This window comes from Equus caballus, chromosome 23 (assembly GCF_041296265.1).
Source record: "Equus caballus isolate H_3958 breed thoroughbred chromosome 23, TB-T2T, whole genome shotgun sequence".
Classification (NCBI taxonomy): Eukaryota; Metazoa; Chordata; class Mammalia; order Perissodactyla; family Equidae; genus Equus; species Equus caballus.
This window is the reverse complement of record NC_091706.1, coordinates 58,259,985-58,548,342: the sequence shown is the minus strand read 5'-3', so window position 1 is coordinate 58,548,342 and position 288,358 is coordinate 58,259,985. Positions and strand designations below refer to the sequence as shown.

At 42.7% G+C, this 288,358-nt stretch overlaps 3 protein-coding genes and 1 long non-coding RNA gene across 18 annotated transcripts; 2 read left to right on the top strand and 2 right to left on the bottom strand.

Annotated features, from left to right (window-relative positions):
- The first annotated feature begins 45,028 nt into the window (after positions 1–45,028).
- On the top strand, positions 45,029–76,506 carry C9orf72 (C9orf72-SMCR8 complex subunit). Of its 11 annotated transcripts, none has more exons than XM_070248076.1 (13): positions 52,204–52,299; positions 53,855–54,054; positions 54,372–54,467; positions 56,975–57,462; positions 58,569–58,628; positions 62,097–62,192; positions 62,916–62,980; positions 65,170–65,242; positions 67,343–67,459; positions 69,784–70,019; positions 73,227–73,284; positions 74,404–74,513; positions 74,648–76,506. In XM_070248076.1, exons 4-13 carry the CDS (start codon positions 57,019–57,021, stop codon positions 74,832–74,834), a joined length of 1,446 nt encoding a protein of 481 aa, XP_070104177.1. In that variant the 5' UTR covers positions 52,204–52,299; positions 53,855–54,054; positions 54,372–54,467; positions 56,975–57,018; the 3' UTR covers positions 74,835–76,506.
- LOC102149181 (uncharacterized) lies at positions 46,990–52,287 on the bottom strand. Of its 3 annotated transcripts, XR_011431584.1 has the most exons (4): positions 51,846–52,157; positions 50,160–50,304; positions 49,888–50,037; positions 46,990–48,061 (listed from the first exon to the last, which is right to left on the bottom strand). It is a non-coding gene; the product is annotated as an uncharacterized lncRNA (long non-coding RNA). The 3 variants fall into 3 exon arrangements; XR_289382.4 differs by lacking the exon at positions 50,160–50,304 and having other exon boundaries at positions 52,151–52,287; XR_002803297.2 differs by lacking the exon at positions 50,160–50,304 and having other exon boundaries at positions 51,846–52,138.
- Positions 76,507–92,580: 16,074 nt separating the features above from the next.
- On the top strand, positions 92,581–277,540 carry MOB3B (MOB kinase activator 3B). 3 transcript variants are annotated; one of them, XM_023627450.2, is made up of 4 exons: positions 92,581–92,801; positions 156,313–156,928; positions 242,594–242,796; positions 272,085–277,540. In XM_023627450.2, exons 2-4 carry the CDS (start codon positions 156,511–156,513, stop codon positions 272,112–272,114), a joined length of 651 nt encoding a protein of 216 aa, XP_023483218.1. In that variant the 5' UTR covers positions 92,581–92,801; positions 156,313–156,510; the 3' UTR covers positions 272,115–277,540. The 3 variants fall into 3 exon arrangements, with proteins under 3 accessions (XP_023483218.1, XP_070105034.1, XP_070105035.1); XM_070248933.1 differs by lacking the exon at positions 92,581–92,801 and adding an exon at positions 93,203–93,538; XM_070248934.1 differs by lacking the exon at positions 92,581–92,801 and adding an exon at positions 142,491–142,652.
- IFNK (interferon kappa) lies at positions 97,381–101,445 on the bottom strand. Its single transcript, XM_070248615.1, has one exon. It carries the CDS (start codon positions 98,005–98,007, stop codon positions 97,381–97,383), a length of 627 nt encoding a protein of 208 aa, XP_070104716.1. The 5' UTR covers positions 98,008–101,445.
- Positions 277,541–288,358: the final 10,818 nt, after the last annotated feature.

Here is a 288,358-nt window from a genome sequence, read left to right as displayed (position 1 = left end):
CACATATAAAGTAGAGGAAGATGGGCATGGAGGTTAGCTCAGGGCCAGTCTTCCTCAGCAAAAAGAGGAGGATTGGCAGCAGATGTTACCTCAGAGCTAATCTTCCTCAAAAAAAAAAATGAATTTAGTAAAAGTACAATTAACTTTTTTTTGAGGAAGATTAGCCCTGAGCGAACATCCACCACCAATTCTCCTCTTTTTGCTGAGGAAGACTGGCCCTGAGCTAACCTCCGTGCCCATCTTCCTCTACTTTATATGTGGGACGCCTGCCACAGGATGGCTTGACAAGCAGTGCGTAGGTCCATGCCCAGGATCTGAACTGGCAAACCTTGGGCTGCTGAAGTGGAGCACATGAACTTAACTGCTACACTGCCAGGCCGGCCCCTGAAATACAATCAACTTTTATATAAAATCTGCCAAATGGAAGCTCTCTAATGGAAAACTGTGTGACCTTTAACATAGTTTAACAATCTACAATAAAATCTTATTTTTATTCTCTGTTCTATATGTTACTTCATGTATTATCAGCCCCAGAAAATTTTCAATGACAATAATTTCATTGAAAGTGTCTTAATACAAGCTACATTCAAATTCATTGAACATCATGTATCACTTGTACAGGTTCTTTCCTGACATTATTTTCAAAATATTGCTTGCATCCAATCCTTCTTTTCTGCACATACTCAAATTTGTACTATACCTGTAACAAAAATAACTAATTTACATATAGATTAAAAATTACCTTCATGCCCATTTACACCCTGATGAGTTAAAGACAAAGTAACTCAAAACTGATAGCTGGCTTTCATTAAATCCGAGTATTATGACACATTAGACTAGTCAAAATACAGGCTTCAGATTCATGGCTTAGATCCTAAAATGTCGGATAGGGTGATGGCAGCTCAGCAGACATTGCCAAATTCAGGAACTTCCTTCAAATACTGTTGCAGATCATGAGGCACTACCCCTTAAATTGACTCATCTCTTTGCTTATACTTTAGGTTTCATCCAACACACATTAATAGTAGTTGGTAAATCAGTTAGCAGGCCATTGGCTATCTAGCCCATTTTAATTAGACTTGAGGAAAGAATGTCTTTAAAAATGACTGACAAGTTTGAAGTTTGACAGACTGCCTAGTTTGATAGCCGTGGTCTGCTGACCTGCCTGCCTGTCCATCTACTGGACTTCAGAGAAGCATTAGATAATTGCTGCCTAAAAGGACAGGTTTTCTACCATTTCCAGTGAGCAGAAGTCCATTCATAGTGGACATATCTTTCAATTGGCCTGCCATGCCCAACTTTCCCTTAAGCTCCCCGCCTTCATGATCCCTACTTAAAGGAGAAGGGCTAGTTGGCCAGATTAGAACTCTGTGACCCTGCCCCCATCCTGGCCACAAGTAGTGGACAAAAGATGGACAGCTTTCCCTATGCCTGTCAATCTATTGGCCTGTTACCAACTGGACTCTCTCTCTCTTGAGAATTTAAACTCCTATCCACATAGATTATTGTCAGAAAAAGCTGAAAGGCCATACAGAGTTGAGACCGGAGTTGGTGTCAAGGAAATCCACATTAATAAGGAGCAGAGGCTATGGATCAAAGGTTAAACCATCTAGTAGAGAAGAAAAGGAATAAGACTTGCAGGGGATGACAGAGTTGAAAGAACATGCTGAACTACAGAGACACAGCAAAGGAGAAATAAAAGAGTGAGATTCAGAGACAGGCAGAGTCGGAGACACAGAACTCCTAAGTTCCCACTGTTTCCATCTCCTAGCCCCATTCCTCTGAAGCTTGGCCATATTTCCCACCCTCAGTTCAGTCACAGAACCTTTTATCTTCTCCACGTGCCTCTTTTTTACTTGAACTGATCTGATTAGAACATCATGTTAAAGGATGCTTTCAAAATATAGCAGTAGATCAACTAGTTTATATCTGGATTTAAGAGAAGGAAAGAAAAAAATGTGTTTTGTGTGAAAGGGGGCAATTTCTGGGCATCCTGATATGGAAGGATTCTCTAATCTAACACCCAACATAGTGTGCTATTAAAAAACAAACACCCTATGTCTGCTTTGTCTTCAGGAGAAAGTATTATAAACCTAAAAGTTTTCACCTCTGAGAGTTTCTCAAGAACCCAGGGTGAAGTGACATGTGTGTATTTTCAAAGATGGAACGGTCTTGAAGACGGATGACTTTGAAGTTTGTTCTGTGCTCAGCATTTACACTTCAATGTTTATTCAAGAGATTTAAGACTCCTTCCTCTGCGTTCATCTTACTCCTTTTTGCCTAACCATGTCTTTCCACCCAGTTCAGAAGCTGATGATCTTGACACTTCACTCTCTGTCTGTCTCTAGTTTTTGTCTTTCTAAACTTTATCACAGGGAGTGTTTCCTTTTTTTCCTTATAAACTAAGATAAGTTTCCAGTTTCCAGAAATACAGGCAACACTACAAAAGAAACTGCAGTGGATCTGGGCCACGGCCAGAGTCTAACAAGTTAAACATCAACTAAGATAAAAAGAAAATTAACAACGGCTGCCTTCGATGAGAAGAACCTTGATCAAATGGTTGTATTACAAATGAGGAGAGATTTATTTGAGGCTAAAATAGACCAAATTGCAAAATAAACAAAATACAACAAAAAACTTTAAAGGAAAATCTTTACCCAGCAATTCCACTTCTGTGTATTTATTCAAAAGAAATAAAAACATATGCCCATATAAAGCCTTGTACAAGAATATTCATGGGTGCTTTATTCATAACAGCCAAAAAGTGGAAACAACCCAAAAGTCCATCAGTAATGATGCGGGCTCAGTGAGTCAAGGAGTCGAAAGAAAGATTTCTTGGACTCTCAAGGTCTGGCAGTAGTGCTCCTTTATTCAGAGAATAGCATGGGGACACGACCCATGGGCAGTGAAGAGCTGCGATGCGTTAAGGGTTAGGGCTAAATTTATAAGGCATAGGTATGTGACTTATTTTTACTAGACAAAGGAAAGGTGATGCACAAAGTCATTAAATGGTATCAGTGCAGGTGGGATCTGGTTATTGTGTGGTCATATAACTTTAGACACGTATTGGGTCATATAGACCGACATGTAGACCAGGACGCCTTGGGCTTCTGTACCTGTGGCAGCCTTGATCCACATCAAGTAATAGAATACAAAAGCAAATTGTGGCAAATCCACACAATGGATAATACTCAGCAGTGAAAAAGAATGAAGTTCTGGGGCCAGCCCGGTGGCGCAGCAGTTAAGTTCGCACGTTCTACTTCTTGGTGGCCTGGGGTTCACCAGTTCGGATCCCGGGTGCAGACATGGCACCACTTGGCAAAAGCCATGCTGTGGTAAGTGTCCCACATATAAAGTAGAGGAAGATGGGCATGGATGTTAGCTCAGGGCCAGGCTTCCTAAGCAAAAAGAGGAGGATTGGCAGTAGTTAGCTCAGGGCTAATCTTCCTTAAAAAAAAAAAAAAAAAGAATGAAGTTCTGATTCAGGGAACAACAAATGAATACTGATAATAATACTGATAATATTGTGTAGAATGAAAGAAGCCAGGCACAAAAGAGTGTATATTATATGATTTGACTTATATGAAATTCTAGAAAAAGCAAAACTAACCTACAGTAACAGAAATCAGATCAGTAGTTGACTGAGGCCAGGGACAGGGGTAGTGGGGAGAGTTTAGTACAGAAAGGCCTGAGGTAGCTTCTTGGGATAATGGGAAGCTCTTTACTGAGATGGTGTTCACACAGTTGTGTACATTTGCAAAAGGTCATTGAACTGACCACTTTTTAAATTAGTGCATTTTATTTTATTTTATTTTTTATTTTTTTTTCTGAGGAAGACTAGCCCTGAGCTAACACCCATGCCCATCTTCCTCTACTTTATATGTGGGACGCCTACCACAGTGTGGCTTGCCAAGCAGTGCCATCTCCACACCCGGGATCCAAACTGGCGAACCCCGGGCCACCAAAGTGGAACGTGAGCACTTAACCGCTGCACCACTGTGCTGGCCCCTAAACGAGTGCATTTTATTGCATATTAATTATACTGCAATAATATTGATTTTGAAATAAAAACTTTATCATGAAGCTGGGCCCCTCCCAATCCTTATCGTTATAAAATATTACTGACCTTATATGAAACCATTATTTACATCAATGTTCAAACTGTTTTTATTTAACGTTATTTAACACAGATTCTTCATGCGGTTACCCAAATTCACTTAGTCATCTTTAATGGAATCTAGTATTTCATTATATTTATATGTCATAGTTAGTTGTATTGGGAAAACATTTACTACCTTCATCTTTACAAAAGAACAGGTTGGTCATTCTTACATAGTTCTTAAGCAAGAAAGATAAAAGCTGGAGAGACTTTGAAGAGAGGGGAAAAAAAAGGCATAACTCAGTCATTTTTCTTCTTTAATTTATACCACTAAGGATTTTGTATGAGTCCATATACTTTAGAAAACATTTTATTGTTTATGACTTAGCTTTTCCAGGTGCTAACTGTAGTCATCCCTACTTTGAAAGGCAACAAGTCATTTTCAACAAGTAAATAAAGACTGTCTTTGGGTCCACATCAGCCTGTTCTCTCTACCAGACATAAATCACTGATGTACTTAATGGTGGAAGCAATCCCATATTCCATCATAAGAATTTTTTTCTGGCATCCAGGAAACTTCCAAGAAACCATATTGGCGCAATGAGTATAATAAATTCACATGATTATCACATGGTGATAACAAGCATCTATGAATGGCCAACCCCACTCATCCATGCCTGCTCGCACAGTAATGAATCCACTAGAACAAAAATGATCCAAGGTGGCTCTAGTGAAAGAATCTCTAGGAAAACAAAATGGACATCAAATAAGCTGCATTCTTCAAAGTCAAAAGCTTTGGAACTTGTCTATTCTGCTACAAATTTTCTGTCCTTCTCATGATCTCTTATAAGCATAAGGATTTTTTTTCAGTACTCTATGAGTACATTATGCATCACTACCCCCAGGTAATTTATTGTCTCAATTGATCTATGATGTTAGTAAAATGCTTCTGGAACACAATATAATTATTTAATTTTCGTGGCTGGTGTAAAGAACTCCTGTGTGACACCTGCAGCCAGGACCCTGCTGGCTTCTGAGTGGCTGAATTCACCTGTGGTCTAGGGGTTGTAACGTCAGTCACTGAGACACCTCCTTAAGAGTCCAGGTAAGATAAAGACTCTTGCAGTGAAATGAGGTTGCCCACATTTTATAAAGTACCTGACAGTTTTTAATTGTCTGAGTGAATATCTAACGATGCCCAGTTCAATGAGTGATGCTCTTCCAGTACAATGACTTCCTCTAAAATAGATTTAAAAAACATATGCTTGGGTTCATAAAATATGAAGCCCAAATAGCTCCTGCCTTAATAGGCCTAGCTAGTATAATTAGAAGAACTTAGCCTTCCCCTCAAGCTGTCCCATTATTATTTCTGACAATCTCCAAAGAAGTCCTTCAAAAGTACTCCAAATAAGGACAGTCCCCACACGGAGCCCTCCTCTGTTCCTGATCCAGTCCCCACTGCCCATGTCACCTTTCCAGACTCAGCTAGGAAAACCTCACCACCCACATCAGCCATCTTGAGAACAGCACTGTCCACACAAAGGATGACGTCTCTGGATGCTCCCAGAGTGTCCAATCAAAGTCAGCCAGATGCAGAGCAGGAGGCTGTCTTCCTCATCTGTGGTGCACTTTGGCGCTGTGCTCTGTAGGATTCATTGTGCTGAGAATCTCAAAGTGACCTCCTGACATTACCTCCCTCTTTCATGGTGTTTCAAGAAACCTGGTTCTGAAAAGGTAAGATCCATCCACATGATCCTCCTAACCCCTCCACCCACCACCACCTGGGTTGACATCTGAATGATGGTAGGGATGGTATCCACACTAGCAACAAGCCCTGTTATACCAACACATGTAAATGGGAGCATCAAGGGAGGGACCCAGGCAGTTTTTCTCATTGCGGGGCCCCCTGCAGATGTGCAAAGCATGCTTGGGTGCTTGTTGACAATACATATTCTTCCTCTGGATTATACTCCTCAAACACTAAATCAATAATTTGGAGAGGAAATAGATTATGAATTTTTTTAACAAGATCATGAGAAGATTTTGGCACAGATCTAGGCCTGAGAACATTGCTTGGTACTCTGAGACAAACACTGGAACAATTTAAATTTGTTGGTATAGGCAAAACGTGGATATTCTCATTTACCCTGGAGATCCTTCTTTAGCAAACAGAATGCTGCCAAATCAGTGTTATTGACACTTAGCTTAAATGGGCATCATCCGAGGGATGCAGACCCTAAAACAATGGAGTCTATGAGGAACATCATCTGGATCTCCATAGACTTCACAGGGCTGTTTCCCACGAAAGATGTGAAAGCTCTGGAAATTTTCAAGATGATGACGATACAAGGTATTTAATTTTTGCTTTTACAGGAAAAATATAGAAATGTCAGGAAAAAATGAGGTATATTTTTAATCCTAATTTTTTAGTCGATCTGTTAATGTAAAGACAGATTGGTTTGTTTAGGAAGATAAAGAATATGTTATGTTTAATTTACTTTGCTTTTAGAATTATCATATTTGATATGTTAAATTTAAGAGTACCATACAGTTTGTGTAAAGAATAATTCTCAATTAAGTCTCTGAATTTATCTTTAGATGATTTAGAGATACTAGTTATCTTATCTCCCTCTCTGTCAGTTAATAAACAGCAGGCAAATATCTAGGGAAGAAGATAACGGGAACTAGCATTTCCTGAGCAGTTACCTCATACCAGTTCTTGTATTAGGCAGCATATACGCTACGTCCAAAAAGAGGAGAAGGTGTGAAAAGTATTTTTTTTTAATACACAAGAAAAAGTTACGTTTTCAAAACCTAGTAGCCCCATGGTATCAAGAGCTACAGAAACCACTCATGTTCCGAAAAGCAAATGAAAGGAAAAAAAAAAAAAAGAATTTATTGAATCCAATACTTGCCAATAGTAGCTTAAGCTAACTCAGTGGTTCTCCCAGACCTGATAAAAGGCCCCTACTCCTGCAGTTCCTTATCCTGTAGGTCTGAGGCGAGGCTAGAGAACGAGCATTTCTAAGTTCCCAGGTGATGCTGACACAATCTGAGAACTGCTGTTCTGATGAGTTGCATTTTCTCAGATGTGGCTGATCATGTGACCTCGCCCTGAAGTTGCAGGAGGTATATAGTGGGCATGATAGCAGATGCATCCTGGAACTAATACCCAAATGTCTTTTTGGTTCTGCAATTGTTTTTCTGTCTGGGTTTTTTTGATAAGAAGGGGGAAGGATTCTGATTTCAAAAGTATATTCTGTGCAAGCTAGAAATATTGAAGAAAAACAGAAAAGTGATCTTGTAGCAACTGACAATACCTTTCCAGAATCAAGTGTTAAATTTGCACCTGGTTTTGTAATTCAACCAAATGCAGAGGTTGTTTCGCTCACATTTCTGCCTTTGAAACTTGGCTATAAAAGGTTATCATAATCTTAAAATGGCCGACAATAAAATTTTTTAGACAAGAAATAACAAATGTTGGAGAGGATGTGGAGAAAAGGAAACCCTTATACACTGCTGGTGGGAATGCAAACTGGTACAGCCACTATGGAAAACAGTACAGAGATTTCTCAAAAAGTTAAAAATAGAAATACCATATGATCCAGCTATCCCACTACTGGGTATTTATCCAAAGAACATGAAATCAACAATTCAAAGAGATTTATGCATTCCTATGTTCATCAAAACATTATTCACAATAGGCAAGACGTGGATGCAACCTAAGTGCCCATCAACTGACGAATGGATAAAGAAAATGTGTTGTATATATACAACAGAATACTACTCAGCCATTAAAAAAGAGAAAATCATCCCATTTGCAACAACATGGATTGATCTTGAGGGTATGATGCTAAGCGAAATAGCTCAGAGAGAGAAAGACAGACATCGTACAATTTCACTCAGATGTGGAAGACAGACACATAGATGAGGAGAACAGGTTAGTGGTTACCAGAGGGGAAGGGGTTGGGGGTGGGTGAAAGGGGTAAAGGGGCACATATGTATGGTGACAGATAAAAACTAGACCTTTGGTGGTGAACACGATGCAGTCTATGCAGAAACTGAAATATAATAATGTACACCTGACACACAATGTTATAAGCCATTACGACCTCAATAAAATAAAATAAAATAAAAAATTTTTTAAAAACAAACAGTATTTTAAAGGAACAGAAAAAAAAGACTAGCTTGCCTGGAGCTAGGCCAGAAATGTAGAAAACACTGGCTTTTTAGGGCACAGAGAGGGTGAGAAATTTCCTAGTTGTTTTTATGTGATGCTGAAATACTGACAGATGATCCACAGCCCAATTTAAACTACAATCACGAAGACTGTCTTTGTGGCCTCTGATAAGTAGATCATTTGGACGCATGCCTTTCCAGTAAAAGGGATTACCTTGAAAAAAATTTTTTTGCCTTGTTTCTTAAATTTTTTTTTTTACTTTCTTCTGCACTTTCGACAAAAGATGTACCTAGAATCTCAAACATATTTTCTCCTTGGGCTATTTTGTAAAAAAATCATCTCATTCAGCTGTGTTTTGAAGAAATTGGCTCTATAACCCACAGGGAGTTCTGTAGTATTCATCACCATCAAGTAGCACAGTTCTCACACTTCTGGATACATAAAGATCCCCAATTACTAATTTTCTTAAAGAGAGTCATTGTTTTCTGGTACAAAGTATATTACCATTCCACAAACAAAATTTCACACCAAACTTTATGTCAGTGTATTGCTTCTTGCATCCTTTCCTTCTGGAAGGCAGTTGCTATAAGAAAAGGACTTGTTATCTTTCGTAATTTTTGTTCTCTTTTCTAAATATTTTCAAGAGTGATTAGCATCATGATATCAAGAAATCTGAGACGTGAAATGCACAACTCATTAGAGCCATGGATAATTGTCTAATATGATTTCCTTTGTGTGGTTCATGTTATCTACACCAGTAAGCAACAAAGAAATATAGCAGATCCTTAATATTCAAGGGATGTTATAATAAAATTGGTGACTGTTTTCACACACACAAAAAAATCTGTCACTTTGTGAGTGTTATAGAATTGCAACAACTAATAGGAATAAAAGCTTGATTAAAAAACAAACACATACTTAATTTGATGTGTCAGAGCCCAAGCAAAGCAAGGAAGATGGGCACAGTGGTGTGACTCATATGGGATTACAGAAACATGGGGAAGTTAATGAGGGTGCTCATGGCTGGGGGAGGAGAGATGTGTTGGGGATGATGGCAGCCCAGCTAGGAATGTCAGAGCCTGTGTTGGGTTAGAAGGGTATCCTCCTGGGATGCTGCAGCAGCAATGGGAGATTGGTCACATACAGGGCAGGTGATCAAATAGTAGATAAAGCTAATGGGAGCCAGGTTTCTCACTGTTGGAGAAGGGAGCTGCAGATTGAAAAGCGAAAAAAAACTAGAATAAATTTTGTGGTATTGGATTGAAATTGAAGGTTTAGGTGTGCCTCATGATTTTTAATATAGATAGGTATGGAAATACAGACGTAAATGTGAGCTTAGATAGATAGAAAGACAGACAAAGAAATATTCTCTAGCTCTGTCCACTGGGGTGCCTCAGAGCAGCAATACCCCCAAACCAATGAGAATGACTAGTCTCCAGATCTTGGCTTCTAAATACTTCCCTCTGCTGGCCCAGGGCTCCTAGGAGTAATGGATGATTTCAGCATTGGGGGAAGGAAAGTATATAAGCCTAGAGTATCTTATTACTCCGGAAAGTAAGGAAGTGCTGAAAGAATGATAGATGTCTCAAAAGGTCGCAGAAGCCATTTTGAAGGGACTTCCAATGGTTAAACCTGGGATAATTTGAGCATCAAAATAAATAATTACAGTAATGGATTACAACCCATTGAATTAAACAGGAAGCCATAAGTTCATACTAAACAACTAAATAAATTGAAGCTGATGAGGAATGGAACATTTATATAGTTTTAAAGTATCTCTCTACAAAACACTTATTAATTACAAAAGGGAAAAGAGTAACTTTACACGGAGAAGCCCTAGCAGATATCATTTATTTGAAATGATCAAAGTGAACATAGACAATGGAGCAAATTGAAATCATGAGCCACCAGATACAATGCAATGGGAATGATTCAAAATCATATCTTTAATAATCTGGAAAAAGATTTTTAACTTGATTTTAATCATGAGGAAATATCAGAGAAACCCAAATCGAGGAAGATTTTACACAAACCCAAACTGAAGAAGATTCTACAAAGTAATCTTCAAAAGCATGGAGGTCATTGTGGCAGAGAAACCCTAAATTGAACACCGAGAATCCCTGTCCTTGGTGTCTACACCTCTGTGTAATCCTATCCCTTGAGTTTGGGCAAGGCCAACAGGATATGGCAAAGGTGATGGGTTGGTACTCCCATGATTACATTATGATATGTATAAGACTCCATCTTGCAAGCAGAGGTGCTAGGGAGACTCAGGCTCACCGTCCTTGAAGAAGTAGACTGCTGTGAAGTAAGCGGTCATGTTGGAGAAATTCACATGGCAAGGGACTGCAGGAGCTAAGGGTTGTCTCCAGCAATAAACTGAGGCCTCGGTTTTGCAGCAGCAAGGAAATGAATTCTGCCAATAATCTGAGGGAGCCAAGAAGCAGATCTTTCCCCAGTCAAGCCTCTGATGAGATCACAGCCCTGGCTGACATGTGGATTGCAGCCTGCTGAGACCATGAAGCAGAGAATCCAGCTAAGCCATGTCTGGACTCTGGACCTCCAGAAACTGAGATAATAAATGTGTGTTACTTTAAGCTGCTAAATTTGTGATAATTTTTTACACACATGGAAAACTAAAACAGTCATTAAAGTTGATGAAAAACTGAGAAGCTCTTCCAGACTAAAGGAGATAAAGGAAATATGACAAGCAACGCAATGTGTGATTCTGAACTGGATCCTTTTGTATGTCTTTGGGACAATTAGAAAAACCTGAACATGGTCTGAGAATTAGAAGGTAAAAGTGTATCAATGTTATTTTCCTGATTTTATGAATGTTTTACAGTTATGTAGGAGACTACTCTTGTTAGTAGACATTCTAAATAAACAGTAAATAAATACTTTGAGGATGCTTTGAATAGTAAATACTCTGAATACCTTGAATTAGTAAATAATTTGAATACTAAAATATTCAAAGGTGATAGGGCATCAGGTTGGCAACTTACAAATGGTTCAGAAAAAAATTTACCTATATTCACAACTATTTTATAAATTTAAGATTGTTACCAAAAAATTTCAAAAACAAAATAACTGTTCCTACCTAGTCTTCTCCATCTCAACAAATGACATTCCTATTTTCCTAGTTGCTCAGGGCAAAAACCTAGACATCATCCATGATTCCTGTATTTCCTGACACTGTGCACACAATCACCATATGATCTGAGCATCTGTCATCACCTCCACTATTAGCACCTTAGTTCAAGCCAACATCTTCTTTGGCCTGTTCTATTTCAATAGACTCCTAATTGGTCTCCCTGTTCACTCTTGCTCTACAACTCTCTCTCCCTCTAGTCAATTCTCTACACAGTTGCCAGAGTGATGTTTTAAAATTTAATTCAGATCCTGTTATGCCCCTGCTCCAAATCCCCAATGGCTGCTCATGGTGCTCCTTTCTGTGGACAACCAGCTCCTTCACGATCTGGCCCCTACTTACCTCTCCGATTCACCTCCTCACACTTTCCTTGATCACTCCCCTTCAATCCTTACAGCCTTCTTGAGGCTTCTTGAGCCAGAGCTTTTGCATTTTCTGTTCCCTCTACCTAGATTCCCCTCGGACAACGACATTGCTTACTCCCTCCAATCAACCTGGTTTTGATCAAATGCCATCTCCTCAGAGAACCCTTCTCTGACCATCATATTAAAAATGCACCCTCCTTCCCATCATAATGTACATTTATCCCTCATCCCACTTTATTTTTATTCATAGTACTTATTTATTACCTGTCTCCTGTATGAGGGCAAAGTCTATTAATCTCTGAATCATCAGGACTAGAAAGCTGCCCGTTGAGTGAATGAATACAACAGTATCAACATTCAAATGCTGTGTTTACTCACTGGTTACATGCTTTTGCCCTCAAGCCTCGCAGCTGAAGTTCCTGTCTTACAAAAATAAATTACTATTTGTGCAGAAACTCTAGGGTCACACAAAATAGTCAGAACCATAACCCTTAAATTACAAGAGCCCATTAACCTTCACCTTTGTCTGTTCCTAGAGAATGCCGCCTGCTCGACACTGGTGCGTTTTTGGAGCAGGTTTGTCTCTCCTGTTCTATATGTCCATCTACTATTATTTGTTAAGTAGAAAGTACTGAACAAGAAAAAGATCTATGAAACAGGAAGAGAAAAAGGCATCATGAAGTTAATGAGTTAAGGAGATGCAGAATTTGAGGATGAGACAAACATAATGGAGAGAGGGAGAGAAAACAGGACTGTAGAATTATTTGCATTCTTTTGATGACCAGAATAAGAGTAGCCAAGAACATAAAATGAATCTTAATAAGTAGAGTTAAAAATCTTTGTCAAAACTCTACTGCACATATTCCATTCCTGGTTACCCTGGCAATGGTTTCCCACCTTATGGAAATCACATTATAATGAAGGAGGAAAAAAATCATGCAAATGAAGTAAACAGTAATTAGAGGAAGGCCATTCTAGGTCTGGTTAACTTTGCATATGTTCATAAGAGGGGGGCTGTCTGGATAGACATTTGGGAAGAGTTTGAGCTGTGAAGAATGATGTCATCAAGAGAAAGATACTAGGGTGGTGGAATAGTTGTTAAGTTTGCACTCTACGCTTTGGCAGCCCGGGGGTAGCAGGTTCGGATCCCAGATGCAGACCCACACACCGCTCATGAAGCCACACTCTGGCAGTCTCCCACATACAAAATAGGGGAAGACAGACACAGATGTTAGCTCGGGGGCAATCTTCCTCCAGCAAAAAGAGGAAGATTGGCAATGGACGTTAGCTCAGGGCCAATCTTCCTCACCAAAAAAAAAAAAGAGAGAGAGAGGATATTAAAGTCACAACAGGATTACTGTGAATATGAGCATTTGAGAGAGCCTCTGGGTACTGCTCACCCACTGTTTCTTCCATCAACTCCATTATGTCAGTGGTAGGTAATAAATCATGTAAGTGCAGTTCCATGTTCTCCTATTCTAGACTACTCCTCATCATCTCTGCTTGGAAGGAAACTCCAAATTAGAGTTGCCAGACAAAAGACAGATGTTCAATTAAGTCTGATTTCAGATAACCAATAAACAACAACATTTTCTTCAGTATAAATATGTCCCATGCAATATTTGGGACATACTTATACTAAAAATATTTGTTTATCTGAACTTCAAATCTAACTGGGGCATTTGTATTTGCTAAATCTAGCAACCCAACTCCACATCAAGGACCCAGAACTGAGTAAAGGTGGACTTTGACTTTTCTGATGCCCTGGGTAGAGGATCAGAGCAATAAGAAGTCCCACTGCTTGGATGGCTCTCCCCACTGTCTTCACCATGTCCAAGGGCTGGGTCCTCCCAGGAAAAGGTGTCACACTAAAGTGTATGTGGTTATGTGTCTTTCTGTATTCATGTTTACTCATCTCTCTCTGAGCCTGCAAGGAGCTGCTACTCATTCCTTCTTCCCTTCACTGAATCTTCTCTTATTCTGATTCGTTCTAATTCTAAAAGCAGTCTGCTCAGAAAAGGTCTCTTGGGGCAACAACAGGCTTATCTTACTGATTTATAAATTTCCTGCTAGCATGCATTTTTATTATTAACAATCGTGCTGCAAAAGAATTTTTCTTGCAAATGCTGGCCAATTCTTCCCCAAATCTTAGGTGACCCCTTATCTGTAAATAAAGCCACTGAGGGTTTTCTTGCCGGGGGTGGGGGGGTGGGGGGGTTGCCATTAATTACTAATGTAACCACAGAAAGAAAAAAACAAAACACTAGTATGAAAACTCCAGTATGAAGAACTCTGTAAAGAGGAAAACAGTCAGCAACAGGAAGTCTGAGAGATCGTAACATTGTGTCCCAATAGATAGCCAGAGTACAGTCATAGGCAATTTGGAGCAATAGCTCTTTAGCTGTCCAGCAAGGCAAGAGGCAGTCAGCCTTTTGGAGTTCTTTCATTCTTCTAATAAACATTATGGTTTGGCAATAGGGAGTTGCAGAAACTGAGGCTTGTGAAGGATCCAGACATCCCACCTGGAATATGCTGCTAGAATCTCAATAGCATCAGTTCAAAGGTAACTTGACACACAGCCTTGGTGGTAGTCTAGATGAGAGTTTGAAACCTTGGCATTTTTGACAGTTTGGGCCGGATAACTCTGTAGTGGAGGACCATCTTGTGCATTACAGGATGTTTAGCAGCATCCTGGCCTCTACTCACCAGATGCCAGCAGCCCCCTCCCAGTTTTGAAAATCAAAAATGTCTCCAGATATTGCCAAATGTCCCCTGGAGGGCAAAATTACTGCTACTCGAAAGCCGCTAGTCTAGAAGAGTAATATTTAATCCTGATAGAACATTAGAAGAATCTGGGGATCTTATGAAAACCCTGATTGTGGGGCTGGTACGGTGGTGCAGTGGTTAAGTTCTCGCTCTCCGCACTGGTGGCCCAAGGTTCACATGTTTGGATCCTAGGCGCACATCTGGCACCACTCATCAAGCCAAGCTGTGGTGGCATCCCACATAAAATAGAGGCAGATCAGCACAGACGTTAGCTCAGCGACAATCTTCCTCAAACAAAAAGAAAATTGGCACAGATGTTAGCTCAGGGTCAATCTTCCTCACGGAAAAAATCATAAAAAACAAACAAAAAAACCACTGATTCTCTGGCCCCACCCCCAGAGCCTGATCTAATTGGTTTGGGGTGGAGCTTAGGCACTGAAATTTTCTCAAAATTCTTTGCCTGTCTTTCATGTGCAGCCAGGGCTGAGAAACATTGCACTAGACTAGAAAAAAAAAAGGATCCTGTCTTCAAAAGGATCACCCTTGGAAACCAGGAGCAGGGTTCAGGGCTGAGCGCACAGCTGTGGGTCAAATGCCCTCAGCTGCTGAGGAGCCAAGGAGGCTAGGCTTCCCAGGTCGCACCCACTTACCCCAGTTTAACATGTTTTAACGGCATTTTTTAAAAACTATCTTAGAATTTTAGGCTATGGTTGTATTAATAAGTTTGCAATACAGGAAAAGGAACAGAAAAAATGAATTGAGAAATTGCAAAACTCTGATTTTTTTAAAAAAACATTTTTGTTAAAAAAAAGAGGAAGTTTTCATTCACTGGTTCCTTTTCCACTTGTTAAAAGCCTTCTACCACGTTTATCTCATGACATTGCCAATTCTTGCTTGGGAATATTAGCAGTTTTCAGGAACACCTTTGTGGTGCTCCTCAACATCTGAAGACAGCATCACGCCTCCCTTTCCTAAATCCTACACAGAGTGGGCAGGAAAGAGCGAAAGGCCAGCCTGCAGCCCAGCTCCAGAGTTCAAGGCAGGCAAGCCCCTGCTTCTCCCTCCTCTGAGAAAACCTGGCAGTCTAGAGAAAGGGTTTACTTTGCTTACTGAGACTGATCTTCCTAGAAACATTCTGCAAGGCATAAAACATCAGTCTTACTGTGCAAAGGGGACGTGTGGCTAGAGTGTGCAAATCTATTGCGGAGACAGGTGGCACGAAGAGGGCCCTTAAAATTAGTGATGCTTACTAATGGCCGAGCTGCAGCCACACTGCTGTTTATCCTATCATATTTGAACAATCCTCATTTTATTTATTTATTTTTTTAAAGATTTTATTATTTCCTTTTTCTCCCCAAAGCCCCCCGGTACATAATTGTATATTCTTCGTTGTGGGTTCTTCTAGTTGTGGCATGTGGGACGCTGCCTCAGCGTGGTCAGATGAGCAGTGCCATGTCCGCGCCCAGGATTCGAACCAACGAAACACTGGGCTGCCTGCAGCAGAGCGCGTGAACTTAACCACTGGGCCACGGGGCCAGCCCTCCTCATTTTATTTTTATAATGTCACTAAGTCCTAATGAAATAAATGCTAGATAATGAAGTATGACTTTATAAGGAGTGATTGGGAATATGCTCACTGGTTCTCAAGGAGCGGGGTTAGTGATGACACCTTGCTTGATCATTTACGCTGGAACTCTTAGGGGGATGCTAGCATATGGACCATCCTTTCCTTTCTCTTCTGTTACAGAAAACTTTAATGTCCACTTTCATTCCACCACTGGGAAAGAACTCTAGAATAAATGCTTAGAGCTCAAGGATTTTCTTGGGAGTCCTATGTTTCTCAACTCGATGAAAACAAGTGCAACAGAATAAGGAAGTAAATCCAGTGAGGTGTGAGCTAGCTGACAGGGAGTGAGGGCAGCCCAGCCACAGAGAGAAGTCTTGGTCAAGGTAGGGTAGGACAGCAGAGATGCAACAGCAGGCCATCGTGAATGCCCCATGTGCAGCTGCAGGAGAGAGAAATGAGAGAAAACAAAGGATGAGTCTATTATGAAAGTCTTCGGGGAAAGAGAATTCAGCCAACAGGGCAAAGCGCAAGGAATGCAGTGCTGGCGGCGCTTCTCATTTGGTGAGCCGTCCTCGCTGATGGGAGGGAATGGGTTTTCTTTAACGCTTCCTCTCACTCTTTCTGGAGCCTGCCACCTGGGGTACTAGGGTAATTAAATGGGGACCGATTGTAACCTAACTCAACCCTGAAGAAAATCCTCTTTTACCACAATAAGCTGGAGATGATGTCATGGTCTGCAAGATTGCATGGCGTGTTAGATACTTCAATAATGCCCGGAAACCCAGGGGCAAGGTATCGCACCTCTGCGCCCTGTGTTTGGAGGGCCTGGAGTATCACAGACCTGCACAGATGACTTCACTAGGGAACACACAGGTGCGTCTGCCACTGGGGACCCAACGCTCACACCAGCACAGCACCGCCCACGACCGTAAACATCTGCTTCCATGTCTCACACCACTCAGGCCCCAGGGAAACACTTCTCAACATATCACATCCTACGACGTCAAAACATTAAGCAAATGCACCCGAATTCTGTGAAGGTTTGTGGGTTGTACCGCCGCTGAAATGAGACACAGACACTGAATTAGGTGGAGAGTATCCTAGTGGCAGAAGGGCTTAGGTAAGAGAAAAGACAAATTAATTAACTTGTCAAATCCTTCCTCCCAGATGATACGAACACAACGGACTCTTGCATAATGCACTACAGTTTCCCAGGAGCACCGTGCATCTATTTTCTTGCTTCTTTTCATGCTCCAATTCACAGTTCTAGAGGTACTTAAGAATTAGATCAGTTTTTGAAAATTAAACATGGTCATTAAGAACATCTTGCAATATTGAACATTTCATCTTAGCCCTAAATTTGTGCATATGGCAGGCTTAGAAGTAATGTGATCGAAGTACTGGCATTTAGATGGACATTAAACATGAGAAGTGCAAAAACTTCTATTATGATGAAAATACTTAAGATTTTATTAGGGGCCAGCCCCGTGGCCAAGTGGTTAAGTTCCTGCACTCTACTTCGGTGGCCCAGGGTTTCACCGGTTCGAATCCTGGGCCCGGACATGGCACCTCTCATCAGGCCGTGTTGAGGCGGCATCCCACATGCCACAACTATAAGGACCCACAACTAAAATATACAACTATGTATTGGGGGCATTTGGGGAGAAAAAGCAAAAAAAAAAAACCTGAAAACAGTGGGAGTGAACAGACATCCATTGAGCATGACACACTTAAAATTTGTGAAGTGGGCATTACAAATTCTTTATATAATGGAGACTTGGGTACTGATCAAAACAATAAGAATAAGCAAGAGAATTATTCTCATCAAATCTATAACGTGAAAAGATTAGAGGAAATTCCAACAACTTCACAAGTGAGGACTAATTATCAATCCAAACAATGAGATTATATATGAGAGTCTCTGTTTGCACTCTTGTTGGAAATCTGAAAATATCAGAGGTAGATGGGCTTCATCCTGAGGCCAGACCACAGAGATAACCCCTTCCGCCTCCTCTCCTCCACCCACAGGTCCTGGGCCCCCACCCTATCCAGCACTAGAACTGGACTCAGAGGAAGATATAACCTAGAGTAGGGAGCAAACAGTTGAAAAAGGAGCTGCTTGGGGAGAGAAAAAAGAGATTGCAAAAGAGAGGGTCTCAGGGATAACTCTGCTCTTGGAACAGTGGCCACAGGAAATGTGGACCCCCAGAGTCATGAACAAGCTGAAAAGACCAGAGAAGCCGCACCCAGTCAATGCTTCGCTGTGGATTTTGTGTTGGTCAAGAAATATCGCCTGCCAAAATTCCCCTAGAACATTCTCTCTGACTCCATGTAGGTGCTTGGCTAGTAAATGGGAATGCCATTTTGTTTTAGATTGTGCCACCCCCTCTTCCAAAACAAGGGGAGAAATGATGGGTCTATATTGTAAATTTCCTACCTTATTAAACATGGGGACATGGAAAGCTAAGCAAAGAGAAGAGCTGAGACTTTTACCTAATCATCCCTGTCTACAGAATGTTTGCTAATTCCTTGTCAAGGAGTGAATGACAAAGCCAGCCCACATTTTGTGTAGGATGTGTCTAGTTAGTTATAGTTTAAAATGTAAGTTTTATGAATTCACTTAATTAGTTACTTGTAGTGAAAAATGAGCCATTCTCAGGCAAATCACTTTTTATTACAAATTCCATATAAGAATCATAAAAGGACATGTAACATAGCAAAAAAAACTACATCTGGATGGGACGCTAATCACTAGCTATTGACTCAATCGACGCCCAGAAAAGGACAGTTCATCTTTTATTTCAGTCATTATTAAAAGAAGTGGCTGAAGTGCTTGTTCAAATCTTTAGATCATTTTCTATTGGATTGTTTTCCTTTTATTGATTTATAAAAACTCTTTATATATTCTGCATACAAAGACTTTATCTGATATGCATTTTGCAAATATTTTCTCTCACTGTGTGGTTTATCTTTTAATTCTCTTGATAGTGTCTTGTAATTCTTATGAAGTTCAATTTATCCATTTTTTTCTTTCACACTTTTGTGGGGGTTTTTTGTCCTAAGTCTAAGCAAACTAATAAAAAAGATTAGTTCCTATATCTTTTTCTAGAAGTTTTATAGTTTTAGGTTTTGATTTTAGGTCTTTGATGCATTTCAGATGGCTGATAAGCAGATAAAAAGATCTTCACCATCTTTAGCCATTAGGGAAATGTGCATTAAAACCAAATGGAACTACCACTATACTCATATTAGAAAGGCTAAAATTAAGAAGAAAAAAACCTGACCATACCAAGGGCTGCTGAAGATGAAGAGCAACTGGAATTCTCACATAGTGCTCGTGGAAATGCAAAATGGCACAACCATTTTGGAAGCAGCTGTACGGACACAGAATTTTGAGTTGCAAAAATCTGAGGGGAAAAAACGTATTTCCCCAGCTCCCCGATCTCTTCACCCTCAGGAGCTTTCAGATGCGGAAAATGTGAATCAAGCAGGAACTAGTCTGTGTCCTCTTGCAGCTCTCCCACAGCAATTATTATCTTGATGACATCACAGCCATGACCTTTATTATCAGCTGTCTGGTGTAGGTATTTTTCTCACTTTATTGCTTTTCTTATTACACTATTATATGTATATGTTTTCACTGTAAATATTTAAACAATACAAAGATAATAAAGTCCTGCATTGCTTAATGACAGGGATAGATTCTGAGAAATGTGTTGTTCAAACATCACAGGGTGTACTCACACAAATCTAGATATATAGCCTACTACACACCCAGGCCATATGGCACTAATTTTAGGGGACCACCATCATATGTGCAGTCCATTGTTGACCGAAACGTCATTATACGGCGCATGACTGTAGAATAAATCGTGAGAGTCCCCCTTCATTCTTAGCCTAGCCAACTCCCATCTTCTTCATGAAAATAATTCACCATTTTAGTTTGATAAATGTTCTTCTAGTTCTTTTTCAATTTTTTTAACCTATATACATACATGTATACACATACAGACAGACAGATGTGTGATTTTTTTTAACATAAATGGAATTGCACTGTAGATACTGTTCTATGACTTGCTTTTTCAACAAATTACATGTTTTGGAGAGAAAGAGAAGTAAAATGAGGCCTAGGGAAGAACTCGTCTGTGACCTCTAGGACACCCTCATGTCTCTATATATACGTATAACTCATTCTTTATAAAAGTTTCAGAGTATTCCAAAATATGGATGGGCCATAATTTATTTACTCATTTCCCTATTGACAGCCATTTAGGCTTTTTCTAATTTCTCATAATTAAAAACTATACTTCAATTAACACACACATGTTTTGTGCATCTTTGTGCAATTTGTATATTTCTTTTGTACAGGTTTCCAGAAGAGCAACTGCAAAACAAAGGATATCAATATTTTTTTGACAAGTACAGTTATAATTTAATAACCCACCAACAGGCTGTCACAGTTTACATTCACATTGACAGTGTAAGAGCCTATTTCACTGCTTCCTTACCCTCACTGGTTATAGTCAACACTTCTAATTAATGCCAATCTGAGGAATGAAAGATAACATCATATCGTTGCTTTAATTTGCATTTTCCCAATTACTAGTGAGGTTGAACATTCATTCTTTTGTTTTATGATCACTGGCTTTTCTTCTTCTGAATTGCCTGTTCATATCCTCTGGTTTTCTGCTCTTGGGCTATCTTTTTCTTTTTTATTGATATGACCCCTTTATTTATTCAGGGTATTAATCATTTGTCTTTTTATATATGTGGCAAATATTTTCTCCCAGACCAATGTTTGTCTTTCTATCTTTGTTTTTGGTATCTTTCATCCTATGAATATTTTAATTTTTATCTTTATGTCCCTTTCCTCTTTAATTATGAACATCTTAATCATGCCTAAGTTACTTTAGTATCCTTAAAGCCAAGTTCTGCATACATATATATTTCATTTGCATTCCCAATAGTTCCCTGAGAAACACATTAAAAAAAACACCTCTGAAATTTTGTTTAGTCCTTTCTGGTTTTAATCAATCATTGGAGAATTTCAAGCAACATTTTAAAGGAATTCTTCGGATTAACAACTGACTTAAAGATGTGTCTGAGGTGAGAGGATGCATTGGTTAACGTACTCAGGAGCAGCAGACTGGGTGGGCAGGCCCTGGGTGGATACAGAGTTACAGGTAATGGAAGAGACTCCAGTTGCATACATAGATAGTTCCCAAAAATCATCAAGGTGGACAACTAAAGGCAAATCCAGAGAAACACCAGCTTTGGGCCATCTGAGACAAAATATTGAAAGAGCTGAACCCAACACAGACATGGCTAATCTATGAGCAGGCAGCACTGTGACAAGCAGACAAGCAGGTGCGCTGGCAGCCACCATCAGGGAGGTGTATACTCCACGGAGGGGTTCGAGGCTACAGGTCGTCACTAGGGTGGAAAGAGCAGGAACTGCATTCTATGTAAGCACTTCTCAAACCTTAATGTATATATGAGTCACCTGGGAATCCTGTCAAAATGCAGATTTTGATTCAGTGGGTCTGAGGTGGGGCTTAAGCTTTTACATTTCTCAATGAGATCCCAGATCATGCTGACACCACTGGTCCTTGAACCATACTTTGAATAGCAGGTTCTAGAAGGCTTGTGTCACTAGGCACAGAGGATCCCCACTTTTCCGATCAGTGCAAAATGGGATAAGAATTTGAAGAGTAATGTAATGCAGATGTCAGAGTATGAGGCAGTCACCTATGTCCCTTCTGGCTACATCCAGAGTGGCTTCCTAAAATGGGCATAGGGCTGATCCTGTGCATGGGGCTCCAGGAGGCTTAATCCACGGAAAGGGTAGGACTGCAGAGCCTGAGACGTAGGCAGGGACCAAGTAGTGACATCTGCTGCTTGTGAATTTGCATGCAAAGAGCAATACACTACTACGCAATATCTGCGTTCTCAGCATCTTGTAGCCGTTTCACATATTGCCACTTCCATTAATGGGGCCCTTCGCCGCTATTTCTACTTTTCCCTCCAGCTATCCACATTTTGGCTCTTCACACCTCCATCAGAAGGCGGCCAGAGGAAATAAAGTGTACTGAAATTAAAACACGCTCATTTGTCTACTTGCTGCCAAGACTGGACAGGGAAGAAATTGAATGTATTTTTATGGGAAAGATTTTCAAACCTCTTTTCCTGGTGGCTCATTTAGGTCAACTAAAAGACCTAAGACCCAATTTGGGCTCCCACTTTTCAATAGAGAAACAATTCAGTGCTTCGAAAAATAATAATAAATGAAACGAAATTTTAAAAGAACGGCAAAAATAATGAAGATGGTACAGGGTACCAAGTTTTTGTATTGTATAGTTACACTTGAAGAGATCACAATTAAGTAGTTTTTAGTGACATACAGGGAAGTTAAAATCTACAGAAATTTGCATGATTTTCTTACGAAAATGATCACTTCACAGCCCATCAGGAGGAATCCATGGCCCACAGGGACCCATGGATCACAAGCTTTGAGGATCTCCAGTCTGAAGTAGAGGCTTCAGAACTTTGTTCTGAGAAGCCTTAAGGCTCCTTGGAGGGTCCTTGTGGCCGAGAGAAACAGGCGTTTCCAGCTTCCCACCTGTTTTAATCAGAGCAGCTCCGCTTTCGTCAGGCTAATGCACAACACCAGGCTCAAGGAACAGGTTCCAGGACTAATGCAGAGTTTGAGAATCACTGATTCAGTTACACTTCTGCGTATTATCTCTGGATTTGACTTAGTCACACTATATCATCACCCATACATACAGATAATGCAGAGTTAACTATTTAATCTTACAGAGGGGATATTTTCAAATTCCTTTACCAGGTAAACCTGTGCTGCAAATTACTTGGATTGAAAACTAATACAGAAACACCGAGAGCAGAGTAATGGGGAATAATAAATACACTAATGAAGCATCTTGAAAGGGAAGAGCCTCAGGTATTCTGAGAGGTGAGGCATTCAAGTGTAACGCTCCTGGCTTTGATCGTTATTTTTAAATTCAGTTTCATTGCAGTGCATCTATAAATCAGCGTCCAGAAGTATGAAGCGTTTCCATAGTCAGAATGAGATGCTATAGATAATGGGACTAAACGAGACATTATAGGTAATGACAAAGCCGTCTACGTCTCATTGTTCATGGGAAGAGGTGAATAATGCATGGCATAATATACCAGAGCAATGAGAATTATTGCATGTTTTCCAGACTTACGTATATAATCAGCCACAATGTCAAACAAAGGACAGGTTCTAATAGGAAGATGATCAAAGTACAGTAATTGCAAAGGGGATCCTTTAAGGGTCCCCCCGTTTTTTCTGCAGTAGAACAGCCTAAATAGCAAGTTTTGGCAGAAAGCTAGTGCTTATGAGGTTTTAAGGTATCATTTTTCCAATTAAAATTTATTTCACAAAAGACCTGCATCCTTGCGAGCCTTCAGGAAGAACAGTTGATTCAGCTCCTGCTCCAATGGCAATGACGAATGAAGTGCTTCCTCGCAGAATCAGCTGAGCATTCCTGAGACGGTTTTATTTTGGCTTTACTTGATGATTGTTTCACGCCCACCTCCTCATTAGACTGTAAGTTTGAAGCGAGCTGGATCAAATATGCCTTCACCATTGTCTGCCCGTCACCAACACTGTGCCTGACACATGGTCACTGAAAAAATATTTGTTGAATGAATGTACTTAGCAGGAGCACATTTGCCCTTTAGGCCAAGTTCAAGGTTCTAATAGCTTCCCCTGCAAGAGATCCTTCTCCCTTCAGTCCTGTATTATAAATTTCCTTGGCTCGTGTTATTTGTGTCTCCTCCCCACTCCCGAGCTTGTCTGAGGTCAGGACCCATTTTTTGTGCATGTACCTAAGTACCTAAGATAATACTTTGCACATAATAGAGCCTCAATAAAAATTTGTTAAATAAACAAATAAATGAGATTACCAGGTTTTCTAAGATGTTACAACTGTTCTGAAGATATTTAACACATTATTTGGTAATAAAACTAGAGTTAATTATAGAGTCCTGTGTAGAAATGGTTGTAGTTTTATTTTTTAATAGAAATAATGAGCATAAATGTGTCTTATCAGTGGGCACAGTTTGTGGTGAATCTGTCTTGCTTCCCCACACACAGACCACAGAAATCCTAAGAAACAAGCTGCCAGCACAAAGCTAGTCCTCACACAGGCATCTTTAATCCTTGAGGTTTTTCAATACCTCAGCAAAGTTTTTTCAAATGCAATCACACTGATATGCAGACGTATTTATTGTCCATTCACAAAGCCATTCCTCAGTGTGATTACAATATGCCTCCCTGGATGTTATTAAAAACCAGGGTCTTATTTTTGCTGGATGGGTTAGCTGAAGTTCTGCATGGAAGCAGGGAATGGAAAATAGGACTTCTCAAGCCCCCTTTGGCCTTTCGATTCTGTGCTACAACCTTGCCAGTCCCCTTCCAGAGTCAGGGGTGCTTCCTGCAAAACCAGGATATCTTTTGAGTAACTTGTTTTGTTCTTAACATGTGTTCCCAGGAGCTTAATAAATATTATTTTTGCAACTTGTTTAGTGGCAAAATAATGAGTCCCTGGTGTATGCTTATCCTCTGCTTTGCTAATAGAGAAGACAGATTCAGACTACTTCAACCAAAACTCAATCCAAGGGCAGAAAGCAGTCCTAAAAACTGTTAAAATTCAAATATTTGGTAACTGTATGTGCAGCATGTGTGTTCCAGAAAGGGCTATTATTTTAGAAGTTGCACCTTATTGAGGAATTTCGGATATTATTTGAATGTATTAATAACTGAAATGCTCCCAAGTTTGCAAAGAGCTTTCAATGAAATCGTGACCTTGGATAGACAAGCATCCATGAAGGAACAGTTTTAAAACTTTTTTATTTCCTCATGGGATCTACAACAATGCTATGCATTAAAGCTGATGAATGGACTGCACTGGAACTTTTCCTGCCTTTCATTTGTCCATACTTCAGGCTTCACAGAAATGACAGATTTTATGCTTTACCTCATTGTCCTCTGATTGCTTCCCGTGGTTCCTCCTTTGCCTAGTGAATCTTTGTTTTATTGGTGGGAAAACCCACAGCTTTGTATCCTGGTATTTCTATCTCACATATGTCACAGGCTTTATTTCAAGTTGCTCTAAAGTCATCAATTATCATTTTTAACAATTACATTATAATCTATCATTTGGGTCCATCCCCAATTATTTAATGGTCTGCCTCTTATTGTACATTGGGTCATTTAAAAATTGTATTTTGAATAATGGTCCAATGAACAATTTTGTACATATAACTTTTTTCTGTTGAGTTATTTCCTATGGTTCCATCCCAGGGGTGTAATTACTTAAAAAGGTAATTGCTCAGAAGGGTAGTAACTCAGCACGTAAACCTGATAAGAGAAAACAATTTTAAGTGGCCAATCATCTTAACCCAATAAAAAGTTTGTATTTACTCTTGGATTTAGGGATTATTTGCTGGTTATATCTTCACCTAACTTTTATAGGTCCTATTTTTAACTGGGTGAGTGACTGTTTAAATCACCTAATTTCGCTGAGCTTTAAGTTCCTTTGCATTGGACAAGACCGGACTGTGTGTTCTAGCTGTTCAGACTTAGATATCAACCACTACACTAGAAAAATGAATTCACATGAGGCCTATTATGTCTGGAAGCTCACTCTCCCTCCAAGTGTCCTCACGCATGCAGTCATCAGATACCAGCCTTGATGAATTGATAGAAGTCAAGATTGAAGAATTGACAGCACACGCTGGAAGCGTCACTGAAAGATCCGGGTCATCTGGCTCCGGAGATGAGTTTTAATGGAAAGTTTACTGAAAGAGCATGTTGAAACACCCAATTACCTGGTGTCTGCTCAAATAAGGAATCAGTTAGCAGAGAAGATGTGTAAAAGAGAAGATGGCCTTGGGAGGGGTTAACCTACTGGATTTCTTTTTTTTTTTAAAGATTGGCACCTGAGCTAACAACTGATGCCAATCTTTTTTTTTTTTTCTGCATTTTCTCCCCAAATTCCCCCAGTACATAGTTGTATATTTTAGTTGTGGGTCCTTCTAGTTGTGGCATGTGGGACGCCGCCTCACCATGGCCTGATGAGCCGTGCCATGTCGGTGCCCAGGATCCAAACTGGGGAAACCCCGGGCCACTGAAGTGAAGCCCACAGACTTAACCACTCGGCCCCAGGGCAGCCCCCCTACAGGATTTCTTAATGACTACAAGCAAATGTGCTCAAGAAAGAACCTTTCAGTAGGATGCAGCTAATATCAAGATTTTTGGTCCAAAAGGAAGTGAAAACTCAGGAATAATTAAGAATAAAAATGAGAGAGTATTAGTGAGAATTAATATAATATAAGTCTGAGGAAAACTAATATTAAAGACGACTTACAGAAAACTAATATTTATACCCAATTCAAGGGCAGCATACTATACGGCAAAACACTCTGGTTCTGGCCTCTCTTTTCTTCCTATATTTTTTGGTTCTTGAGGCCTCAAGGTTCAATGTTAGTCTTAAAATATGGGGCACTTAGAAAACTAGAATAGTTGGAAATATTTAAATTGTAATAAATATACTGCAATAAATATACTGGTAGTATATATAAATATACTATATATCATGGAATGTAACATAGACACAAAGATTCCTACCTTCCCCCAGCCAAAATTTCTTGAAGACCTTATTATAGGAAATGGAATGTAACGGTAATGAGAAAGGATAGAACCTGGAGGAGACTGGGGAAGATAATGTGTGACATCATCTGGAGAAGCTTCACGTAAGTTACTTTTGTTCAGATTTAACATAAGATGTAGCTTGCTCCTGCATTGTCACCAGGCCTCATAAAGTCAATAAAACCTTCAAAGATTCTTGAAGCCAGACAGACTTCTGACTTCTCTATGTTATCCTGGGACCCTCAGCTCTTCCACCTTTCATACTAGTATTTTCTCATATACAATACAACAATCAATATTTCAACTCATCTCCCAAAGATAGTGCAAAATTCATAAGTTCAGGTTTGGGGATTTTATTTTTCACATGGTTTAATCAGATTTCAGACAGTTAGACCCTCTGATTTGTCTAACAATACTGCTTGTCCTTTCATATATTAAGGAATCTTTATCAAAGACAGTGTCAAATAGATCAGAAGAGGACTGGACCTCAAAATACCTGGAATGTCAGGGACAGCCCGGTGGCATAATGGTTAAGTTCACATGCTCCACTTCAGCGGCCCGGGGTTTGCAGGTTTGGATTCTGGGCGGGGACCTACACACCACTTTTCAGGCCATACTGTGGTGGGCATCCCACATATAAAGTGGAGGAAGATGGACATGGATGTCGGCTCAGGGCCAGTCTTCCTCAGCAGAGAGTGGAGGTTTGGTGGCAAATGTTAGCTCAGGGCTAATCTTCCTCAAAAAAAAAATAAATAAATAATAAAATAAAAAATAAATAAAACTTGACTATTAAAAAATATATATCTGGAATGTCAAATGGCCACAGCAGTATTTGGAGTCCTCAGGAGGTGGCCAATATATACCTATTATTAGAGGTACTGATGATATAATTTATAATACAAAACCAAATGGCCTCTATAACCATTTACTCTTTGGAATGGCAAATTAAGAGCAGGACACCCTTTGTAGCTCCCTTCAGAGAATCTACCGAAATAAGCTTGGACTTGCTTAAACTGTGTCTCTTCAGGGGTCTCATTTCCTACTACCTTGGAGGAAATAAAACTGCTTAAAAGATTAACAGAGACTACACTTTACATTTCTGTGGCAGAGACAATACTGTGTATTCCCCAAACCATTTCCCTTCCTCCCCAGATACTCAGGAAGATCTCCTTTCCCTATCCCGTCCTGGACCACTGGACTAGAGCTTGAACAAGACGAAAATAAGGACTACGCCATCCCTTTCAGCACCAAGGACACTGCTTTGAACATTGGAATACATTCTACATTCAGAAAAAGCCTGGAGAATGGTAAATCTGTTCATAGAAGCGGGGCTAGCCTCAGGCAAAATAATGATGGCAGCCATGTTTTTCATTGAAACAATTGTCCTCCTTTATTCCCTCTGGTGTCCAGGGCTCCAGGTTTCCTTTCTCCTATCCCCTATCAAAACCTACTCTCAGGCCAAAAAAAAAAATCTCTTGCCTACTCTATTCACTAAAAAATAAAATTAGTGTTTCTCAAACTATCCATGACAAAAGACCCATTGAAGACCAGTACTTTTATAAAATACAATAAAAACAAATTAGTAGAAAATGAAATTTAAAAATCAAGACATACAAAATACAGGTCCTAATTTTTTTACTATTGTCTTTAAGAGACTTAAAATTACATTTCAAGAAATAAAATCAAACACAAAGTAGGAAAAAAGCATCACTGACTGGCCCCATCTGCAGTCAACCCTTTGCCAAACACTGGCATAAATTACTAAGAAGCAAAACCTCCCACCTGTGGGCATTTCCATTTCCATTGACAAAATACATAAGCGAAAGGAGAGCTGCCTTCATTTTAGGTTGCCAGGCACGAGCTAGCGGGGGGTACATGTGCGTTGAGACAGAGGTGTTTCCCAGGCCCCTGAGAAGCTGGCAGGCACACATGCAGGCCTGTGCTCAGGATCAGAGAGATGGCCAGGGCATGCACAGATGCTGAGAGAAAAAATGTCCGCAGCAGAAGTTTCACAGACTTTTCAGATTTCGGTCACAGCGTGACTCCCAAGCCCCTTATTTGAAGCAATGTGGGTCTTGACTTCTACCTTTGTTTTCATTGAATTGCCCGTGATATTAAGACCCTGCTGTCAAAATCCTACTATCATGTGAAAGTGCCAAAAGCTTAAAATGCGGAAGTTTTAATATGTACAATTAAGCCAAGTTAAGCAATTCTGTTCAGTAGCAGATATATTTGCTATCGTATGGGAAGAAAGTTACTGGGGAACTAAGACTGATATTACCAATAAGAGAAAGAAGACTTTAAAATTAAATGGGTCACAAAGAATAAAACCCCAGGACCAGATGGCTTTCCTGGGGAATTCTACCAAACTTTCAGAGAGGATTTAATACCTATCCTTTTCAAGCTATTCCAAAAAATTAGGGAAGATGGAACACTTCCTAACACATTCTATGAGGCCAACATCACGCTGATACCAAAACCTGACAAGGACACCACGAAAAAAGAGAACTACAGGCCAATATCACTGATGAACATAGATGCAAAAATTCTAAACAAAATTTTGGCAACCAGAATTCAGCAATTCATCAAAAGAATCATACATCAGGATCAGGTGGGATTCATACCAGGGACACAGGGATGGTTCAACATCCGCAAATCAATCAACGTGATACACCACATCAACAAACTGAGGAATAAAAACCACAAGATCATCTCAATAGATGCAGAGAAGGCATTTGACAAGATCCAACAGCCATTTATGATAAAAACTCTGAACAAAATGGGCATAGAAGGAAACTACCTCAACATAATAAAGGCCATATACCACAAACCCATAGCCAACATCATACTCAATGGGCAAAAACTGAACGTCATCCCCCTGAAAACAGGAACGAGACAAGGATGCCCTCTATCACCACTCTTATTTAACATAGTGCTGGAGGTCCTGGCCAGAGCAATCAGGCAAGAAAAAGGAATAAAAGGAATCCAAACAGGGAGGGAAGAAGTGAAACTCTCACTGTTTGCAGACGACATGATCTTATATATAGAAAACCCCAAAGAATCCATTGGAAAACTGTTAGAAGTAATCAACAACTACAGCAAAGTTGCAGGGTATAAAATCAATTTGCATAAATCAGTGGCATTTCTATACTCCAGTAATGAACCAACAGAAAAAGAACTCAAGAATACAATACCATTCACAATCGCAACAAAAAGAATAAAATACCTTGGGGTAAATTTAACCAAGGAAGTGAAGGACCTATATAATGAAAATTACAAGGCCTTTCTGAGAGAATTGGATGATGACATAAGGAGATGGAAAGACATTCCATGTACATGGATTGGAAGAATAAACATAGTTAAAATGTCCGTTCTACCTAAAGCAATCTACAGATTCAATGCCATCCCAATCAGAATCCCAAGGACATTCTTTACAGAATTAGAACAAAGAATCCTAAAATTCATATGGGGCAACAAAAGACCCCGAATTTCTAAAGCAATCCTGAGAAAAAAGAACAAAATGGGAGGCATCACAATCCCTGACTTCAAAACATACTACAAACCTACAGTAATCAAAACAGCATGGTACTGGTACAAAAGCAGGTGCACAGATCAATGGAACAGAATTGAAAGCCCAGAAATAAAACCACACATCTATGGACAGCTTATCTTTGACAAAGGAGCTGAGGGCATACAATGGAGAAAAGAAAGTCTTTTCAACAAATGGTGCTGGGAAAACTGGAAAGCCACATGTAAAAGAGTGAAAACTGACCATTCTTTTTCACCATTCACCAAAATAAACTCAAAATGGATCAAAGACCTAAAGGTGAGACCTGAAACCATAAGGCTTCTGGAAGAAAACGTAGGCAGTACACTCTTTGACATCAGTATTAAAAGGATCTTTTCGGACATCATGCCTTCTCAGAGAAGGGAAACAATAGAAAGAATAAACAAATGGGACTTCATCAGATTAAAGAGCTTCCTCAAGGCAAACGAAAACATGATTGAAACAAAAAAACAACCCACTAACTGGGAAAAAATATTTGCAAGTCATATATCTGACAAAGGCTTAATATCCATAATATATAAAGAACTCTTGCAACTCAACAACAAAACATCAAACAACCCAATCAAAAAATGGGCTGGAGACATGAACAGACATTTCTCCAAAGAAGATATATGGATGGCCAATAGGCACATGAAAAGATGCTCATCATCGCTGATCATCAGGGAAATGCAAATCAAAACTACACTAAGATATCACCTTACACCCATTAGAATGACAAAAATATCTAAAACTAATAGCAACAAATGTTGGAGAGGTTGCGGAGAAAAAGGAACCCTCATACACTGCTGGTGGGAATGCAAACCAGTGCAGCCACTATGGAAAACAGTATGGAGATTCCTCAAAAAATTAAAAATAGAACTACCATACGATCCAGCCATCCCACTACTGGGTATTTATCCAATGAGCTTGAAGTCAGCAATCCCAAAAGTCCTATGCACCCCAATGTTTATTGCAGCACTGTTTACAATAGCCAAGACGTGGAAGCAACGTAAGTGTCCAGCAACAGACAAATGGATAAAGAAGATGTGGTACATATATACAATGGAATACTACTCAGCTGCAAAACAGAACAAAATCATTCCATTTGCAATAACATGGATGGACCTTGAGAGAATTATGTTAAGTGAAATAAGCCAGCGAGAGAAGGACAATCTGTGTATGACTCCACTCATATGAGGAATTTAAAATTATGGACTAAGAACAGTTTAGTGGATACCAGGGGAAAGGTGGGGTGGGGGGTGGGCACAAAGGGTGATATGGTGCACCTACAACATGACTGACAAACATTAATGTACAACTGAAACTTCACAAGATTGTAACCTAACAATAACTCAATAAAAAAAAAAATTAAATGGGTCATTTAGGGACCAACTGACAGAAGCTTAATAAAGATAGTAAGATGTGTTAAACATTAGACCGTATGGAGATAACATCTGTAACTTTAATAAGACAATTTTATGTGATGAGAAAAATTATGGATTCTGACATTGTTTATGGGCACAGTTCCAGAATTATAATTCCAGCATTCCGTCTTTGGGACCTTTGCCTTGAGCTAAATTGAGAAGAGGGCTAGAAATAGTGTGCATCAGGACATCACTCATAGAACCGTGGAACGGTAAGGTTTGTTGTCTCCTCCTGTTTCCTCCCACCCTGACAGAGTCTGGAACCTTCCTCATTTTGTCCTCTGTCCCCATCTGTCCCTGCACTCTCTAGAGTTTCCTGGCCTTCCCCACAACCTTCCCTCCTTGCAATTTTACAGGCTCTTTCTATCCCTGTGATTTGGTTTCAGCTTGTAAAACTGTTTCTTTGCCATTATGTAATCAAATTGGAGGGCCCCTGCTTCCCCGGTGGGTCCTGTGACCAGGAGACTCTTGTGCATCTTTGGCTGGTATCTGCTAAGAAAGTAAAAAAGAACAATGGAGGCAATTACTCCACTGATTTCAACTATAAATCCTATTTTGCCTGAGTTGTCTGAATGATGAGTATTCTGTGAAAATGCTGCTCTCTAGTGCAACAGAACTGCAAATAATGCACATCTATTTCTTATAATCCCATGAACATACCCAAAGGCTCAAATCTAACAAAACAAAGGTAGTACGGTGATGGAATCAAGATGGAAGTATGGGGAAGAGGAGGGAAATTTCAAGCATGAGGATGTTGTAGTGGGAGTAAGAATGCTTAAGTAAGTATTATCATATTTACCCAAATAGGGGTCACAGATAAGAATAACATTACCAGTCCATCAACAGGCAATTACTAACGGTTTACTATACACTCAGAAATGAAGTGTGAAGACAGAGGAAGTATAAAACGTGGTCTCCAGCTCCAAGGAGCTGTTTGCAACATGGTCCAGGTGATAAGATATGAAATAAGAAAGTACACGAAAGCTAGAGAACACGGTACAGACTCCAAATGTGCACTGTCCAATATAGTGGTCACTCACCACCCCGAGCACTTGAAATGTGGCTAGTCCCAACTGGGATGTGCCTGAGGATAAAATATAAACCAGATTTCTAAGATGTGGAAAAAAACGAAAATATCTCATTAATAGTCTTAACTGACTACAGGTAGAAATGAAAATATTTGGGAAATATAAGATTAAATAAAATATATTATTAAAATTCATTTTACCTGTTTCTAGAAAATGTAAAATTACACATATGGTTTGTATTTTATTTCTATTAGATAACATGGCTTTAAAAATTGTATTTTAGGGGGCCGGCCCCACAGCTGAGTGGTTAAGTTCGCGTGCTGTACTTCGGCGGCCCAAGGTTTCGCTGGTTCAGATCCTGGGCGCACATGTGGCACCGCTCGTCGTGCCACGTCGAGGCTGTGTCCCACATGCCACAACTAGAATGACCCACAAATAAAAATACACAACTATGTGCTGGGGAGATTTGGGGAGAAAAAAAAGAAAAAAACAAAGATTGGCAACAGTTGTTAGCTCAGGTGCCAATCTTTAAAAGTGTATTGACAGGGGATCTTAGTAAAGAATGGAGTCATCCGGGTCCTCTGGAAGAAATGGTCTTTGAATGGGTCTTGCTGAACTTGGAGAGGCAGAGAGACTAAAAGGAAAGTCAAATCTGGAAATGGGTGGACGGAACGAAAGTGGGGAGAGAAGGTAAGAAATGGAACAGAGAAAGAAGATGCAGAGAGATTACAGAGAACAGCCTGACAAGGAGGGAGGAGGAGGAGGACAGACGCAACGCAAAGAGAGTGAGTCTCTAAAGCCAGGCAGAGGTTTGGGGTTCCGCAGAAGTAAGGCAACCCCTGAAAGGGTTTGGGTAAGGGAGATGTGGGATGAAACCTGAAGCTAAGGAAGAAAACTCTCGTGGTGAGTTATTTAAACCTCTCATCACATTAAAATGTTCTTACATAATCTTTAAATTCAGATTCCCAATAGAACAAAACTATACAACTCAGCCACTCAATTCAATAAGAAATAACAGCACGTTCTCATATATCCAATTAACCTTGGCCTTTAGTCAAACTTTGCCTTTTTTGTCATTTTAAAGTGCTACCGCACAGAGGTGCTGTGATTTCTAACAAGGAGGAGAAGACACTAGAAAGGAGAGGCTGCAGATGATGCGATCTGGATTAACAGTCCCCTTTGATTGTCTAAAAAGGAGTTGCCTGTTCCTGGAGGCCCTTTGAAATGATGAATTTCTCGTCAGTAAACATCAATTCCTTTTAAATCCTCATGTTTGCCAGTTTTTCTTCCTCTATCTCACCCTTTATGTTGGTCCCGAATGTGACTGTCACAAATATCTGGGTGAACAAGTTTGTGAAATGCGGTCGTAAAATAAGTGCTTATTTCTAAACTCATTTTTGTCACGTTGTAATGCTCCACAAAGCACCTTTCCCTGGGCTACGATTCATTTTAATTGATCCCATCAGCACCACATCTATATCCTGAGTGACTTCACGATACCCCCAATTTCAAAAGAAGCCAATCGGGTTACGAGTTTGTTAGTAATGAAAATTACCAAGGAGCAGTTTGTGGGTGATAAGAGCGATACAAATTCTAAAGAGAAGTAATAAGAGAAATAATAAGCATCCTCTTCACTTCTTAGAAGTGAACAATTCCGAGCTCCCTGAAGCAACACTTAACCTGCGGCATTAAACAGTAATGGACAAATATCAGAAATGTCGATGTCAGCTTTTAGAATCTGTTGGCATCAAACGTCACTTAAAAGTTAAGTTCTCCCAAGTATTCTTTTCCTACTAAGACAGAGCCTTAAATCCCAGAAGAATGATTTTGCTCTTGTTTTAATGACATGTTTACTGGTTCATTCCAGAGTATGGGCGGGGAAAAAATGGAAGTGTATATAAAGTCTTTTCTGTCCCATGACTTTCCACTACGTCACTATCGGTAGCACTTCCCGTTGCCAAAATGCTTTGCAGAGCCTCGTAAATGAGCATTCAGCAAGCTGCTGTGGAGACCTCAGCACCAACTGGAGCACAGCCCTCCCACATTTCTCCTTCGCCCCCGCCTCCTCGGGTGGGCGTGCACCTGCTAAAGCTTTACGATACATCACAGAGCGAGGAGAGAGGGAGAACAACAGCCCCAATTACATGGGCAGCTCTTCTCTCTCTAAACAGAAGAACTAGCTGGACTGGAAGGTGGGTTCTTTGGCGGGAGTGAGAGAGAGGTGACAGAATCAGGAGAACCTGAGAGAGCTTCATTTCAGGAGACTGCTTTAGGATGGAAAATAGACTTAACGGGTGCGACTGACTTGAAGTGACTTTGGGGGGCTCTTTTGAGGAAGAAGTCCTTGCTGAACTGGAGGTACCTTGCAAGATACAAATCCTGGCAAGCTAAGAGGGCTTGGTGAAGAGGAGACAGGAGTTCAGGGTTGTCAAATATGCAGTACCAGCCTTCGTCCCTCCCACGCCTGTGGCAGACGGCCAGCGTTACTCAGTCACAGCACTGCTGTCACAAGCCTTCTCGAGAAAGGGATCCAGGCACCACGACCACTGAATGGTGTTTGCACTTGAGGTGAACTCCATCTGCCAGATTTGCTTGACTTTAGGTTTAAAGACCACCCACCTTCCTTTGCAGCTGGATTTATCCAATGTCACTTGGAGAAAGAAAGAGAGAAGGCAAAGAAAGCTTCAGAGGAGAGCAGAGATGAACAACAAGTTGATACACTGACAGTAAGAACATAATTATAAAAATAGTTGTCAACCTCTGAGTCCCTACACTTAAAATGCGCCAGGTATTGTAAGTGTCATTCTAAACCCCATGATAACCCTTTGCAGTGGGCATTATTATCCTTTCCTTTTTTTTTTTCCTTGAGGAGACTGGGACTCAGAGAAGTTAGGTGATTTTCCTCAAACTAGAGAACTCGTAAGCGGGAGCTGAGATGAGAATTCTGGTCCTCTGATTCTAAATCCCAAATTCACTCTTCTAAGCTATTTCCCAAAGTGGGAGATCGTTTTAAAGGTATGCATTTATTTAATGCTTATCTTTTATTTATGGGAAGTAATAGTGATTTTCTATTTATCAAAGTAACATAAAATTTTCCTTTAAAATAAATTACATTTCAAAAGCTAACTGAATTTTAAAAAATACTAAGAAAGTAATAGCTCAGATATTTACAAGAATATGGCAGATGACACTGCATTAAATACATCCATTTACTGGTAAGTCAAAGTGAAACAGCTTTAAATTAGTATTTTTACTGAACACTCCTTAAAGCTCACGCAAAAGAGGTAGTGCTCAAATTAAGACATACGAGGTGGAGAAACAGCTTACTCAGCCCACTGGGCTTCCTCTTCTACACTCTTGGGAAACTCCCTCTGTTCATCAAGCACTCACAGGCCTTGGAGGGACTTTTCTACTCTAAGTAAAGTGAGACTGCAGGCAGGAAATCAAGAGGTATCTGTCCTGCGCCTCATTCCCTCAAGGTCAGGATCTGTGCTTTTAATAGTGACAATTAGTTAACATATACAATTAAGCCATGCAAAGGAACTGAGAGAAAGCTATGGGAGAAACCCAGAAGTCAATTTCCTTTCCTAGACATCTTATACAAACGGTATCCAAAGACTGGCTCAAAAGGCGGAGTTATTAAGGTGGCAGGGAGGAAGGATAGACAATGGGACAAGGGCAAGAGGAGTTTCTGTAGAACTCCAGAAATGACATGATGCACCAATGTCCCCGTTACCTCCAAAGGGTCACTCATTCCTACCTCCAGTGACAGCTGATGGACAGCAATACAAATTTCCAGCATGACTTCCTGAATTATTTTTTATTTTTGACTTGTTTATTTTTAGAGGAAGCTCTACCAACATCAAATCACCTCTGGCTAGTATCATCCGCTAATATCATCAGCAAATGGCACTAATACAACTCCTGAATTCTAAGAGTCACTTTCCCCTCGACATTTCAAAATTTCTGAAACTGGATTGTAACTTCCACCTGACTGTACATTCAACGTCTTTCTTTTTCCTTCTTCAATGCATCTCACACCTGATTTCTCCTTGGAATTGAGTAAATATAATGCTCACAGGGGAATTAGGGCCAGTCAAAATTTTAGAAGTATGTCCCCAAATATTCACCTCTCTACATATCATTGGCTTTGAAGTCATTTCTCTTTTACACTGTTAAAACTTAAAACATTTTGTAGGAAAAATGCATTTGAATAAGAGACCAAGCTGGTAGAAAGAAAAACAAATTAAAAATAATCAAAAGAATGCTACAATGTCCCAAAGGTGAGAGTCACCTTACTATCAAGAGAGAAAGACTAAAGCAAGGAGAACCAGATAATTCACAAATTGAAAATTCCAGTGCTCATTTATCTTAATTTTTAATAATTCCATTTGTGTGCATGTGTGAGATCACAAGGCCATGATGTTACTCTTCATGCTGACTTCTCATGTAAATTACAAATAAGTTTTTATGATAATGATTTACGGGGTTAGCTATTCCTCTTCCTGACAGAGAGTTACCTACAAAGAAACAATTATTCTACTTCTGAGATGGGACGTCATGAAAGGAATGGTTTCCAAATGCTTTGATTAAAAAAGGCTGAAGGAATATATGAAACATAAAATTCCACAGCAGGCAAAATTAATCCTGTTAGCAGTCAAGATAGTGGTTACTTGGGTGAGAAGGGAGGGGATAGTGATAGAGCAGGGGCTCAAAGGTCCCTCTAGGGGAGAGGGAGGCTGGCAATGTTCTTTTTCTTGACCTGGATGGTGATTACACAGGTGTGTTTACTTTGTGATAATTCACTGAGCTGTGCACCTGTGAACTGTGCATTCTTCTGTATACATGCTATATTCCTCAACTTAAAAAGAAGTTTACAAAATAAATGCAACAAATATAGGGCTTCCTAAATATATTATGTGTTGACCAAAAAAAGGGGGGGATTTATTCTCCCTTCAGGTAAACTGCAGCAGTGGCTTTAAAATTACATTGACTAGGGAATAAATGTTGACCCAAGGAACATTAATCTTGATGTTCTTCCAAGTCATTATCTGTTCTCTAGCATTATCAGAATAGAACATCTCTCTCTATAAACGATAATTTCTGGTCATTCTCAAAGACTAACACTAAGCATGAAAATCAGAAATATTGATCTTGTGTTGTGTAATGATGTATCTATTGACGTGAAATAGTTTCTATAAAATTCTAGACTTGCTGTCCTGACACACATACCTGGTCCTGGAACTGCACTAGTCAGAAGACACTCACAACTGGGAAGGACTTCCATCAGTAAACAGGGTCCAACAGGATAGTTTAGGGGTATGGATGCTGGATTCCTCTGACTCAGGCTACCCAGGTTACTGAGGAGGGTTGAGGCTCAGTAAGTACTACCTTCTTCCTGCCGCCAACACAGAACAGAGAGGCTTCAGTGAATGGGTAGGGCTTTGGGCAGGGGTGACAAGAAAGGCATGGAGCAGAAGAGGACTTATGTTCCTGAGAATGAGTCAAAATGGGAGCACTAAAAACATTTGTTTGAAATTCTAGCACCCACCAACATGTGTGGGGACATTAAATTGACCCAAATGCCAAATTAGCTAGCTCTGCTACTGACTTTGGGTAGTATCTGCTAAAGATTTGAACAAAAGCACACGAGCCCCAATATCTCTTCCCACTCCCAGAGTGAGTAGATTTTTGTCAGTGGGTAAGGGCTGGTGTCCTCCAAGAAGGCTTTGTACTCTTGTTGAGTAATACCCCCCACAAAAGGTACATCCATGTCCACACCTCTGGAATCTAAGAATGTTACTCTATTTGGAAAAAGGGTCTTTGCAGATGTAATTAAGTTAAGCACCTTGAGATGAGATTATCCTGAATTATGCAGGTGGGCCCTAACCTCAATGACAAATGTCCTCATAGAAGACAGAAGAGGAGAATGCGATGTGAGATTGGAGTGGCAGAGGTTAGAGTGGCCACGAGCCAACGAAGCCAAGGAATGGTAACAGCCACCAGAAACAGGAAGAGGCGCGAAAGGATTCTCCCCTAGAGCTTCCAAAGTGAGTGCAGCCCTCCCAACACCTTGATTTTGGGCTTCTGGCCTCCAGAACTGTGAGAGATTAAATTTCTGTGATTTTTAAGCCATCCAGTGTGTGGTAATTCATTACAGCTGCTCTAGAAAACTAATACACCTCCTAAATACACCCTTAGAGACACTGCTCATCAAGAAGCAGGCAATTCCCTCCTGATTGAAAAATACTCACCTTCTGGCAAATTCTAGGCATCTATCTTTCCTCTGGGTGGCAAGTGGTAGTGCATCTCCCCAAAGGAACACAAGGAGACAGAGTGTCTACCAGGGACAAGTCATTGTCCCAGCTCTTCCCATGCACAGACCCCGCTGACAGACAGGGTATGAGTACACACTTAAACTTCTTATCATTTAAACGGTCTCACTGAATTAATCATCGTATAAGTCTGAGGGATCCAAACACCCTAGAGTAGACGACAGCTGATTTCTGACTTACGAAAGGAGCCTAATTGTCACTTGTTACTGGCAGTTACCAAGTAATGTCTTCGAACTCAATCTCACCGAAAATATAACTAATTACCAGGAATCTGGGTGCCTCCTTTGCCTTTGCTGTATCTGCATTGTTCTTTCTCACTTATCCCAGGCAACACCTTCGGTCTCTGCCCCATTCCTTTACTCACTCAGCTCACTCTGGTCCTGATCACTCATAGAAAGCCCTGCATCTGCTAGGTACATGGAAGGGTTCAACCCTTCTCTCCCCTCTCTCCCTGCTTTACTGGATCTACGTCTCTTCCACCCCTTCCTCAACATCGCTGAGTCCCACTTATCTCCCTTACTCTAGTTCACAACAAAGAATCTTTTCAAAAACATATATAATTCTTGGGAAAACGCAAACCAAAACCACAGTGAGATATCACCTCACACCCATCAGGATGGCTACTATCTAAAAAAAACATAACAGAAAATAACAAGTGTTGGTGAAGATATGGAGAAATTGGAACTCACGTGCACTATTGGTGAGAATGTACAACAATGAAGCCACAGTGGAAAACGGTATAGCAGTTCCTAAAAAAAAAATGGAAATAGAATTACCATATGATCCAGCAATCCCACTTCTGGGTACATACCCAAGAGAACGTAAAGCAGGGTCTCAAAGAGATATTTGTACACCTACAGTCATAGCAGCATTATTCACAATAGCCAAACGATGGAAGCATCTCAAGTGTCTATCAATGGATGAATGGATAAACAAAGTGTGGTTTATAAATAAGATGGAATACAAATGGAATACCATTCAGTCTTAAAAAGGAAAGCAATTCTGACACATGCTACAACATGCATCAACCTTGAGGATATCATGCTAAGTGAAATAAGCCAGTCATAAAAAGACAAGTACTGTATAATTGCACTTGTATGTGGTATCTAGAGCAATGAAATTAATAGAAACAGAAAGTAGAATGGGAAGAGGAGGAATTGGGAGTTGTGGCTTAATGGGTACAGAGTTTTAGTTTTGCAAGATGAAAAAAATTCTGGTGATTTGTTGCACAACAATGTGAATATACTTAACACTACTGAATCATACACTTGAAAACGGTTAAGATGGTAAATTTTATGTTATGTATATTTTACCACAATTAAAAATAAAAACTAAAAAAGATATAAAATATTTAAAAACAGAGAAAAGCACAGAGAATAATACAACCACCTCCCCAGATTTAAAGCTCTTCTCCTACCCTCTGCATCTCTCTCCCTCCCTCTCCCAAAGTTGGTATGTATCTGGGTCATGCATTACTTTTCTACTTTTACTTTCCTTCTGTCTAACCCCAGACAATATGTAGTATTATCCTGATACATCTCAAAACCACAATGTTGAGATGGGAAAAAGCAGGTTGTAAAAGGATGCTATTCACGTAAATTTTAGAGGCACACGAACAATCCCACAGCAACCTCAAGCAGAAGTGACTGTCTCCACACCTATAGACTAGACTCCGCGAAAGTATGCAGTTCTCAGATTTAACTTCCCAAAACGTTTGAAACAAAGTGCCTGCTTCTTGATGAGCAGCGTCTGTGCCTCACTCAAGGTTCCATTTTTGTTCTCTTGGCTATTTGGTCGGGTTGCTTACTGGATGCCTTTCCCATTAGCCTGGCTAAGACTTCAATCTTCCTCCCAATTATGGCGTAACCTCCTGGCCTGGGCAACACTGTCATGGCTTATCATAGATTCGATGCCTAGTCCAGGTACCTCCTGCCTGTGTGTTCACTGCCACAGGAGTCCCAATTCCTGGCTTACCGTAGCCTAACAGGTGGGGCTCCAGAGACTCTGGGGATTAACAGATCATTTTGAAAATATGCAGTTTTATTTTAGGTTTATGCTAAAACATAGGTTTATGCATTATGGAAATAAATGAACAATTCAACCATCACAGAAAGAATCAAATAAAACACTGAAACTGAGACACAAACCTGAGAATTTGGGTCCTTTTTCTATTGAGAAATTCTACAAGAAAATTCCAATAAATACCATTCTTTGAACTTAAATTCTGAAAACCACATTATATGGAATGATAAATATATAATTTCTTTTGCACCCCTTTCCACTTCAAGTATAATAAAGTTATCCGGTCTGTATTAACATTATGTTGCTTTTTATATTCACCATCAAATCAATCAATGTGTGACCTGGATCACCCACGCCTGAAGATGGAAAAATTATTTCACTTTTGTACAGACTAGAGCTTCAGTTTTAATGAAGGCTTCTTAGTCAAGTATTCTGACCTAAAAATTGACCACAAAGCCCAAAAGATATGTGACAAGCTTAAATGCTTTTGCTCTTTACTTTTTTGCATAAGGAAATTAATTTTTGTAGGAGACTGTAGTGCACTCTGTATAAGGGCATTTTGGGTTTTAGGATCAACTACATGAATACAATAGCACTGGTAAGGCTGATGTGGTTCTGCATCTGTCTAGCAAATACATCATTTTTCTCTCAGGCGTCCTTATTTCCCTTGCACATATCTCAGACGATGTAGCTCACTGCCTTCTGAAAATGTGAAGATCTTTAACTGTAACCTCACACCTGGATTCAAAACACTTTCTAGTAATGAGCCGGGAACAAATCGCTTCACTTCTCTGAGGCTCAGTTTCCCATGATGAGGATAATCACAGCCACCTGATATGGAACTGGACGCATTAGAGGTAACCCATGAGAAGCACTGAGCACAATGCCAGGCATTTCAGAGCTATGACCGAGGCCTAACAGAACTCTTTCAACCATTTCATGAAGATCAAATAGAGGTTAAGGATAAACACAAAGAATCTGTTGATTTGGTTTGGGTTGGTTTTGTGTTTGTTTGCTGGTTTGTTTCTAGTTTTTCTGATTTGATTAGCAAAATCAATTCTCTGAATTAACCAAGTCAATCTACTGGCTTGGATATTAAAGTGGTCACAGCTATTTACAATCAATCCATATTTATGGATTACTACTGGGTGATTTTCCTGGGCAAGAAAGATGAAATTGCATCCCTGCTTCACAACTATACACCAGGATAAACTCCAAATAAACCCAAGATTTAAAATGAAACATGAAAGAACTACAAGAAATATGGAGAAGTGTGTTTTTTTTCATTTTTATTATTTTTGTGTGTGTGTGAGGAAGATTAGCCTTGAGCTAACATCTGCGCCAATCTTCCTCTATTTTCCTCTATTTTGTATGTGGGACACTGCCTCAGCATGGCTGAAAAGTGGAAATATGAAATAAAAATATGGAGAAATTTTATAATCTTGGAGTAGGGAAGGCCTTTCCAACTACAACTCATAATTCAAATGTCATAAAACAAAAAAGATCAAACAATTCAACTACATAAAAATATTATTTAAAAAAAACTATGTGGCAAAATCAAAAGACAAAATACTGGGGAATTAATTGAAACTCATTCTACAGCCAAAGGGCTAACTTCTAAAACATGTAGTAAATTACTGGAAATAAAAAACATAGACCAATAATCCAACAGAAAGAAATGGGCAAAATATAAAACGGGGAAAAAAAGGAAATGCAAATGATCCTTAAATATATGAAAAGATTCCAACCATAGTCACAATAAAAGCAATGCAAAGATAAAACCACACTAATTTACAATCTCCCACCTATCAAATTTGCAAACATCCAAAAGTTTGATTAAAGATTTGGTTGGCAAATTCAGGGGGAAATATGGATTCTTCATGCACTATTAGGAGGAGTGAAAATAAAACAACAATTATGGACAGAAATTTGGGAATATCTTTTAAAATTATAAATGCATTTATACCCGCCATCCTACTTCTGGGGATTTATCTTAAGGATATACCTGCACACTTAGAAAATGTGAGTATTTATTATAGGTTATTCATAACAGAATTGTTTGTAACAGCAACAAACTGGAGGCAACTTACATGTCCATCTAAAGGGGACTGATTATGTAATTACGGTTCAGCCATAGAAGGAACATTCTGCAGCCTTAAAAAGAACGAGGAGGGGCTGGCCCAGTAGCGCAGAGGTTAAGTTTGCATGTTCCACTTCGGCGGCCCCGGGTTTGCTGGTTTGGATCCCGGGTGCGGACATGGCACCATTTGGCAAGCCATGCTGTGGCAGGCGTCCCACATATGAAAAAAAGTAGAGGAAGATGGGCACAGATGTTAGCTCAGGGCCAGTCTTCCTCAGCAAGAAGCAAAAAGAGGAGAATTGGCAGATGTTAGCTCAGGGCTAACCTTCCTCAAAAAAAAAAAAAAAAGAATGAGGAAGCCCTCTATGCACTGACACAGAAGGAAGATAGATGGTTGAGTGAAAAAAGAACAAAACTGGCCACAGAATACGAGACTTTTTGTCTAAGAAAGGAAGTGATATGAATATATATTTGTTTGCATTTACATAAAGAGATACTAGACAGACACAAAAATTGAATAGAACAATGTGGTTTCCTACAAAGGGTAGGAGGAATAGAGTGGGTGAGGGTGGGAGCTAGACTTCCCAATGTATTGATTTTAGTATCATTCTGATTTTTTAACATGTGAACATGTTATCTATTCATAAAATTAAATTAAACAAGATATATTTATTGATTACCAAGCTATGCAGAAAGCTTGGTGTTCAGTACTACAGTAACACTTTCAAACCAACTACAATGAGTGTTTACGAGCATCAATGTGTTAGACCCAGTGTTCTGCATTGGTGGGTGCTGGGGGAGGAAGGGAACTCCTGGTTTGTAAGTTATATTGGAGTAAAGGTACCATCTTTGACTTTGAACATTCCTCCCTCAGGTCTAGTGTGAATAGGATCTTAGGGGAGACAGAACACATATGGATAAAAAGATAACTATCTGTACTGCAGAAGAGGGCTAAATAAATACTGAAGGAAAAATGCTTCTAGATCAGAAGAGGAAAAAGTCCCATTGGCTGAACTAATCCAAAAACGCTTCAGAGCAAGTAAAACTTGAACTGGGTCTTAGCATCACACAAATTAAACCTTTTTCACAAAAAGTTCTTCTACAGAACTTTTTCTGTAGAAAAAGTTTTTTTTTCAGAATGCCTTGATTGTACTGATTTTTCTGAAGTGGGCTAGAGGGTGGGGGGAAGTTGGAAGGACATGCCTTATCATTTCTACTCAATTATCAAAAAGTGAGTAACACTGCAAAATTAGATTTCCCTGGTCATCTTGGTCCTTTCTTAAAACAGAAGTAGTACACAGAAATAAGAGTTATATTGAAACTCACAATTTTAAACAGTCTCACTTCTTTATTTTATTCCTTTCCAATTTAAAATTTCACATCATCTCGGGCAGGTTTTCTCTTTGACAGCTTTCACAGTTTCTCAGCACGGGTTGGCCAGAATCAGGAGAAGAACTGTAAGTTTCTGTTCCTACACTTACAGAGAGGTTTCACTTTGTAAATGCTCTTTGGGCCACAGTGATGAAAAGAGGGAACATGTCCTTAAAGGAGTCATTTGTCATGACTCTCAGGATTGGAACCACCCATCTAAGACCTGAATGGCCTGTCTGGACAGCTGGCCCACCCTTGAACCGTTCCAGTGACAGGAACTCACTACCATTGTCATCTTGATCCACTCTGACTGTCAGCAAGTTCTAATGTTAGATGGAAAATCTCCTATCTTCAACCCACTGGTTCTACTGCCAGCCTCAAAACCCTGCAGACCAGACAAATCCATCTCACGTGAGTTAAACTGGTCACTCCTGAAGAATCGCTCTGCCTTAAGTTAATTTCGAGTCAGGAAGTGTAGGTGCGGGAGGGGGAGGAAAAGGGAGTAAATAATGTTTTGTTCTTGTTGTTAACTTCGTTCCAAACAAACATTTATCACTTTTGCATTTAAAATAATTATTAGGTAATAATGTTTAGATTAACTGCAAAATAGGATATTACGCGTTTTATGTTAATTGTACCACTTAATCATCTAGTTGACCCAAATTCAATTGAAAAATAACATTTTCAGGAGTGCCTCTTAAATGTGTAAACTGATAAGTAGAACAATAATTGTCTTCTAAGCACACACTCTAAAGAATTTCAGTAGTCCCCACTATTGTAGCACCAAGGTGCTCAAAGAAACACAATCCAGTGGTGATAAACCAGACACAGGCCTACTTCTCTCCCACCAGTTATGGCCACACAGAAATAAGGTGTTTGAATGCTCTTCCTGGAGAATAAGAATTATTTTGAATAAAGTGCTGTCACCTGAGCTAGTAATACCCCAAGCAAGTTTTATGGCTGTGTAAGGAAAGAATTAGCCTACTCATTTGGGAATTTAGTGGTGTTTGGAAGGTAGAAAGTGACAATGAGATTGGAAATGGACTGGCTTTGGGGCTTGCTCTGCTTTATAAATAACAATGAACCTTTTCCAACATGCAGTAATGTGAAATGAAAAAAAAACCCTGTCCCTAGAGTATAAAATTACCTCCTAACCCAATTTGCATTTCTTCACTCCAAGCATATTTTCTGTGAGCTCTACTTAGGGATCGAAAGCTGCTGTACAATAATTAATTTTAACAAGCATTTGGCCCACTGAACTGGACAGTATACAAGCTGCCCTCGACCGAGTATGAATTTGAACTGCACTTTTTGTGGTGTTTTTCTCACCATGACATAATTTAGGCATTTAAAATCGTCTTGACTGCAATTTTGTTCTTTTTCCTTTTTCTTCATTTGTATTTTTTTCTCTTTTAATACTAGCTGAATACACAAGCAGTTTGTAAGAACTGTTAAGAAATGTGGGAGATACCTGGATCTTGGTGTAGCAAAACCAGAAGAGCGTTAGCTATTTGCTATTCATCAAAGGGAACATTTGCTTTTCTTTTCTTTTTCCTCTGTGTTCAGAAGAGAATTGTGCACATCTCCTGACTTATAATGTTTAGTTCCTTAGTGGAAAAAGTGCTTCAGAATTAGATCCTTATGTCATTTTCCATGCAGTATTTTCGTTCTTTTCTTAATGCACTATCTTGTAAAAGCAAGTGATAGTCTTGAGACCTGATCAGCAATGTTCGAGCACTATTTCTCTTTTATATCTCTGCACATGGAATATGAGCAAGCAAAGAATGAGTCATTTATAAGCAGGAAAATAAATTTTGGGAGAGCTAATACTATGATTTGATAGCAATAACTTACCTCTCATCTATCCATCTAGTTTATTGTTCTATACTAAATTATTTATCATGTCTGTATATTTGTAATTCATAGGAAAAATTGCAAAAACTTAATTATGGCAAAAAGACATTCTGTAATTTCCCAGGCAAGCTACTAAAAAGATGAATATCTCTCTACATATTTTAAGATGAAAAAAATGACATGACAATCCATCCCTTTCTATGTTTTCGAAAACAGACTTACTGCCTGTGACTCAGTTGCTTGCTCTCACAGAGTCCTAATTAACCTTCATGATAAGAACTTGGCAAATTCCATTACTTCCATAAAGGCAATACTTGCTTATCTTTCATGATCAAATTTGAAACTGATGATTAATGCCATGGGTACAACTGCAGGTTTAAAATAATGTGTCTGAATTTTTTATCCTTTTCAGTTGGTAGGATATGAAATGTTTACTCTAATCTCGAAATCTTGATGCTTAAGTGGCCAGTTTGTGTCACCTAAAAAAAAGCAATGACATTCAATTTAAGCTTTTCTTTATTAATGTCACCTGATCATGTGCCATATCTGGAGCTTAGTAAAATTCTGCAAAGTCAAATCTATGCACTGATTAAAGGAATTTTCCTAATTTATTCTTGTTTCTGATGGGAACTTTCTTAAGTTAAATTGCATTCAGTATTTACCGAGAATCTACAAGAAGCAAGGCACGATGCTTAGAGGCAAGGGGCAGACAGAGGTGAATCAGACAAGGTCCCCGTCCACAAGTGGCAGTCTAGTGACAAGATGACTTCTACCCGCCTTAGGTTGATAGAGCAGAAAGAGCTCTCACCCGGCTGCTGGTGCACAAAGGCATTGGTTACGGATCTCAAGTGTGAGCTCGAGTGTCCCTTTTCCTTGCCCTCTCAATATCTTCATCTGTAAACTGGGAATTGGGAATAGATTTATTTAACAAACACCAATTGGGCATCTACCATGTGATAATAGTGGCCAACCTTAATGAGCAATTACGACATGGCAGGTATCAGGGCAAACATTTTATATGGATTATCTCCTTTCATCTTCAAAGCAACCTCATTTTCAAGAGGAGGAAATTGAGGTTCAAGATGTTAAGTAACTCACCCAAGGTTATAAAGTTTTTGAGCCAGGATTCAAGCCTAAAGCTGATGCCTTTAAACCCTATGTTGTGTTGCTCTAACTATCTCTAATAGCTTCTAGCTTCAGTATTATATGACCATTATTTGCCCTCAAAATGTAAAGTATAAATACAAAGAGTTTGGTTTTTATATTAACAGTGGAGGTTAAGGATGCACAATAGAATGACACATTGATTCTACCTGGGGAAATCCAGGGAGACTTCCTGGAGGAAGCAACATGATGCTGCAGTTAATAAGATTTCTTCACACAGAATTGGAAAGGTAAGGGCATTCCAGGCTGAGGGAACTGTGTGGGTGATTACACAGCAGTAATCACTCGCAGATCTGCAAGGAACATGGGGAAAGCGCGGGAAGAATGACACCTTGAAAAGTCAGCTGGAAGCAGATCGTGGAGAGCCTTTCGAGTCGTGCTGGAAACTACGGGAAACGGGCAGCGACTGGAAGTTGAGAAACACAGGAGTGAAATGATTAGCACCTTTTATTTGGGGCTTATTTCTTTGTTTTGTTGTTATTTACAACCAGTAAGAACATTTAGCAAGATTGTCAAATACAAGGTAAACATACAAAACTAGCGTTACTAAACACCAGCAACAAATAACTAAAAATGTCATTTTTAGAGGAAACAATTTTCAGTAGCAACACAATTAGAATATAACTTGGGAAAATCTCACAAAAGATGGGAAGTGTCCTTTTGGAGAAAATTTAAAAGCTAACTAACGAATAGAAGAGAAGTTGTAAGCGGAGAGAGAAACCACGCTCGCAAATGGAGACAGTAAATGGATCTATAAAGTCAATGCAACTCCGATGCAAAGCTCTCCAAGGTTATTTGTGGAAGTTTACAGGCCCGTCAGTCCTCACATTCACTGGAAGAGACAGGGCTGAGTCTGTCAAGATAATTTTGAAGAAGAGAAAGAGTAGATGTCAAAACCCCCCAGATGTCAAAACATTTTCAAACTAAGTGACCTGAGATTGGCCCAGATCCATTAGTTGTGGTTTTATATTTCTCTGTCGGGTTAAAGAAATGGTGTGGAGAAGAGAGACAGGGAAGATGACAGTGATGACAAAAGGGAGGTGAGCTCCTCCACGGCTTCTCACCCAATTTACATCAGAGTGACCCCGACTCTGAAACAAAGACAGAAGCTATTTTTGAAAGAACGCTTGCATCACAGAAGCCTGGCCTGAGGATAATAATTCTGAGCAGTGGGAGTGAAGTCTCAACCAGCCACCTGGCATCAGCCAATCATCTGATATGTGTGAAAGACAAAGGCATCAGAAGATGAACTTGGACGCCCACTGCCCTGGGTCTCAAACAGCCTGTGACAAAGTTGAGAGGCAGAAGTCACACATGAAATAACTAAAGAATCTACTTCAACGCAGCACCCTCCTAAGTACAATAAAGTACAAGCACAAATCCAAAAACTGCTCAGAGTTACACGTAGAGGGGTAAGCACAGGCAGATGTGCTCAGGGCATTCTGCGGTGGGTCTGGGAAGTGTGTGGCTAGAGAGGGAGCCACTGCTGTTGACAGTGCTGCCGCTCATGTTACTGGTCCACCACGACTCAGACGTACAACAGAGCAGCACCAAAACCATCACCGAGCGCTGCCGATTGCATCTAAATTGTGACAAATTTATCAAAATACAACTTCAAAATCTGTCCTCCTCTATAAGAAATTAGCTCATGATCTTGTCTAAGATTTAAGAAAATGGTAGACTTGTCTTCCTACTTCTTGTTCTCTTTCTTGTGTGTTTTATGATGCTGTAACGAGCTAGGAATTTCCTCCCCCTGGGAACTCTTTATTTTGGGCTTTAGATCAGTCACGACTGTTGCTTGTGAGGTGCAGATCACCAACATGGAAGGAAGAGAGGTTAATACCAGGCTGAGGATGTGATTCCTCTCACTGAGAAGCTTACTAGCTTATTGTTCATAGAATGGTGAGTCCCAGGAGGATCTGAAAAGAAATATATACTGGAGCCTCAGGATGTTCTCTTGCAGAGGCATTTCCTACACTGTGCATCATTAGAACTATAAACTTAGCTCACACATGAACCTACTAGAGTTTTCTAAACATTTATATCACACTAGCTCACAGAACTAACTTTATATATCCAGGAACTAAGATTCCAACCAGAAGTACCTCAGCTGGGTGTTGGCTCATTCATATTCCAACCAAAAGGTAATGTACCATAAAATGCATATTGATAAGTCTGCAATGATTAAGGCAACCACATAAAATCTCATTACTTAAAAGAAATTAAACTCACTGTGGTTTATAGAGCAATATTCCTCATCCATGTCCAACATCAGGTCGTTCACATGCCAGTCACAGTTCAATCTAATTTGCTGTAATTTGGTAAATGGGAGGTAATCAACAAGTCCTCAGCTCCAGCTCTGAAGCAGCACACAATACATTCCTGAAATACATTAATAAAGAGAGGATGGGGGAAAGGCTTCCTGACAATAACTGACATTTGTGATGTAGCAAGAATGTTCCCTAGGTTCTGATATTATATTTATTGGGATTATAAATACGTACATAGTTTAAGAGGTTTATGCAGCATTTGTGATTGCTTCTATTATTCTTGCGTAGTCATGAAAACTGAGATTAGAGCCACCATTTCCTGAATGTGCTGGTCTAGAATTCAGAGCTTGCTTGGTCTCAGGTGAGCCTCATAACAATCCTGTGAAAAATTATTCCACTTGCCATGTTGCAGCTGAGGAAACTGAGGCACAGAGAAGTCTTACCATTGCCTCATAACTAATCAAAGGCAGAAACATTTACACCAGCTCTGACACCAGAGCCAAGCTCTTAACCATGTGCTTCACTGCTCCCCTAGTTTGAGAGCTTTTTTGTATGACTGTTCATTAATTTTATGTGGATAACTGGATAGCTCAAAAAATTCTAACTAGGGTCTTAGGGACTCATTCTGGTTGGAAATGGGGGACTAGGGCTCTTGCTTGAAGGTAAATTTCAATAGCAAAACTTGTTTTCACTTAGATGGAACAGTTATTCAGGGTAGATGATTTGGACTGATGAACAGAGTTTGGGGGGTAAGGGTTAAGGCCCTCTCACGCTGTCCTTTGGTGCTGCTAATATGGACCATATTATCACATACTGAGTATCATTTCTCTTTGGTTCCCTGAAGAAGGGATGTGTGTTAGGATATCTGCTCTCCGATTTCACACCTCTCCGCATATAAATACTATGGACCACAGTACTAAGTCATAATTACTTTTTCCCTCCTGGTGTTTTTACTCCAATCTTTTGAAAGACATACAAGCTACTGCTACATAATGCCTAATTAATTGTTTGATTAGACGTGGGGGAAATAATTCACATTCGCTAGCCACAAAGCATCATGCATACAGACCCACTTTCATTACATATCTTATGTCTCATGGTCAGGCGGAATCTAGGCCTTGGCGTTTGATTATTTCTCTCTTAGCATACTCTGTATAGTTGTTCTAAGGTTGATATTGCACAAAACCAGAAATCTATTGGAGACAAGGGAAATTATGCTGTCTCTAGGCAAAATTCTGAAGTATGAAAAACTATTCTTGGTACTGTATTCCTCCCCCAGATGCTTATTCCGACTCTCAATCTTACTCTGAACTGGGGGTATAAGTATTATCCCCTATACATATTATCTGACAAGGGCTGTTATCAACTCAGTACCAGCCTAGTGTCCTCAGGACACAGCGGGGCCTGAAATTGCACAAACCTGGATGACAATATCTATATCCTAGATATGGCAGGAGGATTAAGCATAATTCTTCACGTAGACTGAGGAGCACAGTACCAAACACACAATAGGAACTAGAAAAATGGTAGTTATTTGGCGTTAGAAGTCTAGCACAGTGGGTTGGGGGTCTGATCCTGCGGAGGGTATAGGCTTGGGGAGTCACTTTGTGTATTTATTCCTCCTTTGCTTCCTCAGTGAATGATAAAGATGCGCTGATTTTTAAAGGTGACAAATACTGTGCCATTCATCCGTAGCGAATAACCTGAACATACACACTTGCAGACCAAAAGGCTAATTTAACTCGAAGTTTAAAAAAGAATCATACAGTACGTTTTCAAAGGTTAAAAAAACCGGACTCATCCACATCGTGTAATTGGCAAAACTAACGTTTAAAGGTGTGAAAATCATGCTTGAGAAAATGCTTGCACGTAAAGAAGACAAAACTGGGGTGACTACGTATCGTGGGAAAAGGAAATTACCTAACCGGATTTGCGGCGAAGTTACAGTGTACTTAACCGTGTGCTAAGGCGAAGACAAATCCACTCCTTCATCAAATATTTGCTAAGCGCCCACTCCCTGCCAAGCACAAACAACACCTTTCACAACCACCAACTCCGCCTGCTTTCCGGGGCCGACAGCCCGCCCACTAAGAACACGACTGTCTGTCTCGGTTAACATCTGCAGCCAACACCCTCCCAGAGCGCCCCATCGAACCAGTCTGGCCCGCCCCTCTCACACGCCCCGTGTGCTCACGGAATCGCAAATCAAAAATGCCAGGACGCACCTACGGTGTCCCACGAGGAAACGGGGCGCATCAGCCGCGACTCGTTCCGCCCACTTGAAAGATGGCGCCGGACGCGTCAGCCTTGCCTGCTGCCCGCTCCTTCCCTTTAGGGGCGGGGTCTAGAGAGAGCAGAGCTGTGTGCTGAGGAGGTGTGTTTATTTTTGTTTTTCCCGCCTTTTCTCCCCTCCCCTTGCTCTCACGGTATTCGCGGTGGGTGAACCAGGAAAGATCGATAATATTTAACCAGAGGAACACAGGGCGGGAAACAACTGCGGCCTGAGGCAGGCTCGGGGTCGAGGGGCGTGGTCACCCGGGGGCGGGGCCGGGGCGGGGCCCGAGGCGGGAGGGCCGGGGCTGCGGTTGCGGTCCGTGCGCCCGCGGCGGCGGCGGCGGCGCAGGCGGCGGCTGGTGGGTAAGTGAGAGGCTGGCGGGCAGGCTGCTGTTTGGGGTCGGGGTGCCGGGACCGCGCGGGAGCGGCGGCAGAGCATCGGTCCGGGGCTCGGCTGGGCTCGTCCTTTCTTTTCCCCTCTCCTTCCTGCCCGAAACCCAGCATCGGGTGTTCCAGCCCGGCGACCCGTGGAGTTGCCTGCATCCGGGCCCCGGGCTTCCCGGCAGCGGCGGCGCGGAGACTAGGGGATGGGGATCCGACCCCTTCCCCGTGTTCCCGCCCGCAGTCCCCGAGCCGGCGCCTCCCCGGGGACCTGGCGAGAGCCCGGGAGGACCCGCTGCGACGCGGGCTCGGGGGAAGGGAGCCTTGGCCCCAAGAGGCCTGGCCTGGGGGAAGGCCAGAGGGTAGGGGGTGCGCGGCTGCTCCGGCCCACATCGGGGTCCGAGAGATGATGCGGGTGGGATGGCGGTGTGGACGTACTGTAGTATTCGCCTACAGAATTTGAGTACAGGTTTCTAAGGATTGTTGATGCCTTGTAAATTTGGGCAACAGTTCTAGCCTGGGTTCTGCTCCCACTCCGTGGGACACGACCTCTTGCTTCACAGCTCCGTGATTACGCAGACTTACTTAAAGGAAGTGACCACTGTGACTTGGGCATAACTTGACTGATGGTATCAGCTGCGGAAAGAAGTGCACTGATTACACGTCTGCCGTGTCCACGCGGGGTCTGGCTGGTCCCCGGGAACTCCCCTAGTCTCTGTAGTCAGGAGACGCACTTGCCCAAGAGAGATGACTCTTTCAGAAACAGTGGAGATTGTTGGGCTCTAGCAAAGTAACAGGTTGTGGCCAGTGGATAAATTCCGATTCAAACTGTGCCCATCCCTCACCTGTGATGCAAAGCAAGGGGACACACAGTACCTCTGGCATTACTTTTAATTTGGAAAATACTCTTAGATACCATCTTTCTCATACTTTAGAAAACTTGTAACATAATGGAAGCATCACAGAAACAAGAATATAGTATATGAGCGATTAATACTATGGAGTCAGAATCCTTGAAATACGATAGTATTATGTGATGCAGCTACTGTTGCCAGCACCTCGCCCAGATTTGCGCCTGGGATAGTCCTGAATCTGTTGGGAATTGCCGCATGATGACAATGCTCTTTATACATGTGAGACGGAAATGAGAGAAATCTTAGACCAGATTATGGCCTAAGCCAGCACTAACCTGCTCCAGAAAACCATTCATAGGAGCTAAAGATTTCCTTTCCTTATAAAGTTGGTAAAATAGTCTCTTTATTTGGCTCTGTTAGCAGTCCAAGATTTGCTGTCAGAGAAAGAAATTGGCCATTGTCTGAGAAACTTGCAATCTGTGAGAGAGCGAGCCTGATGCTGATATCATGAACTTCATCTCTGAGTCTGGCCTGATAAAAATTGAGAACATGCTGCAGTCTGGGAGTTACAAGCAGTTCACTGTCATTAAAGTTGGCCTGGACAGCTCCTGTTTTGGAAGGTGGGCTAGTTTAGGACCCTGCTTCTCTTCGGACTGGGAGAAAATAAACAGACAGCATGGTTGCAAGAAATGTGGGCTTTGTGGTGGTAGAGTTCTGATTTACAACAGCAGTGGACCAACCAAGTTTGTAAATACCAACCGGAGAAGAGATGGCTGATTATTAGCAAAAGTTTAAAAAAAAACAAAGCTTCAAACTTACCACTCTGCTAACAGTTGTAACAGCTGATAATTAATATAATCTTTATGTCTGCACATGTTGGATTATTTTCAGAAAGTTTATTGGGAACATCCTCATGAACCCTGTTCTTTGTTTACAGGAGTGGCAAGCCACCGCATCACCCAAGTTGGATCCTGGCTTCCCTCAAAAGACTTATGGTTAATGTTCGATAACCCTCTGGAGTCGCCAACTACATGTAAATAAGATATGTAGATAAAAGACTTTTGGTTTTGAACTGATTTTTTTTCAGCCACATTTGTATATATGGATTTTCCTCACCAGAGATGATGACTTTAAGTGTTAGTAAAATCATTTTTACAACTCTCCTAATTATACTTCTCTGTGACGTTTCATTTTTCAAGTTATTCCTTTTGGGGAGATTGTAAGCTGACAATCCAACATGATCCTTGTCTTTTGTTTTCTTTCTAATTATACTAGCAGTGAAACTGAATGTAATTAGTGGTCTAAATAATTTAATTTTCACAATCAGGTAAAACGTTTTCCCATAACCCAACCAGATTTTGCCCTAGGCCTCCATTCAGTTTTAGGAAATGCTTTTATTTTCAGTGTAATGATGAAATGTTTGAGTTATAATATTGCCTTTATGATTATTCACCTTTTCTTTATCCTAAAAGAAACAACAAAAGAAAAATATGTTATAGTATAATTTTATGGCCATGTGTTTACTTAATTCATCTCCTTGGCCTCTAGTTTGCTGTTGTTAATGATGACAATAGTATCATTACAGTTTCAATTCAAACTGTATTCCTATATTCTGTCATTGTAAACTGTTCAAATTGTATCCAAAACAGTGGATATTTTAAATAAGCTATGAAGCTTATGTCCAGTGTAGTCTCTTAAGACTGTTAAATTGATATAACACATTAAGAAGTAAATATTCCCTAAATAAATTTCTGAAATGAAAAATACACACAGGAGAACTGCCTTCATGTGAAACCGTTTCTGCAAGTTCTTACTGTAACGTGTTTAGCCAAGCTTTGTAAACCTACTCTTGACATCCGTGATAGAAGTGCTCACCTACTACTCTAAAAATAGAAGTCATTGCTTTTCATCAGTCTCTGAACTCTCTTGACAAGATGTAGATAAAATTCTTTAAGTAAAATGGTTTATTTTGACATGATTTTAGTTATAGGCCAAATGTTGCGTCCCTAAGCAATCATACAAAGATAGGTATATCATAGTTCACTTCTTAACTGCTATCCTTTACCGCTGTGAGGAATAGATTCCACAATTTTAGACTTGCTTAAACAAAATTGTCATAATTCTTTTTCATTCTTGGTCTTTCAACACAAGTAATTTTAAAGTTAGGTAAGACTGATTCGTTTTACACTAATCTCACATGGAATGTACACTTTTAGAGTGTTATGTTTGAGTGGGTTAAGATACACAAGAGTCTGGATTCTAGCCCAGCTCTGTGACCTTGGGCTCTTTGCTCTTCTATTTTCTCAGTAGATTGAAAGGCTTAAACAGGGCCCATGCAGTCATCTGGTTCTCTGCATGTGCTAAATAACTGAAGTATTTTTATTTTAGCCATTTAGTATAGAACTCTCTTTGTGATGATAAAATGCTACACTGCTTTCTTGAGGAGCATATTAAATGTCTGGATCTTTGTCTTGTTGTTTCAGTGTCGTTTTAAACACCATTGTTGGGCTTTAGTGCCCCGATACCCAGAGAGTTCATTGAGAATAACCAGTGTTTGCTCATTTTTTGTTATTGTTCTAGGTGGTTGTGTTTTTGCAATCCTTTGTCTTTTTTTTTTGCCCTTTTGGCAGCTTTAAGGTATTTCTGCTGTCAAATGTTTCACTAGGTTCCTAGGACTGCCGTAACAAGGTGCTACAAACTGGGTGGTGTGAAACAACAGGAATTTATTCTCACAGTTCGGAAGCTAGAAGTCCGAAATAAGGTGTCAGTGGGTGCCTGCTCCTCTGAAGGCTCCAGAGAGGAATCCTTCCGTGCCTCTTCATAGCTTCTGGTGGTTGCCACTCATCCTTGGTGTTCATTGGCTTGTAGCTGCATCACTCCAGTCTCTGCCTCTGTCTTCCTGTGGCCTTGTTTCCTCTGTGTCTGCCTGGTTCCAGATCTTTCCTTATAAGGACACCAGTCATTGGATTAGGTCCCACCCTATTCCAGGGTGGCCCCGTCTTAGCTTGATTACACCCATTTCCAAGTAAAGTCACGTTGGCAGATACAAGGGGTTAGGACTTGAACACATATTTTGTGGGGACGCAGTTCAACCCACAACAAGTGTTGTGGTCCCTAGCTGAGCCCTCCCCTTCCCCATTTGCTCCTCTTTGTTTGCGATGGTTTAGGAACCAAATATCAAATCATATTAGACTTGTACATAGACTGAATATGTGGGAACAATGTGGATTTATTCTAGGAGCTTTAATATCTACTATTTCATATTAATGTTCAGAGGCCCTTTTTTAGTTCATTCTTATTTTGGAGTTCTAAGTGTATGCCCTGAGTCTAAGTGACGAGTTACTATGATCATAAAATTATCATCATGTCAGCGTTTAATGTGCACTTGCTGTACTGGTTGAATGCCTATCCTGTAAGAGGCATGCTTTCACATTTTTGTCTGAAGAGGAGAAAATCACATATGCCTAAGTCATTTGAGTTTTTGGCGGATGACTTTGAAATTGCTGACCCTAATCATTGGTTTTGTTTGTCACTGTTTAGATGTCCCCGGAGCATTTGGATAATGTGACAGTTGGGATGCAGTGATGTCGAATCTCTGTCCACCACCATCTCCAGCTGTTGCCAAGACAGAGATTGCCTTAAGTGGTGAATCGCCTTTATTAGCAGCTACCTTTGCTTACTGGGACAATATTCTTGGTCCTAGAGTAAGACACATTTGGGCTCCAAAGACAGAACAGGTACTTCTCAGCGATGGAGAAATAACTTTTCTTGCCAACCACACCCTAAATGGAGAAATTCTTCGAAATGCAGAGAGTGGGGCTATCGATGTAAAGTTTTTTGTCTTGTCTGAAAAAGGAGTGATTATTGTTTCATTGATCTTTGATGGAAACTGGAATGGAGATAGGAGCACATATGGACTATCAATTATACTTCCACAGGCGGAACTTAGCTTCTACCTCCCGCTTCACAGAGTGTGTGTTGATAGGTTAACACACATTATCAGGAAAGGAAGGATATGGATGCACAAGGTGAGTGGTTTTTGAGCTTATTAATCATGCTAACCTAGCCACTGAAAGTTTATCTTCTGATCGATTTATATCTAGTTTTTAGAAATTGTATGCAATAAACTGCAAACAATAGCTGTTTTTTGCGTCTGCCTTACTAGATACAGATAGATCTAGTCTAAAGTCAGTGATCTTCATAATAACCCTGGAAGGTAGAAGATGATGGCTCCGCATTACAAATAAAAAGCTAAAGCTTAGAGAAATTAACAACATAATGTTTTAGAGTCTAGGTTTGTCTTGGGAGCCCCCCCAAACCTTCTTTTTGTTTTTGCTTTGCATGACCCTGTTTCACTTACTGCTGTGTGTAGGTACAAGCAGTTCAAAGCAATTGTTTCATAAGTGGTGGCCGCATAACCTTTGGGCCCTTTAACTTATTTGCCAAGTTTTAAAATTCATAAAATGAGGAGGTTAGACCAGGTGGTTTCTAGGAGATATTCCTTTTAATTTTGCAGATTGAGCTAGAGGAAATTACTGTTACCCCAAATCCTATAGTTTAATATATAGTGATATTTATATTTAAATAAGATCTAAAGAACAAATTTAATTCTCATGTCTACATAGCAGTTTGATACTAACATAGAAGTCCGTTAAAGTGTTATTAATTTTATACGGCTTTTACTAGATAGTAAGAAAAAGTTGTATCTTTTAAAAGAATAGTTTTTTGCTGTGTTGGCAGGCTTGCTCCTTATTTCTTATATGTTTATGAAAATCATTTAAAATCAGGAAGCCCCAGATTCAGCTTGATCTTATTTAATTTGAAAAGTGCAAATCATCAGTTCCTTTGTAAAGCTATTCGGATGTCCCGTTGACTGTTTTCTGCTAAATTATCTGTTTTTAACTGCAGGGAAAAAAAAAAAAGGCGTTTTTATTTCATTCTGTATTGTCTATGAGAGCATGGATTTGTTGGGTTAATTTCCTGCCCCCCCCTTTTTTCCTGCCATAAAGTGGAAAGTATTTTTCCAATGAACTGAATTTACAAGAACATATTTGCCATTTAACTGTATTGTAAAAAATAAGCAAGTATCAAAATGTCGTGTTTTTTTAATTTTAATGAATTTTCTCTTGCTCAGGAAAGGCAAGAAAATGTCCAGAAAATAGTCTTAGAAGGCACCGAGAGGATGGAAGATCAGGTAAGGTGCAGATTGTGTGCTGTCAACCACCACGGAGCCCACGGCCTATGTAAGGCCTCAGCCTGTATAAGGCTGAGGGCTAATTTATTTAGGGCCTTCAAGCCATGTCATTTTGACAGAGTGAGCCTGAGAATGAACAAGGCCTTTATGGAGATGTGTGGAATCAACTGGATGAAAATTTCCGCCACTTAGACCTGAAGAGTTAAATAAGTAAAGGATAATAGTTGCATCTACAAATCACTATTTTGTTACCTTGTTTTCTGTTTGCAAAGAATAAGTTTTGAAAAACTCGTTCATAGTTAAAATTTTAAGTTTTATATGAGATTTTCTTTAAGATATTGCTTCTCAAACATTTCTGCAGAAGTCGTTGTACCAGGAGGGAAGTGAATGTACCCCAAAGATGTTTCAGAGGACAGGCACAGCTTTCAGCATCGTATCTCTTGGAAGTCTCATGTCGTGTCTTTAAAACTCATGCAATTTATATTTTGTTCTAGGATGTGTCTATTTGTTTTAGTATTACAGTTTGCCAGTGACATTGCTCACCTTACCCGTCAGCCTTCTGGTAATAGCAAGTCTCTAGGAGAACAGGCCATTTTTGTCCGGTGGCTTTGAAGACCCTTAGGGAGCAGGCCCCGGTGTTTGAGAAGCATGATTGCAAGGATATGGCTTCCCTTGTAGAAATTCAATGCAAACCGTTTCAGTGTAGGGCAGAAGAGTTCTCCTGAAGGGGACTCTCCAGTGGAGAAAGGGTTCCTTCCTTCTGCTCCCTTTGCCTCTGGCCACCCTCCACGGGCCAGCTGTTCAAACTCCAGTCTGCGCATGGCTGAATGGCCTCTCCTCTGGTTCTCTTCAGCATGCCTGAGATGGAATGCTACTTTTAAACAATAACCTTTCTAAAAATTTGTGAAAATACAGGGACATAAACAAGGAAAATACAAAACCCTATAAAATGACCTCCTTTACAAAATTGTTGTGTCTGTACTTTTGTGACTAACTTTCCAGGCCAGAGGAGGTAATTCTGGGGAAAAGTCTGAGACTTGGAAGAAAATGTTTCCTTTACCCAGAGAAGCCTGGCCTTTACTTGCTGGTCACTAAGCAGGGTGCCAAGTGGCGGGGTTACTTTCCAGCCTCTGGAGGTACCTGCTAGGGATGCAGTAATTAGAGAGCTAGCTCAGGATAAGGAAATTTAGGACCCAATGAAACTCTACTTACACTGGGATTTTTTTTCCAACCAGAAACCTGTACTTAATAAAGTTTACTGCTATTAACTTTTATTTCTCTTTTGAGGACTCTTGAAAATGTTATCCCACCACTTCTGTGTATTTGGACAAACTGGAGGGTTTTCTAGGGGAAACATGCTCCTGCTGAGAAGTTCAAGTTAGAGAAGTCCAAGGAGGAAAAGAAACTTGAGGGACTTTCTTTCAGAGCCTCTTCTATGTTCGGCCTTGTAGGAATTTTTTTTATTAACGCTTCAGTGAGCATATCCATTCGCTTATGATGCTAGATGTCTGAGATAGCGTGCGTGACGTACCATGTACGCCTACGCCTGAGGGAAGGTATTTCCCGCAATCATCCTTTCTGAAAAGAAGGAGCTGCCTGATAACTCAGTCCTTGGAAATCTCACATCGTGTGCTTCAATGACTTTATTTTGAATGAAGAAATACTATTTGGGGATGACACATTAGTCTCAAACGACTTCAGTCAGTGCTAGTTTGGATGCTTATAGCTGTCATCTGATAAAGTCGCTCTACAAGGAAGCAAATTTAACACAGCTTTGGTCATTATTCTTGTTGAATTGCAAGTGTTGATTGTAATTGGAAATAGGCATTTAAAAAATTACTTTAAAAAGCAGAAACATGGTGGGGGGGTGGCCTGGTGGTGTAGTGGTTAAGTTTATGTGCTGTGCTTTGGCGGCCTGGGGTTCAAAGCTTCAGATCCCGGACATGGACCTAGCACAGCTCGTCAAGCCATGCTGTGCCAGTGTCCTACGTGAAATAGAAGAAGATGGGCACAAGTGTTACTTCAGCAACAATCTTCCTCAAGCAAAAAGGAGGATTGGCAAGAGATGATAGCTCAGGACAAATCTTCCTCACCAAAAAAAAAAAAAAAAGGCAGAAACAATGAGTGGTAGTGTTTGGAGGTTAATACAGGATGAATTTTTTAAATAATAAAATCTATGTGATGCATGAGGCCTTTACCTTACCTTAGGGTAAAATTTCTAGAGACAGCATCACATTTAAATTCTCAAGCAACTTACTTGATAAGGGACTCTGAAAAACTTGATTTGATCACTCAAAAAATGAGTCTAGGGATGACTAAGGTTCTAATTTGAAGATGCATGTGAAGAGTTTGAATAAAATCATTTCATGAAATGTGAGAAAAAATATTGTTAGATTGATTTTAAATAATATGTGATTTTAAAAGCCTTTTTAGCTTAAAATCGCTAAACATATGACAATTCCATCTACCTCTTTGAAAGTGTATGTATTCAGGATGGTCAAAAAATTGGGGGGGAGTGGTGTTGGTAGTGAATAAATGAAGGATCCAGCCATATTGGAGATGCTCTACATTTGTAGTGTTCTATATTGAGTTTTCAATTTTATTCTAGAAACTACAAATTTCAATTTTTTTGCGGGGGGGGGGGGTTGGTGAGGAAGATTGGCCCTGAGCTAACATCTGTTACCAAGCTTCCTCTTTTCATTTGAGGAAGATTGGCCCTGAGCTAACATCTGTGCCATTCTTCCTCTATTTTGCATGTGGGATGCCTCCACAGCATGGCTGATGAGTGAAGGAGATCCTCGCCCAGGGTCCGAACCTGGGAACCCTGGGCCACTGAAGCAGAGCGCGCAGAACTTTAAGCACTCAGCAACAGGGCCAGCTCCTCAAAATTACATTTTTCAGATGTAATAAATAGTGGTAGTATCTTGAAAGAACTTCAAAGGAAACTTGTCTGTTTTATTGATTCTTAAAATGTATGTGGGTTTGCCTCTGGGTAGATTATACCTTATTATGAATATGGAGGTTGAGTTTTGATTCAGACTTTACTACTGAGTTCTTTGCTGAGGATTTCAAAGTCTTTTTATGCCCCACTTTCCTCATTTTTAAATATAAAATGCGTCAATGACCTGTAATTAACAAGAGTTTTTATATCTCAAATAAATTTCAGAGGAGATCTTTTCTAAATGTGGCATGGTGATTTAATTATTGCATGTAACAGTAAATGATGAGCCAACGATTCCATTTTGATTAAAGAACATTATTCTTGGAAGAATGAAAATGGGTTTTAAATAACATGTAAATCCTTTAGAAATATTTGTAGTAGTGGACTTGTTTAGGTCTCTGTTTTAACAAGTTATTAAGTGTTTCTATCAAAGGGTGTTATTCTTTGCTCTCAGTTTCTAATTTTTTATTGCCCAGCTTATCCTATATTGTGCGATTTTCTTCACCTCATTTTGCTTTTTTGTGCAGGGTCAGAGTATTATTCCAATGCTTACTGGAGAAGTAATTCCTGTCATGGAACTGCTTTCATCTATGAAATCACACAGTGTTCCTGAAGAGATAGATGTAAGCTCTTACTTACATTATTAAACAGGAGCAGTGATACCCAGTATCAGTTCCCTTGAGTTTTATTACTATTATATATATTAGTAATGTTCTAAGTTTAGCAGTATGCATTTTTTGTCGTACATACTATTCATATGAAGTATTAGCCACGTTAACAAACACACTTAAAATCCTGAATTTTATGGCCAAACAGAGGCTGTTTTGGTTAGTATGATAAAATTAAATTTATTTAGTTTATTTCACCACTCTTGTATTTCCTGGAAGTGGCAGAATTCCAGACCTCATAGAAGCAATCAGTATTTCATGCAGTACTTTTTGTAACAAAGCCGTGTACAGTCAGTGGCAATTAATGGAAGTTTGCTGATAGTCACTAATCTAGCTGCCTTAAGCGTTTGTTGAGGACATTGTGAATCGCACACTGTGCAAGTACAGAGAAGTCTTTCGGAAACTCTTGTTGCTGTCTGACTTCATCATTAAGATTTGTCTCCTGGTTCTGACGGCTCAGAGGAGGAAGTGGTTCTCTAACAGTTGTTGCTCAGCCTGCCTGGCCAGCTTTCACATTTGCGTGGTGGTGCTCAGAGGTGGTTTTACGGGGATTCTTGATGCTCACAAATGAGGGCAGTGTCTTAGATTGAACCTAGACTTCGGAAAACTTGTGTATTTAAAAAGTGATTTCAACACTGTATTATAGCCAGAATAATTGTTGCTGTTGTTGCATTTTAGATAGCCGATACTGTTCTCAACGATGATGATATTGGTGACAGTTGTCATGAAGGCTTCCTTCTCAAGTAAGAATTTTGTTTCTTTTCATAAAAGCTGGATGAAGCAGATACAAATCTTGTGCTCCTCTATGACAAGATTTGGAAAGGCGAAAATAAGAGAATACCTACCCAGATTATCCTAGGCACAATGTTCCGTATTTCAGCTATTACTTAGCTTTGTGTTATTTTTTTATTTAATAGGTCTGTGATATACTTGATGTTATTCTTACTAATATTTAAAGAAGCTGAGTTTCCGTAGTGCCCAGACACGAAAGCTTGGTCCCTTGTTTGGTTCTGGTTTCTTGTTTTACTTCTCATTAAAGCTACACTAAGAACCTAAAGGGGTTCTTGCACTCAGTTCCAGGGCCTGGGCGAGGGTGGTGAGGCACACCAGCAGACAGTGCTCCCGACACCAGCACGGGGTCCTACAGTTTATCTCAATTCCGACACTGTTCACCCGGAGACAACGTCAGATTCCACAAGGCTGTCCCTCTCTTCCCCCTACTTCAGATGCCGGTCGCAAGCACAGGCTGTTAACGTGTGCCTTTGACCAACCGGCTACAGATTGGAGGTTCCAAGGACCCCTCCTTGCACTTCAGATGCCAGCGACAAGTCCAGGTTGTTGCCTGGACTTCTGACACACTGGCTGTAAACCAGAGGTTCCCATGACCCCTTCTCGGGTTTGATTAATTTGCTAGAGTGCTCACAGAACCCAGAGAAACATTTTTGCTTTCTGGATTGCCAGTTTATCATAAAAGGATATGATAAGGGATACAGAGAAACACCCAGGTGGAAGAGACACAGAGGGCACGGTATGGGGAAAGGGCGCGGAGCTTCCATGCTCTCTTTGAACGTGCTGCTCTCCCCAAATCTTCACGTGTTCACCAACCCAGAAGATCTCTGAACCCCATCCTTTTGGGTTTTTATGGAGGCTTCTTTACATAGGCATGATTGATTAAATCATTAGCCATTGGTGATTGATCAACCTATAACCCATTTCCCCTCCCCCAGGTCAAGGGGTGGGACTGAAAGTTCGAACCCTCTAATCACAGGATTGGCTCCATGGGCAGCCAGCCCCCCATCCTTAGGTGCTTTCCAGAAGTCACCTCATTCGCATAACAAAAGACACCTTTATCACGGACAACACTTAGGAAATCCCAAGGGTTTTGAGAGCTGTGACCCAGAACCTATTGATGAAGAGCAAATATATTTGAGAAATATCTGAATAACCAAATATATATTTCTTATAAATCACAGTATCACAGAACCCTTTCAAATTAAGTTGCACTGTGGATGGACTTAACGTATTTAGGCCTAGAAGAGAAAATTATTCATATTTGTACTGATCCTTTCCATCTTACAGTAGATTTTAGTATTTGAGAGTGTGGGTTCTAAAACCAGACTTCCTGGGTTACTGCTATGTGAGCCTGGACAAGCTGCTGAACTTTCTGTGCCTCCATTTCCTCATCTGTAAAATGGGAATAATAATAATAGTACCTACTTCGTAGGGTTGCTGTAGGCATTGAGTAGACAAATCGTATTAAGCACTTAAAACAGTATAAGCAGATAATAATAGCTAATAGCTAAGATTGTCTATATTTCTTCTAAGGAAAATAGCACTAATAATAGCCGATATTTATTGAGTGCCTATGTGTCAGTCCCTGTGCTAAGTGCTCTCTCTACGTGTATAGTCTCATCTACTTTGTGTTTCTTTACAACTGTGTATTATGAAATTTAATCTTTTTAATGAGAAGTGAAAGGATAAAGTACTTGCTTTATGTCCACAGTCTTTACCTCTGTCTTCATGATGGAATCTCAAGGGCACGAGTGTGTTTAACCTAGAACCTTACATGGCTTGAATCAGAAGCACTTGAGTCCTGATTCTGCTTAGTGTCAGCCATTCATAATGCTGTATTTAATGCCATTTGACTTTAAATAAATCACTTAAGCTCTCTACACTTCCGTTGCTTCCGTTACAAAATGGTGATATTTTACCAACTGGGTTGTTTTAAGGTTCAAATGAGAGAATGTCTGAAAGGCATGTGGAAAATGTGAAGGACTGTGGACATACAGGTGGCATCAGACATGCAGCTTTGGTCTTCGTCCTGCAAAGCTCCCCTCAGTTATTTGAAGCTCGCCTGCCTTTATGTTTTTTTTTTTAGTTTGTGAAAGTGTTTTACAGCCAGTGTTTTTCATCTTCTCTCTTCAATTTACAGTGCCATTAGCTCACACTTGCAGACCTGCGGCTGTTCCGTCGTAGTAGGCAGCAGTGCAGAGAAAGTAAACAAGGTAATTTATTTTACAATCTAGCAAATAATCTGATTTTTAATACTGCTAACATATCATGGATTGTAATTTAAAGGTTAGGATGCCGTCTAAGATGGTCTAATAGTATAAGGAGGCAATATAATCTGACCAAATTACTGCGGCACCCTGTGTGGCAAGAGTGAGTTTAAAGTAAGCTGTTTGAATAAGAAGCCATTTATCAGTTTAATTTCGATAATTCATAAATACCAGTCTCAGTCTTGTATAAATGGTTTTGAGAATATTTTAAAATCAGGTATTTTTTTAAAAATGTGTCTTCTACTTCCCGATGTTGTCTTTAATAAACATGAAGATAGCCATGTAGTTTTGGTACTAATTCCAAAGAAATGTTATCTGGTCATTTATCTTGATTTCATTAGCGCGCTTTTCTCCTGTATCTGCCCCTTTTGGGGACCTGGTGCTATTAAGTGGTGGATGGAGATTATACTTTATTCAATAACGTTTCTGACCACTTCCTTCAGTGCTACATGAGTTAATAAAGAATTAATGAACGGTTTCTTTCCAAGCATTAGACAATAAAGCAAGGGATTTTTTTGTTTTTCTTCGCTGACCATTAAATCGGAAGAGATAAGTGCACCTATCTATCAATTTAATTAAACCTAAATTTTCTTCTTAAGTTTTACACAGGAAATTTGTTAGGAGTGGTTATTTGCTTGACAAATCTATTTGTAATTTTTTCTGTAATAAGCTACCTTGTATATTTACATGACCTTTAATTTACCAACATAATATTTCTCATACAACCATTTATGAAAGATTAGTTTACTTCTATGATTGTGTTGTATCCAGCGACTTCTTGTTATCTCTGTTACCCTGAGAAGGTAGCTAGCTTTCCATCTGTGTCCCCCGAAGCCTCAGGTCCACAGAGGGACTTCCCAGTCCCTTGTTGGAGGGATAAGGGCTCTGTGGTTGGGGCTCTGTGTTTTTTAAACATTTTTTTCATCCCACATCCTCTTCTGACTTAATAGCTTCTCTTGTATCCTTTTTATTTTTTTTAAAGATTTTTTTGTTTTAATATGTACACAGAAGCCCAACAAGTGTGCTGCTTTCTTGCTTTTTTTTTTTAAAGATTGGCACCTGAGCTAATATCTGTTGCCAATCTTCTTTTTTTTCCTTCTTCTTCTCCCCAAAGCCCCCCAGTACATAGTTGTATCTCCTAATTGTGAGTGCCTCTGGCTGTACTATGTGGGACGCTGCCTCAGCATGGCCTGATGAGCGGTTCCATGTCCACTCCCAGGATCTGAACTGGCGAAACCCTGGGCTGCCGAAGCACAGTGCACGAACTTAACCACTCGGCCATGGGGCCGGCCCCTCTTTTATCTTTCAGTTTGAGAAAAAGGTTGTCGTTGCTCTGGATTGAAAGCCACTGCTTTGATATAAAAATTCTCTGAATAGAGTCTGAATTCCAGTGTAGTTACATGGCTTTCTGTTTTTCCTAATAGAGCTAGTGATCAAATCCTGTTAGAATCATAGGTTTCTAAACCTCAACCAGTGATGTGCTTATTTCAAATCAAATATGATAGAGTTAATTCTCATTCTGTTGAAGGATTTGGACACTATTACTCATTACAGTGGGATTTCACATGGAGAACTATTAAACAGAAGCCATAATTCTGCCTAATTTAAGTGCATTTAGTTTTCTTGTCCAAAATTGTTTTCTTGTTTGAAAAACACTTGCTGCTCGGTTTAGATATACAATCAATAATTATATTGGGTCATTATTTCCTGCTGAAATAAGAGTTCCATGGTCAAATAAGTTTGAGAAAGTTTGCATATTCTCTGAGTTACCTGGAGAGTCGCAATATGTATTCAAATGTTAGAGGTTTTGAGATATCGTACAGTAAATTTACCGGCATCTCTCAAGCTTATTTGACCACAGAATCCCTATTTTAAGCAACAACTGTTATATCCCACGGACTATTCCAGGGGACTAAGGAATGCTTATTTCTCCGGATGTATTTTATTGACAATAACAATGGAAATTTCTATTCAAGTTTCTTTCATAAGCAAACCAGTGGCCTTTTTATTTCATATTTTAATGCTAAAATATTTTTTTTTTTACAGATAGTAAGAACATTATGCCTTTTTCTGACTCCAGCAGAGAGAAAATGCTCCCGATTATGTGAAGCAGAATCATCATTCAAATACGAGTCAGGGCTCTTTGTACAAGGTCTGCTAAAGGTATAGCTTCCCTTTATCACAGTGAAACCAATGTTTTAAAATCATTTTTGAGACTCTTTATGAATATATTTTGAATATTAGCATTTAGTACATCTCATGTTGTATGCCAAGGAGCCGCCTGCTTTACACAGGTCTGAGCATAGCGTGTGTGTCCGTGGATTTATAGTTAGTATCAGTGAAACATCACGGAATATCTTTCTTTGTGTTTCTCTTTGGTTTCCTATAGCTGCCTGTCTGGCCTCAGGATTATTTTTTTTTTCAATATGTACTTGAATCAGGTCACACATCTGAAATGGGAACATTTCTTTTTTATTGAACAGATTTGAATTTTTGTGTTACCATTTTGTGTTTATGTATCATATTCATTTATTGAAAAAAAAATTTAAAGCTGCTTCCTGTCTTTTTAAAAAGTGGATTTGAGGAATTCCTTTACATGTGTGTATTAGAAAAAATTATTTTACATTTTTCTTTTATCTACTTTAGCCTGTTTTTCAAGGAAAAAAACAGATACATGTAAATTAGCAATTATTTTCAATGATTGTGGGAAAGACAATTATTCACTTTACCAGAATTGTATTATTGATGTTTCAATAATAGTCAAAGACGTGAAGAAAGAGATTTCCTAATGGTTTTGTGATTTTGTCACAGTGATTGCTTTCTTGAGGATATATACATAGCAAAATGAAAGAAAAAATATGAAAAATTGTTGCAAATAAAAACTGTATTCAGCTTTTGAGTTTTCAATAATGTGCATGCTATGAGCTCAATAATAGTATTTAAATACAGAAAATACTTAAAGAACTCATTTCTGATTTGAATTGTACAAATCTGAAAATTGGAATTTCTTCCTATCAAAGGCATAATAAGATACTTAGTACTTTTATTTCCTCAGCACTCTCTCATTTAATCATATAATTTTATCCCTGAAAGGGACCTATACTGGATGCATAGAGGAAAACTTGAAACTATAATTTAATGAAAAAATATTTAAGAGTTTTCCATGCAGGTGTAAATTATACAGACTTCTAGAAAATACTTTGACATTATATATCAAGAGCCTTAAAAATATTCAAAGATTTAACCTACCATTTCTACGTCTGGAAATCTATCCTAAGGAAGCAATTATATATGGAAAAAGGTTTACTTACAAAGATGATAGAGTGAAAAATTGTGTCGGTTCTGTCTTCTGTTGATGGCACACACCACACTGCCTCATACACAGTAGGTCCTTGTGACATGGCAGCTGGTACCCAACTGACTGTACCCGGAAAGAAGTGTGTTTTTTACTTATAAAAATACATATTCATTGAGATTTAAAAGAACATATGAACAATCAAGAAGAAAATAAAAAGTCGTTTGTAATCTCATAATCCAATGAATAACCACCGTTGATATGTTGGCATGTATGTTACCGCACATAGGGCACAATCTGCTCGCCGTGAGACAAAAGCCAGTCGACAAGAGGCAGGATGGTGGCAGAGACAGGGCATTTTATTACAGCTTGCTAACAAGAGGGAAGATGGCCGACTAATGTCCAAAAGAACCATCTGAAGGGGGGCACAGAATCTTGAAGTAGTTATACAGGCCAGTGGGCTATAGGGGAGGGTGATAGGAATGTTGACCCAGGAGTCACCACACCAGATCTTTCAGTTTTCATGGATGATAGCTGTCAGCACAGTCTCTCCATTTGGGGGTCATCACATTGCTAAGGAACTCAAAAGAATGAAGATAGCGTCTTATCTCAGCTGGGCGGTACATGCACAAGCAGAGATCATAGACTCTACAGAGCAGGTGGATCTCCTGGTGGGTGCATATCCAGGTGGGTCAGTTAGTCAGAGGTCATTCAGAGTTACAATCGTGTTTCTTTTCTACAGTATGGCTTCCCTTATGTTACCTTGTGTTGAGCCAGTATCATATATCTTTCTGGTCTTTTTTTTTGTTCTGTTTGTATTTTTTTCATATCTTCCCCTCCCATTCCCCCAAAATTGGATTATACTCTGCATGTTTTAACCTCATTTATTCATAATATGTTGTGAACATTTTTCAGTATCAACACATAAACTTTGGCAACTTAATTTTTAGCAGCTAAATAATAAACCATGTTTATTAATCACATCTCTTTTTGGATGTTTAGGTTGTTTCACTGTTTAAACCAGTACTGTACTGCACACATCACTAAAACTTTGCACACAATCATGATTAATTTCCTAGGATAAATTTCTAGAGATGGATTTGCTAAATCAAAGCCAGTTTTTTTTTCATTAAAAAAAATTCTTCATATCTTTTGGCATATAAGACAGTAAATTTTCTTGTCATTACGACAGGATTCAACCGGAAGCTTTGTGCTACCCTTCCGGCAAGTCATGTATGCTCCCTATCCCACCACACACATAGATGTGGATGTCAACACCGTCAAGCAGATGCCGCCCTGTCATGAACATATTTACAATCAGCGCAGATACATGAGGTCAGAGCTGACAGCGTTCTGGAGGGCCACCTCGGAAGAGGACATGGCTCAGGACACCATCATCTACACAGACGAAAGCTTCACTCCTGATCTGTACGTAATGTCCTGTCTTTTGATTTTGTCGTTAAGCAGTATTATGAAGTTGTATCTTTTACGAGTAAAAACAAGGAAGTCTGCATTTAAAAAGAAATAAATATTACTAGGAGAATTATGCTTGAAGAAATAATTTGGTTAATCAAGCATTTTTTCTTAAATGTCTATTTTTCTTAATATAATTGTATTTCCCGTAAGATAGGTTAGGTTAGTCCTTAAAAATATCTACTTAAGGGGCCGACCCGGTGGTGCAGCGGTTAAGTTCGCACATTCCACTTCGGTGTCCCGGGGTTCGCCGGTTCACGTCCTTGGTGCAGACATGGCACCGTTTGGCACACCATGCTATGGTAGGCATCCTGCATATAAAGTAGAGGAAAATGGGCACAGATGTGAGCTCAGGGCCAGTCTTCCTCAGCAAAAAGAGCTGATCTCTAGCTCAGGGCTGATCTTCCTCAACAAAAAAAGAAAAACAGTGACCAACCAGACAGCCCCAGCCCCAGCCCTAATATCGCTTGTAGACTAAAGTCATTAAAAGGTTTATTAACTAAACCAAAGAAATAATTCTGTCTTATTTTTCTTGATGTATGAATATAAAATACACCAAAACTGTCAAAATATATTAATAGAGCATTCTTTTACTCTGCACTTTTTACTGTGTTATTCCTTTCTTACCCTAAAGTGTGATCAGTAAGTTAAAAAGAAAAATCGTAATACTAAAATGTTGAATGTGGACCCAGTTAGGGCAGAAGAAAATGGTGATAAATCTGAATTATAAAACCCCAAGCAAACATTTAAAGGATGTTCTGAAATCAGGAAAAGAAATGTGGTATACTATCACGGTTCTCTTTAGTTAGTTTACAGTGTCTGGCACACAGAATGTGCTCAGTAAATGTTAACTGGAATAATCCGGTTTGAGTGTGTAAAGCAGCAGCACAACTGGAGCAGCCAACCCTGTCCTGTGTTTCTAAGAAAAATTTGGAGCTGAGGCAGCAGACATGTGGGGCACCAGGAGCCACACAGAAGGCGCTGACCGAAAGAGAAAAGGAGCACCGTGTCCAAGGGACCCCCAGCCTCCTGTGCTCCAGGTGCAGGAAGACGGCTCCTTTGGGCCCATCTTCTCCCAGCTCTCCAAGCTGGTTCCTTAGAAAGTGTGAGGGGAATTGGCTTAGGAAAAAAATTGGTCAAAGTTGGAATTCCAGGTTACTAATTTTTCACATATTGGTCATTTCAGTACATGTGTAGAAGTTCTCAGAATCACTCTGTGCCTCCAGACGTTTTCTTCTGTCCTAAAGTGTTGAGTATTTTTTTTTTTCTTTTCTGATAGATTGCTTGAGAGCTTTTTGTGGGGAATTCAGTGAACTTCAGAATGGGTTTGCAGCCATCTAGTACGTTTTCTTTAGAGGAGATAGGTATATGCTTTTCACATTTCTTCCTCATTTTAGCCAGGTATGTTTGCTTCACTGATGTGACAAACTGTGCTTAGCCAGCTAGTCTTGTTTTGCTAATCATAGCAAAGTCAAGTCATGAATTTTTAAAATTTGTTTCCAGCTCTAAGTAAATTTTCTGGACACGCAGTTGTCCAAACATAACATTTGCAACCACTGGATTGGGTATTGTTAACTTTTACTTATTATAGACATTTTACTTTTCAGTTTATTTTAAACACTATTCTTTATTCTTAAGATATTTTTCATTTTAAGTTTTAAAAATAATTTCACTCACTGCCAGGACAGGAAAAATCAGTCACTGGAAATACTCTTTTTTAACACTTTGCTTCAGCTAATTCACTTATGACCAAGACATTCAGTTGTGAACAAGTATATTCAGAACACAAGACTTAAATGCCTTATTCTCTCTCCATGCCAGAGAAGGGGCCTGTCAGCGCCCACGCTGGCCACCAGTTAGGCAGCCAGTGGTCACAAGATGCTGATTTCTTCCCTTCCCGTGTTTCCTCCTTCTGTAGTTTGCCACACCCATCTCCTAAAACGAGGAAGTTTTAGGTACTTTCCTACTTGCCTCTGCACGCATACGTCTTTCCCTGCCACTACTGTCAGTTGTATGATGATCCTATTTTCAACCTGTCTTTTCAGTTAAAAATTGTTTACCTTATTAAATGTCATGTTGCCCCTCTGACTTGAGTATAACCTGGCATCCCAGTAAATTCTTTAGGGAAGTAGAAGGCTGGGAGAGGGAAGGAAGAAGAGAAAAGATCAAGGGGGTTTGGACCTGAGAAGGGAACAATCTTTTTTTTTAAGCACCTGCTACATCCTGGGTGGTGTGTTAGATACACATTTTCTTGAGTGTGCATCACGTCTTTTAACTGCTTACTCTGATCATTTTGCCAGTGTGGGTAGCAGTTTCTTAAGTAGCTGGTTCATGTTACTTGCCAGGTGATGGGCTTGTCGATGCAAACTCAGTGGTCAAGATGTTGCAGGTAATCGTCAGAGTGTATTCCTTAATCCCATGTGAATGTTTCTCTTTTTTTTTTTTTGAGAAAGTTGAGCCCTGAGCTAACTACTGCCAGTCCTCCTCTTTTTTGTTGAGGAAGACCGGCCCCGAGCTAACGTCCGTACCTATCTTCCTCCACTTTATATATGGGATGCCTACCACAGCATGTCGTGCCAAGCAGTGCCATGTCCGCACCCAGGATCCAAACCGGCAAACCCCGGGTTGCGGAGAAGTGGAGTGTGTGAACTTAACTGCCATGCCACCGGGCTGGCCCTCCCATGTCAATGTTTCTTAGCATTCGTCTTTTTACCTTTTTTCTTCCTAAACTGCTTATTAGAGTTATTAGTGCATAAAGTTAGCCTTTTATTTTGTGGTGGTTTTTGGTGCTAGTGGTATGTGTTTATTTTTGTTGCTGTTTTATTTTTTTGAGATGCAGGAATTGGTAATTATGTTCACTAATTGTATAAGGCTCTCTTTTTATAAGGTGAGGGTACTATAATAGGTTGAGAGATACATACACACCCTCCTTGGGACTGCCTGTATCTTTAAGAGAAAATTAATTACATGGTGGCATGACAAACTCCAGTAATATACAAATGTTTTATATATTTTATATCTGCAAATATGTACATCTAATTTTTATAAATATGTTTACATACAATATCCCATTTTTAAGAATTTAATTTGTTGGCTGGAGTGAGGGATTGTGGAAAGTAGCATTGTGTAGCCATTTCAACCTTTGGACTGTTTTCTTCATAGGAATATTTTTCAAGATGTCTTACACAGAGACACTCTAGTAAAAGCCTTCCTGGATCAGGTAAAAGTTAAACCTGAGGTTGTCCGAGTGAATGATCTGATATGTTTTCTTTTTTAATATATCCTACAATGCCTGTGCTATATACTTATAAACTTCATGGAATTAAGTCACTGTCATTTTGTCTTGTCTCTAGTCTTTCTCAAGTGTCTACATGATTTTTCTTTTGAATTGTTAGTGAGAGTAGCCTGCATAGTGACAATTAAAGATGCAACATTCCCCAGTGCAAATAATAAATGTTTTAATTCCAAGCACTAACCTATAACTCAAGGTGTTTTCTTCTTTTTTATGGGGGGTGGTGGGGATGTATGTTTTTTATTTGCCTTAATTGAGCCAAAAATGTCTTTAAAACTTAGTATACTTCTATTTAAATGATAGTATCTTTATTGTCTCATTCTTTTGAAAAAACCTGCTTAATTATACATTTGAAGAAAATGCAGATTATATGGGCCTTCTTTCTTAATATAACAGAGCTTTATCATAATATCACTCTGGGGATCAGGCCAGGAAACAGTGTCATGGATGTAGCACTGAAATGATAAGATCCTTAGGTTAACTGGAAATTTTGGATCCAGGTCTGTGTGGTCTGTGACATATTGCAAAGTTCAAGGATAATTCGTAGTCAAGTCATTCCATGCTTCTCAAGCTGAGATAAAATCCTTCTACCGCTCCACATGCACCCTCACGCCCCAAGAGTAGAGGGATATGAATATCTCAAAACCGTAGTCTAAGCATGGCTCCACTTGTGGGAGCATCAATTTTATTTGAAGATGTGGGCAGAAAAAGTTAAGTAACACAACTGGAGGTAACTTACATCATGAGTTTTAATAATAAATATGGATACACTCTGAGGTAGAATGCAAAATACGAGTCTATTTTCAAGGGTAAGATAGAAGACTTCAAAGAACCGTCAGATTGCTTCCAGACCACCCCCCCGCACCCCCCTAACCTCCCCCCCAACCCCGGCTATAATCCTGTATGTTCAGGGCCTCAGGGGAAATGATTGAGGAGACCGGCCCTAACGCGTGTTGTCTGCCAGACACTGTCAACACTCTGCTGGCAACATGCCACGTACGTAGAATGGGAGCAAATGATTCATTAACACGCTTCATTTTCTCGTAGGTCTTTCATTTGAAACCTGGTTTATCTCTCAGGAGTACTTTCCTTGCACAGTTTCTACTCGTCCTTCACAGAAAAGCCTTGACGCTAATAAAATATATAGAAGATGACACGTGAGTAAAAGTATATGGAAGGAAAACCTTTGTGCGTTGTTTCTCATTTTGTTCCCTTGGGACATTTTCTATATTATATTATATATATATATATATATATATATATGTATTTTTTTTTTTTCCATTATTTGTAGGCAGAAGGGGAAGAAACCCTTTAAATCTCTTCGGAACTTGAAGACAGACCTTGATTTAACAGCAGAGGGCGATCTGAACATAATAATGGCTCTGGCTGAGAAGATTAAACCAGGCCTGCACTCCTTTATCTTCGGAAGACCTCTCTATACTAGTGTACAAGAACGAGATGTTCTGATGACGTTTTGAATGTGTGGCTTGTTAAGCGAGCTTTGTCACAATCATGATTGCTGCTCTGGTAGCCCAGGGGTGTGGCAAGCGTCACTCCCTCGGGTCATGCCCCAGTCCTACCCGGCAGTGGCAGTTAAGTTACACTACAGTTGTCACAAGAAGTCTGTCAGGGGATGTCAGGTGCATCATTACAATGGATGCAGCTTTTCCTAGACGTGCTCCCTTTGGATACAGACTTATGTTTACAATTATAATACGTATTATTGGTATCTTTTAAAGATATAATAACAGGATGTAAACTTGACCACAACTACTGTTTTTTGAAACTTACGATCTATGGTTTACATGTATCAAAGTGAAATGTGAGTTAGCTTTCACAGATGTACTGCTAGTCGACTTTCCATCTCTTGAGGTTCCTTGGCATGTGGGATTACTGTAATGCTTTTGCAATCAGCTGAGAATTAGAGCATCTAAATCATTTCAGTTCCACGAACAGGAGTTAGCTTGAACATAGGTTAGGCTTTAGGAAGAACATATTGGCCAAGCAGATGGTCAATTGAAATTAATTATTAGCTTCTACTTGTAGACTTAGTTCCTTCATATTGGGTCTGTGTGGAAATGTCAAGCAGTATGTATAGTCCCAATCGTGGTGAACCACAATCAGAGTGGTGTGTGTTTGTTTGTTGAGCTCTGTCAGGAAAGTACAGGAAATTGGATTTTGTGTGTTAGCAGTTATTGCCAATTTTTTAAATTAATTTTCATTATTTTTGAGCCAAATTGGAATGTGTACCTCCTGTGCCTTTTTTTTGCCCTTGGAAAATATAATTACTTGGAAGAAGTTCAGATTTCACTAGTCAGTCATCTTGTTGTCCTCTTGTGTAGTCGTACTCTGACTTGGCAATCATTGTAACGCCGAGATTATTCAATGCAGTAGAGAATGTACTAAATAATGAGATCTTTTTTCAGGAACAGAGAATACTATTTTGTCTTCTCCCTTCTTATATTTCTGCCCCTAGTTTTGAAGTTGTTACCATGTCTGCCTGCATTGTATGAGGAATAGCAGGAGAAACTTTACTGATGTGCTGTTTTACTGGGTGCTGCTTTGGCAGAACTAAGTGGTCAGTTTCTTTTGTTTCCTTAATATGCTTGGACCATTTTGCTAGCTATAGAATAACTGATTAACATAATTCTGTCCTAGAACAGTGTTGTCATAATAGTACACTTAAGCATAAAAAGATATTTTTATTTAAAACTATGGAAGTACACAAAAGGGAAAAAGTATTTATAAAAAGGGATATAAGTGATAGAGCCCCTCAGCCCTTGCCGTCATATTTCACCAAGACCAAGATGTCCTGTTCTGAAGGGTCCTAATAGCCTTTCCCATCACTAAGGAGAAAGGTGTTGTCATCTTGGTTTTTAGACACACACGGAAGTAGATGACTGATGCGCTGTACCTCAGTCATGAAAAAATTTACACGTACCTTGTTGTGCCCCTCACTCAAAGCTTTGTACATGATAGATTATTTAAGTGCTGACCGATTGTCTTCTTTTGCTGGTTTATTGTACTGTTACATAGAGTGGAAGTTGTACAGTGAAGTAAGTTATTAAAGCATGTGTAAACATTGTTATATATCTTTTCTCCTAGATGGAGAATTTTGAATAAAATATCTTTGAAATATTGTCTCTTACAGTTACTTGTTCATGTTCCTATTCGTTTTCTATTTATTCCATTTGTTCTTTGTATTCTTTTTCTGCTTTCTTCTGGATTATTTGTTGTGATTCCACTTTATCTCCTTTATTGGCTCATTAGTTGTATGAGTCTTTGTTTTGTTATTTCAGTGATTGCTTTAGGGTTGTAGATTACGTCTTTAATCTAGTCTACATTCCAGTGATAGACAGCTTGACATACAGTGTGAGAACCCTACAATAGTAAACTTCCATTTCTCTCTTCTCTCCTTTGTGCTGTTGTGGCCTTATATATTACTTCTACGTGTGTTATAAGCTCCACACTTTATTACTATTTTTGCTTAAACAGTCAGTTATCTTTTAAAGAAATTTAAATATAAATATTCTAAATACCTCAATTGAAAAGCAGATTATCAGATTGGATAAAAAAACAAGACCCAACTATATTCTGCCAACAAGAAACACATCTTAAAAATAAAGGACAGACAGATTAAAAGGATGGAAAAGGATATACCTCACTAACACTAATCAAAAGAAAGCAAGAGTGGCCATGTTAATATTGGACAAAGTAGATGTCAGAGCAAAGACTTACCAAGGATAAAGATCATTTCATAATGTTAAAGGGGCCAGGTTAGCAAAAGGACGTAACAATCCTGAGTGCTTGTTCACTTAATGACATCTTCAAAATACATGAAGCAAAAACTGATAGAACTGTAAGAAGAAATAGACAAATCTGCAATTATAGTTGGTGATTTGAAGACTCCTCTCTCAATGTTTGAACAAGACACAAATTTTAGAACTAGATTTTGCATAGGCTCAATTTTAATGACGAACTGGCCAGGAAAAAAATCTGTATCCAACTCAGTAAGGATGAAGAAGACTTGAACAAGATTATCAGCTAGCTTGATGTAAGTGACGTTTATAGAACACCGTATCTCACAACGGTAGATTACACATTCTTTTCAAGAGCTTATGGAACATGTACTAAGCCATATTCTGAGCCATAAAATAAGTCTCGATAAACTTAAAAGGATTCAAGTCATACAAAGTATGTTCTATGACCACAATGGAATTTAATTAGAAACCAATAATAGGTATCTCGGGAAACCGCAAATAATTGGAAACTAAATAGCACTTTTAAAAGCTTAGATAATTTCTAAATCGTGTTTTTAGGAGACAAGAGGAAACGGATTGGGGAGCAGAAAGGGAGGTATCAGAATGTGGGGTGATTTGTGTAGAGTGTAACTCATCCTGCCTTTGCTGTCTCCCAGCTACAGCCCGTTCTTCACCTTGGTAACAGCATGATCCTTCTGAGTTAAATCTGACGATCACTTCTGTTTAATGGCTGTGCATCTTTTACAAAATTAAATCCAGAATCTTCGCAACACAGCTTCTGTTCATCCCTCTCCCCTCTTCTTTCGTTGCATCTATTACCCTGTTCTTTTGCTTCTCCGTCTTGCTGACTAGAGAACAAGATCCATGTCTCGTTCATTTTTGTATCTCAGAGCCTAGCATGGTGCTGGGGACAGGGTGTGCTGCCAAAAGACCTGAGCTGAATGAATACAACGAGTGTATGAAACCTTATTTTCTTTGTCCTCTCCAAAAAGAATTGGTCCCTGCAAATTATGCAAATTGTTTTCTTTATGTAATCAGAATTTTTTTTTCCAGAAAATCCTTCATTAAACTTGATCCTGTGCACAACCTAGCTCTAAAATTTCAAAGACCTTAAGGCAGTGACTTTCAGTCTTTTCAGAGTAGTAATACCCTATCATTTTCTGTTTCTGCGCCTGTGCCTCCCTATCTCATCTTTTGCTGAAATGTTCTTTTTAAATTAATAGCTTGATAAATTGCTAAGCGCTTTTCATCACACCAATTAGGACAATGGTAAGTATCCATTTGTGGAGTGTGGACATTCAAGAAATCTGATCCAGTCTTTAGAACATCATTCCCGAGCTCAGAGTTGGCTCCCACTGGCACCTTCTGGCATTTACTCATGGGTGGGGAATGTGGAATGCTTTGAAAGCTGAATGGATTTGTCAAGTTTTAAAACTCCCTTATGGCTAAAGGAAAACAGCATTCATTGTTTAAAAACACCATTGTTTGTTTTTTCTGCTTTTCTGTTCTTTGGAGCCTGAATCTGCAAAACATTCACGCCCAGCATTTTGCTTCATGTACCTCTCCTGATATGTTTCCGGAGATGTGAGTGGCATGCAGACCTTTTTACTGTGGTGGTTTAGATTGTTCAGAACAAATTGAAGAAGTCCATTTTCTTGCTTGTACTGAGTTTTATGAAGAAAGACAATATCTCTTTAATTGGAGGCAGAGAGTAGAGTTGGTAGGAGTGTGTGGGTCCTGGAGCCAGACTTCGAAGGCTCAAATCCCTGTTTTTCCGCTTAGCTGTGTGGCCTTGGACAAGGTATTTAGCCTCTCTGTGCTGCCTCAATATCGTCATCTATTCAACAGAAATAAGGATAGATCCTACATCAGGAGGTTGTTTGAAGTATAAGTGGGTTAAACCATGCAGAATGGTTGAAAGGGTAACTGGCACAGAGTAAGGGGACAATAAAATGTATTTGTTGCTGTTAGCATTGTTGTCGTTGTCATTATCATCATTAAGCAACTGAATATAGAGTTCCTGTATCTGACTATAAAACCACAACAATTCTACAGCCTGATTCTAGGTGATACTGCCTCGTTAGCAAGATTATTACTGTGAACCCATCACTACCTCACTGCACAGAGCAGAGAGCATTGCCTTTGGAGAGAGTCATTCTAGGTCAGGAGAAAGAGTGTGCGTGAGGTCCTATGCAGAGGCCTCATCCTGTTTTCAAGTCCGTCCACTCCATCTCCACTGCCATTAGTAGGACCTCATCACTTCTCATCCACATGAATGAAACAGCTTCCTCCCTTCTGGTCTTCACCTGCTCACCACCGTTCTTCCCCCCGATCCACCCATTTTCTCCACAGAGGAGAGTGATCTTTCTGATATAATCTCCTCTTTGATCTCACTGACTTGCTTTAAAAAACCCTCAGTGACAACCTTTGACACACTGTAAAGCCCGCAATCCATGATGACGCACACACAAGTGCCTTTGGGATCTGACCCCAGCAAACCTCTCCACCTGTCCTCTCGCCACTCATCCCTCACATGGAGCCTGAAGAACTGTCTGTAGTTCCGCCACTCAGCTGGCTCTCATCGCTCACCCAGGCACATGCTGCTCCCACCGCCTTGAACCACCCCCTTCACCTGGATGAACTTCGCTTGCCAATCAGGACTCACCTCTGGTTGGGGTCATGTTCTTCCAGGCACTTCCTTCATCTTCAAATTTATAGCATGCAGACTTTAAGCTCTGTGGGGCAGGTACCATGTCTGTGCACCAGTTTATACCTAATTGCTTGGCATATAACATATTTATTAAATATATGTTGACTTAATTACCCTCTATTCCAGGCTCTTGTAGGTTTCTATGTGTATAGTCCTACTATAGCACTTAACTCATTATTTTGCAACATTATTAGGAGTTTGTTTGTCTCCCTTTAGACTGTGAGCTGCACAAGGCTGGGTCCTTGTCTTACATATCATTATATGTCCAGCTTCCGGCCTAGCGCCTGCCGTGAAACAGGAACTCAGTAATTTGTGGCAGAATGAATAGTAGCCACATATTTGTCTCAGATTTAACTTTTCCCCAAATTCTGAAGCAAGGGGATTTATAGATCCCCTCGGCAGATCTTGGATTTTATCCCTATGATACTGCCGACGTTTTAAGCAAAAGTTTGCATTATATGTACATTTTTCTGGGTAGTGAGTCCATAGCCTTCATCAGACTCTCAAAGGGGTGTCTGACTCCCCCAAAAGGTAAGAATTTAACTTCCAAAGAGTTTTTTTTTTTTTTTGAGGAAGATCAGCCCTGAGCTAACATCTGCTGCCAATCCTCCTCTTTTTGCTGAGGAAGACTGGCCCTGAGTTAACATCCATGCCCATCTTCCTTCCTCTACTTTATATGTGGGATGCCTACCACAGCATGGCTTACCAAGCAGTGCCATGTCTGCACCCGGGATCAGAACTGGTGAACCCCGGGCCGCCAAAGCGGAACATGCTCACTTAACCACTGTGCCACCAGGCTGGCCCCGTCCAAAGAGTCATTTTTAAAAACCAGTTGTGAAATAAATGTTTGCAGGGTAGCTTGATGCAACAGCCCAGATGCCCGGATGAGGCAAAGGGTTCATGTGTCTACAGCTGCCTCCAGCAGTCTTCCAGCTGCTGGCCTGTGGTGGTTCCAACTGACTGTAGTGGGTGTCTCTCCAGCATGAGTATCCATTTACTGTCCCACACACACCTGTAGACGCAGTTTGAGACTCATTCACATAGCCTTACTGGTTCTAGAAGCATTAAGGATTTCAGCCCCTGGGATCAGCACCATAAAGTGTTTTAAGCCAGCATTCAGAGAGTAGAGACTTCAAATTGAGGACCTTCTTTGATCCTCTTTGGCTAGACATTTTCTCTGGCTTCCATGAGTAGACTCGGCATTTTTTTCTGGCCTAGACCCACACAAACAAGAGACTAGAGCTTCTCCAAGAAGCTAAGAAAAAAACACATTTTAAAAATAACTTCAGCAAATGAATTCACTCTGGCAAAAGCAAGCTAGCTATGTACAATAAACTTTAGAGTTTCGCAATAGTAGGTCCTGAAAACGTAAACAACCCCGGGGTACACGTGAGCTGAGCCACTGCTGAGAAGAAGGAGTCACTGGTCCAAAATCTGCTGGAATAAAGAACACCTTATAAAACTAAGTCAATGACCATCATGTGAGAACGAGGGGAACGGCAGCAACCCACCCCAAGGACAAGGAGAAAGTCTCATGACTAGATGCTCAAAATGCTGGCTTTCCAAACCAAAAGCTAGGATGATAAGGGATGGGGGGGCTACAGCCTGTGCCTCTGGCCCTTGCTCAGACCCTCCAGGCTGCTGCCTTCTCTAGGGAAAGCCAGAGTCTACTCATTCACATGAAGTCAGAGGAAGCCCCTGCAGGTTTTACCATGTGTTTTGTTGACAAGATAATGGGTCCATTGAAATCATAATAACACACTTGGCCAAAGGAGCCCACAGTATTATAACTTCATACCCAGCCCTGGTTTTTCAAGCATAGTAATAACATGATGTCCTTTCTAATGAGGCCCATACTGTTCTAATGAACTCATGATGAGTTTATCTGTCTACTAGAATAATACTTGCTATAAATAATAAATACAGTGATCATCATTTGATATTTGTATAACTCTCCTTCAAAACAAAGTACTTTCTCATTCCTTAGGAGTAGTCAAGTCCTTTCTCTGTGGGAAACACTGTGCTAGAAGCCATAGCTTAGAATGGACAGAAGTTGGCAAAACTCAGAGAAAGGGCACAGGAATCATTTTTAAACACTAGAAAATGCAATTTTGGAAAAGGACTAAAGAACATGTTATTATTCATCCCAGAGTTGTGGGAAGTATTGGGGCAAACATTAACACTATATTTCAGGTATTCAAAGATCATGGGCAAATAAGCACCATTTATTGAGTGATGGCTATGTGCCAGGTGCCTACTGAGCAATTTCTCATTTAACCCTCACGACAACCTCAAAGGGAGTATGCCTGGGTTACACGATGAGGACACAGAAACTTAGGTTAATGATTGTCCAAATGTGATAGACATTTCTCACAAATATTCTGTTTTTTTCTCTCTCTCTTTTCTCACCTAGAAGTTGGATTGTACTTTCCCTTTCAGTGGAACTCAGGCATGGCCACATGACTCTTTAGCCAATGAAAATCTGAGCAAGTGACATGTGTGCTTTCAGATGAAAGGTTAGAGAGCCAGTATGAGCTTTGCCTCTTTTTCACTCTGCCACAGTGACCATTAACAGACTGGAAAGTGGTTGCTGCATAGTCTAGGTCCTGCAGTGGGAGCCACAGGAAGAGCCCCCCCTTATCCATCCCCATCAACCCAAGATGAACATGTGGCATGAGCAAGACATTAACCTTTGCTGTTTTAAGCCACTGAATTTGAGGGGTTGTTTGTTTCTGTAGCAAAACCTTACTGATAGACCAACTCACCCAGCTGACTAGAACTTGACCTGCCTCGCTTGCCCACACTATTCTTAACTAACATGCTATGCTGCTTTCCAGGTGGAGAATGATGGCTAAGTGTCTTTTACCTAGTTTGAGGAACAGGGAAAAAAAGGTCATTATCTCCAGTGATAGGAATTGAGATACCCTGGCGGGGCAGTCAAGACTGATGGATAAAGAGAAGTGAGAAAGATCACTTTTCTCAGAAGAGAAAAACAGTTAATGTTTGACATATTTCCTTCCAGGCATGTTTCATGAACACTTTGAGTATATTTTCTCAAAGAGAGTTCTACTTAAGGGAAAATTTCTTAGAGTTGCTGGCTTGAAATTGTTTTTTCAGCTTCAGGGTCTCTGGTTTAATCTGAGCTTATTTTCTTATAGGCCTCACAACTATAACCTTCTCCCCTACTAGTCAGCACATAAGATGGTCTTCATTTCCAGTCTACCAGGAACCCAAGGATCTTGGTTTGTATTCCCCCCAAATCAGAGCCTGAGACAAGGACTTGAGTGCAGTTAAGTTTATTAGGCAGGTGATTCCAGGATGCAGGAGGGAGGAGACTGACAGGAACAAGAAGAAGGAAAAGCCAGTAAAAGAACAAACTGTCAACTGGCCACTGCAGGCTTGAATTTCTAAGACATGTAAAGAACGCATCCCATAATCATCCACTTCAAGGATGAGAGGATGGAGAATTTATTCCCTGGCTCTCATTCCCCATTGGTTGGCCCTAGAAGCTTTAACTAGCCCTTTCTCCCTCCCTGCAGCACAAGACATCACAGACACGAGCTCGCTCCTAGGCTGAACAGGATCCTGCAGCTGTGGAAACAGCCTTGAGGCAGACAGTTAAGTGATGCCTGGTGTATGCTTGAGACCTGGGAAATCAGCCACCATAAATGTACTGGAATCAGAGATGTGCCCAAAGATGTGAGCAGGAGCACCAAGGATGGCTACCACACCAAACGCTATCCCTAAACACTAATCTCAGCCCTTGTCTGGCTGACAGATGCAAGGCGGTACAAGTTGGGACTGAGAGCACTAAAGACCTGTGTGAACTCTAGGAAGTTCGCCAGTCTCTAAAATGGGGGTCATCATCCCTACCACCCAAAGTCATCGTGAGGACTAGATGAGCTAATTCATGTGAAAATGCCCCACACAACTCCTAACACATAATAGGCACTTGACAAGTGTGAGTTCCCTGCCCTCCATCTCCTGTGAATGCCCTGGAGCTGTACTAGATGCTGACACAAATGGTCTGGAAGGTTCTTCCAGCTCTTCACTGTGCCTTCCTTTTGGTTTCTGGTGCTGATTCTGCCCACAATTTGAGCACAAGGAGGAACAACTTCAAATGAAAACCTGGGTTAGCATCTTCTGAGAAAAACGGAAAAGAACACAGGAAGGCAAAAAGACAAGGAACGGAAAGGAAAGTGTACTTTGATTTTGTGTAACAGGAGAATTGTTCTCCTGAGACATTGGATAGAAATCTCGATGAGTTACTAGCTGCCATAAATCCTCTTTGGGACAAAGTAACAAAGGAAGGAAGGGAAAGAAAGAAAGGAGAAAGGGAAGAGGGGGGGATGGGAGGGAAGAAGGAAAGAATAAGTGAAAGGAAGGAAGGAAATTATCCACCCATCTCTACAGAGACTGTTGAGCGTTAGGCAATAAAACTTGGGAAAGATTTTAACTGAAACTTTTCTAAAAACCTTTCAGAGATGTTTTTCCTCAGAAAAGCAGCATCAGGCTGTTCAATACTCAAGGCAAGTCTCTTTCATGTCACTGGACATGAAATACTACCACGTTTGAGACTGGCCTGAGGCCATTTAGAAATTCAATAGTTTTTCAACCCAAGGGGCTTTCCAAATGGTGAAGTAGCTTCTTAGGAAGAAATTAATATTGAGCAGTGTATCAAATCTAATTAGAATCCTGAGGAAATAAGGTCCTGAGTAGGTAAAATAGCTGGAGGCTGAAGTGGGTCAGGACGAGTGATATTCTCACTTTAGTGTCTTGCCTTAATCATGATGCGAAAGGGAAAATCCTGTTTATTTTTTATGTCAGGAGAGCAGGGGGCGGTTTGGAGAGGCACTCAGTTCAACAGCCGCCTTCAGTCTGAGAGTAGAAAAGTTTATTTCTTTCATTTCTTTCCACAGATATCCAAGGAGAGCTGAGGAGGTACAGAAAACTTTTCTTGGTTTGCCATTCTAGGCAGTTGGGGGTTAATGACTGACTTACTGGCCATGTAGTGGGCATTGATTACAAAGGTGGTAAAGTTGTGTTTTCCCCCCCTTTCAAGAGAAAGTTCATTTGAGATCCTCATCTTTATTTTCCTATTTGGAGGAGAGAGGGGGCTGCGATCAAGTTGGAAACGTCCATGACACACTAGCCTCTCCTCTGTCTTCCTATCCCCTTCGGTATGAATTACTTTGAGAGCACAACTTCCCAAACCCACTGAGCACACAGTGTCTGATTTTCCCATTTGAGAAAGGTGCTGAAGTCTCACTCTTACATTGATTTTGGGGATCCAAGCTCTGGTGTCTTCAGAGGAGACTGCCGTAGACCCTGGTTCTCCTGGCAGGTAACGCTCCTTGGATCATCACTAAGCTGACCTGTTTTGTGGTGAGACAGTTCCTCTCCATTGTTCAAAGTACTGAGGCAGACCACAAGTGTACCACAGCTGGCTCGTGTCAGGCCAGTGCGAAAACATCATGCTTATCTCCAGAGAAGAGTCACTTATTAAAGATTCAAATGATTTTAGACAAAAATGAAAACTAAAAAACACAGTCTGGTAGGGAGAGTTGAAGGCACATTGGGTCATTGTGAAAAATACAACAGATCCTAAGAGCAGGAGGAAAGATCAGTCTCATTTCAATAAAATTAACTTAAAAAAATAACTTGGGAATCAACATTCACTCGATTCCTGTGGAACTGAAGGCAGGTAATTGTCCACTGTGATTCCCAACCACACCAACTCGTTCAGATGCCCTGATACAACTTCAAGGTTGTGATAGGTTCTTTCCAGCCCTCAGCTCTGTGACCTTTCTCTGTCTCAGTTCCACTTATATAAAACGGGATTGATGTCATGTGGATTTCAGAGGAAACGACTACAGATATCTAGTGTCATTATAAATGGTAAGAATTACGCTAGCAGAAAACAAGCTTTAAGAACAGATGGATTCTTGTCATGGTTTGAAATTGCTCAAAAAGTTTTACATATATATATGTGCTAGATATATATAAAAGATATATATAAATCTATCTATCTATCTATCTATCTATCTATCTATCTATCTATCTATCTCTTTTGGTTGAATTGCCATTATTTCAGTGCTTAGGGGTAGCCATGCATGTTTATTTCTAGGACCCAGAGATGCCCCATAAAGCTCTGAGACAATCTCTCCAGTCTTCCGAATAGTCGGGGTTTTGAAAGCAAAATCAGAGTAGGTAAGGGGAAGTATGTCTTACCGTTGAAGATTTGTTAAGTAGACACTTAGATGTGGTAACTTTCATGGCTTTGGATGAAAGGAAGGACTCTGATAATGTCTGCTGTTTGTTAGTAAGCTGCCTGTAACAATTACAGTTAGCACACAATTACACTGGCTAATTGGACCACCAAAATAAATAGGGATACCCTCTCGCAAATCTAACTTGAGTAGCCCTTGAACCATGAGCACTACTCTCTAGAGCAATATGATTGTGCATCTATGTTTGTCAATGATGATGCAAACATCCTTTCTCCACTTTTACTCTACTGCAATCTGCCTGTTATGATGTTGCTATAGTGACATTTTTCTGATATCCCTTTGCGCTTTTGGTACCCTCTGAGAGGAAGCTGTAATGAGGTGGCTTGGCAACAGAATCTTTCTGGGATTTTTCTCATACACCATTAAAGACCAGCATGAATTTCCTCTTACAGAAAATGTATAAAGCGTGAACTGGAAATGATGGAAAGTAATTAGTACTGACTTGGGCAAGAAATGTGAATATCATTCATCTATATCAAACTACCCAGAAATATGCTCTCTTTGTTCCCAATTCCAGGAGTTGACGTCCCAAGGGACAGCGAGGGCTCTAGATGTAGAGTGGAATATAATACATGCTGGGTGCTGGGGTCTCTTACCCTCACAGGGGAGGGTCTTCGTGAGGGTGGTGTGAGAACTACATGCTGGAAAGAAAAGGAAGTGGTGTTTCTTGAGTACTTACCATGTGACTGAGGATGTTTCACGCATCCCTTCATTGAATCCACACAACTACCTCTGTTATTATCCCCATTTATAAAATGAAGTAACTGAGTCTCAGAGAGCTTAGAACCTGCTAATATAGGTCTTTCAGACTCTGAAGCTCATTCTCCTACTTACCACGTCACCTTGTCTCCCTAAAATGCATCCTTCAGGTGATCCTGGCTTCTCTCTTTTCTCTAGAAGAGCTTGGAAGGGAGATTCATGAGTGCCCCCATCCAAAGTCCTCAGACTTATTCCACAGGAACTTGGGGAGGATTATCTGAAACAGCCTAAACGCTGACAACTTCATCTTGGAAAATGCACCCTTGTGGCCTTTTCCACGGATGTATCAGGATATGCAGAACACAAATGGTCAGGAGACCTGGGATCGGTGTCCAATCTTACTGGTTGTGTCATCTTTGGCAAGTCACTTAATCCTTCCAGCCTTAGTTACTTTATCTCTGAAATGGAAATGGCGAAAACCCTACTTGTCCAAAGGTCAGGAATGGCCCTGTTGCTCTCATTATCCATTTTTGCTCTCTTTTAGAACCTTTTGAGTCTAAGATAGATGAGGCTGTGCTCTGGACCCAGAATTAGGAGTCCATGGTTGCCTAATGTGGCAAACAGAGTAAGCAGCCTCTGAAAACATATTATCCAGTAGCTCCAGAAGTTCATTTTTCTCTTCTGCTTATAGCTTTTGAGTTATAGCCTCAAACACTGCTTTGGCAGTTCCTTAAGATAACTTTTCTCCATTAATAACTGTTAACAAGAATCATTAAATTTCTTTGATCTCTAGCCTAGCATTTAGGATCACATCCCTTATCATCTAATTGCATGCCTAGTTCCCATACCAACTAGATTGATCTTGGTTTCCAGAATGCATGAAGCATTCTTCTGCCTTCCTGTGTCTTTATTCCTGTGGGTCTCTCTATCTGAAACAACCTTTCTATTGAACTCCAAGTATGTCTGCCATTTTTAAACCCAGCTCAAACGCCACATCCTCCCTGAAGCTCCCTACAATCAACTCCACCCAGAATGCATCCTTCCTGTCTGTATGCTCCACAGGAATGAGTTGGCCTCCTCTATACCACCTCCCATAGTCTTCTCTGTGTTATTGCCATTTGGGTTTCTCTGGTCATTCCTCTTAGATTGTAAGCATCTTGAGGGTAAGATCCAGGGTTGCCCATTGGCACAGGATAGTGGGCAGGGGAGTGAGAGGGTTATAACCATGGGTTTAAGTCACACTGTCAAGTTTAAAATCTTCCTCCGTGATGTACTAGCTGCATGACCTTTGGCAACTTACTTCAACTTTCTAGTCTATAATTTCCTTACCCGTACCTACCACATAGAGATCTTGCAAGAATAAAATGTAAAGTGCTTAGTAAGTACCTGGCACATTGTAGGTGCTTAATAGATGTTAAGTATTTGCAGTGCTTACAGTGAGGTCTCTTCATTAATTAATTCATAAATATTTATTGTGTGCTATGTTAGTCTGCTCAGGCTATTATAACAAAATACCGTAGACTGGATGGCTTAAACAATTTACTTCTCACTTACTCAAACATTTACTTCTCACAGTTGTGGAGGCTGGGAAGTGTAAGATCATGGTGCCAGCCAATTCAGTTCCTCACGAAGAATCTTTTCTTGTCTTGCAGATGGCCACCTTCTCGCTGTGTCCTCACATGGCAGAGAGAGAGTGATCTCTTTTCTTTTTTCTTCTTATAAAGCACTTACCCCATCATGAGGGCCCTCAGCAGCTCATCTAACCCTAATTACCTCCCAAAGGCCACATCTCCAAATACCGTCACATCCAGGGTTAGGGTTTCAACATAGGAATTTGGAGGGGGACACAATTCAGTCCATAGTAAGTACGTATATATTTATAGAGCTAGTCTAGGGATAGAGCAGTAAACCAAACAGACAAAAATACCTGTCTCGTGGAGTTTATATTCTAGTGGAAAAAGTAAGGCAGTGTGGTAGACAGAATAATGGCCCCCAAAGATGTCCACATCCTTATCTCTGGAACTTGGGACTATGTTACATTACATGGCAAAGGGGAATTAGGATGGAATTAAGATTGTTAATTGGCTGGCCTTAACATAGGGAGATAATCCTGGATTATCTGGATGGGCTCAGTGTAATCACAAGGGCCTTTATTAAGCGGAATTGGGAGGTAGGAACGCCAGAGGGATGCAATATGAGGACACGACCTGCCATGGCTGGTTTTGAAGATGGAGAAAGGGGATCATGAGCCAAGGAATATGGGTGGCCTCTAGAAAGTGGTAAAAACAAGGAAACTCATTCTGCCCAAAGACGTCAAAAAGGAACGCAGCCCTGCTGACACCTTGATTTTAGCCCAATGAGACTTGTGTTGGACTTCTAACCCTGAGAATTGTAAGATAATACATTCGTATTGTTTTAACCCACTAAGTTTGTGGTAATTTGTTACAGCAGTCATAGAAAACTAACACAGGCAGTAAATATAGAAAATGAATACAGGCAGTATATGTGGTGTATCAGAGGACAATAAATTCAATGGAGAAAACTGGAGCAGTGAACTTGGACAGGAAGTGTTGCGGGGGAGTGATTGTAATTTTAAATAGAGTTAATGAGGAGGCCTGTAGTAACTTTTGAGCAAGGAGGTGAAGTGGTAAGCCTTGAAGTACTTGAGCAAAGAGTGTTGCTGGCAGAAGGCCCAGCAAGTACAAAGGCCCTGTGGTAGGAGCTTAGCTGACATTTCTGGGAACCAAAGAGGACAGTGTGGGTGGGGCAGAATTTGTGATGGGGAAGGTAGTAGGAGACAAGGTCAGAGATAAAGGGGTGCCTATTTCTGTTGGTTTTACTCTGAGTATGACAGGAAGCCCAAGGAGGATTTTGAGTAGCAAGGTGACAAAATGCAACATACATTTTAAGGGAGTTACACTGGCTGCTGTATTGAGAATAGAGCATTTGGGGGGCAAGGGGGAAGCAGGGGGAAAAGGGAGGGGGCTATTGCAGGAATCCAGGCTAAGAGTCTCTGTGGCTTGGACCAGGGTGGTAACTGTGGAGGCGGTGGGAAGAGGCCTGTCTGCTTTTGGGTATCTTTGGAAGGTAAAACCAACAAGACTTGCTGATAGATTAGAAGCAGAATAGAGGGGCCGACCCCGTGGCCGAGTAGTTAAGTTCGTGTACTCCACTTTGGTGGCCCAGGGTTTCGCCGGTTGGGATACTGGGTGCGGACATGGCATCGCTCATCAAGCCATGCTGGCGTGGCGTCCCACATGCCACAGCTAGAAGGGCCCACAACTAAGAATATACAACTAGGTACCAGGGGGCTTTGGGGAGAAAAAGGAATAAAATAAAATTAAAAAAAAAAAGTAGAATAGAAAAGAAGGAAAGTCAAAGATGATTCCATCATTTGGAACCTCAAGCAGCTGAATGATTAGAGTGGCCATTCGCTGAGTTGGGGAAGACAGCAGTGGGAGCACGTCTGAGGGAGAGGATCAGCTCAGTTTGGCTGAATTTCGGTGCCTGAATCCTGCCCTTCCCCCATTCTTTCCCTTCAGATTGCTTTACCATTGAAGCAAAGAAGCATCGCATAAGGAATAACGGCCCGTAGGAAAGAGGATCTTGCTCAATTCACGATGGAGCCGGTTCGCTACACGACACCCATGCAAGGCTCCGATAAAAGCTGGATTGGAGAATGAGATGCAGCCCAGGATGCTATAGAGTTAACATTTGTGTCTTCCCAAATTCATATGTGGAATCCTAACCCCCAAGGTGGTGGTATTGGGAAGTAGGGCCTTTGGCAGGTGGTTATGTCATGAGGGCACGGCCCTTATGAAGGGGATTAGTACTTTCATAAATGAGTCTGGAGAAAGCTTCCTTGCCCCCTTCTGCCCTGTGAGGACACAGGAAAAGATGTCAATGAGGAAACTGGCCTCACCAAACACTGAATCTGCCGCCTTGATCTTGGACTTTTCCATCTCCAGAACTGTGAGAAATACATTTCTGTTGTTTATAAGCCACCTAGTCTACGGTATTTTGTTATAGCAGCCTGAACAGACAAAGACACAAGAGGACCAAGGAGAGTTTGAATTTAAAGAGCAGATTTTGAAGGCTGAACCATTCTTTTCGAGCCACCAGGTCACAGGTGGGGAGAAGCTGGATCAGACAGTGGGTCATTGACCCCACTCCCTGGTGACAGTTATCCAGGAAGTACCAAAGTCTCCTTCCCACTCCCAGATTTACCATTCTCCTCCAGGGAAGTGGCCAAGCATGGGCAGAAGTGTGAAGGAAGATCTCTTTTCCCTACAGGCAAGGCTGAAACCCAGGGAGACAGGCAGAGGCAATTCCACTAATGTTTATTGATTGGAATCGAACGCCCTCTTTGCCCTGCCCATGCCCTACTCAGCTGCACCCTGGAGCATGAGCCCCGTCTGCAAGGGCCGAAGTTTGATCTCCATGTTCCGCTTCACCTTCTAAGCCAAGAAACCTTATTTTTCCTCTCTTCTTGACAGAACAGCAAAGATAGTGTAATGAGAATTCTCAGGCAGCCAACAGCCTCTTCCCAATTAGGGTCTAGAGAGTGAGAGAGCAGGACGATTAAAGGTAAACTGGAGTAATTAAGAGGCACTTCCATTCTAACTCTTCTGGATGATGAAGAGCGCTCTGATTGCCATGAGACCAAAAGGACAAAAGAAGCTTTAAATGCAGCGACTGGGGTTTGAAGTAGTTTGGAAATGAGATTGCATTACTCGATGACAAGCAGAAAGTGCTTAGTGGCTGAGGTTTGTTGTCTGTCAATTTTTTTCCCCTCATGTTTGAGTTTTATATTCACAATCTTCAATATTTTTGCATTGCCCAAGTGACACAGAATTACATGGGATCATTTAATCCAGGGTTGATATCATTAAGCCATGACTATTTATCAAATATTTCTTTCAACATCAGAAATGACTTGAAATGGCAAACGATGCATGTGGTTTTAGAGGTTCTTATTTAGAAGTTGAAGAAACCACTTTTGGGGGAGGGATGTTTTCTCCATATATCCTAATTTCTACTTATTTCCATACCTCTTTAATCTGTGTAGTAAGAACTGTAAAATGTAATCGTTATTTGTACTCAACAATATGCATTAAGATGCAGCAATACGGGGAATAAAAAGATGTAGAAGACATTCTTTTCCTCAGGAAGCTTATTTAATGACTTCCACTACGAGCTAAGACCACTTCTTATGTTTAGTTCACCCCTCATAACCACCCCGCAAGATACATATTGCTCTCCCCAGTTTACAGAGGAGAATACTGAGGCTTGGAGTTTACAGATCAAGATCACACAAATAGAAAGCGGCAGGCTGCGGATTGGGATGTAAGGTCTGCGCTCATCCCATTACTCCCAGCTTGTTCTAGTAAATCCGCCAGAATCTCAAAGCATTTTCCAATGATTAATGAATGCTCCCCATTGTCAGGCAGTCCGTGGCATTTTTTTCAGCAAGTCAGAGAATCTTGGAGAAGGTAAGCGATTTCCCCGTCTCTAGGTGCCTTGGATGTGGCCGTTGTGGAGCCAGAACGCAGCCTTTTTGATCCAGGATCTCCCCGCCGCCCTGGCCGGAGGGTCGCTGTCTTCTCCGCTAGGCTGGGAGCCCCCGCACATTGCCCATTCCACCTCTTTCCGGAGGGAAGATGACCCAGAGGCGACCTGCCTCCTCTCCCTCGTGGAGCTGTCATTCCGCCGGCGGCCGCCAGGGGCCCCACTCGGGAGCCGCGCGCCGGGCGCCCCTGGGGCTACTTTGGAGCAGCGGCGGCTGGAGCCGGAGCCCCGCGTCCGCCCGCGCGCCCGCCCGCCGGCCGGCCCGCTGAGACCGCGCGCGCTGGCCCCAGCGCCCTTGGCGCGGATCCGCCGGCGTGGCGCCCCCGGCCCGGAGCTCAGCTTCCTCCCCTCGCGCCGGCCGCAGCTGACCCGGCGCCAGGAGCCGTCAGGGCCCCGGGCTGAAGTGAAAAGCCCACGGTGAGTGAGACCCGCTCCGAGCCGGGGGAGGTGGCGCAGTCCGGCAGCTGCTCGCGCCCGGCCGCCCCGGCAGGCAGAGGTGCGGGGCGCCCCGGGGGGCGGGGGCAGCCGGGGGGGCGGGAGATGGCTGACCCCGCTTCCCCGCCCCCGGGCGCGGGCTTCCGGCGCTGGAATCCGCTCCGACCCCTGCCCACGGCTGGGCTTCTCGCTGCCTCCTCGCGGGCTCTTCCCGGGGAGGAACGGAGTCCAGTCCCCACCCCGGCTCCGGGGCCTTGATTTTACAAGACGTATCAATAAAATCCGTCTTCCTTCGGGGGACAAGTCTGTCCCCGAACCCATCCCGAATCGCAGATGACTGCAGGTTGCGTGTTGGGCCGGGAGGGGGACGACGGTTGGCAGGCAGAGAAACTTTTACAGAAGTGCGCCTGGGCAGGGGGCAAGGTTTAGGGCGCCTTGATCTTGGAGGAGGAGGCTCGGCTGGGGCTGCGAGGGGGACTCGGCTGGGTCGGCCAGGCCGTCCCCGGGACTGTTGGTGCTTCGTGGAGGGAGGGGTATGTAAAGGACGTACAAATCCTGCTGAACCCGTGGGCCAGCAACTGTCAAACATCTGGAATCCCAGCCCCTCCCTCTCGCTGCACGAGGAAGAAGGGGAAAACCCTTCAACTTTCCTTGATCGCTCCCCCCTGCCTTTGAACCCCTCTCGGAAGGGCAAAAGGCCGACCCCTGGCGCCTGGCAAGTAAGTACCAGAGAACCCCAAACTCCTCAGGATCCCCCTTCACCCACCTTCCTGACCCCCCTCCCTGACGTCCTCCCCACAGGGACCACGCGACAGAGCCGATGGAGATCGTGGCCAATGGCCTTTTGTTTCTCCGCGTCTCCGCTATTGTTTGCCTTTCCAACATCTGGCGGAGCTTGGGGGAGAACGAAGCCCCTGTCGGCCTCCGCCCCCGCCCCCCACGCCCGGCCCCCGGCCCCCTGACCCCAGACCGCTCCCGCCCGGGATCCCGGCTGGGGCCGGAGCGGAGCCCGACCCCGGCGAGGCCGCCCCGCCCGGCCTTGCGGTTGGAGGGCGGAGGGAAAGTTGTTCCTCCCCGCCCCCTCGGCTGCCCGGGGCCAGGGCGCAGCGCTTAGATCTTCTCCCAGACGCGCCGCGAAGGGGTGCCGCTTTCGAGAGAGTGAGAGCCAGGTCCTGCCTCAATCCAGGGTGTCCTGTGGTGGGTTCCTGCGGATTTCAGTCTCTGGCTAAAGGCTTGTGGCTGGGCCGCTGCCAGGGCAGTGGGACCGATCGAGGCGCTTCGGGTAGGCAGAAAGCCGAGGTTCTGTTTCCAGGGGCCGGAGGGCAGGCGAGAATGGAGCCGGAAGTAACCTGGGAAGCCTCAAGACTTTGCCTGGAACTAGTGCTGGGGTGGCTCCCTCCAGAATGAACGTGGAGTTCTGACTTCGCGTAGGGCTCCAAGTTTGAATCCCACGCCGCCTCTCAGCATTCAGAAAAAGCAGACCCGGAGGACACAGCGCGGGCGCCGCTTCCAAGTCCCTGCGACCCAGTGGCTTGGGACGGGCCCCGAGGTCCCCTATGGGTGCGCCTGGTAGATTATAGGTGGCCCTATTTCTCTGCGTTCCCTCCCAAATCAGATGCTTACACATCGTGCTTATTCTTAGTGAGTGTGGATGGATTATTTCTTAAAGAACTAGGGCAAAAGCAAAGTAGCCACCTGAGAGGGCAAGGTCCCCGGATGGTGCCCGGAGAGTGGCTTTACTTATGACTGGAGGCCGAATCTGTGCACCTGCTGGAACCGATCCCTGCTCATAGCTTTCCTGTACCGGTGTTGCAAGCTTTTTCTTTGGGAAAAATCAGTCCCTCTTCCAAAGAGACTCAGTTAGTACACTCTTTTTATCCTCCACTTTTCAATCCCTCATCCAAGCCAGGGGAGACAGGAAGCTTCCATCTGAACGTTTGTGACCTGTGTACCCACTCAAGCATTATAAGTGGAAACTGTGCACTTGGCTCTGCACAGTTTTAAGAGTTTTCCCTTTACCCGACTTAGAACTTTTGAGCTTCCATTTAATAAAGAAGAGCAAGAAAGGAGGTGGCTAAGTCAGGAAGGTGGACACAGAGCACTTTCTCCAGCGATTTCTGGATATGACCAGTGGGACCAACAAAAGAAGAAAAGCAAAATCTTCGAAGCACCGGAGGGCACTTTACAAACGTTTCATTAGGAAAATGGATCCCCAAGGAAGGCGTCCTTTGAAATTTAGCAACAGCAGCTCAGGAGAGAACCAGCAAGAAGGACCTGGGTTGCTCAAGAAGTGCCCACAGGCATCATTAACAAAGGGAAAGGCAGTGCTTGTCTCAGTCCACCCCAGTAAGGAAAACAGGGTACTTGTAGTGAAAGATAAGCTTGTACAGTTTCTTTAATTTTATAATTAAAAAAAAAAAAATGCCCCCTCCCAAATCATTGTAGAAAAAAATAGAAAATAGAGAGAGGTGAAAATGAAAACAAAGGGAAAAGGAATATTATAAACAAGACTTCAGTGAACAATCTTACCCAGTTATTTCCTTGGAAGAAATTTCTGGAGATGGGATAGTGAGGTGAAAAGAGTTGATGTACATTTTAGGATATTTCAGATTGCCACATTGTCCTTTAGGAAGCTTGTGCCAGTTTACCCTCTCCCCACAATACACAAGAGGATTTTTTCCCCTGTACTCAACACCCCCCTCACTCTCTATATTATCATTCTTTTTTATCTCTGCCATACTGATGGGAGGGGAGTATCTTATTTTGCATTCCTTTAACATTTTTCATAATGTCTATTAGTATTTCCTCCTTTGGGGTGATGTGAGTTTGTGTCTTTACCTATTTTTCTGTAGGTTGGGCTCCTTTTTCTAACCCGGTGCTGTTAATAAAAGCATACTGTCTGACTTCTGCCCCTGCCGGTAGTCAGTCTTGCTGACTTGGAGTGCCATTTCTTTTCCCTCCTGCATAGCAAACATTTGGCCAGACCACAACCGTAATTTACCAAAGTAACTGACATGATCCCAGTAGAGTTATTAGGGAGACCACACAAAGGCATTATTAGAGAAATGCATGGCAAATATCAAGGGTATGCTTTCTGCCTCGTAGTTGCGTGCCCCAACTCCTTTAAAGCTTGTAATGCTTTTTTTTTTCCCTTTAGATCAACTGTTGATGCGTTGTTTTGACTAAACGGATTATACTAACTCATTTTATTGTCTGATCCTTCCACGGATAACCAATATACCATGATCCACAATTTGTTCCTTTAAATATTTCTTATACCTTTTGGATTGAATTTGCCTCAGTTTCATCATAAGACTTTCCCTGTTTGGCTCTGGCATTGGAGCCTGCACTTGGATGAATCTAGAATCCAAACAGTTTAGTAGCATGCGGTTATAACAATAGCGAGAGAGTCTCCCAAGGGCTGAACAAGGCACGTCTCACCCTCTTTTCTGCATTTGTGTAGCCACAATCTCTGTGTTAATTCTTGCTTGAAGGTAGATGATTCTGAGATGGGGTAGAGGAGAAAGAGGAAGAGAAAATTCATTTCAGCTAGATGATGAATTAATACAGATGAAGGACCACACAAGAAAATTTAAGTAAATAATGTGGATAATCTAGGTACAAAATAACTTTACACAAGAAAAAATATATTAAAGCATCATGTGTTATTAGGATGACTAATTGACTTAGAAAGTGGTCTTCTAACTGGGACAGTCCAATGTGAAATTCTTCTATAGTGTGACTGTAGGCATTTCATTTCAGGCACACAAAAACCCATGAAAGGCAGAAACTACACTTTTCTGCAGCATTTTCCATGCCTATAGATATAGAAATTAAATAATATGCATTAGAAATGAACAGTGCTCTCTGCACTGGAATCATAGGCTCTCAAAGGTTGAACTAAGGCTTAATGCTCTTCTAACTCAGCCATCCAACATCACTGTGACTCTTCACTCTCTTAAAATAATAAAACACCATGCTACAAACTTTGTATCATTTCAAATAAACCAAGCTCAGAAGCAAATGGGCCAGGAGTTTCAACTTTTTTTTTGCGGGGGGGGGGGGGGGCGGTGGAAGAAAGGGAGAGTATTAACTCTATGGAAGCGAGTATGAGCTCTTTTAACAGTGCTGAACTTCCGTAAGATAAACAGCCTTGGCTGCAAGAAGGTTAAGTTGTTGAGGTGTTACATTTTGCAACATTTTCTGATCCCTATTTTCTTCTGGCAAAGTTCAAAGGTGATGGAGCAAAGCAAGTAGAAAATAGCAAAAGGAAAGAGGAACAGAGAGTAGAAGATGGAGAAGGAATCTTATTTCTCTAAAACTGCCCTCAGGGTTTTCTAACAAGACTCTTGGTCACCCAGGGGGTGTTGGCCTCACCTCTCTTAGAGAGGTGAATGTGGCTGATATTTCAAGGCCAAACTTTAGAGATGGTAAACATTGCATAAACCACCACCAATACAGCCCATGGCAGGTTCAAAGGATAGCACAGTAATTCTTAAAAAGAAGATGGAGGAGGAGGAGATTTTGGCAAGAAATGGAATTTTAATTCTCAAAAGATACCTTATTTCCTCCTGAGTAGTGCTATGGATTTCAGAAGGAGATAGAAACATCTTCTGATTTCCACTCGGACGATCTCCCAGGCACAGTGACTGTATTTCTTCTCTTTCAGGAAATTGTCTATCCTGTTGAAATACCTCCTCAGTTCTAGGTGGCTCAGCCGGGGGACCATCGTTGCTGAGTGTTTCGTCCCTTCCTCTTCCATCTCCTTCATGTCTTCGTTTTCCTTCTCTTCTTCCTCCAAGCATTGTTCCAGGTACTGCAATTGCTGACCAAGTCCGATTTGGATTTGTTTCAGATGTTTCTCTTCCCAAGCGGATCTGAAGGTGTATTGACTGAAGATGTTGAAAGCCTGTATAGACGCTTCATAGAAGGCCTCCTTGATGTCGTTTTTCACAGGCTGGGTGTGCGATAGAATCTCTTCGGGCAACTCAAAAGCTTTGTTTTCTCTTAGACACTCTATAGAAAATGAATTGCTCATAACGCTCAGAAGTCTCAGATTTTGCCAGGTGACTCTACTCAGGTGAATATTCAGAAAGTTACAGTCCAGCGAGAGGATGCCCGTGATGAACAGACCCACAAGGCATGCAGGCCACAGACACTTTCGAATCACATCAGGCTTGACGCTCATTTTTTTTCCGAGCTAAAAAATCCACAAGACTCAAGCTTGGCAATGATGTTTTAGGTCTTCAGGGTTCCTTCGTGTGCCTTTTATACACCTGAATATCTTCAGTGGGGAGGAGTTTTCTCATTCGTCATTTTGTAGTTCTCAAGGTTTCGGCCCCTTTCCTTTGCCTCTGAGGCTTTTTTTGACTTGGGGTGACTACGCTGACTTTGGAAATACTATCTTTTTTTTTTTTTGGAGACAAGTGAGCAAAGCATTACCATTGTGTTACCTTAGATGCCTGGATGATCCATCCCAGTACTATAGAATCATCATAACAAGACTAATGCAGAGTATTTCAGGAAGAACTGAAAGCTGTGACTCTATACACTCACTCACTCATTCACCCAACTTTGTTACATAAGAGAGCGCAATCCTTCAAAATCACTGCATAACTGGCTCTATAGCCAAACATCTCCTCTCATTGAGTTAGTCATAGACATTGACCAAATGACTATGATTACCTGGTTGTAAGGCCACCAGACCATAATATAGTTTAGGTTTTCCCAATCTTGTTAAATTAAGCTTCTACATTTGGATATTTTCTCTTTTTATGTGATTTTTCTGCATCTCAAAAAAGATGAAAAACAGAGTTTGTCAGTTGAGCCTGGCACTTATCAAATAGAAGACTAAGTCAACTTGGTTTTCTGTTGCCATTAGAAATGTTGAAACTTTCCATCCTTTCCTTTAGTTAAAACTGAACCAGTGCTTCCCATCCCCATCTAGCATTTCGTACGCCTCCAATATCTTTCCTAGAAGTTCTCCAAGGACGTGTATTTTGGGGAATACTTTTCTGCTTCAGCAGCTTCTCTCTTGTAGTAGCGTGCATTTTCTTTATTTTTAGATATACTTTAGACAGTATTTAAAAACTTTTGCCTGGCTGTCTTTCCTTCCTTATTGGATGTTCTGGACGCTGCAAAGGTTTTTGTTTGTTCCTGTTTGTGTTTCACTGAGGAGGTATGTGAGTAGGTGATCACCCTTGTAGCCTTTTAGCTAGTTCACACCTGGACCAATGTTGCTGTGGTAGTGACGGCCATCTATCATATATGGTTTTCACTTTATTTGACCAAATAACCTCCTTCTGGTTATGGTCAAGGTAAAGGGATTCCTTTCTCCAGGAAAGTGAAATGGGATGTCGTTAAACAAGATTAGCTTATTTTATCATCTTGGAAAAAGCAATACATTAGTTTTCAATAAAGTCATTTTAGAATGGTAAGCAACCACAGTTCCAGGAATATGGCAGAACTTTGATTGGAAATTTGACTTTAAAAGTTCTTCTCTAAATCAGTTGGCTGTATCAAAGGCTTATTGTGGACAAGTGAGATTTCTTAAAGTCGTAGCTTTTTGGACTGGTTGCCTATGGAAAGAAAACTTATATTACTCTATGTGCTCTCTCTCTATAAATTCTCATTTCACAGAAAGATTTCATGGGGTGACTAACTTGGAAAAATAATTAGGAAAATGGACCGTTTTTATAGGATTATAAGTGGACACAACCTTCCTAGAGAGCAAAATGGTATTATGTAGCAAAAGCCTTAAAAATGTACATAATCTTTGACTCAGCAATTCTCCCTCTAGGAATTTTTCCTCAAGAAATAGAGATGGATGTCTTTAAAGACTTAGTGGTCAGAAAGTTTATCACAGCAAAAAACTGAAAACGATTTAAATGTTCAGCAATAGATACTTGTTTAAGTAAGCCATCAGTAGAAAACTCTGTGCAGGCGTTAAAAATTGTGTTATCAGGAATATATGTGGTCACTTGGATAGATAGACTTTATAGCTTAAAAACAAACTTTACATGGTAGTATATAGAGTCTGATACTGTGTTGTTAAATATAGACATATGCATATATGTACAGAAAAAATCTAGAAGCATATCTCTGATTGGAAAAGTAATGGGTGATTTTTATTTACCTGGATTTTTAAAGTTTTTTATAGTCAGCAAGTATTCCTTATTTAATAAGGCAAACTGTTTTTAAAACAAGATACATTAAAAAAGAAAAATTATTATACGTCTACAATTGGGATCAATACTACTTTATTTACTTAAACATTTCTGTTCTAGGGTACTTCAAAAGGAAATGTGAATTTTCCCTGACTCAGTTCCAATTTAGTTGATATGAATGATATAGAGTATATGGGAGTTCAATGCGCTATTCTTGCAACTTTTCATTAAAAATATATATGTTTATATATACATATGTTTATGATTACACACACACATACACACACACACACAGAGTCTATTTGTGCAAAGCTCATCTGAGGGCCATAACTTCTTACATACCTCACATCATTTCTACCTAAAAGTTCTTCAGTTGTCCCAGTCAGAGCTGCTTGTTCCTCTTTGGGGCTTTTGCAATGCTTTGTCCTCCTTACTTATGGCTTTTTAAAATAGATAATTATGTATGTGTTGATCTCCCAATTTTGTAAACCCCTGTCCTCCACTCACCCAGGGTGCTTAGCATCCTTTGCACTTATCTGAGACAATTCTAACCAAGTTAAGAGATTGTTCTATTGAGTTACTAAGCTGAGAGGTTCTGCTCCTAGGTGATGGAAGTGGCTGCAGATTTGGCTTTTGTCAACCATCTTGAAGATCCCTGTATTTTCTGCCATGTACAGTTTTGTCATTTCATCTCCCTCACCCCAAACTTTCTCCCTTTATAGTCATTCCATATCATAGCCCCATTTATTCAAAACTGTATTTTTAGCATTTGCCACATGCCAGTCACTGGGCAAGGTCCTGCATAGCTCTTGATCTCAAGGAGTCCATGATTGAAGAAGCAGACATATTCCGAATGTTATAGGTAGCAGGAGTAATTCGTGGGTATTCCTTATAGCATGGACCTCATTCCCTATGTGTTATAAATGTTAACTGATGCTGATGTTGACAATATTCATGGCAAAGAAGGAGGGGTGATTGACACGCATGTCTTCTCCTTTTTCACCATCAGGGTTGCCTAATTTTACAAATGAAAATACAGAGCATCCTTGCAACATTTGCGACATATATATACTAAAAAATCATCTCTTGTTTATCTGAAATTCAAATTTAGCTGGGTGTCTCGTGTTTTTTCTGACAACCTGATCCACCATGCAAACTTCTATTGATCTCTTGGAGCAGAACTCAGACACGAAGCTGTCGGTAGGAAGCTTTGCATCTGTCAGCTGTCCACCACGTGCAGAGGTGCGTTTGATTGCATTTCTCTGTGCTGACGTGACTTGTGCACATGCAGGTATCCCTGACAACCATGCACAAGCCAAAGAGGCCACCTGCCGTACTAAAACAAAATAGTACCTTCATACGTGTACACTCACACGTGGTTGCTCTGATCAGAAGCGTTCCTGGATGATCAGTCACTGGTTGTGCCTCTGTTCTGTAAAGCCATGCCATCTGAATATATCTCAAAATATAATCAGAAAATCGAAAAGGATGACAGCGTAAGGAAGTGTTTTTATCCCCAAATTTGTCTATCACAACCATTAGCGGGCTACGAGTTGACATGGCTCTTGTTGTTTCCATGATATCTGCGGTTACTTCTCTGGCCTATCTTGAGTTCATTATATATAGTTAGGCTTTCCTCGGAGGGAAAGCTGATTAGCAGGGGCTGCCCTGTTGTTGACAGAGCTATGTGAAGTCCATGTGGATGACAAGCTTAACAGTAATGGGCAAGACACAATTTGTTTGATAAAATCGAGATGAGACATTTCAGTCTAGACAAGACAGCTGTGATTCAGCTCAGGGGCATTTGGCATCTTCTGGTAAGATTTATTGTTCTTTATGAAAAGGCAAGTTTCAAACCAGGGTGAGAGTAACTTGTTGATCATCCACGTTACTCAGTACATGAACGTAAGTCATTCCATTTGTGGGATCAGAAGGTGATTGAGCCCAGTGGAGAGCTCAGAAATGGAAAGCCTTGCATCCATGCCTGGCAGTGCTTCCTCGGGCATGCAGACAATGGTTACCACACAGTTGTGTGCAGCTGTTTTAATCCCAGCCAACCCTGAACCTCCAACTGGTGTTTCACTCATTCTCACTGGGTTGGGGTCAGCCTCTCCTATGGTCCTCGAGTCCACTTCTTGCCTGTTCTCTTAATGATGTACCTGGTGTAGAAATTTATGACTACATAAGTAATCCATGGATATGTCCATACTGTGAAAATTCAAACCCTTCTGCTAAAGTGAAAGCTTGGCTTGCCAGCTCATCCTCACGTCATACCACTGTCCTTTCCTGTGGTAGCAACAGTTATCAATTTGGTATGTGTTTTTATTTGATATCTGTCTCCACACTGAACACTGAATTCTGTGAGTGCAAGGGCAACACCTAGCTTGTTTGCTGCTCTCTCTTGAATGCCCAGCAGGACCCACAGAGGTCGCGAGAGACCTGAATCCCTTCCATGGGTGACATGCTGCATGGGATTGAGGGGACTTGTATATATTTTTTAAAAAATTGCCAAAACAGGATTATAAAAAATGTGATATGCTTTGAGGTTTAATCCAGTAAGTGTATCTCTGTGACTATTTATATGATATCGTTTGGATATAATATAAAAAATCTAGATTGTGAACCCTTCACGAATATGAGGCCCAGGATAAGCGGCTCACCAGACGTGGATCAGAAAGATCCAAGTGACTTTCGCAGCACCTGGCACTCGGTCAGTGCTCAATAATTACTTTTGCATGACTGAAGGGAGATAATGAAGCCGTGTCTCAAAGACAGGCAAGTCATTTGGTGGTTTAGTTCTCTTGGTGTAGGGATATCAGGAGGACAAAATCAGGCATTGGAGAAGCTCGATGCATTCACAGAATGGTAGATGGCAGCTCAAGTGTCCCTTTAATGCCCTCTCCTGATTCCATTGTTTTCTCTTTGGGATTCACCGAGGCTGGTTAGGTCATGAGCACTGTCATTCCTCTAAACTGGTGGTATCACTTAGTTCTGCATTGTTTGGTTGACTTATATACCTTCCCCTCCAAACCAGAAATGTGTCTCCTTCGGTTTGGGATCCATGGCACCTCCTACATAAAGACATGAAATGCTTGTGAATAAAAGATTGCCATGTGATTTCTCAAGTTTGGGTATTAACCTGTGCAGGCAACACTGCTGAGAGGTTCTAAGACCATCTCTTCCTCCTCTCCCCCCAGTATTGCCACTTCTTCATCTTAGATGCTCCTGGTAGCTGTCATTTTATTCAATCACTCGTAGGGAGGTTCTTTGGGCACACTTACACTTGATTCTCCTTTATAGCCCAGCTTCAGATTATGCATGTAGTAACTTCCTACACAGAAATAACTTGCACTGTTAGAAAATGATCCCTGATGTAAAGAAATTTAACATGGTGGGATAAATATATAAGTCAGTAAATATGTACCATCAGTAAAACCTACCCTCAGTCTTGGCATTACCAGAATGGCTTCCATCCGTATCCTTGTTCCACTATTGTTTCTTTTGGTTTGTTCGAACCCTAATGGGGCTTTCACTTCTGAGATGGCAGTAAGCATCTCAGATGAGAGATGTCACCTACCAGAATAATCCTCCCCTTTACCCACTGAGTAGATGTGGATTTCTTCCCAGACCACATCCAAGGGTGCCTGTAGTCTATGAAGAAACAACAAGGGTAGAGTGGGTGATGGACAGAGATGTCCTCTTGTCTGGGATAAATATTTAAAAAGGAGTTGCCATTGCAGAGATGAGGTCAGTGTCTTCTTTTAATTACTATCAGCTTGTATGTGGACATAAGGTTTCGTGACCTTTATGAAGAACAAAGAAAAGCAATATTGTGGAAAAGTTCAAGTGGGCTTTTCTTAGACTGACAGAAGACTTGCGTGCCCCAAATTTTAGGACTTCTTTAGTGTCTGAGCAATGCCTGAGTTTGGGGGTGGTGTCCGGGAATAAGGAGTTGGGGGAGATATTAGTTTTCTAGAACTTCTGTAACAAATTTCCACAAACTGGGTGGCTTAGCACGGTACAAACTTATTCTCTCAGAGTTCTGGAGTCCAGAAGTCTGAAATGAAAGCATCATGAGGGCCATGTTCCCTCTAAACCTTTTAGAGGAGACCCTTTCCTTGCCTCTTCTAGCTTCTGGTGATTGCTGGCCATCCTTGGTGTTCCTTGGCTTGTGGGCGGAGCATTTCAATCTCTGTCTCCGTAGTCACTTCACATTCTCCATGTGTCTGTGTCCCTGTGTTATCTAGACATTGTCTTTAGGTATTCTTTGGTAACCATCTGCATAGTTATTAATAATAATAAAGGATACTATTTATTTAGCAGTTACTAAGTGCCAACTCTTTGTATAAATTATCTTTAATTCTCATAGCCACTATACAGTATAGACGTTATTATCCTCAATTTAAAAAGGAGGAAATGGAAGCTTGGAAATGTTAACTGACTTGCCCAAGGTCACATAGCTAGAAATCCACAGAATCAGGATTCAAATCCAGGTCTGTCTGAGGCTACATTATGTTTTTATAGGATCTAGGGTGAAAAGTGTGGTGTAAAATCACTGTGTGTATTTATGCATTAATAGCCTATTTCATTCCCCAAAGGATTTGAAGCAGCTTATGAAAATATACAATACAAGAGAATAAAAAGTAGTTAAAGGAACCAGAGTTGAGGGAAAACAAGAGCAAGAAAGCAAAATGAAGTCGGATACAATTAGAATATAAGAATGATGTCATAAGGTCCAGAGTCATTGTTGCCAAGGGTTGCAAATCTGTCTCTGGGCTTTCTAGAAGCAAAGAAGAAATAAGATCTGATAAAGAAATCACAGTATCCAGAACCAGCAATAAAGCTAAATCCTCAGTAGAAGCAAAGCTTTTCTTGGTATTGGGTCCTAGGAGGAATCTCTCCTGTGGACCTTCGAGAAGACGGCACTGGGTTTCCTGGGCAAAGACCCCAGCAACTTCCTTACAGGAGTGACCACCACCACCACATGCATTGCAGGGCCAATTCTCCTAACCTCCCTCCATGCCGGCGGATGTCAGATTGCCAGTGTGTGGTTCTTGGGCAGGCATTCTGCAGGGCTTGTGGAGTTTTCTCATGTGGAGCTACAGAATGGAGTACATCAGTTTGGCTGGATTGGGTTAGCATTTCTTCATCATGGCTCAAAGTGGGGAAAAGTGTGGTCACACATGTTGGCATTCTTGGGTGTTCAGTGTGGAGAGAGTGCCCTGACATTTCCAGAGCCCCTGCCCAGATCCAATCCTCCATTTCCTGTTATATATACAGAGGAAATTTTGAGAAAACCATTTGTAGGCAAGACTCTCTTCCGTTTAGTCAGAACTGGGAAAACAAGCTATTCTGTCAGACTGACCCGGTGCCATAAATAAAAGTGAAGTGTATGCTGGATTTCTACACAGTCATAGGTTTGATTTACTATACTCCTTTAAGGGCAATAATCCCTGATCAGGAAGGGAATATAAGGAAGTGGCCTGTGGTTTTACTCTATGTTGAGGTGACTTTTTTTTTTTTTTTCCTGCAAGAGCTTCTTCATAAGTTAAATGGCTTAAAATTCAAAGCGAGGATAGCCTTGTGTCTCCAAATATTATAAATAATTAAATATTAAGACACATTCTTTTGAGTTTATCAATTTTGAAAACTCAAGCATTTTTCATTTAAAAGTAAAACTCACTGTGTGAAAAGGGCCATATAGATGGCCTCAGAGCTAAACTTTACATTTCTAAGAGAGATGCAGTTAAGAGAGCAGAAATTGAGATTGCCCTGTACCCATCCCCACTGGCACAGGGCAGTAATACTCATTGCCAGATGTGATAATACAGTTTCTCATGGATGGCCCCTGTTGCTGGGACAGAGAATGATGAAATTATCGATTGCCTATACGTTTCATCCATCCATCCTTCCATCTATCCATCCATCTATTCATCCATCCATCCATCCATCCATCCACCCATCTATCCATCCATCTTTTCATCCATCCCTCTATCCATGTATTCGTCTATCCATCCATCCATCTCTGAGGATATCATACCTGATACAGTCAGTAAAAAAGAAAAAAAAATTCATGTTCTTGTAGAGAATCCAAGTTTTCAGATAATAAATAATAAAATTACAGGTGTTATGAGTGCTATGAAGGACATCAACAGGGCAGGAGGGTAATTGGGGGAGGTTGATGGCTGAATTGAGACTTGAAGGATGAAGAAAAGACAGCCATGTAAAGAGCTAGAGGGAGAGCATTTCAGGAAAGAGAGAACTGGAAGTTCAAAAGTCCTGATGGAAAAGAGGTTAGGATATTGAAGGAACACAAAGGAGATTAGTTGGGTTGGAGCGAAGGTAATGTGAGGTTGGTACTGGGATAAATTGATATTGGATAGGGTGTAGCAGACCATAATGGAGTTCCAATTTTATTCTAAGACCATTGAAGACAGATGAAAGAATTTTAAGCAAGAGAGTGCCATCATATGACATGTGCTTTAAAGAGATCACTTTGGGGACCACTGGGAGGAGGAACAATTTAGTGAAGGGGCAAGAGTGGAAGCAAGGAGCCCAGGTTGAGAGCAGGTATTTTAGTAGGCCAGGTGAGAGTTGTGGTGGCCTAGATAGAGGTCAGAGCAATGGAGATGAGAGAATAAGACTGATTTGAGAGGTGTTTTTAGTAAGTTACTGATGGTGCATTTGGGTCCAGCTAACATCTGTGATCACCAAAGGCAGTTTTCCAGAATTGCCATTGATAATCCATTTGATAAGGTCTTTACTGGATTAATGTGATAGTGTTTGGATAACCAGTAAATAATCTCACTTGGCATTACGTCTTTAACTGGATGGCCTTACACTACTTTAGGTCCCGTGTACTTTGGACTTAGGTTGGGGTTGAGGCTTGGATTTCTCAGGTTTAGCTTGTTTAAATTTCTGAGAATGTTCCCTGATGTATTTCCTATGTGTACACAGAAAAAATGCATCTTCCTGTATATTTTAAAATGTAAATAAAATAATGTTTCATGATCAATTTAAAACATAGATTACTATCTATAATCAAATCATAATAGAATATAATCATACAATCCTAAAGAAAGCAATCCTAATCTATTATTTACTAAATATAGGTGAGAGCCGATAGCTAACAACTCCAATTCTCCCCAATTTGATTTTTTTTTAATCTCAGAAATGTCTAATTGTCAGAAATGTCTGTCTGTAAAAATGCTCTGACACAAACTGTACTCCAAGTAAACATACTGGTGTTTAATAGGCTGGATCAAGATGTTCTTGTCAATAAAGTCAAGCAATAGCAGACTTCTCTTGTGTCACAGAAAAATTAAATAAATAAAATGAATATTCTATATTTCAAGGTTTTCAACAACATTTTTGTTGAACTTTTGGCACCTCTGATGGTTTACCCAGAGTAGGAGCTAGTCTATAATGATATCTTAGTTCCAGATTATTCAATTATTTTATGAGCTAATCTGTCTTGACACACAATGATTAGATTCATTATTTTACAAATAATCCTTCAGTATTTCATAATTTTGCAAAAATCCTAGGATTTCCAGATGCCAGGTACTATAACAAACACATCCAAAAACAAAAGTAGAATGGCTCAAATGTGACGGAAGCATTTCTCACTTTGGAACAGAGGTACTTGAGCTACAATTGGGTTTCTTCCAAGCAGTGATCATAGACACTGACACCTTCCATCTTCTGGCTCTGCCATCTTCCATGTGGCTTCCAAGGTTGCAGGGCTTGTCTTCATCAAGATGGGGCAAAATAGAAAGAACTGAAGGGGTGTACATGGGAGCATTATATAGGCTAGGCTGAGAGAGGCACGCATCACTTCTAGTCACATCCTATTGGCAGGAACTTAGTTACATAGTCACAGCTGAGTGAAAGGGATGCCAGGAAATTTAGTCCAGCCACGTGCTCAGGAAGAAGAGGGAATAGTGTGATGAACGGAGAGCCCATCTCTCCTATGCTCCTGATCCATTTGGAAAAAGTCTAGCAATCAAAATGTGTTGGCACTGGTATGAGTTGACTTGGGGATTTGGCTGGCATGATGGGACCCATTGTAGATACCCAATAAAGATTTTTTATCCATTTGGAGAGAATTGGAGTTGTTGGCCAAAGGCAGCTTTCTAATGAGGTTATTTTCTTTTTTCTAAAGAGTAGAAGAAGCACTATGGAAATGAAAGACTTCCCTTTTTTTCAAGGCTATACAAATAAGAGAAATGATTAATTTAGTGTCTTTAAAAAAGGCATACTTTTCTTGTAAGAAAACTATTTTGGTAGAAAGATACTGTCATTTGCTTTCTTGTAACAAACAGAACCCATGGAGCTTATTTCTCCTGAGGACCAACATGTAGGAGAAGATCCTTCAGTACCATCCACAGCTAATACTACACTGGGCATTAACCATGCATCAAGCACAGCGTCACTAAGTTTGCATATGTTATTTCATTTTATCACCAAAAGAATCCTGCAGGATCCCATTTTACAGTTTTGAGGAACTAAGGCTGCAAAAATTTAATAACATGGCAAAGTTCACATAAAATTAAGGTCTGCCTGATTTTCTGTTAAATTTTTAATAATTAAGTGTACAATAAGTGTCTTGAGTACATCTTTTTTTTTAATAGAGAAGAAAATTTGTCACCTAATAACATCACAACCTTCACTTTTCAAAAATAGCTTTCTAAAGAAAGACTTTTAAAGACTCCTGACTTCTGAAAAATAAGTTAAACACACCTGAGTGTGTGTTTCTGCTCATGGAGAACAAGACCCTTTCCCTTCCCATGTGGTCAGTTTGGATGCTGAAAGCTGTTTATGAGTCCCTGCAGCTTGACCGTACATAGGGGACCAGGCAAATGTGATTCCAGGGTGTGGCTGGAATTCATTTCTGGCTTCTGTGGCAGAGGCAGGAAAAGGCCTACTGCCCCTGTGAGAAGGGGCAAGAACGGGGCCTGCCAAGGGCTCCGCACAGCAGCCAACTGGGAGGAGCATCCCAAGTGGGCTTGGCTCCTAGTTGAAGTCAACGCCGGGGATCCTGCAGCAGAAAAGCCATGGGGAGGATGAGAGCATCATCATGCAGTTAGAGGAGAGGACAGTGCTGTTGTCCACACAGCATCTTCAGGGGCAGAAGTACTCAGATCAGTTTTCCCAAAGTCATTTCCATGAAACACTAACTTTGCAAGAAGCTCCATGAAAGCAACTTTTTATGGTTCAAGAAATTTAGAAAATGTGTTTAATATAGACTCACAATGTATATTAGCATATTAAAACCCTCTAAATCTTACAGCAAGACACCTGTTAAACTTGTTTATCCTATGACATAACAAACTTAGTTGACCATACACTTTAAAAAACAAAAGTCACATTTATTAATATTCCGAGGAACCAGTGTTAAGGGCAATGTACTTTGTGAAACATTGATCTAAACAGAGCATAAAAACAAGATAATGTTAGAAAAATAAATCGCATGTCCAAATTCCAGTGGAACCTTATATTTGTGGAGGATGACAAAATTATTCTTTCATTAGGCAACATAGGCAGCAACAATGATCGCATGCAATCCCAGTGTTTTCTTTTTTTAAACAAAAGAGAAGTATGAAACACTCTTATATTATAAAAAGCTTTTGCCCTCTTTTTGTTTTCTTCCCCCTTTCTTTTTCTATTACCACATAAACTTCTTCCTATCATCAAATGAGTCGCTTGAAATTGTAATGTTTATTCTTTTCAGATGATGTGTTAAAATCCCATTGAAGGGAAAATAAAAGTATTAATAAAGTGCGTATTGTCACTAAAAGGTGTTACATAACTTTATTGAGCTTGTAATTTCCTTTGATGTTTCTTTAAATTTCGGGAACTTGAAATATATCCTCCCTTCCTTCCTTCCTTCCTTCCTCCCTCCCTCCCTCTCTCTCTCGCCTTCCCTTCCTTCCTTTCTTCTTAATAGCAAAAAATGTTGATACTAAGGCTTGGCATCAGAACTATAAAACTCAATATCTCTTAATGTGTGTGTGTACTTATATATATTTTACTGGATGAATAAGTGTGTCTTTTATGTGAATGATGGACACTAAGAAAACGAAAAGCATTTGTATTAGTCACTCAACAATTTTGATTGTGTAGACTTGGGTTGTGTGGCACAGTATACTGGAGAGAGGCAGTTAAGTAGCACATGTACCATCACTTTTATCATAGCGCCATGGCGGACATCACTAACTGATCACAGCACTCATTCGTGCTAAGACCAGACTGACTTTCTCCACGTCCTAGGCAGGCAGTCACTACAGAGCAACTGGAACTGGAGCTGTTTGCTCTCCCTGGAGTAGTAGAAGGATTAGAGTTTAGGATACCTTGGTTGTTTTCTAATGAGTTGTTTGACCTTGGGAAGCGGCCTTGGTGGGCCCCATTTTCATTTTCTTCATATATTTAGACCAGGTAACTTACTATATTGTTTGAAGCATCCACGTTAAGCATTTGCCTACCAAGGACTGTCTTGGTGGCAAATTTCATTTAAACTCAGCACAGTTTTCAGCCTCTACATTTGATTTCCTCTTTGCATTATTAGGATTATCTGAAGCCTTATCTCTCTCATTGTTTTCCGTATGAGTCAATATTTTAATATACCTTTATGTATTTTACATATTTATTTTTAGAAGAATGGCCTTCAAGATGAAAGAATAGAAGTTTTGATTTCCTGCACATTCCTGGGGATGCAGGCCCCCTCTATGAGTTTATTTTTCTAGATGTGCGTAGGCCATGTTCCCGGGAAACCCACCCCTTGAGTCTCCCCCGTATCCTGCAGGGCTTCTTGGGCCGTCCCCACACTGGATTCCTCAGCCCATGGAGAAGCCCCTGCCGGCTTAATGGATGAAGAGGCTCTGCGTGAGCCTTGTGTTTTTTAATGCGATACCTTTCAAAACCTTTTCAGTTCAGATCTGCTCACGATTTGTTGTTTGTAGAACATCAACATTTGGTACTGAGAGTTCAAAAGACTCAGTCAAACGATGGTAGGCTTTAGCCAAAAGGTATTTCCTATGATATCGGTGAAATAGTTTCTTCAGAAACTGTTCACAGGATTTCTGTGTCCTGAGTGCATATGTCAAAGAGAGTCATATTTCCCAAGTGTACTCCTTTGTTCCCCCAAATGGTGCAGGGCTTTGGGTTGGAGCTAGTTAGTAGTTCTCTGTTGGTACCCTCTTCTTAACCTCCTAACAGGTAACTTTGAATTCTTTTAAAAAACAAAACAAAACAAAACTCATCAGCGTGCCAAATCCATCCCCAAAGAAAATAGTGTCATTATTTCTCATGATCAGCTATGACTACTTGAAGAACTTAAAGCTTCTTTTAGATGGACTATTTCTAAGGAGCCCTTCAGAGGTGAAAGGAGATTATCATTTCTAAGTGCCAAATCTGTAGGCCATGACTTTGTAACTGGTCATTATTCAAAAGGTATTTGTTGAACACCTACTGTGTGCCAAGAAATTTCCTAGATGTTGGAGATTCAACTCTGACTCATAGAGATTCCTCCAACCTTGGCCTCACCAGATCTGAGGGGACATAATCTGACAGTAACCTGCTCCCGTGGTAGCTGCTAAAACAGGCATCGAGGGACAGACTATTCAGTTTAATACCCTGTACTGAATGCCATTGTATAGCTCTTTCCTGAAGCCACCCAGAAATCAGCTGAGACCTGGAAACCCTTCGTCAAAAATAGGTTTTCATGCCGGTTCTGGTTGCTGTAAGAAGACTTCTTCTAAACCAGTTTATGTTTGTAGAGCGTGTGTTATGAGCAGCATGCTGAGGGATGCAAAGCAGTGTAAGAGATGCCCAGTGAGGTAAAATTAACCACTGAGCAGAATATGACAAGTAACAAGAGTGGGATGATGAATAAAAGCTCTGTGAATTCAGAAATACACAGAGGACCCCTTTGGCTGGAAAGACAACAGGGAGAAGGAGAGAGTGAAGGATGAGTAGAAGATACTCATGGATTTGGATCCCAGCTCTGCCTTTTACTAGCTGTGTGACCATGGTTGAATTTCTTACCACGTGGAAGCCTCTATTTTTAATCTGCAGAAGAGGATGCATAACATCCTCTCATAGATGTGATGATAAAAATGTAAATTGCTTAGCACTTTAGTGTCTGAAATATGGAAAACACAGTACATAATATCAGTAAATATAATAAATAGTTTTGTGTGATTGTCTATAAAGTAGCAATATTATATCATAGGACTGTGGTCAAGATTAAATAAGATGATGTAATTGACAGGCTTGGCCTAGGGTCTACCATGTGGCAGGCATGCAGTAAATATCTGCTATTATTATTATGAAAAATGTGGATAAATGAGAGAAGGCATCTCAGACACAGGGAGGAGGCACATAGCCTGGATTGGGCCTGGCAAGTTACCCAGTTCTCTGGGACAGAGGACTTGTTCAGGTGAGTAGTAATTGAAAGGTACATGGCGGTGGGTAAAATGTATGAAACATAAATGAAGAACCTCTTGATTAGGGATATGGAAGGAAGATTCTAGAAGAAAATCAAGTGAGAAATCTTTAAGTTTCCTTCTGACTCTGAGATTCTGTGTTTCCTCCAAAACTGCCAGTGATCGCTGAGAAAGACTATGGTGAATGAGACATCCCGTGCAGTAGGGCTCCAGGGCTCCAGCGTGGAACACACCAATCAGACAAGGAGTGCCTTCTTCTCTGTTTTGACAGTAGCAATCCATTTGCTGAAAGAAGAAAATGTCTTAGTTTTTGTGTGGCCATCTGACTAAGTATTTGATTTGGCAGGTGAGGGAGGGAGGCAAAGCTCACAAGCGTATTAGTTGGCACGTTATGTCCTGATCATTTTTTTCCCTTTAGTTTTGAGAGGCAGTCAAGGAGAGGAAAAAGAGGAAAAAAACCCCAGCTCTCCAGGAAATGAGTCTCCAGGCAGAACTGAGACACCTGAGGGATATATCACTTCACATACTTGAAGTATGTGAGTCATTAGGCAGGTTCTGGGTTTGCCAAAGTGCACCTGAGGGCTGGGGCCAGAGAACCATTATTCCCCCCAGCAGGAGGGCTCTTATGAGGAGCCAGAGGGGGTGCAGATGCCCCACAGAGCTGCTTACGTGGCTGACCAGAGTCGGAGTGCAATCTAGTGCAGCATTCCCAAAGTGTTCCATGAAATGTTAGGTGAAAAGTACATTGAGAAAACTCAGGGATACACACGTTAAAGATGTTTCTTTACTGCAGGACTTCTCAAGGCCTCTGAGAGGCCTGTCTGAATTGTGAGTGCCTCAGGAGGGAGAATATGAATGCAGGACTTCCCACACTTGCTGCAAAGTGGTCCTTTTGGATCTAGAATGAATCTAGGCAATAGAGGCTTGAGCCGTGCTTGGGGCAGAGCGGTTCAGGGTCAGAAGCACCAGGGTAAATCATTTCTCTGTTCTTGCCCTTTCCCAGGGGGTCCAGATACAGACACAGATATTTACAGGCAGCTCTATCTTTCTAGCAGCCAAATGGAAGTCATGGTGCAGGAGAGCACAGTAATTTGGAAAAAACCCGATGGGGTGTGGTAGGCAAAATAATGCCCCCCACTCCCCAAAGATGTCCACATTTGAATCCGTAGGACGTGTGACTATGTTACTTTGCGTGTCAAAGGGGACTTTGCCCATGTGACTAAGTTAAAGATATTGAGATGTGCGATTATCCTGGATTATCAGGGTGGGCCCAGTGGAATCACAGGGGCTTTATAAGAGGGAGGCAGGCAGGTGAGAGGCTGAGACCCTGCAAGGACAGAAGCAGAGGTCAGAGTGATGTGGGGCCACGAGTCTGGGAATGTGGGCACCCTCTAGAAGCTGGAAAAGGCACAGAAATGGATCCTCTCCTAGAGTCTTCAGAAGGAACACAGCCCTGCTACCCATTTTATATATCTGACCTCCAAATTGTAAGATAATGCTTTTGTGTTGTTTTAAGCCACTCCATTTGTGGTAATTTGTTACAGCAGCAACAGGAAATGAATACATGGCATTTGCTGTTGGTCCCACCTTTCCTGTGCTTGAACAAGGTGGAAGGATTAACACATTCCAGTACCCTTCTAAGACCCTGCACCCTTTCAGGACACTGACACTCGAAGGGGGGTGCTGTCACTAACCACGATCTGGCCAAGTGGATCTTGCTGTCCTTCCTCTGCCTCCCCAACCCCCAGGGGCTAACCATCACTCCAGCTCTGGCTTGCCCTGCTTGGATGTGCAGTGACCACTCACCACCAAGGTTTGGAAGAAGCGATGCTATTGGTTGCTGGTCGTGATGCACACCTGTGATGTACATAGTGATCTGTGGACTGAAGGGCCAGCTGTTGAGTTTGTACTTCATGCAGTTACTACTGTAATACACTATGGTAACTGAAATCTGAACTGGGTGGTTGCGGGACTGGTATTATTTAACCAAACTGTAGTCATTGAAATGAATGCGTATCAGAACTGAGCCAAAATGAGGACTTGCATATGTTAAAACTATGGCGCAAATCCTGTAATATAGTTGTTATAACCCGACTGGTGGGCAGCCTGGCCATGCCCTCGTACGTCCGCTGAATACTGAAGTCTGAATGTGGCTGATGCAAGGGTCAGGGATGTCAGTAAACAGTGCAGGAATTTAAAGTGAAGCAAGGGATAGTGAAGCACTATTTGTACTTTGTCTCTGATGATCACGGATCAGTTCTCCAGGAAACAGATTCTGAGACCCTGAGATTTGCAGGTAGGAAGTTTTTCGAGGCTGCTTATGGCAGCAATGCCTGTCAGGGACATGAGAGCAGATTTCGGCAGAGGGAGTTGACTGATGCATGAGGGCCAGGCCTTGATGGCCCTCTGTCAGCCAGTCATTGGATGTGGGCTGCCCTGACCCCAGCAAATAACTCCCTTCAGGGAGGTGGCCCTCTCTATCTCAGTGTAATCCTGAAGAGGCACTCAGCTGAGAGCTGGCAACCCCCACTCTCCCTGCAACTGGGGGAATTAATGCTCCAGGCCTCAGGGGATCTGGGCAGCACATTACAGGGTCCACCACACCGATGACTCTACAATTCTGGTGCCACCGGACAGCCCAACTTTAGAGGGGCCTGATTGATGTTTCTAGCAAGGCTCAAGTCAGAATCTGGGGCACAGTCAGCAGGAAGATGAGCCTGAAGCCCAGGAGAACTGACAGGCTGCTGAGCCCAGGTCAGGACTGCTGGAGGCCGAAGGCCAGGCCAGAACTCCCCCTTCCCAGAGTAAAGAACAGCGTAGGGGCCTGGATTGGCCTCCACTTTCATTTTTATTTATGGTACCTTAGTAATTTGAGACAAGTTCAAGGTCTTGTTACTTAGTCTTGTATTGGCCTTTTAAGGCACTTTGGCTCTGAACTGGATAGAGAAAATGATAAGAACTTGAAATAAAAAGTTGCTAAGTTTGACATTTGTGGTCAATTATTCCTCCAGTCAAATATAGATATCCTGTAAAGAAAAGATTAAATTTTTTCCACGCCCTGCCCGTCCCCTACCCTCCCTTTTCTGTTTGGTTCTTGGGCCCCACACAGACATGGGGTTCTCTCTGCAGTTTAGTGACCTCCAGCTCTTTATTCATAAAGAATTAGATGCCCGGAGTCTGGCTCCCACTTGCCTGAATTGGAAAACAATGGGGTCAGCACCTCTCATTCTCTGAAGTGACTGATCAGCTCATACTTAGGGCTTTGAGAGCCTTCCCTTGCCCTCTCCCTCCCCTCCCCGCCACCTCCCCTCCCAAAAAAAAGGGTCAGCAGATCTCAGAGGGCGGTTGCTAAGAAATCAGCAGGGAGACAAGCAAGATAATAGAGGACTTTGTCACAAAGGGCTGACAGCGTGTTTTAGAATTGCTGATCTCAACGCTTAGGCTAAATACTAGATAAAACAAGATTTGTGCCTACTTCCCTGTGTTACTCTCTTAAGAAAGACTGGAGATGCTTCTGCCTGTAAGAATTTAGTTTTGGCATCCTGGTGGACTGAGAGTTAGGAGGCCACCTGACAAAGACTAGTCATCTAGGGAACCAAGTCTGACCTATCAGGGGTGGCTGCCCAGAGAGGCTGAGTTAGGAAAGATTCTGAAGCAGAAAGAGCCCCTGTCTGATTGGCTGGTGACTGCCCTGGCTCTACACCTGGGGAGGAGTGGAACATCTGCCATGTGTTTGGACCTCTCTGGACTGGAGTTTCAACCAACAGTCCTCAGTTGGCTGAAGGTTGTTTCTGTTTCTTTATTTTTTATTTATTTATTGTTTTTGAGGAAGATTAGCCCTGAGCTAACATCTGCAGCCAATACTCCTCTTTTTGCTGAGGAAGCCTGGCCCTGTGCTAACATCCGTGCCCATCTTCCTCTACTTTATATGTGGGATGCCTGCCACAGCATGTCTTGCCAAGCGGTGCCATGTATGCACCCAGGATCCGAACCCGTGAACGCAGGGCTGCCAAAGCAGAACACGCGCACTTAACCCCTACACCACCGGACCAGCCCCTTGTTTTTTTATTTTTTAAAACCATATCCATTGCTTATCCTTAATTCAGCGTGGGATATACTGTAGTTTTTGAGTTCAGAGGTAAGATGCTGAACGGAGGATGAAAAGTTAAAGAGGTCATTGTCGGTTGAGTCCCTAGATGTTAGGGAAAAGGTGAAGGATAATTAAATCCCAAAATGATCGTGTGGCTGTGGCAGAGATTGTGGACTTCGAATGTGTCCAGATTATTCAATTTTGATATGGTGTAGGAGACACGGACTAGTGCCTCCACCAAGTCACTAGCTTCTAGATCCCATGTGGCTGGACCTGCTGAGATGAAGGTTGTTTGGGGTTTGAAACGGAGAATTCTCTCATTATCTCATTTGATCTGATAGCAGGCGGTGAAGTATGAAAGTAAAGCCTACAGCACTACACTTAGAAATCATGATTGGAAACAGGAGACCTGCCCAATTGGTAGGGAGATGGATGGTGTGTGTTTGCAAGAAATAGGAGAGCTGGACTGGTGGCCGAGGAGTGAAGGACAGACAGGGTTAGATTCCAGTTCGTCCTTTGTGTCAGTGGTGTGCTTTCCCTGAAAGAGCATCGAGGACTAAAGGTAAAACTTTGAACTGTAATTTTTAAATTTCCTTTTGCCCAGCAACTTCTTTTTGTCAAACAAAAGACTGCCCTAAAGTGTCGATTCTCTGATGTTTGCCTTGCTGGAAGTACATTACTTTGCTCATTGTAGATCCCTCATTTCATAAATAGTGCTTTTTCTAAAGGTCCTATTGCTGTAACTGGAGTTTTAGATGGGGACTCAGTCTGTTCAGTAAGGATACCTGTTTGTGCCGTCCATGCTTTGGATTGTAGAATAAGGCAGCCTTGCAAAGGACCTTTGCATTCCTCACAAGATGCCACATAGGTAGAAAGTCGGAGTTTTGTTCCCAGTACAGAGAATTTGAGACATAGAAAGAAATAAACTAAAGAAGGTGAACTAGACTCAGTTAAATGGAATTTAGCACCTCAGTTCTGGCTTTCTGGTTTCTGGTATAGTCACTTTAATGGTGATTTTTCAATCATTGTTTAGAAGTTCTCAATGACTCTGAGGTCTGGTCAAGTACGCTCTAGCATTTAAGAACAAGATGCAGTTGTTAGGTGTAAAAAACAGAAATCTAACTTAAGACTGTCTTTGTATAAGATGAAAGAAAAGATTGATTTTAAATGAAAAATTCATAAACATTTAATGATATCTATGTATATATTATAAATCATTTCAACATGAAACTTCACGGCAAAATTATAATTCTATCCAATATAAGACGGTTCTGAAAGTTGCAAACAGTATCCAGAAAAAATCGTGCCCCCAAGTTGAGGTCCTTAAGTATTAGAATGCACTGTTTTCCTGTACTGACACACACACACACACACACACACACACACACAAAGCCATTTGTTTCCTGCTTTAACTTGTCCTTCAGAAGGTGGGATAGTGGCATAGCATGACTCATTTCCCTCACAAACTGGATGTTGCCATTCTAACGAGAAATGGCATGTGTAGAAAAGCAATTAGTAAATATTAAAGTGTCTGTCCTGGGAAACTGAGAATGTTTATTAAATTGGACAGCCCCATGAATGTTTGAGTTACTCATCTTAAAATGTACATTGGATTAAACGTGATTAATATTCCAGTTATTAAAGACAGATAAAGATGTCTTAACCTGACACATTTCCTTTTCAAGTGTTTTAAATGAGGACTTGAGTTCATCTGGCAGGAGTCTGTTTACATGATAACTTGCTTCGTGAGCCTAAAGGGTTAATAGGCTTGCTTTCTTAGTCATCCTTTATCGAAGATTCTTATTTGATCGTTGAATCATAAGGAAGAAGGACTCTTGGGTTCCAGCATCATTTTCTGGCTTCTACACAGATTTTTCTCTGTTTCTCAGTTTTTTCACCCATAAAAGCAGTAAATCATTAACAGTAGCTCTGAGATATAAAAATAAATGCATTTGCCCTTTTAAGTCTTTGAGTAAAATATTTAAATTGTAAAACCCTCCTACACTATTCCTATTTTAATAAAAGGAAGAAAACAGGCCCCAGATGAATTTAGGAACTTGATTGGGGTAAATTGGCCAGGCAGTTTAGAATTTAAATCCATGATTCTTTTCTAGTCCGTTTATTGGATGGTAATTTATGCATACACAGATAAATTTAGTAACATGCACTTTAAAAATCCTATGTTAAGATCTTGTTCTTTGAGTTGGAGGTTGCACCCTGGCAGTCCATAGGCCTATATTGGCCTCAGAGATGTTTTGTTTGCTCATAGAAAGCATGGATTTTTCTTTTTAACTGTTAACCTGTAACACAGGTTGTATGTGACACAGATGTCACATAAAAATTTGGATTTTCAGTTACTCTTGAAAAATCAAAAGATCCAGCAATTCTGGGTGTTCATCCCCAAATTAGCAACTGCTGCTAATGCTGGATAACTGTCCCCTGTAAATGGTACATGTGCCCAGTACTGTTTGTCTCTTCATCTACCTGACAGCTAAAAGCATTTAATTAGGAGACCCTGATATGGCAACTCACAGTTTTCTCAGTTGGCCTGGATGAGAAAATTCTGGCATTGAGCATTATTAAGCTTTATTAAGTGGCATTTGTATTCTAAGAGATTAGGTACCTGAACAAAAACTTTGAGTGCTGCCGCTTTGAACTTTCTTTTTGTAAGAAGTGAGTTCTCCTTTCTTCTATTTTCTCTTAAGTTTGTCCAAAGGTGCATTTGCAACTGGTTTGCCGAAACCATGGCCTAACCAGCCCTCCCCTCCCCAACACACACATCATACACTTATTCCAACAAGTCCTCTAATTAATGGTCTAGCACAGCCCATAAGATTCCCAAAGCTAATTAAACAGTGCTCACCCTGTACCTCCCAGTAGATTGGGGAGTAGCTTGGTGAACGCTATGATTGACATGAAAAGTAGCAACGTATTCTTAAGCACTTTTAGCACTGTTGTTACTCTATGAGGCACAAGCTTACAACACAGTGGCCTTTTATCCTCTGTGCTTTTGGTGTGAGAACACCGCGAAGGCTGCATGCACCACAGCGTTCCTGTGGGCTGGGAATCAAGGCCAGGAGAAGGGGGCGGGCAGCAGGGGAGTGACAGTCTGGGAGAGGGAGCTGGCAGCTGTCATCTGAATAGCATTTCTCTCTTCTTTTATCCTGTTGTCCAAAAGCTCCATCCATTCATATTCATGCTTTCCATTTCTCTGCATACCGCCAAGGCCAGCTTCCTTTGCACATTTTATTTTCTTGTCTGTCTTGGGTTTTCATGTGGATTTACGAAGAATCATTGAACTGCTTCAAAAAAAAATATCAGCTAGTAGAAATTGGAGCTGGTTGGTAGAGAATCTATTGGGAGGAATTTATTTAAATATAAGAAGTTAATGCGAAATCTGTATAGTAAGTTAACTTTATGTTCACTGAACTTTATTTATTTCCTAATCTAATCACTAATCACTAATCTAGTGATTAGTTAGTTTCACATGTATGAAGGCTATGTTCATGCTGATAAGAGAAAAAACGAGGAAAATATTTTATCTTTCAATTACAAAAGTAATACATAGTGTAGAAAATATAACAACAAAAACTCAAGAAGAAATTTAAAATCACCCTATTCTATTATCTAGAGAGAATTATTGTTAACTTTTGAGTTTATTCCTTTTCAGTCAAATATGTATGTATATTTTTTAGGAAATTGAGATAATTTTAGACATGCTATTTCATTATCTACTTGTTTATGTGTAATATTAGATCAAATATTTCCATATATTTAAGTATTGTATTAGAGTTTTTTAAAAGTCTATGTAGTATTATATGGATACCCTATGATTGATCTGTTTTTGGAAAGGTAAATTTTTCCAAATTTGAGTGATAAACAGTGTTGTGACACAGGCATTCATAAGGTTTCTGTGCATCTATGATTTTTCCTTTGGAAAAATTCCCAGAAGTGACTTGTGAGTCAAAGGGCATTTCATTGGGCTTTATGGAGACCTCCAGAAAGACTGTAGGCATTGAACCTCCCAATGGCATTTTACAACAGCCCTAAATAGGGAGCTTTTCTAAAGATGTCTTTTTGGGAAGCTGCTCTGAATATTCTTTGACTGCTTTTACCTAGATATTTTTACCCCATGAAGAAGACTAATCACTTAGGCTTCTTGGCTGAAGGAAAGAGGAAAGTGGAGTGCCGTCAACTATGAAAATGTTTGGAAAAAGTCCGGGCCATCTTAACCATCATCCTAATTAACATTTGTTTTATATGGTGAATGGAAAACCAACACTCCTTAAGAAAACATAAATGCCTGCTGGAGAACATGTATTTGCTTTGAGCACTCTTGGGACCAAGAGACTACAATGCTTAATAACAGCATAATGAGGCCACAGGGGTCCTGAAAGTGTTAATTAAAGAATGATTTTAAAGTTCTCTAGAAGCCTAGGGAGAGTGTGTGCTGTAGGTGCGCCGGGAGAAAGATTCAGTTCGGAACAGGTGGATTCTTTTACTGAGAAAGACTAGTATGTTTGACTACCTGGGGTGACTTGATTAAACCAGAGCTAAATTTTAAGACACACCTAATTACAGTTTCCTCTATTATAAATGTAACGCACTATCTTTATTAGAGTCCTATTATTCTATTGAGAAGATGAACCACAGCTAACCACACTCAAAGTTTTGAACATTTAGGCTGTAGAATTAAAATGTTAAACATGCTGGAGAAGTTTAGAAGTAGGTATTGTACTGTCTCAATGCACAGTGTCCCAATTTGCAGCAAAAGAGCCATAGGACGACAGCCCTCAAGGGACAAATTGAGTTAGAACCTGAGGCTCTGATCCAAAAAATCATGTAAATAGATTAATTTTGGACAAGTGCTTCCTAGCGTTGTCTAATGAAAACTTAAATTTTCAGTAGTCCTTCTGAGTTTAACGAGGCTTCTAATTCCTAGCAACAAAACCAGACTTTGCTATAGTAGTTTACTTGGCAAATATAATCTCCAGTTGTCCATGCAGTAGGATTGACCATGGAAAGACTACGTGGCTTGATTGTACAAACTGATGCTGATGGGCACCCCCAGTTGGAAAACTTTCTGCATTTTGTCATAAAAGCAATGAAGGTTTTTTGTTTGTTTTTAGTGATCCTTAATTAGTAAACCTATAAACCGGAGTGGTAGAGGGATAAAGCTGTTACATGCCTTACAAGAGAATCTGTGCTAATTATGATAACATGTTACCAGCATGATTGTTTTGTAAGAGATGTTGTTCCATTGAGGTACCAAGAATTGTAGTTACTATTCCCTGAGGACAGGAGACTTCCCTTGAGAGGAAAAGGGAGTTCTGGATCTTTCTTTTTTGTGATACAGTAAAGGGAACTCTTTAAACTTTATATTTCTAGAGTGAATGTCCAGGATTAATCTTTCCTGATGGTTCTTTTGTATGAATATCAAGCTCAGTAAAATACTTAATCCCAGTAACACTAATAATATGTGAAGTTAGCCCAGTAATGAAGAAATATGAAGTTCAAACCCATTTAGACTTTTGTACGTTAACCAAGAGCAATTTCCCTGAAAATCATTCATTCGCCACATTCAAGGATCCATTCCTGTATTCACTTATTGACTCGTAACCAAATTGAGTGTCTGAACTGAGTGCAGCAGCCACTGAGGGCTGTAGGATGGGCTTCTCGCCCTCAAGGAGCTCACAGCCCAGCTGAGCAGACAGGAGAATTGCAGGAGTGCGATAAGTGCTGTAATCTAAGGGCGCTCAATGTGTGCAGGCCCTGGGATGGAGTAGCTAACCCTGCCTCACAGTCTATCCTATCTCCCTCAGCTTTATTCATTTTATGTTAATTAATAACTGTTGTACCCTAGAGCCTTGCTACCCCCATGATGGCTCACAGACCAGGATCATCCGCATCACTGGCAGTCCTTAGGAAGGCAGCCTCTCAGACCCCATCTAGAGCTATCAAATCAAAATTTGCATTTTAACCAGATCTCCTGGATCCCAATTCTGTCACATGATTAAAACTCCTCATGTGTAGATGGTAGAGAGGGTACCATTACAAATATGCATTCTTTTTTTTGTTTTGTTTTGTTTTTTGAGGAAGATTAGCCCTGAGCTAACTACTGCCAGTCCTCCTCTTTTCGCTGAGGAAGCCTGGCCCTGAGCTAACATCCATGCCCATCTTCCTCTACTTTATATGTGGGATGCCTACCACAGCATGGCATGCCAAGCGGTGCCATGTCCGCACCCGGGATCCAAACCAGCGAACCCCAGGCCGCCGAGAAGCGGAACGTACGAACTTAACCGCTGCACCACTGGGCCGGCCCCCAAATATGCGTTCTTAAAAGAGTGGGCAGAGAGAGCCCACCCTTTTTCTCCCTCTTTTTTTGTGAGGAAGATTGGCCCTGAGCTAACATCTGTGCCAATCTTCCTCTACTTTTTGTATGTGGGATGCCACCACAGCATGGCTTGACGAGTGGTGCTAGGTCTGTGCCTTGGATCTGAACCCACGAACCCCCGGACACTGATACAGAAAGTGCAAACTTAACCATTATGCCACCAGGCCAGCCCCAGAGAGCCCACTCTTGCTTAATGAGTGTTAGAATGATTTCATAATAATAGCTCCCCTTATTGTGTGTCTGTTGCTTACCAGTGTAGCTGCTAAGTGACTTAAATAGATGATTTTACTCATTTCTCTCTACAATCTGCAAGAAAGGAATGCTTATTCCGCTTTTGCACATTGGAAAACAGAAGCTCACAGCGGTTAAAGGATCCTTCCAAGGCCACATGACAAGTAATAGGTGAGCCAGACTCTGAACCCAGGACTGCTTGGTTCCAAAGCCTTGCTCTCTCCCATGCAGGACCCAGACAGACTCCCCAATACTGGAGACACATCCCCGAAAGCTTGCTTTACACTGAGTTTCCTTTATCTGTCAGTTTCATGATAGAAATTTAGTCCCCTAAACCCAAGCATCTAAAACTGGAACTATCTTCTGCTCCAGGTATCATTAATGTCACTCTAAACTTGCGAGCATGATGCCTGGTGGCTCCCACTTCCACAGGCAGCTTTGGTCAATGGTTGAATCCCGTTGGTCTGCTTATTTGTGGTGCTGAATATTAGATGAATCACTTTTCTGAAATTCTTCAGGTAGATCCCATCTTAGGGACCCTTTGGGCAGCATTTGGCTGACAGACTACCTGTTAGACATCTGGGCCTTAAAAGATTATTTCTTTGCTATGGGATATATTTTACTCAGGGAATTCTTACTGAATCAATCTTTTAAAGATTTTTAAAAAAATTCGTGGTGTCTATTTTTCTTTTCAAGTTTTTTTCTATTCAATCAAAGGAAAAGTGTGACATTTTCTGATCCTTGTAACAGATGTGAACATTATGAGGATACATGAAGAAAAAGTTAAGCATCTCTCCCCTAATTTTCCTTCCCACTTACCCTGCAGACTGACTTGTATAGATTCACATCTTTCTCCTTCTTCATGCAAACGTACACAAACAGATATGTGCATACACAAGGTTTTCAGTTTTATGAAAAATGTTGTGCAATTTGCTTTCAATATGCACGGATGTCCCTCCCTCTACTCTCAAGTCACGTTTACAAAATTCTTTTTTCTTCACTATAAGGATTCTCAGTTTGAGTGGAGGGAAATATGCAGGCTGTTTTCCATTTAGGTATCTCAGACTGAAGTTTAAGGAGCTACATCTCATAAAGGTGGCGATGCCAAATAAAAGGTGCTTATAAAATATGAAAATGCCTATATTGATGTTTAAGGAATTGTCTTTCTAATCTAGAATATGGAAAAAGAATGGTTGATCGTAATATATGTCTTTTTCCCCACTCTCCAGAACTAAGCAGTTTGATTGACAGTGATTAGTTTTGGAAAGAAAATATGCCTTATTCTGGCAAAATTATTGTGGGGCCTAAAATGTTCTAAAGTACGCTGTGCTCATTTCTCCCTGCCCATTGCTGTGTTCTTTTGCTCAACCTCTCAAAGCCCCCCACCATTGTAGAGGAAAACATTCTCTTCCTTAATAAACAGCATGAAGATCCTTCTATTTTCTCTTTTTCTAACCTTCTGGTTTATGTGGAATTGGCACCAAACCCCTGAGCATGAAGACGTCTGTTTTTTATTTTGCCAGCAGTGATAGCTTCAAATGAATACTTATAAATAATATATCTTCTTTTTAGTTATGGACTCCATATTAATTTGGTCCCTACTACATCGTTATCTTATTCTTGTGATGAAATAATATATATAAAAGAGGATTTTAAAAGTGTAAAGTACTACGAGCATTTGTTGCAATTATTATCACTATTGTTATCAGCCTCAGTACACTTTATTTTCTAAATTTAAAAAATGGCTATACAATGTGCTGTTTGGAGCTTTGATAAGTAATCTTTTTGTCCTGGCTGTTGTCATTGTTATAATGCACCTTCTAATTCACTTTTCCATGCTTCCATCTGGCCTCCCCTTGAGCTTCCCATTGTCTCCACAGCTTCTGGCTCTAGTTTCACGTGGCTGCATTTCATTGGCTGTAAAGACATCAAGGTCTAGTAAAAAAGGGCACTGGAAGGAGAGTCACGATGATATTAAAGCAATGCCATGGAATTCTGTGTTTGGACAGAAACCTTAAACAGGAGGACCTGGGTCTGCGGGGGCCCAGTGAGGTGATACTTTGTATGTACAGCACAGAGGGGAAGTGTGTCAGTGGAATAAGTTTGGGTACATGGTAGGCAAGAGAGACACATTACCTCTTTTGAACTTTAGCTGTGCTGTTGGTCCTGATGCCTTGTGATACCGTCTTGAAGAATCAATAGAGGGGCCCGCCCGGTGGCCCGGTGGCGCAGCAGTTAAGTTCGCACGTTCTGCTTCGGTGGCCCGGGTTTCGCCAGTTTGGATCCCAGGTTCGGACATGGCACTGCTTGGCAAGCCCTGCTGTGGTAGGCATCCCACATATAAAGTAGAGGAAGATGGGCACAGATGTTAGCTTAGGCCAGTATTCCTCAGCAAAAAGAGGAGGATTGGCAGCAGATGTTGGCTCAGGGCTAATTTTCCTCAAAAAAAAAAAAAAAAGAATCAAGAGAGTCATCACTGAGAGTTTATTATAATAAATTTGTAGGCCTGCTAGATTTGATTAATTAATTTAAAAAGTGACCACTTTAAGAAATCAAAAACTGGTTGAAAGATTTTCACTAAGTTTTTTATGGTTTTTCAGAAAATAAACCGATTATTGGGCCTCTTGATATTGGACTAGAAGTGGCCAGGAGAGCCGATTATTCCTGTTTCTAGATCCATTCATTCATCCACTCACTCATCCACTCTCCCACTCATGGACAAATACTTACTTAAGGATCCTGGGGGCCAGGCATTACGCCATGTCCTAGGCAACAGAGGACAGCAAAATACAGTTCCTGCTGATGTGGAGTTCTCTCTGGTGGGGAAAGAGATGACCAGGCGGTTGGCTTCCACTGTGATAGGAGTTATAAGATGGGACGTACAGAGGAGAGTGCCTAACTCAGACTTGGGGAGGCGGGGATAGCTTCTGAGAAGTGGGTCTAATCTTAGATCTGAAGGATGAACAGGAGGGAGCCAAGGGCAGAGGTCAGAGAGGGTGAGAGGAGGACAGTGCTCAAGGCAGACAGAGCGGGCAGCATGCTCAAAGGCGCAGGAGTCAGAGAAGGTGCTATGGGGGCACTCAAGAGGATATTCTGACTGGGGTGTTGAGTTCATAGGAGGGGGTATGGTGGCACTGAGTTCAAGGAGAAGTGATCAAGGTCCAGATCGAGAGGGGTCCTCTAGGCTGTGGCAAGGCGCTTTCACTGCATTATGAAGGCAACGGAGAGCCCTCAGGACTCTCAGCACAGGGTCTTGATCAGATCTGAGCCTTAGAAAGATCACTCTGGGCTCTGTGGAGGATGGGTCAGAGCATTCCTAAATAATTTTTGAAATCGAGGTGTGTCCATTCCTGTCTTTTGTTCTCAAGTACATTCAACGAATGTGATTTCATGACTTTATTAGTCTCATCTTTCAGGGCTTAAAGAGAAGAGTGTGACTTGGGAAATCCTACTGTATCATCTGCATTTCTCTTGTTTTAGTTATTTATATCATGAAATATTTCAAACAGAAATACGCAGAAAATAATATGGTACACACCTAAATACACACCAGCTAGATCTGGCAGAGGTAAACAGTTTGCTGCAAAAGCTTTACATCTGTCTTTTTAATTAAAGAAATAAAACATTACAGATACACCTAAAGCTGCACTCCCATTGTTTGTCACTCCTTTCGTCTCTAGAGGTAACAACTCTCTTGCCGTTGGTAAGCACTGATCCCTTGCATATTTTTTTTTCTACTTTGATTATATATATGAATGAACCCATAAACAACAAAAAGTCAGGTTTTATCGTTGTTTTTTTAAACTCACATGACTGTTTTAGGATACATCTGTGTTGATAGAGTGGAGAAGCTAGTTGGGTGCTCTTTTGCAGGTGGACGTTACTCGTGTGATATTGAGCCTTGATGCCTTACTGGAAAAAAAGGAAATAGATTCTTTCCTTTCTGATGTAGTTGTTCCCTTCCCCAGGGACCTCTTCTCAGCTATGAAAATCTGTGCTTTCACCTGCAGCTCGGGCACCCTGCCATCCACCCTCCAGCCCCACCCGCACCCCCACACCCTCACACACACAGTTTGCCTCTGTCTCCTGATTAAGGAAGTCCGTGCCTCGCCACCTCCAACGTCAGCCACAGTCTATAGCAGTAATGTAGTCTTTCTCTCTTCCCATGGTGAGAGAAATGAGCTTAGTGTTTTTGGAAAATTTTGAGGCAAGAGTAGCTTGAGTTCAAGGTGAGAGAGTGAGCCCCACCACACTTGTTTTTGACTTAAGTCCGTTTTACTGCTTTTAAGAGTGAGAGCCCAGGATCAGCAGCTGCTAGGTGTGGGTCTAAGGTCCAAGGAAGCCTGTGCAGGGGCACCTGCTGCTTTCAGGACTGCCCGGGAGTGAGGGAATCCCCACACAAAAGGCTTCTGTGGGATTTCTGTGCATAGCTGAGGAAGCTTAAATGACTAGGGAAGAAAACCACCGGTGAAAGAAGAGGACAGCCTAGAAGTAAGAGGGAATCCTCTTGACAAAAGGCTGTGCCAGAGCAGAAGGATATGTGGGAGCATGAAACAGCAGAGAAAAGCTGAAAAACAAGCCCAACATGGCTGGAAAGAAAATCTGGTGGCAACATCCAAATTTTCCAAAAGGAGAGTGGGAACCATAATTATCTAACATCCCCGCCAGACATCGTCATCTAAAACATCACGTCTTGCCCTTTTAGTCTGTGCAAGTTACCAATCCTTCCAGAATAAGGAGGAAGAATTTGAGCCCCTGCCATGGGATGGTTATAAGCCTGTGCTAGCTAGTCCTTCTCTCGGCCCTGGCACGATAAGCAGGCACAGGCAGCCTTGAAATGTACATTACGCAAGCCGCCCTTCCCCCTGCGTGCTGACCACGATGTCACCGTGTCCGGCTGGGTATGCAAAGGAGTGCCCTGTGTGATAAAGTCAGTGCTGCTCAATGGGTGCGTCATGAACCCCCTGTTGAGGTGACGCCGATCTCAAATCTCTGTGTAAAGAATTATGTTTGCTGCGTACCATGATATCTGCGGGTTTGAATGTTGAGTCAGTGGTATGGTTAGAGTTCTGAATCATCCTATTCTTGCTGCTACAACAGCAGCTGCCACATTGCAGAGCTAAATGCAGGAAGATTCTGTCCTCTACCTGATGCTCTTCCTCCACGGCCTCCCATGTTTGCAACCTAATAGGAAACCAGTTGGTGAGGAAGCTTGGGAAAATCATTTGCAGACTTCCAGCCAACTTCCAGACAAGGTGGTCAGTAGGTTATTTATCTCAGAAACTTGATTTTGGAAGTAAAGATTATCAGAGAGCAGTGAAAGCTAAAAGGATGCACGTAAGAAGCCATAAGCAAACCAAATTATGGGAAGGCAGAAACCATGATACAGCAGAGACAACGGTATAAGGCAGAGAAAAGAGAGAGAGCATCAGAGTGAAGAAGATATACATGGAGAGCCTGTGGAAAGAGTTGAATCATTTTAATGGCAGACTCAAGAGTGAAAATCTTCAAATCTCTGCTCCTAAGGGTCAGGTGATCAAGTGGTCCCTAAGTAGCAGCTTAGTGGGAAGCGACTAGATCGACTAGTAAGGAAACAGCGAGCCCAAATGCATCCAGATAGTTTACTACTCAAGGTACAGCAGGCAGCATGAACTTCATGTTCACATCAGTTCCCCTTGCACCCCAAGTCCCATGGGGTGATGTGGATGTGGGCCCATGTAGGTGCTGTGCTCACAGGGGTCCGACCAACACTGAGCTTAGAAAAACGCCAATTTTACAGGGACACCTGCCCATCCTCCCTCCAGAGACAGAGCCATTATCTTTATTACCCTGGAATGTAAACAGATCTTCTCTGGGCCAGGGGATGTTCTCTGTCTTAACTATGCTGATCAGGAAACAAATGTGCCCTCAGATCTGGAGGGGGACACCATCTCTAGCTTCCTAGGCTGTTTGTTGGGCAGACATCCCAGAAACGATAGTCTGGTATAAGTCCTGTAGAAACATCATGGAGAATTGTCTTCCAATACTAAGGACTCTTAAGCCTCCTTGGCTCTCTTTCCGGTTTACACGTGGCCAAGGCCTTATTTTATCTCCTGTTTAGATCCACATGAAACTCATGTTTTCCTTATTGCCTTTACAGTCTTAAAAGCACCACTCCTTACCTTCTACTAGCCTGGGTGAGTTTCTGTTCCTCTGCTCTGGAACAGCAGGACTAACATAAAGCTGGAAAATTAGGTTGTAGTCAGAATGTGGGGCCTTGAATGCCAGGTGAAAGTTACAATCAAATATGAAACCCTGACTGTTGGATACCACGGGACTGACATCAGTTATGCTTGATCCAATTATGCTTCTGTTCATCTGGGACATGACTGCCCAAGATACAGGAGATTATTTCTATTTCTTGCCTCCCTGATGCTTAGTGGGGCAATGAATTTGAACCAGAGTCTTGGGCCCACCATCTAAAAGAGCCCTTGCCCCGTTGTCTGCTCTTGTAGGACTTGCTCTTTTCATTCTTGGCACACAGCACAATTTGTAACTGTATGTGTGCATGTGTGTGTGTGTTTAATGGCTTCTCCCTCACCAGACTCTAAGCTTCCATTAAGGTAAGAATCATGTCTGTTTCATTCATCACAGCAAACCCAGCCTGAGGTAGCAGGTGCTCAAGAAATATTGATTGGACAAATTAAATGTAGGTTTTTGCCCCTCTTGTTGTAAAGAGGCTTGCCTATCAGCTCAGTGAGTTTGTACTTATTTGGTCAACAAATGTTTATAGTATACAGTAAGTGATATAGAGAAGTGTTTGTTATGATCCTTATTATTATTAATATTTTATCAATATGTGGACTGGATGCCCATGGGGCATCCTGCTGAAACTGTCCACTTGGCAATGGAAAATGCTGGTTTAGAGCTTAGATGAGTGGTCTGTTTAAAAACAGTGGCAAGGCCAATTTTCCACGGTGGTCATGTGTTGTCAGAGTTAAAGGCCAGGAGTCAAGTTTCCATGAACTGAGGTGTAATGGTCACTGTCACTGTATGTCTCAGAGTCCTAGGCTGGCCCTTCCAAGGTGGGTACCTGGATCTGACTGTGTAGATGTGGTTTGCTGGCTGGTACCCTGATGAGCCTGATGCCTGGATCTGAGTGCCTGCAGACAAATTCCCAGGATGCAGGGGACCCTGAGTTCTTAGAGAGAGAGGAGTGTACAGTGGGAACAGAGGGGTTGATTTGTGCAGGCGTGGAGCCCACAGGGCAGCTGCCGGGCTTGGGAGGTGGGCAGACCTGAAATGCAGAAGGAACAACATCTGGAGCAAACAGAGGGAATCATCCTGGAACGGCTGCCAATGGAACCTTTATGGTGGCCCTTTAATGTGAATGGGTTAGAGTGACTCCAAAGTTGGAGGCTGACAGCAAACATTTTTCAAATTCTCTGTGCTTTTTATTTAAAGTAAAAAATAAGCTCAAAATAATGGATTTTAGTCTGTTCTCTGCTCGCTGCCTCCCACCCATCGGCTTTGTGGAGGGAGAAATGTGCACTTCCTATGGTTTCCTGTCCCACCCGGGCGTTTTGTTTTGTTTTAATATTGGTCCATTATAACTGGAAGCACAGAGACTACCTTCTCAGCCCCCACCTGGCAGGAAGCAGGCTGCTGTGAAAACTCCAGGAGACCTTGTTGGATCAGCACTTGACTAGCCCTCCCCGCTTCTCTCCCAGTTAATGCAAATCCCTGAAGGGGAGCCCAGATGAAGGACTCCTGACCACTTCTATTTCACCCAGTCCTTAACTCCAGACCATCTGGACAGGTCGTGCTTTTTCAGAAGAGCATATGTTATGAAATGCAGGTAACATCTGTCACATGGGGCAGACCTGCCCCTCAAAGACTTAGGGAGAACTTGGTCTGAACCCCAATTCCTGGCACTGTGAGTTCAGCACGGCCCCTCACCCCTGCCCTGGCCCGCTCTTCTCTGCCCCTGCTCCTGAATCGTGCCTCCTCACTTCCACTCAGAATCCATCCTGGACTCCGAGCCTCATTCTTTTTCCATTTCTACAAGAAATGCAGTGGAAATCAGCCTTTTCCTGGGTCTACAGTTTCATTAATGATTTCATGAGAGGTGGGGAGCAGAGGAGGAACCAACCCTGTGCCATGTCCCCTTGTCCCAGTCCACATCCTACCAGCTCTCCCTGTCTCGTCCAGCTATACAGGGGACCAGGTCTCTCTGACTTTCCTCTTCTGCCCACACTCATACCAAACATATCAATGTGCACCCACACCCCACGTTCAATGTAATTTTTGCTGCAAGAAATGAAAAGCATTTTTATAATTTGGCTTTTGAAATTGGCTATAAATAACTCATTCCATTTTGATTGGCTTTGATTTCTCAGGAGTTCTGCAGTCATGGGTTCTTAAAAAGTGAGAAAACTTAGCCTACCAATTATTTTCATATAGAATAAAATATCTTTGAATATTAGATTTAACAATTAAAGAAGTAAACTCATATATTTGTAGACATTTGCTTAAACATTTGTTTATTTTTATGTTTTTCTCTTTGTGTTCTGGAGACAGTAATCTCTTTTAAGCCTTCAAATATTTATGTCCATCCCATAGAGATTAGACCATGGACACTGTAGCTGTGCTTTCCGGTGGATCAGACAGCTTCAGCAGGAGGCCCATCCACAGGCAAGCTCTGTGGCTGCATCCCTTGCCAGGAGCAGCCCCCTTAGGCCCATCCATTTATCCCTTGAGTCTTCAGGAATTATGATGAACACAATTTTCTTTGTCTCATTACACATATTTTTGCAGAGCCCAACTGAGTTTAAAAATAGCCACGTGGTACATTCCTCATACAGGGATTTCACCAGGAACATCAAGCAACCTTTAGAGAATGCTTCACTGGGAGTGGATTTGGTTTGAAGTGTGGAAGGGGAGGTGAAGGCATCCTGGCAGGAGCATGAGCTGGAGCTAAGGTGGGGAGGCGGGGGCTGTGATAGGCCGGGTCTGAAAGGCCTGGGGAGGCACACTGACCATGTGGGACCCTACCTCCCAGGCCATGGGAAGAACTGACATTCCAGAACTGGCTCAAGTAACAGACTCAGAGTAACATAAGGGGAATAGAGTTGATTCTTCTTTTCCCTTCTCTGCTTCCTCCTCTCCATCCTTTCAGGCATCTTTTAACGTCACTGTTTTTATTAGCAGCTAGATAAGCCCAAGTATCCAGTAAGCCCCAGAGGAGACTGAGTGTAAGCAGAAGAGATGGAAGAAACATCCAGACATTATTTTGAGTTTTGAGTGACCACTGCTGCTCCATGTACTTTCTGTTTGGATTATTCAGTGTTTTTCCCATCCTTTAATGGTGGGTCTCTCAGCCAAATGATAAGGTTGAGCAGAGTGGAAATTACAGGGTGTGGATCACAGTTGTGTTTAGTGTAAGCCATCACTTCCATTCATGTTGCAAGGGTTTGCAAGGCTTGTTTTTTTTTTCTTTTGTTTTATGTTTTTATTTTTGCATTTGATTTACCATGCTTTTTGCCTGTTTGTTTCATTTTATCTCCTTTCCTTCCATCCACTGGATTGATAGCATTTCTTTTCCTTTCTTTTCAGTGTTTGCTTTTTAAAAAATTAGAATCCCATGTTTAAAAATCAGATTTCCAACAAAACTCTGAATTTCTAGCTTCGTTTGAAAGTTGACATCCATGACACTGGGCTTGTATTCCCACTTGGCAACAATCTGTGAGAGCTGCCTTCTTTCACTAGTTTACCCCAAGGCCCACTATACTCTATTGTCTCCTTGATGCTGAGGAGATGTCAGTTACCATCTTATTTGACCTGTTGCTTTCCTATACCTGCTGTTTACTCATTTATGTGGCCTGGCTTGCCCCAGAAAGCATTTGAGTTTGTTACCATCTTCTAGCTGGAGCATTTGGCGCATTTATATTTGTTATCATTACTGATATATTTTAATTCATGTCTGCCAGAGTCTTTTGTGCTTTCTATTTGTCCCACAATTTCTGTTTCTTCTTTCCTTTCTTGTCTTCTTTTTGGTTCATTGGGTTTGTTGTCTCACTCCACTTTTTCTTTTGTACCACTCTGAAAGTTATACTGTCTTTTTTGATTCTTTTAGTGGTTCACCTAGAAATACATACAGCATATGTCTTTAACTTACCAAATTCTAAAGTGATCAATATCTTTACCTTCCTCTGAACAACACCCTTCCCATTTATGCCACCCAACTCCTATGCTAGTCTTTTTGTGTATTTTAAGTCTAGGTAGTTTTTTTTTAATCCCCCAAGGCATTCTTTCTTTTGTTCTTTTATAGAGTCAATGCTTATGTTGATTTACCTATGTATTTGCCACTTTCTGTCTTCTTAATTCTTATATCATGGAATCTTATATCTTCATATATCATTGCAATTCCTTCTTCTAGCTCCTTTTATATGTATTACATCTGTGGTCAATTTCCTTTTGCCTGAAATAAATTCTTTAAATTTCCTTTAATGTGGCTCTGCTGGTGGCAAATTCATTTCAGTTTTTTTTTGTCTCTCATTAGAGTGTTCTTTTTTCCCTTTTCCTCCCCTCTACTACTTTGGAAGTTATACGTTCCATTTCTTCTCCCCATCCCCACTCTCATTTCCCCTAAAATTATAATATTGATGCTCAGCTTTAAAGTTTTTTAATTATTTAAAATTGTTATTTTCCTGCCAAACAACTCAAAGACCTTAGAATACATTAAGGTAATCACCTTTCCATACTATTGCTATCTAGTATTTTATTCCAAGTTGTTTATAACTCCTTCCCTCCCTAATCTTTAAAAAATGTTTTAAACAGTACGGGTGTTTATACATACACAATCATGTTTATGATCTTCTTTGCTCATCATTGTTTATTTATCTTACTATGTTCTTAGTTTAATTTACTTCATATGAAATATATTGTTATTTATTAATATTTTTTCAGGGAGGGTCTGTGAATTGGATAGTCTCTTCTTTTTTTTTGTATGGCTGTGACTTTATTTCATCCCCATTTGTGAGCAGTAATTTAGTTAGGTACAGAATATTAGCTCGGTGGTCCAGTGGTTAAGTTCACATGTTCTGCTTCGGTGGCCTTGGGTTCACCAGTACGGATCCTGGGTGCAGACATGGCACCACTTGGCAAGCCATGCTGTGGTAGGCATCCCACATATAAAGTAGAGGAAGATGGGCATGGATGTTAGCTCAGGGCCAGGCTTCCTCAGCAAAAAGAGGAGGATTGGCAGCAGATGTTAGCTCAGGGCTAATCTTCCTCAAAAAAAAAAAAAAAAGAATATTAGCTATTTTCTTTCACCATTTTGAATATGTTATTCCATTATCTTCTGGCCTCCATGTCATTGGTGAAAAGTCTGCTGCTAATCTGATTGCTATTAGGTTTGTAACCTTTTTCTCTCTGGTTGCTTTCACGACTTTTTCTTTGGCTCTGGGCTTCCACACTTTACCACAATGTGTTCAAGGGTGTATGTTTCTTATGAATCCTGCTTAGGCCCTGTGATGTTTCAAATAAAGAATGCAGGCACTACTTTAATTCTGTAAAATTCTCAGCCATTATCATTTCAATATTGCCTCTCTCACAATCTCCTACTCCTTCCTTCTGGAACTCCAATTAAATGTATATTTTATTTTCTCAATCTACTCTCCATGTCTTATAAACTTTCACATTTTTCTATCTCTGCTACATTATGATTAATTTCTTCAGACCCATCTTCCATGATGCTAACTCTCTTTTCATCTGTATCTAGTATGCAACTTAACATTGTATTTTTCATCTTTAGAATTCTATTTAGTTCTTTTTTCAAATCTGGATTTTCTTTTTTTCATGGAGGCTGGTTTTTCCTTATAGTTTTTATCCTTCTTTTATTTAAAAAATACTTTAAAAATAGTTTATAGACCCATCAGATTATTCTGTTACCATCAGTTCTTGAGGTGCTGATTCTTCTGCTTATTGTGTATGTGGCCTCTCCCTCTGACTGGTTTGGCTTTGTCTGTTTTGTTCAGCAACAATTGTTTATTCTGAGGGAGTCTTGTGAGTCCTGAGTTATAAAGATATTTCTACAGAACAATTTGAGTTTGCTCTTACAGAGATTTCTCTGGCCCTAGGAACATTTCTATGGTGATTTATCAGCTCAGGATTCTTACATAATCTAAACAGTGTAAATTTGGGCAACACACTTGTGCATGGCACAGACTTGGTGTTTTCTTTTTTCATAAGATACATTGTTTTCACCCTAAGACTAGGGCAGAATACAGATTTACTTGCCTCTTCCCTGACCTACTCAGGAGTAGTGGTAGTTCTAGTCCTATTTTCATGTAGAAGGAGGTTTTCAAGAATTCTGACTGTATGCCATTATCTCAGTTCAGTCTCCTACCTTGCATGGGCCCCGGGCTACATCACTTGCCCTCACCTGGGCATTAAAATCTGAGCCCTAGGTCCCTAAGCAGCTGTATCCAGGTTCAGCCCACCTCTGGTGATTGCAGTATTTGCTCTCATGCCTACTGCTGTGGCTTGATTCTCTCTTCATTTCTGATTAAAATCACAGTTAGTTATATTGTATAGGTCTGTGAAGTACATTCTTAAGAGCGTCACACTGGGTTATATTTTACATATGTTTGGAACTGAAGGAGGATCTGGGTGAGTGCAGTAGACTTTTTTTTTTAATAAACTAATTTATTCACAAACTATTTATTGACTTCCTATCATGCACCTGGCTTTGTTACAGGTGCTGGGGTACAACAATAAACAAAACACAATCTTTCTCCCTGTATAGTTAACATTCTCCAGGGAAAGACAAAACAAACAATAAATAAAAGTAAACAGTAAAATCAGATGGAGCTGTGAAGAAAATTAAAGCAGGGTGATGGGAGAGAAAGACTGGGTTGGGTGGGGTATGCTTTACTTAGGATGGCAAAGGAAGCTTCTCTGAGGAGGTGACATTTGACCAGAGGCTTACATGAAGTGGCGAAGAGTCATGCTGATATCTGGGGTGTCAGGGTGGGTCCTCCAAGAAGCAGATAACAAGATGGGATTAGCCATGCAAGAGATTTATCTGTCTATCTATCTATTTAAGGTATGCTTTTTGGTGAGGAAGACTGGCCCTGAGCTAACATCTGTTGCCAATCTTCCTCTTTTTTTTTCTCCCCAAAGCCCCAGTACATAGTTGTATATTGTAGCTGTAAGTCCTTCTTGTTCTTCTATGTGGGATGCCACCACAGCATGGCCTGATGAGTGGTATGTAGGTCTGTGCCCAGGATCTGAACCAGCAAACCCCGTGCCGCAGAAGCAGAGCGTGTGAACTTAACCACTATGCCACTGGGCTGGCCCAAGTGCAAGAGATTTATTAAGGCAACCCTTGTGAATAAGAGCAGTGTCCAGTACAAAATGAAAATGTGGGTTTCCTTTTTCAACGTTGACATATTAAGAATTTCAAGTTGACTACAGCACAGCATTCAGCCAAGTGCAGGGCCCTTTTGACTGCTCTGCTCTGACTGCAGGGAAAATGGGGAGGGGGCTGTGGGAGCCTGGGAGAGTCATCAGGTTATAGTGCAAGTCTGACCCCAGATGAAGAAGAGAGGGGTGGTAGGAAGGTTAAGTGGAAGCACCCTAGAGTACTGTGCTGTTCTAAGAGAGTTTGACAAGGCTGTTGTGGAGTCCTTGAGCCAAAGACACCGGTCAGGTGAATTTTTTATCCCCTGGGAACAGACTTGTCTTTGTATCCCTGCCATGCTCAGTCACTGATTAGGAGTGGCTTGTGGATAACATGGCTTTGGCACACATGCACATATGGATTTCAGAGCACAACAGCTGTGGCTCTTGGTCAGTTATGCTCCTTGTAAGTTGGATGGCTGCGAGGTACATCCTCATGGCCACCACACTGGGTAATGAGCTTTCCAGGAAGAGGGAACAGCGATTGCAAAGGCTTTTGTTATGGGTTAAATTATATCCCCTCCAAATTCATATGTAGAAGTCCTAAGCTCCCATACCTCAGAAAGTAACCAAATTTGGAAATTGAGTCATTGCAGATGTAATTAGTTGAGTTAAGATGAGGTCATACTGGAGTAGGGTCAGCCCCTAATCCATTAAGACTGGCATCCCCATCCAAAGGGGAAATTGGGAGAGAGACATGCGCACAGCAAGACCACCACATGAGAATGAAGGCAGAAATTTGGATGATGCATGTGCAAGCCAGGGAACACTCAAGACTGCGAACAAACCACCAGAAGCCAGGAGAGGACCATGGAACCCATCCTTCCTGAGCGCCTTCAAAAGGAGCAGGGCCCTGGCCACACCTTGATTTCAGACTTGTAGCCTCTAAAACTGAGACAATACACTTCTGTTATTTAAGCGACTTGGTTTGTGGTCCTTTGTTATGGCAGCCTTAGCAAACTAATACAGCCCTAAAATGATAGTGAATTGGGTGTGTCATAGAAACATCCAGGAGGCCAATGTGGGTAGAGCAGACAAGTGAGAGGGTGAGTTGTAGAGGAAGAAATATCCAGGGGCCAGATCTGTAGATCATGGCTTTGTGAACCAACATTGCAACTTGGGTTTTTATTCTGAGTGTGATGGAACCCTTTACAGGGTTTAGAGAGGAGAGTGGCCTGATTTCAGTTATATTTTTTAAGTACCACTCTGGCTATTGTCTGGAAATAGAGTGCAGAGCAGAAGTGGAAGCAGGGCAACAAGTCAGGTCCATTGCAGCTGCCCAAGTAGGGGTGCTGGATTCGGACAAGATTAGTCACCGTGGACAGGGTGAGGAGGGTGGGATGTGGTGGCAATTTGAAGGTAAATTACATAATTTACTGATGGATTGGATGAGCAGTTACAGGGAAAGAGGAGAGTCAAGAATGATCTCTCTTCTGTCTCTGTTTTTTGTTTTTGTTTGTTTGCCTAGAACACTAGGAAACTACAGTTGTTATTTTCTGAGATGGAAAGGGGGTGAGGAGCTTGTCTGGAGTTTACAGGAATGGACATCTAGGTATCTGCCATGTTTTAGAAGTTTCACGTTGTTTTGCAACTTGCTTAGTCATTTTCATGGACTTTTTTCCATTTCAATACAGATATATTGACCTCATTGTATTTTGAGGGCTGCCCAGTATTTCTTGTATGAATGTGCCACTCTTGATTGAACTGGCTCTCTCTGAATGGACTTTTGGGTTGGTTCCCTTTTTTGTGTGTGATTATAAACAATGATGCTTAAATCGCGATGTTATTTATCTCTTGCTGCATAACAAAATACCCTAAAACTTAGTGGCTTAAAAACAGCAACACATATTATCTCACAGTTTCTGTGGCTCTGGGATGGGAGCCCAGCTTAGCTGGGCTCTCTAGTTCAGGATCTCTCACAAGACTGTAAGCAAGGTAATAGGCTGGGACTGCCATCATCTCAAGGTTCTACTGGGGAAGGGTCTGCTTGTAAGCTCACTCAGTGGTTGTTGGCAGGATTCAGTTCCCAGGGGACTGTTGGCCTGAGGGCCTTCATTTCTTACTGGCTATTGCCTAGAAGCCACCTTCACTTCCTTGCCATGTGGGCCTCCCCAAAGGACAGCTCACAACACGGAAGCTGGCTTGGTCAAAGTGAGCAAGCAAGACAGAAGTCACAGTCTTTTATAACCTAATCTCCAAAGTGTTCCCCATCTCTTTTGCTGTGTTTTATTCGCTAGAAGTCAGTCCTCCCATCCAGCCCTCATTCAGGTGGAGAGGATTATTCAAGGACCATAGATACCAGAAGGCAGAGATCACTGGGGACCATCTTGGAAGTCTCCTGCCACAGTAGTCCACAATAGTCCAAATAGTCCAATAGTCTGTTTGTCTGTTGATTGATTGTTAAAGGTGGATTTGCTGAAGGAAAAGGTATGCATGTTTTAAAATTTCATATGTAACACTAGATTTCTTTTCAAAAGCTTCTCTCCAGATTTCAAGGTTCATTTTGATGGGACTATTTTGTGTTGCCTGACAGGGAGAGGTTGTAGATCCTCAAAGAGACTTTGCCAAATTTTGTCAGGAATCTCTCTTCCCTTCCTGTCTTCCTTTTTCTTGCCCCTCCCAAATTTCCCAGAACAGGAAATATCTGTGTCTTGTAACAGAAATGATAGAAGGTTCTAACCAGGAGGCAGACGCCATCCCTGTCATCATGGCAACTAGTGTAGGGTATGCTGACCTGGCTTGTACCATAAATAAATGTTATTGTTTTCACCCATTTGCTGGCTTGGGCGAGGCGGGGGGGTGGGGGGGGGGCGGGTAGGTTGGGCTGATGAGGGCTGGGGAAACTCCACTTGAATCATTTCTTCTGAATCCTCGGGAGTTTCTGCTAGGCCGTGGAATAATGAGGTGTACAGTTATTTTTTCATTAGTCAGGAAATGCCTTTACTTAACCCTCTTATGTTTAGTAGGATATGGTTGGAGGAAATGCAAATTATCATCAGAATTACTGTATCTCCTTCCCACACAATTTGAGGCGGCTTTATAAAATTAAATAAATCCTAAACCTAGACTATTATAAAAATGAAACAATTGGAGTTCCAAGCGGCTGTTATCAAAAGCTTAGACTATCTCGGCAGCTTCCCAAATGAATGCCAGGGGGCTTTCTTCCCTCTTACTCCCGTGAGCAAGGTGGGTGGAGTGCGCAGCCCGGGAGAGTGCGACAATTCTGATGATGTGGAGGGAACAAATTGATGGGGTCCGTCATGGACTTTCCCTGTTTGTGGCTGGCCTCTTGGGTGGAGAAGGGGCTGGAATTCCCCCGCACTCTGCCCCCCTTTCCACCTTCAGGCCCCTGGTGTTGCCCCCAGAAGCGCGGAGGCCCTTTTGGATGTGGATCGGTTTAGGGACGAGCTCTCAGGGCAGCAGTTCCATCTCTGCTTGTGATGCCAGCTTGGAAAGCTGCCCTTACTGGACATCTTGAAGGCCAAGGGCCTGCCTCCTTCCTGTGTGAGCAAGGCTTCCCAAACCTGGAGAGACGCCGCGTCCCAACACGACCCCGCCCTCCCCTCCCCCGGACGGACGCCTGCGCAGGTTGTGCTCGCATTTCGCAAGATCACAGCGCTCGATGAGAAAAACGTGTGCTTGGTTCAGGACAGCCCGCCCAGTCGTGTGGATTGCATTCCCTGCGGAAGTTAAGAATCCGAGTACAGTGGCCTTTCAAAGTTGAAATAAGTCAGGCCTCCTTGGCCATCCTGCCCTGGTCTGTCAGGTTTTGTCTTTTTCTAGAAGTCACGCTGGGTTAGGGAAAATTAGGGGAGACCAAGTGAGGACCAGCTCCTTGTGTAATCGCTTTCAATTTTTAGAGCCTGGGAACAGCCATCGTGTGATTTAAAATTTAAATCTTTGCAAATGCTTTGTACCTTAATCAGTTATGTAAAGATCTGCATTGAGATGTGCTAAAGGGGCTCTTAGATGCTTTTTCTTTTTTTTTTAATATGATAGTCCTGCTTGTGTGGAACTCTGTATTTTTCAGTTTTCAACTATACTAAGCCTCTGAACCTTTTTTAATTGACTAAAGTTGGTGGAAGAAATGTTTGTGGTTATTAGAGTTTTTATGGATTCCTAAAGCACTTTTTTCCAGAAAGAATTTGAGTCATCTGGCAATTATATAAAATCAAACACTATCTAAGCTCAGGGAGTTGCCTACTTTTTTTTTTTTTTCAGAATAAAGTGCAGTTCAAAGAGAGAGTAGGAGATGGTAGCAAATACCTATTTTGGTCTATTGCTGGCAGGTGCCGTTTTCTCAGGAATGATGACTGTGTTTCTGTTTTTCCTCTTCTGTTTTAGACCAAATAGAGGAAATCTCTAATGGAGGCTTTCTCAACAAGACACAGTGATGAATGTAGAATCTTAAATGAAAAAGAAGTCAGTGGATGTGGCTTCTGTGCTTGGACCCAAAATAAAGCGCGTCCTCACCGCGGGGGTTTGGCTCAGCGCGCAGCCGCGCCGGCCCTTGTTTTCCGTGGCTTTGCTGGAGCAGAACGCTGCTCCGGGCAGAAGTTCCCCAGCCCTTGGAGGCTCTTAAGGACCTTTTTTGTTTTTCCTGTAGCTTTTATTGTTTTTAAGAAGAGTGGGGTCACCCTCACTTGTCATTAAAGAATAGTGTGGGAAAAATAAATAAAACTACCCAAAGAATAAAACAGGAAAAACAAAAACCACTCCCCTCAGTGAATGAAAAAATGAACAGCCATCATGCTCTTGTGGAGTAACTGTTTCCATGCAAGTTGATGTAGAAACTTTGAGAAGATTTTTCTCTCTGATTTTTGGTTGTCTTCTATTTTTAACACTTTTGGCAAGTCTGCACATTGTGGTTACATAAGAAAATCAGAATTAAGATATTTGGTATGAAGAAAGTACCCCTTGACTCAGGCACTGCTGTGAGAGAGCTCAAATTCCCGTCATAAAATAATAGGCATGAATGGCCAATGAACACAGGCTTTCCGGCCAGCTTCCTGAGTGCTCCCTGGAGAAGCCTCTTAAACCAACTCCTGCCCTCCTGGAAGGCTTCTCTGTCTAGTGGCTGGAGGAACTGACCAGGGAGAGCTCCTGCCGTTCCTGGCTCCCAGAACCGGGCAAGGCAGCTCAGCCTTTTCAAGAATCGCTGATGGTTACTGCTCTGTACCAGACCCACCGCTCACCTCTTTTTACCTACTTTCTTATTCCATCACCACCACCATCCTTCAAGGTGTAATCTTAAAGAGTGTTTTTATAAGAGGAGAAAGTAGAAAGCCCACAGAGTTCCCTGTCCGGAAGGGGGCACACACACATAAGTGAGGATGTTAGTGATAAGAATTAAAAGCTAATACCTATTACATGCCCATCAACAGATGAATGGATAAAGAAGTTGTGGTATATATATACAATGGAATACTACTCAGCTGCAAAACAGAACAAAATCATCCCATTTGCAACAACATGGATGGACCTCGAGGGAATTATGTTAAGTGAAATAAGCCAGTTAGAGAAGGATAATCTCTGTATGACTCCACTTATATGAGGAATTTAAAAATGTGGACAAAGAACAGATTAGTGGCTACCAGGGGAAAGGTGGGGTGGGGGGTGGGCACAAAGGGTGAAGTGGTGCACCTACAACACGAATGACAAACATTAATGTACAACTGAAATCACACAAGATTGTAACCTATCATTAACTCAATTAAAAAAAAAGCTAATACCTATTACAAACTTACCTTGTGCCTGGTGCTGGGTCAAATGCTTTATTTGGATAACATCATTTAACTCGCATAGCAACACTACGAGATAGATAATTTTATTATGAAACTAAAGTTTAGCGATGTTATATAATAAGCTCAGGAGCCCACAGCTCTGAAAATGATAGACTGCGAGCCAGAATCAGACTCACTTACTTAACCACCAGTCTGTACAATCCAGGGGCCACAGACACAGAACGCAGGAGCTGGTGGTTGAACCGGGCTCTCTGTCGGTGGTGTAGCTGGTAGACGAGTTGGCGGAAGGGTCACACTCTTCATCCCCAGCGTGACTCAGGTTAGTCCTCTTTCTCCCTAAGGATTTTTTCTGTCTTTCTTACTGCTGGAAATCTAGCTCTTCAAATGGCCACATTTCTGTCCTGCCCACTCTCCTTGGTAAATGACTGTTGGCCCACGGACCCCTGGATATGCCAGGCCTGGTATGCAAAGCTGCCCAGCTCAGGGAGTTAGTAAACGTTGGAGTGCGTCGGAGTCAATGACCTGCCTCTGCATTTTTAATAGCATCCAGGTGAGTTGGGTCTTCCGGTCATTTCTGAGGGTGTCCCGGGGATCATGATAGTCGGTGGACAGATGGTTCAGAGTGAGGAGGCGTTGTATCTTTCTTCTTAGCAGCCACCCACCTCCACTGGAGTCTCCAGAGCTCAAGAGGAGAAAAATGACAGAGGAGAAAAGAACAAACGAGAGGCAGTGCAGGGGAAGAGGGTGGAACTCAAGAAGAGCAGGTCAGACCCATAAATATTTGTTGAAAAGCAAGGGTTCAAAATGGAGTGGAGTAAGAATGAGTAGAAACAAGGCCAGATTAGGGGAGGTCAGGAGAGGAGGCGAAGGGGTGGGCTGAACCTTCCCCGAGGGGCAGCTGGTGTTTGAAGCCTGCTTTGATGGCCCCGAAGGGGCTGACAGATGGGTGGGTGAGCCATGATTATAGACAAGCCAGAAGTTGGGGGTGAGGCATGAGGATAACGAATGATTCAGACTGTTTTGGTACAGAGGAGGGGTTCCAGATTCAGAGCTTTGGGGTAAAGGAGAGAGAAGAGTCACTTCCTTCTGGTGTAGTCGGGAGAGACTGCTAGGAGGCAACGGCAACTGTCCAGGCCTTGAAGGCTAAAAGATGATGGCAGGTGGGTGGCACAGAGATTAAGGCACTGACAAGTGCGGTGGGCATTAGGGATCCAGTGAGTAGTCCGATTGATAGAGCCAACCCTGAAGGTCCTCGGGGATGGGGGGGGGGGGGGTGGTCTCAGTGGCTGTTGGGAGGGGTACACCAAGAGTGAGAGTGCTTCTCCCTGCTTAACCACAAAGGGAGAATTTTTATCTGTTTTTATGTAATTGGGTCCTGCATAAGACTTCATTAGGGGGAAAAAAGGGCTATGCTGATTTTAAAAAATGGCTTAAAAACCGCCAGGGGGATTAAAAAAATGTATATATGATTTGAGTGGCAGTGTTGAAAGAGTTAAGTTGGGGACAGTTCTGAAGGACAGTTAGGTGTCAGGTTTGCATAAGCGGTGAAGAGATCCATTGGTTGGTGCAAAGAACAGTGGCGCCCAGGGTGAGGTGCTGCTCTCAGCTCCGGTCTGTCCTGACTGTGGGCCTCACCCCACTTCTCTGGTCATTAAGTGTGTTTGTTTCTGTTTTTGTATTTAATTCGTTAAGAAGTTGAATTTTTTAAGTTGTTTTCGAGGGTTGTTCCTGCTATAAAATCCTACTAGCAAAGAGCTTGCGTTCAGGCCTCCCCAGCATACACAGAGCGGGTGGGTGGCAGGATGATGGCTTGAGGAGAATGAATTTCATGGTGGTCAGGATGACTGGGGGAGATGAGCCACGAGGCCAGCTGCCGTGTCCCCGTGCGAAGGGGTACAGAGGTGGATGCATATATGCAGAAGCCCAGGGCTGGACACCAAAGTCACAGCACAGAAGGAGAGTTTGCACTAACGGAGGTGATACGATACATTTTCTTCTCATATTAGGGAAAAAAGTCCCCCAAGCTGATTGACCTTCTCTCTTCCCCATTATTTTTCCTTTGAGGTATACTTTTAAACTTTTTTTTTTTCCTAAAGATTTTTGTTTTCCTTTTTCTCCCCAAAGCTCCCTGGTACATAGTTGTATACTTTTAGTTGTGGATCCTTCTGGTTGTGGCACGTGAGACACCACCTCACCATGGGCTGAGGAGCGGTGCCATGTCGGCGCCCAGGATCCGAACCTGCCAGGCACTGGGCCGCAGCAGCGGAGCGCGCAAACCCAACCACTTGGCCACAGGGTCGGCCCCATAAACTTATGTTTTAAACAAAGCACACAGGTAGAGGTCTTTGCAGGACCATGCAAAGATCTTTACAAGGTCTTACCATGAGTTTTTAAACCTTCTGAGTCTGGGCTTGCTTCCAAAGGAGCTGAGTTTTCCGTGAATGCTGGAAAATGAAAACACGTGAGCTGTTTAGATTGGCCTGGGGAGCCACGTGTCCAGTGGCTGCTGTGGGTCTTTGCGTGAAGTATCTCCGTCTTCTGGAAGAGTTTCTCTGGTGGACGCTTTCTCCTCATGATTACGGGAGCATGGCCCTCTCGTCCGGACGAGGAACTCTTGATCTGTGTGGTATTTGATCAGCACAGATCAAATGATGGAGTTCCCGATTGCGCTGGGTCCTGTGTTAGGGGCGAGTGCTGCAGTGAGGTGTGGGGTGCGATCCCGGCCCTCCCGGACTGGTGGAGGGACCCGACATGCGAGTGCAGAAGTCCAGGGGGGCGCGCGGTCACCATGTTGAGTGTGAGAGTGAGCTGCGTGCGCGATGCGGGCGTCACAGGACAGGGATGATTAGCCGTGCCTTCCTCCTACCTCCCTTCTTCCTCCACCTCGTTCCCTTATACTTAACCAGAAGTTGAAGTGAACCCGGGGAGCAGTTTGAGGAAGTGAAGCTGGGCAAGGGAGAGGCCTTATCGTGGTGGAAGTGTTGAGATTCCCCGTGGAGAACACTGGGGATATCATGGCCCTGGGCGGTAGCCACCTACAGGGACTGTCAAGCCTAGTGCTCACTGACTGACTGCTTTGGAATGTTTACAAACGCCTCACAGATGAGGGGGTGCTCTCACTCTCTGTGCCTGTGGCTGGGCAGTGACTGGGACAGAGGCTCCCAGTGACTTGGTTGTCTCTCTTGTCTGAGAAGACTCTTGAGAAGACTGGATGGCTGGAAGTAGACACAGACCTTCTGCAGATGAATAAGTTATGTCTTAAACGGTGCTGTCCTTGAATTGATGTCACCATTAGTCTACTAAAAAACAGCTAGCTGACATAGGTGAGCCAATGTGGACAACCTAATGTTGGGGTCTTCAAGAGGGTCCCCAGTGAACAATTAATACCCCTCTTCTCTACGTGACTTCTGAAGAAGTTGACTGGAACAACAGCAGCAAAAAACAGATATCAGGGGCCGGCCCCGTGGCCGAGTGGTTGGGTTCGAGCGCTCCGCTGCAGGCGGCCCAGTGTTTCGTCGGTTCAAATCCTGGGCGCGGACATGGTACTGCTCATCGAGCCACGCTGGGGCGGCATCCCACATGCCACAACTAGAAGGACCCACAACTAAGAAGATACAACTATGTACTGGGGGGCTTTGGGAGGGAAAAGGAAAAAAATTAAAAAATCTTTAAAAAAAAAACCAGAAAAACCAAAAAAAAACCAGACATCAGCTTTATTACTTATAGAAGCCAGATTGGAGGACAGAGCTCCAGGTCTGTTAGCGAAATGAGCCTGCGGAGTACTAAACCCTGTATTTACCCATCTTTTCCCGTATAGCACTGGAGACAGCAGGCTTCCTGCATTCCTAGGGGAAGTAGCAAATGGCACACTCCCTTAGGGCAGGCAGCTCCCAGGAGGGAAGGCTGAGCCAGCTGAGCCTGTCCAGTTGATTTTCTCAAATTTACTAATTAAACAAATTAGTCCCTCCGCTTCCCCTGAGGCAACGTTAGTAAAAGGTCAGAGCAAGGCCAGTTGTGTACTTAAGGGAAAATTCTTCCTAATAAAAACCAGGAGTGGAGAAATGGAGCTCTCCTCCAAAACTTTGCAAGATTTTATACATTTTGAGGGTCAGGTGTTCAGGTCTTATGGGGAATAAGTCAAAGAACAGACCAGGTTATGGTTGGGATCCCTATTGGTCGTGAAGCCACGTAAAACCTGATAATTTGAGAAATCTGGATTAATAAATATAACACCTGACATGTGCCCATCTCTACTTACGTTATCTCACTTATCCCTAAAATACACTGTGATATTAGTATTAATATCCTCCTTTAACCGAAGAGGAAATTGAAGTACCAAGAGATAATATTCAGCCCAGGAGGGTATCTCGTTGCGGGCAGAGTCTAGACTCCAGCCCACATCTTTCTGACTAGGGGTAGGGCTCCCTCTGGTTCTCCAGGTGGCTGTATCCTTTACAGTTACTAGTTTGATTCCATTTTATTTCAGTCCCCTTTTTTAGTTGTTGTGGACGTGTTCAGGAGTGTTGAGAGGATAGCATCATTAATTATTTGTTTTTCTTTTCACCTAGGCACATTGGAAAGCTCCCAGGTAGATGGTTGTCTTTTCTCTCTAGAGAGTGTCTGGGGATGCAGCGTTAACCCTCCAGCCATATCGCTATGTTCTGATAACAGGAATAATGTTCTAATCAGTTTAGAGATCATTGCTGAGTTATAACTAAAGTGTTATATTAAATGAAAAACATTTTAAAATTTAAAATGAAAAACTTGCACTCCGTTCTAAAAAGTGTTTGCGGGGTTAGTGGGAGGCTGTGGGGGATGTAATTTGCCCCTGGAATATCCGAATTCATGAGATAATATTGGACTCGAGTTTATGATGTGCAAAAATACTGGAGCTCCCTCACAATATTAAGTGGGTTACAGATGTTGGGGGGAATACTGACTCTTTATCAGATCACCTAGATTAATATTATTTCCTTTTGCCTGGAATTAGAAGTTCATCCAAATTAAGCAGGAAGGAAGCGTATGATTTCTTTCTCTCCCCCTGTGCAGGGCTCCCATTGCCACGCCCTCGCCCCCATCTGTTACTCATAAACACTCATTTGCATGGAAGCGAATCATTTTCCATTACTCATTTCATTTCTTGGTTTTGTGTCAAAAGTTGTAGTTCCCTTTCTTACCAGCCACCGTGTCAATATCTGTATAATGGTTCTGCATTTATGAGGTGCTTTCACAGGCAATATCTCTTTTAATTGTCACAATAACCTTGACAAGTAAGCACCATAATCTTTAAAGAAGACAAAACTGAGGCTCGTAAAGGATGTCTTGTCCAAAGACATAGCCAGTTAGAGTCATTGCCAGGACCTGAATCTGTGTCTCCTCACTCCAGACCACAAAGGTTCAAGAAATCTAAGTCTTTGAGAGAGACACATGACCCTGTCCATAGGGCTAGGGCTGCGTTCTCCCATCCCCTTCCCTAACCCCTTAGAGATGCCCTAGAAGATCCTCTGTTTTTTGTGAACGACCCAACGTCTAAAGAGGCAGTCCTAAACTGGGGTTGAGACCTTTGGAGTCAGCTTCTTTACTTACAGGTTCTATGACCTGGGGCAAAGTTGTAATCTCACTGGGTCTCAATATCCTTCAGTGTAAAATGGGGATAATGGTAATACCTAACTCATAGGGTCGTTGTGAAAAATTAAAATAAATAAATGTTATTGTCATATAATTAGGTTGAGTAGAATTTTAAGCATTCTAAGATAGGTTCTAGGAGGCTGTTTGGTCTCTCAAGAATCTGACTCTCTATTAAAACTTGCATCATGATATGATTCAAATGATGATGACAATAATAGCAACAACCACATTACTCAGTACCTACAATGTTCCAAACGTTTTACATATACACACTTGAATTCTCACAGCAGCCCTCAGATGCTGTGCTCTTAGCCACCCGGTATAGGCCTCTAAATCTTGCCTGTGGTTGGCATCCATTTTACCCACTCCCCCAGCTTAAAATAGCACTCTTTTGAAAATTAGAACAGTATTTTACGATTTCCAGTCTTCTAGACCATTTTGTGCTCTCTACCCCCTTTCAAAGATCTCTTCCAGATGTCACACAGAAGTTCCCATAGTGCCAGGGATAAAAATTTCCCAGACCCTGAGACTCAAATTCACTTAGCATAGCAAAGAGTAAATAGGTCTGTTGACAGTTACAGGAACCAGCTTCCTTGAATTTGAACATTTTTTCCTTTAAAGCGAGACTTTTCCAAGAAAGAATTGGCATACCCCGTCTCAAAGAGAAAAGAAGGCAATGGCAAGTGACATTGACCTTTCTCCCAATATCTGATGGAGGTTCTGAGTGACATCACACCAGCTGATATCCACCTGTACTTTAAAAAGCAAAATACATCTTTTGACCTGGTTTAATTCTTTATTTCAGCTGGTATATCAGCTCTCTCTGTTCTTCCCTCCCCACTCTCCATTCCCCTATCCTCACCTGCCTTAGGTATCATGTTCTCAAATCATGTCTTTTTTTTTTAAACCACAAAAATATTTGCTAGCTAGTCCAAAGATCTGGAAATAATAGAGCAAGTGGTTACTGAGTTGGAGAAGGTGTTTTTCCTTTTAAAAAATTAATAAAATAATTAGGATGTCTTTCATAGATATTAAATGGGCCAACTGAACTTTTATCTTATAACAATTTTATGGTTCACTATTTATTTTTAAAACTGTGCTAAGATTGGATCAACCCTATTTAGGATTGGACTATAGATTGCCATCTTCCTCATTATTGAGAATCCAAGTTAGTCTCTTCTGGCCTCTGGAAGGCCTTTGTGTAAGAGAACATTATTCTCTGTTTTTGTATTGATTTTTAATTTTAATTTTATTTTATTATTTTTATTGCGGTAACATTTGTTTATAAAACATTATATAAATTTCAGGTGGACATCGTTATGTTTCTATTCCTGTGTGGGTTACATCATGTTCACGGCCCAAAGACTAATTACAATCCATCACACACATGTGCCTAATCACCCCTTTCACCCTCCTCCCTCCCTTGTCCACTGTGGTAACCACCAATCCAGTCTCTGTCTCTGTGTGTTTGTTTGTATCTTCTACTTATGAATGAGATCATATGGTATTTGACTTTCTCCCTCTGACTTATTTCGCTTAGCATAATACCCTCAAAGTCCAACCATGTTGTTACAAATGGCCGGATTTCATCATTTCTTATAGCTGAGTAGTATTCCATTGTGTATATGTACCACTTCTTTATCCGTTCGTCCCTTGATGGGCAAACATTTTTTTAAAAGTCTGTCCTTCAGCAGAATGTGAGTATGTGGTGAATTAAACCAAATCAACCCCACCGTTGCCTATCCTTCCATCCTTTCTACTCTTGGTCACCACTGAGTGCCTTCTTCCAAATGGCGATGTTGCTGAGTCTGTGAACTGGGTCTCTGCTGTGAACACCTGTGCATTGATTGATTGCTGCTGCTGCTGCAGTGTACAAGGTTGTGAACGATGTTTTCATTTTTGGAATATTTACTCTTTAATGCTAGAATGTTCACACAGGTGACTACATAAATAAGCAAATGAAACAATGCAACTTGAACGGACATTAAAGAGCTAGAAAGTGATGGGGAGTGAAAGTGGTGTGACAGATTCTGTAGGCTGCGTCTATTTGTATGGATTTCTGTGATCAGAAATAACCTTGGCATTTTGAAGCTCTGAAATCATGCGTGTCTTTGAAGACTAAAACGAGGCAGCAATGTTTCTCCCAACTAATCTACAATGCAATGATATACCACTCACTGTTGAGGAGGTAGATTAGTTGGACAAAACAAAGCAAAACAAAAGCAAAGCTGCTTCTCAGGTAGGACTCTCTCCAATTTTGGGATTGTCTTGTGAGTAAAAAAGTAGCACCTACTAATGAATAGGCAGGAATAAACTAGTACAAAAAGGCTGATAGAATCACATTCTTAAGCACGTCCTTTATTGGAGCCTGGGAAGGTCAGATAATATTCATTTTATTCATACACAACCCCCCCCCCCACACACACACACACACTCTTCTAAAATAACAACCTAATGTACTTTTATTCAGAATTTGGGGTGTGGGAGGAAGGTTCTGTGGACTATTCCAGCCTTAAGGAGAAAAATGTAGTGGAGAGATCAGAAATCGGACTAGTCATTCTTTAATTCTGAAGAGCTGGAATTTCAGACAAGAGGGGAAAGGAGCCCCCCATTTGAGAGAGCAATTAGAGACATGTCTTGACCTTTCAGGAGGGGGTGCTTCAGAACCGCCCAGCAGCTGCTAAATTCCAACCTCAGTGAGTTGGCTGTGAGCTTACGGGTTGAGGTAGGGTCCCTAAATAACAAAAGACAGGAGGTCCAATTTGGTTTCACTTTTGTGGTTTCACTTTGATGCAAAGGATCCTTCATTCATTCACTCATTTATTCATTCATTCAGCAAACATTCAGTGAAGTTGGCTCTTTGCCAGGGACCATCCTATTTCCTTGGGCCCCAGCAATGAAGATGACATGGTGTACCTCCTCGGGTACTTCTGGGGCATTTCTCTTGTGGCTTTTCTGTAGTGAATTGCCCTGCCAGCTGGTCCTGCCAGGAGGAGTCCTCTATCCCTCAGATGAGATATTGAATTTCTTTTTTCCTGACAAATATCAGCTTTGGTCCCTCTCCTTTCCATCTTGCCCGCCTTTCTGTGCCACCGAGGTCTCTTTAGTGGTGGTCACAGCTGGAGAAAATAGATCTGTCTGGAGTGAATGGGAGAGTTGTTTCATTTCTTCCTTATCCTTGGCAGGGACTCTTTGATTTTCCAACTATTAGGAAGAAGACATCAATAGGAAAAGAAAAATAAGAACTTTCCTTGCCAACGTTGCTTAGTTACCTTGTCAACATTCCCTTGCAGCCCAGCCGAATTCTCTCTGTATATTTTTATAGTGCACATGTTTTATTGCTATAATCGATCTATTAAGCAGAAAATATGGAGAACACGTGGAGCTCCTATCAATTTTATGCTGTTTATTTGGATTTCCATTTTTCTCTTTCCACAAGACCTCTCTCTCTCTTGTCCTGTCCGTTCCTGACCTGAGTAATACTGTGAAGGAATCAGATCACTACCCATGTGGGTGCATTTCACTTTGTAGCTTAAAAAGCAAAAGCCAATAAACTAACCTCAAAACTAGACAGCAAATTGTGGACTTTTCAAAGGTGGGGACCAGGTTTTAAGGAGCTCTGTGTCCTTGGTGCCTAGCCCTGTGTCTGGCACATAAAAGGCCTTTAATAAATATTTATTGGTTGAATGAGCAATTGACTTCAAATATTTATCAAGAACCAGCATTGTAGTGGGTGTTCTTCATGATGTAGAATTTGCTTATAGTTTCTTCCCAGGGGGTAAAACTAATGACTTATTCTTTTCTTCCTGGAGATTGGACAAGGACAGAGAATAAGGGCTGTGTTGTTGCCAGTGCAACATTTGATTTAACCAAAGCCTCTTGTCTGCACGAAGCTGCAGCAGTAGTAGCAGCAGCCACATCCCATCTGGCATTCATGAAAAGGTGTTCACTGAGCACCTCCCGGGTGCTGGGTACTGTGTTATACAAATGAATCCAGATCAAAGACCTGGTCATTGTCACCATCTGTCAAGGTGACTGTAATCAAACTATGAGTCTCTCCTCATTCTTGTTCTCAAACACACACACACTCAACTGAAGAGTATGTTTGTGAAGCAAACTGTTGACCAAACAACAAATGGAAATTTACTTAGTCATCGCTCTACCCAGCCAGTCAGGCAACCCTTTAGCCCAGTGCTCCTCAAAGCATATACTCCTCCTGAGATTTTGTCAAAACTCTTACTTAGATCTACTAGGTCTGGGGTGAGGCCCAAGAGTCTGCCTTCTAACAAGCTCTTAGTGAGATCAGGCCTTGATACTTAAAGTGTCGTCCATGGACAGTAGGTGTGGCGTCACGGGGAGCTTGTTAGAAGATCAGACCCTTAGGTGTCACCTCAGACCTACTGGATCAGAACCTGGATTTTAACAAGATTCAACATTAATGTTTGAGAAGCTCTGCTCTAGCCATTTCATAAGTCAACAGTATAAACTATGGGCAGGGGCCTGGTGGGGCTCTGGGTTAAAAGTCATGCCAGGTAGATTTGCTTTTTCCCTTTTTCTTTTCTACAACTCTTTTGGATACCTGCTCCAATATAGCATCTGACACTCAAATAAAGACAAGGGAAGATGCCTCTTTGATCAGTCATTCAGTGGCATGATAAATTTATTATCCATCCTGGATTGTCCATTATCTTTAAACATGGGGGCTCAACAACCAAACTATCCACTCTTCAGAGAACTTTCATTCTAGACAAAAAAGTTTGACCAGAAGAGACACCATCACGTCTGAACACATCAGAATGATTAACACGTTTGGAACAAGCTCTAGGAGATCAGAACTTCTGTTTCCTTGTCTATAAAATGGAGATAACAATACCACCTGTTCTAGCTTCCTTTATGATCCTGTTGGGAGGAGCTTTAAAATCTACATGTGAAGTAGCTTTGAAAACATAAACATGTTCATGAGAGTTTAAAATGGCTTTAGTGAGAAAGAAATCCTCTATGTTTCAGTGCCAGAGAGGTCTGGGTTCAAAATTTAGCTATACCATCTACTAATTTTGTGATTCTGGAAAATTATTTCATTTCCTTGAGCCTCAGTTTCTTTTTATATAAAATGGTCATAAAAAATTCAACCATGCAAGCTCGCAGTGAGGATTAACATGTTAATGATATAAGTAAGGGATCTGGTGCATAGTCGAGTTTAATAAATGGTAGCCAAGAGCAGCACATTAAGGGGCTTGATTGAGAAATAATCCTCCAAAGATAGTTTTTCTCTCAGGTAGGCCTCTTACATTGGAGCAAAGAGTGAGTTTAAAGCTGGTTAAGGTTTCGAATAAATGCCCATCTAGTTCAAGAGAGTGATATCTTAAAGTTCGTTATCTAAGTGTCTCTGGAAGAAAAATCCCCAAACCTCAAACAAGGTTTTAATATTTATTTAGATGTTTGGGAGTACCAGCCAGTGCAGGGCTGTGTGACCAGCAGGATTCGCTGTAATCATTCTGTCTCCTTCACACACTCTCATCAAAGGCGCCAGAGGGACTTGACGTTGTCCACAGGAGCGTGACACTGGTATGGAGGAAGGTGTCCACGTTGGTGTCCATGTAAGCAAACACTCCAGACCATGGGAAACAATAGAACTAGTGATACGGAGTGTCATGTACGGCAGCTCTCGAAGATTGCTCTGAGGACCGTGGGGAATCGATGGTACCCTCATTATCAGAAGAACAGAACAACAGGTCTTATCTGCTGGAGACATGAGGCGGTGGCTGTTGCATTGTTACTGCTTCACTGTCAGCAATTAAGCATTTGTGATACAGAGGGACTATTGTCTGTTTTAGAAGAAAAAAACCCAAGTCCTCATCATCTTTTCTCTAGCTTCCCAACCTCAGACTCATACTTTTGTTTTGGAAATGCCCTTTTCAGGCCCTCAGTTTTCTTAAGCCTCTTTTCAGGCAGGCTAAGCCTTTGGGAAGGAATTCTTGTGAAGAAGAGGTCGCCCCTTTCTTTCTCTAGAGTTTGCAGAGTTTGTGTGATGACCTCCTTCCATCCTTCCTGGTGAAATCCCGAAGTACCCTGGAGTGTGAATTCACAGTCTCAGAGTGTCACATGGCCTGCTTTTCCACATGGGTCCCGTTGTGGGGTGTCTGTATGCCCAATGCCGTGTGAGGGGGGGAAACACTTCACCAATATGGCATTTCAGCGAAAACCTGATAGGAAGAGGGTGGGGTTAAGGGAGGAAGCGAGCGGACAGAGGCTGCAGGCAGTGGCCAGAGGAGGCGTTCAGCTGAATGATCAGTGGTTCTGAGTAGAGTGCAGTCCATGAGAAGGAATTGGGATGGCTCAGGTGTATTTTTTTTCCTGAATAACTTAAAGTTGAATGCATCACCAAGCCATGTTTGAGTGTGGATGACAGAACCCCTTCTAGGTAGGGAAAGAGCCCTTCAGTGGGGTTGTTCTCCAAGTCTATTTCAACAGATTCCATGATGGGCCCTTTTGACTCTGGCCGTTGCTGTTGGCTCGTTTTGTTAGGGCTTGACCCTGAGTGGATCAGTTTATCTCCTGTTTCTAGACCACAGGACACAGTCTTCACCTCTGGCCAGTCTCTACTTGTGGTCTTTGGGGGATATGTGGATGGAAGCTTTGGATAAAGGGCTTCATGAACCAGCAGGAAAGGCAGGTTGATGGGTATCACATTTTAGAATATAAGGCCACGTGGAAAAGGCATTTGCTAGGAGTCAAGAAACTGGATTACAGTCCTAACCATGCCCCCTACTAGCTATGGGACCTTGTTAGACAATTTTATCTCATGGAGACCCACGAGATGATACCTACTATAAATCTACTGTAAACCTCACCAGAATTTTGTCAGGGTCAAATGAGATAAAGGAGAAGAAAACATTGGAGATTTCAAAGCTACACTGTCCAATATGGTAGCCACTAGCTACATGTAGCTATTTGAATTTAAATTAATTAAAATTAAATAAAAGGAAAAATTCAGTTCCTCAGTCACAATAGCCACATTTCAAGTGCTTAGTAGCCACATGTGCCTGGTAGGTACCATATTGCACAACAAAGATGTAGAAACGTGCATTATCACAGAATGTTTTATTGGACAGCTCTGCCTCAAAGTGCTATCTAGGGTGTGCTATTTTTTATTTATTTATTTTTTTGAGGAAGATTAGCCCTGAGCTAACTGCTGCCAATCCTCCTCTTTTTGCTGAGGAAGACTGGCCCAGAGCTAACATCTGGGCTCATCTTCCTCTACTTTATATGTGGGACGCCTACCATAGCATGGCTTGCCAAGGGATGCAATGTCTGCACCAGGCATCCAAACTGGCAAACCCCGGGCCGCCGAAGTGGAACATGTGCATTTAACCGCTGCACCAACGGGCCAACCCCTAGGGTGTTATAATAAGGATATAAAGGCACAAAAATCATAAGCTACCTTGTAGGGGTGGTAAATGCTGTCGTAGTTAAGGATTCTTAGAAAGAAACAGAACCCACTCAAGTTAGCTGAAGTTAAACAAGGGATTTCTTTGACTAATTCAGGAAAAGCATATGGATCCCAAGGGCTGGAATCACAGCCAGGCTTCAAAAGAAATTGGGACCAGTTCCTAGAAGATTATCAGGAACTGAGGAAGCCACTCTTTCCTTCTCACTGTCTCTCTTTTTCTCTTCTTCTCCCTGTGGCCACTTGTGCTCTTGTTTCTGTTCTTCCTCCTCCTCTTCCTCTTCCTTCTCTCCTTCTTCTTATCTCCTCCCTCCCTCCTCTCCAGACAAGGTTTCTCATCTGCACTACACATGGTCTAAATAGGGCTCAACCAGACCCAATTTTCATCACTTCTCAGGGGTAATGCCTAACAAAGGCTGGGTCCTGATTCCAAATTCCCAGAAGAGATATTCTTATTAGTCAGCTTGGTGCAGTAGCCACCCCTGCTTCAATCAGCTGTATCCAGGTGGGTGGAGGTAGTGGCTCCCTGCTGATTCACTAGGGACAGTGGGGGGTGGGGCAGATGCTCTCAAAAGGAGCACATGTGGGATGGGACGGGTCATTGACTAACATGCTCATCCTTAGCACCTTGGAGAGGTTCACTGAGCCTATGATCACACAGAGAAGTCACCAGAGATTGGACCAAGGCCATGAAGAATAAGAATGTGACGTCTCTTCTTCTTTAGTTATTTGCATGACTTGAATCACCAGTACAGAGTCCTAGGGGTTTGGCTTAATCTCCGCATCCGTATGCCTGGATAGAAGTAAGCACAGCCAGAAGCAAGGTGGAAATCAGGTCTAAGCCTTTGTCATTTCTTAAATGCAAACTGGGCACTAATGAGACCCTTTTCTCTCCTGCCTTTAGGAAGAAACATGAGGTTCTCCTGGAAATTACTCAAGAGGAAGATGGAAGGGGCTGTTTAAAATAAATTAAAAGCTGCAGGCCGCAAGACTGGGGCCAGAGGGCTGGCAGTGGAAAACCCTGTTGGGTTGTGAACCCTCACTGAAAAGTACCAGGTGCCTTTTTGCTTCCTGCAAAAGAAAGGAAGAGAAGGAGAAGACCATGTCCATGGCTTTGAAGCAGGTGTTCAACAAGGACAAGACCTTCCGGCCTAAGAGGAAATTTGAACCTGGCACACAGAGGTTTGAGCTCCACAAACGGGCTCAGGCGTCCCTCAACTCAGGCGTGGACCTGAAGGCGGCCGTGCAGCTGCCATGTGGGGAGGACCAAAATGACTGGGTGGCGGTGCATGTGGTGGACTTCTTCAATCGGATCAACCTCATCTATGGCACCATCTGTGAATTCTGCACCGAGCGGACCTGCCCTGTGATGTCAGGGGGCCCCAAATATGAGTATCGGTGGCAGGATGACCTCAAGTACAAGAAGCCAACTGCGCTGCCAGCTCCCCAGTACATGAACCTTCTTATGGATTGGATCGAGGTCCAGATCAACAACGAGGACATATTTCCAACGTGCGTGGGTAAGTCTATGACCAGCTTCTTGGTTATTTTGTCACATCCTGCCCAAGCCTGCAAAGTTTGCAGAGGCTTTTTCCAGGCCTGCCTTTGGATGCTGGCTCGCACCCATATCAATGTCTCCCTAAGTTCCATCACTCGCATACCTGCAATTTCTTTTTCCATATCTAAGAACCTCACTGAAATTAAGAAAAAAAAATTATTTGTGGATCACTTACAATGATTTTATGGACCTCTGTGGTACGCATACCACATGCTGGAGAACATTGACTTGGTGAAATGTTAGATTTGATCTCTCTGGCTTCCTTAGGACTAGACTCCAAACCCACCCAGATATCCTGATAAGATTTTTATTTTTGGACTAAAGAGTTATCAAAGCTATGTTAATTCTGGTGCAATCACTGATATTCATCTCTCAGGTTAAGAAATCCCATGATTTCTTGAGAATCCATGGATTTGCTTGGGGATCAAATGAACAGGGGATCGGCATTCTGGGAAAATAAAGATATAAGCATTCTGTTCTTCCTTCTCCTGCTCATAGATTGTTAATTCCAGGCTGTACTGTTAACTGCTGGCCCCTGTGAAATTTGAAATTTGAAATGCAAATACTTTTGTTTGCTTTGTCCTCTGAGCCATAAAACTCTTCAAGGGGATGGACCAAACCCTTTCTCCCTCTTATATTTCTTTATGCTTCGCATCCCTGGATGTTCCATGCACTGACAGGCTGAATTTAGAATTGAGTGTTTTAGGTCCTAGGTTCAATAGGAATGAGCAATCTCCTGCTTCCACTGTTGTATCTCCCCTGCCTAAAGCCTGGTGCCCTGGAAACTTTGTAGGCACTCAGGAAATACTTGTGGAATGATTGAAAAAATACGTGGGCTGTTAGAAAGTATTATTAAAAAGCTCTGAGATGGTTGGGGTATAAAAAAAAGTGTTTGAATCACATTGTTGAAATCGCCTCTAGATGGGGGTGTGTGTGTCCATGTGCCATATGAAAAGTTGAGGTGGGGCATATGGGAGTAATTAAGTTTATACCAGAAAAAAAAGTGTATAAATTGATGAGGGCAGTATGTACATCTTGGAATATTCAGCACATAAAGCAATTTGCTCACAATCCTGGTGTTGACTTGTCCAGTTGCCTCATGCTCTTTCTCTCTGCTGTCCCTTTTTAAGGAAGGAGGTAAGTAGGTTATAGTTCCAAGCTCCTTGGCTCGTCAACATGGGAGGAAGAAGGCAGTTTCAAAAATTTCCCTGGCCATGTAATAGGCACCTTGGAGGGGTGGGAATTTCTTTGGTTCATGTCTTCTTGCACTTTCATTAACTGTCAGAGTCTTCTTTTAGAGCTGAGAGGAATTTTTCTTTCCCCAAAGCATTACAAGCAACTTCCAATGCACTGTGCAGAACATGTGATAGTAATAAAGATAAATAAATGTGGCAAGAAGACCTCCTCTTTGTCCTTCCCCGTCTGTTTCTGCTCCTTGATGCTTTGAGCTCTCGGCACTTCTGCTCTTTCTGGCAGCTGTAGTGACCACACAGAGTTGCTGACCAGAAATAACATCACAGAGCCATGGTGTGGTACTTGAGAATGAGGAAGCTTCTGGCGGTCTCCTTGGAAAATAGGACATCATAGGTAGTTTTTTACTTTGCTTGGAGGAAATCTGTGGATGCTGCCATATCCTCCAGATTAATTGACTCTGCTGTCTTTTTCTAGCCATTTCCCTAGCCACTCAGTGTGCTTGGGGAACAGACTTCCCTGATGAGAATCCTCTGTTTCAGCTGTTCCCAATCTAGGCTGCGTAGTTACGCCAGTGTCCTGAGACATCTTAATAGGTTTACCCTGATTGATTTTTCCAGGAAAATAAGTTTGGGAAATGCTGAGTGAAATTGATTTCTATACTGCAGGACTTTTAATATGCTAACGCCCATTATAACGTGCATATTTCTCTCCAAGAAAGGAATACTTCAGTATAGGATGTTTCCTATTTTGAACCTGGTACCTTTTTTTTTTAATGGAACACCATTAGCGTCTCTTGGGAAGTGTTAATCTACATAATAGTTAGAGTTGTCAAACTTTTGTTTGTATAAGAATTTCTTGGGCCTTCTGTTCAAAATGTGAATTCCTTGGTCCTCCCCCCTAACAACTAAATCAGAATCTCTTAGGTGAGACCTAAGAATCTGCATTTTTTTATAAACAGCCACCACTCTTCCTCTGTTTATTGTAACCACCCTGAAGCCTTGTCATTCCCCCAGAAACAGTCTGTTTCTACCTCTCTGGTTTTATCCATGTTGTTCTCTCCTTCTGGAATCACCCATTCATTCTATCTAGTGAATTCTTATGCATCCTTTATACCGAGTCCTCTGTGAAGGCTTTCACCCATTAGATGTAAGCCTCCTAAAGTTATGGAATATGTCTTATTTATTTGAATATCCCAGGACTAAGTCCAGTTCTGGTACCTTATAAGTTGTTGAACAGATGGATGGAAAAATCATCTTTATAAAATCCCAACGTGTATAGCGCTGGTGATCAAAGCGAAGTTAAAGAAATGTCTCTAAATCCTTTATCACCAACCCTGGGTATTTCCTGCACTTTTCTTCCACAGGGCTTAATTTTCTCTGTTTAGTTTTTCTAAGGTGAAATGTTAGAGTCTGTAAAAACCACCACCATCCCCCATCACCCTGAGGGTCTTCATCCGCATTCTGCTCACCTCTGTTAATTGTCCTCAGACAATATTGTTGCTGTCTTTTGAAAGAACTTATCTTTAGGAACCACTTTCTCTGTTAGAATTCATTTCCTCCTCTTCTTCCTCCCCCTGATTCCAGCCTACTTTTCTTCTTTTTGATCTTTGTGCTGCCGTGAGTCAGTTTTATAGAAATGAGCAAGATGTCTGTCAGGAGAAAGTAAAAGAAGAAATTTCAGCAAAGAGCCGACCCTGGGTGGGTAAGAAATGGGGAGTTCTGCTTAGCATTATCACTTTGAGTCCCAGGCATATTTTGTGCATTGTGGTCTGGGAATTGGGAGGGGTTCACACTTCACCTCCTCCCCACTGTGATCCAAGGAAATAGGACCGGAAAATACTGACAGATGTGAAGGCTCCCCCCTTAGTTAGGTATTAAAGGATATAAACAGCTGTTGATCTCTGCCATTGAAACATGGAGGAAAGAAAAGCTTTCATCTGTTCCTGGATTCTAGTTGCACTAGGATACCCATGCCATTTCAGAAGTCGAGCTTTCTCAGTTGGGAGAATACCAAACAGATGTGGCTCCCTTGTGAACCATAGTCTCCTCCACTCTCCCTTGATCCCCTCAGCTTCCTTTGTTAAAAAGCCAACAGATGTCCCTGTTAAAGCTCCCAAGACAGCAGTAACTTCAGAAGCAAGGGCCACCTCCCCTTCGATTGTATCTCTTTAACCACTTTTGGAGATGACAGAAAAATAGAAAACCTCAGCCTTTTTTTTTTTATTCTGTTGCCTGTCTAATTACAATAATTTTTATGTTCTGGCCTCCAGTCTCCCTGTTTTTCTGTTATATAATATGATTTAACATCTTAGAGCTGACACTCAGAGAAAAAATGAGCAGAAAACATCGAGCTCCTCCAACTCATGTTTTTAAAAAGTCTTTGAACGGGAGGAATAAGAACACTTAAAACATAATGACAGGATCTCAGACAGCTCTATGGTTTCAGAATATTTGGATGTCGGGGGAAAAAAGAGCAGGGACGAGAAGGAAGAGAAGCGAGGGAGGGAACACCCATCTATGAAGCCTGCTCAGTGCCGGGCGTTGTACCTGCCAGTGTCCATCTTTCTTAATTCTCACCGTAACTCAGTGAATTAAATATCCTATTTTACCAGTGAGGAAGCTGGCTTTTAAACAAGATAAGGGGCTTTCCTAAGGTCTTACAGCTAATAAGTCCTTTAGAAGTCAGGATTTGAACTCAAGAGTGTCTGGCCAAGAATCTGTGTCCTTGTCACTTACTGCCATTCATAGCATCTATCTTTGTTTTCAAGTTTTTCTTTACATGGCTAAAGACATCTCAATCAATGATTTTAGGAGGTTGTTTAGGATGGAGAAAATTTCAGAAAACCTGATTTTGCTATAACTTTCAAAGAGATGATTCTTTTTTTGTTTCTATTTTGTTCTGTTTTTGTTGGCTCCTATTTAAAAATCACCTCTGAGGTACCTGAGGCGTGTATCCAGGCCCTGCAACTGTTCCCACATTCCCTTCTAAGATTGGGAAGAGGGTGCCTTAGCCTCATGAAAGTGCTTTGGCGGCCCACGACTACCTGTTACTGCCATTCAGTCATTCATTCATTCAATAAATGTTTGTTGAGCACCTGCTCTGAAGCAGGCTCTATTTTAGGCACCAAGAGCGAGCAAAGCAGACAGAGTTCCTGTCCTTGGGCAGTTTCCGTAATGGCCAGAATGTCTGGTTGCTCCAAATGGCTCTGCACGTTTTTTCTAAAATGAGTAGTTTGCTCACTGGTCAAGTGTGTTGTGGAAACAGTTGCATCCCTTTGGCAACCTTTCTTGTGAGATTGCAGCTGAGTTTCATCCTCTCTCAAAATATTATGACCGGAAACATGAGACGAGAAAAATGTCCATAGGGATGAGCTTTTCAGACATGGGGTGTCAGAGAACTGAGTTTCTAATTAGCCTTTAAATTTTAACTTTTTATTTTCTATTGTACAACTCCCTCTTTTTTCTATTTAAATCTGTATAACACTGGTAAGACAGAATGTACATCAACAAAATATATTTATAGTGTGGTAGAACAAACAGTGGACTTGTAGACAGACTCGGAGTTATTCAGCTCGCTCTGCCATTACAATGCTGTGTGACATTGATAAACGTGTCGCCTCTGAGTTTATGTTTCTCTGTTTGTAAACTAAAGATAATAATTTGATCTCATGGGGCCGTTTTAAGGATTAAATGAGGAGTGTGAGTAAAAACACCCAGTCCAGAGCCAGAAGCACTCCTAAGAGGTGCTTAAAAATAAATGTGTGTTCATTGTCTCTCTCCCTGCATATATTTCTGCATAACTATCAACCAAAACTCATGGAGACCACAAAAATAAAATGCATTGTGAAAGACAACCAGATTTGTAAAAACTAGCAGTCTTCATTGCTGAGTTGCTCTGTGACAGGGGTCATAAACACTTCAGGTTGTCATCTCTCAAAGACTTTGGGAAATGTCAATGTTTCTTTAGGAGCTGGACCAGCTCCTGGTTTCAGGAAGAAGCACCCAGCTCTTTAGAGAGAAAGCCACTAGGATGGGTCTTCTCTCTTGCTTTTCAGAAGGCTGAGTAGTAAACCTGCCCATGTCCAGTGTCAAACCAGCTAACCTCAGCAGAGGGTGGGTGCTGGTTAGCTGGAGAAGTGGGGAGATAGACTGCTAGTCGCATCTTTAATGACAAGCCTCTCAGTAACATCAGTGTAGGGCGAGGTTACTTGGATGTGATCTCTGGAGAGGATGGGAAAAGTGTTCTCCGTGCCAGGAATGGAGTGCTTGGAAGAACTTGGCAAGTTTTTCCAAGGCTCTGGAAACATGATTTGCCTTTGGGATCTAATAAACTATTTAGTTCCCTAAAACTTTACTAGTCAGGAGAGCATAATAACAAAGCTGCCATTTTCTGAACACGGACTACCCTGAACGCTTTAGCTGCGTTATGTAGTTTAATCTGTGAAACAACCCCATAAGGCAGGTAAAACAACCCTGCAAGGCAACCATTTCGCAGATGAAAAGGATTAAGTATCCTGCCCGGGGTCACATAGGCAGAGCTAGTATTCAGATCCAAGATGGCCCAACGCAGCAGCCCACTTCTCAACTACTCCAACATCTCGTGTCCGTGATGTTCTTATCCCAGAATCAACGTCACCCTTGATTTACCCCTGCCTGTTGCTTCAAATGTTAAATCCTTTCTAGGAAGTATTCTAAGACAAACCCAGCAGTCATGGAGAGGGATGTGAAAACAGACAGGGCCCTGCATCTGATGCAGATTATACTGGGTCCTTACTGATGGGAACCCCAAGATTCTGCTCCTTTTAAGAACTTGCCTCCTCTATATTCTGATGTTACCCAAGTTTGTTGAGTTGTCCCTCCATGGAAAACAGTCAGAGACAGTTGAATCCACTCTTCCCCACCCCCACTGGCTGCTAGAGAAGTGATGGTCTATTGTGCACTGTCACATTCCCCACCCCCACCTTGTTAACCCAATACTTCGGTGACTTGGTGGCTGAGTTAATGAGGACAGTGTTAAATAACCACCCTCAGTCAGCAAATCCCAAGAGACACCTATGAAGAATGAGGAGGGCCTCCTGTGTGCTAAAGAGCAGAGAGGAAGGAGTGGAGACAGGAGGCCCAGAGGGCCTAGCATCTGCCCTGCAAGGACAGGCTAATTACCTCCTGCCCCACCTGCACTCATTCTCCATTACCTGTGCTATGTAATTTTAATGGGCCATATCTCAGGTGACAACTTGTTACATCTCAGCATCAGCTGGGAAGAGAAAGGAGATATATGATATTCCGTGGAAAACAGATGAAAAACAAAGGCCATGTTGAGTAGGAGGCAACTGTTGCTTTTCTTCTTTTAGTGGATGCAGACATAGTGTCCTTCCTTGGCCAGCGAAGCCTGCATGGTGAAGGTCATTGCTGCATGGAGAGGCAGGCCAGCTCAGTGCCAAGCTTTAAAGGATGTGGATATGTATCTGGAAAAGCAGCGGGATGGAGAAAAATGACTTAACCAGAACTCTTGCCCAGAACAGAGTATGGAGTTGGAAAGCACAGTTATAGAAACCACTTGAAGTAAGGATGAGATCCCCAAGAGCATGCTGTGTTGTCACTGAGGTCCCACCTTGGCTTCTAAAGAGAGCACAGGTTTTTCTTTATCTGAGCACGACGTATCAGCAGGGCCCTGACACCAGAGCCAGAGGCCTTCTCTGTCTGCCCTTCCCTCCAGTACCCTGCCTGTCCTTTAGAGAGAGGGGGTATAGATGCTTAAATAATGTCATTTTTGAAGGGAGGCCAACTTATTAGCCTGCCCTGGACCTCCATGTATGGAGAGTGACTCACAAGCTTTTCTTTTAAAGTACCTTTGTAGGTCCTGGGACACGTGTCGTCTGTGAGGCCCCTGCATACACAACCTTTCTGGTATTTTATCTTAAAAGCCCATCCTAAATGATAATTCTATCCATGTTTTCCTTCACATAATCATGTTTTTCCCTTAAGTCTCTGGTAAAATGGATACTCTGGGAAGATGAGCCAGTTTGAGGAGGTGGTAAAAAGGAACAGAAGCACGAGTCAGATCTGAGCTTGAACCCCAGTTATCGACTTTTGCTGGCAAATGTTCCATCTCTCTAAGCCTGTTTCCTCATCTATAACATGCATGTAGAAGTTTTCACTCCATGGGCTTGTTGAGAGTGTTAAATAACATGCTACGTTGGAAGCACTTGGCCCAATGCTGGGACATAGAGTACGATTGCTTTCAATGTCGGTTCCCTCCATGCCACACGGTATCAGCGTGATGATATAGACGTGTGAGGTGAAATGAAGTGAGAAAGGAAAGAACCTAGGATAAAAATCCTTAAGTATATCAAGCAATTGGCTGTGGAGCTGCTCATCCATGTGTCCTTTGTCTTTTGCTGTATCTTGTGGAACCAGCGGAAGAAAAGGTAAACATTTATGGGATGAGACGAACTTCGCTTGGCCTTGACAGCCAGAACCTGGAATGGGTCCACAGTAGAACTTCAGCCGATTTTTCGCATGCGTAGCACATGCATAGCCTGCACAGGGCCAATTCCACCTTCTTGTTTCTGTTACAGGCCACAGCACCCAGCATAACAGTGCAGTAAGTAGACACCTGATGAACTAAGTCCTACTATGCAAGTGTAAAGGGATTGACTGATGCCGTGTAGTTCATATCACAGAACAGATGTATTCCTGCAAATCGTGAGGCAGTTGAATTTTCTGTCCCTTGGCTAATATTTTCATTTCTCAAAGAGAGTTCCATATTGAAAGAAAGCTTGGCAAAAAATCCTTTTATTATGCAAGCACATCCTTAGTGATGTGTCTAATTGATCCTTGCTGCATGTCTTTGGAAGTTGAAATGTTTGTCTTCCTGGAAAGACCAACTGGAGTTGTTAGTTCTCTCTCAGGAAAAGAAAAAATCAGTTCTTCAAAAGAAGCAATAGGTTTTCGGTGTTTCTGTGTTGTCCAGCCCAGGATCCCAGTGTGGGAGAGCAGTGATGACCTAGGGGATGTTGGTTTTGTTTTCCACCCCTGTGTCATGGCCTCCAGGAGTCTGCCAACAATGGCAGGCAGAAGTGAGGGAGCCCTAATGCGTGGTGTGCTGGCGCAGTGGGACCTCAGCATCTGGGGACCACCAGGAATTACTTGTGGATGACTTCCTTTTACATCACTTCGGTTGCATGGCCTAGCGTGGGAATCCTACCATGGCCACCAGGAGCAGAGGGAAGAAAGTTGTTGGATATTGGGAATGTACCTGTTATGGCCCTCAGATAAACCGTTCCTATTTCATCCTCCCAAAGTGAGAAAAACAACAAGCCCGAAGCTGAGAACATCTGTCTTTCAATGTCTTTGAAGCAAAATGTGAACAAATATCTTAATGGTTTGTACCAAGGCCCCCAGGAAACTATTTGTGGGCAGTAACTGTCAAAACACATGGGATAGGTTTTGATGGCTTTATTTCTGTTTTCTAAAAATAGTGTAGAGGTCAGGGCTCATCATCAGTCCAGGTTCAAATTTGTTCCTCTCCTTATGGGCTGTGTGACCTTGGCAAGCCCTGACCCTCTCTGTGCCCATCTCCTCATCTGTAAACTGGAGGTAATAATATTCGCTTTGTAAGGTTATGAGAATTGTGTCATCTTGCATGTAAAGCTCTTAGTGAGTTCCCAGAAGAGAGTTAAGTGCTGAATAAATTTGAGCTTTATTTCCTTTTCACAGTAATAGAAAAAGAGAAGACCTATGATTTATCGCAGTTTGCAATGCGTGATGACATAGCAGAATTTCTCCGGCAGTATTCTCTGCACATTTCTTTTCCAACTGAAGTAAAAGCTGAGAAAAGCTATCGATCATGTCGTAATTATGGTAGTTATCTTGGAAAAAAATTTTTTTCACATCCATTAGAATATCAGTTCATAATCCAAAGTTAACTACCAGCTGAAAGCAGCAGATTCCATTTTCTATGAAAGGTAGTAATTCCAAAGTTTAAAATACAGGAATAATAATATTAACTAACATCTATTACCTATTCTGTGCCAAGCAGTGTGCTGGGTCCTTTATATATATATTTTTTCTAATCCTCACAGCAGCCCTGGTTGACCATTATTATTATTCTTATTTTCAAAGGAGTAAACTGAGATAAATTTCTTCTCCCAAAGTGTGAGGAGAGCTGAGAAGTCAGACTGGGATGGTGAAGGAACCAGATAATAAAAGAGCTGTAAGCCACTGCACCGTGGGATTTGAGAAAAGGAGGAGAGGGTGTTGCTAGTGCCTTGGAGCCAGGGCTGCTCAGCAGGAGCTGGGAGCAGAGAAGAAAGGCCCGTTCTGCAGGTGCTGGAACCAAAGAGAAGATGCGTATGGCTGAGTCCAAAGGCAGACAGCAGGGAGAGATACCTGGGCATCTGCTCTCCTCCTCCAGTCCCCTGTCAGTGCCTCCCATTGTCCTTCATAGAGGAGTCTGGGAAATGTATGTAGAGAATGAATCTGAGAGCCAGTAGGCAAATGACTGGCATTTGGAGAAAACAAATAAGTAGCAAATAAATGTGTGATCCAATTTTAGCTAGTGATAAGTTCCAGGAAGGCAAAGTTGGGAAAGGGGATTAGCATGTGGTAAGATTTACATGAGATAGATCTAGAACAATTCTCAATATTTTTGGTCTTAGAACTCCTTCATACTCTTAAAAATTATTGAAAATCCCAAAGATTTGTTGCTGTTGTTTACATGGGTTATATCTATCAATAGTGACCATAATAGAAATTAAAACTAGGAAAGTTTTGAAATATTCATTTATGAATTCATTGAAAAAAATAATAAACCCATCACATATTAATATAAATAACATTTTTTAATGAAAATTAACTGTATTTCCCAAACCAGAAAAAATGGAGTAAGAAGAGTGGCGTAGTTTTACTTTTTGCAAACCTCTTTAATGTCTGGTTTTATACAGTACAATGGGACTCTCTTATCTGCTTCTGCATTTCAGTCTATTGTGATACGTTGTTTTAAGTTCGATTCTGGGTTCATGCAGATACACAGTTGGAAAGGGGAGGACTTTGTGTACCCCTAAAAGGACCCCCGGGAATCCCTGCCGTACATTGAGAACCACTGCTGTAGACAACGCAATAAGGAGGCTGGTTTCTTTGCACCTAGTAGGCGCTTGACGATTTTGATTGAATGAACACAAATTAAGATTGCATTGAGGGGCTGGCCTGTGGCCGAGTGGTTAAGTTCACGTGCTCCACTTCAGCGGCCCAGGGTTTCGCCAGTTCAACACCTGGGCGCGGACATGGCACCGCTCGTCAGGCCATGTTGAGGGGGCGTCCCACCTGCCACAACTAGAAGGACCCACAACTAAAAATAGACAACTATGTACCAGGGGGCTTTGGGAGAAAAAGGAAAAATAAAATCTTAAAATCTTAAAAAAGAAAAAAATTGCATTGAGGGTTTCACAGCATCCCTTGTGATAAATGGTGACACTGGTGACATCGTGGTAGTATAAACCAGATAGACAACACTGTTCTCAGGGCCCCATTGATCAGTAGGACACATGCCTTGTGGTGTGTACTGATGGCTCTTCACCTCAGTGTTCATCGTCATGCTGTCTCCCCATCACAGACTTTTGTAGGACCACCAAGTGTAAGATGCTGATTAGTCTCTGAAATAGAGCACCCTCTGATTTCCTTAGCACTACGTTCACGCCAAGCTAATGAGCTAGTTCAGACTAGACACTTAACTGGTGGTACTTGATGTGCATGCAGGAAGTATTTTAAAATTTGAATAGAATCACTGTGATACAATTATTGTCGTGGAATAGACCACCATCAATTATTTGCCTTGCAAATTTTATGCATCAGCGTTCAAGTTCAGGATAGCTTTCTCTCTGAGTCGTGAGGTTATGAGTTATGAGTTTCTTCTCTCCATCAACTGATACATATTCTCATAGGATGTCAACATTAGCCAAGACCTAAGTAATATTGTAAGGTAGCTATTATGGAAAGGAAATTGAATAAATGATTTAGAAAGTATTTGCTTTTTTGGATCCTGCTTTTTCTATCAGCATAGATAATTGAATTCAGCGTTAACTGAGCCCCAACAAGCCACACTGATAGAGAAGACCATCAGTCAACTTTGGATGGACAGGGCCACATTACTTCAGCCTGCAAATGGGCAGAGATGGGTAAACCTCTGTGGACAGACTAGCTTTTGAACGGTCTGCCATTCAATTTTGAATTTTTGAATGGCAGACCATTCAAAAACTTCTTATGCCAAAACATCTTATGCCAAATAAATGTGTTTTTACTGCAAGTGTCGGAGACACATCTCACACCCGCCTTTCTAAGTTGGTTATATCATATCTAGCTGTGATTTTATGCAGATGATGTAAAAGTGATATCTACCATTTATTGAGTGTCCAGCAATAGGTTAAGTGCTTTACAAAACTCACTTACTTTTCACAACCTTTTTAGAAAGGTGTTTTTTGCTTCTTTTCCAAATGACGAAACTGCATCTGAGAGAGGCATGAGTCACACAGCTTGTAAAGGGCTGTAACAGGTCTTTCTGACTCCACTGTGTTTTTTCACTACATTAGGGACCTCTGTGATATGTGCGTTCTAGAAACATGCATGATGCCTTGCATAAACACACGGACATAAATGTATTCAAAGATTCAGTGAGAGAGGGAAAAAATGAAAGGATAATTTGAAGAAGCAAAAAGTTTGGCTTTCCTATGACACCAAAGCATGTGGCCTTTGCAGAAGAAATCCTGCCTGGATGAAAAAGGATATTTCATGTCATGGCTTTGTTACTTTCTCATTGTGTCTTGAATACTTGGGTTTTGACTCACGGTCTGCTGAAACTAGGAAGACTGATGCCAGTGGGACAGACCTCTATTAATAAGGTAAAATACGTAGTTCAATAATTTTCATGTATGTGGTGAGAATTGATTGTATGTGTGTGCATGTGTGCACATGTGTGCATGTGTGTATGTATTGTGTGTGTCTTTTAAAGATAAAAATCTCACTGGGTAGGAATAAAAGGAAGAAAAAGATAAACAAAAGAATATGAGGGTATATCAACTTGCTACATTTAGTGCCCTGTGATTTGACATTGAACAAATGAGCAGACCAATATAATTCAGAGTCTTCAACTTTTCTCTTTCAGTCCAGCATGTTCAGACCCTGTGACTCTGTCTGCCTTCCCTTCTTACTCCCTGGTCTGTTAACTCTATTTCCACTCCTGTAACACCACGAGACCTAGGTCATAAGGTTGCTGTGAAGTCTTAATAAGATAATACACCAGGCTTGGCATATAGAAAATGTTCAATAAATACCAGCTAACATGATTACTAATAATATTGTTGATACTGTATTACTGCAAAGTAATTGCTGTGTTTTTCTCCCATAAGCTGTACATACCAACAAATGATTGAGGTTCCCAGAAATGAAGACCTGGAGGCCCTACGCCCCTCGACAGGCAGCGTCAGAGACAGGTTTCTGGACGTTTCAACCGTGGTTTCTCAGTCACCCTTCAGACAGTTGACACTTTGGGGCCCGTAAAATTTTTTAGCCCTAAAACATGTTGACTCTTAAAATAGCTGTGGAGTCTGGCTACTCTTATCAGTATCTGATGACTCATGGGGCTGACTGGGCTCGATGTTATTTCAGGTGCCACAGGTGTACATTTCACCCCCTGCGGCTCCCTGGCTCCCCACAGTGCCATCCAGCAGCTGGCCTTGGAGGAAGGGCTGTGGGGCACTTGATTGGCTCATGATAAATACGACCGAAAGTGGGTCTCAAGTTTTTCAGATAAAATAGTGTATAGCTTTTTCCAAGATGATTTGAAAAGGGAGTGTTATCAATGTGAACTTCTTAAATTACCGAAAAAATAGATCCTTAAGGATAGGCTTCTTGAAAAGGTAGGTTTCAGAACTAAGTTCAGGGCTATTAATTCAGCAACTATTTTTTGAGCACCTGCATATTCCAAGTACTGTCTCAGGCCGTGGGATACAAAGACTAGTCTGCCTGGTCCTTGTGCCTGCCATTTGGGGGCTCCTCCACACTCCTGAGAGCCCTCTGTTCCCACAGTTGGAGCATTTTAACCCTGTCTGTAGGCTCAGGCCCACCAGAGGCTCTGACCTTCTCCCCAGGTTTTAGTGGAAGATGGACTCTCCTAGTATTTTTTATTTGGCCAACTCCATACTCCAAATTCCAAGACCAGGAAATGAATTCTTGACTAGGGCTCTATCTAGTACCCTAGTCACTTAAGACTGGTGTCCCACCTTATCTGCCCAGTTGTGCCATATTGGAGTTATACTCCTGGTGTCAGACCAATGACAGGGTCCCCACTACTTGATGCCAGCCCCTTCCATGCTGACCATTGGCCAGGCCCTAGTCCCTCTGCCAGTCCCTTGTCCTCTTGTTCTAGCACTCTGCCATCTGCCAGGTCTCCCTGAGTTTGCCCCAAGCACCTGCTTCAGCCTTATGGGTCTATCAGGGATCCTAAACCCCCTGCCACTGAAGAGGGCCACCTACCATCAATTAGCCGCAGCAGTTCTGGGGCCAGCCAACCTCCGGCTGAGCACTGCGCTTTCACAGGGAGCCAGTGAGGGCTCCCAGACTCGGGCGGGAACAGGGCTCTACATCAAGTTCCCTTCTAGCTGCTAGCACGCTGAACTTACTGCTCAGGCTTTGTCTAAGGTCAGTGCTCTGCTCCTTTGCCCACGCTGAAGCGGTGGTAGAAGGCTGAGTGACTAAGAGCATGGTGCAGCCCCTTCCTTAAAAGAATTCTCAGTGCACTTGACTTTTATCCAGTTACTGCTACTGCTGTCTATGAATGTGGCTTCTAAAAGGTAATCTGGCTTCCATCACAGTGTCGTAATGGTGTTGCAACTAAACAAGAAAAGGAGGACTACATCTGGCATATTGCATGGGAGCGCCCATGAGAGGCCCCATTCATCGAGTCCAGCAGGCCATCTCCTTAATTTAAGAAATAGCAATGTGGCTTCTGTTCTTCCGTAACTTCTAGATGTGTTTTTGTTTTCAGTTGGATTTAGCAAAGTCGTTACGCCATGCTTTAAGAAGGCGGCTCCAGAGTAAAAAATATGTTTTTAAATGACATGATAAAAAGCTGAAGTCTTCTTTTTTCCTTGGAGATAAGCAGTTTCAGATATCAGGCAGCCCACTGTGTCCCAAAGGATGACTCTCACTTCTACTGCATAGCTCACTGCTCATAAATAATGAGTTTGACAAGTATAAGATGCATCAGAGAATTTCAAAGGGAAGGGCTGTGGTGACAAGGTTTTGCACTTTGTAGTGGTTGAAGGGAGATGTTCATCAGAAATGACTGCCATTTTTTTTAAATGTCCATCAAACAGGTCATATTCATCAATGATCAGTAAATAAATAGATCTCGTATAAATAAATAAACAAATCTGGTATCAGAGCCATGGCCCCTTAACTGGCTCATGTCTGATAAAATGAGAAACTTGTCCAATTGCTGTCAGTGAGGACTTCAAACTCACCAAAAAGGACTCAAGTCAACAAATGCCTTTATAATTAAGTAGTAGCCCCAAATGAAGTCAGATATTTGAACATGAAGACAATTTAATTTTTTCTATAGTGGTCTTTGATATTCTAAGAGGTCTTAACGCCAAGAAGGGCTCAGCTCTTTAGCCCATCCTTCACATAGCGGATAGTCATTTTCTTAAAAATCATAAATCAGATCATGTTCATTCTCTGCCTAAAAAACCCAGTGTCCTCCCAATGTGACCAGGAAAAAATCCTGAATCCTTCTTTGGCCAGCTGCACCCTTCGTGAGGATGCCTGTGGCTGCTTCTCCCGTCTCCTCTTGCACCGTTTCCCCTCCCACTGACTCTAGCCCTCCAAACCTTCTTTGTGCTTCTCAACAAGCATCCGCCCCCACTGGTTCTCCCTCCCACTCCTACTTCCAAGCCTCTGCATGTTCTGTTCCTTATGTCTGAAACCCTCCACCCTGGACTTCTGCATAGCTGGCTCCTTCTTGTTATTCAGGTCTCAGTTCAAAGTTCCCCACCTTGGAGAGGACTTTTCTGTCCATTCGATCTAATGTGACATAGATCCCTTCTGTTTATCTCTATTAGACCATTCTTTCCAATTTCCTTAATACTATTTTCACTTTGAAATTGTTTGTCTTATTCATTTATATTAGTTAACAGGGATAAGAGAACCAATAATTCCTTAATAAAAATCAAATAAAAAATGAAAATTATAATCAATCTGAAATATTACCTTTTTCTGTGGACGTGATTGCCCATAACACGTATTTACTTCCTATCTGCCTGGTACAGCAGTAACTTCAGGAGGCAATCAGATGGTCAGCAAATATTTACTGAATATTGTACACGTGCCAAACAGTGCACTAAGCACTAGAATACCACGGTCAACAAAACAAGCGTGAGCTTCTCCTCACGGAACTTCTCGTCAATCGTGGAGTGAGACCTTACAAAGGATGGAAGCTCCCTGAGTGCAGGGATCTCTCCCATCCGGCGCTGCAACCCCCGGGCCTAGAGCAGTCCCTGACACAGGCGGTTGCCCCGTGTCAGTTGAGGGATGAACAAGTGGAATAAATCATTACAAGTGTAAAAGTCTAGCAGAGGAAACTGCAGTGTGCCAGATATACAAAATACAAACATACGCGGATACTCCCAAGCATACACAAGAGTCTCTAACAGGGCGACCTCAAAAGTGGTATTTAAGGTGAGACCGGCAGGCTGATGGGATTCAGCAAGGTGGAAAGAGTGGAGTAGGAAGGTGGTCCAGGCAGAAGGACAGAGCAACGTGTGCAAATGCTCGGAGGTGAGACAAGTGTGGCATCTCTGAGGGACTGACAGAAGACAGGTGTGAGTGCGCGTGGGTGAGGCAAGAGCGACACCTGATGAGTTTGCAAAGCTGGCAGGGCCTTGGAGACCATGCCAGAGAACGAGGAGGTCCAGAGAAGAACTCTGGACTTTATTCGACCGTCACAGGAAGCCTCTGAAGGGAGACGAGTGACGTGCTAAGACTCGAATGTTAAAAGGGTTGCTCTAGCCGCAGATTGGGGAGGGGCAAGGATGGATGCAGAGAGACTGGCGAGGAGCCATTGCAGCGGTCCAGTTAAGAAATGGTGAGCACTTAAACTCAAGTGTGAGAGAATTAGGTGGATTTGAGAGGGTTAGAGGGAAAACGGGTGATGGAATAGGTGGGGGTAGACTGGGAGCAGGGGGAGGAGAGCTGACTCTCAGGTTTCCAGCTTGAGCAACTAAGTAGAGCCATCCACTGAGGTTGAGAATCTTGGTGGAGGAGTTTTTGGGGGCTGGAAGTTTGGATGCATTGATTTTGAGGTGCCTCTGAGTCATCCAAGTAGGAACATGGACCAGGCAGGTGGATCTACAGATCTGGGACTCAGCAAAGAGGTCTTGGCTGGACCGTATAAAGGACATTGAAGCCTTGAGTGTGGCTGAGATCATTTAGGGAGGGAGTTTAAGTTATAAAGAGCAAAGGCCTAGGACAAAGCCCTGAGTGACACCATGTTTATTGGGGCAGAGTAGGGGTTATGTCTGTAAAGGAGTCTGAGAAGAAGTCAGAGTCAGGAGGAAAACCAGGAGCGAGTGATGTTACAGGAGCAGAGAGAAGAGAGTACTGTGAAGAGTAGAGTGTTGGCAGGTTAAGTAAGATGAACACAGAAAAGAACATAGCGAGAGGGACAGGGACAGTCCAGGGGAGGCAGCTTTGTCGTCCCAAAGACGTTCTGAGCTCCACCAGTACCTAACAGAGCCCAACCAGCATCTCTGATTCCTAGTTCCAAAGCAGAGAGCGTCAGTCTGTGGAGGGAGGAGCGAGAAGACACGAAGACACCGTGTATCCTCAGAGAGGGTGAATGTTCCATTTCCATTCCCTCGTGACGCTGGACTGCATTTCCTGCTCTTGTTCCTTCCACCCAACTGCCAACATTAGCTTATGGTCACTAACGTGGTTTTCTCTTTAGTTCAACCAAAAGCACCTTGGGTAAGCCAAAAGCTCGTTGACTGCAGAGGAGTAGCTGCTTGACCTCTGCAGGCTCCGTTAGAGGTCATCCTTGGCAGTGATTCAGTAGCTTTGCTGGTTTACGGCTATAGCCTGCAACTCCTAAACCATAAATTAAGAATCCCGTGCACCTTCAACATGCACAGAAAGGCCTCCCTCTCATCTGTAAATCACAAGAGTTCTAAAGGCCTTGACAGTTCAAAGAGCAGCCTCCCTTCGTTGTTCCGCTTCCAGGAATTTTTTCAGACTTGATTAACTGGAAGGGTGGAGATGGGGCTTTGCAGGCTCATTTTTGGCTTCCTTGGCTGTATGAAGAAGTGAGAGAAATACTTTTTTTTAAGGCAGAGGGCATGAGATTGGTTTATTTCCAAGACGTTTTTGCATGTCTGATTTCTGTGATAGTAAATGAGGTCTGCACCCTCATTTCCACTGAACATCTCTCAATGATTTCACCTGTGTGTGGCTTGACTCACGGCTGCTTCTCAGTTTAGAATCATCTTGCTGCTCAGGATGGCTGAAGGTAATAGTTATAGCACGGCACAGACAGGGTGAAAGATGCGTTTGGAGCTAGCAAATAGGGGCGGTAGGGACTGGAGCGAATTCTGATTTAAAATTTGGGAGATGCCTGGTTGAAAATAAGCAAGTCTGATTTAGGGTTTGCCTGTTTCCTTCTGGGTCACACACGTACACACTGCTCACCAAGCTATGCTGTGGTGGTGCCCCACATACAAAACACAGGAAGATTGGCATGTTAGCTCAGCAACAATCTTCCTCAAGCAAAAAGAGGAAGATTGGCAACAGATGTTAGCTCAGGGCCAGTCTTCCTCACCAAAAAAAAAAAAAAGGTTTTATGGAAATGACTGGGAGTAAAACCTTGGATCCACTGCTCTTTTCTACGACTATTTTAATAATAGGCTACCTTCCTCCCTTTAATCAATTTCTCTCTTAGCTGTGCAAGTCTCTACATTATTTTTCTGAAAATATGAGCTGATTGCCTGATGTCTTTTGCTTTTGTGAAGCACATTACCTAATGGATGTTGGACTGTTTCTAATGTTACCTTTTTTTTCCAGGCTGGTGCTCATTTATTCCAGCCCTACAAAGTTTATTTAGCTTGGCTCTAAACTGCCCTGCACTGTGATGCCCAAAAACTCAGCTCGTCAATTGTGTGTGTGATGTATCAGCCTGGTACCCTAGAGAGTTTGGGGGAATTCTTAGCATGTTTTGGGTCTCTTGGTACATGGGGTTGTGTTTATCCCTCGTGTTGATCAGTTGTGTACAGTTTTTAATGGGAAAAGCATGACTTTACTGACCTTTTCCGAACAAATAAATTGACTTAAGGCCGGTTGGTGTCATTTGGAAAAGAATGTTCTTTTTCTTCTTCCTCTGGGGCTGCCTCAAGAGTTTTGCAGTTCAGAATGACTACATTCCCAGCTTCACACCTCCCCAATCACCCCAACCCCACAGCTTTCAAAGCTGACTAGAAAGGGACCTGAAAGAGGACGAGGTGGGAGTCAGGTGGCTGTCAGTCATCTGCGCTGTCCTTTGGTTTTCAGCGGAGATTCACATCGAGAGTCCTCAGGTTTGCTCCATGGTGGGTAGCTCCTGTTGCCCCCTGAGGTCAAGCTTTCCTTCCCAAGGGAAGTCTTGTCTTTCTAGAAAGTGCTTGAGGCTCTCCTCTTTATGAATTTGGATGCCCTCTGAATTCTGTGAAGATTGGGGAAGGAACAACCAAGAAGATTGATCTCTCCTCTGCTCTGTCTCCATTTTCTTTCCCGGCTCTCCTTTCAAATGTGGTTATGAGGTCCCTTAGATGAGGACATGAGGAGTTAGATTTAACTGCTAAAATAAAACCACACATCTCTAGTTGAGTGAGGAAAATACTGTTGTTTGGTTAACTTTTGATTCTTTGGATGTGATTCATAGGATTTGTTTGTTTATTTTTTAATTGTAGGGTCATCCATCATCTCCTCCTTTGGGAATATAGAGAATGTCCTTTCAAGACTGGAAATTATTTTAAAAAATGAAAATTTCTCTCTTTAAGAAAAAAGTTGACTTTTCTCCCAATTCCGAAAAGTTTTTCTAGCTATGCACAAAGTCCCAGTCATTTACAAGTGGAGGAACCTGTTTAAGGAATGGCTAAATTAGCAGTGGCCAAGTTCTTGGGGTTTAAGAGTCTCAGGTGAAATCCAATCCTTGACTGGGAATTTTTTTTTTTTCTGGCAGGCAGGATGGCAGCTTACCACACTGCAGGACAGAATCCATGTGGGTAATGTTCTGAAGGGGAGGGTTCAGAAGTTAACGTTATGGTGGTAAGAACCAGGACTTGTTATGCCTCCTTTCACAGAAAATACTTAAAAACAACTACTACAAAAACCCTCACTTAATAGGCAAAATAATTGGCCCAATGAGTTTTTGTGTTTCATAATGACCTCTTTTAGCAATTTTCCATCTCCTTTGAATTCCACCTGGACACACCTCACTTTTATCTTGGCTTTAAACTTCGGTGGTTTTAACTGTAAAAAATAGGGTGTGATGTTATTGATACAGACCCAGCATTTTACTGGTTTCACACCTTTTTATATTCTTCAAACAAACAAACAAAGGCATAGACCCTCAAATAAGATGAGTCAAATTGGGTCTGCACTGGCTGCAGTGGTGGGTAAAAGGCTGAGTCCTGCCCCGACTCCTCTAAGGCGAAGTGTTTCCCTCACTCGTGAAGTGGAACCCTAAAGCTTCAGAGAACACAGTTTGAAAACCATTGCTCCAGAAATATTTGTCACTTATGATTTCCCTTGGGAGCCTAGTTTCCTTCTTGTTGTTAGAGTCACAGACCAAGAGAGAAACGAAGAGGCTTGGGGCTCAGATGCCAGCCCCTCGTGCTCTCAGCAATTCCTCCAGGCTTTCCCATTTACCCTGAGAAGGTGTGCCTGGCCGAAGATATGGATGGTGCAAGTAACTGGTGAGGGAGCAGCGATGTCTCCTTAAATCCAGAAAGATTGATCAGGCAAGGTAGTTCAAGGTATGACTCTGGGAAGCACCTACAAGGCAATTGATGCCCTCGGGGCCCATCAGGGAACTCTGTTGCAGCCGAGGGGCTCCAAAGAGCTTTGTTGCATGCACCCCTGAGCTCTAAGCACTGATCTTGCTGCCTCGGACACTATCTTAGGTCTTCTAACCCTCAACACCATTGCTCCTCCCTGATATTTGGTTTCACAGCAGACATTAGAGATGTCATCCATGCTTTTATCTGACGATGGTGCTTATTTCTTGAATGGTAACCTTGAAACTGGGTAACCTTCCTGCCTCAAGCTTCTCATCCATGCCTCAGCCACAGGATCTCTCCACGTACTCCTTTTCCCAGATTCCTAACTCTCCAGTGCCCAGCCCAGCTTCCTCTTCCAGCCACTAACAAATTGCCACAGCAAACTAAGAAAACAAATCATATTCTATCTTCCAAGAGTATTTTCTCTGTTTATTTTAATGGTTTTAAGATATATTTTGCTCTTAACTGCTCCCCATTCTCTAAGAAATTGCTCTGAGTGGGATTAAAATATTTTTAGGAGAGTCTCCCCTTCTTCTCCTTTCCTTTAACTTCAGAAATCAGGTTTCAGCCGATGTCTGCTGTGAGACACTATCACTCATTCTGCATATACCATCTCCTCCCGTGGAAGTATTTCCAAAGATCACACCTTTCATCGTGGGGCTAGGCAGTTCGTTGATGTGTTGACTGCTGTATCTGAGTGGGTTTTCCAAGTGGTTCATCTTATAACATTGTTCTGAAGTCGAGAACTCAACCAAGACCTGTTAGTTGGAGTGAGTGTAACAGGGTGTTCCTAGGGTTGGTGAGAAGCACTCAAAGTGTTGCTCTGGACCTTTCCCTTTGTGCCCTGGCATCCGTCGTGTAGACCTAAAGCTGGATGTCTCCTTATGCTTGTCGTCCACAGATTAAACATTTTGAATACCTTAAGCTCCTGAAGTGTATATGAACTAAGAACACAATTCAGTATGAATTGAGTGTGAATGGAATGTCATGTTTATTTTCCTTAATTTAGCTTATATCTGAGTTCAGTTCCCATTCCACCAGGTGGTGGGAAACCCAGCCTCAGACATTGTTGAGGTGTGATGTCCTTCCTCAGAGTTTGGCAAAGCTTCTGGGACTTAGTGCCAAAGCCAGCCCAGCCAGTCCTTTATCTACTCTGGTTGCCACTGAGATCCCCATTGTCCCAGGTCACATGGTACCCTTGAGTGTGCTGTGTCTTTGGGCACAGGCATCTTTGACAGAGCTAGGAGCCCTGGCACATGCCCTCCAGCCATTTTAGATATGCCCTGAAGCCATCACCTTTGATGGATTGCCATCTCCCCTGGCAGTAAGTCATCAATAAATTATCTTGAAACACTTCCTTCTCTTCAGGCTTTGGGGCTTCAGTGAATGGAAATTCAACATTTTTACGTTATTTTACCTTTTGCCTCTGCAGCCCTCATTTCCCCACACAGACCAAACCCAACTATTTCTGGCCAACTCTTACTCATCCTCTGGGTCTCAGCTGCAGTATCACTGACCAAGTTAGAAGTACCCAGATGGGCAGCTCCTCTACCTGCTCATCCACTTTCCTACTACCTCGTCCTCCAAGTATGATTTGCATTGGGATCATATGGGAAATTGTTAAAAATGCAGAATCTCAGGCCCCACCTGAGATCAGACTGCTGGAATAGAGTCTTCATTTTAACAATATCCCCATGTGGCTCATATGCACATCAAAGTGTATGAAGCACAGATGTCCTGCATCATGAGCTCCTTGACCACAAGGACATGGTTTTTTCACCACCCTGTCCCCTTTCACAGGTGCTTTGGTTGCCTACTCCAGGACAACCCCTCAGTAAATAGCTGCTGAATGCATGGGCTGCCTCTAATAATGGTATAGACCAAACATTCTGTTTGCAGTGGCTGCTATTAGAAGAGGGCTTGTGCCTAAACTGTGACCTGGGAGCTATTAACCTAGACAAACTGGAGATGGAGGTGGGTTTGGGTACCAGGTGGTGGAGCCAGAAGCTGGACTGGCTGAGGTTAGGCAGCCAGGCCCACAGGTGTAATAACCAACTTAATGGGCATGGTGGGGCCAGGTGGGCTTGGTTGAAGAGCCTGACCCAGGAGGAAGAGGAGCAAAAACTGAACCAAAGAAGCAGAAGAGTGGAGAAGGCAGCCTCTGTAAGGGTTCCTGAAGGGCATGACGGGTAATAAGTTTGGACAGGTAGACGAAATTCCAGCGGCATTCATTTCCCACCCAATATTGAAATACAGATTCCAACTAGATCAAAGTCAAGGCAAAAAATATGAACAGAATTTTTATTGTACAGTGCATTCCTCTTATGCATTTGAACTTGAGGTGGGGGCTGGTCTCAAGCCAAAAACTTGGATTAAATCCATCTCTCAAGTTAGTTAGGAAATCTGAGATTTTAGTAGCGCCTTTTACACACCTACTTATCGCAACGGCATGACCACCTGGACTGACATTAAGGCACCATTAGAGTAACTGGGCAGGGGGGGCGGCTGGCTCTGAAAAGTTTGTGCCTGTCTGTGCAGACATTTCTCTTCTAACTGGGCACTGAAGGAATGTTTGACATCAGCCACATGGGAATCTAGCAGATGAAATGGTTCATTCTCACTGGCATTTCCTTTTCCCTAGGAGATAACCAGAGCTCTTTTGGGATGCTTGCACACTGGTGGCATGTCAGTTACTGAAATCTCTCCTTTGGTGGAACATTGACTCTGGGGATTGTACCAAGGAGGCTTAGCACTGGATCTAGGGTGGGGAGAAAAATGGAAGCAGCACTGTCTTAGGACTGCATCAAGGGACCCTGAACTCTACTGCAGATGGGCAAGAAGTCAAACCCTGGAGACTTTCTGCACTGCCTGCCCTGCAATGGCCGGGTCTGTTTTTAGGGGAGCTTGTAGCACTCACTCTACCTTTCCTTGTGGCAAACTTGGATGCCCTCTGCTGAAGTTGGCACGTAGGATAATCCAGTGTGTGCTTACAAATTCCATCTTGCCTCTGCAAGCATGGGGTCCTGCAAGAAAAATCAAGCGTCCTTGCCCATTCCATCCCATCCGCCTCTCTATGCTTGTAATGAATGCTGAGAGCTTGCTTCCACAGCACTCCTGGGGGAGGGGAGACTATTCTGATTGAAGCCAGGCCTCCCTGGCTAGGCAGCAGGAGGCTGCAGACAAGGCAGTAGTGCAAGCTGGGAAAAGGAGTCCTGGGGAACCTGGAGCAGCTCATTTTCTCCGTGAATTCTGAGTTGGGAGGGGAAGAGTGTCATCTATTATTCTGAGATCAGAATTCAGCTGAGCCTGGACTTCTTTTGAAGAAGCAGCAGCTGCTGCCTAGACATGAACTAGAGCTCTGTGATGGGCAATGGCATGGACATTCTCAAGACAGCTTCGCAAATCCTCGCAGGAGTGGAATTATGCGCCCAAACAACAGATTCGCTTCACAACAGCCAGGTCACCTGCCTGGACCTCTCTGTGCACGAGCTCTGCCAATATGTGTGGTATCTCAACTGACAAGGGCTTAAAAATCTGTATTGCCCCCCAAGACTCCTCCCCACCTCTCACCACACACACATTCCTGTCCTGTTCATGCCAAGCAAAACTGAAAACAAAACACCAACAAAACATATGGCCCTTCTCTCCTTCCTAAGTGATGCTCATCACTGAGAAAATTGGGTTTGAGTACCACTCAGTGTAGATGACTTTCTTTACACCAAGTTGAACAGATTAAGAGTGTGGGCTCTGTTATCAGCGTGGGCTAGACGGGAATCCCAGTCTTGCCAGTTACTGGCAAGTTTCTTAATCTTCCTGAGTCTCTGAGTCCTCATGGATCCAATGGGGATAATAATAGCACCTACCCCCTAAAACTTGCCGAGAGGATGAACTGAGACCTTATATTTAAAGGCTTAGCACAGTCCTTTGCTATGGTAAGCACTGAGTGAATATTGCACTGTATTTCTTCTTTCCATAGAGAAGCAGATCGCCCTCCTCCTTCTGTGAGATGAATCGGCACTATGTTGTCTAATGGACGAGTCAGTTTCCCATCAGTCTTCCTAACTTATTCTCTGCCTTTTCTAGTCCCACCTTTTGAGCTCTCTGTAGTTTGATTGACGAACAGATGGTAAAAAGTAGACTTGAAGTACATTAATTTTGGGGGGGGCTAGGAAAAGAGAAATGAAGTGAGGAGAGGGCTGATGAAAGAGCCCGTAGGCTTTCTGATGGACATGCTGAGCCCTGTCTTCCATTCCACTGGGACCACATTCCAGGTTTGTCAAGCCCACTGTATTGGGCCTCAGGTTATAAATATGGGTCTACAATCCATCATTAGCCCTTCTGGAGTCCAGAAAAGGTGTGAAAACCACAAATGTTTTCCTCTTGCATGAGGCTATTTATATTCTTTATTTGTTTAACTTAGTATGAACATTCTTAGGTTTTGCTGCAAAGATATATTAATGTGTTTGATTCCAAGATGGTGTCCCTGGCCCTGCTGGGGCCAGTGTATGCACGATATTACCATTCTAAATTCTGGAAAATCCTGAATTCTAGAACCAAATATGTCCCCAATGACTTTGAATAGGATTTTTCTGTAACAAAAGCTAACTTGGAATAGTTTAAGCAGACAAACAATAGATTGGAGGTGGTGGGGGAGAAATTTGTTTCAGGGATTAGAGGCATGTCTCACAGAACCCAGGCACAGAAATGCAGCTGCCTTGAGAAGGGGATGGAAGTGGGCCTGGGAAGTTTAGAATGCCCTCTCTAGTGTTCGGGTTCTCAGAGGCATGAACGTGGATGGCTGCCCATTGATGCACCAGTTATAACCCTGGAGACCTAATCTATAGGAAGCGGTGGAACTTAATATGTACATGTCAATTGATGGATTGGCTTTCCAGGCTGATATATTCCATGCTTGATAGCCAACACAAATTGTGCTTTCCTATTAAACCCATCATCAGAATTTGCCTTTTGTAGAATCTCTTTATGGTGATCTTCCAAGGTTCTGCTGAGCTCCCAGGCTTCTGAGCATCCATCTAGTTAACTGAGCAGTCATGGGTCCCTGTGCAGTTTGTGACTGACCCTCAGTGGTTCCTTCATTGGGTGTGGTGATAGCAGGAGTTGATCTTCCCCACAGTTGTGGAGTTTGGTTCACGTAAGAATATGTGAGAAATGAAGTAAAATGGGAGAAGGATGGTAAAAAGCAATTGATTTGAAAAGAGGTGCTTACTCAGGACCTGCCCCGCTCCTCAGTATTTCTTGGGCCTTCAGTTTGAGCTCCACCCACATTAGCTCTCTTTCCTGGACCAGCAGGCCCGGGATCAGGCTTCACGTGATCACGACTGCTTGGGATGTTTGGGATGAAGCTCTACATCAGCCTAACCATTTTTCTTCTAAGGGCATTGTCTTCAGTCTTAGTGTCTTTAAGAAGCCACGGAAACCTCTCTGAATGTCCTTTTCCCACTTTCCTTCTCTTATCTGACAGTGTCATACATAGGCACAGGGGATGTCAAGAGGCTAGGTCAATTGAGTGATGACCAACTGTCAGGAAGCTGGAGCTTTGAGACACCTACACAGTGTACATAGACATTCACCCTGGATTAGTGTCGTGATGAAAGGATACAGACTCTGGAGCCAACCTTCCAGAGTTGTCTCCTGGTTCTACCCCTTACCAGCTATATAACCTTCAGAAAGTTATTTAATCTTTTCGTGTCCTCATTTCTTCACCCGTAAAGTAGGCAAACAGGCACTTACTTCGTGTAGTTGTGAGAATTAATGAGTTAATGTATGTTAAAGCACTTAGAAAGTACCTGGCATATAAGTCCTAGATAAATATTTGATACTTTGCTCTTAGGAGCATAGAATCTGAGTTAGCCTCTTATTCAGTCATTAAACAAATATTTGTTTTGTGTGTTTTGTGTCTGCCACATGAAAGCACTGTATTTGAATGGATGAAAAATTCATGTATCTTCTAGGCTCGTGGTGAAGACAGATGTTAAACAAGTTATTACACATGTGATGAGTGCTATGACCCAGGCACTATGCTTTCTAAAGAGATTGACAGAAGTCAGATCATAATAAATCCAACTTTATTGTCTTTTCTCTTTAGCTATGCCATACTAAATGCTCCATACATCCTCCAAGGACCAGAGTGTAAGTAGAGGTGAGGGTGTCTTACAATAGTCACACCAATAGCTGCTTGCTTGGGACATGGTGTGATTAAAATCTTGGATAAGTTAAAAAAAAAGAGTTAGTGCCCTTACTATTGTAATTATGGGGGCCAAAGTTATCTACATGTAGGACAGGTGAAATTGTTATATTTACATACAATGATAATAACCAGAAGACTTGTAATGTCTAGTAGTTCATTCTTCACCCTTGATTGTCATAACTATGATTTAAAGTCAGCAGGGCAGGATTTATGCCCAATTTACAGACGAGGAAACTGAAGCCCTAAGTAGTAAAATGACTGACCTCACGTCACAGGCAGGGTCACTACCAGACACATCATCAGCACCTGTATTGTTTGTTGGCTTGAATGACATCCAGGCATCTTGACTCCCCATGTAGTGTTCTTTCTGGTTCTCTACACAGAACAGAAGCAAAACCTCAACTCTGTAGAATTTTTAGATTTCATGCTTGTTTAATATTATCAGGATGATTTATACTACTTCTTTGCAGATAGCAATTGAACAGCACTTCTTTCCTGACCTTATCAAGACCCAACAGCTATCTATATCTCCACATCTTTTTTCTGTCTACAGATTCAGGACATAGAAAACTAGTTTTCAAGGCACAGCTTTTAAAATTTTATAAGTACCTTTAGCAAGTTTTAAAAATCACAATATAATGGTCCCTGACAAATTGTTTCTGAAACTGCAACTTACCAAGTAGAATTAGTAGGATACAGGCTTCAACCAGTCCTGGGATTATCTCTTCCAGATAAGATCTTTTCAAAGCCATTAGTATTCATCAGAGGCTGATCTCACAAGGATTGTTATACAAAAAGCTTACAAAGTACATCACTCCCCTGACATTTTTGGCAAGATATAAAACTACATATTGCAAAGGCATGACAACAGAGAGATACAATCTCTTCAGCTGTCTTGATTAAATAGGACTCCTTGGTTACAATCCACCAGTATGTTTAACTTCTACAGGGTACCTATTTTAACCCAGGTCAGACGACATCAGCATAATTAGAGAAATGACACCGAGATAGGTGTTCAGCATATTTCACGTTCACCAAATGCCTCTGTTGTAAATGTCTCCTCTGAAAGTAAGCAGTAAGGTTGGACGGAATTTAATTTATGCATGAAATGGTGGATGCTTGATTTATTTTAATGCAGCGAGGATTAAATGAATGAACTCAGGAAATATTGGGATAGGAAAGCTCAAGTGGAAATTGCTCAGCCAGCTATCTGTTTGGAAAGCAGGCTCAGCCCTAGAAAGGTCAGCTGAATTGAATATTTAGTCCTCACCATTTTCATTTGTAACTTATTCCCCTGGGAGAGGTAGCATTCATTCACTCACTTACTCAGCAAATCTTGATTAAGCCCCTACCAGGTTCCGGGCACTGTTTTGACTTTTACGGGGCACACAGCGGAGAATAATAAAGACCGAGTCCTCACTGTCATTGAGCTCATATCTGAGTGAAGCAGGAGGGCTGACTGTAATCAGGGATAGAACTTATCAAATGGTCGGAAGTGCTGTGAAGGAAAGTCGAGACTGGCGGAGTGCTGTTTTATATGGCTGAGAAAGGGATACTGGAGCAAGACCTTTGTGTCGTGAGGGAGAAGTCCTTGGACATGGGGGCAGCACCCTCCAGGCCGGAGGAAAAGGAATGCTGAGGCCCTGAAGTGGGACCATGTTTGGAACGTTCAAGGAACAGCAGGGATGCCAGTGGGGAAATGGGGAGAGTTGAAAGAAGTCGAATTATGAAGGGCACATTAAGGTTTTTGGATTTTATTCTGAGGGAGATGGGGAGCCAGTGAAGGGTTTTAAGCAGAGGTGTCAAGTCGTCTCCATTGACTTTTTTTTTTTATTTTTTTTAATTTTATTTTTTTTAAGATTTTATTTTTTCCCTTTTTCTCCCCAAAGCCCCCCGGTACACAGTTGTATATTCTTTGTTGTGGGTCCTTCTAGTTGTGCCATGTGGGACGCTGCCTCAGCGTGGTCTGATGAGCAGTGCCATGTCCGCGCCCAGGATTCGAACCAACGAAACACTGGGCTGCCTGCAGCGGAGCGCGCGAACTTAACCACTCGGCCACGGGGCCAGCCCCCGTCTCCATTGACTTTTAAGAGAACTACTCCAGCTGCTGTGTAGAGAACAGCATGGTTTGAGAGAAGCCCTGGGTGTGAGCAAAAGATTTGCATTGATTTCTGCTACTGTCAACTAGCTCTTTGACTGCAAGCCTCAACTCCTCATCTGTGAAATGGAGGTGAGAATGCCTCTGTTCCCTGTCGAGGGAAGTTGGGTGCAAGGTTACCCCTCAAGTATGATGAAGGCCTCACCATACAGATAAGACGATTATTGTTGTCAAGCTCTGGGTCAGTGATGTGTGTTGTTGACCTTCCTATTTTCTCAACCCAGAGTGATGGTGTAGGGATCTCACGAGATCGTATATGTAAAGCGCTGGCAGGAGCTCCGTCAACATTGGCTGCCTTCACCATCCCTTTCCTATTGGACACCAAAGTCTCCAAGGAAATAGACTCTGAGCAGCAGTTTAGAGGCTTAGAGGGTGTTTTGTAAAATCCCAGGCAAGAGAGCTATTGATTCCTGGAGCCAGGGTAGCGGGGGATGAGCAGAGTTGCTGCAATCAAATCTCTCAAACCTAAAATTTTACCATTTCATTTAAAGGAGGGGGTCTCTCTGTCTCTGTCTCTGTCTCTGTCTTTCCCTCCTCTAATTCATTTCAAGCTTTTGTCTTTCAAAAGCAATGCATTCTGGCACTAATAATTTAAGAAATACCAAGTGTTTCAAGTCTCAATAAAATTAAGTTTCTTTCACCTCTGAACCCACCCAATTCCAGCTCCAGATGTAACGCAGATAACAGTTTGTTTTTGTTTTTAAAGATTTTATTTTTCTTTTTTCTCCCCAAAGCGCGTCCAGTACATGGTTGTATATTTTTAGTTGTGGGTCCTTCTAGTTGTGGCATGTGGGATGACGCCTCAGTGTGGCTTGATGAGCGGTGCCATGTCGACGCCCAGGATGGGAACCAGCGAAACCCTGGGCCGCGGAAGCAGAGTGCGGGAACTTAACCACTCGGCCACAGGCCCAGCCCCCAGATAACAGTTTGGTGTGCATCTTTCTTTAGTTTTCCCTTGCCTCTTCAAACAGTCATAAACACATTTACAGATTTATGGTGGTGCTTATCTTTAGTTTTGTTTTACAAAAAAGAATTGAAAAAGACACCAGGGGTTCCACAAAACCCTCCAAATTATATCTTAAGTGTTTAAGATTGCGTTTTCTGGGTAGAATTATCTATAGCTTAATCAGAATGTCAATGGGGTGGGCACCCCACCCCAACCCCAAATTACATGCCAATCATTTTAAACTTCCTAAAATCCCAAAACATGGGGATTAGACCACATGTTCTCTGAGGTCCCTCTATTGTTGCCATTTTGCCAAATTTGCACATATTCAAATCCAACAAAAGATTGTTTTCCCTAATATGCCGCTACTGGGTTTCTTTTATTAACTGATCTTTTAACATGCCTATAATAAAGTCTTGAGGTCCTTCAAGATCATGAAGGAAAATCTTACAGCTTTATATAAATAGTCATTTTTTTCCATGAGTGTAGTTTATTAAATTTCACTTGTTCAGAATTCAATCATACTGTATGTGCTACCTAATAGTTTTATCAATCAGAATAGTGTATTAACCCAAAATACATTTTTGTCATATGATAAGAGGATAAAAACATTGCAAGTCCAAATATTGACAGAGTTGAAATATAGATAACTCAGAGGTGGCAGCATATAAAAAGCAGGTCTAGTTCTGTGTCTGATGAGCTAGCTGAATAAAGTGTGTAGAACCCCACACTAAAATCTGCATCAGGATAGAATCCAGTCATCTTGCAGTTGAGAACCAGATGTGATGCGATTGTGTTTCCCTCAGCAAGGCAGCACTTCAGTAAAGTAGATGCACATCTGTTTGGTCATCCCAAGAGGATGCAGTGGTTTTCAGATCTGAAGCCAAATCCGTCTGAATCAGCCAAGACCTTTCCTATTTGAAAGTGAAAAATGAGAATCTGTCTCACACAGTTAGTTGACGGTGCTCTGCTAGCATGTTGGGTCAATTATTGCAAAGTTTAGACTGACATAAAATGTAAGTGCCCACCTCATTTATTTTTTCATGATCCCACCCAGAATTGATCAGATAATTTTTTTTATCGTTGGGAAAGAACACTCTTAGAGAGAGAAGTCATGGACGGGAAAATTCAGAGACCACAGAACCAAGTCTTAATTTTTAAAATTTTATTTTATAATTTGAAATAATTTTAGACTTACAGATAAGTTGCAAAAATAGGACATAGAGTTCCCTTGTAACCATTCACCCAGCTTCTCCTCATGTTAACACATTACATCACCTTAGAGCAATTTTCAAACCCGGGAAACTGACATTAAGTCATAATTTTTAATAATTTTTCTGAAAGCAAATAATAAAATTTCACTTTTAGCCTATCTTTGAAAAAAACTCTGATGTTTTGCCTTTATAGATTGTGCACATACCCAAAACCATCTTATAAAAATTCCTTCATTCTAAAGGACTTTGAAACCAGTTAGAGTACACTTCAGCCAAGCAGTCTTGTGGGATTTCTTTCTCATTTTAGTGGAGAATTTTGAAGATCTGAACAGCAATTCCTACAAACAGCTGCTTGGAAGGCCTACGTGCATTTGACTTATTGGGGAGGGAAAAAACTCGTGACCAAGTCATCTCGTGTTGATGCTGTTGATTTAAGCAGTGAGGCAGCACTTTGAAAATTACACCGTGTGTAACCGGTTCTTTATCACCAAATCCAGGGCCATAGGGAGTATAACCTCAGTAGCCAGAGCCAAGAAAAACTGCCTTTTTTCACTCAAGACTCTGACATTTTAAACCTAATCCCCATATTAGCTCTGCTGAGGCAGGAGGTGGGTCTTGCCTCATGTGGGGAATCCTCAGGGTCATCCCTCTGCCCAGCCCTAGTTGAATGGAGGCCATGAGTTTCCGAATGGGCTCTCAGCAGCTGCAAACATCTATAACAATCTGGTGTTAAGATAAATGAGCCCCACGGGTTCGCAGCTGCTTACATCCACCAAGCCCTTGTGGCTGTAGACAGATGTTTCTGCTCTGAACACTGGAAAATGAATGTGCAATTTTGCTGCCTGTTGCCAGGGAACGATGGTTATTCAAAGTCATGCACCCAGGCCCTCTGAAGCCCTTAAATGGTACCTGTAGAAGTTGGCGTCTGTTGACAAGAGTAGGCAAACATTTGGTGCTTTGAAAAGCAAGACCTTCCCTTGGGAAGCAGCAGCGAGAGAGATCATATGTATTTCTCCATCGGAACCCATTCCAGTTTTATAGAGCCACGCATGGTGGGGAGATGTCACAGGATACTTTGTTGCTCCCAAGCTAAATGAAAGCCTGACGAACACCAACACATATGTCAGTTTGTAAACTACATCTCAGATTCCAGCATTTGCCTTCTGTTCATTGAGACACCTCAAAGAAACCAAAGTTCTTTGGAAGGCTATTTTAAAATAGCCTCAGGAACTTGCTAAGGCTTGGATTGATTAGGGGCCCCCCTCTCTTCCTTGAGCCAAACCTACTTCTGTAGGGCGCTCCAGCTCACAGTTCTGCCAAGATCCTCCACCCAGTTGCTCAGGCCAGAAACCTAGAAAACTTCTTGATAGCTCCCTGGACCTTGCCCCCACTTTCAGTCTGTCCTCCGATTCTAGTGCTTGTACCTTCCAATGCATGTAGAGTTTCTTCACTTCTCTTCATTGCCATTTCTGTCATCATCTGTCACCTGGAATATTACAGCACCCTCCAATTTTGTCTTCCCAACTTCACTCTTGCCCCCTCTCCAATCCGTTCTCATCAAAATAGCCAAGAGTAAGCTTTTACAACAAATTAAGCCATGTACATAACTGGTTCTTTAGTATAACTAGTGCTGCAACCAAAATGTAACTTTATTCTTTGTCACTGACTGTCCCTTTAAAAAGTATATTCAGCGTGGCGATCCCCCCTTGTTCTCAGAGAAAATTCTTAGAGGCCATGGCTTTTCTAGTCACTCCCAAGTAATAACAATCTTACATCCCTTTAAACCATACACATACAAGTGGTCCCAATTTATAAGGAGAATGAGTCTAATCCAAGATGATAATTGCATTTCAAAGATGGTTCTCCTCCCCTTGCCTTTCACTTCACCTCTCTGCTGTGCTAAGAGTTACAATTGAGCTGTTTGCCTCAGGGGAGTGCAGCAATGGAAAAATGGCAGGATTCCACTCCTTCCATGACTTGCTTCTTCGCCTACTATTGACTGCTCTTCTGGACCCCACCAGGGTTAAAGCATGGGGAGGGAGCCGGAGACAGAGGATAGGAATATTGTTACTTGGTTAGGTGGCTTTGTGCTCTCTGGCCCTACATGTGGCTAAAGGGAGCATTTCAAAGGAGAATCCATCTGAATAGATGGTCCACCTTGGTCCATTCATGGTCCAATCAGCTATAGCCATAGACAGGTGATGTCCCAATAGGTAGAGCTGCTTTGGTGTATATACACCAATGGGATGTGCACGGGTCATCAGAATTTAACTGAGAAATAGACACCTATAGGCTAATGACATAGTGACTGGCTCTAATAGGCTAAGCTAATGGCTCAGGGTCACTGCTTCTGTTTTAAGCAGGAGGGGTTGTAGTGCTCATCTGCATCCAGAGATGATGCTGCATAAACCCTTAGCCCTGAGCGTCATCGTTCACTTTCTATGATAGCTCTAAGAATGTTGGAATCCTTAGTGATTTATGCCTGTAAGTTCAGAAGACTTGCTTTGGGGAAAGTGGTACTCAGTCCTTTAATTTAAAAGAAAGGAAGGAAGGAAGGGGAGGGAAAGAAAAGAAAGAAACCCTAAAAACTACAGAAGCAGAAAGAAAAGTGACTCCTGGTGCTGAACATTTCTTCATGGCGCTGAAAAAGAACAAATGTCAAGGATGGATTGTATGACTATAACCCTTTTGAATCTGGAAAGATGGGCGCTTCATCATGCAACTCCACCCCGTCTCCTATGAGAAGTCAACTAGGAGTTTTTAAGATGTAGCTCTGGAAAAGTCTCCAGGTGAGGAAATGAACCAGGCCAAGCAGCCCATCTCTACCCCCTGGAATTTCCAGAGACAACTGGAACCACTGTACTGGGAGGGGTAGGTGTGCTGTTCCTCTGTGTTTTATTTTATTACCATAAGGGCAGATTTCAAGACAAAGCTGAGCTTTTTTTTCATAGCCTTTGCCCCATATTATCCTGCCACACGCTATGTGAATTGTTTCACTTTGCTTTGTTAGACTGCCTAAAACACTAGTGATAATAAATGATTTGGGGCTAACAAGCACCCTCTTTTTTTCCTTAATTAATAGACTTTATTTTTTAGCGCAGTTTTCGGTTTATAGAAAATTAGATAATACAGAGAGTTCTCATAGGCTCCTCCCCCCCCCATAATCTCTCTTGTTGTTAACATGTTGCATTAGTGTGGGACATTTGCTACAGTTGATGAGCTGACATTGATTGATTGTTATTAACTAAAGTGCATAATTTACATTAGGGTTCACTCTTTATGTGTTACAGTTTTATGGGCTTTGACAAATGCATCATTACAGTATCATACAGGATGGTTTCACTGCCCTAAAGATCCCCGATGCTCTGCCTTCTCATCCTTCCCCTTTATTTACTTCCTTCCTTGCTGATTTATGTTTGTCGTGCCTCAAGTGTGAGCAAGACCCCTTCTGTTGGTTCATTTAGTACAACTGGCATTGCTTCAAGTTTTCAAAAGACTTTGCCAAATCCTGAGGGAGATCAACAAGGAAATGCACATAGACAATGTAAAAGTCTGAAAACAGCACAGCGTGTACTCTAAAATGGCTGTCCTGCTCCCCCAGGCTCCCTTGCCCACTCAAGGCCTCACACTGGCTTCTGCTTGCCACACTGTAATCTGAAGAAGTCGGTGCAAATCTGCAAGCGTTTTGCTGGAAAAATAGAGGACGCTGATTCACCACCTAGAGCCTCCTTCCTAGAAATATTGAAGCTTCTCTAGGACCAAGAGAGAGTTGGATTCCTGCACTATAGTAGTACCTTCCTCCAACCCCAGGACTGTCTTTCCTGGTGCAGATTTCAGATTGGGAGAACATACACCTTTTGCCTAGAAGAAATGCATCTACCAGGAAAGAAGCCATTACTAGTTAGGGAGGACCCCTCCTGCTAGATCCAAGGCCCTATTCTAACACATGCCCTAACTAATAACAGTGTCAAACCCTGTTATAAACTTAATATCCATATAATAAGAATTCTGTGCATATAGGAAGAAGAGCACCATTTGCTCACAGACTCACAGCAAAACCAAGTTTCTACCAGGCTTCTGCGTTCTCATTCACAATATTGAATCACACAGTCATATAATACAATTTTAGACAGCCATTAAAAATCATGTCTTCAAAGAATATTTATATAGTATAATGTTAAAGAAAAAAATGAGATATAAGTTTATATGTAGTATGATTCCAATTTATAGTGGTATAGGGGCTGGCCTGGTGGCGTGGCGGTTAAGTTTGCACATTCCACTTCAGTGGCCCGGGGTTTGCCAGTTCAGATCCCAGGTGAGGACCTACGTATCACTTGTTGAGCTGTGCTGTGGCAGGTGTCCCACATATAGGGTAGAGGAGGATGGGCATGGATGTTATCTCAGGGCCAATCTTCCTCAGCAAAAAGAGGAGGATTAGCAGCGGATGTTAGCTCAGAGCTAATCTTCCTCAAAAAAAAAAAAAAAGAACTATATTGGTGTATATATTATATCCAATTTAAACCTGATATAAATTGAGAGAGAGAGAGAATTAGATCACTAAGTAGATTAAGCAGTAGTTGTCTCTTCCTGATGTGATTATGAGCAATATTTCTTTCTTTCTTTTTGTGTTTCCACATCTTCCAAATCTTCTACAGTGAGCATCATTAATTTATAATCAGGAAAAAAGAACAATTTGATTTTTAAAGAAAGCAGTACTGTCTGTGTGCTATTTCTAGGAGATATGTCTAGCCCGAAGACCAACCAGGCAGCCTTCTTTTCATTAGCAAGTCTCATTAAAGTAATGGAGATGCAAAGCTCTGGTCAGTGTTAACCCTCCAGAAAGATGCAAAATATGCATTCATCACAAGAGCAACTGTGCTCTTAAAAAGAATCTCCAAAAACTGGAGGCAAAAATTCTCTTTTCTAAGCATTTTTCTAGGAGGTGCATCTAAATACTCTTTTGAACTGGGTGACTCAAATTTGCCGGTTTCCAATATTCCCTTGCCATCATCTTCATCAAACTGTATTCATTTCATTTGCACTATACCGACTGTCTATTTAGGGATAGAAGACCCCATTGGATACTGGAGGAGCTGAGTAAGGCCTTGTGGAAAACTGGCATCTTTTCTTCCCTAAGTGTCTTGAGGCAGAAATCTTCATTCATTTTGAAATCAAGTGACAGAATGAATGGGCACATGCTCTGGACCCCAAGGGCCCTTGGTAATTCACTGCTGACTTCTTGTTCTTGGCCTGATTTCCTTTATGATCAAACTTTTAAAAAACTGTTTCTTTTATTGTGGTAAAATATACGTAACATAAAATTTATAATTTTTACTATTTTTAAGTGTACAATTCAGTGCATTCACTATGTTGTACATTCTCAGTGTTCAAACATCACCACTATCCATTTCCAGAATTATTATTCATCACCCCAAACTAACTCTGTATCCATTAAACACCAACTCCGCAGTCCTCTCTCCCCATAGGCCCTGATCACTTCTATTCTGCTTTCTGTCTCTCTGAGTTTTCCTATTCTAGGCACCTCATATAAGTGAAATAAATCATACAATATTTGTTCCTTTATATCTGGCTTATTTCACTAAGCATAAAGTTTTCAAGGTTCATCTTTGTTGTAGCTTATATCAGAATTTCATTCCTATTTTAGGCTGAATAATATACTATTGTATGTGTTTACCAAATTTTCTTTATCCATTCATCTGTTGGTGGACATTTGGGTTATTTCACCTTTTGGCTACTGCAGATAATGATGCTATGAACATCTGTGTACAGGTGCAAAAGGTTTCTGGACCCAGTTCCAACATGTGTGTGTGGAGACTTCCCTACACCAGCTAGCAGTTCTTGGGTGCCAACAGGGTGTCTGAGAAGTCAACCCAATTCTGACGCTATTTATCCAGAGGTAGAATACCTGTACCTCAGACACAGGTAAAGGGCTCAGTTCTACAAGACTGCCCTCTACTTCAGACATCAGCAGCAAGTCCAGGTTTTTACCTCTGCTTCTGACCGAATGGCTGTAAATCAGAGGTTCCCACAACCCCCTCCTTGGATTCAATTAATTTGCTAGAACAACTTACAGAACTCAAGAAAACCTGTTTACTCATTAGATTACTGATTTATTACAAAGGATATTAAAGGGTACAAAATCAACAGCCAGAAGAAGAGATACATAGAATGAATTCTCGAACAAAGGAGCTATTGTCCTTGGGACCTAGCATGATGGCACATGGAAGCATTCTGTTCCCCAAGGTGGAAGCTCTCCAAGAAGAGGGCCAATGAGCTGTCCTTTGGGGTTTTTATGGAGGCTTCATTGCATAGTCATGATTGACTAAGTAATTGGCCATTGGCAATTGATTCCATTTCAAGCCCCCTCTCCCCACCCTGGAGGTCAGGAGGGTGGGACTGAAAATTCCAACCCTCTAATCACACAGTTGGCTCCATTAGCAGCCAGTCTCCATCCTGAGGTACTTTCCAAAAGTCGCCTCATTAACATAACAAAAGACGCCTTTATCACCGTCAACACTTGGGAAATACCAAGGTTTTTAGGAACTGTGGACAAACACCAGACATATATTTTGGTCATCTGAATGACCAAATATATTTCTTATAAATCACAATATCATAACAAGTATCTGGTCAAGCCCCTCCTTTCAATTCTTTTGGGTATATACTTAGAAGCAGAATTCCTGGACCAGGTGATAATTCTGTTTAAGTTTTTGAGAAACTGCCAAACTATTTTCCACAGTGGCCGCACCACCTTATGTTTCCACCAGCAATGGACAATGTTCCAATTTCTCCACATCCTCGCCAACACTCGTCATTTTCCATTTTTTTAATAATAGCCAGCCTAATGGGTGTGAAGTGGTAGCTCATTGTGGTTATGATCCATTTTAAAGCAACTCTTTCTGTGTGGTTGTGACCCCCTCTGAACTAGTGTCGTGAAATTTAACTCCAGCTCTGGGTCTGACAGCTTTGAGTTTAAACCCCAGGAGGAAAACAGCTCCATGAAGGGAGGAATTTTAGGCTGTTTTGTTCACTCATGTATCCTCAGGGCCTAGGACAGTGACTGGCACATAATAAGAACTTCATATTATCTGTTGAGTGAACGAATTCTAGCTCCATCACTTACTAGCTTCTGTAACCTGATATAAGTTTAAACCCTAAGGCTCCATTTCCTCAGCCATAACATGGGAAGAAAGACGGTGCCCTCCAACAGGGTTGTGTAAGGATTAAAGGCAACAATGCCCAGAGAGTGCTTGCACACTGCCTGGCACATAGTGAGCACTCTGTAACTGGTAATATGCTTGTTAGGACCAAGCAGAGGGCTTCTTACATAGGCCAATGCTAAGCCCTGGTCTGCAACATAGTGACGTGTTTCGAGAGGCAGGCAGGCTGCCATGGGTTCAGGAATCTCGGTGGGCTTTCATGCTAAGCCAGAGCTTTGTAGCAGGAAGGAAGAGGAAGTGCTGCAAAACCCATTAAGCCCAGAGCTGCCCAGAGCTCCCTAGAGCAAATGCACTCGCCAGCAATGATGCTGAGGGGCCAGAGGCAGAGGGAGAAGAACCAGGAGGCATGGTCCCAATGGGCGCAGCCAGCAGGACCTTATCCAGGACAGGCACAGTGAGGTTACAGAAAGAGGAACACTCAATGGGGATTAATGACCAGTGATTGATGGTGGGTCTTGTAGCTGCAGCTACCACATTCTTTCAAGATGCATAATCGTGTGCTGGGAAAATGTACCTTCAGGTAACCAAATGTAAATGGAATGTTCATGTCCCAGGTCCAGGAGGAAGTAGACTGAAGGAAGGGAAAGCTGGGGACTTCCCCCTTTACTCAGGTGTTGATAGAAAATGCATCTCCCATCTGGGTGCAGAAATGCATATTCTTGGGAATTCGGGCAGGCTGAGGACTAAGTCCCAGTCTGATCTGTTGTGTGTCCAGTGGACAGATGCTGGATAGTGTCAAGAAGATTTCTCTTAGGAGGAGAATAATTTTTCCTTTCACTCCCAGTGTGGCTTGTCTGTCTAATCAACTTGACAGAGCCTGCAGGGACACTTCAGAAGTGGTGCATGCATTATTCCGGTGGCTGAGTCACCATACATTAATCTGTACAGCTTTCATGGGGTAGAAGGTCAACAGATCCTACTCTGTGCTTACCACACTCTTTCAGAGGCTCAGACTCAAGTGTGCTGTGTAAGTCCTACCCAGAGATCAGCAGGACGCCCTGGGCTAGAGAGCTGTTGGTATTCCAGGCACCAGACTCAGTGCCCAGAAACAGCCTCTGGAGATGGAGAGGCCTGTGAGGACTTAATGAGGGTACCAACTAGGGCCTGCAGGACCAAGACTTGGGTCCCCCAAGCCAGTGGTATGATGGGTTGTCAAAGACTGTGGAGCCCAAGTTTCAGGATCGGGAGCAAAAATAGAGGAAAAGACAAGGAAAGAAGTTGAGAGGAAGCAATATGGGGAGCAGATAGGCATTCCAAAGATCCTACTGTCTTGCCAGAAACAGTCCCTGAGGCTTTCCCTACATTCCCATGGCCAAGACAGCCTCCCCTCCATGCATTTTTGGTTTTATACTCTGCAGGAGAGATGAGAGTGACCTGTTTCTCTAGAGCAGAAGGAAGTCTGCCTAGGTGGGAGAGCTGGCCCCGAGGGAGTACAGGACTTCCTTGCTTCCCCCACCTCCGGCTCTTCTCCCAAGGAAGGGAAAGACAGAGCAGAACACTGGCCCTCCTGCCCACCATGAGCTCAGAGCTCTCCCTGCCTCGAGGGCTCATGCTTTGGCCTGAATCCATGCAGACCACTGGCATTCCAGTGAGCAGCGGGTGTGAAAGTCCCTCCATACCTCTGAGTGAGTTGTTTCCTCTTCCTTTGATGGAGGCCTCAGATCCTCTTTATAACTAAACAAAACCCATAATTATAATCCGGTGGTAACACTTCTGTAAACAGTAGCTTGAGTTGAAAAGACCAGCTCCCGAGTCATGAGAAATGGTAGCCTCGTCTGGGAACGGCTCCCTGATGTTCTGCTCTGAGCTTTTTTTCTAAACTCAAATGGTGACATGCAGGGCACTCAGTCTTTCCCAGACCTGCAGGATAACCCTGAGCAAAGAGCGGGGCCAGGCAGTAAGTGGTGTTGGAGATCTCTGGAGATAAGATTGTGTGTTTGTCTTTGTGGACCTCGCCCGTTCTTTCCTTCTTCCCTTCTACCCGTGGGTGCATATTTGTGGTTCCTGAAGGTTAAATAGGCTGAAGGTGACTGATACTCTTCTAAATGTAACTGCATTCTACCTTTCATACTTTGTTCCTCCTTTCTTTGTTGTCAAAACCAGAAAGAACCTTTCCCTCCTCTCAAAGTGACTTCATTCTAAAAACCCAGAGACAAAAACTGGCCATCACTTGAAATTTTAAAGACATGTGTATGGCTGGATGAAGTCTTTTCACTGTCATTTTTTCTGTCTTCTTTTTTTTTTTCAGGACTGTTCTCCCTTCTAACCTGTTTTTCTCTAAGGAAGGTTCATGTTTGATGAGAGATGCAGGCATCAACCAAGCAGGTTCTTTGGATGAAAACTGCATCAAGTCGCTTGAGCCGCGCACATTGCCTTGGGAGGGTCTTCCTCCGTCCAAAAGCTTATCGCACAGTCGTGTGCTGTTGGCTGTCTCTGGGCAGACTAAAGCCAGCAGGCTTCTGGAAGCTACACACAACAATCCTAAACTTCCCTGGCTTGTCAGGCTGCAGTTCAGCACTTTGCCTCTTTCATTTTCCTGGGAGGCCCACAGGGCCAACTGAATGCTGATAGTGTCCACACAGCACCAAAGAGCCTGCTGGAAATGTGAAAATGAAGGCAAGCCACTCGAAGTTTTGTGATGGCAATGACCAACACCCAGCTTCATAGAACTTTTTATGGACTTGATAGTTTCTTTGGACTTTCCATAGACTTGAAATTCATTTACTTGTTCTCTCGTTCATTCCTTTAGCAGACATTTGTTATGTCCTTACTCTATGCCAGGCAATGGAATAAAGGGCTGTATTGTCCCAGATGTAGGCAGTCCAGAAGACGTATCTTCAACATCATCATCCCTACCCTCGTCATCAACATTCGTTTCTTCAAAACATACAGATGAAACACCTACTGTCTGGCAAGCTGTACCAAGCTTTGTGTTGCAAGCAACATAGGCAGGGCTACTCTTTCATGGTGCTCATAGTTTAATGGTAGAAACATATAACTACACAATAATAATGAAAAGTGATAAGTCCTCGGATAGGGGGAGGATGTTAGTTTGGCCTACTAAAATGTCAACTTCATATGATTCAACTTAATACTGTTTATTGATTGTTCCCTATATACCAGGCATAGGGGGATGTGCTTTATACATATCACAATTAACATTCATAAGAACTCTGGAAAATAGGTTTTATTGTGTCCATTTTATAGATGAGGAAACTGACATAAAGAAGTTAGATGAGTTTTTCTCGGTCACAAGTACTCAGAGGCATAACTCGGTCTGACTCCAGCTTCTCTACGGCACAGAAATAACTGCACATTGGAGATACTACCTGCATGTTGGCCGTCAGAGGGGAGCAGAGGAAATTGATAGAGCATAAGGCCCACCTGTTATGTGGAACAATGGATGAAATGAAGTTTAGCTCCCAGAATTGTGGTCACCATGTTTCAAAATCTGCTATCCAATAGAGACAGATTGCTAAATTCACCATGTGTTTCTAACTTTTGGCTTACCTGTATGTTTTTCTTTTGCTTTTCTTGCTTTGATGTCCCTTTAATGGCTTTAATTCCTCGTTGCTGTATGAAGAGGATTTAACTCTTGGCATCTAGATGTGCTCTGTCTGGCACTGTTGATGCTAGCAGAGCAGCAGGCTGGCAAAGCTACTGGGGATGAGGTATGAGGCAGAAAGGTGTCAGGCAAGTTCCTTGGGGAAGAGGGGTGTGGAGTATACTTTTGGAGGTGGCTGTACTGCCTGTGACCCTTCTCAGACTATCCATCCTTGCTCGTAGCCCCGGCTGACAGGGCATCTGTCCACGTGATCCTGCCCCTCCTTGACACTGGTGACTGGACCAGGGTGGACATCTGACCTGAACCAGACCCACCAATAGGTTGGTCTGTACCATGTGACTTGTGTGCCACCAAAAAAGAGAGCTGGACCAATTAGAGCCCCTCTCTCGTGACCTTTGTACTGTTTAAAAGATAAACTGAGGTATATTAAAAATTTTAAGAGCTTGAGAAAAATCAGTTCAAATCAGGCAGCACCAAACCAGAAGTGGTTAGAAATGCTCCACAGACAGGAGCTGGACGTTTATGGAGAAGAGGCGGAAGCAAGGTGAGGAAATTATTTGATTGGCTCCAGCTTAAGAGTTGCCTTATTTGGGAAAGACTGGGTGGCTGTTTGTGATTAGTTGTCTTAGGTTTTGATCTCTGAACCTTGAGGTGGTTCAGGCTTAGGTTTTGGTTTGCTTGCATAGGCTACTAAGGCATTAGAGCCACCTCCTTGTTTAATTGATGGAACAGTACTCAGGCCCAGGGGAGAAGTTGTTAGTCAGAGCCCTTGAGTTGAAAAGTCATGGGGGCCAGGCTGAGGCTGCCATTTGGGGCTCCTGTACACATCAAATGAAGAGAAAATAAAGTCTTACAGGAAACTAAAAAGAAGAGATGGGTTCCAGGGACAAGAATGAAACAGAGAAGTGAGACCTCATGGCCTGTGAGAGAAGAGCAGCCAGTCCCCACTCTTTGGTTCCCTGGCCCAGTTCCATCACTGTGCTTCATCACCTACTCTTGGCTGCCACGTTTTAGGACAGAAAGATGTCTCACTTACTTAAATAATTGAATGGATTTCTGTTTGTTGTAATGGATAGATCAAAACACAAGTTTCAAAGCAGGTAAAGGAATTTTTACCACAGCTAAAGGGAACAGAGGAAGCCCATGATGCCCTACTTCTAGGACTCAGACACTTCTGCCTTCTCCACAGGAGGCCAAGCTAGATATTTCATATTTTTCTCTCCTTAAAGAAACACTAAAAGAAGGAATAGAAAGCATATTTAAAAACTACCCCCTTTAAGTAATTATCTTTATACTTTTAATGTAACTCTGAAAGAACCATCCTTAAGCTCAGGCTACTGGCTGTCCCTTTCACCCTCCATCACATGGACCTTCGCGGACTCAGGCTCCGTGCTAGATACTGGGTAGATGAAAACGAGGACATAGCACCAGTTCTTGAGGTGTTCACAGTGTATCATGGGGAGAACAGCAAACAAGTGATTCACCATCAAATGTGGGGGCTACTGTAGCAGAGGTGTAAAATTGTTCCTCTGAGAAGGAAATAAACAGTCTCACCTGAGGATATTGGAAAAGGTTTCACCTAAGAGGTGATTTTTGAGCTGAGTTTCCCTGGCAGTTGGGGAAGGAAGGAGAGAGGCAGGCTCTCCAGACTAAGGGAACAGAATTTTCAAAGGCAGGGAGTTATAAAGTGGCCTGTTGAGTTCATGGACTAAGAGAAAGTCAGTGAGGTTGGAAAAGTCGGTCTTTTGGGTGAGCAGCAAGAATAAGGTTAGGTTGGGGCCAGATTTTGAAGCGCTGTACATACAATTAAAAATGCAATTAATAATTATTAGAAGTATTATTCATTATTCTCTAACCAGAGACAAAGTCAGTCATTTATATGTATTATTCTTATTTAGTTAAATGCCAAGGAAATGTGTTGTGGACAATGTCCAACCAATGTAAAACTCTTAAAGCTACTTTTTTGGGATGAGGACTCAAGGCAATTTGGAAGAGAGACTGGTGTGAGGGAAGATGAAGAGCAGGGAGGGCAGGCAATAGGCACCTGTAATCGTCCAGGTGAGAACGGAGTACCTGGTCCAAGGCAGGATGGAGAGGAGCAGCTGGGCCTGAGACACGCTTCTGAGGCCAAATTATTTAAATGTGGGAGAGAATGAAAAAGAACCTTGAGGCGGATTTGAAGGTTTTCCTCTTTAGAGGTGGGGCTGAGAGTGGTAGCTCTAACCCAGATGGATGATAGGAACAGGAATGGGCTGGAAGATATGATTTCATTTAAGGACATATTGCATTTGAGATCCTACTAGGAGACCAAGGTGGAGAAGCCCTGTCAGCAGTCGGATAAGGGAGCCTGAGGCTCGGGAGAGGGATTAGGAGTGAACATACAGATTTGGCAGTTTTGATCTCTTTGTCCTTCTGATTAGTGGAAGGGGTCAGAGAGGCATATAAGACAGTTTTCAAGATTCATATTAATGGAAGGGTGTCCAGGCAACACCCGTTAAGGTACAGTTGGTGTATAAACTACTCTAAAACAGCCATCCAGTGACTCACCTCTCCCAGCCAAGTCCCTGGAGCTCCTTCCTAACTCCTACTCCCCGGCACTTTCTGCTCCCAGTGGGGCGACTAGGTGGGAGTGAGCTGGGGGTAGGATGCTCACCAGCCCCAAATCCATGATGGCCTGAACTGCACTTCCAGCTGCCATTTTGTGCTGCATGGCCTCTTCCCTTATCCTGCCCCAGTGTGGCACACATATGCCATCCCTTTTGTTTAATGGCCTATTAGCAGTTTCAAATGATTAGCCCTTCTCCCTGTGATTAATTCAGAGCGCTGCTGGGATTTGGGGTCAAGCACCTGCCTCTTTTGCTGGAGGGTCTTTTGGGAACTCTGTAAATTAGCCTCTTGGGTTTATGAAAGAAAGATGGTGAAGAATAGAATTTTCACCCGTAATAATAGTGCGTCCCATGTGGGCTTGGTTTCCTCAGAATTTTCCACACATAACTAAGAATAACTTATTTGACCTCCACTTGAGAACCTAACCGTTTAGATATTTGAAAGAGTCTGTTTTGCCCCCCAAAACTTAGATGAACCCCTAAGAAAGTGCCATTTTGCAGATAAAAAAGTAGTCGAATATCAGCCATTTCATAGAGTTCAACCTACTAACAGCAAGGGATGGGGATGGTGAGGTGAAAGTAAGAGAGATTGTAGTGCCTTTTGAGTAACCTGCCACAAGAGACACAGATGTCTCTTTTTGTTAATTCAGATCGTACATGACTTTGAAAAGGCAACACGGTATTTAATTATATGTAATTATTTATTCATAGAAAGACTTGGCAGGATTACACTGTATTTCCGCTTCAGAGATGTGTTCCTCTCTGGCACGTGGGGCTTCCCCCTTCATCCATATCTGTGGTGGGTACCACATGCGCTGCTTGCCTTCCGCACAGCTCTTCTGGTCCCCAACGTGACCTCCAAATGACCATGCAGTGGCCCTGGCTTGAGATTCCCCATGAAGAGGGAATGAAAGACCTAACATTTGTTATGGATACCTACTATACACTAGACTCTGTGCTAAATGCTTTATATACACTATTTCCTTCAATTCTAATTTCTTCAATTCCAGTTTTCTTCAATTTCGTCAATTCTAAGAATTCAATTCAATTCTTCAATTCAACAACCTTAAAAGGTAGGAATTATCTTCGTTTGTATGAATAGGAAAACTGAGGCTCCAAGAGGTTAGAAAACTTGTCCAGAATTATCTAGGAGATGGTTGCTGTTGGTTAGTTCTTGCTCTGAGCTATGAAATCCTTCCGTACAAAGTTTATCTGCCCAAGGGAAGAAGGCAAAGGTGAGGTGATGGTCTCTCTGCCCAGATTGGGAGGGGGGATGAGAAGGGGATACAGTAAAGCTGTGTGAGGTTAGGTTCTGTTGCTCAAAGGCACTGCAGATAACACATGAGCTCCTCTCAGGAATGCTATGTGATTAAAGGTAAAATTGCTTTAATTTCTACTCAGATAACCCAGAAGCTGATCTTTTGAATAGGGAGGAGGAATGCCAGGGGATTTACCCTTGGATCATCTATCAAAAGAGGGGAGAGGTTAGTAAGCAATAGATGAATGGCCTAAAGCAGGAGTTCTCAACTGGGCGTGATTCTGCCCCCAGGGGACAATTGGCAATGTCTAGAGGCATTTTTTGGTGGTCACATCTAGGAGGATGCTCCTGGTATCTAGTGGGTAGATGCTACTAAGCCCCCTACAATGCACAGGACAGCCTGTCACTACAATTCTCCAGTCAGTCCCCAGTGTGAACAGTGCTGAGGGTGAGAAGCTCTGGTATAAACGCGCTTGCTGAGAACACAGTTCTACGGCTGTAAAAGGGCGAGTTAATGTCATGAATCTTCAGGTAATTGGAAACCCTTCTTTGCACAAAAAGAATTACTGCAAATTATAAATGACAAAATAGCTAGTCATGAAAGCAATTCTTGGGAGGGAGCTTCTATTATTATTATTAGATTCTTCTAAGATCTCTACGAACTTTTTAAAAAGTATATTGTACTAAAAGGAAGAGATGTAGTCAAATTTCACAGACTTACACTCACCAGAGCAAGGGGCAGAGATGATCACTCATAATTTCAGGAGAAGAAAACTTCAAAATATTGAGACATTGGTTTATTCCCTTGTAATATATTGCTTTACATAATAATCAGTGCCGGCCCTGTTGATTTGCATTTATTTGGTGATTGCTTTCTAATGTATATATTAGCTCTAAATATGCTGTGGTTCAGTGGAAGAAGAGTGAAATGAGATTGTTAATATGTCAATCTTGACTTTTGGAGGAGGAAGGGATTTCACTTCTCTAAGACTCATAGTCACAGCTTCTCATCCTAGGCCTGCCATATGGGTTTTATTTCCACTTGGAGGAGGATATGAAATTGAAGAGGTCAGGGCCTATGTCTTGAACAAGGAAAAGAAATTCATATTTTAGCTGGAAAATGTGAAAAAATACTACTCTTTCTTACTTGATGATGCTTCTACTTCAATTATAGAGGTGGAGTTGGGTGCGATGTTACGGAACGTGCTGGGGTAGATAATTAATGTCTTTGGGGGTCCCTAGGGCCCAGCTGTATATTCTTGAGAACCAGGGGAAATGAATGGCCCAGGCGTTCTCCACATTTTTAGAACCATTTGTAAGTGATACATGTGGTTCTTCATTATAAATATTGCAAGTTCATTACTTAATGAACTGAATAAGAGAACTATGGAAATTCCAACTATTGAATAAGCAGCCATGAGTACCAGGGTAGTTAATAGAGAAACGGTAAGTGGGTTTCCTTGTGTTTACCTGTCGGTTACGGCATTTTGTTGCAGTGCATGGGGAAAATTCTGGGACTGTTTGGCCTAAGTGGAAAAGAGTGCTGCGGTCAATTGGTGATGTCGGCTTTGGAAGTCTGGTGAGGAGCATGGTGATATGTAAGCCATATATTTGATAAAGCTGGTTTATGTGTTTAACAGTTAAGCACTATCCTTCTAAGCCCTGAAGTTAAAAGTTCTCTGAGTTAGATCCTGTGGGGGGAAAAAAAATCACAAAGCTATATCTGCTCTACCTTTTGTCAGTTGCAACTGCCATATACAGACTTTTAACTTTGTGGTTAATGTCAAGTGTGCACATCTAACTTCATTCATTTTTCAGACTAGTGTAATATGCTAGATGCTATAATGACCCACATCTCTGTCTAGAAAATATCTGCTATAAAGCAGATTTTTAGATCAGAGAAATTTAAAGATTCATATCATTGCCGTGTGCCTTCAGTGTTCATAATTGGGGATAATGACATTTCTATAATGTTATCTAACAAAAAATTTGGAGAACTCTGCATGTTTTATGCAAAGCATTTCTAAAGTCTGTATCTATCTCTTGCATTTCCTTCATTCAATGACTCAGGGAGTTTGAAGAGGCTATGAATTTTTATTCCTTGGGGACAAAAGAAAATTAAATATTTTTTATATATGAATTTAAAAAAAAGAACTTTTTTATTAGTTCATTGCTTTGGGTCAGTTACCCAATGGTTATTTTTGTGTGTGGGGGGGGAACTCTCAAATTTAAAACAGCTCACAGCACGTCAGAGTTCAATATGTGTTGGCTGGCGAACAACTTGTAATGATTCTGTTTTGGAGGATCCCTGCATTTCCCTCTAGAAGAAATAATATCAGAGATTTTTCTTTAACACCTCTCTTCCTTCTTCCTGCATTCCTTTCTTCCCGAACTTCTTTTTATTTTGAACAACTCTTAGGTGTCTTTATTATGAGACTGCCTTGTAGATGCTACTGTCCTGTGACCAAGGCCTTTTCTACTTCACAAAGAAAATTTGCTTGGATTGGGTCCAAAATAGTATTTCCTTATAAGTTTCTCAATAAGAAGATGACAGCACCTCACCAAGTGTCAGGAGGCTGCGTTCTAATCCATCCTGTATCTGGCAGTTTGGCTGTGCCCAAGTCATTGAAAGTCTTTCCTTCATCCTTCTTTTTCCTCGCCGTAAAATGAATAGAGGTAAAGCAGGTGGTAGCTACTTCTCCTGACACGTTACCTTTTCAAGATTGTGAAAGCCAAGTCTTCAGGCACTTAGTATGCTACCATTAACATTCTGCTCAGCAAAAAATAAGGTTGCCTTGAGGACAACTGAATTTCATGGAGCCACTGTGCTAGGTAAGAGGAAGGCTGAACTTACTAGGAGAGGGGTGATGTCATCCTTTGTCACAGAAGGGAATAAAGTCTGCCATGCTCAGAGGAAGGAGATTGAATTTGGTGGTAGACGGTCAAGGAGACATACGGGAAACCATCCAGTAGAAAAGAGAGAGGACCAGAGAGGAAGAAAAAGCAAGATAAATATCATTTAGGGCTCTTTGGTTACAAGCAACAGAAACTGGCTCTGACTAACCTGAGGAGGAACAAGGATGTCTTAGAAAGTAGGTAACCTTAGTGTCTCATGAGGATTCTGGGCAGGTGTCAGTTGGGGTGGGTAGGGGCAGAGTGGGGGGATAACAGCTTGGTAAACTCGCCAAAACCCCAAGAACTGATGGATGAGCAGTCTTCCCAGGGAGGAAAACTCTGAAAAGAGGAAGGGGAAAGGAATGCTGACTCTCAAAAATAGTACAAGAAAGATAAATATTTATAGAACAAGTGAAAAAATAAGAGAATTGGACAGCCTCACCCTGCTGTCAACGAGACATCTGTTTGAAGCAAGAGAAAACATGGTTTACTATTTTGGAGAAGGAAAAAAAATGGCCAACAGGGAGAACGTACCAGGAAAGGAAAGTGAAATAAATGAAACCAAATTAATTTGTTCTTGAGCCTGTTTAGAGCCCACCCACCTTGGGTGCCCAGGCACCTTGTGCTCGGGATCTGAAAAAGAAGATGGGACCCCTGTCCTTGACAAGCTCCCAGTCCAGCAACAGTGTCGTGAGTTCCTCACTAATTGAATGCCCACTAGGTGCCAAGATTCTTGCTGAGAGCTTTAAAAAGCTTACCTCATTTAATCCTCCAAGCGCTCTTTGAGGCTAGACCTTTTTTTTTTTGAGGAAGATTAGCCCTGAGCTAACATCTGCCGCCAATTCTTCTCTTTTTGCTGAGGAAGACTGGCCCTGAGCTAACCAACCGTGCCCATCTTCCTCTACCTTATATGTGGGACGCCTGCCACAGCATGGCTTGACAAGCGGTGCCGTGTCCGTACCCAGGATCCGAACCAGCAAACCCAAGGTCACCAGAGCGGAACGTGCAAACTTAACCTCCACATCACTGGGACGGCCCCACAAGTCCTATTGTTGTCTCCACTGTGCAAATGCCTTGAGAGGAGCAAGAGAACCAGCCTGAAGCTCAGAAGCAGGCATTTTGCTGAGGCTCTGTGTTTCTTGTCTTAGCAAATACAAGAGGAGAAAGGAAACAGAATCAGCCAAAGGGAAGGAGCAGTTCAGCCCTACTGTATCTTGGCTTATTGACTAGTTCACTGAGCATTGCAATATTTAGGGAATTGCATCACTTTTGCTGCCTATGGAAGCCTGCAATAAGTGGTTAAGGACAGCCATGCCCAATCTGTGCATGGGAGCAGCCCAGCAACGGCACCAAAGCAGGCCAGAGCCCGCCTCACCTCTCTCCGTCTGGGGCGTACTGACTTATCAACAGTCCTTTCATGCTGAGCTTCTACCAGACGACATTCTGATTTGCTGACTATGCACATGACCTTTTTTTCCCCTGAAGGTCAGATTTCAAGTCTAAAATTGTTATCCTAAGCCAGGATAAAAATCTCATTGTCTCTTCTGGGCCTGGACCAGCCTATTAGCCGTAAATGAAAATCTCAATGATTAGTAATATTTCCAGTCTAGCAGAACCACTGGCTTTTGGTTCTTTGTCTGGAGACATCCCAAATGTCAAAGCTCCCAAAACATAAAACGTGAAACTGTATTCCCAGCTTTTAAGATGACAGGATTATTTCTCCTTTTTTTATAGTTTACTACTTTTTATTGAAAAGTATGTTTATGTTTATCATAGAAAAGGGCCATTTATTAAGAAAAATGCCTGATATGCTGTGGTTAACCTAAAATTAATCACTTCTCTGCTACCTACACCATTGTCTATAAAGGAGTCTATTTTTCTTTTTTTTTGAGGGAGATTAGCCCTCAGCTAACTGCTGCCAATCCTCCTCTTTTTGCTGAGGAAGACTGGCCCTGAGCTAACATCCATGCCCATCTTCCTCTATTTTGTATGTGGGACGCCTGCCACAGCATGGCTTGCCAAGCAGTGCCATGTCCGCACCTGGGATCTGAACCTGTGAACCCCTGGCTGCCGAAGTGGAACTTTCGCACTTAACCACTGCGCCACCAGGCCGGCGCCTAAAGGAGTCTATTGTAGGTGCCAGAAATATAAGAGAGGGTAGCTGTTAGGTGCCCCACACACCAAATCTAAATAACCAAGAGAAAGAGAGTATCCTGACATGAGATCAAGCCTAGGGTGTCCTGCTTCCCTTCCTGGTCACCATCCCCACCGCCCTTTTGTGGCTTTTGGACCTTTCCTTCAAGACACCTTCTGGGCAGTTTATTCCATGGCTGGTGCAGCATGGAGCTGTCAGCCTTTGCAGCCCATCTGGGGCCACTGCTTTTGGTAGTTCTGTCTTTTGGAACTCCAGGCCTCTGCCTCTGTTTTCTTTTCCTTTAAAAAGTCATTGAAGTCCGGAGTGTCGGCAGTGACCTTTGGAAATGTTTTTACAGCTTACGGAGACTTCCTGACATGTTTTATTAGCTCTTGGTGGTAGCTAATAAAGTGAGTCTTAGTGAAGTTGCACAACGTGCCATACTGGAGCCACGTCCAGAGTAGCCCCTCCCCAGAGCTGCCTCGGAGGAGGCTTGATGACAGGATATTTGGCTACTGCTTTCTGTCCAGTTCAGCGGGGCATGAGGGATGACTTCTTGAAGAAAGGCAGGGCATTGCTTTAGGAAACACAGTGACCAACTTATGCCGAGAGAGCCTCAAATTCAAGTGCCCTGTGCCCAGGAAAACAGAGACACCATTGCTCTAGGATTAAGGAATGAGTTATTCCCAGAAGCCTTTGTTTCTCCCTTCACAGAGGTAAAACGTAAGCCAAAGCTGGTCTACTGCCTGTTAGGGGGAATGAAAGAAGAGAAAACAACCCTCCTTTCAAGTTTATAAGTGTTAAACAGGATCTGTTTTCTGGAGGGATGGTCTAGAAAACTGGTATGGAGTTTAGGTTCTGAATTTCCACAGACCTAGACTCAGATTCTTCCTCGGCCATTGACCAGCTGGGCAGTCTTGAGCAAGTGATCTCTTCAGACTCAGCTTCCTCATATAAATCATAGGGTTATTGTGAGGGATAAAATGTGACAATGCATGCAGAGTGCTTGAGCACAATGCTTGACACATAAGCACTTAGAAAGGGTTAGCTATGAGATTATTTTATTAAATTCTTGGGAGGGTCACGTGTGGGCTCTGTTTGTGGGACAGTATTTATCTGTGTGCCTCCCTCAGCCCAGGTCCATCATTTTGCACAACTCCTTGGGACACAATTAACAATGGGACATCATTCACATAGAACACAGTGTGAATGGTGCCTGGAGTTGTGCAACACAGTGGTCCTCCCGCCACCCCCTCCACTATTCTCTCTCCCTCCCTCTCTTTCCCCCTCTCTCTCTCTCTCTCTCTCACATACACACACACACACACACACACACACACAACTCTGCACCCTTTACAAATAATCACCAGACCTATATTTACTTTGGGGAAATAATTTACTCATAAATAGGCATAAGAGAAAAAGCAAAAATGCATTTTAAACGTGTGTGGCAAGGATTTACTTGTACCCCTTGTGTTTGGTGACAAATGAGGCAGAAAGCTGCTATTTTAAATAGTCCGTAACAGTCAGGTAGGTACCAAAGACCTGTCTAATGTGAAACTCCATCAATTCTGAAGCAAGAGAAGCTAAAACAGAAAAACAAAGCTGGAAACAATTAGCAGCCTTTTTTTCTCAAACAAGTCTTGATCTCAAGTCTTTTTATCTAACATCCCACAGGATTCTTAGGAGATGGCAAAGCCATAAGAACAGAAAACTAGGGAAGGAGGGCTTCTTTTGAGTCCCTTCTTTGTGACAGTGGATCAGTCCATGTTAGGTCATGAATGGTCACAATGACGATTATCTTTATTTTGTAGATCAGCAGACCAGACAAATCGGCCATGTAAGGGATGCCCCAATTACACAGCTAGCAAGAGGCAGAGCTTAGAACTGATTTTTCTCTGTATGAAACCCTGGTCTCTCCACTACCTGAGAGCTGCCCAAATGTCAATGCCAAGCCAGTGCTCCCTGTGACAAAATGAGAACAAGGAAAATAAGGACATGGTATCAAATGTATCATACTTCTTCCTAAATTTATTCCATGTAAAGGACTGTCCTTTATTCTGAGATTATGTCTTTCCTACTTATTTCTTTTTTGGTGTTAAAAATGCCTTTTCTTCTATGAAAGTATGGAGTTGGTGAGGCATTTTTAATTGCCCTTGTGGGTAAAATAAAGAAAACAACTCGTGCGGATCTCTTTGCCCAATTTTTAAAATTTTGCTGGAGTTTGAAACCCGGAAGTCTGGTACTGCTATGTTACATCTTACCTTCCCTCCAAATACATGTAAATTCTTTAAATGCCCCCTCTTTGCACCCTAGTGTATGATTATGGCCTGTTTCTCATTAAGCTGTAATGATGTTCAAGAATTACCTGCTTGCAGATATGATAAACGAATGTTTCTTTGTTCAGATTCTACCAAAAAATGGTTCCAATTAAGAATTCTTTGGGAAACATTAAGATTTCAGACTCCAGAGCCCTGCCCTGAGAGACTGATTCAGTAGTTCTGGGTGGGACCCAAATGTGAGTTTTTAGCAGCCTTGGAGGCAATGCTGATGCCGCTCATCTGGGAATAATATTTTCAGGAACTCTGATATAAAGGCACTGGATCATATGAAATGATCCCTCCCTGCATTGAGAATTCTTTGTTCTTTCCTTCAAGGTATGGCATCATGTCAAGCTCAATTTTGTGAATTATATGAGATTTCTACATCCATTTCTGATTAAAATATTGGAGAAGAACCATCTGATTTGCTTTAAGCACTTCCTTCCAAAATCAATTTAAGTAAAATTAATCTTTAAAAGAAAAAAAACCCATTTCCTAAATTTGAAATCACTTTTATGCTTAGCTAAATATGTGATATCTCCAAGCTGAATCCTGGGCCCGTTGGGAGAGTCTCCATCCTGTGTGAGACAGTCGTCAGTTGCCGTGGAAGTGAAGCCTCTGCTATGAATTCCAGCTCTGAGCAGATTTCCCTTTCGTGCAAATCAACTGAGAAACTTTCTTTTTTTGGATCACACTCAGAGAGGATATTTGGGATAAACACTTACTTTTATTAAAATACTTTAATAATTTATGGTTTCCAAATGTTTTCTGCTATCATATTTTTCACATGAACAGCAGACTTCCAACAATAACCTAACTCATTACGTGGAGGGATTATTGACCCAGGGGAGCTGAACCAGATTAGCTGGGGCACTAATAAAATTTGAAAAGCTCTGCTCTCTTCCCCAGGAGACCTTCTAAGCACAGCGCACCACACCCCAGCATTCATGTACACGAATAAACTTTACAGAGATCGGATAGGCTGTCAATATTCAAAAAAGGTTATCCTTGAAGAATTGGCTGAGATGAGAGCAGGCAGCAGCATCACCTCTGAACAGAATATGCTCAGCCAAACATCATCCTGTGAATTGAGCTCATTTACCAAAGCATTCCTCTTTCCAACTAAGACCGCTTTTAAGAAAGGACTAGGTGAAGAATTCTTCCAATCCACGAGCATGGAATATCTTTCCATTTCTTTATGTCTTCTTCAAATTCTTTCAATAATAGCCAAGATGTGGAAGCAACCCAAGTGACCATCAACTGATGAATGAATAAAGAAGATGTGGTGTATATATATGTATATATACAATGGAATACTACTCAGCCATAAAAAAAGACAAAATCATCCCATTTGGAACAACATGGATAGACCTTGAGGGTATGATGTTACACGAAATAAGCCAGACAGAGAAAGACAAACACGTCATGATTTCACTCATATGTGGAAGATAAACAAATATATGGATAAAGAGAACAAATTAGTGGTTACCAGAGGAGAAGGGGGTTGTAGGTGGACAAAAGGGGTAAAAGAGAATATCTGTACAATGATAGATAAAAATTAGGCTATTGGTGGTGAGCACGATGCAGTCTATACAAAAAATGATAAATAATAATGTACACCTGAAATACACAATGTTATAAACTATTATGACTTTAATAAAATAATTGAAAAAAGAATGGACTAGGCACGAGTAAAGCCAGCCCTGGGGGTCTAGTGGTTAAGATTCTGCACTCCCCCTGCTGGCCCAGGTTTGTTTCCCAGTCAGGGGACCACACCACCCATCTGTCAGTTGTCACATTCTGGCAGCTGCATGTTGCTGTGTTGCTGAGAGCTATGCCACCGGGATTTCAAATACCAGCATGGTCTCCCATAGTGGACAGGTTTCAGTGTAGCTTCCAGACTTCTAGAAAGAAAAACCTGGTCACCCATGTCTGAAAAAATTGGCCATGAAAACCCTATGAAGAGCAGCAGAGTATTGTCTGATACAACCCCAGAAGGTGACAGGATGGTGCAAAAAGACCGGGCAGGGGTCCACCCTGCTGTGCACAGGGTCACTAGGATTCAGAATCTACTCGATGGCACTAAGAACAAAGGTGTGAGTAAAGGCTTCCTGCCTTTGCTTCCCCACTTCTTTGCTTTACATGCCTTTGACTCACTCATGACTTTGGATTCCCTCTGACACTAAACCTGGGTCAGGTGCTCCGCCCTCTGTCTCTCGCTCATAACTGGTACTATGTGTTATGCTCACCATAGTGAAAGGATTCAGCAATTAGTTTGGGTGCCACAATCAGACCATGTGGGTTTAGATGCCCTCTCTGCCACTGACTGTGGGAACTTGGGCAGATAACATTGTCTTACAACTCAGTTTTTTCATCTATAAGTGGGAAATTACTGTACCTTCCACCTAGGGTTCACATGACTGTTAAATAAGATAATGCTTGTGAAATGTTAGCACAGTGTCTGGCACATAAATAATACTAGCAATTAAATTATTAAAATATTATTTAGAAAAATTGATGTACTTGTCTCTTCCACTTCCATTGCAAGTGACAACTTTGCTTTTTGTTTTTTAGTGGATGCTTGGAGTGAAGTATCATGAAAAATTTTGAGGCCGTATCCAGGTGTCGGGGGGAAAGACTGGAAATCAAAGAGCTCTGTCTTGTTCAAATGTTGGAGTAGGGGCATTTGCAGATATTTTCTCTTCCTGTACTCTACCGGAAGTACCTTAAGGTTGACAGTGCATCCAGCATTTAATGTGCTGATCCTCTACTGTGTACCAAGCACTGTAGTATCCATTGTACATTTATTGACAAACAAACCAGACATGGCCCTGGCCCTGTGGAGGTTACAGACTAGTGGAGGAGCCAGAAAATAAGTAAGCCAGAAAATAAAGATGGAAAGCTAGTGATAGGGCCTGCCATGAAGAAAACCATCAGATTGTAGGCACAGAGAATTAAAGGTGGAGGCAGAAATCCATATTAGAAGGAGTGGGTCAGAGGAAGTATCTGAGAAGGAGGTATGAGAAGAGAGATGGGAAATACAAGAGCAACCTATGTAAGAACCTGGAGTAGAAAAGACCTTGGCGTGGTCTTGAGAAGAAACCCTTTTGGCTGGAGCATAATTGGAAAGGAGGAGATCAGAGCAAGGTGAGGTGGGAGAGGTGGGCAGGAGCCAGGTCACATACGCAGTGGTTCTCAAACTCCAGCATGCATCACGGTCACTGGGAGAGCTTGTTAAATCCCAGATTGCTGGGCCTCACCCCCAGAGTTTCTGATCCATTAGATCTGGGGTCAGAGAGCAGGTTGCATTTCAGTGCAAGTTCCAGGTGATGTCGATGCTGCTGGTCTGGGGACCACTCTTTGAGAACCCCTGACAGAGGGCTTTTTCAGGCCAGGGTAAAGGATTTGAGCTTTATTTGAAAGCATTAGTGGGAAGCCATCAAAGTATGTCAAGAGCCATGGCCTTTAATTATTATTTTTTAAATGACTACTCAGACCTTTGTGTGGAAAATGAATTAGAAATTGGAAAGCATAAAAATGGGGAGGCCACTTAGGGAGCTTTTCACAGTGGTCAGGCAAGGGCAGTGGCAGTAGAGAGGAGAGGAAACATTCAAGATGTATTTAGCAGGTGGCAGCAATGGGATCTACCTGAGGATGAAATATGATGAGTGAGCAAAAGAGAAGTGGAGGATGTTGCCTGGGTTTCTGGCTTGAGACACAGGAAAGATGGTCAAGGCATTTACTGAGATGAGGAAGACTGGGGCAGGAACGTGTTTGGAAAGGAGAGGAAAGGAATTCATTGGACATATTTTGGATGTGTTAAATTTGAACAACTATCTCTAAAGGCTCAGAGCCGAGCATGTACAGATGCTTCAAGGCAGGAACTAAAAATATTGAGGGCGATAGCCTTCTGGTCAGTGCTGAAATGAAAACTATCTGGGTGCTTGGGAACCAAGCCAGCTCCTCAGTCTTCTCTCCGGGAACCGGGAGGGCTCGGTAATATATCACTCCTGCACTACAGCAGTAGCATCCCATGTAAATCATTGTAGAGCAGGTCAGGCATCTTCAGAAACTAGCTTAGCTCTTGAGTGGCTGGAGGTTAACACTGCATCCGACTGAAAGTGGAAGCTGCTGTGGGGCCAGGGTGCTTTTCTGCCCAAAGTTTACCCTAATGCAGAGTTTCTAAAACATTGGCACTATTGACATTTGGGTTGGATAATTCTTTGCCAGTGGTGGGGAAAGGAGGGTGCTGTCCAGAACATTGTAAAATGCTTAGCAGCATCTCTGGCCTCTACCTATCAGAGGCCAGTGGCACCTCCCCCTCCCAAGTGTGACAACCAGAAATGCCTCCAGACATTCCCAAATGTCCCCTGGGAGCAAAATCAACCCCAGTTGAGACGCACTGCCCTGCCTATTAATCCCCTCGTGGGACCCCTTACCACAAGACAAACTCTATTCCTCATGTAATATACCTGTTTTCTATCCCAGCCTCTCAGAACTCGCTGTCTTTCAAGGTGACTTTGAATCAGTCTGAAATGTATGAACAGGTCAGTGGTTAAGGAGATGCTGCAATGATCTTCTGGAGAGGACATCTCTGTCCTTAAAATGTTCCTGTTAATGTTGCAGATGTAGGAAACTCAAGCACAGCCTGTAAGAGGAAGATGGAAAAATCTGATAATAATGGTAACAGCTGCTAACATTTATATAGAAATGTGCCATACACAGATCTAAATATTTCAAAAATATTAACCCCATTCTCACAACATGCCCATGACTTTGGTAGTAGTATTATCATCCCCATTTTATAGATGAGAAAACTGAGGTATATGCGCTCACCCAAGATCACACATAGAGTGAAGTAACAGCAGGCTCAGACCCGGGCCATCTGCTCCCAACCCTCAGTCCATCCTCCATTTCACTGGAGGCGGGCCAGGGGCATCTAATGGGAAAGAATATGGGGCAGGTGGGTGTGAAGTAATCTGCCTGCTAAGATGCCTCACCTTTAATCCTTAATCATTATTCTCAATTTACAAAGTCCTTTAGTTGAGAATTCCCATCCTCAAGAGTATACTAGAAATTGTGATTCCCACTGATGATAAATATTTTAAGTAAATGATCATTCATTTATTCATCCATTGCTCCCCTTTCACTCTATTTAAAGGAGACATCTAACTTCAGTTTTCTTAGCAAACACACATTTAGGCCACAGATTTCATTAAGTCCTAGGGATTCATTTTCACAGGCTTGTAACTTTATTTTTGTACCCAGAAGCAACTCTTGTCACATTCTGCTGCTATTTCCAGATTGCATGGAGAAGCCAATACAAACATTTCTATTATTGTAGCAAGTGCAGGCAGCTGTGAAATTACAGGTGTGCTGAGTTGACGTGATTTAGCAGGGACGAATACTCATGCTCTCCCAGAACTCCTCCAGGAACAAGCAGGTTGCAGAGGGAAACGTCCTTGGATGAGGGATGTAACATGAGTCGTGAGCTGATTCTTTGATTGCCCCCTTGGCCCCTGGAAAGAGAAGCTCCTGACATTTTTCTTCAAAACATGTTCTGAAATGCAATTCCTGTAGCTAATAAAATATCAGTGGAACTCAGGCCGACTCAGCCTTAAGGACCATCAAGAATGTGATGACAACCGACAGAGGGTTACACCTGACCCTGTGTGTGCTACGTTTATAGATATTGAAATTCCTTCGAAAAGAGCTTCCATCTGGTGAATTTCTCTAAGGAGAGAAGTTTCATGCATTTATGCATTGTAGCATCCAAAAAAATTCTTCATGCTGTTCTTGAGAAGATAGAAAATTGCCATCAACACAGCAGCTCCTTCAATCTGCTTTAGTTTTCATTTTGATGAGCCTTCCTTCCAGATCCAGACCATCAAATGAGGTTTGGCCAGGATGGGACATTTCCTTGGGCTTTATTGAGTTGTTCTTCTCAGATGTGTCATAATAATGAAATAATAGTAAAAATGGCTAAGGTGTATTGGATACTTACCTAATATGCTTATAACTTTATGTGGATAATTTAACCCCTCACCCGCATGAGATAGGAACAATCATTGCCCTCTGATTTACAGATGAGAAAATACAAGCTTAAAGAGAGCAGTTGGGCTGGCCTAGTGGCATAGTGGTTAAGTTTGCATGCTCCACTTCCACAGCCCAGGGTTTGTGAGTTTGGATCCCAGGCACAGACCTACACACTACTCTTCAAGCCATGCTGTGGCAGTGTCTCACCTACAGAGTGGAGGGGGACTGGCACAGATGTTAGCTCAGGGCCAGTCTTCCTCACCAAAAAAAGAGAGGAGTCGCCTGCCCCAGGTCACAGTGAGGCAGCAGTGGGACCAGAACTTGAGCTTCACACACATTCTTGGGCACCCAATGTCTTCTGCATGCTGCCTCCAACCTCCCACCTATGAACATCACACGCCTAAGGAAACGCAGCAGCAACAGGAGGACTGTCTGTGTGCTTCTTGTGCATGTCTGCACAGCAATCCAGGTGTCCAGAGCTTGCGAAATGGAAATCCCCCCAAGACATGAGTGAGGGAAAGTGTCTGAGAACCTTCTTCATGCTGATGCCCAAGGCCTGGAGGCACCCTTCACCATAATGGGTGGCATGAAAAGAATCCAAAGCTTAAAGTGCTCCGGGGCTTACCCCAGCAGCTGCCGCAGCGAACTGTCAAAGGGAGCAAGGAGGTGCTGAGGCAGTGCCAGCCTGGCCAGCGCTGGGGCGCACTCAGAACCTCTCAGCACACAATTAGCTGTAAGTGCGTTTCCTCTGCCAGAACCCATTAGAGCAATCAATATTGGCATCTGTCTCTGCATGCTTAATAAGAGTCACATTCCTGGACCAGTCCTGCAGAAAGTACCTTCAAATATTCCCAGGGGATTTCTAAACGTCAGGAAATGAAGTCTCCCAACAGCTCTCCTCGCAAGGAAACAGAGAAAATAGATCAAAGCAGAGCTGCTGGAGTTGGTGGGGAGAGGGCTCCCAACCTCTCACCGCCCCGGGCTCCATTGTGGTCCTGTAGACACGTGGTGAGACCTGCAGAATACAGTTTCAGAACCACGGCTCAGTCCTGTCTTACCTTCTTTATCTTATCGTCACTCTCTTGTTACTGTCTCGCAGGACCTGACACTCTGGGAGTGCTGGTTACATTTTTAATGGAGTTGATATGATTGGGGAAAATGGAGTCACTGTCCTTTTGCATGTCCTGCTTTGCTTTCAAACATGTCATGTGAGTCTAAGAATTCAGGGGAGTATGTTAAACCCCACAGAGGAGACCGGGCTAGAAAACACCTTCAGGGAGACATAGCCTCCCCTCTCCTCCTGCCGTCCTGCTTCCTGCCCTGCAACAGGACTGGACAGCAGTAATTAAACAGTGTTGGCTTGACGCTAAGTTCTAGGGCAAGATGCCTATCTCCATCCCTTGGTGGTCTCCAGATGTTCAGCCCACCTCCCCTGGACAGGGACTGCCTGACCAACTGCTGCACCTTATGAGACATGACCTGGGTTCCTGGCTGGGAGGCTGGGGGCTGCTGGCCAAGGACGAGGCTCGCCTTCTCTCCCTTGCCCAAGCTCCCCTTCCTGAGTACCAGCTGGTGCCATGTGGCCAGAAGGACTGGTGTCTGTTTCAGATGCTACTTACTGGCAGAAGAGCAAAGGGGCTGCACTAGGAGGCACCTGGCAGGCCTGGGGATGCTTCTGTCCGCCACTCAGATGTGCTGGGGAAATGCTAGAGGGAGGTGTCGTTGGATAGAGCGTTGCCATGGGTGTGTTCCAGTCCTAAAGCACATTCATCTCCGCTGTTGTTTCCTATGGAAGAATAGGAGTTGCTGCAGAATAATCATTTCAATGAGACTGATTTTATTTGCCGAATGACCAGATTATTTTCATCAGTCCAGTGAACTGCGTGCCAGCTAGTTGCCAAGAGGAATGGACTGAGATTGTGTGAGCTATTGAGCTCTGAAATAACAGGATCTCCCCAGTTCCATTCGTGGAACCCACCCTAAATGCCATCAGAGGTCAGCTGCTGGTCCTTTTCTCAGCTCAGGCAGGTGTGCACTCAAACCATTCAGGACAAGTGATTGCTTGCTTCTAGGTTTACAGATGTGAAAAAGTTAGTGAACTTAGGCCTAACCAGCCCTGTGATTTTGGCCAAGTCACTTAATTCTACTAAAATTTAGTTTTACCTGTAATTGAAAAAATGAGGGTCTGGTCCCGTGGCCAAGTGGTTAAGTTCACGTGTTCCACTTCGGCAGCCCAGGGTTTCGCCAGTTCAGATCCTGGGCGCGAACATGGCACCGCTCATCAGGCCATGCTGAGGCAGCGTCCCACATGCCACAATTAGAAGGACCTACAACTAGAATATACAACTATGTACTAGAGGGCTTTGCGGAGAAGAAGAAAAGGAAAAAAAAAGAAAAAATGAAAAGCAAAGGACACAACACCTGGGACAGTGGATTTCCTAGCACAGTGTTTTGGAACTGCAAGTGTTCTTATTTTGGAAGCAGAGACTGAGGCGTCTAGCTGTGGCTCCACCAGCTGCCAGCTGAGTTTCTATTTTCTCATCTGGAAAGTGGGAATAATTATCCCTCACTTGCAGAGAAGTCAAAATTTAATCAGGTAATTTCAATATTCTCCAAAGTTTCTATTATATAGAAAAGGATTCTGTGGCCAACTTTAAGAAATCCTGCATTCAAAGTAGGCAGGTTTCTTTACCGTAGAATTTCTCAGAACCCTTCTGATGTTTCTATTCACCAGGAAATTTCCTAGGAAGGGCTAGGGTAAACAGCATTTCATTTAACTCTGTTACCCTTTAAATTTATTTTTTTAAAGAACCGTCTAGCCACAAGACAGCAGACTTTGGGGAATGCTAGACAATACATTAAATTTAATTAACCTCATGCCAACATGTAGTGGTAAGGGTAATCGCAACCGTTTATTAGATGCCCGCTGTGTTTTGCGTGGCATACTGTGTAAATAAATGGAGTCTGCTAGCACCTGAGCATGAAATGTACATAGGTGCATATTTCCTAGATACTCCTTAGAGGTACCAGCTCACTAGGTACCTTGAAAACATGCTTGCATGGTTAGGTGCCCTTCTACACCCGCATCCGCATGTGAACAACCTGCTCACCCTTCTAGACTTGACTCAGGAGCCACCTCGCAGCCCCTTCTGTCGACTCCTTGACAGGTTGTCTGGCCTCTCGCGTGCAACCTTCATGAATCAGTGTTATTTGTCGGTTACCTTGAAATCACCGGATCCTGAGTCTGAATTCCCAAACCTCCATGTACTACCCATGTGACCCCAGATACATTATCTGTGCCCCAGTTTCTCCCGATGTAAAACTTGGACTGTGCCCACCTCATAAAGATCAAAATGAGATGAAGAGATTAAATGAGAAACCTGATGAATAACGCACATTCTTCCATAGCAGTTGGTGTGCACCAGGCACTGTGGTGCGAGCCCCAACATATATGACTTTGTTTCATCTTCATGAAGTCCTGTGGGTGAGGTTCTGTTATTACCTCTGAGCTCAGAGAGGTTCTCGAACTCGTCCAAGTGAGCGTGTGTCAGGACATGAACTCGGGCAGGCTGGGTCCCAGATCCACTCTCTTACCGCTTCACCTTCCCGCCTTCTTATGAAGAACCTGAATAATGCCTGGCACATAGTAGATGTATATTGATGAACATTTTCTTCTCCCTCCACATCTGTTCCCTTTGTTCAACTGTTCTCTGTTATTATTAGTCAATTTATTCTCCTTTCCCCCAGGACCTTCTTGCTTATTAATAAGGTTTTATTTGTTTGTTTGTATTTGGCACATAAGGACCCCATAGCACCAAGTCCTGGAAGCTTGTGATATTGTTGTGGGGCTTTGAATAGGATTGGGGGGCGGGGGGCACTGGTAGTTTACATCCCTGGAGGAACTTCAGGAAGTGCCCTGTTTCTACCAGTTCTGCTCTGAGGTAAGACTCCGAGTGGCCCCTGAGTATCACTTCATCTCTCATGGCACACTCGAGAACTGTGTATCAGTACAATTTCATGTTTGTCAGGTTTTTATTATGTCCTGGGAGGGCAAGGTCCAGGGAATTCTTGGTCTCGTCTTTTCTCAGCCCAGGTAGGAGTCAAGGAGCTATTTGCGTGACTCAGCAGGAAGGAACTCATAATGCGCCTGATTTATTAGGTGGTTTTTTCCGCCCTAAGCCATGGGAGTGGGGGAGGAGCAGTCGGGGGGCGGGTTGGCCTTGATCTTCTGAACAATGCACATACTTTCCACCTTCTGGGTGCAAAGAGCGAGTCTGGGCGCTGGGAGTAACTAAGAACATTTGAATCTGCTTAGCGTGTTGTAGGGAGCCTGGGACTATAGGCAGAGAAGCCCTTGTGCAAAGAATTGACTTGGTATCTGATGGGTGTCCACACAGCTGGGTAACTTGGAGCTCCTTCACTTTTTGGGCTCTTTTTATTATTCATCACATTTTGAGGCAGTTCAGGAGCTAACCTAGTACAAAGTGGCAGCAGTAATAACAAATAATTACATTTACAGTGCCAGATGCTGTGCCAAGTTGTTGACACACGCAATGTCTCTTCAACACCCATTTGACCTATGAACAAGCTGAGACTCAGAAAGATGAAATAATGTGCTCAAGGCCCCATAGCTACAATGAGAGGGAGTCAGAATTACAAACCCCGGGGCTTTCTGGCCCCAAGGCTTCACTCCCATCAGGTTCTGCCTACCACGCACCGATTTCATATTACCTTCTCATGGACTTGGAAATTCTGGGGCAGTGCCTGAAAGGAAAACATCTTTAATTCCATCACAAATCAGGCAGTGCCATGAGGGGCCCAGCCTGGGATGTCACTTCCAAAGTAGCTGTTCCACCCAGACCCCTGCTGTCTGCCTCTCGCTTGGTTTGCATAAGCACTTGGCAGAATTCCAGGGACACTGAGAGTCCCAACTGATCCCTAGATGTGCAGAAGATGGAGGCAGCTTCTCACTCATCTGGCAGAGACAGACTTGTAGCCCCAAGGACTCCAGGGAAGAGGTGTTAACCCTTTAGCAGTCTCCAGGTCGGCATCAGTTGGGAAAGCAACACAAGAGGCAACAGCTATCGATTTCTGTAGAAAATAGAGTCTCAGAAGTGTAGAATGTGAAGTCTGGAAGGGACCTTACAAATCACCTAAGTCAGGAGCTGTCACACTTGAATTTTGTCAAGTGAAATGCTACCTAGAACTTGAACATCGAGCATGGTTGGAGAGATGGTGGAAGAAGAGAGCCCTTCCTCCCGCCAGCTGAGCAGCATCTCAGCACCTGCAGGAGAGAGTCTGAGACACGCTGATCTCAGCTAGACCTCTTGTTGGTCAGTTGAGGAGCCTGACCTGGAGAGGTTAATCAGGTCCCTCCAAAGTCACCTGGATCATTAGCCTGGTAAGAGGTAGCCAACTGGTATTTCCCAGATGATTTCTGGGTGTCAAAAGGTGATATTTGGCTCAGCCTCATCCCACAGGTTAAATTGAGTTTCCTTAGCCAGCATGAAAAACCCCAGACACCTCCTCTGACTGGTTGATCCCATTCAGGCTGTTTCAACTCTCTCCTGTGAGTTTTAACCAATCTCAAGGGGTTAGGAGCTTTGAGAGACAGGATCATTAACTGGCAAGAACAGCTCAGGAGCCCTGGGCTGGAAGCTACAACAGAGGCGATTTGAAATACCGGGGAAAGGGGAAGTGGCAGGCAGAAGATGGACCACCTCCGCTCTTCCCGCCATTTTGCCCAGAGTAGACTTTAAAGAGAGGCTTAGTTTAATACAGTATTTAACCTGGAAAGTCCCCGTGAGTTCAGCACTCGCAGTGTAGAGATTTCATTTCCTTTTTCGCGCTTGGCCCTCCTAAGACTTTGAGAGCCGCCCAAAGAGAGGAGAAAAGAATATACTTGGTTGAGAAAGGCTCTGCGCTAAAGCTGCCCTCCTGGCGGCCTCTGAACCGCTTGATGGGTGAGGGTTTGGACACACCTTGCAAGGTACAAGGGGTGACCCAGCTTTTCCCAGAAAAGGCCTGGGCTGGTTCTGTTGAATTAGCACATCAGGAGTTTCACTGGGGTTAATGTTTTAACCGTTGTGTCAATATACTTAATGCCATTTTGTTTGAACATTCCATGACACAATAAAACCATTTTTAACGACCAAGTTTTGTTTTGTTTTTAAATGAAGGTATAGCAGTAGGAATTACCTGGGTGCAATTTGTGCTGTGTTGAAAAGTTTAAATTTTAAGAACCAAATCTAATACAGTTAGGCCAAAGAAATGTCTAGACTTTATATTTTGAGAGCTTGGCAACTCTTTCAGTTCTTTTTTTTTTTCTCTAAGATTGGCCCTGAGCTAACATCTGTCGCCAGTCTTTTTTTTTCTTCTTCTCCTCCCCAAAGCCCCCCAGTACATAGTTGTACATTCTACTTGTAGGTCCCTCTGGTTGTGGTATGTGGGACGCCACCTCAGTGTGGCCTGACGAGTGGTGCCATGTCCGCGCCCAGGATGGGAACCGGCGAAACCCTGGGCCACCAAAGCGGAGCATGCGAACTTAACCACTCAGCCACGGGGCCGGCCCTTCTTTCAGTTCTGGTAGTCATTTTTTTCATGGTCTAAGAGTCCATTTCACTCTCATGTACCATGCAGATTTTGTTATTTGGGAGATTGATTGAAGGTGGGTTTTGTTCAGAACCTGCCTTGGACTGGATGGCTTTGGACGGGTCGCATTTGGTGCCTTCTCCTATGGCTGGGAGTAAAGATCTAGAAGCAGCCTGCTTGGGCTCACTGCCCGGCTCCTTCAACTCCTTGTGGTTCCCTTGGGCAGGGAACTTCATCTTCCTCTGCCCGATTCCTCATCTGTGAAGTGGGCAGGACAGTAGTGCCAGCCTGTGGGTTGGTGTGAGGACTTAGTGAGGTAATGCAGTGGTCCTGGCCTGGAGTGAACACTCAACAGGTAACAAGTATTGTTGTCACTGTTAACACCAGCACTGACACCCCAGCCGGCCCTCTCTTACACCAGTGTCACTACAGTCATAGGATCTCAGAGCTGAAGGAGACCCCTGCGATCCCCAAAGGCTGCCTTAGAATCCTCCAAGATGCTTTTAAAAATTAGCTATGCCCAAGCTGCACCAGAGACTCAGGGAATCGGAAGGGAGACTGGGAATCTGGCCTGTTAACAAATGCAAGTGATTGTCATGTGCAGCCAGTGGTAGAAACCGCCATCTCTTGCCAGGGTCCCCTCTCCAACAACACTAGCAAGTACCCTCTAATTGAACACCTCCTTGCATGGGGAGCTCACCACCACCTGAGCAATGCATCCCACTTTTGGATGCCTCTGGCAATATAAAAGTTTGTCCTCACATTGACCTAAAGAAGGAAGGAGCTGCCTCCGGCTGTAAGGAGGCAGAATGGTGGAAAGAGAACAAACTTTGAAATCATAAAGAAATGGACTTGAATTCCACTCCAGGGCTTGTTAGCTTTGTGGCCCTGAGCGAGTGGCTTGCTATTTTCTTCTCCTTTTCATTTTCCGAAGACAGGCTTTCAGTATTTGAACTTTATCTTTCCAGTCTTCTCCTAGCTCCCCTACATGGTAAGACCTCAGTTTCTCTTACTACTTTAGGCACATGCCCAGGCTCTGCCTTTGCCCAGTCATGTAATAACCAAAGATACATACGGTTCCCCAGATGTGATTCTGGGGCAGGAAATGAAGCAGGGCTGGCAAGGGCTGGGAGAGTGGACCAGAAGACCAAAGACTGAGCCAGCAACAGACTGGTTAGCAAATCCCCAGCCCTCTCCCCAAGGTCATTCAGCTAAGCTCACCTCTAGTGCTGATGCTTCTGGGACTAAACCTTGGCTGTGTACCTTTGGAGCTGGCACTAAGGGTGGCTGTCATCATCCTGGCCACATCCTTGAGGTTAGGGAACTGGATGGAGTCAGAGCCAACTCTCCCTCCTGTTCAGCTTGTGCGGATGCTAAGACCAGAGCTTGCTGGAGGGCAAACGAGCAGGAAATATGGGCTGTGCCCCTTTGACCCACACCCAGATGCTGATCCCATCCCAATGACCTCAGCCCCATCCCAGCTCAGATTCCGGGTGTCCTGATCCCAAAAATGCCTGGTTTGTTCCCAACCATGCGCAGGGTCTTTCCAGTCTAGAAGCAAGGACTCGTCTACCCTTTGGGTGAGTCAGAAAGAGAAAGGCAAAGGTTTTGAGACCTGATTTCTTATTAGATACTCATTGCTAGCCACATGCCTTCAGAAAATTTCTTTAACCTCTCTGAGCTTCAGTGACCTTCATCTGTAAAATTGGGATACAGGTAGTACCTACCTTCTAGGGTTCCAGGAAGGATGGGATGACATAGTGTATACAGACACTTAGTACATACTCAGTGATTGATGGGTGCTGGCTTCTTGGGAGGGGGAGTTGCAACTGGGAAATGATTGATTTCTCTCCCCATCACTGCCACCTGCTCAAGAAGCCCAGGGGCTGCCATGCCTCCACCTCTCCAAGGGTTCTAATGAAAACGTAGCCATCAGCATGTCTGTAAAGTTGGCCGGTCCTGTTCTGAGGCAAAGCCACATAGCACATGAAGGGGAATTTGAATTTTGCAGAGGAAATGTGATAGTGTTAGAAAACATTTCTTCCTTTCTTAAACTTTTATAGGTCACGATTCAGTGTTGCCTTTCAGTTTCATGAAGTTTCAATTTAGCCTAGAAAGTGTGGTCCGGACCAGCTGCATGATTATCACCTGGGAACTTGCTAGAAATGCAAAACATGAGACCCACCTTAAACACGCGGACACTCGACGGTACAGCCCCGCAACCTGTGTTTTAACAAGACCTCCAGGTGCTTCTCAGGGCTCCCCTTTGAGAACATTCTAGGTGTTGGTGGGGGTCCTCATCCTTGTTCCTCCTCCTCCCACCTCTGGCAGTTTTCAGATCCAGATGACCAAGCCTGTGTCTCTAGCCATATATTGTCAGCACTTCCACAGTATGAAGATAGCTTCTGAGAGAATGATTAATTATCTCCTCTGGGAGACTCATCTGTTCATGCCAATGGCAGGTGTAATCTAAATCCAAGCCTGTGTTAGAAAAGAGTCAGGGAACAGACATCCATCTTGGATGTTCAAACCACTGGGTCAGTTGGCCTTCTCCACTTCCGAAGCTCCCTTCCTGATCTCCTGACCACGAATGATGGTATCTCTCCTGGGTAATGATAATAGCCAGTATTTATCCAGCTCTATCTATGTTGGAAAATACCTTTCATTTTTTTTCCCCATTTAATCCTCACAGCAACCCAATGAGGTGGGCACTATTCATATCATCCCCATGGCCTGCATGGTGAAACTAAGCCTCAGAGAGGCTATTTCACTTGCCTGAGATCATGTGGCTAGAAAGTGGCAGACAAGAGACTTGAACTCCGGCTGTGTGACACCGGATTCCGTGAATCTTCAATAAGCCTATGCACTTGGTTAAGCAGGTTATGTCCTTGAATCAGGAATATGCACAAAGGAATATTCTAGACCAGTGGTTTTTAAAGTTTAGCATGCATCAGGATTATCTGGAAGGCCTCTTAAAGCACAGATTGCTGGGCTCTAGTCCCAAAGATTCAGATTTAGTTCCTCCAGGTTGAGGCCTGGGAATTTGCGTTTCTAATCAGTTCCTAGGTATTGCTGGCTGCTGGTCCAGGGACCACGCTTTAAGAATCATTACTCTAGGCCGGTGTTTCTCAACCAGTGCTGCATATTAGAATCATCTGGATAATTTTAGATTGAAATACTCTAGAATGGGACACTGCCATCCTTTATTATTTTTTTTTATATGCTCCTCATAATTCTAATGTGCAGCCAGGGTTGAGAACCACTGCTATACTCAGAGGAAGACTACTAATTGCTGTTTACAGCTTAAGTTCTTGAGTCCTATGTCAGTGCTTCTCCAATGGAGGCGTTTACACGGCTGGGGAACTCAGTGGTGTGCCAGGGAGTACCAACGCTGCAGGATATATAGAGCCCATTAATTTTATTTCAAGATTTAGGAAAATGTTAATATTCCCTATTAATCAAATACATCTGCTATGGAGTAAAGTGCGAAATGTGCATGAACTACTAATATAGTCGATGGGATTAAACCCACTCCTAAGAATCTAACCAAGGAAGATTGTCAGAGACTAACCACGAAAGATGTGCTCCAGGAGAGTCATCCAAACAGTATTTTGTCTTGATAATTGTTCAATCTGTGTAATGGGTATATGACAATTCATTGTTCAAAGAACATTTAATACTCATGATATAATGTGAAGTGCAAAAAGGAAGATACAAACTCTATGTACAGTATGATTCCAATCTTACTTTTAAAAACTATATTCTATGCACATACAACATATATATGCAAAGAAAAACGACTGGAAGGTAACACACCAAAATATTACCAGTGGTTATTTTTTGGTGGGATTATGGGTAATAATGATATTTATACTTGACAGGATTTTCCAATTTTTTTTAACAATATTGCTTTTATGATTAGACCAAAAGAATTTAGGCAGTCACCTACTTTTATAAAGGTATGTTTCCAAATACCTGTCTGAAATACAACCCGTGGATTCTTTGTCCCTTTTTTCTTTTGTTTTTATTGAGGTTTAATTGACAGGTAACATTATATCAGTTTCATTTGTACACACTAATGATTTGATATTTGTATATATTGCAAAACATCCATCACTGTACGTAGTTACAAAACAATTTCTTTTCTTATGATGAGGACTTTTAAGATCTACTCTCTTAGCAACTTTCAAATATACAATACTGTGTTATTAACTATAGTCACCAAGCTGTAAATTACATCCCCATGACTTATTTATTTCATAACTGGAAGTTTGTACCTTTTGACCCCACCCCCACCCCATTTTGCCCACCGCCTGTCCCCAGCCTCTGACAACAACCAATATGTTCTCTGTATCTCTGAGCTTGGTTGTTTTTTTTTAGGTTCTCCATATAAGTGAAATCATACAGTATTCCCTTTCTCTGTCTGCCTTATTTCATTTGGCATAATGCCCTCAAGGTCCATCCATGTTGTCACAAAGGGCAAGCGAACTATAGATTTATAAGTCAGAAGTTTTTCGGAGAAGTAGAAAACATTTAAAAATTGCTAATTACTGTCCCAAAGGGTGCTAATGACTTTGGGCCTAGGAAATGTAAGAACCTTCACAGAACCTGGGAGAAGTAGTGCTGGACAAGGGGACACTTGCTCTTCAAGGTGGTCTGCCTGGTAGAGCAGGCAGTAGGGCCTCCTGGGGGCCTCCCAGGATGCATGGGGTGGGGTGGGGGTGGGTCGTTCTCTCCTCCAGCGAGTACAGCTGGGTGACATCATCAAAGCATCACTGCAGTTAACATAGAATAGAACAAGTGCACCATACGAAAGGGGGTTTAGCAATGTCCACTTATACTGTGCAAATATGCAGGTGGTAAGAAAGTCAAGCCTATTCAATGAGGACCAGCTATGGTGTTAACAAAAAAAAAGACATAGGGAAAAACTCCTGTGTTGCAAAACACCAAGCCCATTTGCCTTCCTCACCCTCAGGAATCTGTCTGCAATGCTCCCCCTGGGGTTGCTTGAGAAAGCAAGTAAATGATGCCTTCTGCACATTTGTGTCAAATGGAGCACTAGAAAGAGGACCATCCTGCTTCAGTACTCAGGGAGATCTGGAAGGAAAAAGGAATCTGAAAGTATTATGTACTCAGGGACCGTGTTACTAGGGTAATGATTTTCTGATATAGCCAATAGACATTTTCTATGCAATCAAGCCTCACCTGGCCTTACAAAAAAAACCTCCTGCTTCCACAACATGGGACTGATGGCCCAGCCTTGAGGAGCAGGTGGCAGGTGTAGGGGAGGAAGACATTTCCTCTACCCGCTCTGGGTCCTTCTGGCCAGACAACGAATTAAACTCACATGAGACAGAATAACAGGAGGAAATTAAACAAAGCTTTATAACATGTATACATGGGAGAGGCTCAGGCAAACTGAGCAACTTGACAAAATGGCTGAAGCCACCACCTTAAATATCATCTTCAGCTAAAGACAAAGGAGGATGTTGCTGGTGGGGGGAGTCAGTCACGGGCGATTACGAGACAAGCCCAGTAAACAAGAGTCAGGTTATTATGAAGATTTGAGTCCTTGCCTTCCACATTAATGAGTTTCTAGAGATAAGGTCATCCCCTCTCCTTCCTGGTACAGAGAGGGAGACATCTTTACAGATGGAGATTTCCTTTACAAATGTAAATATCTCCTAACAAAGGGTAAGTAAATTCTACTTTTCAGAGTTTCTTTCCTGTCTGCAGTTTTTAAAAGTAACCAGCCCAAAATAATCCTCATGCCAAAGAGACATATCTTGGGGTGGCCAATTCCAGTCCCACACACAGGCCAGTGGGCACCAGTCTGGGGTGGCCCCTTCTCCTTGGAAGGGCTGAAGACCTGTCCCACAGTAAGGCACCCAGCCAGCAGTGCCTACCATATACTGCAATCAGATTTGTGACCACATGCAACATTTTCTTTAAAGGGTCCAGGCTGGCAAAATAAGTAAATAAAATGAGTGGGACTGCCCAGGTGAGTACAGCATCTCCCATTTACACAAAGCAGACACCATTTAGCTGTTGCCACCAGGGACTTTCGGTCCAGTTGTCCCAGGTCTTTTGAGTTTTTCCAAGAGAAACCAGAATTCTTGATCTATGTGTTATAGTTCCCAATTTCTAAATGTTGGCAGCATTTCAAAAATACTATATAATCCAAAGAAAACACGCCTGCTAGCTGAGGTTGATCTGTAGCCCTCAGTTTTTCACCTCTGCTGCAGAATCTCAAGCCCTAGAGAGGCAATTGCTGTGGTCACCTGTGTCCTCTCACTCCTCTTCTTACCCTCCTCCACCAAATTCCAAAAGACGTGTCCTAAACTCTCAGACTCTTCTCAAAAGTCTTGTTTCATTATGGACCTTAAAATTGGCTAAAGGCCTTACAATAATTTATTTCTGTTGAAGTTTTTTAGTAACTAACTTTCTTAGTACTTTCAAGAGGAACTTTCTTAAAGATGAGCTTAATTTTCAAAACAATTTTAAAGGAACTGCCATGGTAGAGGATGTATTATTTGAGAATTGTATGTTTTGGAGTGAGATGGATCTGGGTTGAAATTCCAGCTCCACCGCCAATCATCTCTATTGCTTGGGGAAGTGACTCCCCCTTTCTTAGCTTCCCATTTTCTCATCTGCAAAATGGGGATGACCATTTATGGGTTTGTTTGAGATAATGATATTAACATATGTTAATATCTGGTGCCCTTAGGTGCTCAGGAAATGTAAGTTTCTCTTAGGAGCCAATGTAATTGAAACTTTTAATTGTGAATTTTGCAAAATAGCCTCATAATGCTTTTGTATATGTAATTTTAGAATTTAAAACATCCGCTTCCTTCAGAAGTCCCATTGTGGTAATTAATGTTTCAGATGAGATGGGAGAAAAGAGGAAAATAGAGAGTGAGGGGATGAACCTAAGGAGTGTCTGTATCCAGAGGAGGTCCTAGGCTCAACTTTCAGTGCCCGAGTTCTCTTACATATAAGGTGACCTTATGATTTATCAGTCCCATTTAACTCTCTTTTGCTTATTGCTGAATCTCTAGTATCTACCACATCCCCAAATAAATAAATGTTTGTTAGTTATTTAAATTAGTTAATGAACAAATAAAGAGTGCCTGGTGGGAGTTTTATCTGGCAAGGCTGACTACCAGCTGGACAGCTCTGTTAGAGCATGCTGTATACCAGAGGTGGCTGGCTGCCCAGGTGTAGCACCTGTAAGGTCACACAGGGACTGCTCTCAAAGGAGCCCGGTGCTTGCTTTAATACTCTGCTGTTGCTGTCTTGAAATTCTTAATAATTTTTGAACACAGGACTCTGCAAATTTTGTAGCCAGTCCTGATCAGAGAGTTTCATCAGTAAACGTAGAAATGTCAGTGCATAAACTAAAGGGTACAAACTCATGGCCCCTGGACCCAATCAGATATTTTTGGCCCACAGAGTGGTTATTTTTAATATAAATAAGCTTTTTATTTAGAATAGTTTTAGATTTACTCAAAAGTTGCAAAGATAGTACTGAGAGTTCCCATATATCCCGCATCAAGTCTCCCATGTTGGTGACATCTTACATTAATATTTATATTTACAGTACATTTGTCACAACTAAGGAACTAACATCAGTACATTACTATTAACTAAGCTCCACACAGTTTTCAGATTTTATGAGTTGTCCCATAATTCCCTTTTTCTGTTCCTGGATTTCATCCAAGGTACCACTTTACATTTAATCATCGTATCTCCTTAAGCTCCTCTGGGCTATGATGTTTACTCAAGCTTTCCTACTTTTTGATGACTTTGACAGTTTTGAGGAGTACTTGTCAGATATTTTGTAGAATGTTGCTCAATTTGGGTATGTCTAATGTTTTTCATGTGTCTCAGGGCAGGCCGCCCCAAAATATGCCAAAGTGGCATATTGATTATTTTGACTTCAACTTATTTGAGAAACAACTGGTGTAAGGAGGACGCTCTGACCCTCCTCTCTTTCTCCTTGAAAGTGGGAAATAAATCTGCCATGTGACAGGTACCCTCCCTGCACCAGGAGGAGGGGAGACATCCTTATTGCCAGAGGTAAGGAATCCAGCGCCAAGAAGGCTGTGTAAACAAACTCTGCTTGCTTTCTTTCCTAAATAGTACCCAAGCCTAAGTTTCTTTACTTGTCAGTTCTTCACAAATTTATTGTTTCTTTGTCTAAAAGGTATATAAACAGCCTGCTTTGGTCACTTCTCTGAGCCTCATATCTCTGGGGTTTCTGCACGTATGAAATTAAATTTGATTTTTCTCCTGTTAATGTCTTATGTCAATTTAGCTATTAAAGCAGCCAAAGAACCTAGAAGGGAAGAAAGGAAAAGTTTTCCACCCTTATGGTTTTCTCATGGTTAGACTGGTGTTATGGGTTCTTGGGAGGAAGATCACAGAGGTAAAGTAACATTTTCATCACGTCATGTCAAAGGTATATGCCATGAGCATGACTTATCATTGATGATGTTAACTTTGGCCACCTGGCCAATGTAGTGTTTCCCAGCTTTCTCCATTATAAAGTTATTCTTCCTGCCTCCCTCTTCATACTGTATTCTTTGGAAGCAAGTCACCCAGCATACCCCACAGTCAAGGGCAGGGGAGGGAGCTGCACCTCCTGCAGGGGGAAGTAGCTACATAAATTATTTGTAACTCTGCTGCATAGGAGATTTGTACATTCCCCATTAATTTATTCAGTCATTGATTTATATCAGTCTAGAGTCATGGATATTTATTTTATACTTTGGGTTATAATCCAATACTATTCCATTTATTTTGTTGCTCCAATTCCAGTTTTGGCCATTGAGGAGTTCTTTTAAGGTTGGTTCCAATGTCCCTTGGACATAGCTCCATCATTGTGTTTTTATTGAGGACTTCCGTTCTTTCTGGCACTGCAAGGTGCTCCAGGCCATCTTTAATATGTTCTGCCCCAGCCCTAGAATCAGCCGTTTCTCCAGGGAGCCCTGATTCCCTTTATTGAAGAATGGTATTAGAAACTATGATCTGGATGTTGCATGTGCTCGTTGCTGGCAGAGTGTTTTTTAATTTTTTAATGTAAATTTTTAAAAGAAGCTGTCATTTTATAGTCAACTCTTCCAGACTGAGTTAACTGTGTAAAAATAAGTAACATTAATAAATAAAATGCTTAAAATTTTTTTTAATGTTTTTGAGTTACCAACATTTAACTCTGAAGAGATTTCACATTAGAATCTAGACTTCTGGACTCTCTTAAAAGACCAGAAGGTCTGGCAGTCCTGGACCCATATTTCTGTTCAACAACAATCAGCTAAGGCTGAGATGATCTTTTCCTTTCCTGCATAAAGCACTCTCCAGGTTGCCACAGTCCTCACCACTCCCTATTATATTACACCCAGCCTACATTACTCTTTTATGTTTCTTTCTGACCATTGGAGGTATTTGAATATGTGATTGCTGGTTCAAATCCTGTTCAAGTAGGTAACTAACAGATACACAGCTTTGTCTGTGAATTTAGCTCTACTTTGACCCAGTGAACATATTTTAGAACTCCATTTCGTCCCTATGCCACCAACTTACCTTTACTGGATTTTATTTGCAAATGCAATGACACCATTTCTTGCTCAGTCCTCACCTTAATTTTCGAATTTTATGCAGAAAGACAGACACCCTGGTTACATTTGCATATTAGGAAGATCTTCCACCTGCCAGGTAGAGACTGGAGAAATACAAGAGTAGAGGAAGCGGGCTCAGTTAAGGGGGAGCTATAGCAAACCAGGCAGGCGGTGAGGCTGGCTTGAGAGAGGGAAGTGGCAGTGGGGTTGGAGAGAAGTTTGTAGATTAGAAACTATTCAGACAAGACTTGGTATTAATTGCCCTTCACATAATGGAAGAAAGATTCTGCTGGTGAATAAAGAAAAGTTTTATTTGTGAAGAGACTCACAATATATCTATCATCCAGGACAAGGAGGCTGAGTCATTTTCAAATTCTGCTGGGGCTCAGGATCAAGGTACTGGTCCTGCTGCTTCCGTTTCCGGTACTAATGAAATTCATTAGCATCCCCTTCTTAGCTCACTCCATCTCCTTTGGCCCATTTGATTTTCAGCGGGTCTGAACTAGCTAGAGTTTGTTTTTAATGGCTTTTATTGTCAATCTATCGTGAATAAATACTTTTCTCAGGTTTTCTCGGGTCTGTCTTGGTCTACTTCCACCTCTGTGCCACAACAGCAGAGGGCGAAGGCAGCCACCCTGGAGATGGGGATGCAGATAAGGAGCAGCCTCGGCAGCAGAGAAGTGGCCCTGGGGGAAGAGAGGAAGTGTGACAAGCAGGCACACTGTATTTATACTCGCTCCTTTGGGTGGCTGAAACAGCACTTCCTCTGCCTGGCGAATGGCATGTCTGAAAGAATTAACAATCTGTTTAGAACATGTAATCACGTGCTGGTCTATTTTTCTTTCTTTTGGTCCAACCACTGTGATAATAGGTCGGAGTTGAACCCAGAGGCCCTGGAGAAGGGCAGAGGGAGTTGGAGAGTAGAGTAGTAGCCAGTTTATTTCTAACCATTTGCAGCTGTCAGCTTGTTTGGGGGCTTTTTTTTTTTTAGGCGGAGGAACAAAGTCTCGCTCCACGGGATTGTTTTCCTTGGCGTGATGAACAGACACTTTCTTGAGGAACGCTCTGAGATAACAAAAAACATCTGCTTAGAGGAATCAGTCCGCAGCTGAGTTTTCATCAGCCTCAGCAAGAGCATGAGGCTTTTGTAGATAAGTTTATATATGTATACATTTTGCAGGAGGCAGGAGAATGCGGATGGAATGGGCAGGAGAGGTATTTGTAAGAAACACATCTGCGTTGTTAGTTGTTTTTTTGTGTGTGTGATGCAATTGCATTTTGCTTTGCGAGTATTTTTGGAAATGGTATGTTCTCAGCCACGCTGCCAGCCGAGGGCTGTCTTCTTTTCCCACGTGTGTGGGATGTTGTTTTTATTCACGCTCTATGGAGAATGACTGATTTTTATGACTTCTAGAGGGATTTGCACATGTGCACTCCTGTTACTGGACTCCAGAGACAAAAAGGACAACACAAATGCTCTCGTGAGGAACAGTTTTAAGGAGAAATGTGGGCATTTCTGGTTGTCGTTGCTGACATGCCAGCGGGGTCCCTACAGGATTGGGCAGGGCATTAGGTTTCGTCTCGTGTCATTTGGAAGCTCCTTGGTCAGTTCGCACGATGTTCCCCATATATCACATCGGCTCCAGATCCGCTTTCCAAGAAGACTTTGTCCTTTGGAGAGAAAAGGCAGCTCCACCTGTCCTGTTTCATTTGCCTGCCCCCACCCTTGGCTTTGATGAGGAAGAGCCATCTATACAACGACAGTAATGTCGGCTGTGTTTCCTGAGTGCCTTCCATGTGCTTGCTGCACTGTGCTTGCATTTCGTCCTCACGGTCACAGGAAGAATGAGACACTATTATCCCCAATCCTCAGATGAGGAAACTGAGGCGTTCAGAAGTTAGCAGATCTCCTCAAGGGCCAGCAGCACGGAAGTTCCACAGCTGGAATCTGAACCCAAGTGTCATCAAAGCCAGGCGCTTAACCAGTATCCTCAACCATGGTGACACATACGGTTGGGGAAGTAAGAGCCTTTTCCACCTTTGTCTTTTTTTTTTTTTTTTTTTAAGTTTGGCACCTGAGCTAACAACTGTTGCCAATCTTTTTTTTTTTTTTTTTGCTTTCTGCTTTTTTCTCCCAGAATCCACCCAGTGCATACTTGTATATTTTAGTTGTGGGTCCTTCTAGTTGTGGCATGTGGGATGCCACCTCAGCCTGGTGATGAGCAGTGCCATGTCCATGCCCAGGATCCGAACCAGCGAAACCCTGGGTCGCGAAGCGGAGTGTGTGAACCCAGCCACTCCACCACCGGGCTGGCCCCCATCCACCTTCATCTTTTAACAAGCTTCGCTTCCCCAATTCTGCCAGTTGGTTTGGAGTCAGATGAAAGGAGCTCTCAGAACCCTGTCAAGTTTCCCGGTAGAGTGGAAAAGCATAGCACTGGAATCAGACAGACTTGAATTCAGATCCCTTTTCATGACAAACTAGCTCTGTAAATCCCAAGCCAGGCCATCCCTTCACCTTTCGGAGCTTTGATTTTAGGGTAAGCAGATGGTGTAAGAGCTCAACTCATTCCTGCAGCCAGCAAGTCTTGATTCCACACCCACCCTGCTCCAGGCTGCATGCTAGCACTCAGGATGTGTCTGTGAGGAGCGTGGACATGCTCCCTGACTTCAGGGAGGGTGCAGGCTGGTCTTCAGGGGGTGGCACACCTGAGGCAGGGATTCCCACAGGTAAGCGTAGGATTTCCATCTGGGATCTGTGCTCAAGAAAGTTTTAGGAGCAGAGAACAGGTGCCGGGGAACCTGAGTCTAGGGATGTGAGAAGACTTTGAGCTGAGCTCTTAAGAAAGAAGAGGCATTATCTAGGTCAACGATGGGCAGGATTATCTGCCAAGTGCTGGGGCACCTGGGGTGTTTGAGGCCAGTTCTCTGGTGTCCCTGGAGACATCCTTTTAGCCTTCCTCTCCATCCCTCCACAGCCCAGGTCCAGCCCAGCATGATCTCAGCTGGGTCTCATCCTCAGGCATTGGGCTTTTTCTTCAGAAGAAAAGAGAGAACACAGTGAAAACAGAATGAGCAGGAGCTGATGCAGAAACTCCCCCGGGTCTTGTCTGACTGTGGGACCTTCATCGCCCATCTGTGACCCTGTCATCCAAAGCATTTCTGTCTTCTCTGAGGACTCTCTTCCTTTGTGGCTTCCATAACAGGATAAAAGAAAACACACAAGCCCTTTAGACGACTTCTTTTCTTTCAGGAATGCCCAAAAAGGAAGGATTGAATGGAGCCTCTGAGGGCTTAGTGGAAGGGAGGGGAGAAGAGGGAAAGAAAATAGATTGAAGCTCAGAAATTACTGGAATTTTTATTAAATTCTGTTTGAGAGAAGGGAGATTTACTAAGTCAGAGATGAAAGGCGAGTCCGTGTGGGGCCTCAGAGAAATATTGTGTTCCATGCTTGGTTTAGCTTTTGTACTGAATGTGGCTTGGAGATCAGAAAGATGTGGTTAGACACATTCATAAACTCTGCAGGGCTCTGTCAGATGCTGGTGCCGGAGGAGCACCGAGTCGTCATGAGCAGCACAGCTGTGAGGCTGCCTTGTCAGGCCTTCAAGAGAGACTCCGGCTCCACAGAGTCACCTTACCATCCACCTTCACTCCAACCCTCTGGCCTGCCTCTTCCTTGGCCAATTGCTCAACACTCTAGTCTTTTTTTGCTGAGGAAGATTCTCCCTGAGCTAACATCTATTGCCAATCATCCTCTTTCTTTTTTTTTTTTTTTGCTTGTGGAAGATTAGCTGTGAGCTAACATCCATGCCAGTCTTCCTCTATTCTGTATGTGGGTCGCCGCCACAGCATGGCTGATGAGTGGTGTAGGTCTCTGCCCAGGATGGGAACCTGCAATCCCGGGCCACCAAAGCGGAGTGCGCTGAACTTAACCGCTATGCCACAGGGCCAGCCCCAACAAACTCTAGTCTTGCTTTGAGTCTAATTGTTGTGTAAATTCCTGTAGCAACTGCCTATGAGTGACTGGTTTGGGATTCTGACCTCTGCCCAGGCATTTTGCCTCAGCTCTCTCTGCAATCTGAGCTCAGCCTGGCCCTGTTTTAGGTTCACTAACTCCATTTCAGTACTGACCCATTTTCAGAGACCAAGCCCCACCACATGACCCAGGTCATCCAGGCCCAGGGTCACCCTTGAACACCTACATGTCTACCACCTCTGTGGAACACTCATCTGAACACATTTTCTCATTTCCGGCCAACTTCTTGGAGTCTGAAATTTCCCAGCTTGAATCTGAGACTATGGAATATGGCTTAGTGTAAGACAAAGGAAAAGGGTGCTCTGAGACTCAATTCCTGCTTGCAAATAACTTAGAGACCTTCTGATCAAAGGTTGTTTTCTATATCATCAATACCTATCTGTCTGGGATTATTGCCGGATGGTTTGTCTGAGTTCTTATAAGACTAGTCACAGTTTAACTCCAAATCTTTTAGAAATGCAGTCTATTTCAGTTAAGACTGCTGGTTAATATCGTCTGGCATTAACTTCTAATTGAGTACAAAGACTGAATATTAACTGTCACCACCTGAAAAACTAGACCGAAAGGCGAAAACGGGAGATTTTTAATGATAAAGAGATGAGTTTCAGATTCTTTCTTCCACCCCCTTGGCTAGATCAAGATGTTCTTATCACAGAGCTCTCCTCCCTTCTCACCAAAAGCAGTGTGCGACCTTCCATGCCAGGATCATAGCAAGACTCTGGTAAAAAGCTTTCATTTCTGCTGTAGGCTTCTTTCCTCCCCTAAATAGGAGATGATGGATTCACGTCTCAAGTAAATACGATCACCACTCTTTTATGACTCAGCTTTGATTGATGAATATCCCTTACCTAGCCCTCTGCCAGGTGCATTAAAAGATAGAATCAAAATATGAAACAGTCCCTTTGTTCAGAGACTTACAGTAATACAAGACTTAAGTATGAGAAACTTGTAGAAGATAATGTAAGGCAGAATATAGCCCAGCTTAATTGAGTACCTGCCACTGTAAGTTCTTTACCGGTTCAGAACTGATGTATTAATACCAAGACTGCCCTCCTGAAAATAGATGGGAGGAATTTAATCCCAAAGTTACAAAGAATATTTGGTCCATGGATACCAAAACTAACAGTTCACAATAGAGTGCTTACTATCTGCAAGGCATGAGCAAAGCCTTCTCTGTGTGTATTTATTCCTCACACCAACCTCGTGAGCTACAGATTACATTAACATCTCTGTTTCTTTTGAGATGGGGAAACTGAGGCTTAGAGACACCAAGCCATTTGCATTTGAATACATTGTTAATAGGTAGTAGACCAGAACTGGAGCCTGAGAAGTCTGACTACAGACTCTGTTTTAAATCAATAGATGTTTTGGGAAAAAAGAGGGTCGAGACTTAAATAGGACTTTTTGCTATAGGAATTCTGAGATCCTTCATTGTGCTTAGGTGTATTGTAAACCTCTATGAAAGCAGCATTTCTGCGAATATATTTGACCTCACAACCCTCTTGTTTTAGCCAAGGATCTCCCAGGATTAGTGATTTTTAAGACGTATGTTGGGAAATACTGGAGCGGAGGGTCCGTAGTATCTTATGCACTCAAGAGAAGCAGAAGCAACAAAAGGAGGGGTTTGGATGTGGTCCTCAGCTGGGTCAGTGGTGCATGTGTCCACATAGACTGCCCTTTGCCCAGACCCAGCCACTGCACAGCCTCTCAGGTTCAGGCTGCCATGTAATTAGCCCAGTGTCCATTTGAGATAATTCCTTACCCTTTCATTCTTCCTACTGCTAGACTGTATTCATTTAAAACAAACCAACAAATGCCTTTTGAGCTTCTTCTATAAGCCAGTACTGAACGAAGTTTGGGTCGTAAAATGGTGGTCTCAACAGTCACATTCATGGCCACCATGGAGCCTGCAGGAACATGATGCAAAGAAAAGGCTGAGTTTTGGAGCCAGCTCTCTGCTCCACCTCCTTTTAAAAGCTGAGGGGCCAGGGGCAAATACTTTAACTGAGCTAAGCCTGCTACGTTTTTTTAAATTGAAATAATGATACCACTGCTCAGGGTGTCACTGAAACTAACCAACATCACCCATACACATACAAGGCCTCACCCAGAGTTCCCTTTTCTTTGGCTATTCAATGGAGAGCGGATATTTCTTAGCAGCACCATGAAGACAGAAAACTCTCAGATCAACCTGTTTTCATGAGCTGGCCCCTCTGGGCCCTGTCAGGGAAGGGAGTGGATCAGCAGGGCTGAGTCTGGCCCTGTCTTGCTGCCATGAGGCCAGTTACGCAGGGTGAGAGTCCAGAGTCCACCAAAGGGGTGGACATCCAGTTCTCTACATCCACCTCCCACCTTCTGAAGAAGGTTTCTTTAAAACATATACACACCCGGGGCCGGCTCCGTGGCCGAGTGGTTAAGTTCGCGTGCTCCGCTGCAGCGGCCCAGGGTTCGGATCCTGGGCAAGGACATGGCACCGCTCGTCAGGCCACGTTGAGGCGGCGTCCCACATCCCACAACTAGAAGGACCTGCAACTAAGATATACAAGTATGTACTGGGGGGGGTTGGGAAATAAAGCAGAAAAACAAAAAAAAAGATTGGCAACAGTTGTTAGCCAAGGTGCCAATCCTTAAAAAAAAAAAAAAAAAAGGAAGATTGGCAACAGTTGTTAGCCTAGGTGCCACTCTTTAAGGAAAAAAAAAAAAACATATACACACCCACACAGACAGATACGCATCCACACAATACACATATGCACACACACACGTGCACACATGCACATACACACAGATGCAAATATACATGCACGCATGTGTACACACAGGCATGCACATACATGCCCATATATACACACACACATACACATACACACACACACACAAATCTGAACACCTAGAAGGCAGAAGAGAAAAGGAGCAAAAGACTGAGATAGTATACAAACTCAAGAAGTGGCCCCTGAACCATTGATAATATTGAATGAATTCCCGTGGTGCTTGCCGTGGGGCTTCCTTGTTCCTACCCCCGTGCTCTGTGAGCTGGGATTTTGTCTCTGGCTTGCAGAGCCCTCTGGGGTTTCTGGGCTCCCGAGGATGCCCAGCCTTGGACTTCGCAGCTTCCAGAATTGGCCTGGGTGACTATGATGCACACTGAGCGTGTTCTCCTTGAACCACTTGCAACATACACTCTGGAAGAAGGAATTATATGCAAGGGAGGGAATGTGGAAGAGCCAGGTCCAGCTTAGCAGCCAGAGCCAAGAGATTCTGAGCCTGAGTCCTGCCTGCCAGAGGAGTTCAGGTGAGAATAACAGAAGTACAACTTAGTCCCCAAGCTCCCACTACGTGCCCACTAAGTACAGACACTGTCACAAGAATGCTGCAAAGTAAATGTTTCCCTCTTTTATAACAGAGTGATGGAGTAACTTGTCTCTATGGCTAGTAAGTTGTAGGGCTAGGATTTTGAACTGGGTCTTCCAGACTCCAAAACCAACTCTTCTCAACTACTCTGAAGATTACTCCCAGCCATAGCCCAAAAAAGAGAGAGGCGAGAGGCAAATCGAGTTCAAGGCCAAAGGCAAGGCCGGAGACCACACATGGAATGGAGGACAGAGACAAGAGTTGAGAGCTGAGCAGAGGTAGGAATGGGGGAAAAATGCAAATTGGGGACAATCTAGAGGGACCCAGCTGTTACCATGAACATCCTCAGTGTGCTCAAGACTTGGCCTTATACCCAGTCAGCATGCAGGGTGGGGTCTGCTCAGAAGGTCAAACACATAAACTGGCACAGCGGAGCCTCCCCGTGTCCCTAACAGCTGGTGAGTGTCCATTGAGGCTGGAGTTAGAGGGTGTGAGAGGTGAGTGCGGCTGAGGGGGTGCAGGCCACCCAGAAAGGAAGGGCCACAGAGCTGGAGGTGTGTGCAGAGCCCCAGGGCAGCATCTCAGGAGTTCAGGGTGATCCTGGGAAGTTAGACAAACCTGGATCCAAATCCCTCCTCGCTGTTTGCCAGCTGGGTGACCTGGGGCAGCTGCTTAATTTTCCAGAGTCTGTGTCCTCATCTTTGAGATGGCAACAGTAATAGTACCTATCTTCAAGGCTCGTTCTGAGGACTCAATTAGCTAATCCACATAAAGTGCTCAGCACAGCCCCAGAATAGTAAGTGCTCAGTAAATGTTGGCTTTTCCTCTTAGTCCCGGGTGCACGGTCCTCAGGCATGGGCAGAGAAAACTCATTGCTCTTTGAAGGCAGCAGAGGGTATTAGGGGATCTCCTGTCACCTTGGACCTGTGGCTCCTGAGGGTGTGGCCTTTTTTCATCTTTCTCGCCTCACCCCTTTTCTTTTTGTGAATTCTATTTCTGAGCCACCAAAGAGTAACCTTTAGATGCCTCGCTGCTCTTCAAGCTGCGTCTCTGTCCTTTCAGAGTCACTCCCCAAACATAACCAGATCTTTTGGATTTTAGAATCAGGCCGACTTGGTCCAAATCCTTTTTAGCGGAGTCATCTGGAACAAGTTCACCCACGCCTCAGAGCCTCAGTGTTACTCCTCTGTGACAGAGGAAGAGCAAAAGGGACTTCACAGATAAGTTGCAAAGGAAACACATGTCAACCCCCTGGCGTTTCACCTGTAGTTACAGGATGCCCCTTCTGACAGGATCACGCTTATCTCAGAGAGGATTCCATCATCTCTGGGATGTGAGCTTCTTCGAAGATTCCAGACCCTCTCCCAGCCTGGCAGCGGTGGATTTCACTGGGCCCCCTGCAGCAAAGAACACCACCCATCAGTTCTGCTAAGGGCTGCCCTCCAGCTCCTTCCCAGCCTCCCCTCACCCCACCCCCCAAACCCCAGCATCTGTTGCCCAGCCAGCCAGCTGCCAAGCTGTGTCCCAGTCTCTCCCTGGGTTCATTGGATGTGTTGCCACTTTGTTTTTGAAGAAAAGCCAGTATCAGTGCCAGGCCCTGGGCAGACAGATCCTGCCTCTGCCAACTGCCAGCTGTCTTCCATCTCCCTCATCCTGCCCTGGGGGTCCCAGGTGATCCCCTTACAGAATGTCTCTCACCAGACACCTGCCACTGGGACCCTGCAGAGGCAAGGACAGCAAAACTCCAGGCTTCCTAGGGACCAGGGGCTCGCCCTGAGTGGGGCTCTGCAATTTTTTTGCAAGGGCTTGTGGTCATGTCTACCTTTTCTTGATAAGGGTAATTATTTTCCTTACAAGCACAGCTAAATGCTCCAGACCTTACACTGCAGAGAGAAAGGGGGGTCATTCCCATTTGGTGAGCTCTTACTCTGCTCTAGGCACTGTAGGAAGATTTTACTCATGTCAATACCCTCCTAGTCACACAAGGAAGGCCTTATTAAGACCCCTCTTTTACAGGCAAGAAACCAAAGTTGTACAGGTACCACTTTTAATCCTCACAACCATTGGAATTTTTATCCTCATCCTACATATGGAAAAACTGATGCTCAGAGAGGTTAAATAACTTGCCCATGGTCACACAGCTGGAAAAGGAGCAAAGTAGGAATTCAAAGTCTGTTTAACTTACAGCGTGTGGCCACTTCAGGACAGTGTAAAAAACAAGAGTGTAAGCCAGGTTCGAGAGGAAGAAAGGAAGTAGGCTTGTGATTCTACTACTTGTTGCTTTGACCAAGCTGGGAGTAGTGGTCATCAGCCAGGAAATCTGGGTGCCTCCTCTGACCACTTCCCCTGTCTGTGGTGTGAGAAACAGAAGCCCTCACTCTTAGCTTGCTCCAGGCGGTGAGGTGGTGACAAGGGCAGTGTGAAGTACCCACGAAGCTTGTACATTTGCCCACCTTGGAAACAGTGTATCTCAGGAAGGGTTTGGATCAGAATTTGCATACTGGTAGCCTGCAGGCCAAATTAACCTAGAAAGATGTTTTATTTCAATCTGTGGTACTTTGTAAAACTTCAGATTAAATGCTAACATTTAAAAAATGTGACGAGTTCACACAGAACTCTAGATTTCAATTATCTTGAAAAATCAGAAGTTCTGACAGCCCTGGGCCTCCGTCCCCATTGGCTGGGGCTGTGCAGCAGCTGCTGCCTTTGACAAGAAGGTGCGTCCCAGCTTGCCGCAGTCCCCACTGCTCCCTATTACTGTGACAGGGAGTGCCAGTCTCCCGGTGGCATCCATTGCCCTCCTCCTACCAGTTTTCTCATAATAGAGGTAAGAGGAAAATGAACCTTCTTTTGCTCTATAAAGTGGGAAAAAATTAAAAAGCAAGAAGGGAGAATGCATGTTTGTGTGTAAGAATAAATATTTCTGCATGGTATCTGCACCAAAAAAGATATAACCAAAGAAACAAACCTGTCTTTCTTCCCTTTTTTCTTGGTCTCTTCCTGATGGTTGTTGGCATTGCATTTAACACCATTTTAGCCACCTTTTCAGACAGTGTCTCCTGCAGCTGCCTGTGGAGAGGCAGGCATCTGCAGGCTGTTCTCCAGCCTCATGCATGTGCTCCAGGGCCTACCAAAGCTCCCCCATGATAGTTTGGTTCCCTTTTTTTGTCTTCTCTAGGTGTTCCCTTCCCAAAGAACTTCCTTCAGATCTGCAAGAAGATCCTGTGTCGTCTCTTCCGGGTCTTCGTCCACGTGTACATCCACCACTTCGACCGGGTCATCGTGATGGGAGCAGAGGCTCATGTTAACACGTGCTACAAACACTTCTATTACTTCGTCACAGAGATGAACCTCATAGACCGCAAGGAGCTGGAGCCCCTGGTAAGTGTCACCGTGCAGTGCTGGCAGCGGTCACCTCCCGGAGCTCAGCCATGGGTCACAGTACACTTCCAGACCCGTGCAAAATGTTCCCCGATGGCTAGCTCTTAACTGGAGGATTGCAGAATCAGACTAATGCACAGGTCAGAGGAAGGTCAGGAGATGCCAGGATGTCAACGGCCATCAAATAAGGGTCTTAAATTTCTGTCCAAGAGGTGGCAGAGTGTAGTCGGATTGTAATGGTTTGGACCAGGGAGTGTAGCTTTAATTCTCTGCTCCAAAACCAGTCACCTACTTACTTGGTCCCTTAAATGGGCCTCTGATCTCTCATGTCATCTCTTACACTGGTACTCAAACATGACCAGAAACATTTGTTCTGTCAGTAAATAAATATTTTGTACCTACTGTGCAGCAGCTACTGGGCATACAAAGTCAAGTACAACTGCCTTTAAAGATTTTGCTCCAAAGAAAGAGACAAAAGGAAGCCCCAGATGAGTGTGAATACACTATCACAGCAACATTGCGTTTCATACTGAAACTCCTGTGATACAGCTTTCTGTTTTTTGGTTTTTGTGGTTTTGTTTTTTGGTTTTTTTTTTTTTTGGCTGAGGAAGATTAGCTCTGAACTAATATCTGTTGCCAATCTTCCTCTTTTTTTGCTTGAGGAAGATTAGCCCTGAGCTAACATCTGTTGCCAATCTTCCTCTATTTTTTTAATATGTGGGTCACCATGACAGCATGGCTGACGAGTGGTGTAGGTTATGCCCGGGATCCAAACCCATGAACCCTGGGCTGCTGAAGTGGAGCACGCTGAACTTAAACACTAGGTCATGGGGCCAGTCCCACCTGTGATGCAGTTTTAATTGGATATATTAAAATCCAAAACATTCGATATGAAACTTTACTATTATTGTTTAGGTGAATGGGGACTACATTTCTTTTCTTCATAAGTTATTTTTACAGTTGGACTCAATCTGTGCTTCAGAAGTCAAGGACCTCTGAAAACCCTGTCATCTTTTGTAATGTGAGATCTCACTGTGGATGCCCTCGTCACAGCTATTTCTGGTCAGCTCTGTTGAGTGCTTTCTCATCTAGTAGAATGCAGTGCTTTATGGTGAAGTCGTGCTTTTTCCTCGAAACAAAGTGGCATTTTTGCTAAATGTAACTGACAGAGCAACTAGGTTTCATCCAAGTCCCTCTGAATAATGGCCAGAACGCACGGGCCAGGCTGCAGTCATCTTTGCTACCCTATCTTCCTTTCTCTTTATGTACATGTTTTTGAAATATAAATTTTATGATTATTTATGTATGACGAGGCCAATAGCTCAGGAGACGACTGCCACTGAAGAGATCATTTGTTATACTCACCGATCCCAAGAGAAGGGGGCACACCATGTCCCGGGGGCCACACAGAAACCACCAGGCTGGGTCGGAGGCAGAGGGAGCAGGGAAAACGTGGGCAAGAGACTTTATTGTGGTTTCCCTGGGACGGAACGGGTGAGGCAGGGTAAGAAGGTTTCAGATTGACTATCGTGAATAATTTCAGCAGGCTCTGGGGCCTGGGGGCTGTCCTTAGTGGTCTGGTGCCTGGTCCAGGAGACTAGGAGCCCTAAGTGTGAGAGGCTGACAGAGGAGGTGGTTGGGGTTGTGGGCTCTGGATTTGTGGGTTTGTGTTGGTTGGTGAGTAAACAGCTCATGGGCGAGTTGTTTCCTATCTCTAGGAATTGGCTGGCCCTGGGAGGGGTAGTCCATCCCCAGATATGAAAGGATCAAAATATAAAAAATAAAAGATGTTTAACACAGTACAGTACCTGTATCTGGCAAAGAAGATGTTAGTGAATTTTCATACATCACGTTTAGAGTTTCTGAACTTGAACTCTGTTATTGCTCTGTGAAAGGACATGGCATAAAATATTTTCTTTGCATCATTCAAGAGTTCTGGAATAAAGCAAGACTTTCTGCATACTATTGAGGTTTATCATTGGCCCAACAAGTGCTAATTGTTTTCATTTTCTTTCACAGCAGCTTTCTAGAAAGTTCTTGGAGGCAGGAACTAAGTTGTGTCTGACTTCAGTTGGACAAGTAATGTGGAAAGAAGCTAAAATGCATCATGATTGAGTTGTGCTAGTTTGTCCTGTGTAAAGGCTGTTGTGGGTAAACAGCCACTAGAAGAAGAAAAGCTTATGCAAATAGCTCAGGGAGTTAAAATGCTGGAAAGAGTGATAAAGCTAATTTCAGAAAATGTCAAGGACAGAGGAAAGAGTGGATGGGGGCCATGTAAGTGAAGAGAGTAGAGGAACCAGTCTGATCTCATAGAGATTGAGGTTCCGTGTCTGGGAAATTCAGCTCAGTTCTCTACAATTGACATGTTCAGGTGGAGGGAAATAGCTTCTCCGTAGGTCCACCAGAAAGAAGAGGCCCTCCTCAGCATTCACAGTCTCGGTTTTGCCGAACTAAAGGAGCAGAAACATTAGATGGATAGAGCAGAAAGTCACTTTCTTCTTAATGTACAGCAGCATAAAGGCCGTTGTAGGATGAAGCTCAGTGTAAGTTAGCGAGTAGAGAAAGCCTTTCTTTGCTATCAAAAAATTCTGGAGGCCAGCCCAGTGGCAGAGTGGTTGACTTCATGCTCTCCACTTTGGTGGCCCAAGGTTCACAAGTTCAGATCCTGGGCGCAGATGTACACACCACTTATCAAGCCATGCTGTGGTAGCGTCCCACATATAAAAGAGAGGAAGATTGGCACAGATGTTAGCTCAGGGACAATCTTCCTCACCAAAGCCTCCCCCCCCCAAAAAAAACTGTGTTATTTTCTATAACTGAAGAGATTCTAACACTTGCCTGTGCCAGGAGCTGACTGAAGCCTCAGAATCACAGAAAGGCCCTGAATAACCCAGTATTCTAGAAAGAGCCACACTGGGGGCCCCAGAAAAAACTACAATTGGATTAACCAGGAATTATTAACAGTGGAAGGGGGCAAAAAGAGTATCAGGGTTTTTTTTCCCCAGAAGCTTATAATTCTTTAAATTTTGCTTGAAATAGTATCCTTCCTACCTTTATGTTTAATTAATTATAATTATAGGGAGATTCATTTTAATGCTTTTACATATTAATAACAAGTGTTTTTAATGCTTAAGTGTCTGAAATTATGTATTCACTTTACACAAACCAAAACCTGTAAAGTGACAGAAAAAAGATACTGAGAATGTTTCTGAGGACAATAATTATATAATGTCAGGCTCTGAATACTTAGTGTAGTCCAATGTCCACCTGGAATACTGTACTTGTGGATTGTTATTACTGAAATGAGCATTTTCAATAGTTGGTGCTGGAATACCTAACTTTTGTCTATTGCTGCAATGCATATCTTAAAATCAGTCATATCATATCAAATCAACACATTTTTATTTGATTTGCACGTATCAAATTCCCTATATAGGCAAAGCAAGTTGCTCAGATGTGCTAAGTGCATCAGAAAGATATGCTTTTGAGAATATACAAATGCAGTCTGAAAAAATAGAAAATAATGACTGTCACTCATCTTCCAGCCTTGAAGGATGATAAAGAAGTTAGGCATTTGGCTTCACACTCTAGTTGGACATTCTTTAGAAGAATGTCCAGGGGCCAGAAGGGCAGCATTTATCCGGCCAGTTCCCTTTAGAACATCAGCATTCCCAGAGTTCCCACACCTCCAGTGGGACATTCCTGCTGTCATGCCTTGGGATTCCACAGTATGGAACTCGGAGACCCCACCTCATGTTTCCCTCCGCCATGCGTCCACCACACTCACCCTTTGCTTTTGTCTGATGTCGACTGAGTGGCCAGCACCCCCCGAGGGTAAGAGATTCAGTCTCACACAGGGCTTAAGACAAGGCTCAGACTCTCTGGCTTCAAACCCTGGACCCTTCATTTACTGACTCGCAATCTTGAGCAAGAGAGTTGGCTTTTCAAAGCCTTGTCTTCCTCATTCATAGAATGAGTATGATAATAGAGTTGCTGTAAAAATGAAATGAGTTCGTCACATGGTAAGTGCTTAAGAAATGTTAGCTGTTGGATGATATAGTGAATGTAAAGTAGCTGGCGTATAGTAAGCAGAGATACCCTAATTCTCCCTTCCTGTCTCCCAGGGCCTTGGGCATCTTAGCGATCCTCTAGGTAGCCTTGTAATTGATATAGTTCATTGTATTGGTATCAGTGTCTCCCACAGGATTGTCAACTCTGAGGTCTGGGAGTATACAGGGTATATGCTTGCGTTGCCCACCCACGTTGCCTAGCACATAATAAGTGCTTAGTGAGTTTTTGAATTGGGAAGAGACTTCGAGGATGATGCACCTCCATTCAAAGGGATTACACACCAAGCATTCCTTCCTTGGTGCCACGCTCATCTCAGAACCTGCCTGCAGACCTCCACTTATTCAGTGCTGGAAATGCTTCACCTTAGCAGTTTAGCCAAAGAGATTAAAAGCAAAGGTGCAGAGCAGTGAAGGGATGCATCATAAAGCTTAGGGCTGACAGAGAAAGATGGGACCCCAACTCCCTGTCAGTTCCCTGTTCCAGATTCAAACTAGGTCACCCAGGGAATGTTAAATGCTCTCACTGCTTGTGTCTCCTGGTGTGCTGGGGATAAGGTGACCAACCCTCCCAGATTTAGCACTAAAAATCTCATGTCCTGGGAAAACTCTCAGTCCCTGGCCAGCTGGGATGGTTGGTCACCCTATCAGGCCTCTGAGTGGGAATATACTTTGGATTTCAGAAGCTGAGAGGAGGTCACCCTGGCCAGCGCAGTGAGAAAGGCCAGCGCGTCCATCTTGCCCGTAAGACATGCCTCATGGCTCCCACTGGGACCTGCTGGTCAGCAGCAGCCTGGGAAACACAGGCCATTTCATTTGGTCTCCAACAGGGAGGGGGATGCTGGCGCACTGACACAGAGACAGACGTGACAAGCAATCCATTTCTCATGTAAATGCAACAGCTGAAGATGACTTGAACTCAAGCAGTTCACAGTTGGAGGAAAAGAACCCAAATGATGGTGGTAATTAGAAAATGGGCCGGGCCCTGATTGAATGAGTGGGCTGCTCTTGGCGCTTGGCAGCCCGGGGGTGAGCTGACAGAATTGAGCTAATCAGAATTATCATTAGCAAGCACTGCAGCCAGCAGTGTTTTGTTGGCCTTTCACTAAAAACAAAAGCAGACTCAGAGAGCGCTGTTAGCAATGCAGGAGCTGGTGAATAAAGAGCTGATTAGGGAGGAGGAGAGAGGTTGTCGAGGTGGGGAGGAAAGATAGCAGGGTGCTCGTTCACCCTAAAGCACCTGCTGACCCCTGGGTGACCTTGGTCGAGAGCCTCTTCACCTTCTGTCTCTCGGGCTCCATTTCCTTGTTTCTAACAGTGAAGGTGATTATTCCATCCCTTACTTTGTCAAGGTGCTGCTGTGAAACCACATCTCACCACAGGGCTGTTTTGTTACCTTACGGCAGGGCACTTGGGCCGTGGGAGCTCTCTGTATTTCTCAATAGAGGGCCACACACCAGCTGCATCAGAATCTCCTAGAGTCGGTATTTTTAAACGTGCATCATCGTATACTGAAATCAGAATTATTGAGCTTAGTACCTAGTACCAAGCCCCCTCGGTCTGCATCTCATACTTTCCTGTGCATTTGAGTCACCTGGGCATCTTGCCAAAATGCTGGTTCTGATTCAGTGCACCTGGGCCTGGGATGGGACGTGAGTGTGTACATTTTGCTCCCGGATGCTCCTGGTTCCCAGGCCACATTCTGAGGGGCGAGACTCTGGTTGACAATTACTCTCAGATTGGAGACTTATTTTTTTTTAGCACATCATTTCTTCTCCTTCCCTAGGATTGTGGTTAGCTCAGTGAGGTGGGAAGGTAAAGCAAAGAAGAAAACTCTAAGGATCCGTGTTGGCTAAGAGTATTCCTCAAAATGCTGGACCCGAGTATGGCCCAGTGAAAACAGACTTCTTTACTTGGTCAAATGAGTTTGCAAAATGCTCTGTCATCTCCACCCTTGAAGACGCAAAATGTTCAGTCACAGATTAGAAGATTGAGAAGTCCTCCAGTGAAGACACTGGTTCGATTTTGTGTAGCCCACCCAATTTAACTGCATTTGGTTCCTGAAATCTTTTTTCTTTTGTTATCACTCATTAACATCTTGGAGAGATCATGACCCGTTGAACAATTTTGGGCAACACTGTTCATCTTTGTGGCGGATCACTAGATTCTGAGTTTTCCCTCCCTGCCTCCACCCTGGCCACTGCATACCCGCCACTGCTGCGTTGGATGTGTAAGAGATAAGACTCAGAGAGGGAGATGGGAAGGAAGTGAAATTCATCAAATGGGAGGGCTTCACAGAAAGAAAAGAAACCCTGCCCTGCTCATGCTCACTCCTCAGTCCTCCCACATGATGGTGTGACACACAAGATCATTGAGTTCTTACCACGTGCAAGGCACACAAGGATTCCCAAGAAATAAACGCTAGCTCCATTTCTTGAGTTCCAGATGTTCCATTAAGCACTTTGCATAGATTACATTGCATCTCTTACACTTGTTACCTTTATTTCACACAGATGTGGTGAGCAATTTCTCAACATTCAAACTACATTCCTCTCCATCCCTCATTTTTCTCGTTACTGCCATCTTGTCACACCAAAGCGTCCCCCACTCCACCAGTTTGTAGGCGGTGCCTCTTGGCTGATGACTGAGGTTCATGACCAAATGATTTTAGGCTTCAGCACCAAAACCACTGTTTTAAAAATGGGTACTTTAGGACCAGATGGAAGAAAAACAGTTTGAAGACCAAAGATTAGGGGAGCCTTGTCTCATAAAGGCCCGGCACAGCCCATCTAAGCCCAGGCATATGCTGACCTTGTGTTCCCCCAAGAGGTCGCCAGGTCGTGCCTGCACTTCCCTTGGAGACGGTTGGGTGAGTGCAGTAGCCAAGGTTGGCCTGTCATGGCAAGATCAGGTCAGGACTGTGAAAAGAAGCAGAGCCTCCCACAGGAGCCAGAGCCGCTCCCCAAAATAGCCAGCAAGGAAGAGTCATTGTGGGGCTTTTGAAAGGAGCTTTTCTTTTGAAACATCATCTCTGCAAAGGCCTCCGGCTGCTTCTCGTCAGGCGGGTTCCTTGACTTTCAGCCAAGTGGCTCGGACATGGACACAGGCGTTGAAGAAGAAAGAGCGTCAGCCTGCGAGCCTGGCCGTTTGGCCTTTACAGTGATGTTTGCACTAATATGTTACCACTTAAGTTGCCTGACCCTGAGAGAGGCATGTAATGTCTCTGGGCCTCAGTTTCCCATCTGTGAAAGAGAGCAGATCTGGAGTCCCCCCAGCTTGTCTTATTGAGATTATGATCTTTGACATGGTGTTTCACCAGCCTTGTCATCTTTCATTCAGGCTGAGCTTCTCTCTTTGCTTAGAGAGGCCTTCATGAATTAAAGCCCACTATGCCAGCAGAGGGGATGTACCTGGCACAGAGAGTTGCTGGAGTTTGCATTCAGAGACTTTGTCAATTTGGATAGTTCGTGTGTGTGTCTGTGTGTGTGTGTGTGTGTGTGTGTGTGTGTGTGTCCAGTATGGCATCAGCTGGTGGTTGTTGTTCAGGACATCCCAAATGCCCAGAGATGAGAGGGAGAGCCTGCCAGAGACCATTTTAGGAGCTTTGGCAGATGTATCCTAACGTGTCAGTTTGAAAAATAGCAAAGCAATGTGGGATTGTTTTCAATGAACTGCATTGTGCTGGGTTACTGGGAACGCGGCAAATCAGTCACATGTCTGTGTCGGTGCTATTTATTCATCCTCTCTTGGTGTCCAGAGAGCTTTTGTTCTGGTTTGTAGGATGACAGATAGCTGAGTTTTGTTTTTTGGTTTTGGTTTTGGGTTTTTTGGGGGTCAGGAGTAAGATGTGCTCTGGTTTATCCTAGAACCTAAAATATGATCAGCTAGTTGAGTTGAAGATGATGCCGATGGGGAAATTGTCAGCACATAATATTAAGTGATAAAAATAGGACTCAAAACTGTATTAGAAAATCTCTATAATCATATGTCTGTCTATTAGTCTTGTTTGCTAGAATCATCTAATCATAGATGAGAAAGGAAATATGGAAAAAAGTATGAAGAGCAGTTATCTCGGTGGAATTATGGGTAATGCTTCTTTTTATATATAGCTATTTGGGCTTTTGAAGGGTTCTATCACAGACATATATCACTTTTACAATAATCAGAAAATCAAACTGTATGCTTTAAAAGGCCTTACAGGGGCCGGCCCGGTGGCATAGTAGTTAAATTCATGTGCTCCACTTCAGCGGCCTGGGGTTTGCAGGTTCAGATCCTGGGTGCGGACCTAGCATGGCTTGTCAAGCCATGCTGTGGCAGCATCCCACATAAAATAGAGGAATATTGACACAGATGTTAGCTCAGTGACAATATTCCTCAAGCAAGAAGAGGAAGATTGGTACAGATGTTAACTCAGGGCCAATCTTCCTCACAACAAAAATAAGTAAATAGAAAAATAAAAGGCCTTGCAACAAAGACCAAAGCTGCACATGACAAGCAGCCCGTGTACCCAGGACCAGGTGTCTAAGTGTGCTCTCTCCCATTTCTGGCCATGCCCTCTGCTCCCCCTTTCACAGGGCTGCAGTTGACAGAGATGCTCAAAGGAGCAAGCCAGTGGTTATGCAGACTGCTTTGTGACTGTAGTTGGAGGTGGATGTGCACAACCACCTTGCAGTGAACAAGCTTTCCCTGGATATTGGGTGGTCCCTCCTAGAGTGGGGAGCTAAGCATCGTGTAAACATTGAGGTGATGTTATCTTTATAATGTGTACAGTTCTAGTTTTGGAGTGGGCAGATCTCAGTGGTTCTAAAGCACGTGATGAAGTCTGCGGATTACCCACACGTAACATGTCCAACTCTGCAGCGACAGGCTTTGCTCAGGCACCTCACTGCCAAGGGCACCGTGATCATGACTGAAGGTTTTAGTTGGCATTTTTTTCCATCTAGATTCCTCTACTTAACTAGGTTGGGAGAGATTTGGGGTTTTTTCTAACTTCAAGTTTTAAAAGAGCATGAAAGAGATTTGTTGCAAAGAGATTAATCCATGCCATGGAATGGTCTATGTACAGTTTTATTGAACTTAAGCATAAGTGTACTTACAATAGCTACAAATAATTTTTAGCTGAAACTATAGTATGGGTCTAGAGTTAATTCCAACCCCTTTTACTAAGATACTAGCAAAAACCAAGATTAGAGGTGACTAAGGAAATGTCTCTGTCCTGGTCTGGTCTTGTTTTATCATTTTTCTTCTCAGAGAGGACCAGTCTCTTCTCCTACCCCCAGGAACCCATGCCCCGTCCTGGTTTATACCACCCTGTGTCTCTGGATTGGTCATTTCCCTGTACGGGGTTGATTTTCTAATCACAACAAATTCTCAGTGTTTAGCTGCTTGGTTTAAATTTTAAAATATAGTCTTAAAAACTATCGATATATTTCCATAACTCTTATTGTTTCTGCTCCAGTTTGTCATTGCATACCTCTGTCTAATTCCTACATGTCAGATTATCCTCCAGCTCTGCAAGTATGCCCACAATGGCAGCCCAAGATTGTCTAGGCTTAAAGTCATATACTGTCTTCTCTCTTTACCTTTGCTGAGTGGGAATGGTTTATAGACTGCCTCTGATTTTTGACTGGAAGAGAGTCATTTCTAGACCGTTCAGTAAACATTTATTACTTGCTGACTGTGTGCTGAAAATCAGATCCTTACTTTCAAAAAATTCATTGGAAGTTTCATCCTACCCTGCATTACTGCAGCATCTCCCAAAGTATTTTTCCCAGAATCTACTCGTTCTAACAGATGTCAAAAGGTATTGTGTGAAAAGAGGCTCCAGGATCAAATAACTAGGGGAAACAGTGAGTTAATAAAGGTATTCCGGTTTCTTTAATACCTTAACATGCATCCCACCTCTCCCAGTGAGGTATAGCACATGCAGATTTATTAGCTCAGGGAATCCTTTCTCTACATAGCATCTTGTGCGTCTAAGGCTTTCAAATACCCTTTGGGAAATACTAAGCACACAGTCTTATACAATCTACCTTCTGTATTATAAAGTCATTCTCTTCTGGCTGCTGAGGGTCTGTTAAGCATTTATTGAACACCTACTATATGTCAAACATCATGCTGTGTGCCAGAGTAACAGTCAAATAAGATGCACCTCTATTCTTTAAGAAGCTCACAGTTTTATAGAATCATATGCTTCCACCCATTATGTAGAGCTGCGTTGTCCATTATAGTAGCCACTAACCACTATGGTTACTTAAATTTAACTTAATTAAAATTAAATAAAAATTAGGTTCTTATCTTACTAGCCACACATGTCTAGTGGTAATTGTATTGGGTAGCACAGATACTGAACATTTCCATCATTGTGGAACATTCTCTTGGACACCACTGAATTAGAGGTCTATGATACACTATTACTACCCTCTCCAACCATGAATGGCTGCCAGATGTGTTCAAAATTGTCCCTATGCTGCCTCAGTGAGGCATTGCCATTTAGCTCTTTAAGCTCCTGGGACGGTCTGCTTCTCTTTGCGAGGCCATTTCCCTCCCAGTTTACAGAAGAAGAACAGATAAGACTCACAACCATCTGCTCAATGCTTCTGCCTAGGTCTCATTTCAGGATCTCCACCTCAGGGAGCAGCTCGATACCTCAGGAGTGCTGTTGGTCTCTGGGGCACCAAATCGTCATTACACTTTACTCTGCCTGCAGTGTTGGAAATTGCTGTAGAATGTCAATCACAGCAGGAATTAATTCATCTTCATGAGCATTTGTATGAAAATGTGAATTGTCAGTGTGGCTTGATGCCCATATGAGAGCCTGCCAAGTGTTGGCTGCTATGTGTGGTCTAGACTAGTTCAAATTTCCCAGCCAGATAAGAGTAGATTCTTTGGCTCCAAAAGATGTCAAATGAGTATTAAGTTGGGATTTGAATGCAGGAAGGTTTTCCTTATTGAAATATAACAGTATATATTTCACCATCTACCTGTCCCACCACAATAAAAGCATGAGGAGAAGATTATAAGCAGTCACTAAGTAGGGACTTGTGTGGTCACTTGTGTGGCCTTAAGAACACTTGTTCCCATGAAGTAATTTTATATATAAAGGTCAGATATACAAGCCACCAACAAAGCCACTTAGCCATAATGTAGTACTGGACCATAGTACTAATCAGTATTAGTTCCATGATGTTAGTGTTCATAGATTCCTATCACATTGTGAATCTGAGTGTAAATGGACCAACAAATAAAAATGAAATGCATACAGGTAGATCTGGAGGAAGAAAGAGGAATTCAGACTACTCCAAAGGGAACTCCCTGGAGTTCCTTGAATGGGCCATGACCTCTTACCTCCCGGCCATGGTATGTGCCCATCCGTCTGCCTCCAGGTCCTCCTAAGTCTTGCTCATCCTGCAAGTCTTGGCTTAAACATCCCTTCCTCAGAGTCGACTTCTCTCACTCCACATCATGGTAGGTCCCTGCGGACTGCTCCCAGAGCTCCCTGATCCCAAAGAGGGCAACCAAGTAGACGCCACAATATCTGGAAGGAGTAGTGTCAGAAGGGATAAACCATCACTTCCACTATTTTCTGTTCCTTAAAAGTGAGTCACTAAGTCCAGCCTACACTTAAGGGGAGGGGAATTAAGCTCTATCTCTTGAGGAGAGGAATATCCAAGAATTTTTGGATGTATGTTTAAAGCACCACACAGACGAAAATTTTTTAACTGGTGATGTTTGTCTTCGGCCCCTGTATTGCCCTTTCTTCTCATTTCCCACATCCTAAAGCTCAGGTCTGCCACCTCTCCCAAGTGCTCATTGCTCCAGACATCGCCTGCCTCCGTGGAAACACCCATCACCTCAGTGTAGTCACTTCCTCTTCCCCATCCTAGCCACGCGCCTTGAAGAAGACAACCTAGGCAGTGGACTCCACTCTCTCACTTCCCTTTTGATTCACAGGAATCTGCACTCGGTCACTCCAGAAACCTGCTCTTTCTCCTGAAGCAGTACCCCTGCAGGCCTGTGCACTTACTTGTGAAACAGAGAAGAAACAATGAATAATATAGTTCACTAATAATTCACGTTATGGATAAATCTTAAAAACATTGTGCTGAGCAAAAGAAACCAGACACAAAAAGGCCAACTGTTTGATCCCATTTATATCAAATTCCAGAACCATCTAAACTAATCCACAGCATCAGAAACCAGATCAGTGGCTGCCTGGGGCCAAGGGTGGGGGTAGAGGATTGACCACAAAGGGACAGGAGGCAGTTTTCAGAGGTGATAGAAATGTTTCATGTCTTAATTGTGGTGGTGTCGTGGGAGCATATAGCTGTCAGAACTCATCAAACTGTACGTTCAAATAGAAGGATTTTACTGGAGACAAAATATACCGTGATAAAATTTATTTTTAAAGTATGTTTGATAAATATATCTGACATATTTTACAAACAACCTCAATATTCACAAGAAGAATGTTTTGACAGGTCTTCGTGGAAAACTTTTGTCTTCCTGCTGCATGAGTGGTTAAGGAGATAAAGTGGAAGGAAAAGTAGCCAGAAGTACTTCATGTCACAGAGATAGGTGGCTCTCCGTCCCCTCTGGCAATAGTAGGAACGACTGTAACCCATTCCGCAGCACATCACCTGGGGAGATTCCAGAAAGTATCCCAGTTCTCAGGCCTCATCTCAGACCTGTTAAATTAGAATCTCCAAATTTGGGGCCCAAGCGAAGGAAAGCTCTCCAGATGGCTCTCCTGTGACACTGCGGGAGAGCCCCAGTGCTTCTCAAACTTTGTCCTGCCCAAGAACATCTGAGAGCGTGGGAAGGGTTCTACCACTGGAAATTCTGATTCCGTAAGCCTGTAATGGGGCTCATGAATCTGCATTTTTCATAAGCTCCCAGGTAATTCTGATGCAGGTGGTCCAGGCATCACACTTTGAAACGCATACCAGCTATTCTCAAATTTCTAAGCAGAATTGGAGTTCAACAAGATGCCTGGGCCAAAGAGTGGCCCTTACATCTTGATTTTTTTTTTTTTTTCTGAGGACGATTAGCCCTGAGCTAACTACTGCCAATCCTCCTCTTTTTGCTGAGGAAGACTGGCCCTGAGCTAACATCCATGCCCATCTTCCTCTACTTTATATGTGGGATGCCTACCACAGCATTGCTTTTGCCAAGCAATGCCACATCCGCACCTGGGATCCGAACCGGCGAACCCTGGGCCGCTGAGAAGCGGAATGTGCACACTTAACTGCTGCGCCACCAGGCCCGCCCCTCATCTTGATATTTTAGATGGCATCCAGACCCATTACTTCTGTTTCCTTAAGCCCAGGCTTCCTGCCTCCACCCCAGCCCTTCCCCCAGATCCACCGGACACCCAGTACCCTATCTAGACAGTGGTGTTTTTGTCACCCCCTGCTGGCAGCAGTCATCACCATACTCTAGAAGCCCATCCCCCGAGACCTCACCCGTTTATCCTGATGCCTCACCTGTGTTAGAGCCCCCATCACACAAACCTTAGTGCTACTGGGGCCCAGTGCTCCAGGCACATAGCTAGGTGCTGGGGATACAGCGATCGGCCAGGCTTGATCCTTGACATGAGCCTTCTTATCAGTGCCGAGATGTGAATGGTCCTAATTCTGCCACTGGTAAAATGAGAGGCCGTAACCAAGAGGAGTGGTCCTTAGCATGAGGTTCTGTGAACATGCTGGGTGGAGCCTGAACGCAGTTCTGGGACCTTGCCTCCTGTTCCACCAGAGCTGCCACGTTTCTCTCCTTCCTGCCTTCTTTTTGAGGTTACGGTAGAAGAAATGGTTTCTGCTGCTAAAACAAGTTGTAGACCCACCAGATTAGGAAAGGTTTCGATTTCCCTCCAGTTCTGGCACATTGTGGATCTAGAATGACATCGATGGTCACTGCCTTTCCTTTTACTTCATTTATTTCTATTAGTATAATTATTTTAAAACAGAGGGTTATGGTAGAGATTTATGTCTATGTCTTATTAACATATTTCAGCATAGAAGAACTTTACATGGCCTGTAATAACTATATACTTTCAAAATTTGATATGGTCAGCATCTGAGGATATAACAAGAGGGAAATTTTTTCAGTAAAGCCAAGGACCAGGTGCTTTAGGAAATATGTTTGTGTATTACCTCATTTATTCTGCACACAATTCTATGAGATAAATAATGTTTTTATCTCCATTTTAGAGAGGAGGAAAATCAGGCAAAGAGGTGAAGTAACTTGTCCAATGTCACAAAGCTCTGTGGGGCCAGGAGTTGAACACATGCATTCTGACTCCAAAACCCAGACGTGGCCTCTGCTGAGGAAATGCAGGAGGTGGCTTTTTGCCCAGGGACACACTAACTCAGTTGGGTTCTGATGATGGACAGCAGCTAGATGATTCCCAGGGTTCTCTTCCTCTCTCAGCAGTGTCTGGCTGTGAGACCATAGTCAAGTCACATCAACTGTCTGAGTCCACGGAATGTGCGTTGTTGAATGACTCCAGTGGATAACAGTGTGCAAAGAGCTGGTGCTCAGTGCCGGGGCAACCAAAAGTCATGGCCCCTGCCTCAAGAAGTTCAATGTCTGTAGGTCAGAAGACCCAAACCCAAAGCCTACAGAGGTCCTACAGAGGTCGCACCTGTGAGTTAGCAAGCCGGTAGTGATAGGAAGCTGTGGGAGCAGGCACCATGCAACCCCAGCTTGTGGTTTCAGTGGGAGAGCAGAGACCCGGGGTTTCCAAATCAAAAGAAATTGGAGCTCCAACATTTTAGGTGAACTCTCCAGAATTTTAAATGGTGGCAACCGATTAGAGCGGTTCTTGTATTTTATTTTTAAATCTACAGGCCTAACCAACTCTTCCTAGGAGTACAATTTGCCTAGGGGCCATCGTCTTGCATTCCTGCCTTAAACAGAGACTGTGGTGGGCAGGCGAGAGTCTGGCCCATTACACATTCAGTGTCTGCACTTGGAGTGTTACTTTTAGAGTTTTTCCTTATCTCGAAAACCCAGAACATCCAAGCATAGGAAGTGAAACATGCGGGAGGGCGGGTGGCATGTTTGGGGTGTACGGGGTTTGTGTGAAGCAGACAAAGCAATGGCCATTTGATTAGGTTGATGTCAACTTCATACCGTACTGCTCTCTGCTCCATCACCATTGCTGGTCTGCAGGGGCTGTACTGCTGCAGGCAACAAGGCACAGTCACATCTGTTCCTTTATCATTGGCTTCACTTGACGCGACCAGTGTCATCGCCAGTTGGCATTTAGATTGTTGACCCCGTTGCTGCCAAGCCCCGGCCGTCAGCAGCTGTTGTTATTGTATATGCCTACTCCAAACAGAGCCTTCAGAAACCCCGTCGTATACCACCTCTGCTCTAGGGAACTGGCAGAAAATACCAGCATACTCACAGCACACTCAAGAGATTTTATCTATTCATCTTTGAAAAACATTGGCAAATGGACAGGAGTCAAATATGCTGTTTACCCACATCTAACATACGCTGGTTTTCGTTTTATGGCCCTAATGATTGAAGAGGAAGACTTGTCATTAAAGTTGGCACTCCTGCTCGTATCTAAATTCCATTTTTAATATAAGGTTTCTATTGTGGTTTGCTCTTTTTTTGGAACTCACTGCTTCCCTAGTGGTTACAACAGCCTTTGTACATACACTACAGAGGAATCTTAATAAGTGCTCACTGAGTGTGGTTTTCTGCTTGGTGTCACTGGTGTGAGATGTTAGCGTTATAAGAGGTTCTCAGACATAGTTACTCTTTATTTTGGTTTCTGTTGATGGTGCAAGGGTGCTTGGCATTTGCATTAATAGAGACACATTGTTCCAAATGGAAGAATTCTTATAAACATTTTCGTTTCCAATATTGACAGCAATAACAGAGGAATTTAATTAGTTGGACATGCACGTGTTCTTGGAGCACAAGCACACACATGTGCACAGACACACACATGCTAATACTCATTTTTTCCTGATAAAGCTTCAAATCTTTGAAAATGCCTTCTCTGAGTATTTTTTTTTCATTGTGTTAATGGAATTGTATTCTTCCTTGAAGCTTTGAAATTATTTCTTCCAAAATTGGTATCTATGCCGTCTTTTTCATTGTCGTTTAGTTTTATTTTAAATTACGGTAAAATACATATAATACAAGATGTGCCGTCTTAACTATTTTAAGTTTACAGTTCAGTGTCATTAAGCATGCACACGTCGTTATTCAACTATCACCCCCATCCATCTCCAGAACTTTTCATCTTGATACGTATGGTTCTTATTATTTTATTTTTTAATGTTTTTTCACGTGTGAGCCAGGTCTTTAGGATGTGCAGTTGAGGCCAGAAAGGGGAACAAAAAGTATGCAAAGGAAAATGGTATCTGCTTTCATTTCTCTTCAGCAGAGGCAGTGCTGCTCGCAACTCTCAATACATTAGACAATCTCCCTCTTACATTGGGAGCAAAACAGAGTGACAGCAGTGCCACATAGTGACCTCTATTGCTAAAAAGTCTAAAATTATAGTTACGTAATAAATTATCAGAAGAGCAAGTAAGGAAGCAGCCCTAACAAGTAAAAATTGCCTTGGCCTCCAAAGCACGTTCCCTTTATGTAAAATTCATGTTGTTTTCATGGTTCATTAATTGGGAATCTGAGACTAAAAAGAGAAAGGCTCGCCTCGTCCCGCTCTCTGACAGCTGTGGAAGTTTCTAAGGGACTGTAGGCACGTGCGGAGTTTACTCCATTCTTGTTCGAAATGTGTCTTCTTACTGATGTAGCATCACTGCCCTCCCAAGATAGGAGAAATAGTGGACTGTTTATGGCCACGTGACTTTGGAAAGGCAGCTTGGGCACCCATTTATAACCACCTGGGCTTTAAAACGATAGAGTCACACTGCTCGTGGTATCCGCAGGGTCAGCAAACTTTTTCTGAAAAGATCCAGATACTGGGGCTGGCCCCGTGGTGCAGCGGTCAAGTGCACCGCGGCCACTTCTGCGGCCCAGGGTTCGCTGGTTCGGATCCTGGGTGCGGACATGGCACTGCTCATCAAGACATGCTGTGGCAGGCGTCCCACATATAAAGTAGAGGAAGATGGGCACGGATGATAGCTCAGGGCCAGCCTTCCTCAGCAAAAAGAGGAGGATTGGCGGCAGATGTTAGCTCAGGGCTAATCTTCCTAAAAATAAAAAAAAAGATCCAGATCCTAATGTTTTGGCTTGTGGGCCATAAATGGTCTCTGTTGCACTTACTCAACTCCACCACTGAAGTGGGCAAGCAGCCCCAGACAGTGCATGAACCCATCGGTGTGAATGTGCTCCCATACAACTTCATTTGTGGATGTGAAAATTTGAATGTCATGTAATGTTCAGGTGTCATGAGATTTTATTCTTCTATTGATTTTTTTTTAAAACCATTTACAAATGTAAAAGTCATTCTTGCTTTTGGGCCATACAAAACAGGTGTGGTCTGGATTTGGGCTGTGGGCTGTAGTTTCCTCGCCCCTCATGTAGAGGAAAAACAGGATTCCAAGGCCCTTTGACAAGATCTGAATGACAGATCTCGGTTCAAATTCTCGCTTTGCCAAGTATTAACATGCAACCTTGGGCAAGTCGCTAATGTGTCCAACTTTCAGTTTCTCCATAGGGAAACATAATGGCCATCCCACAGAGATGAGAGTCAGTGACTAAGTGGGACACGAAACGGTGACCAGCCCCTAAAGCCCTGAGGAGGCTATATTTCTCTCTACGAGAGCTTGAGAACCCATTTCACTTGGTGGTTGCCAAACTCCTAGCAAGCAATCTTATTTTATTAAAATGAAAATTCACTTTGTGTCATGTCTATTTACTCCATTAACATAATACTTTGATCCTACCAAAGGAATGAGACTGTTAAAAAACTACAAACTTCCTAAATTACAGGCTCTCTGAGGAAGAAAAATCTCCATGTGTTTTCACCAGACACACAATAGAGGTCTTATTAAGTGATGGCAAGCTCTGTCCTGTGGTGAATTCAGCTAGGCTGAATGGCTTCTGTGGAATTCTTTGTTTTCCCTGGGGAGGTAAATTCTTTCTCTAGGGACCCATGCCCTGAAAGTTCAGGACACACCCCAAACGACAAATCCTATTTCTTCGGGTTCTCTTGAACATCATTAAGAGTTGGACCCATTAAGCTTCTTTCAGAACAAATAAAAGTCTGCGCCTGCAGCCTACCCTCACCAGCCGGTGCCTTTCCCTCCCCACCCTGATGAAAAAGCCAAGTGACAGAAGTAAGGGGAGAATTCCTTCCCCTGCCCTCCCACATCCAGTCTTCGAAGAGCTGGGCACCCCAACAGGTGGGCACTGGGCCATGTTGAAATCTGTTACATCCCTCTAAGGGGGTGGGTGCATTCGATCACCCTTTGCTCATCCCAAAACAAGGGGCATAAGGAGCATCTGCCAGAAGCAATCCAGCTGTGCTGACAAATGCGAAGTGTGGAAGGGAGGAAGTCAGACCCCTTGGAGCTGTGAGGACCTCCAGCCAGGCTGTGGAGGGGGTGGGCAGCCAGAGACGGGAGGAGGGAGGAGGAACGGCTGACAGCCCGCGAGGGCCGAGACTGTGCTCATTGGGTTACCGATAGCATCACGCTGATGGATGCGTGGTCACGGTCAGGAGCTAAGAGTGCGCCAGTGATAAGGATTGGATAGGGGAGGACGTGGCAGGTAGTTCTGAAGAGTGAGTCAGGTTGTTAAAAAGCACAGCGTGGCAGAATGGGGGCCTGTGGGGCTTTGGTGAGGAGATCTTGAGAAATGCAGTGACGGCAAAATGTTTTGATTCATGCTCTTGCTTTCATGAGACATTGTGAGGCAGCCTGCCGTGTGTCCATAACCCATCTCCTGTGGTTCAATAAAAGAGCTTCAAAAATGTGCAGCTCTGCCTTTCTAAGAACCAGTGTAAATCAAGAGACTGGATATGTTTACATAAAATGACTGATTTTTAATGTTTGCAGGATTTGGGAAAAGAAGAGTAGTTTGATTCTTGTATCGTATGAATAAATATTCTCCATGGGTGGTCGCTCTGTGTGTTCATCTATGCATGCATATGTATACATGTGCTTGGGGGCGTGCATACGTGTGCATACATTCATACACACACCCCTCCATAGGGAAACGCCGTCCATGTCAGTAATGTGGGCTGCTGTTTAAGAACAGAACTAATCAAATAAATATTGTTCTTTCCTGTTTAGGGAGGTCTGGCCCTGCCATGTTTCTATTTTTATTTCTTTTGGCTTATTTGCCACCCACATTCCTAAAAGAAAGCAGAAAGAACATTTCTAATTCCTGTGTGCTGGCTGGATCCCATATATACTTTAAGTTGGGAGAAGTTTTAAAAAATTTTTGTTGTCTGGCCGCCCTGCCTGCCTTATGAGAATTCAGACTTTGGCATATTAGCAAGGAGAAACAGTGGCCCTGGCTATGGGCCGCCCGTGCATGGTTCCATTGACCAAGTCCCTGTCCCTGTGGCCAGGGCTGGCTTTGTATGGCAGCTGACTCAAGGGGATTCAGCTGAAAGCTCATACAGACATGAATGAAGATCTATTCGCACGATCCCTTGGGATATAGTGAACTAGTAAGGAAGACAGGTTTTCAAGTTTTAACCTTGGCCAGCCTAATTACTAGCTATGTGTCTTTGACCAAAGGACTTAACCTCAGTTCTCTCCTGTGTAAAGTGAGGATGACACCACTTGCTACCTCAGCCTGCAGTGAGGACTGAATGAAATCATGAATGGGAAGCCTTGAGCACAGAACGTGGCACGCAGAAAAAGCGCAGGAAGTGCTAGATACTGCTCTGTGGGGAGCACGGTACAATTTTGTTAATCGATTAAGGCTCTTACACTGCTGCCGCATCTTGCCCACTCCATCTTTTGTGACTCGACACTACTTCATTCATTCATTCCTCAAGTTATTTATCTGTATAATGCCTCGTTCCAAGACTCATTTAGGGTGGCTAGTGTCAGGCTCCTACTGGAATTCTTTCTCTCAATTCCCAATAAATAAGACACAACTATGTTAAGAAAAAGAGTTTTAAAAAAATCTTTAGGCTCCATGCTGGATCCTCACCCAAGACACATGCTCTTTACTTCCTGGTCAGTTTGCCCTCCTGAACAGAAGCTTCCAGACCAGAAGCCCCGCCCCAGGACCACTGGGGAGGACCTGCATCCTCTGGCTTCAAAGGCCCTGAGGACAGGAGTGGAGGGCTCTGAGCCCAGGGGGAGGGCACCTCAGAGATCCTCCATGCAGGGTCAGGGTGTTTCCAACCTTCCCCAGGCTCCCGGAACCAGCTCAGAATGGTCCAGTTCAGTGAGGAGACTGAACTGGGTCCATGCACCTGGAAATGTACAGAGTGGCCCTGCTCTGGGTGAAGGAGGAATCCTCCTCTCTTGTTCGGCCCTGCAGACCTGAGGGCTCCTGAGAAAGTCATGCCCCAGGAGGTCCCAGCCATGGAATAACCTGCATACCCAAGGGAGCTGGGCTTGGAGGGGCCCTTCCCCTGGAATTGTCAAGGCATTTGGGAAAAGGCCAATCTTATTCTCTCTGATACACACAGCTATTTGGATTCTAGAAAGTGAGAGGAGAAACACTCCACAACGAGGGGAGAGCTGACCTCATCTGGACAGCTGTGGTCCTGAGAGCAGGGCAGGCGGGAGGGAGCTGCCCCCACCCCACTGCTGCTTCCACCTTCAGCCGTCCAGCTTTCCCACAGGGAATGGGCTGGAGAGCAGTTGGGAATGTTTTGTATCTGCGTGTTTGTTTTTCTTTTCCTTTTTTCTCTTCTCTCTTATCCTGGGGATTTCCCTGCAGCAAGCAGGCTGCCATTTTCCTGGGCTCCCCCTGGAAGTGCGACGCTGTCCTTCAGGGCAGAACTGCGCCCCCTGTCTGCGGGAGGGCTAGCTGCCAGGCCACATCCTTAGCAACCAGCTCTGGGGTCCTGGGATCCTCTTTCTCTCTTTCTGTCTTTCCTTGCCCCCTGAGTCCTGTTCCCTTTCTCTGAGTGCTCTGTCTCCCATCTGGGCAGCTTGCACCCTCACAGACATGGAAGCAGGGCATGAAAGGATGCACAGGAGTGTTCTGGGCAGGTGAAGGAAAGGGGCTGTCCTTGCAAAAGAAACAAGCATGCAAGACACAGAAACAAACACGCAAGGGGTGTGCGAGGCTGGAGAGAAGAGGGAGGCAGATCCCGCCATCCTTGCAGTCACTGGAAGTCGCTGGGACTTTATCTGCTAGGAGATGGAGATGAGTGGAAACAAGTGTATGCCTCTTTGGATTTGCAGCAGCTCTGTTGATGACACACGCAGAGATTAGAGAGTGCTTCTCCACCGTTGACCTTGGCTACACATTGGAATCACAGGGCAACGTGGTATCACAGGAAATTCTGAGCCCTTCACACTTGATGATTAGGAAACAACAGCTGATTCTGAATCTTATAATCAAATGCCTTAGCACAATACCACTTCCTCTTCTGAATCTACAGCCCCTAAACCCACACCTGCCCATCCTTGGAATTCTTTTGATGCCAGTATGGCGATGCTTCTCATAGTGTCATGATGCTAGAAGAAGCCTCATCGAATCTTTGTTCCTGTCTACAGTCAGAAATTGCCTCAAGCTGACCCACGTGGTTTAGCTGACCGTCACAGCATCCCTTGCTGATGCCAACTCGCATTTCTTCCTGTTCTCATCCTCCTCGCTCCTCCAGGAAAACTGCTAGTTCCAAAGGGACTTGCTTTTGCTACCGCTGGGTTAGATTTTGAGACAAGGAAATAGCAAAATATCTGCCTGGCCTCCAGTGTAGAAACATGGCCTGGGGGAACGGGTGTTGGCAGGAGCGGAGGACCCTGGAGGGGCAGGTGGGTCAGGGATGGTTCTGGTGGAATCTTGGCAGACACAGCCAGCCCAGTTGTTTGAAATGGAGGGGGGAAGGGGGCAAGACCCATGAGAGAAGTAGAATTTTCAAGATGGTTAACATTGTCAATCCATGCACTTAGGGGAAGAAAAAAATAGCCGATAACAAAAGAAACAAATGGGCAATATGGATACCACTTGGAGGTTTTTAAATCTCTAAGAAATGGAATTTGAAGGATGAAAGGCACCACAGAAAGCCATCTTTCTGACCCGCTGTGGGGAATGAAATTCTTCCTGATTATAGGGATCTGGCATTACCCACACCCTCATCCTCCAGCCCAGCCAGAAATGGTGTCCCTGTACTTTGTGATGCAGTTCAAGCCCTCTTTCCCAAGCCTGTCTCTACCTGAGAGGAGCCTGGGGGCTGAGGAGAGGTGAGGCCTGGCCGCCTCCAGCATGGGGGCAGGTGGACTGGGGGCCTGAGCCGGGCTGCCGGTTGGTGGGCAAAAAAGCGCTTTATAAAAGGAGCACCAGGTCCAACTGCCTTTTGTGGTGCACTCACCGCTTTTCTTTCGTGTCTTTTTGGCAACCATCACCTTAACATATTACCTTTAAATGTGCTGAAGAAGCTCTGCTATTGGAGAAGGCGAGTCCATTTACACAAAGGTCATTTCACCAAGTTTTCAGCACAGTGTTCTCCTTCTGCTGACCACACTGCCTTCTCCACCCACCTTCCTTTTGTCTCTTTGTGTCCCGTTCTTCCTCAATCATTGCTTTATTTCCAATATTTCTTCCTTTCCTTTCTTCTTGTTTCTCAGAATTAGCAGGAAGTTGGTAAATTAAAAAAAAAAAAAAAAGGAAATAGGCTTTAAAATGCTCTTGTGGCACTTCTATTCCTAATATATGTTAAAACACTAGGAAAAAGAAAGAGCCTCAGTTCTTCCCCCGCCCCCCCCCCCCCCACCGCCCCCGCAGCGGAGTAATGGAAACAGCATGGTTTTCGTTTGTTTACTTGTTTTTGAGTCAACCAAATCTGGGTTCAAATCCATATTCTTCCACTTGCTAGGTATGTGAACTGGGGCAAGATACTTCAGTTCCCTGAGCCTCCATTTCCTCATCTGTAAATGAGAAAAGACTGCCCACGTCACAGAGTTTTGAGAAAGAAGTACACAAAATAAATACAAGCGCCACCACCATAGGTACTCAATGCATAGTTCCCTCCGCCTCTCATTTGACTGGGTCTATAGACCTAATCATTGTTCTTCTTCATTGGATTTAGTCTAATTAACAAATTTTTTTAAGCATCTGGTATGTGCCAGGTCTTATACATGAGGGTCCAAACAGAAACATGGTATGATTCCTCTCTTCAAGAGCGGTCTCGTGCTGCCCTGAACCAGGACGGTGATAACCTCCCACAGAACAATGTGAAAGGTGCTCCCGGCACTCGGGGAACCAGAAGAGGAGCGCCTAAGACTTCTTGGGGACAGGGTGGGGAAGATACGAGAAGGTGTGCCTGAGCAAGTGACACCGATCAAGAGCCTTGAAGGATGTTGGAGTTGGGAGAAATGTGTTCTGGAAAGAGAGGGCCAAATGAAAGCAGATATATGGAAATTGCTGTGGGTTGAACAGGAGAGGCGAGCTGGGGAGTGATGGGGAATGAGGCTGAGGAGTTGAGAAGGGTCCAGATCAAGAAGAGCATTGTATGATAGAGTTGGGACTTCGTTTGAAAACTGTGGAGAGCCATTAGAGGAGTTTAGCTTAAGAACAGCCAATAATGCCGGAGGGACTTAGCCTGAAGCACGCTGAGCCGGCCCAACAAGGTGCCTCTCTAGAATCGAGGGGGTGTGCAGAGAGTCCACAGGCCAGGAGTCCCAGCTCTGGCATTAATTAGTCGTGCCACCTTAGGCAAGTGGCTTACTCTCTCATGGTCTATTTTCACGTCTCTGAAGTGAAGGTCTTGGACTAGATAATACCCAAGTGTCCTCCTAGCTCTACCAGGAGTCTGTGATCCTGCAATTTTGTCACTGTTTTTCGGGGCTTGTTTCATAATTCCTAATGTTAACTGATGAAAACTGCTATGCCAGTGTGATGACTGACACCCAGTAGACATCTAAGTTTTTTCTTTATCTCTTCCATATAAAGATAGGTTACTAAAATGTATGATGGGAGAGTGTAATAAACTAAAGAGTCCGTTGGTTTCCTTGTAGTCTTGGCTGGGTCAGAAATTATTGGTGTGACCTAGAATGAGTCATTTTACTTTTCTGGACCACTTATTTCCTGCTCTTCACTACCAGTCCTGAAAATGGCTGCACTGAGAGATGAGAGATTTGACCCTTAGAGTTCACGTGAGTTTGTTCTATGTATATCAAAAAACTTGTTGCAAAGGCTAGCAAATATCTCTATTTTAGTTTAAAAGTTTTTAAATCAGAACGGAAGAGGCTGAGCATCTCATGCAAAAGGTATGCTTATTTCTTCCACCACCACCATTCCCCACAAAAACAAGGCAAAAGTCATTTTAACTTCATTTCTAAAAGAAAACATGATTTTAATTTGGGGATTTGGTCTACTTCTCTTTTTGTTGTTTTTTTCAATTACTGGAGCTGATTTTCTTAGAAAAAATTACATGTGTATTAAAAACACCTGAAAATCCAGAGAATAGGGGCTGGTCCAGTGGCACAGCAGTTAAGTTCGCATGCTTGGCTTCCAGGGCCCAGAGTTCACTGGTTCAGATCCTGGGCACGGACCTACACACTGCTTATCAAGCCATGCTGTGGCAGGCATCCCACATATAACGTAGTGGAAGATGGGCACAATGTTAGCTCAGGGCCAGTCTTCCTCAGCAAAAAGAGGAGTATTGGCGGCAGATATTAGCTCAGGGCTAGAAATCCAGAGAATATGCAAAAGGAAAATAATCAGAAATGGAAAACATATATCGAGTCATTCACCCAGAGATAAACCCATCACATTGGACTCATATTTTGTTTATATTTTCCCAAAGTAATCAGATCAAATTATATATACTGTTATGTGACTTGACCAAAATATCCCTCTTCATACATTAACATAGAACAAAGTTTTAAGGCTCCTCTCAGATTCGGCGAAAATGAAATGATGAATTCCAATGCTGGTGGCAAGTGATGAGATGCAAGTGTGTGCAAAGTGATGAGGGAACCCAAGAAGGGAGCCAGTTAAGCCCTTCTGGGAGCTGACACTTGGATCTCGAAGGATACCAAAATTTGCCAGGCATTTCCCAGATAGAAGAAACAGCCCATGAGAACCTACTAGAAACCTTGATAGACCGTGGACTGTAGGAGACCAAGCGGGTGTGGTGAGTGGGGTTCAACACGAGGTGAGCAGAGGGGTGGGTGGGTCCTGGGTGTGAACAGCTTTGTCTGTCAGGCTGCAGAGTGCGGAATTTGTTCTGTTGACACTGGGGGACCAGGAACTTTACACAATCCATTACTGCCTCACCTCATGTTAAAGCAAATGATACCCAGGGAGCACAACCAAAACCTGGCTTTACTCTTTTCTTAAGAATGGATTTTTTAGAATCTTGGGGCTTAAAAAAACCTTCCTATACAAGCCAAATACAGTCTTGATGAACGTTTCTCAGAAAATTCTAATCACCTGTGCAGAAGCCTCTTAAGCACCTTTGGAGTTCTTCAGTGACCTGCCAGAATACTGCCTTCAGGGAACTCCTGCAATGGCAAATTTGTCTTTAAGGAGCAACCTGCCCAGAAGTTGTTCAGGCCACTCTCCCCAGTAGGAAGGAATGTGTTTGGCCATGCTGATTTATGCCTGCGGGGAAACTCTGATGAGGAAAGCTCTGTAACCCAGGATTGGCCAGCTTTTTGGTTTTTGTTCTTTAATCTCAGAACCAGCTGTTTCTTAACCAGCTCATTGGCGCCACCCAATGGGGAAGTGCTAGAATACACCTTTGAAGGGCTGTAGGCTTTTGAAGGGTGGATGGAGCTGAGACAGCCTTCCTCGCTTCTGATCTGTTATTTCAACCATTCCTCCCCTATAAGAATGTTGAGAGGCATCCCAATAAACAGTTTCCCACCTGCATTTGGAGGTTGCGGTGTGGTGAGGAAAGCGCTGGTCCTGCCTTTCACAGACTAACCCAGCAGCTCTGCTGAAGTCGCATATCCGCTCTCAAACTGTTCCCTCTTCTGCTTTTTTGTTTTTTTTTTCTAAACTCTTCCATATTTCTAGTGTCTACAGTCTTTTAGTGGCATAATCGTTTTAGTATTTACCCATTGCACTTGTAATTCAAAGTGGCATCAGTCTGCGTTAAGAAAAAATATCTCCTTGGCATTTTGAAAAGTCAGGAATGATTGCAACCATCTATAATTCATGTATGTCAATTAACATATGTCAAAATCATCCAAATGCATACTCATAAGAATGTGTCACCTGGTGTAGTGGAAAGAGCTGGCCTTTGCACTCAGATGGACCTCTGCTGAAATCCCACCCCTGCCACTCTCTGTGGCACTTTGAGAAGTGACTGTCCCTCTCTGAGCCTGTTTCCTCATCAGTCCAATGGGGATGGCAGCTCTTCCTCCACAGGATTAGGGTAAGAGTTACATGGGGTAATGTCTATAGAGCCGCAAGGGACACTGGGAGTGATGGACCTTTGTTTCATGGAAGCAACTGTTACTGTTTAGGCTCTGCAGCCACCTATCCACCCAGAGCAAACCACTTCTGCTCTGAGGACCGGATTCCTCTCTGTCAAATGGGATCATTCCTTCTCTTAGATTACAGATGCAATGATATAACCATCCGAAAGCTTAATGGGTGCTTAAGAAATGCTAGTTCCTTTCTTTCCGAAAATATTGACCCATTGCAAATAAGTACAGAATTAGTTATAAAGCCAAAATTGTGTTCATCCCATGATCCCTCCCTCACTCACTCTTTCCTTCTCTCTTTCATACACAAACACACACACACACAAGGCATTCCCACCTTATTTTTCCCATCTCTGTCATCAAAAGTTAACCAAAGACACAAGAACTTTTGGAAGCTTAACAAAGGAACAGCAGATTCGCTTTAAGGTCGTCGTTTATTTCCGTTCCTCCCACCAGGCTGTGGGTCCTTATTTGAACAGTTGCGCATTTAGCTGCCTGCCCGCCACCACTGGCCTCGTCCTTCTCGGCCCCTTTGCTCCAGCAACAGCAACCCCAGATCCCGGGCGGGCTGCACCCTGGCCACTCTTCCCTCCACTGTAGCCCCTATTTTTCAGATCTTTCTCCCACCCTCATCCATCAGGCTCCTTCTCCTCTAAATTTTGGAGCCCATCTCTGAGTACATTATCAGAGAAGTCTCTCAAGCCTCTTTCCCCAGCACGAAGTGAGGGCTGCCATGTTCGTGCTTCTGAAGAGACCAAAAAAGGGAACGAATGAATACTGAGTTCATGCATATGTTAAGACTTTTAACCTTCCCAATCACCTTCCCAGGAGAATATCAGCATTCCACTTCTCAGATGAGGAGACTGAGGGCCCATTCATTGCTTAATTAAACATTTATTGAACATCACTGGGAATCCAGCAGCAAACAGCAGACACAGCCCCTTCCTCTGTGGCTCTTACAGGATCTTACATGGGATGAATCCAGGAGGCAAGAATGAAACAAATAATAGACTAGTCCAGTTGTGAAGGAAGATGCTAGGAAAGTAGAAGAGGAGGCCGTGCCCTATCTCGGAGGTTAGGGAAGGTATCCTTAAAAAGGGGTATTTCAGCCAAAGACCCAAAGGCTAGGGGAGGTCACACAGGGGTAGTAAGGGCAGAAATGGGATCTAAATGTGGGTGCATTTGATTCTACCAGGCCTCATGGCCTCTCCTCCTCTAAATATCTGCATTTGTGTCATTGTATTTTGGCTTGTGATCTACATGTCTTTCTCCCGGATAGATTGTAGCTCCTTGCAAACAGCAACCTGGTCCATAGTACAAGCAATAAGCATCGTAAATGGTCATTTAATTTTTCAATATATGTATCTCTATGTACTTGCTTGTATCGAATAATATTATAGGGGTGTGAAAGTGCCTAGATTCCACCACATATGTTCTTTCTTTAACCAACCTGCTGGCATGCTTTCTAAGACTCCCTGAGCACTCCTGTTTGCCATCTCCTCTTACTCAGATGTTTTCTGTTTTATAGGCTGGGGTGACCCAGGGTCAGTGAGCAAGAGATGTAGCAGCTGGCATCAGCTCTGCAGCAGGTGGAACATGGAAGCAGCTCGTTCACCTAATTAAAATGACATGAAACGTGTCCTCCCTGAGCATGGCACAGGGCTCATTGCCAGCTTGCTATCCAGGCCCCATTCTTGAGGATGAAAGAGGGGCCACCAGCCTGTGCCAGGCTCTGTGCTAAGGGTGGGGGATACAGGATGAAAGCATATATAGTGATCGAATGAAGATTTCTTTTATCTGGCAGTAGCTCACAGTCAAGCAGGGCTAACAGACACCCCCATCCTCCATGCACACACACATGTATAAACCAGTTCATTGCATGCCACTCCAGGTGGGCACAGGTGGGGGTGTGGCTAACTCTACAGGGGGTGGGGTGGGAGGGTCGGATGGTCTTCCAGGCTGGTAAAAGTCATCTTGGCTTAGTTGGGAACATGAGTGGTAGTCAAGTAAAGAGGACAGGGTGTGGTAGAAACAGGCCACAGGCAAGGGTCTCAGCCTGTGCAGAGGCCCAGAGAAAGAGAACGGATGACACGTTAAGATCTGTAAATGCCCCCAAGGGCCAGGCAGGTGATGTAAATGGGTGAAAGGCCAGGTGGTTGCATGTCAGACCCACTGGTATATTCTTCATTTCCGTTAAGAAATGTCCTTCCTCCTGCTTTGCTTGACTTATACCCACTTAAGCTACCCTTCATTTTTCCATCTTTGACTGAAACTTAGGTAAAGAGAAATTGTTCTCCACTCTAAGAAAAACAGCAGTCTAGATCCAATTATATCTACCAGTAAGTGAAACTTTATTCCTATTGGAGAGACAATTGAGAGTGGTGGGGCCTGGGGCAAACTGGAGAGCGTATTCTCCCTCTGAAGAGGAGTCATTCTTCAGCTCCAGCTGCTTAGTGGCTCCAGACCTTGCAATATTTCAGAAAAAGCAAGCAACCTGGATTTTTGGCAAGCTAGCCAAGTTTTTAAACATCGTTTTGATTTTAAAAAGCAAAAGCAAAACACAACACGTTTGCATACTGAGCCTTATTCATGGGCCATGCTTGCAACCTTGTGTTTAAAGGCTCCAGAGGTCCCCAGGGTATTTTTCACAATCCGTCAACAAGTCATTGCTCTGCTTTCAATTTCTCCTAACCATCCTTCTCCCTCTGCTTTTCAGAAAGAGATGACGAGCAGGATGTGTCACTAACGCCCCAGCTTACCCTTCGGAAGAAAGAGAAAAGCTGTTTCCTGCTGGAGCCCTGAGCGGGGAGGAGGGAGAGCTCCCTGGCTGAAATGGCGCACCTCCTTCCAGAAGCGGGCGAGGTGGAGACAAGCGGTGGCTACGGTGGCTCCGAGAGACGTTCTCCCCTCCCCCCGGACGCTTTTGGCGGTCTGAGTGCTGCTAGCCCCAGGTGTGGACCTGGCCGACCTCGGCTGGGAGAAGGACCGCCCCTCCACCTTCCCGGCTCCGAATCTTCCAGAAGACGGCGCTGCCCTCCGTGCGTGTCACAGTCCTGTCTGTGACCTGCCGCCTAAGCTTCACTGGAATTCAGGTTTAGAGACTGAGATACCTATTTGTAGTTTTCCACTTATCTGCCTTGTCCGCTGGCCGACTTTTCTGTAACGTGTTTTCTAAGTACCCAGTGAATTTTGGAACTCTGGATGCCCAGCAAGTTCTTCTATAACAAGCCTTCGTGTTCAGGTCTCGGAAAGCTCCTGCCTTGATCCTGTGGTCCAACTTGTAAGTCAGAGACCTGAGACCCAGCCCGCAGCATCAACACAGTTTCCCTAATTGGGAGTTTTATCAGGGACCACTCCATGGGGGGCTTGTCTCTGCCCCACACAGGGTCTGCACGCTTTACCTACAGGGAAGAGAGTGGTTGCTGGTATAAGGCTGACGATTTACCAGTTCACCTTGAACAGAATGTGTTTCTTGTAACCACACCATTCCTTGCCTCTTCCATTCAAGATCTTTTTTACTGTTTCCCAGGAGAGAGAAATAAAAGGAAGTTATAAATGACCAAGAAGGATCAGCAGAAGCCCTGAGCCACATCAGTGCAGCGTTTGTCCTTTATGAAAGGGGAGGGAGTCGTGGCTGACTCTGCCTAACACTAAAATTTCACTGAAAAAGACAAAAGTACAATTGGTTATTCGGTGCGTGTAGCTGAAACGCCCAGCTCATTGATTTACAGCCTTCCTAACGGTCCCTCTGCGTTTCTAAATCCAGCCGATGTTTTCTTCCTCTTCCTCCACGCTCCCCCCTCCGCTGCTCTGTTATCTTATGGCACAAAATTAATTTCTGCGCCTCTCATTGTGCCACAGTTGCCCGGGTAACAGTGGAGCTGGAGCTGACTTCCTTCTTCCATCCGTCCCAATTTTTCTATTCCAGTAGACAGAATAATGCAGTCTGTGCTACATCCTGCCTTTTGAAACCTAAGTGAGTTTTAGTTGAATGTTGCCTTCTCTGATTCATGCGCGAAACTGTGGTGGCCGTGACAGCCTGTGACTAGGGGTAATAGTACTTCCATTGGAATTTGACAAAATCGCAGTTGGTGGAGGGAAGTAGATAAGAATGTATTAGTGTGTTTTAATGTAATACTGATTAAAGAATAACTAAATAGTTCTGATTTTGTTTCCTAATACGTAATGTGTGTTAAAGCCATTTATGGCTGCCATGACAGCCTAGAAAGCATGAAACCTTTCTTTGTCCAAACTAAGAAAGGGCTGACTGTCTGGGCACGGGGCATTCTACATTGACCTAACCCAGCAAATCGACCCTTGCTTCATATCATCAAAGTCGTCTCATGGAATCCAAATGTTGCTACCTCTCTCCGTATTGTTGTGCTCCAGCCCACAACAAATATACCCTTATTTTTTGGCTTCCTAAGTAACTTTGAGAAGACAGGATGGGCAAAGATTTTTCCCAGTATCACTTTTGGCTGAAAGAATATCTGATTGTCTTAAGGATCCAGAGAACAGAGAAATACGAGCCCCTATTCCCGACCTATGCAATATGCAGTAAGTACCACGTGGGAATGTCCAGCAGTGGGACCAAGAAAGGACAGCATGGAGCCCCTGCCCTGGGAGGAACTCAGAAGCGCCTCACCATGGAAAACCACAGGAGTTTTGCATTAAACAGTGGACTGTGTTCCTGCATTTCAGTAATGCCCAATCAAGTAGGATGGTAGACTCCGAAGACATTTGTTATTAATTCTTTTTAAGGTTGTTTTCTATTAACTATTTGTGCATATGAAATTTCCACTCAATTTAAAAATCCAAATATTTTTTAAACTTCTTGGAACAATTTCCTCCTGGTTATATTGCTAATTGCACTAATCAACTCTTCTAGGCTAAGTTCTGGCAAACCACTCTTATTTATTAATTACAGAGTGTTTCTATTCCCGCAGAACTTTGGCAAATTCTAAAGAAAATCATTACAAGTGATTTTTGTCTCTTTGGCCTGACTACATCTTACTTAGGTCTCATTATAAATGGAGGACGGGAGCTTCCGGTGTCTGCCTCGGGCATCTCCAGCTCTCTGGCTCTGAGACTGACACCCTGCTTCTTCCTCCTAACCTGGCTGGCTCTCTTTCATTTTCCACTATGTTTTTTAGTTGAGTAATACATGTATCCACTACTTTTTTTACTGTGAGAAATCTCAAAGTGGAAATTTCAAAAAGGAAAGATTACAATGAACATCCATATACCCTTCACTTGTGGGCATCAATTGTTAACATTTTTTAATTGTTAGCATTTTCTGTATTTTTTCTTTCTCTGAAAATATACATTCTTATTGCTGAACCATTTCAAAATATGTTGCAGACATCGTAAAACTTTAGAATACTTTATCAACTGTCCCCAAAATATTTATAGCTCTTTTTTTTGAGGAAGATTAGCCCTGAGCTAACATCTGCTGCCAATCCTCTTCTTTTTTGCTGAGGAAGCTTGTCCCTGAGCTAACATCCGTGCCCATCTTCCTCTATTTTATATGTGGGACGCCTGCCGCAGCATGGCTTGACAAGTGGTGTGTAGGTCCGCACCCGGGATCCCAACCGGCAAACCCCAGGCCGCCAAAGTGGAACATGCGAACTTAACTGCTGTGCCACGGGGCCTGCCCCATAATGTTTTTTTTGATCCAGGATCCAATTAAGAATCATACATTGCATTTAGTTGTCATTCTCTGTAGTTAATGGATTAGAGTTCTGCTTTTGTGTGTGTGTGTGTGCGTGTGTCTCTTTCACGATGCTGACATTATTAAGTAGTTCAGGTTGGTTTTTTGTAGAAAGTCCCACAATCTGTTATTTTTTTCTGATTATTTCCTCTTTATTAGATCCAGGTTAAACATTTTTAGCAAGAATACTACATTAGTGATATTATTTCTTTCCTATTGCATCACTTCAGGAAGCATATACTGTCTAGTTGTCTGTTTTCATATTAAGCTTGATCAGTGGGTTCAGGTGTTGCTACCTGACCCATTCATTAGAAAGGTCCATAATTCACTATGAAGCTCTGAATTCAGGATACCTGCATTTTATAGAGTGTGAGGCTGTGCATATGTGCATTCCTTTCTTAACATTCTCTAAGACGTACGTCCAGGATCTGCAAAAGACTACAAGCATTGCAGTTAGATGATAAAGCAGTGACAAAGAATTCATCTCTTCTCATTTACCAGAGAGAAGGAGAAGCAAGAAGTTTCCTGCACAGGCCATACATGAGTATTCTGGCTAATGAGAATTTGTATGGTCCCTGTAGCCAGAGTTGAAATATATATAACTTTTTTTCCTCCAATCCTCGCTGTCCTCCCATTCAGACCCATGGTGTATTTTAGAGAGCATGCATTTTCATTGAAGGTAATTGCCCAAGGGTGCAAAAGTTGCTTTTGGTGGGGCGTGGGGAAGCAATCTTAGATATTATGATGGGTCATGGCCCTCCAAAGGGCCACAGTACATACACGTATGTGAAGTATGTATGAGGTATTAAAATTTCATGGGGATAGGGAGATGATTAGTAATAAAATGTCTAAAACTACTCCTTAGGAGGATGACAATGAAAAAAAAATGGGTTGACACATAGTCATCTAGAGTCAGTTTCTGCTTCCAAGGTTATTAACTTTTACTTCCTGAGGTGTTTTCTCATTTCTGAGGGCCAGCATGAATGGAAGCAACTCTGAGAGATTTCTTAATCCATTCCTTCTACCCTCCCAAACCCTATCAGTAATATTGCAGGTGGAAATTCTATTCTTCTCTCAAACGTCTTCAGGCACAGGAATTCCTATAGCGTCCTTTGGTATAACCCACTGACAGCTTTGCAACATCTGAAATCCTTCCATCCAACTTGAGCCCAACTATTGTCTTTGAATTTCAGCTCACCTTTTCTGGTGTCCCACATTAAGAAAGATCCAAAAATGATATCAGATAAGTGAAAACATAATAAAGGAGAGCTTTAGTTGCATATCCATTAAAAACATCATAAATGAGAGCTTTATTGCATATCAATGAAATATTTGAAGACTGTTACCAATCGTCCTTCAGCCTTCTTTCCTTTAGTGTTCTCCCATTGACAGAATTCTCTTGGAAGTCTTGTTGTCCCATTGCTAACATTTTTGTAGCTCAACTTGAAACCTTCCCAAAGCTCTCCATGATGTCACTGTGCATTATGGATGTAACCAACAGTGAACATGTAAAATTATTGCATGCTTTCTCCATTATATTGTGTCTTTGCTAAGTGCTGACTTGATTTGTATACATTTATAAATTTCCTGTTATATTTGCCCACACGAAATCTTTATTATATTCAACCATTTTGATTCATCTTCTTGAATTTCCTTCCTTCCTACCTTTAACACTCCTCGTAAGGTTACGCTGCTTTGTTTTATTTAATCACTTCTCTACTTGGCAGAGCATTAAGGGACTTGGATAGACTTCCTCTCATCTTTTTGTGGAGTCCGTCATTCTGGTCATTGGTGGAAGCAGATCACATCCTGTGGTCTCTAACCTACATCACTTCCACACCCCATGGGTATCACACTGTGAAAAAAAGAAATATCATAGGAAAAGTATAGCCATGTCTTCAAGAAATGTGTACAAAAGCAAAATCACCCAGAGGAGTTGGATGTGTCACTTGTATAATACTGTTGTCATTTGTGCTTTGATCATTTTGGCACTTGATGAAAAGGTGATTCTCTCCTAGAATTAGCCAAACAAAGTGTGTTTTGGAAATAATGGTATCTTTTTTCCTGCCTTAAAAAAATATATCAACAAAAAAACTTTTATAATAGGCAATTATTTTCTGGGTAAGTTATTAATTCTGGGTAAGAAGTTTTCAATGAATAAATAAGGATTTTTGTAACTTTTAGAGGGAAGAGTCCATTTCTAATCTGACAATTAAGCTATTTTACTAGCTTGTAGTATTCTAATTTCAAAGTTTTTCAGTGTCTTTTCTAATTGCCTCAGAAAAAAATGCTTACCATATTTTTAGTTCCATTTGTGATTAAGGTAAGGGTTTGGTTATAAGAACAGACTAACACAATTCGATCGATTAGAAAAGCAAGATAAAACTAAAGGATATTTATGAAATCAGTTCTGTGTGAGCTTAGGAATTGAAATGTCACAAATAAAAGACACATAACCATCATCTATGTCTTTTTTTGTGTGCTAATTCATTTCTTTAACAAATATGATGTTCTTCATCTTGCAATGGTTCTGGAACAGGTAAATAAAAAAAAACCTATTAATTCTATAAAAACTAATTCAAAATTTATTTGAGAACACACCTTCACAGATTTGTATTTCAGAAGTTCCTTTATCCTATTACGGATTTCCCCCAGGAGGGTGTCATGCATGTAATTCAACTTCTCCACAGATTAATGTCATACATGCTTTTTTCTTTCAGTAGGATTCAATGTTAAATTTGATAACAACCTGACATAAATATAATAAGTCTAGACTACAGAAAAACACTCATCACTCAGAGTAAATAAACCTGAATTTTAATCTCAGATTTGCCACTACATTACTTGTGTGACCTTGGGTAGTATATTTAATTGTTCTGTGCCTCAGATTTCTGAACTGCAACTGGGCTTATAGATTTGTTCCTATATAACTTATAACTATTTTTGGAAAATAATATAAGGTAAAAATATTAACATATTTGGAAAAACAAATATGAATTCTGTATGTTTATTATTAGTACATTTACAGTCACTATATATAACAATTGTGACTCCAGTAATAGCCACTGTTGCTCATAGCACAATAGAGTACTATATCTAACAAAAGCTACTTGTGACAAGGTGATTTCTAGACACAGGGCATTGAGGAGTGGGGCTTCTGGAACCCAATCACAAATATAAAGGGTTCTCTGCTTCTCAGTTCCACTGTCTGAAACGGGCACCAAGATGTGACAGACAGGCAGGCTGTGGACTGAATTTGGCCTGCAGGCATGTTTTGTTGGACTTTCACAGTATTGTACCACTTTTCTTTTTTTTTAAACTACTAACATTTAAAACTTGGGAAATTTGATACATAAAAATCAGAATTTCTGGCTTCTCTTACAAAATCAGATCTGGCAACTCCAGGCTTTTGTTTTCAAGTGGCAGGAGTCAGCTGAGAAGGTGTTGACCCATTTAGATGGGGTATGTTTCTCTAGTTTACCACTGTCCTCACCACTCCCTATTGCCTCCCAGATATGTGGCTGATGGTCAGTTACCATTGTCCTCTTACCCTGGATCCTTCACTTATTTACATTTCTAGCCACTCCCCTGAAGGCATTTTCAGTTTGTGGCCCCTGCTACACCATGTCTAGAGAGGTCACTGAGGAAACCACTATTTTAGTTTTCAAATTTATCCCCATACACATTGAATATCTGCTCTATTATTATATTCTTTCTAATAACCTACATTGTATTAATGATAATAAATCGAAAACTATCTTAGAAGACAATAAATTGAAACCAGATGCCTTCAGTCCCTCCACCCAACAACAGCAAAAACTGATACTCCCACAGGAAGCTTCCTTCCCACAGAAGTTAAGCTGATCGTTAAATCTATCCAGTGTTTGATTATCCTAAGTTCTTAACCTTCAACTCTGCTTCCAAGCAAACTTCATTGCTACATTGACCAAAATGATAAAGAAATGCCATTGAAAAGCAATGGTAGTGTCATTTATCACAATGTGATGTTTTACCTCGTTTTTCTTATTTTTCATTGTAAAGTAGATTTTAGCAGACCACGTTCTTTGAACAGAAACTTCTCATTGTTTTAATGCAGCATTCATCTTCTGAATTTTCATGAAGACAAAAACCAAGCAAAAATTCTCCATACTTAATAAATTAAAAACTAAATCCAATTCAACCTCATTAAACTTTGATTGAGTTTATAACTGTATTACTGCATACTAAATTAAGTTGACTATCTGCTCCAGAGGAAATCACATCATACGACTGAGACGTGACCTCACATATTATCAAGTCAGCAAAGGAGAAGAGTCTAAGCATTTTCAAGAAGTATGTGAATGTAGAGGGGAAAAAGGTTTCCACAGAATCCCATGTTTTAAACTCAGAAACAATATTACAGAGAACTGTTCTCCATGACTGTGCATATATATGTCTCTCCAATGATGTGTTTAGTATTGCTAAAAACTACACACTGGCTGACACCCACAAGAGACAGCAGCATTTAGAGGATTCCTAAATTGTGATCTGTTTGTTTATCTAAAGGCCAATTATTTCACTTAGGGCTTGTCTTAGTCAGAAGTGTAATCACATGAAGGTACAACAGAGGCGTTGGGCCCCCGTGAGTGTGTGGTTAAGGCAAAACCTTGGTAAAGATGCTGAGGCCTTTTAGACAGGATGAAGACCACTGGGAGAAATTAGCACCGGCTGGAAATGAGGAACTGGCGGCCCAACCCGGCCCGTCTGTGGATATAAAACACAGTCCCTTCCTTGCTCAAAGGCCTGCAGTGCTTCCCTTTACATTCACTCGGAGGAAAAGCCTCAGCTCCCCCTTTCTGACTCCACTCCAGCCCCTTGGCCTCCTTGCTGCCCTCACACATGCAGGGCACACTTGCACTCACAGCCTTGGTGCTGGCTCCTCCCCCAGATAGCCTCCTGGCTAACTCCTTCTGCCCTGCCAGTCTTTGCTTGAACGTCACCTTCTCAGTGAGGCCTCTGCTGATCGTACCTGCCCACCAGGACTCACCATCCCCCTTTCTCTGCTCAAATTGTTCTTTTTCCCATAGCATTTATATTATTATATTATATTATTTATTAAGTTTATTGTTTATCGTCTGTCTCCCTCCCACTAGAATATAAATTCCACGATATCAGGATCTCTATCTTGTTTATTGATGTATCCTAAAGGAGAGTGTCTGGAACATAGATGCTCAATAAACCTTGGATGAAACATGAATGAATGAATTCACCTGGCAGATAGATGACTAATTAAAGTCTGCTATTGGAGAGAGGTGAATTAAAAGCAATATATAACAATGACAATATTAATTTGATGATACTGACACCAAAAGTGTACATTTGAGTGCATACTGTCGACTAAGGACACTCTATCGTTTTACATGGATATTCTCATTTAACGCCTGTGACAACCCCATGAGGTTGGGTGTCTGTGGTTATCCCCATTTTATAGACAAGGTTACCTAAGGAATTTGCCCAAGGTCACAAGGAAGAAAGTGACGGAGCCAGGAGTTAACACCACCCAGGTGTGCTTCAGAGCCTGCACTTGTAACCACAGGAATCACCTTCACCCACTGGGCAGCCGGCTCTTTTCCAGATGGGTTCCCTCTCTATGGACACAGGCTCCAGCTGCTGCAGCAATTCAGCCTTCAGTTTCTCTCCTGGGCATTTGTTCATGTGATTGTGTTAGTGCTTCTATGACCAGCCCATCTGCGATCATACAGTATTTCTATCCACAAATACAAAGTGGACCCTGAGTCAGAGATTAAGTCGGACAATGATCTAACTGGGGGACACCAACAAGGTTAGAATGACGAGTCCACAGGATGTTGAGTGGTATGAGGGTAAGACCAGAGGCCCAGATGGGGTCCTGAGCGGGCAGGAGACAGGAAGACAACCCCAACGTCCAGGAGGAGTCTCCAGGCTGGGAGCGGGGTATCCTATGATCAAGGAATTTCTGGGTCATGCTCCCTGCTGAGAAATGGAAAAAAAGCATGCATTTTTACTCATTCTTATAGGAAAACAAGCAGACCTTAAAGAATTAATAAACAGAAACACCCAAAGCAGAAGATCTTAGTTTTTGACGGTAAGAAGTTTGCAGAACTATCACAGTTAACTTTTGCTAATTTTCCTTCCTTACTGAAGAAATTAACTGGCACTAATTCTTCAACCACAATGTAAAACATGTGAGCATATGAACAACTAGAAATATGCAACTGAGAGGCCAGAGCAATACGCGGCTGTGAGAGTTATTAATGCATATATTCCATGGACTAAATTTGGAAATGAATAGGAATCACAGTACATTTGAAAAGCAGCATTCATTCTGTCCACCTGACTTAACACAGCTTCCTGTGAGGTCACAAGGAGTTACGCAGACCACAAACGTTCTCCAGCTCCAGGTCCCGTCGGGAGATCTTTTCGACGTCAGCACGTGCAGTGCTGGCCTATGTTTTAAGGCTGGATGAAATAAATATGTTGGGATGAAATGAATTACTTTTACCTTCCCATTCCTAGGGCTGCATGGATGTTGTCCACAAAATGATTCAACTACAGAATATAGAAGGAGGCAGCATTTGTCAGGAAAGGAGCAGGGATGGGGAGGAGCTTAATAGTAAATCATTAGATTCAGCAACTGTTGAACCATGGAAGTTAAAGAAAATTTATTCCAAAGGCAAATCCCATTTCACACACCCAGGAATCATTTTTAGCACACTTCCAACCTTAGCACGAGCTTCCTGCGGTTGTGCAGATAACATAACGTGTAGCTTTGCTGTTAAGTACTGGCAGGGCATTGTCTGGACATTGAATTCAGCAAAACCCTGTGAGTTTATGGGTTTGAAATAAGAGAAATAAAAAATTGCAAGTCCAGAAAGTCCCTAAGAACCATAAGCTGGTTATTGCCATGTCGTCTGCTTGCATTCAGAAGAGAGAATGCGCTGCCCTGGGGCTCATGCTATTTAATTGGAATTTGCACTCTCTCTCCTAAGCGACTGCAAAAAGACTTCTTTGCAACTTGGATGGAGAAATGGGAAAGAAAGGCACTCTAGCTCCTCACCCACTGCCAAGAGGAAGGGAAGATAGAAGAGGTGGTTTTTAAATGCATGTGCTCGGCTGCTCATAGAGTCCCGAGTTTCTTGTTGGAAAGGACTGGGAGCAGGGTGGGTGGTGCGCACAGTGCTTTCGGGGGAATCAGGAAGGCATTTTAGGGGAGAGAAGGGCTGGGAATTTATTTACTGGGATCTACGTTGCACCGAGCACTGTGCTTGGCACTTGACGTACATTCTCCCATCCCATTCTCACATCTGTTCATTGAGGGAGGTATTGGTGATGGCAGCTGCTCTGTGACATGTTGCGGGTGTGGAGGCTGAGGGCTGGTTGCCTGCTGGGGAGCAATGCTGAGCTCCCACAGGGACGGTCCCCACTCTTGTATCATGCTAGGCATGGTGCCAAGGGTTTTATTTGGACTATCTGAATTAAGCCTCAGCACAATCCTATGAGGTAGAAACCATTGTTATTATTTCCATTTTACAGATGAGCAAATGGAGGTTTAGGAGCAAGGCTCTTATTTAAGGTCCTGCAGCTGGTTGGTGGTGGAGCTGGGATTGAAACCTGGGTGGTCTGTCTCCAGAGCCTCTGCTCTTCATTATTATGTTGTATCCCCTCCAACACACACACTTTGTTTACTAAAGTTATTCCACCTTTTAGATTGTTCACCTGCTACCCTGGTGACAAAAAGTTTCTTTCACCATGAGGATCATAAAATTCGTTATCTCCCAAAGCCCCAAGGACCCTTGGGAAGCAATGAGGAGGTAAAATGAATGCTTCCCTCACAGTATTGAAGGAAACCATTGAAAGCCATTGAAAGTTGTCGACGAAAATAATCCATAACCAATCTACAAATGAAAATTTGGGAGAGTTTATTCTGAGCTAAAATCTGAGGACCATGGCCCAGGGCCTTTCTTCCCAAAGGAAGAAAGGGCACAGAAGAAGTGGGGTGCACAGAGTGGTTATATACCCCCAAACAGGATGTTTCACATATGATTGAAATGTCCCTTTTACAATAGTCACGAGACTGTTCTGTCGGCACAGTGATTGATAGAAAGAGCAGGTAGGTCTGCTGTCTAGGTGAACACAGCAGGGTGGCAGCTCTGTTGTCCTGAGCTGGGTGGTCACAGGCGAGCACAGCAATCAGTTCCTAGCCTAAGGAAAGATTCTTATCCTTAAGGAAATGCCAATGTGGGGGAAGTTGCACCTTTATCTCAAGGGCCTTTGTTCTTGCCATAGGAAACGTTTGAAAGCAGATATACAATGGGTGCTCAATGGCCACAGTCTGGCCCTTTTGGAAAAACAAGGTCAGGCCAAATTAGGTTTACACCAAATGGCTTCCTCATATACTCCAATATATCCTATTGCTTGCCATTTCTATTTGTCAAAGTTAAGATCATCACACTGATGGGGAGGGACTGTGGGTTATTGGCCTTGCTGCACATGTTGCTAACCAGGCCACTGCCTGGGGAAAAAGGGAAGAAAGACTGAGAAGAGAAGCTCAGTCTTGGCCAGCTTGCTAAGAACAGGCAAGGCTACAGGAGACCTCTTGGCCTTTTTTTTTTTTTTTTTTGAGGAAGATTAGCCCTGAGCTAACTACTGCCAATCTTCCTCTTTTTGCTGAGGAAGACTGGCCCTGAGCTAACATCCATGCCCATCTTCCTCTATTTTATACGTGGGACGCCTACCACAGCATGGCTTTTGCCAAGTGGTGCCATGTCTACACCCAGGATCTGAACCGGCGAACCCCAGGCTGCCGAGAAGCAGAACGTGCGAACTTAACCACTGTGCCACTGGACCGCCCCCAAGCTCTTGGCCTTTGATTCAGAGGGCTTCACCCTTCCATCTGTCCCACAGAACAGTTTCGTTACTGACCATCCTTAGTCTACCAAGGAAGACTGGTATAGACCGAGGAGAGGAAAGTAAATATTTTCTCCTCAAATTGGGCAATAGGAATGCCCTATACTGGAACACGCACAGGAAAACTCAATCCAATGCAGTAGACGTTTGCATCCGTACTATGGCTGAGCATGCTTAAGAGGCCCTTACTCAACAGAGTAACTTACCCGCAAACACTATCCTTACGTGGGTTTCACAGGAGCAAGTGCATGCCAACCTCAGTGCCCTCGCTTTGAGCTGGGTGCACTCCCCTGCTTTGCCTGTTCTCATGCCTAGGTTTAGAAGCCCTTTGACAAGACTAATTTTGCCCATTTCCATACAAATCTTCAGCATCCCTTCTTGTACCAATCATGTCTGGTAACTACCATGATGTGATTTGCATTAGGGCCAGATGCGGGGGATCTGCAGACACAAAGAAATCTGATAATTACTAGAGTTTAAATGCAGCCGATCTGTGAATACAGAATGGAGAAAGCAGCTATTACCCATGGAAGCTTGCCAAAACAGACTAGTGTGGCTGGCAGAAGGAGAAAAAAGCTTGTATTTAGAAAAAGTGGAACATAAATTGCACCCTTTTCTTTTCTGTCCCATTGTTTGAAAGATTGTCCTGAAGGGCAGCCTCCTTATTTTAATGAGATTATGGAAAGACAAAAGGGCAGATAAGCTTCAGCAATTTAGGGGAAAGATCTGCCCAAACTCTTAGAAAATTAGCCTCAAAGCCAAAGCGGCCCCTCATCTCCCATTCCCACGGCCCTGCACTGCTTCGGGCCCTCCTTCCTCGGGCCATGACTGTACCAAAGCCAGGCAAGGACTTTGCCTGTGTCCAGGATCTTCTCTCATCATCCACTTTTCACAAACCGAAATCAGGCTGCTCTCTCTAAATCCCACACCAGATCACAACGCCTTCCTCTTCACCCCTCAGGATCCCTCCCTGGCGGCCCACCCCCACCAGAAGGAACTAAACCCCTCTCTTCAGTGAGGCCCCCACTCAGGCTCTTCAAGGGGTAGAAAGAATGGCCAACCGCCTTTCTCTCATCCTCAGATGTTTGGATTTCGTGGCCTAGAAAATTTAAAATTAAACAATGGAGAGTGACTTAGAAATGCTGCCATCTATCATCACCCTTATTTCATGGTGAAGAAAGGACATTTCAACACCAAAAGAGTAGAAGAAGTAGGGGGTAGGGTGAAAGGGGTAAAGGGGCACATATATATGGTGACAGATGGCAACTGGACTTTTGGTGGTGAACATAATGCGGTCTATACAGAAGCTGAAATATAATGATGTTCACCTGAAATTTACATAATGTTATAAACCAATGTGACCTCAATAACATTCAAAAAGAATAGAAAAAGTAGATCTCAGAATAATAGCCAGTCCTTTAGGTTCCCCTAATATAGTTAAAGCATGTATGCCTTCAGTAGGACACTGGCTGAAGTGACCTGGTTGTCAGGCAGTTGTTTGAAGTAGCTGTGTGCTGTTTTTGTTTGTGAGTTGGTGGGGGGAGCTCCTGGGGAGCCTGAAGGCCTAGAGGTACTTGATATGCTTGGGGAGCCCGACCCTTCTCCACCTGGTCCCTCTCTATGTGACCCTGCTTGCATGACCACTGGTGGGAGGGAGGGCAGGGAGCCCTCTCTCCAGGCCAGCCCACCCTAGCTGCTGCCACTGCCCCCACTGTGACCTGAAGACAGAACTGCTGTGACCTCTCCCCCCACCCTACAGACAAGAAATGACTCTCTTTTCTTGAGGTTCTCAGACCTTCTAGGATCGTGCTGTCTTGTCCCTGAGCCACCAATGGAACAAAGAGAGCTTGGAAATGGACACTTGTACACGTTTCTTAGAGACAAGCCCACTCTGCTTCCTAGAGTTGTCCTTCCATGCAGCAAGGGCATCAGGCCAGAGAGGTGAGGCAACGTAAACCACAGACGTGTAGTTTATTATTTACACTGACATTGCCCTACACACAGGTCTGCAGAACCTGAGAAGACCTAAATATATCATCAATACATAACTATGAAGTAAACTCAGGGAATACATTCAACCCAATAAATGACTCAAATATCTACTTGGTATGATATTTAATTTACCCATTTTCCAGACAAGCAAATTAAGGATCAGAGAGGACATGACTTGCCCATGATCAAACAGGCAGAAAGTGATGGAACTAAGACCCAAATATATGCCCTCTGCCTCCAGGCCCAGTGCTCTTGTGGGAGAAGACACAGAAACCGGAGAGGGTGTTGTAATCCAGACATAATCAAGAAACATGAAACCATTTGGGGAATAAAATAAAATCATAGATTATAAAGCATATCTAATGACATTCTTGGTATTAGCAATGGATCTTTCTTAGAGCATCCTTTAAAGACTTAAAATATAGTTTAATATACAGAAAATAAATATAGCCTTTTTTTAAGGAAAACGTTCTACTATATTGAGTAATGGAATATTTACATTTATGGAATGACTGACCACAGCCTAAAATAACAATGACATCCAGTGAAGACACATTCCATTTTAGTTTCCATAATCTCTTCCCAAGATCCAAAGGGTTTATCTAGTATTAGTTTGCTAGGGCTGCCATAACAAAGTAGCACAAACTCAGTGGCTTAAACAACAGGAATGTGTTAACTCGTAGTTCTGGGGTCTAGAAGTCTGAGACCAAGGTGTCGCAGGGTCAGTTCCTTCTGAGGGCTGTGAGGGAGCATGTGCTCCATACCTCTCTCCTAGTTTTTGCTGGTTTGCTGGCAATCTTTGATGTTCCTCCATTTCTGCAGCATCATCCCCATCTCTGCCTTCAACCTCCTGTGGCATTCTCCCTGTGTGTGAGTCTGGGTCCAACTCTCCCTATTCTGTAAGAAACCAGTCGCATCATAGTAGGGGCCCACCCTACTTCAGTTTGTCCTCATCTTAACTAATTGCATGTGCAATGACCCCATCTCCAAACGTGGTCACATTCTGAGGTACCGGGGGGGTTAAGACTCCAACATATGAATTTGGGGGGACACGATTCAACCCATAACACCTAGAAAGGGTACTGATCATAGGATAAAGGAAAATTAGAATCAACTTTTAAACAAACCTAGTCTCATGAAATCCAATGTTTAAAAAAAATCTACCATAGCTGTACTCTACCAACTCAATTACCTGTAGAGAGAATTTGTCACATCAGAAAATAAAGATAACTATCCTAAGAATATCAGAGGATTCAGCAGAGATAAGCATAGATGATAAAACAACCAAGAGATTTTTGTTTTGTTGTCATTAGAAAACGCGTAGTTGACTTTTGGAACTTAAGTGCTTCCTGAACTGAATAAAGTGTTGTTTTCATTCATTTTTCAAGCACCTGTTATGTGCCAAGCATTGTGCCAGCCTTTGAGCCTATTGTGGTAATGTTTCTCCAGAACATCACCAGATACCACCAGTAGTTCCATTGGCTGCCCCCTCTCCCCCGGGAGCCTGTGTTTTCTGCCAAGTTTCACGATGGCTGAGCTGCATCATCCCAAGCTGTGTTTGCAGCGACCTGGGGCGTGCTTGCTTCAGGTCTCTCTCCTTTTCTGTGTTGCAGTCTGTTAGACAGATACCCAAGCAAACGGTCCCAGAGGCCTGCTTGCTCTTTACTCACACCTCTTCTCCACCTGCCAGCGCTCACCTAAGAATGGGCTAGAAGACCTGAAAGAAAACCAGTGCTACACACAGGACCACCGCCCTTTGGTTGACCAAGGCTCTGATCCTGACCATCTCCTCCTTGAGGAGTCGTCCTCTCACCTCCCCTCACCCTCCTCTGCTGTTCGCTTCCTGGGGAGCTCCCTCTCCAGTCCATCAGGTATGCCCAGTGGAGACCACAGGTTGGACGTAATTTGTGAGCATTCATTACACTGAAAAAAACCTTCAAGTCTTCTTAAATTCACGCTTTTTCCCGGATGCTTGTGTCATTTTAATTATGAATGTTCTCTAACACTGAGAGGTATCCCTCAACAATAACTAAAATTGAGAGAAGGGAAGTTTGGTGATCCTTTAATATCATGAAGAGCAATATTGGTGATATTGTCCATTTGATTTCTTGCCTTTATTGCTCACTATATGAGTTATTATATGAGAAATATGTGGAGAATATTACCTATGCCTAAGTCCTCTTCTAACTAAATATTAGGCAATTTTCTCAATCTGTATGTGAGGTAAAAGATGGGTTTCATTGTTAAAAAAAAGTCTTAAGCAAAACAAATATATTAATTTCATAAAGAATATAGGTCTTAAAACCCAACAAAGATGAGTTTCAAAAACTTTTCCTAAAGAATTATAGTTCAGATAGCCTATG

Excerpts from the sequence above, each read along its gene's own strand:
- IFNK (XM_070248615.1), bottom strand. The coding sequence starts at position 98,007 with ATGAGCGTCAAGCCTGATGTGATTCGAAAGTGTCTGTGGCCTGCATGC.
- MOB3B (XM_023627450.2), top strand. The coding sequence starts at position 156,511 with ATGTCCATGGCTTTGAAGCAGGTGTTCAACAAGGACAAGACCTTCCGG. Across the intron at positions 156,929-242,593 it reads CATATTTCCAACGTGCGTGG|GTGTTCCCTTCCCAAAGAAC; the intron begins GTAAGTCTATGA and ends TGTCTTCTCTAG. Across the intron at positions 242,797-272,084 it reads GCAAGGAGCTGGAGCCCCTG|AAAGAGATGACGAGCAGGAT; the intron begins GTAAGTGTCACC and ends TCTGCTTTTCAG.
- C9orf72 (XM_070248078.1), top strand. The coding sequence starts at position 57,019 with ATGTCGAATCTCTGTCCACCACCATCTCCAGCTGTTGCCAAGACAGAG. Across the intron at positions 65,243-67,342 it reads GTGCAGAGAAAGTAAACAAG|ATAGTAAGAACATTATGCCT; the intron begins GTAATTTATTTT and ends TTTTTTTTACAG. Across the intron at positions 67,460-69,783 it reads TTGTACAAGGTCTGCTAAAG|GATTCAACCGGAAGCTTTGT; the intron begins GTATAGCTTCCC and ends TCATTACGACAG.